Source organism: Netta rufina, assembly GCF_964035555.1.
Source record: "Netta rufina genome assembly, chromosome: 1".
NCBI lineage: Eukaryota > Metazoa > Chordata > Aves > Anseriformes > Anatidae > Netta > Netta rufina.
The window spans coordinates 125,174,286-125,422,903 of NC_140123.1; the positions used below are offsets into that span (position 1 = coordinate 125,174,286).

At 41.7% G+C, this 248,618-nt stretch overlaps 8 protein-coding genes across 14 annotated transcripts; 4 read left to right on the forward strand and 4 right to left on the reverse strand.

Annotated features, from left to right (window-relative positions):
* Positions 1–10,676: 10,676 nt before the first annotated feature.
* LOC311216432 (epidermal differentiation-specific protein-like) lies at positions 10,677–11,210 on the forward strand (the record flags this gene model as incomplete). Its single annotated transcript, XM_084297968.1, has 1 exon — positions 10,677–11,210. One exon carries the CDS (start codon positions 10,677–10,679, stop codon positions 11,208–11,210), a length of 534 nt encoding a protein of 177 aa, XP_084154094.1.
* Positions 11,211–24,624: 13,414 nt separating this feature from the next.
* LOC311216539 (olfactory receptor 10AC1-like) lies at positions 24,625–25,636 on the forward strand (the record flags this gene model as incomplete). The annotated part of the gene is given in 2 exon segments (XM_084298067.1): positions 24,625–25,613; positions 25,615–25,636. Coding segments are annotated over 2 exon segments (1,011 nt in total).
* A 12,041-nt stretch (positions 25,637–37,677) lies between these two features.
* Positions 37,678–71,055, forward strand: EPHA1 (EPH receptor A1; the record flags this gene model as incomplete). The annotated part of the gene is made up of 18 exons (XM_084306234.1): positions 37,678–37,771; positions 40,968–41,035; positions 51,863–52,138; positions 53,759–54,149; positions 59,128–59,283; positions 59,481–59,813; positions 61,058–61,182; positions 61,291–61,450; positions 64,143–64,239; positions 65,911–65,966; positions 66,246–66,368; positions 66,472–66,657; positions 67,099–67,160; positions 67,540–67,749; positions 68,580–68,729; positions 69,433–69,626; positions 69,940–70,095; positions 70,977–71,055. The coding sequence occupies 18 exons, from the start codon at positions 37,678–37,680 to the stop codon at positions 71,053–71,055; spliced, it is 2,916 nt and encodes a 971-aa protein (XP_084162360.1).
* A 4,734-nt stretch (positions 71,056–75,789) lies between these two features.
* Positions 75,790–87,368, reverse strand: ZYX (zyxin). The gene is made up of 9 exons (XM_084286315.1): positions 87,237–87,368; positions 83,344–83,604; positions 80,452–80,642; positions 78,789–79,295; positions 78,296–78,437; positions 78,042–78,211; positions 77,709–77,887; positions 77,326–77,446; positions 75,790–76,914 (listed from the first exon to the last, which is right to left on the reverse strand). The coding sequence occupies exons 2-9, from the start codon at positions 83,591–83,593 to the stop codon at positions 76,804–76,806; spliced, it is 1,671 nt and encodes a 556-aa protein (XP_084142441.1). The 5' UTR covers positions 83,594–83,604; positions 87,237–87,368; the 3' UTR covers positions 75,790–76,803.
* Positions 87,369–117,439: 30,071 nt separating this feature from the next.
* On the forward strand, positions 117,440–132,749 carry FAM131B (family with sequence similarity 131 member B; the record flags this gene model as incomplete). Its single annotated transcript, XM_084306424.1, has 7 exons — positions 117,440–117,485; positions 125,285–125,394; positions 126,840–126,875; positions 130,429–130,522; positions 131,115–131,312; positions 131,639–131,782; positions 132,205–132,749. The coding sequence occupies exons 2-7, from the start codon at positions 125,341–125,343 to the stop codon at positions 132,747–132,749; spliced, it is 1,071 nt and encodes a 356-aa protein (XP_084162550.1). The 5' UTR covers positions 117,440–117,485; positions 125,285–125,340.
* A 15,721-nt stretch (positions 132,750–148,470) lies between these two features.
* On the reverse strand, positions 148,471–214,306 carry CLCN1 (chloride voltage-gated channel 1). Of its 6 annotated transcripts, none has more exons than XM_084283990.1 (23): positions 214,165–214,306; positions 183,911–184,064; positions 183,279–183,410; positions 181,654–181,782; positions 181,418–181,551; positions 181,011–181,088; positions 176,485–176,563; positions 173,425–173,550; positions 169,965–170,049; positions 165,655–165,756; positions 164,417–164,501; positions 163,849–163,998; positions 161,380–161,449; positions 159,623–159,733; positions 159,276–159,489; positions 158,449–158,582; positions 157,712–157,938; positions 157,490–157,595; positions 155,714–155,796; positions 154,943–154,981; positions 153,369–153,473; positions 151,117–151,203; positions 148,471–150,296 (listed from the first exon to the last, which is right to left on the reverse strand). In XM_084283990.1, the coding sequence occupies exons 1-23, from the start codon at positions 214,213–214,215 to the stop codon at positions 149,898–149,900; spliced, it is 2,880 nt and encodes a 959-aa protein (XP_084140116.1). In that variant the 5' UTR covers positions 214,216–214,306; the 3' UTR covers positions 148,471–149,897. The 6 variants fall into 6 exon arrangements, 5 of the variants coding, with proteins under 5 accessions (XP_084140116.1, XP_084140118.1, XP_084140114.1 ...); XM_084283992.1 differs by lacking the exon at positions 214,165–214,306 and adding an exon at positions 192,476–192,646; XM_084283988.1 differs by lacking the exon at positions 214,165–214,306 and adding an exon at positions 192,244–192,646.
* Positions 214,307–221,228: 6,922 nt separating this feature from the next.
* CASP2 (caspase 2) lies at positions 221,229–238,317 on the reverse strand. Of its 2 annotated transcripts, none has more exons than XM_084286944.1 (10): positions 237,979–238,317; positions 233,539–233,706; positions 231,813–231,888; positions 229,448–229,542; positions 227,718–227,894; positions 226,673–226,801; positions 226,144–226,228; positions 222,297–222,446; positions 222,094–222,203; positions 221,229–221,482 (listed from the first exon to the last, which is right to left on the reverse strand). In XM_084286944.1, the coding sequence occupies exons 1-10, from the start codon at positions 238,126–238,128 to the stop codon at positions 221,348–221,350; spliced, it is 1,275 nt and encodes a 424-aa protein (XP_084143070.1). In that variant the 5' UTR covers positions 238,129–238,317; the 3' UTR covers positions 221,229–221,347. The 2 variants fall into 2 exon arrangements, with proteins under 2 accessions (XP_084143070.1, XP_084143069.1); XM_084286943.1 differs by having other exon boundaries at positions 226,144–226,234.
* A 3,188-nt stretch (positions 238,318–241,505) lies between these two features.
* Positions 241,506–243,554, reverse strand: TMEM139 (transmembrane protein 139; the record flags this gene model as incomplete). Its single annotated transcript, XM_084288540.1, has 2 exons — positions 241,506–241,911; positions 243,307–243,554. 2 exons carry the CDS (start codon positions 243,552–243,554, stop codon positions 241,506–241,508), a joined length of 654 nt encoding a protein of 217 aa, XP_084144666.1.
* Positions 243,555–248,618: the final 5,064 nt, after the last annotated feature.

Consider the following 248,618-nt stretch of genomic DNA (forward strand, 5'->3'; position numbering starts at 1 on the left):
TCTTGGGCAGAGTGACCACGAAATGGTGGAGTTCTCTGTTCTTGGCGAGACCAGGAAGGGGACCAGTAAAACCGCTGTATTGGACTTCCGGAGGGCTGACTTTGAGCTGCTGAGGACACTGGTTGGTAGAGTCCCTTGGGAGGCGGTTCTGAAGGGCAGAGGGGTCCAGGAAGGCTGGGCGCTCTTCAAGAGGGAAATCTTAATGGCGCAGGAACGGTCTGTCCCCATGTGCCCGAAGACAAGCTGGCGGGGAAGAAGACCAGCCTGGCTCAACAGAGAGTTGCAACTTGAGCTTAGGAGAAAAAAGAGGGTTTATAATCTTTGGAAAAAAAGGGCGGGCCACTGAGGAGGACTATAAGGATGTTACAAGGCTGTGCAGGGACAAAATTAGAAAGGCCAATGCTCATCTGGAGCTCAATCTGACTACCGCCGTCAAAGACAACAAAAAATCTTTTTACAAATACATCAATGCAAAATGGAGGACTAAGGAGAATCTCCATCCTTTACTGGATGCAGGGGGAAACCTTGTTACAAAAGATGAGGAAAAGGCTGAGGTGCTTAATGCCTTCTTTGCCTCAGTCTTTAGCGGCAATACTGGTTGTTCTCTGGATACCCAGTACCCTGAGCTGGTGGAAGGGGATGGAGAGCAGAATGTGGCCCTCACTATCCATGAGGAAATGGTTGGCGACCTGCTACAGCACTTGGATGTGTGCAAGTCGATGGGGCCAGATGGAATACACCTGAGGGTACCGAGAGAACTGGTAGAGGAGCTGGCCAAGACACTTTTCATCATTTATCAACAGTCCTGGCTATCGGGGGAGGTCCCAGTTTACTGGCAGCTAGCAAACGTGATGCCCATCTACAAGAAGGGCCGGAGGACTGACCCAGGGAACTATAGGCCTGTCAGTTTGACCTCAGTGCCAGGGAAGCTCATGGAGCAGATTGTCTTGAGAGTCATCATGTGGCACTTGCAGGGCAAGCAGGCGATCAGGCCCAGTCAGCATGGGTTTATGAAAGGCAGGTCCTGCTTGACGAACTTGATCTCCTTCTATGACGAAGTGACGCACTTGGTGGATGAGGGAAAGGCTGTGGATGTGGTCTACCTTGACTTCAGCAAGGCTTTTGACACCGTTTCCCACAGCATTCTACTGAAGAAACCGTCTGCTCTTGGCTTGGACTGGCGTACGCTTCGTTGGGTTAGAAACTGGCTGGATAGCTGGGCCCAAAGAGTCATGGTGAATGGAGTCAAATCCAGTTGGAGGCTGGTCACTAGTGGCATTCCCCAGGGCTCAGTGCTGGGGCCAGTCCTCTTTAATATCTTCATCGATGATCTGGATGAGGGCATTGAGTGCACCCTCAGTAAGTTCGCGGATGACACCAAGTTAGGTGTGTGTGTAGCTCTGCTAGAGGGTAGGAATGCTCTGCAGGAGGATCTGGATAGGCTGGACTGATGGGCTGAGGTCAACTGTGTGAAGTTCAACAAGGCCAAGTGCCGGGTCCTGCACCTGGGGCACAACAACCCCAAGCAGAGCTACAGGCTGGGAGATGAGTGGTTGGAGAGCTGCCAGGCAGAGAAGGACCTGGGAGTATTGGTTGATAGTCAGCTGAGTATGAGCCAGCAGTGTGCTCAGGTGGCCAAGAAGGCCAACAGCATCCTAGCTTGTATAAGAAGCAGTGTGGCCAGCAAGGCTAGGGAAGTGATTGTCCCCCTGTACTTGGCTCTGGTGAGGCCGCATCTTGAGTACCGTGTTCAGTTTTGGGCCCCTACTAGAAGAAGGACATGGAGGTGCTTGAGCGAGTCCAGAGAAGGGCGACGAAGCTGGTGAGGGGCCTGGAGAACAAGTCCTACGAGGAGCGGCTGAGGGAGCTGGGCTTGTTCAGACTGGAGAAAAGGAGGCTCAGGGGTGACCTTATTGCTCTTTACAGATACCTTAAAGGAGGCTGCACAAGGTGGGGGTTGGTCTATTCTCCCACATGCCTGGTGACAGGACGAGGGGGAATGGGCTAAAGTTGCACCAGGGGAGTTTTAGATTGGATCTTAGGAAGAACTTCTTTACTGAAAGGGTTGTGAGGCATTGGAACAGGCTGCCCAGGGAAGTGGTGGAGTCACCATCCCTGGAAGTCTTTAAAAGACGTTTAGATGTAGAGCCTGGGGATATGGTTTAGTGGAGGACTGTTAGTGTTAGGTCAGAGGTTGGACTCGATCTTGAGGTCTCTTCCAACCTAGAAATTCTGTGATTCTGTGATTCTGTGAAAATGGAGACTTGTTTGTAATCAAGAAAAGGAATGGAAAATGGAGACTGTTAAGTCATGGAACTTAAAGGATTATTTGTTACCTTTTCTGATTGTACAGGAATACTCAGGTTTAGTATGTAAAAGCAGTGTTCTGTATATTTAGAATGTCTGATGTTTGTGTGTGCGTGTTGGTGGAGCATAGACTACCCACACACCCAGCACTGTTTACTTGCCTTTTATACCTTTTATAAGTTTAAGTATTACTAAATTCAGATTGAGTTGAGACTTCATTTATAACAAGAGCAATAATTAGTGTACCTGTGTGCAGGAGAAAGACCTTAAAGAACCAATCAATGGTAACTACCTGTCTAGCTGCAGCAGAGAAGAACTAAATAAACATTTTTAAAAAACTTTTTTTTTTTCCTTCTCTGGTTTTCCTTGATTTACATTTCCCATGAGTGATTGCTTAATTAGTCTTAGAATCTGACAGAAATCCCAGATGGCCCTCTCCTGGTGCATCACACTTGTGTGATCCCAGGAGAAAAACTTCTCTTTAAGGTCTCTGTGTCCATACCAATTTGAATCCTATGAGCATGTTATCTTTAAAAAGATTATTAAGTGCTCTGTTAACAACATTTTTTTTTTTTTCTGTTGAGAGAAAATGTAATGTTTGGGAGAAATAGTAACTTTATGTAGAAGGCACATTTTACTCATGTATAGAAGAAAATAGAGGATGGGGAAGTGAAGATAAATAAGATCAGTGGTTCAGGAATCTAAAAAGGTGAAAAAATATGCTAGAGAAAGATAATTTTCGTGGACAGAAATGAAATCTGCTGTTAAAGGAAAAATATTAAAAAGAAATCCTATATAAGGTAATTCCTTCAGAATGAATGGAGAAAATTCTTGGATACATGCTTAGCACAATATTATTATTGTTGTTTATCAGTTGTATGAAGCATTGTTACTAAACAAATTATTTAATTTCTAAAGAGACAGTATAAAGATACATACTGCAAATGATAACGTCTACAAATATGTATGCTTTCCATGTTTCTGCTTTAAAAACATGACTTTTAGTCTTGTTTTTACACCACACTAATTTATATCCTATTTCTGGTTTCTACGCTGGCACTTTCCTTTCTGTTTGCAAGACAGTAACAGAATTTTTTTATTGCTATCTACAGTAGTGCCATTTACTTCTATTACTATACATATAGATATATGTTACTACATATGTAGATATAGCGATCTCTAAACACAAAAAATATTATTTTTTTGTTTGTTGTAGACATATTTCTATATTAAAGAGGTATTTATCAGTATTTATCATTAAGAAAAACAATCTATGGCTAGTTTGAGGTGTATTTACTATTATTCAACACTGGAAGTTATATACCTCACGAATTTGCAGAGTCCCTGGTATATGCTGGCTAAATCACGCATCTCACATGAAATAGCAGGGAGCGCATTGCAGCCTGACCCAGGGAGTGAAGGGTCCTTCAGGGCTGCTTGGCATCTGCTGCCATCCTCTGGAGAGAGCTAGGATGGAGCCCCAGCGAGCTACCCTTGAGAGTGCTTCCTATGCATGTTTTGGGGGAATCACTGCTAGTAACAAAGCTAGGCTTTCATTTAGAGGGTGAACTTTACAGATGGAAATAAATGAGCAATGAAGGTGAACCTACTGTGCCATGAGGAACTGTTTGCCTTCATGTGCAACAGCCTTATGCTACAGCCTGTGGCACTGAGGCCAGGAGTCTGCCTACGTCAAGAGTTTTAGAGAAAGAATGCAAGAAAATCCTTTTTCACTACTCTCTAACAGTCCTTGTTAGAGAAGTTAAAATGTAGAACAAACATTTCTGGAATATCCTTATTTACATAGTTTACATAAGTCATGTCTATTAATTGCAAACTACAGTGGTTGGTATCATATCAGATGATTTTGGTGACTATAGCCTGAATACCTGCTCTTAAAAATGAATAATAGCACTCACTACCCCTATTCATTTTATTTATCTATTTATTTGTGTGTGTGTGTGTGTGTGTGTGTGTGTTGACCATGCTCCTGGACCACCACAAAAAACTGGGTACGAGAAGGGATGGTTGGCTTTTCATTAATATTTTAAATTAATCCATATTTGGGATATTTGAGCAAAACTCTGCAAAACTTGCCCAGAATTTCTCTAGAACTCTCTACTGCATTGTCATTGTGATTAATAAGATATTGAGGATTGTTGCTAAGCAAAAATGACCTTGTCTGAACTTTAATATATGCCGTTGGATAAAGCTATTGGCTGATGGTGAATGAATATGACAGGAACATAAAGGAATGATAGCAGAAACAGCTCCCATTCAACATCAGCAGCTGGGAAGGAAATCAGGTTGATATCCTCTGTGTCAGAAGCTGTAAGCAAAAGAAAGGATTCATTTCTTATTTTTCAGTTGTCTGTGGATTTCCATGTCATCAGTCTTGAAAACATCAATGGGTGAAATATTCATTATCTGGTACTCCTTCTGGTGCTGCACTGACATGTAGTGAAGGAGTTCTTAATGTCCAGCCCAAACCTCACAAACCACAGCCTGTGTCAGGGCAATTATTACTATGAGTGGGTGAAGGCTTTTGCAAACATCAGAATAATACCATTATTGAGTGAAACATACTGAGATAATGGTTAGAGCAGACAGTGAAAGCCCATTTGTTAACAGTGACTTTGTGTAAGGATTGTCTACAACACAACATTGCATTATTTTAGTCAAAATAATTTGTAGCAAAATAGTAGCAAAATAATTTGCTACTACTAATGGCTACTTAGATGTAACTTGTTCATCAGAAATTCTTTCTCTCCTCCAAGAGGTGCAGATTATGATAAGAGGAGTAGTAAAATGTAGCAAAAATATCTCCCCTCAGTGACTCAGGGAGACAGAAGCCCTTCCCTGTAGGGGGTACAACTACTCTAAACAGAGCTGTTTGATTTTTTTTTTTTTCATGTTCCTAATTGATGTAAATATGCCCCACAGCACAAAGTAATAATATCACACCCCATGGTGGCTCAGCACTGCAACAGGTGCCCTAAGCTTCCACACTTGAGATGCTCAGAACACACCTGGGCAAGGCTTTAAGGAACCTTACCTAACTTTGGACTCAGACCTGCTGTCAGCATAAGACTGGAAAAGAGTCCAGTCCTCCCCTATCTTTTCCTCCTTTCCTCCCATACCTTTTCCTGCAAATCTATGATTCTGCCCTTAGGCCTTAATTTGGTGTTTGGGCATTATTTTGCTGATAAGAAATAGCTTTCTCTTTTACTTCTTCTAGTCAAATTGATTTTTTTCAGGATGTTGTTTTATTGTTTTTAACACAGAAGAAGTAGAACATTCTACAATAACTGCAGGAAAAAGGGAACTCACATGGTATCTGCTGATGTGTAGGGTTTCAACATAGAAGATGTTCTTCCGAGAAAGATCAGGATAGTTCCTAAAAACATTTTTTTTCAGCAATAATGAAACAAATCATAAAGATTTATCCAGTTCAACCCTGGTAAGCAGCTATGCATCATGGAGTTTCTTGCTCACTCTCCCCAGATATTATGGGGGAGGGAATCAAAAAGGTAAAAGTGTGAGAATTCATGGGTTGAGATAAGAACAGTATAGGAAGGAAGGAAGGAAGGAAGGAAGGAAGGAAGGAAGGAAGGAAGGAAGGAAGGAAGGAAGGAAAGGAAGGAAGGAAGGAAGGAAGGAAGGAAGGAAGGAAGGAAAGTACAGAAAATAATAAAAAACAAGTGATGCAAAATTAATTTGCTCACCACCAACTGACTGAAACCCAGCCAGTCCCTGAGCAATGGCAGCATTCCTGGCAAAAACCCTCCCATTTTTATTGTTAAGCATGATGTCTTATGATATGGAATATTCCTTTGGTCATTTTGGGTCCTGGCTGTGTCCCTTCTTACCTTCTTGTGCAACCCCAGCCTGCTCCTTGGTGGAGCAGTGTGGGGAAAAAAAAAGACCTTGCTGCTGTGTAAACTGCTGTGTAAACTGCTGTGTAAACAGTGAAATATCTAAGAAAATGTTGTGTTATCAACGTAATAGTTTAAAAAAAAAAAAAAATAAAACTTCATCCTAACTCCAAAACATAAATTTTTGGAAGTATAAAGCTTCATCCTAAATACAAAACACAACAGCATATCAGCTTCTGTGAAGAAAACTAGCTATCCAACAAAAACCGGGACAATATTTCACAGTACAAGGACGTGAGGGAGATAGCCTACTGGAGTCACTCCTTACCTTCCGTGAGACAGAATCAGAAGGCAGAAGGGACACTCAATGGATGCGTTTCCCTATCCTCTCCCCATCTGTCTGAAAGCACTGATAAGGGGCAACAAGTCCCTGCACAGCACAGCAAGCACATCCCCTCAGGAACTTTGCCACCTTCCCACGTGCTGTGCACAATAGGTGTGAAGCTTTGCAGGTTGATCTGAACAATACCATGAGGAACATGGTACGTCTGACTTGGAGGTGATGCTGAGGTCATGTCAACCTGCACCCTGCATTAAAATAGCTCCCTCCAACAAAAGAAGAAGAGTTGTCATGGGAGACTCACTTCTGGAGGGAACAATATGCAGACCAGACCCACTTCATAGGGAGGTCTGATGCCTCTCTGGGGCCTAGATTAGGGACACAATGAGAAAGCTTCCTACCCTATAGCCCTTGGACTATTACCTTTTAGTGATTTTTCAGGTAGGCAGTGATGAAGCTTCAAGACAAAGTCTGAGGGCAATCAAAAGAGTCTTCAGGGCCTTGGGACAACTGGTTAAGGGGTCAGAAGTACCCGTGGTGTTTTCATCTATCCCTCCAGTTGCAGGGATTGATGAGGTGAGGAACAAGAACAGCCACAAAATGAGTATCTGGCTTGGAGCCTGGTGTCCTCAGCAGAACTTTGTTGTTTTTTTTTTTTGATCATGGGTCATTTTACAAGACACTAGGCCTTCTGCCAATGGAAGGTGTTCGCTTGTCTTTAAGGGGGAAAAGTATCTTTGATCAGGAGTTAGCAGGCCTTAAATTAGATTTGAAGGGGGAAAGAGATAAAACTAGGCTTGACAGAGACAAGCCTGGGTGTGGTTCAACAATTGTTACAAGGTGGTGTGCTAGTAAGGTCCTCTGCTGCTTCTGTTGAGGTAGGGGATGTAGGACCATGTGGCAGCAGAGGTACAAGGGACATCGATGGGTTAGAAATCACAAAAGTGTCTGGGAATGGTTGTGCAAGAATTAGGGCTTCTCCACCCAGAAAGGTGGCACGATCTGTAGCCCAACTGAAGTGCATCCACACCAATGTAAGCACTATAGGAAACAAGTCGGAGGAGCTGGAAGCCATTGCAGCAGAAATTCTAACTACGAAATAGTTGGTGCCACAGAAACATGGTGGGATGCCTTGCATGACTGGAGCACTGCAATGGATGGCTACGAACTCTTCAGAAGGGATAGGGTAGGAAGGAGAGGTGGTGGGGTAGCACTGTATGTTAGGGAGTGTTTGGATTGTCTTGAGATTGATAATGGAGATGACAGGGTTGAATGTTTACGGGTAAGAATCACGGGGAAGGCCAATGAGGCAGATGTCCTAGTGGGTGTCTGTTATAGACCACCTAACCAGGCTGAAGAGGCAGACAAAATATTCTACAAACAGCTAGGAGAAGTCTCTCAATTACTAGACCTTGTTCTTAGGGGGAACTTCAACTTGCCAGATGTCTGCTGGAAATATAGCACAGTGGAGATGAAACAGTCTACGAGATTTCTAGAGTGTGGGGATGACAACTTCCCTACACAGCTGGTGAGTGAGCCAACTAGAGACGGTGCCCCTCTGGACCTTTTGCTTGTAAATACAGAAGGACTTATGGGTGATGTGAAGGCTGGACGTCATCTCAGGCACAGAGACCATGAATTAATTGAATTCCCAGTTCTTGGAAAAGTAAGGAAGGGGGTTAGCAGAACTATCATCCTGGACTTCCAGAGGGCAGACTTTGATCTCTTTAGGAGACTGGCTGGTGAAGTCACTTGGGAGGCAGTCCTGAAAGGCAAAGGAGTCCAGGAAGGCTGGTAACTCTTCAAGAAATAAATCCTAATGGCACAGGAGCAGGCCATCCCCACACGCCAAAAGATGAGCCAGTGTGGAAACCAGCCTGGCTGAACAGAGAGCTGCAGCTAGATATCATGAAGAAAAAGAGGTTTTATGACTTGAGAAAGAAGGAGAGGGCCACTCAGGAGGACAAAACGGCATGGTGATGTTGTGCAGGGACAAAATTAGAAGGACCAAAGCCCAATTTGAAGTCAGTCTGGCTATTGCTGTTACAGACAATTAAAAAAAATAAAAAATCATTAATATATAAGCAAGAAAAGGAGGACTAAGGAGAATCTCCATCCTTTATTGGTTGTGGGGGAAAACATAGTGACAAGAGATGAGGAAAAGACTGAGGCACTTAATTCCTTCTTTGCCTCAGTCTGCAGTAGCAAGACCAGCAGTTCCCCAGGTACCCAGCCCCCTGAGCTGGTAGGTAGGGACGGGGAACAGAGCAAAGCCCTCATAATCCACAAGGAAGTAGTTAGGGACCAGCTTAACCACTTAAATGTATGCAAATCTATGGGACTAGATGGGATCCACCCAAGAAGGGTGCTGGCAGAAGTGTTCACCAAGCCTCTTTCCATCATTTATCATCAGTCCTGACTATCAGGGCAGGTCCCAGTCAACTGGCAGCTAGCAAATGTGACACCCATCTACAAGAAGGGCCAGAAGGAGAAACTAGGAAACTACCAGCCTGTCAGTCTGAACTGCCAGGGAAGGTAATGGAACAGATTATCTTGAGTGCCATCACACAGCACTTACAGGTCAACCAGGTGATCAGGCCCTGTCAGCAAGGGTTTATCAAAGGCAGGTCCTGCTTGATGGACCTGATCTTCTTCTACCACAAGGCGATGCACTCAGTAGATGAGGGAAAAGCTGTAGATATGCTCTAACTAGATTTCTGTAAGGTTTTTGACACCATTTCCCACAGCATTCTCCTGAAGAAACTGGCTGCTCAGGGCTTGGACATGAGTATGCTTAATTGAATTAAAAACTGGCTGCATGGCTGGGCCCAAAGAGTAGTAGAATTGAAGTAGTAATACAGATAAATCATGAAACTAGTTTTATAGCAACAAATAAATTGCACTTTCATTTAGGAGTTAATTGAATATTTTACTAGTTTTTTACATACAATATTGTGAGTTGTGAAATGCTGTCAAAACGGCCCACACCTATTTCTAAAATAATTCTCAAATGCAGTGTCAGTCATGAATTGAAAGACTCACTCTAAGTGCCTGAGAAGCTAAAAGAAAAAAGAATGTCTCAAACATGTAGCACAGAGTGGTGATATGGTCAGAAAAGAGGACCTGCTAGGGCTGGATAGTGCCAACTTCCTTGTTCTGGGTAACCTTCTGAGACAACTTTTAGTGTCCGTGGTTCTGGCAGTTGCAGTAGGAAAGGTGCTAGCAACCCCCTCTTCTGCCCCCCCCCCCCCCAATTCCTCCTTCCCCTTGAGAAGGTTCTGGGTCACAGGATGCACATATTACCATACAAAGCAGGAACTGGAGGTGGGGACTAGCTGTAATTAGGACACAAAGTGAGAACTGGAGTTGGGTCCAGCATATAAATAGTGCGACTCAGAAGGGCTTTGTGTGCACCCACCACCATCGCAGACAGAACAGGAACTGGACCAGAGACATCGCTGGAACCCAGGGTGGTAATCTGGAGCTTTCCTTTACCATCTTTCTCTGTCTCCCTCTCTCTCTCCTATGCTATGGCCCATTCAGCCCTATGTGAGATAACGAGATATAAATAGCTCCCATTATAGATAGGAAGGTTTGATCAATTTCTGCCAGAAGAGCTTTTGCTATTTTATTAACTTTTGCTAAAATTAATAGCACCAAACAATACATTTGAATTGAAAAGTTTTATGTCACTTCAATTTCCTCCAAGGGTAGCATGAATGTTGGCAGTCTCCAAGAGGGTTTTCTAGGACAGCCCTCTCCAGGCCCCCACACAAATCACCAGTCCTATATTTGAATTAATTATTTATTAAATAGAATATTCCATTAAGTTACTAAACTTAGATATCATTTGAACACATACCAATCTACACAACTAACCAAGACCTGAGAGATTTGACGCACATCTTGTTTTACTCTTAATTTTTTCTTCCAAATTCAAATTTCTACATCTTGCCCTCAGTTTCGTCCAACAGCTGTTTTATTCATTCTTTGCTAAAACTGTTTTAATTGTCCCATTCTTCTTTTTTCCTCTCCATTGCCTTGTGTCTTTCGTGGAAACACTTCTTACAATTATTTGTTTTCTGTTTTCCTTTTCTGCAGGCTGTCATCTGACTTCTACAGCAAGAAATCGAAATTACAGAAACACTGCTGAGATGGGGAAAATCATCATTTATGAGCACGCCAACTTCCAGGGGTACTCCAAAGAACTCACCAGAGACGTTGCCAATCTGAAAGATGTAGATTGGAATGACTGTATCTCCTCAGTGAAAGTAATTGGACAGCCTTGGGTGGCTTATGAGCATGCCAACTATAAAGGCCGGTTAACAGTATTTGAAGAGGGAGAGCATAGCTTTGTTGGTAGAGAGTTGAATGACAAGATCTCTTCCCTGATGTTGATTACTGAAAGTTTACAAAATCCACAGATCACTATCTATGAACATGACCAATATCAAGGGAAGAGCAGGGTGATAAGAGAAGCTACCAATTTGGCTAGGGGTCATGACAATGACATGGCATCTTCTCATAAAGTGCAGCGAGGTGTCTGGCTGTTGTGTGAACATAGCGATGGAAGTGGTTTTCGCTACATTGCACGAGAGCATGAACACCTTCCAAGTTACAGAGCAATTAATTTCAATGACAAGCTTTCATTTCTGCGTCCCCTTCTCCCTGGAAAGTATTGTCACTGATGGATTGCAAATTCTGAAGTCCTAAGGGTAGATGTAGCCCTAGCAAGAAAGATGGGACCTAGATCTCTCTACATTTTTTATTTCCCCTTGTGCCATAGAAATACTGAATGGGAGAGCTCTCTTTTATGCTATGCTGCTGATGTGTATTTCTCAATCCTGTCTGGCACTGTTCTCCTTCCCCATGATCCCAATGAATATAAGAACTTTCGTATTTAGTCATATGAAAAAAACCTCAATGATAAGAGATGATCTTGTAGTGCGTAACCTATTAAACCTGTAACTAGCATTCCAAAGTACTAAACCATGTAATGTGAAAATGTTGCATGTTACTTCTGTTGCTATATGCATAATCACATATATAGTGTATAACCAGAACTGCTGACTTTATATTCTTCTTTACAGTGCTCTTTCTTCACAATGACCTCTGCAATATTTTTTCTATTCCATTTTGCATTGTTAACAATAAAGAAGATACTATAGTCAACAATGGCTTTATTTTATATATTGTTTGTGTTTTAACAGTTAATATTGCCCTTATGTGATGAATTATGATGAGATTTCCATGTATTAAGAGAATGGTTCACACAGTCAGATCCATGAAAAAGATTTTGAAGTTTTCTGGAAGGTTTTATTTCCTTCCATTTTCATTTGTCAGTAACATTAGTTTCAGGAGTAACTCAATGTGATGTCACCCAACGAGATCTTGTTAAGTCACCGTCATCTTGGAATGGGTCCAGAGGAGGGCCACTAAGATGATCAGAGGGCTGGAGCACCTCTCCTACGAAGAAAGGTTGAGGGAACTGGGCTTGTTTAGTTTGGAGAAGGGAATGCTCTGGGGAGACCTCATTGTGGCTATCCAGTACTCAAAGGGAGTGTATAAACAGGAGGGAGAAGACCTGTTTACATGTGTTGGTAGTGATAGGACAAGGTGGAATGGTTTTAAATAAGAGGGGGGAGATTTAGGTTGGAAATTAGGAGATAGTTATTCACTAAGAGGGCGGTGAGGCACCGGGAAGGGTTGCCCAGAAAGGCTACAGATGACCCATCCCTGGAGGCATTCAAGGCCAGGCTGGGTGCATCTCTGGGCAGCCTGCTCTAGTGGTTGACAACCCTGCCCAGAGCAGGGAGGTTGAAACTAGATGATTTTTAAGGTCCTTATCAACCCAGGCCATTCTATGATTCTATGATTCTATAATTAAACTTTGTTAGAGCACTGCATTATATCAATAAAGATATTGCTGCTTCTCTTCCATAAGAGAAGTATATAATTCCATTCGTGACACTCAACCAGAGTTTAGGTCTTGGTGAGCATGCTGATATCGCTGTCATCATGGCCAAACACAAAATTGATTGTATCTCAAGGCACTGATCATACAAACAATTTATAGTCTTCTATTGCTCCCAAATTTTTAAGCAAATGGAAATTTCTGATAAATTTGAAGTGATTGGTTAACCACAATAGGAAAACCTGAGGATTTTAAACCTTTTTTGTCTTGATATGAGATGATGTATTATTTTGAAATCACAGTTGAAATCACAAGCCAAATTTCTGCCTCACTTGCTTGACTTCTGACACATGAAAATTGCCTATTCCTAAGAGACGGCTCTTAAAAAGTGACCAGTAACGAAGTTAGGCATGTATCCCAGAGACACACACATACTGTGTCTCTGGGATACTGCACATACAGTGCTAAAGACACTGACATGGCCAACCATTCAGGCTGCCTTAGACAAGGTATTTCAACAATATCCACATGTAACCACTGCCAGGTCTCACATAAAACAAGTATAGACAGCCAAGTCCTCCATCTAAATATAATGCTAATTACAGCACTGCAAAGTTGTGACATCTTACCTATTTTCTACAACGGTAACAGTATTACTTACCAGTTCAATTGCTGTAATTCTGAATTTGGCTTTAGGTTTCACTGGCAAACAAAAGCTTGTATCTACTGTTTCAAGTAACATACTCTTTTGAGACCTTTCCTGGACTAAAGTGAATCACAAAAAAAAATAATTCATCCTATCAGACATTATTGTTTCTGGGTAGAGATGTGAACATCTGCCTAATGCTGGCAACAGCATCAAACCTCACTGACTCAGCTGACTACACAGAAAGGCTCCTACTTCTGAATTTTCAGAATTCAAGTTTTCTTCCTCACTGTAGTACAAAAAATGTTTTTGATTCAGTTATTTGTCTAAATGTCAGTACACTATTCTGCCTATTCACCTTCCTCTGCAATAGTTTTCAAAATTCCTGTTTTTCCCTACATTTTCCCCTTTAAAAAAAAAAAATGCCATAAAACAAGTACCAACACTCAGTCTTGGTCTAGTCCAACTTTTCCCATGCTAGTTTTGATTTGGGCCTGATATAAGACATTTACAAATCTCTGTTCCCAGTGACTTCACCATTTATTTTCAGGGTGACCTTTTGCTGTCCATTCAATATGCATAGCTAATTGAAAAGTAGAGTCATAATTTTTACCTTGTAAAACCACCATACTAACCACCATACAGCGTTTCTATTAATCCATAGCCCTCAATTTCTGCCCCCCTTTTTAAAAATTAATTTATTATTTTTATTATTATTATTTAAGTTTAAGATGAACAAAACCTCATGAAATGAAAATTTGTAGCAAGAATGTTCACCAGGAAAGGAACAGTTCTGGGAATAGTCATTCAGCTTCCAAAATCAGACAGGGCAAGTAGTGAGTTGAGAAAGTGAAAAAAGCGAAGTGAAGTGGAAGTGAAAAAAAGATTGTTGCCCCATCTTGGTAAAACTGAAAGCCTTAACTTGGAGCATGTTGAAATATAGATATATATTTAATTCTTAGATACAATTATGTGCATTATTGATTCCAATGAAGTTGATCTTCTCATTTTAGTATGTGGCAGAATTGTTGAGAAATGCATATCAAGACTCTTATCTTTGTGACCTCTCTCACTTAGATGACATGAACCCTATCCTTTCCAGGCACCTAAAGGTTGTTCTATCTATCAAAATCCAGAATTAATAAAATCAGTGTTTAATAACATGCAAACTTTACACAGTTTAATCTCTGATATTTTCAGCTGGAGTTTAATAGATTTCTGTAATCTCATATTCTTTAAAGCCATAGTTGGCCTGTCCTAATTATAACTACAGTTGTATTCAAGCATGTGAGACTGGTGAGTATAGCTTTATCTGTTATAGTGTAAATAGTAGGATCACCTTCACTGTTGACTACTTGTCCCTTGAGACCGTAAGAGCTGCTGTATGATGATTTTCGTTTGTCCAGATCCTCAGAGAGAAAACACTGTCCATTAGTGCACTTCTGATGATACAGCAAAAAACAAACAAACAAACTAACAAAACAAAACAACAACAAAAAAAACCTGTACACCCAGCTTTCTGTTCATTTGTCTCATTGATGAACTTTCATATCTGTAGCCCCTTTGAGCTGACTGACCTTTTATTCTGAAGGCCTAACCACTGTGACCTTAAAGTAGTGAGTGACAGATATGTTGATGAAAAAAGGCAAAGGAAGAATTATAAACAAAACTTCACTTTGTGTACCTCCCAGGAGTGCTAGATGTTTGTCACACATACTAGGTCCGTCCATCTGTACAGAAACCAAAATGGAAGTGGGAATAAAACTGTACATACCAAGGGCTGAAGTCCGTTTCACTACACAGCTAGCTATGGTCAGCTCAGCTCAAGTCATTGCTATTTATTCAAGAGTCTCTGCCTGTTGAGCCTTTGCCCCATTGTATTGGGTTTATGTGGCACAGCTGGGGGGGGAGCTGCAGGACTGGCCTCTGTGAGGAGTCCAGGAGCTGCCTCAAGTTAGATAAGGGCCATTTTCAGCTGGCTCCAAAGGGACCTGCTGCTTGCTGAAGCTGAGCCATTGAGTGATATTGGTTGCACTTCTGTGACAGCAAATTTAAGAAAGGGAAAAACCTGCTGCACAACAGCAGCTGGGAGAGAGAGGAGAAACAGCCCTGTAGACATCTGAAGAAAGTAGGCTTCAGGCATGAGAACATCATTTCAGTATTAGTTCAAATGCAGTTGTTCAGCACAGAAAGACTAATGGCTAAGGGTCCCAGCAGTTCAAAGGAAGGTACTGCATTTACATGATGCTTTCTGTAAAGAAGATCTAGACTTCTCTGCCTCTGCTCCTTCAGTGCTTTCACCTTGTGACTTAATAATAATAATAAAAAAAAATATTACTCTCCCTTTATGTTGTCCTATCAGGATGTTTTCCAACTTTTCTTAATGTCCTGATCTTGCTTTTGCTCCTTCCAGTCTGGCTACCCTCTTCCCTCCTTCTCCCCTATCCCCCTACAAGTTCTGTATAGAAGAAGTTTATGCCAGCTCCATTAAATCAACAGTAACAGATTGTAAATCACAGGTTCTGGTTGGACTTCAGGGAAAACTTTTTCATCAAGGGACACTGTAGCATTTGAATTGGTATCCAAAGTGGTGAAGGAATCTCCAGCCTTGGAGATTTTGAAGACTCAGTTAGGCAAGACCATGGTGATGTGATGTGGAATTAATGATTCTCCAGCTCTGAGTAGGAGGCTGGATCTTCTGTTATAGATTCTTTGATTTCTGTGATTTTGTGAAGAGCTCTGTAGAGATAGAGAGTGTTTCAGTATCACATCCACGTGATTCATTTCATTTCTTATTCATCAGTCTGAAAGAATATCTGAGTACTTTGCTTTTTTTGTTGCTTATAAGATCTTTGGGCTACATTCCATAATTATGGTAAATTAGGTTTTGCTAATAAACAAAAGCTACTAAAGCTGAATATGTAAAAAGTTCTTCTTAGTGTTTGAATATGAAGCCATAGATATGTTTCTCAGGTAGCTGCTTATTTCAAAATACAAGTCTTTGCACCAAATAGATCCATGAAAATAAGGTCTAGAAAATATTAGGGGCGCCAATAGTAGCACATTTTAGGTTGCCCATCCCAGGCCTAGTTCTGCTATTCTGGTTAGCAAGCATGTAAATATGAACATGGTCTCTTGTTAAATGTAAGTGTGTCCACAGGTCCCCTGCCAGGATGGGATCAGTGACTGTCAGCCTGAATGTTTATCAGTGCTGTAATGCAAAGTGCCACATGAGGTTCCAGAGAGTCTAGCCAAACACAAGTCATCTGTTATTGTCACAGAGCCCTCCAGAAGGTGACAAGGCCTTGATCTTTTTTGTCCCGTGTTTACAGTGAAGGTTCAGTATCATCTCACTTACCAATTATTTGTGCTGGGGGAGATCCAATAGCAAAACTGAATGGAAATGAGCAGTAAAACTGGTCTTGGTTACCTACTCAGCACAAGAAATATGGGGCTACTGTAGCCTTTGTCCTCCACATATCTCATGATTTTGTGGTACCATGTTTTCTCTCCTTTCAGATCAGGACTTTGGTCACCCATGAAGTAAAGTGAAAAAATTAAATACAGTCACATCTCTAGACAAAGTTCCCTGTATTCTGAGGTTTATATCTCCTATCTCTAACAGATTCTCATGCAAAAAAAAACCTGTCATTTGACCGTCAACCATCATTTTTCAGCAAACTGACTATTTACTGAATTCTCACCAAGACATTTTAGTTTTTGCACTTTTAGTAGGTAAGAATAGAGAGATGTTGTAAACACAAGAAACAATAAAAGAAGTAGATAGTGCATTCTTTATGTGAGCGAACAAGCAGAAATGTTGGTAAAGAATGCTGAAGTCAAGAACTACATGGTTCTTTGATTGAGCAATATATGATTTCTAAGATGTAGGTTTTGTCCACCATTAGTAACAGATGTTCTTTCCTTCCACCTTCTCCAGCAAATGTGCTTGAAACACAGCTTGAAACAACCTCAAAGGTTCAGTGCTAGAATGGATTCTGTGGCCCACTGTCTTTCTCTGACTGCACATATATTGACTATTTACCAATTACTCTGTCTAGACGAACTCCAGTTCTACTGGAGTTTTTACATTAAGTTTAAAATACTGGTTAGCAGGGCTTACTTTCTGCAATAAGCTGCTCTGGAAAAACATGTTGGTCTAACAGTTATATGCCTTACTACCTGGAGAATGAGCCCTGAGGTCCTAAGAGACATAGGTGTAAAACAGTAACCTAAGTGGACAAATAAGAGACTGGAGGAGGGAGAAATGGGAGTAGCATGGGTACGCTGGGGATGGAGTGTGTACAGCATCAGCTTGATTTGGCGCCACCTACGGAAAACTTCAGAAAAGAACGAGCTTTTCTTCCATCCCTCCCAGGAGCCACAGTTGCATCAGATCAAATTAAGTAAAAATAAATGATGTCCCCAGATGGAGTGTCTCAGCCACCACCACCCTAAGGAAGAGCACAGGTGAACAAGGCGTCATTTACCATTGCACAGGGAACAAAAAGAGGCAATAAATACACAATTTTTAGATGTCAACATCATTGAGTTTCAGCCCCAGTGAGCTGTGATTCAAATCCCAAGAGCAGCTGAGCACTGCTGAGCTTCTCCAAAGACTGTGGGAGATGTAGATACTCTTTTCCTTTCCAGATGAGCCCCTCAGGCTGCAGGTTATCAGCTGACTGCTAAAACAATAAAAACAACAAACTTTCAATTAAACCATAGAGACTCCCACAAAGTTTCCCAAATGAATCTGAAACTAACTTTCAATAACATTAAGAGTTGTACTCTCAAGATATCTTCTCTAAAAGGTCAACAAGTTTTTCTGAACAATGGGGAAGGGCTTCGCTTCCAGAGTTGAAGTGAAAGTCACTGCATCCCTCTTTAACATTATCTGGTTTTATGCATGTACTCCTTTCAAATATTTGAGATGTGCTTTCACACTTTTTGTTCTCAGAGTGGTCCATCTCTCTTTCCTGTTTCCCAGCCCATTATTTCTGACATTTTTTTTCCAGTTTTGTCTGTATTTGTATGCAACTGTTTTGTACTTATTCTCTTGCCCTACAGCAATATAAAGCCATGCCCTTTTTTAGTGTTGCTGAGTCATCTTAGTCTCATGGAATCATCTTGTCAAGGACTTGGCTGACTTTGTAGGTGAAGTAGAGTGATCACAGTGAGACCTTATGTGGGTAGCTGTCACATCATTAGAGGAAAAGTTGAATAGGACAGCTAACAGGCAGGTTAAGTTTTTCAGAATTAATTAAGTGCTATGGCATCCTCTGAAGCGCTGTGAAAAGCTGAGGTCATTTGTATAGAATCCTTCACAAAAACAATCAGATGACCAGGAAAAATGAAATTCCAGAATAATCATGAAGATAGTTCTCAGTCAGACCAAAGACACACACACACCCACCAAACAAACAAACAAACAAACCAAAAACACACTTAGATAGCTCTTCTGTATGTCAGCCTTCCTTAGTTCCTTCACCTTCTTTCTTATATTAACTGCAGCAGTTTAAGTTAAGTTAATATTTTCCAAAGCCTGTAGGTTAATTTTCAGATTGCCTGCCTTTTTCAAACATTTTCACTTGTCATTTTCTGTTTAAAACTTTTTATCCTCTCTTTCTTTATTTTTCTGTTTTAGATTTGCCCTTTCTTTCTCCAGTTCTAGATCAGTTTTCTTTCAGTGACTTCATGTTTTTCTGACTAGGAAAAGCTTGCATGCTGATGATGATATTAAATGATATACGCAATCATTTTCTTACCAGAGATGCAGGACAGTGCCCTTGGCTGGGTTAGAGTATGAGTAAGTACAAAGAAGTGAAAAAGACACCCCACCTTTAACAAACCAAGAGAAGTCAGCCGCCAGGCTGCCTACCCTTATTTATTTATTTATTTATTTTTATTATTTTTATCAGTTGGTTTATCGTTTAATATTTTTTCCAGAGTGAGTTCCCTGGTAGTGTTTACCAAGCCAAACAATAGAAAATCAAAGGGAGCAAGGTGATGCTTTTTTTCATAAAGGCAAATTACTATCAGTCATCCTACTTTTCAGTTCCCAGTTCCAGGAAAGCTCTGTGTATTACAGAAATGAAGAAACACTGTTTGTCCTAAAGTCTATGTGCAATTGTTTAAGTGCCTTGCCTCTGTGACTTTTATTGACTTCCCTTGATTACAGAATGGGGATCCACTACATGTTAAAAATTTTCTTTCAAGATGCTGCAGTTTCCAGAACCTGGCTCAGCTACACCCTGATCATAATCAGCCTTACTCGGTCACAAATACACTTTCTCAAATTATACTAATATTTATTTTCACATTACGAACATCAGATTACCATTAAAGTGAATCTTATATTTCATTATTCACCAAAACTAATTCAATAAACTCACCTTAAAACTGCCTTAATTTATCTAGTCAGATAGGTCACCATAATTTTTCTGAGTAACAAAAGCTTCTACTTGTGAACACAAGTAATGCTCACCTGGCAACTTTATCATTTTTCTTGTCCTTCTCAGAGCAGGCTGATGATTCATAGAAGTGGGTAGGCAAGCCCAGTGTTGCTTGTTTTTCTGAAGATGGACAGGAACATCCTCTGAAGTATGTTGCAATTGTTGATAGAAACAGATATTATGTGATTCATTAACCATTCCTAGATTCCAAGAAACTCTTTATACAAATTTGGGCTAAGGCAGGCCAGTCCCAAAGCCTTGAAGGTATACTGAAAAAAAATCACAAACATTGCTACAGAGAACAAGGGGGAGGAGAATGGGGCCAAACTCTGCAGTAAGAAGGTGCATAACTTTAACGTGCTCCAGACAAGGCATGCAAATGTGCAGGTTTTATTAATCTATTATGAATTTGGCAAAGCCAATGCAATGAAAATGCTGGGAACCTGAAAGATGTGGGCTAGAGGAGGAAGTATGGAGCCACTCTGTCATGCATATTCTCTTCTTCTCCTGCAAGCTGTTTGTCTTGTTGCAGTGCATTCTGGCACTGGGATACGTACCTAATTCCAGGTAATGCTCCCCTGTTCAGTCAGTGAACCATGCTTTAGAGGTAATGTGTAGGTGTTTGTTGAAACATTGCAGGGAGGGGTAAGTTGCATGTTAATAACTGACAGCTTATCTGCACACACACAAACTGAAACAATAATTTGCCTTACATATTTTAGTGTAAGGCCAAACACTGTATTAAAAAAATAGTGCATATTACCGCTGACTATGTGGTATTGGTTCCTGGGTATGTGCTTACTCACCTAGTTTCTCTTCTAGTCTATCAGCAGAAAAGTGCAAAGTGAATATGAGAAAGATGGAAACAATTTTTCAAAATAGTTCCTTGTAATTATTTTTACATTGTTACTGAGGTAGCAGAATTTCTCCTGCAGTTTCAGTTAGAGAAAAGCATAAATATAAAGAAAGAAATAACATGCAAAACACTGAATTTTATTTTATAACACAAAATGAAACTATACATAAGCTAATCAGCTGATGTTCTGGAATTTTCACAGAACTTGGTAGAGGTAGCAAAGCATTTGACTAAAACAGATGCTATACTGTAAAGATTTACTTCCACTTATTTGCCAAGTAGAATTATAAAATGACCAGCTCCTGGCATTTACTCCAGTTACAGCATCAAAGACTGGCACGCAACAGAGAGAGTTTCCAGCGTTGTGGCTTTATTGGATATTATACAATAGTATCTAGAATTTCCATCCAGATTCAAAATTCAGTTTTGTAAATGCTTTAAGGACATTCTGTGCCCTAAATTGTTTACAACATTTAAACAGAAGAAGTGTAGGGGAAGAATTTGAAATAATAATAATAATAAAATGTTTAAAAGTTGAAGGTAAAGGAAACAAACTGAGAGACACAGGAGGATAGATTCCACTGTCGGGCTTTAGTTTTACAAATTAAATGACAAGTTTTAAAAAGAGTAAAAAATGATGAAATACAAATAGGGAATTTAAGTTCTGTCCTATTTCAAAATTGTAACACTACAGAATCCCAGTTACTTGCCTTTGAGGAACTCCACAGGTATTTCAGCTTGTGACAGTAAAGCTCCCCAGGTACACACAGTTCTTTCTGATCCTGTCCATACTGGAAGTCTGATGAAGGTGGAAAAGAGTCATAGATTCAAAGAAATGTTTAGGTGGAAAGGGACCTCTGGAGGTCTCTAGACTAACCCCCTGCTTCCAGCAGAACTAGCTCCAGAGCTATATCAGGTTGCTCACAGCCTTGTCCAGGTGATTTGTGAACATCTCCAAACGTTAGATATCCGTTTCTTGGGGCATCTGTTCCAGTGTTCAACTATTTCACCATGTCCTTCTGAGAGGGTTCTGGCTCTGTTTTCCGTTTAGTCCTACAACAACTAGCTGAAGTCATCATTTAGATCCCCCTTTGGCCTCTGTTGCGGTTTAACTCCGCAGGCAGCTAAGCACTACACAGCCCTTTGTAACCCCCTGGTTCTGTCCCCTCCCAGCTCCTTGTGCACCCCCAGCCTCCTCACTGTCAGGGTGGTGTGAGAAGCTGAAAAGTCCTTGGCTTAGTGTTTCTGCAACAATTAAAACATCCATTTGTTATCAACATTATTCTCATCCTCAATCCAATACCAGCTACAAGGAGGAAAATTAACTCTACCGTAGCCAAAACCAGGACAGCCTCCTATTCACCAAGCTGAACAAACCTAACTTCTGCAGCATCTCCTTGGACACGATGTGCTCCTCTTGATTTTGTTGTAATATCTCTTGTATGGAGGACTGCAACAGTGGACACTGTTCAAGATGTGATCTCATATGTGCCAGACAAAGGGGAATAATCACTTCACCTCCTGGTCATTGTCTTGTTACTGCAGCCCAGTATGTGGCTAGTCTTCATGCTGTCTTCCTCAGTCATGTTCATCTTGCTCTCTACTGGAAGGTCTTTCTCTACAAAGCTCCCAATAGTCAGTCCCTAGATTATACTGTCTCAATTTTGTCTCAAATTGACCATGCCATATCCATAAAATTCTACAGAAGAATGTTTTTTCATTGTAGATTTTCTCTAAATCATGTCTCCAGAAAAATCTTAAAGTACCATAATTACATGCTATTTATGCCAAGCTATGTTAATGGAGATCTGTTCCATTTTGACAGTCAAAAATGTTGACATTGCCTCTCTTTGCTTACATGAGCCTACAGATTTCTTTAATGATTTCATTGCAAATGACCAGGAATTAATGTAGCAATGGCAATAAATATAAACCGGATCTGAATAATCTCAGTCATTGCTGAACAGTGATTTCATCTGACTCAGTACGAAATAATGGATTGTATGAACTGGTGAAAATCCCACACATAGTTCCAGAGGCTGTTTTGAAGCTTTTGTATTTGTTTTACTTTGCTTTTAAGTGTGAGTTTGGTTTAAACATTCTCTTGATTTTAAAGAGCAGCAGTGGATTCTGTTAGGTAAATTGTTGCTATTTGAGGTACAAATCAGCCCAGTAAATAATCGGATGTTTTCAGCTGCTTTGGTGGAAGCAGCAACAACCCTCAGCAAGGATGCTTTCCTCTAAAGGTTCGCCTACATCTTGTTGATTGGTTTACAGAAAAACTGCAACCCCCCTTTCCTTGGGAGGAATAGAACTGCCTGTCATTCATGTAGGAGGGCAGAGACAGTGGTGAAGAGAAAAGACCTCTGTGTTATAAAGTATATAAGGAAGTCCGTCTTGTGGAAGAGAAGAGATTATGATTATTAAATGCTGAAAGAAAACATTGGCTCTAGGGAACACTCACAACAAAAGGGACTCCAGACTGGGTGAGAAACCCAGTCAGCCCAGACAGAACAGGGCACATCATCAAGAAGAAGAAGTCTATATTTTCTTATCTTCTAACCCTGAGAAGGTATGTTGTCGATGAAGTGATCAGCTCCAAATGAAAATAAGGGAAACACATTTTCTCTCCACTCCTTTGTCTTGTGTTTAGTAGAATACTCTTTAAGTCTTAGCACCTGGAGTGCAGGGGGCCCCAGCTGGTCTGCAGTGATTGAGTCAGCAGCCTTGAGATCTCTTGTTCTCTGTCAAGAGCTCCTATTTACATTCAGTGTCACGAAAGCTTTATAGGCAGGCTGTTTAGAATAGCTATTGTGCATACGTTTTATGCTCCAGAGCAGAGATTTTATTCCTAGCTTTGCACCCTAGGTTATATAACTGTAGAAGTTTTCATTATTTGCCTGAGTTCCCAGATGTTTTGAATTGTGCAAAGGTGTGTAGGCTTATCAGATTCACTTCCTCAACTTTATTGATAATTTCTTTCTGGAGATGTCTTCTTTTCAGGAAAATCCCTCTCTCCATCTAGTATTTTTTTTTCCATCAACTTCATTTTTTTTCTATTTACTCTTAATGGCATTGGAGTATTTCATGTAATTTCTAACTTCTTTCATATTTAAATATTGATATATTTTTGATGTGAGAAGTCTTCAAGGAATCTGGTCTTATTAGTGATTTACAGTAAAGTGTAGAAAGAATCAGAATTATTCCTTGTAATAAATATTGCTTTACATGCTGTGCACATGAGCAATGAACACTACTCACCCGTGACCATTATATGTAATTTATTACTATATTGCTCTCTATGTCCTTATATTTAATAGATATTTTCAACATCAGGAGGTTTGCTACACTCCATATTTCTAGGAACTTTCTATTCTTCTTGTGACAAGCATTCCCTCCAAGTCCAGGATATTAGCTTTGTATGAAAATAAATAAATAAATTGTTATACAAAGTATGCTGCCATGGACATCTTTGGGTTTGTGTTTGGAAGTGTGTTTATGTTACTCTGATGCCACAAGCCTGAGACAGGCAAAAAGATATAAGTAGACAAAATATCATCTCAGATTTTGCAATCCTCGTGTTTAGTCATTGACCTCTTCTATCTGAAACTCCATTTCACTAGGAACTTTGAGACAAATCCACCATGGGGAAGTCAGGAGTCAGTCAGTGAACACCTGAAATCTCCTTTAGTTGGAGTCAGATTGTAGAGCAGAAGCTCCAGCCCACTGTCTGCTTGTCCTTTTATATCCCTAGCACAGATGTAGAGAACTGCAATATTGGTGTGAGCAGAAGACAAATGGGTCTGCCTGGGAGTGGAAGCTCCTGAAGGAGCAGCAGCAGAATGTCTGAAAGAAGGGCACCTAGGTATTGATAGCAGCTAGATTAGTAGGCCATCAAGGTCACGGTCATAAACCTAAGAACAATTTGGAAGAAGTGATGAATACCTAACAGCTGATATTCTTTACCATCAGTTTCATGGCAAAGAATCCTGAGCAGACTATTTGTGCACAAGCACCTTGGTGGTTGTTAGAATAAGCGTGTGAAAGTGTGTGAATATGACCAAGTGAAATGAGTTTTGTTTTAAAACAAGATCACTTTTCTCCCCACAAAGTCTCACAATGAGCTTTACTACACTGGTTCTACACTATTGCAACATTTTTTCCTTCATGGAGTTGATTGCCAGGCATCAGGTCAAATTCAATTATCTCCCTTCTGTTTCTCTCCCTGTAGATGCCATGTGAAGGCTGCATGGAGAGGGACAATGAGAGCACTGATGCAACCATGGAGTTCCTCCTGCTTGGCTTCTCTGAGCTGTTCTGTCTGCGGGTCTTCCTCTTCCTTATCTTTTTAATTGTCCATTTGGTCACACTGGCAGGGAATGTGATGATCTTTGTAGCAGTGGTTATGGAGCCTTCCCGCCCTCCCATGCTTTTCTTCCTCTGTCAGCTCTCTGTCATTGAACTCTGCTATACCTTAGTCATTGTCCCGAAGGCACTCCTCAGCCTGATAGTAGTGGATGGCAGCACCATTTCTTTCATTGGCTGTGCTGCACAGATGCACTTTTTTGTGGCACTTGGTGGGGCTGAATGCTTCCTCCTGGTAGCCATGTCGTATGACCGCTACGTTGCCATCTGCCAGCCACTTCATTACATAGCAGTGATGAATGAGGGGCTCTGCTTCAGGCTGGCTGTGGCATGTTGCCTGGGAAGCTTTGCTGTTGCCCTGGGGTTGACAGTGGCTGTTTTCCGCTTACCTTTCTGTCAGTCGCATCAAATCAACCACTTCTTCTGTGATGTCCCTGCTGTGCTGCACCTGGCCTGCACTCAGAGTTACACCCCTGAGCTGCCTCTGCTTGCTGCCTGTGTGCTTCTCCTACTGCTTCCCTTTCTCCTAATCCTGACTTCTTATGTTTGTATTGCTGCTGCTTTGCTACATGTCACCTCCTCCCTGGGAAGGAGTAAGGCCTTTTCCACCTGCTTTTCTCACTTGGCCATCACCTTGCTGCACTATGGATGTGCCACCTTCATATACATTCGTCCTAAATCCAGTTACTCACCAGCTCAAGACAAGATGGTTTCTCTGGTCTACACCAACATTACTCCATTGCTATATCCCCTTATTTATAGCCTGAGGAACAAGGAAATCAGAGGGGCTCTGAGGAAAATGTTTAGGAGGAAGAGAGGAGCTCAGCTGAACTCGGATACTGTCAGGGCTGTGACAGGTGTGTGGTAAATTTTATTAGAATAAACATGCTTGTTGGAAACACAGCCCCATAACCAGGTTAGGACCAGATTCTCTATAGACGTCACTACAACAAATATCCAGGCAGAATTCAACATGCATTGATACATTTATGACAAAATGACTTCTCTGCTTCTAAAAAAAAGTCTCTACCTACCTACAGGGAAATTCTACCAATTTGTAAGGAAGAAGAACTTTCATCAGTTTTTGGTCTTACTTTTGTGATCACATATATGTGCCCATGCACACATTTACAGTCATATCAGCGCACTCAAAACATCAACACAAAATTATTTACAGCTGCTGTATTCTTTTCATTATTTTTCTTTCAAGATGAAAGTAGAAACTGGAAACTCAATAAATACTTTTAGACTGGTAAGTCTTCCAGCACAAAAACAAAAGAAAACAAAACAAAAACAAACAAAAAACACAAAACAAAACAAAACAAAAAAAACTGAAGGCCATTATTAGAAGGTTACAAAAAGAAAGCCACTGCTTTGAATGAAATAGAAATTAAACTATGGTTTCTCCAAATTTATTGAAAGACTGCACTTCTAACGTTCCATCACATGAAGGAAAGATCATCAGTGTAAACTCATCTTACTTTGAATTATTTTAGATAATGAAAATGAAAGTGCCATGGATTTGATGAGTATGACTTTCCTATGCCCATTTAACAGGAAAGATCTTTCCTTTTACAGGAAGATACTTTAGGTTTGTGTTGTTCCTATGTAAACACAAAGGCTCATATACCAATATTATATGACGTCTATCAGGAAAGGCTGTACCATATAAATAAGGATGCCTGAGGAGTGTCAAAATCTATCAGCATTAAGTCTAATAATACCATTGCTGTAAGTATTGTCATTTATTTAATAAAACTAGTGAGAGTTCCAGCATATGCTGGACTGCAGCAGACATAAGAGTCTGAAATGTGCACAGCAGTGTTATTTTGTGTTTCCTACATGTAGACAGGACAGGATGATTCAGGCAAATTAGGACAAAATCAGTTTCGGACAGGAAGAGGGGTGAAAAATCAGCTTCATTATTTTATTTAATACTTCAATTTGCGTCATGTTTTAAAGCACCAAACAGACTCTATGATTCAGATCTCACCTCTTGCATGTAAGATTGCTGAGGAGAAAAAAAAAAAAAAAAAGAAAGAAAAAAGGCTTGCTTTTGTTTATCTGTCTAATCCAAAGGTAATTCAGCAGCCAATTGCCCTTAAATCTCCCTGTTGTCAAATTGAGGGAGCAGAATGATATTTCCTTTCTCTGAGCTACGGTCATAAAAATTATGATAAGTGGACTTGACTAACATAAAACCTGCACTGTAATGGAATAAATTAACTTGGAGCTATCTAACAAAAGAGAAATGTGAAATTTAAAACTCAAGTTAAAAGCTGTCTTTAAATAGACAGTCTAGTCAGGCTAAAATATTAACAAAATGTTGACTCTCATGTCAATGAATACCTAGTTACTCCTGTGAGCAAAGTTTCAGCAGCATTATTTAAAATGATCAAAGTATTAGTGAAAAATTTATCGCCTTCTAGGTCTTTCAAAAATGAGAAGGGGAGGATCTCAATAAAAGCACAGTATTACTCAATAAAGAAGTACTTTATAAATACATTACAAAAGTGCTTTGAATCAAATGATAGAATCATAAAGTTTGGAAAAGACCTTTCAGATCATCTGGTCCAACCATCCTCCTACTACAACACTATTAAAGGATTTAAAGACAGTAAATAATTGTAATGAGCATGAGACAAAACTGAAGCCTTAAATTCAAATTCTGTCATGTCAAATCAAGCTTTGAAGTTAATTCGGCTGTAAGCAGTGGGGTGGACTAGAGACCTCCAGAGGTCCCTTCCGAGATTAGTAAGATTCTATGGCAGAGGTTTCTACCCTGCTTTTTAGGAGGTATTGATATGCTTGTGTACCTGGCAATAAAACTAAAGAGATGAAACACACTACAGTTAAAATGTTAAGAACATTGGTAGAGGCCCTCACATATTTCTGGCAGTTGTAGGGATGGAATAACAGAGATATAAATGTCGTCTGCTTCTAGTTATGAGAAGATAGCAGGACTGTGTCTTAAGCTAGAATTACTCCTTGTGGACAGTTATTGATCAGGGGCACTTCAGCAGACCTGTCCTTACTGTAAGGATATGGATGGTGCCTTTAGGAGGGATAACATGACTGAAACAGCACCCATGCTAGACTCTCACCTCTGTAATTTTGAGATATATGTCAGAACCACAATAAACAGTAGAGAATTCCTGTGAAGACAATGTCTTTACCTAGTGTCCTTGCAGATGAATAGAATGAGGAGATATTTCAGAACCCAAGACTATGCCCCATCCTACCTCCACCAGTATGCCCACACAGATTCACAGCACACTCAACCCCTCTTCAGTGCTCAGCTGTGTTGAATGCTGGGCTTTCCTGTATGGACCTGTAGAAAGGACTCAAGAATGAGAGTGGTAGGAGGGAAGCTTACGATGTAAGAACAGCAAGAATGTATATGAGACATCAGAATCACTTTCTCTTTAAATGTTGTTTTTCAGATGCCAGGAGCTACCTGATGTCCCTTCCACACCCCTCTCCCTCCACCAATGTTAGAAATGTCTGTTTCAGTCCTGTTGACCCACAACACTGTATGCTGAGAGCTTGAGAGTGCCCAAGTGAAGTAAGACAGCAAAAACCTTGAGCTAGAGCAGAGTACAGAAAGAAAATGAGGATTTTAAAGTCCTTTTCAGAACTTCACAGGGAATAACAGGATCCAATCAGGCAGTGCAGAGTTAGATAAATACATATTTATCTAAGTTTCCCTTCATGGTTTTCATGACCATAAAATCAGTATTCATTCTTGCAGTAAATTTTGTCAAGGCTGCCATGAGCAAAGCATTGGATGAGTACAAAGATCTCAGTAGTAGTTGAGCACCAGAGCTCAGCCTTTAAGCTCTTAACCTTTAAGGCTCGTAAAATTGTCCATGTGCTCAAAACTTAAAAGGGTTTGGATGTGATGGCAGAGATGTTCAGTAACACTTGAAGTATTTGAGGCCCAGTACCTTCAATGGTGCATACAAAAGAGGTACTTTCACTTACATCTAAGAAAGTACTTCAGACATGTTTGTGTTTGTTTTTTTATTTCACTGTCATGCTTTACTGACAACACAAGTAAGACATCCGGGGAGGTCCCAGATGACTAGAGACTTGCTAATGTGATATCCATTTATAAGAAGGGTAGTAAGGAGGACCAAGGGTACTACAGGCCTGTCAGCCTAACCTTGGTGCGAGGAAAGGTGATGGAACAGAATTCATCTTGAATGTAATCATGCAGTGTATGTGGGACAGGCGGGGGATCAGGCCCAATGAACATGGGTTCAGGAAAAGCAAGTCCTACCTGACCAACCTTATCTCCTTCTATGACTGGGTGACCCACATGGTGGATGACAGAAAGGCTGTTGACATATTCTACCTAGACTTCAGCAAGGCCTTTAACATGGTCTCCCACAGTATTTTACTGGAGAAGCTGGCAGCCCATGGTTTGGACAGGTATACTCTTCACTGGGTTAAAAACTGTCTGGATGGCTGGGCCCAGAGAGTAGTGGGAAACTGAATGAAATCCAGCTGGCGACCGGTCACCGGTGGTGTTCCCCAGGAGTTGGGGCTGAGGCCCATCCTCTTTAATATATTCATTGATGATCTGAATGAGGGAATTGAGTGCACTTAAGTTTGCAGATGACACCAAGCTAGGGGGAAGTGATGATCTGCCAGAGGATAGAAAGGCCCTGCAGAGGGACCTGGACAGGATGGGTTGATGGGCAGAGGACAATGGGATGAGGTTCAACATGGCTAAGTGCTGGATCCTGCACTTTGGCCACAGCAACCCCATGCAATGCTACAGGGTTGTGGCAGAGTGGCTGGAAAGCTGTCCAGAGGAAAAGGACCTGGGGGTGCTGGTTGATGCTCACCTGAACATGAGCTGACAGTATGCCCAGGTGGCCAAGAAGGCCATCAGCATCTTGGCTTTTATCAGGAATAGTGTGGACCAGGGAGGTGATCATCCCCTTGTACTCAGCTCTGGTGAGGCCGCACCTTGAATACTGTGTTCAGTTTTGGGCCACTCACTACAAGAAGGACATCGAGGCCCTGGAGCATGTCCAGAGAAGGGCTATAAAGGTGGTGAAGGGCTTGGAACACAAGTCCTGTGAGGAGTGGCTGAGGGAACTGGGGTTGTTTAGTCTGGGGAAGAGGAGGCTCAGGGGAGACCTTATTGCTCTCTACAGCTACCTGAAAGGAAGTTGTGGGGAGTTGGGGATTAGCCTCTTCTCACAGATAACTAGCAATAGGACAAGAGGGAATGGCCTCAAATTGCACCAGGGGAGATTTAGGTTGGAAATTAGGAGAAATTTCTTTTCAGAAAGAGTGGTTAGGCATTGCAATGAGTTGCCCAGGGAGGTGGTGGAGTCACCATCCCTGGGGGTGTTTAAGGAAAGGTTGGACATAGTGCTTAGGGACATGGTTTAGTGGGTGACATTGAGTGTAGGTGATAGGAGGGTGATGGTTGGACCAGATGATCTTGAAGATCTTTTCCAACCTTAATTATTGTGTGATTCTATGATAGATTTGATTTCTTAAAAATTGTTCCTCTAAATATTCAGTCTCCTAGAAATATTAAATGTACTTGGATTAAAAAATATTAATTATTTTACTAGAAGTCTAACTATCAAAAGTTTACTGTAGAAATGTGTTTCTGTTATGGGCTAGGGAAGTTCAAATTTTGCTGGAAGTCCAATTCTAGGAACATGGAATAATTTTCAGCATAATCACCTCCCCTGGACAAGGCATGTTTTCACAGCTTATCCATCTTGGCTTACATGGGAAGTGAGTCCACCAGCCTCCCTTCATTTGTATTCTTTAAAAGCTTAGCAAACTGAAGATAATCCTATGGTTACCCAAACAACTTCCCTTGTCCTTTGACCTGAAGCAGGAGGAAAATATCAAGATGAAATTAATACAGGTATTTGCAACAACAGAGTTGCAGCCAAAGTAAATGAATGTGTGGATAGTATTAAACCCAGAAATGGACTCTAATGCCATGAAGGTGAAGGGCTGTCAAAAATGATGATTTTATGTATTGAGAAATGATCCGTTTTCCTTATGTTTATCATTCAGCATGCCAAGGGTGATAGTCATACTGAATTTACTATGACAAAATATAGAATGCTACAGAAGTATCTCTTGCACATATTTATAGACCTATAAAATAACAGATGAACCCTGCCTGAGATTGCTTTGTTCTATTGTATGAAATTATTTACCCAGCATACAAAATCTGATAGAATCTTATATCAAAAATAAAGTCTACATTCCTATAAACAGGCAAATAAGTAATAAAAATGCATAAGTAATCTGACCTCCTCTGCAAAAAAATATAAATATATATAGAGAGATATACATATTTAGAATCTAAAAGGTTTTTATTTTCCAGCTATGTGATTGTGTAGGCCTTGTGTTCCCTTTTGTGGACTACCTCAGGAAGCAATCAGGAATACAGGACATAATCAGAAGACCAAAGTGAAGTTGAGGAATGAAGTGAAGCTCCATACCAGCATTTTTTTATTTTTTTTTTTTTCAGATCAGTTTCACTTCTACAATCATATAGATCAAAAAGCTGACTGCAGGCACTATTCATGATTACAGCACTGTACCACTAACCCAAAGCTCTTGGTTAGAAATATCCTGTTATGCTCAGTTATCTTCTAGACAAATTCAGGAAAAAGTGAGGACAAGAAGGTCAGCACCCACCTAAACTGTACTGTTGGCTTTACCTGCACAAGCTCAAAAATATAAAACTGTTTTTAAAATTGGTACATAAAGCTGAGGGAAGACCAGATGGCTCAACAGCCTCTAGCCTAGTCACCACTGAAAATCAGGACTTCCCAAACCTATGTCATGTTTTATTGTGGTTTTGATCTAGAGTTGCTTTCAGTATTCATTTTGGTTTCCATGTTTTGCTTTAATTAGAATTTCAAGCTTCAAAATTCAAGTGGGAATTTGAACTGGGAAGAGATTTGACAGTGAGTTGGGAAGATGTTATTGCAATCAAATGCTCTCATTCCACATGCAAGAGAGCAACCGGTCTGTTTCAAGTATCTTCTCTTGTCAACAAAGAAATCACTCATGATCAACACAGGTTGTTAACACAGTGACCAATGGAAACTGTTTCATTCAAAGGACAGCAGGGGTCTGTAGCATTGCAACATCACAATTATGCTACAACAGAAAGAAAGAAGGACAAGTTTATTGAATTGGTATTGTTGAGGCAACTGTAATTTGTCAAGAAGAAGACCATAAAGATAACTGCAAAATTGAAAGAGAAAAAAAGGCTTTAAATTTTCTATTAATAAAGTAGAAATGAAAAACTTGATTAGCTCACATGTTCAGATGTCAGGGTACAAAAGTAATTTAAAAACACACTACCAAAGTGACTAGTGATATGTCTGCTTACTACATGGTTTGAATGGTAATTATTTTTTCCAGTCTTGGTGAGGTATTTTTTCTCATTTAAGCATAATTAATCTGAGAGTGGGAAAGAACATCAAGAAAATATCTACAAACAACAAATAATAGAAAGATATGTACTTGTTGTGCAGAGATTATTCTTGCATAATTTCACCTGTGATTCAGTTACTAAAAAGATTATAATCCTCATTTCCTCATTTCTATAACCTACTTGAAGAAGTCACAAGCATCTCTACAGAAGTGAAAGTTTTCTGGGGTCAGGTTTTATGCTTATACTTAAACATATGCTGTGGCTTTTTTTTTTTTTTTTTTTTTTAATTCCTGTGGGGTCAGTAATAGAAGTAATAAAAAAGTGAAAACTCAACACCACCAACATAAATATCTTCAAATATGCTCAGAAACCAGATGCTCTCAAAGAGGAGTGTTTCATGTAGAACTGCACTTTTTTTGATTTGTAAGTATATAATATGCTAGAATATCTGTTAGAAAGCAACAAACTCTTGTGCCCTGGAATTGTACCTGTTAGGGTAATTTTATGAGTGAGAACATGAATCATACTATATTATGTCCGGGTTTGGATTGCTTTCCACTTATGTATCCAAAAGGTAGCAGCTTAACAAAAGCAGAGGGATGTTTTGCTTAGTTGTTGTTTTATTACTATTATTATACTACTTTTTGCAGCTGGTCCTTCAGTCTCTCACGGCCTCACTGTGAACTAAAAGTGTTAACTTGGAAAAAACAACCAACCAACCAAACAAACAAAAACCACAACAAAATCACAGACATCACCAGACAAAACTGCATCACCCTTGAACTAAGTGTAGTCCTGGTGGGTGAGACGGGCTCCTCTCTGGTCCTGCCACACCACCTTCAGGCTGACAAGATCTCTAGGGCTCTACACCCATTCGACCACCAGAGGGAGCAGAACTAGTATTTGAAAGCAGGCAAATTTTCTCAGGTGTTTTCTGGTGAAAAGAAAGGTCCTTCTCATTTTCAGGTGGTACAGAAATTCAGCTTACTCCGGTTTTGAAAGCCCAGTACTATCGTGGCTTATCAAGAGACAGAAGCCAGAAGTGCTGCAGTTCAGCCGAGTGGAGATACTTTGACTGTACCAAATCAGGTTTCCAGCTATGGCATCAATAGATAGAGAAACACCTATGAGTATGTATCTGATGAACAAGAAAGTGGAGTTTTATGCAAGGATACTGAAATTCCGTTCTCAGTTTAGTCATTCCCCCTAGCTTTCTCTATAAGATGAAGTATTAATATGCTGCTGCTTTCTCATTTTGATTGAAGCCCAGGTAAGGAGTTGTCTACATTCCTGGTGGCATGTACATGTTTGTTTATCTTATAGTGATCAAAGAAGCACAAAAAGGGGGAAGTTACTGCTGGAGGTCTCTAGGTCAAATATCTGCTCACAGCAGGGTTAACACCAAAGTGGTACCAGGTTACTCAGGGCCTTGTTCAGGAAAATCCTATACATCTCTGATAGGGTTTATCTCTAGATATGGGATGAAAAGTGAGGGACCGTCCCCTGCTTCTACTGGGATGAGCAATAAAAATCAAAACCCAGATGTACACACTGCCTCTATCAACTTCATTTGTTCCCTTGCCCTTGTTTTTCTTCTCAAGGGAGAAAGAAAACCAGCTTGACTACTCATGCAATCAAGTCCCCAGGTCCCTAAGTTAGAATCACTTTGTGATCAAGAAGGGTCACTTGTGTTCCTTTGTAGGAGCATAAAATATCTGTTAAAAATGCCTGAGTTTCTGGATGAAAAGTAGTCCACGTGCAAAACTAATTTAATAGTTGAAACCACTAGATGGTAGGAATCTATCTTCTGCAGACTGAAGTCAACTGCTTGAAATATTCTAAGATAATTGCTGATGGAGTAGAGCCAGAAAATTTTCCAAGGCAAAAAAGAAAACACAAGAATATTAAACTGTGGTCATGATGGTGAGAATAAAAGAGAAGGGACGCAAACCCTCTATAGGGAATTAAACATAAAAACTGTCTCCTGAGCTCTACAGAGCTGTCATGGATTTTTCTTAGAGCTGTAGAGTTAGTGGATAAAAGAAATGAATCAAGGCCAAAGAACAAGGGCCTGATTCCATCTACCAAAAGCACCTCCAGAGCAAGTTCTTCCTTTATACTGAAGTGAAGCTTGTTGCAGAATATGACCAGGGCCTCTGGGAGCCCTGGTCATATATAATATACATATATATGTATATTGCCCTATATATATGTATGCTACCATATCTTACTGAAAGACTGTACAAGGTGCACAGATTCAAGATACCAATACTACAGGCTGACTGATGTAGGGATACTTTGTTAGTCTGGGAATCGATACCAACTTGGGAACTCAGAAGATTGTTTATAGGTTCAGTTTTGTTCATGATCTAGTAGGACATTTAATAGCACAGTGGTGAAATTCATAGCTCTTTCTAAAATGTGAGGTACAAAAAACTCAGGAAAAAAAAAAAAAAAAAGAAACGTATGGAAGAGTTGTGTCTGAACTGCATTTCAAAAGAAGCACATCTTAATTCCATCTTGGGAGTGCCTTATTACTGTCCCAACATTACACGAAGACAAGACCTGGTGCATACCATTCCTCCTCACTTCCCTCACCACAAGCCCATATTTCTGTAGGAGGAAAGCCCAGGTGTGTTGTGTATTGCTGTTTTCCACCTAGATAACTAATCTCAGCAATACACAAAACAGGACATGGGAAAACAGAAGGAAAAAAAAAAAGCCCTGCAATCCAGAAATACTTTGAGGGTCTCGAAACAGAGGATGAGAATCAACCCAAAGAAATGCTGAGAGTGAGTGTAAAAGATTCAGTTGTCCTCTTGCCATCAAAAAGCATATCAGAGATGCACAGCTCACTGGTAAGACATGACTATTAAAAAGTTTTGGAGGTGTAAAGATAAAGACATTCTGAAAATAAAGTATTTTATTTTTATTTATTATTTGTTTTTCACTAGACCCTAAGAGAATTAGCTTTGTCCAACAGTTTACAAAAAAAAATAATAATAATAATAAAAAAAAAATCCAACTTTACGATGCGCAAGAAAAAGCATCCCATCAATGAAATACTTTGTGGAGTTGTATGGAAAATCCAGATTGTACTCCACTTTACTGGGTACAGCCTCTGTGTAGATTCCTTCTCTTTCCCTTAGGATGTGCAGTTTGGTGCAGAGGACACTTGGCAAAGCTACACAGCGGAGCTTTCACAGATATCAGTAAAGTTCCAGGCATTTGGGTTTTCTACTTTTTTTGTGTTTACACTCATTTATAGCCTTGTTGTTACTGTGACATATTTTGTTTGACTGTGACAATATTTTGTTACTGTTACAATATTTTGTTTGACTACCACTGTATACCACTGTGACAATATTTCAACAACCCCTGTACACATTCTAAGAGGGAGCTACAGTAGATGAAATCTACAAAATCTAATCTACAAAATAACAAAGCTGTACATAGAATTTCTGACCCCCATCATTTGGAATACTCTATTTTCTGACACCCATCAGCCAACACTAACAAAGGGGAGAAGATGAAAGCAAATCTTTTTTAGGCCATCTTTTCCAATTAGCCCTAGAAAATCTGTTCCTGCACATCCCTTCAGCTTAGATCAAATGTCCTTGAGTATCTGCCAACTAAATAAAAAGACATAGAGAATCCCCACAAGCTTGACACCAGAGATTTGGTACTTTAAAGATTCTACAGATGTAAACCTGGGTATGCCTAAGGAACTGAATAAAATGTGCAACACTTTTTTTTTTTTTTTTTTTCCTCTTTAGAAAACATGCAAGCTCCTGAGCACTCCTAGAGCCTTATTCTTCAGCTGCAAATGTTTTTTCTCATTTCATGCCTATGGGGGCCATCTCGTTTCATGCCTATGCTGTCCCATCACAAAGGAGAAGTTAGTCATAGGCACACCTCCTTCATTGCTATGTCATAGACTAAGAAGGCACAGTATTGTATAAACAAAAACTGAAATGGGTACGTTCTGCTAGTGCAAACTTAAGGTAAGAGATGTAGATAGGGAAACATTATATTTGTGTTGCAATGGGAATCACTTAAATGTTGGGAAAAGATGGGCATAAAAATGTAACACTTAGCACTGTAGACTGAGAAAAAAGAAAACTTTTTAGACAAGATTAAACTGGAATAAATTTAAGATAACTAATTTGAATGACACTAATATTTTAATTGTTTTTATTGATATTTTACTTCTTGCATTATGCTAAATGTAAAGATTAGTATTTTGACTGTTTCTTCTGAAAGGAGCTCACATTTCTTTCATCTGTGTTCAAACTTCTTGGGACAGATTTTGTTTTCCTAAAATGTGTGGTTACAGAATTACAGACTCATTGAAAGATTAAGGTGCAAGGGACCTCAGGAGATCTGTAGCACCAGCCCCTTCTCACAGCAGAGCTGACTCTAGAGCTCTATCAAGTTGCTCACAGCTGTGCCCTGGTAAGTCTGGAACATCTCCAAGGGTGGAGATCCCCTCAGCTTCTCTAGGCAACCCATCAAAGTCCTTTCTTCACTCTTCTTTGGGGAGGAGGAAAAAGAATGCAGGAGGAACACAGTCTTACAGCAAGTGGAGGAACATTGCCATCTCTATTTTATGGGGAAGGGGTTAATAGATGTATTTGAGAGAGAATGCTATTCGTGATAAAAGAACATCTGAATGGTGGAAAAGTTACCACAAAAGGAATTTATTTTGTATTTACATCCCTCAAGTAGGAAACTAATGAAATGAGGTTTTCCTACCCAGAAGAAAGAGGGAGTCCTCCCAGGTCAGTTTCTCTTTCAACATGACTTTTGTACTGAAAAGCAGGAGACTGCCCATGATGAGGAGCTTACTAACAGGAAAATGGTAATTCTGCAAGATGGTGAGAGATCTGGAGGGGAAGACATGTGAAGAGCGGCTGAAGTCACTTGGTTTGTTCAGCCTGGAGAAGAGAGGGCTGAAGGGAGACCTCATCAGAGTCTACTGCTTCCTCGTGGTGGGGGCGTGGAGGGAGGCGCTGAGCTCTGCTCTTTGGTGACTAACGATAGGAGCCGAGGAAATGGCTTGCAGCTGTGACGAGGTGTTTGAGGCTGAGTATCGGGAAAAGGAGTCTCCGGAGCAGGAGCAAGTACGGTAGCAAGGGCTGCCCGGGAGGTGGCAATCGGGAGCCTCTTACAGGGCTAGAGCAAAAGTGGAGGGAGGCTCCCAGGAAAAAGGTGGCTGCCTTTAAGGTGGGTTTATTTGCCTGCCAGATGGGAAGTCTGTGACCAGCCCCTTTAAAACAGGTAAAGGCAGTAAGGCTTCTCCACCCACTTGCCTTGATCTTTCATCATAACTGTGGGCCAGGCGGGGAGGTTGTGCAATGTGCGCGCTCCAGTCAGGAGGCTGTGGGAGAGGTTCATGCGCTGCGAGCAGGAGCTGAGGCTCGGAGGCCTGAGCCAGGAGAGCAGGTAGGGGCTGGGATCGAGGCCCCCTCTCCAGCCAGCATGGAGCTGAGGACCTCGACTGGCAGGATCGAGCTCTCCCTTGGGCTCCTTCTCTTCTGGGCTCTCCTTCCTTCTGAGGTGCTTGGGAAAGAAGGTAAGTGTGGGGCCTGCTAGTCTTGGGTGGCAGGCGAGCGAGAGGGACTTCTTCCGAAAGGGCAGGGAAAAGGGCCTGGACTACTTGCATGGGGACCCAGGGACAGTGCAGCCTGCCTGGAGAGAGCTGGAGAAGGCCTGCAGGAGACTGCAGTGCATAGGGAAGGCAGATGGGTAGGGGGGTTGAAGGCGAAGAGCAAGCCGCTTCTGACTCTTGGTGGCTCAATGAACTGAGCTCAGGTATGCAGTTCCCCCCTCCCTCTCCACCCCCACCCAGATGAAGCACAAATGCCTTGGCATATCCAGTGATCCAAGAGAATCTGTTTGCATTAAACACAAGTGTTGCAGATAACAAGCTCAAACATAACCTCATAGAGTCATTGCCGCCACCCTCCTCAAAAACATCCCTGAAGTTTCCTGAGGAAGCCCTCTTGAGGGTTAACCCTTGTAAGCAAGAGAACAGTCATTTTTGGAGGTTTGGAAGGCAAGGTGGTTTCTTTCACTTACCTCAGGGCTGGTAGGTAGTGTTGGGCTTTACAATTTCTTCTTCCAGCTCTTCTTTTAAGACTCCCTGCTCCCCTTCCCTGTTCCACTTAGTCCCTTTTACTAGAAGTAGTAATCTTTTTTTTTCTTCCATCTTGGCAGTTGCACAGTGGTTATGAAATGTCTGGGGAATGGAAATTTTAACAGAGAGGTGAGGAAGAGTAAATCTCCATTCAGTTTCCTACCTCTTGCACCTAACTCCTGTTAGAGAATTCTTTCTGAGTCTGTTTTGTGTGGTGAGAAGTGTCAGGGTTTTTCAATCCCAAGGACAGTCCCCTCCTTTACTGCTCCTGGCCCTTGATTGAGAGGATTTAGTCATAACTGGCAGCTCAGCTGTGGGATCATCTCAGACTCACTGCATGATGAATGCTCTTTTAAACTGTTCTTGACAAGCACGTTTGTATTAAGGATTCAGCTAAATGGATGCAGCTAGTAGATGTTGTGGAGAAGGCAAACCTAGGTGAGAAGTAATATAAGGTATTGCCACACAGGTTCTGTTTTCCCTAAGTGTGTGACCAGTAGTTGGCAATTACACTCAGGGACTTCTCTGCCAGCTTCTCACCTATCTCAAGCATCTTATTTTGGCTGTGGCTGTGATCTACTCTTCCTTAATGTGCAGCAGGGAACAGCCCATTTCCCTGTCCTCTCTTATCTGAAGTCTTTCTTCTTTTTGGGGAGATCTTCTATGTGTCTGGACAGCCATGGAGAGATTTCTAGGAGAGAGGCTGTGGACCAAAGAGCTAGTAGCTCCAGAGTACTTTTATTCCCTGTGCTTTTGTAGTCCTGCTTACTCATTCTTCCTTTCTTTGGAGACTCCCTGTTGTGGGTCTTTCAGTTTGAGAGATGCACTTGTTGAGAGGGGACTTTGCCTTCTCCAGTGGGCACAGGGTAGCTGAAGAAGCACCTGCTGGAGGTACCGTGACATGGTACACAGGATGTGGAAGGCTTCTGTCCCGGCCTCTTTTGATTTTTTTTTTTTTTTTTCCTTTGCTCTCTGCTAGAACTTGCTGTGCAGCCCCTCTCACTTCCACATCACTGCTTCAGGCCTGAAGTGCGTGGGATAGATGTTATCTGGGTGATGGTTCTGGAAGGACAGGCTACCTCACCCTGAGAGTTTTTGGAGCCAACAACACAAGAATAGTATCTCAGATAGACTGAGAGCAGAAGGGAAGTGAGTGAGGAGCTTTGTCTGGACAGGGAGTCTGTGGCTAGGAAGGTTTTGCCATATGACCATGCTGTGAATGCAGCAAACTTGCAAAACCTGGATTCCTGCTTTTCCCTTCTCCTGATCCTGAAAGGGTGTTTCAGAGGTGAGAACAGCAGTGCAATCCCTCTTATCTCTGATTCTGGGCCCACAGCCTGCTTCCTCATTCCACAGGACTCCTGCTGATCTGCACTTTACACTCTATTAGTTGTAGTTGGCAGGCAGCATTCGTAAAGCAGTCAGACGAGGGGGAGGAAATCCAGTTATTTAAATGCTGTTTAAAATTTCCCCCCCCTCCTACTTTTCCCCCCTCCCCTTCCCCCCCCCCTTTTTTTTTTTCCTGTTACCATTAGAAATGTCCCCTCTGAATACACCCACAGGAATTCAAAAGGGAATCCAGGGATTTCTTCCAGTTTCCTATGTTCCCAAGTCAGGGCTGCAGTAGGTGCACTGAAACGAGTAGCCTGTGCTGTCAGTACCGGCAGACCCAAAGGCAGGCATGAAGCTGCACATCCAGCAGTACAACTCACTTTAACTTTTCTCCCTTCTCCCTGTTTACCAAAGAAGTGATAAGTTTTTAATTTTCCTTTAGATCAAAACTTCACGGTAAAGTCTGATTGTATTTTTCAAGTTTCTTTGCGGGCTAACAATGAATATACTACTGAATTTCTCCATTGCACGACTCCAGGAGCCAAGGCTTAACGCACAGTCATGCAGTGCAAGCCTTTGAGAGGTCGCAATGTTGTGCCCTGGAGATGCTATTAGCTTTCTCTCTTGGTTAAAACTGTTTTGAGGGGGAGAGAGTAAAACGGTTTCTAGGCCACCATCAGATGGTGAACAGCCTGGGTCAGCGGTGTAGTGCTGGTCAGTTTGAGAAACTGCCTCATGGCTTTTGGGCCCTGTGACAGTGGAAAATCCCTTTTACAACTTCACATTGCTTATGTCTTTCTGCCAGTGTTTGAAGCACTGAATAGTAGTTCCTCTAGGCGACATCGATTGATCTTTTGTGTTGGTAATTTATTTGATCACCTGCCTCTTCATCCACTTTGTCTGCTGGTTTCCTATTCCAAGGAAAGATGTGCTCGGCTGCTAATACTGGCTTCCCATTTCAATAGGCTTCAGACTCCTCCTATTTTGGGACAATTTTAAAAGGCAGAAAGTGTCAGGGTTTAGCATGTCATTATGTATTGTATGTGTTAATTGAGAGGAGGGTGGAGGAGGAGGGGGTCTCATGAGGAAGAACTTTTAACTCGTCCTGACTAATAGCACTGTTTTTTATTTTCCCATCCTTCCTCCAGCCATACTTTCTGAAGGTAAAAAGTCACAAAGAATGCGTGAGCTGAGAGACAAAGTGCAGGCTTTGCCTTCCTTGACAAAACTAGAATGAAGTCATTCCATGGCACATAGGAGTTGAGTTACTGATTTTTCTTTACCCTCTTCTGTTTTTCAGTGGATCTGCTAGACACAAGCACTGCACAGGGTGAACTGGGCTGGCTTCCAGACCCTCCAGAAATAGGGGTGAGTATGCGTGTTCAAGGATGGGGAGCTGCTGGGAATGCTAGGTGATGGAAAAATGTAATCCAAGTTGAAATTTCACCCTGTGTCCCAGAATCAGGCTTTTTTTGCAGCCCCATCCTCTCCTGGGCCTTGCATGGTCTTTGTCTCCTTTGCAGTCCCTTCACCTCTACAGCCTCACCCACTAGCCAGCTGTTAAAGGACTGTAAATCTTCCAGTAGCTTTCAGTAACTAAACGTGTTCTTGAAATATATTGTTTTTATGATGCAATAAAACTTAACAGAAAAAGAGAAAAAATCAAATCATATGTCTCCTTCTCCAGGCAAATAGCCATGGCAGAAGTATTTCTGTCTACAAGCCTCTAAAAATTTAGAAACTTTGCCTGCTTAAGCTTGTTCTCTCTCTCGCTCTTTTTTTTTTTTTTTTTTTCATCCTTCTTGAGCATTAAACTGAACGATTCAATTACAATTTATTTTTTTTAATCATCATCTGACTGAGGAAATAATTGTAAACTCATGGGGCAAGAACCTGGCATATTGGGTGGGCTGTAAGGTTCTAGGACTTTACATCCAGTCTTGTTGCTATTTTTGACCCACACAACTGATAATGAGGGAGGCGTTTCCCTTTATTTCATGGCTGTAAAATTGAGCTGATGGAAGTGCTTCAAATTCTACTCCTGAAAGCACTGCAAAATTGGACTCAAAAAGGCAGCTGAGCTCTCAACTATTTTTGTGTAAGCATGGATATTTTGTATCAAATACAGACAAACAGTCCCTCTTACTGTTACAACTTAAGTTAGGGAAGGTGGTTTTCTAAGAGCGGGAGTGTGGGTGGGGTGGTAGGAAGGACGGAAGAAAAATGAATTCAGGAACCATGTTGCAGTAGTTAGAAGGATGCATGTTAATAAGTAGTTCAAATTCCTCATCCTTATCTTTCTAGCAATGCACAAGCTCTCCTACGGAGTAAGAATCTTTACTCTTGTTGCTTATAAAGTAGACAGACCTAGGCTCAGCCTGTTCCTAACTCATTTTCATAACTTTCCTCTGTAATGTGCTGTGGCTGGTTAAAATTCATCCCAGTCTCCTCCTACTCCTGGTAGTCCTGCTAAGTGAACTAGAGCCAGATAGTGAGGTTTTCCTATACTGACATATCTGCATTTTTTGCTAGTACAGCTGTTTTGCTTATTATTATACCCTACTCAAAACAGGTGCCATACTGAGACATACATGTAGATAGTATTTTTGCTCACTGCTCCCCTTCTTGTCCCTGTCAGCTGTCTGTATGGTGATTTTGACCCAATACTGTGCTCCAGGCATGTTCAGGATGAAATCAGTATATTGAAGAGATGGAAAGAAACATTAAGAAGCGCATTTTAAAAATTGTTGTCTTTCTATCAGATTATTTTTTGTCATAGAACATCTGGTTTTTGCAGAGTAGGTTCATAGCAGTGCTAGGAGCTGGCATACCCTTCTGCTTGTGTTACATCTGCTTTTTAAAATTTATGTATATATATTTAAAATGTAATTGTAACTAGGAATTTTAGAATATTCTGGAAAGAATGGCCTGAGAGCATTTTATACTAGTCGATCAAGATGCTGATGACTGATAAACTAACAGATGATGAAAAATAGATTCATTGGCTACTGAGAGCAACTCTTGCAGGAATTTGTCTAATTACATTGTTTCCTTATCGTTTCCTGTTAGGTGGATCTCTGACAAATGTCCACAAGTAAAAAGAGAACCATGGGCAATTCTCTTGAAATCAGAACTTTGAAATAGTTTCTGAAACCATTCTTTCAAAATGATGAAGTAAATGTGTTTGAAAGAGAACCAAGATTAATTCAGAACATTTTTGATACAAAAGAGCAAAGCTTAATATTGAACGGTCTGACTAGTTTAAGTAATAACAGGCTGGAAATGTCTGATTGTGTTGCTTACGGACTCAAAGGGAAGAGCTGTATTTCATGTAAGAATGCTATTTGTACCTAACCTCAGATGCCAGAGATCTCCTATCTGTGAGGTGGATTTGTGTCAATATGCTTATCACATGCAGGAGGAATGTGCTGTGAGGAATTTTCATGCTTTGTATGGACAAAGTCTCTGAGGCCTTGCGCAGAAGAGTTTGGATAACTCTGTGGAGGCAGAATCAGACCTTTGTTTTCTGCTCTCTTCTAGCCTATGCTAAATGCATGAAGTGGTTTGCTATGTGTGATCGTTTCATGGTCAGACAGGGTCTGCAGCTAGTGTAGACAATGCTTCTGTTAACACATGCTCAGCTTGTGAACACCAAGCTGCACGGCAGTCAGTTTTGGACAGTATGGGTCATTGTTCTGGACTGTGAGTACACTGTCTAGCAGTGAAATCTTGCCTAAGCTTAATGGTGTGATGTAGGACTGAAGTAAAATGTATATAGAAATTGTTTGCTGAAAGGTTTATGCTAGCTTGCTTTGTAATAGCTGTTTAGAAATCTTTAATTCACTTTAAGTTACTGTCAAAAACTAGGCCCTTAGAAAGGCAGATTACTGAAGTCCTGTAATGAATAAATTAAATAACTAGGCACAGTAGCATTGCTTCTTGTCAGGTTGTAAAATAACAGTATCCAATTTATCTGTTTTGCTTTCATGTATAATTGCATCAGCCTTGAAAATACAGTAATGAGGAGTCATGCTATTCTCTTGCATTTGTCTTTCAATAGACAAGGCCCTGAGCGACTCCAACTGTTTTTGAAATTAGCCTTGCTGTGAGCAGGAGATTAGAGACCCGAAGGTCATTTCCCAACTAAATCATGAGTATATGTGACTACGTATGTTCTTAGCAATTCTTACTGTAGGATGCTATGTGCTGGGCCTTTCAAGGTGGCATTCTATGCTGTTGTGTGGATTGTAAATTAAACACATGATTCTTTGGTGGCTGATGTGTTTTCTTTCAATGTGTACTTTCAGCAGCTCTACAACAGTCTTTGCTTGCTAAAGAGTACTTTTTCACAGCTACTTTATTTTTAATTGGGTATCTGTTATTTCCAAAATCACGTGAACTCTGCTGCTGCCACATATTGCTATTTGTGTCAATAGGCACAATTTGGACTATTATATTAGAATTGAAGGATCAGGATCAAATCCAGATGATTTTCTTAGTCTTCTTTCTGGACTGCTGTTGTTCTCAATGTTTTATGAATGGTGAGGTGGGGGACATAATTTTCTCTGCCTATTCTATACTTGTTTGCTTCTACCCATACTTGAAAGTGTTGCTATCAGTTCCAAACTTTAAAATATGTTCCAAACTTTATAATATGCCTACTGTGAATGGCACCTGGCTTGCTCAGCCTTGGTATAGTTTGACACATGTAAATGCATAGCAACATAATGTATTCCAGTGACATAAATAGCCACTAGCTGCAGTTATCATGGCTCCCAAAACACTTGAAAAACTTTGGAAATGATGCAATTCCTGTGCAGCTCTGTAGTCTGTGTTTCACAGGATGTCTGATTGTGAATGTAGCAGCTGCCAAAGCTATATTATTGTAACTTGAGTAAAGCAGTGTTCAGATTTATTTGATGCTTTTTTTTTTTTTTTTTCTGTTAAACCCTAGGCATAGTACAAATTTTCACATTGCTCCATTTTTTTTCTTTAGGTAATAGACTAGATCAAGTACTTGTGACCTGTCAGCAACTTTTATGTCACTGACCACAAAATGATGATTATAGGCCTTCAGGTTCTAACAAAGCAAGGTAGTTTTTCAGTGTAGTAAGAGGTCTCAGAAACCAGTCATCAGCTGGTATCAACATCTGTTTCTGCCGTTTCTGTTCAGACAGATCAGCCTGGCCATGAAAGAAATAATGGTGTGGGCCACACAGCCCTCAACCTGCAAGTGACTCCAGCACAGCTCTCCTATTTCATTAAACCTTAGCAGTTCACTTAATCATCAGTATCTTATTCAGATAGCCTTACCTGGAACAAGTCTCAGCAAGTCTGCACCATCTGAAGATGGTGTCAGAAATAACCACCAGAAATGCTGTTGTGTGCCTCTCTTTCCACAGCTGTTGATAATGCGTGTCCTCTAGGATCTAACTCAGATGTTATCATCTCTGACCCTGAAATAATATACCTCATTATATACCTCAGCCTGCTCTCAGTTTAAGTATCAGGCATAGGTGCTTAACTCCAAGTGAACAAGATCTGCATGGAAGTAAGGGACAAATGCCTGGTAAAGCCACTAAGTAACTGGAAATGTACATTGCTCTGTCTTCAGGGTCATATCCTGATATGTCCTATTGCTGTTGATGTACGGACACGTAGAGATACTTGTTGATGATATTAAGTGAAAAATAGTTACCTCATGTACATGTATATTTGGGAGAAAGTTTAAAAAAAAAAAATATTTTACATGTCCAGATATACCTCACTCAGAGGGGTGAGAGGTGGAATAGGAAAAGTGAGATGAGAGGAAGTCAGCTACGTATTAATAGCCGTACTGTAAATCAGATTGCATGATCCACTAAATAGGTAGGTAGTCTAGGATGAAGTTATGCACATACATCCAAGAAGCAATCTCAGCTTGTGAACTCAATGTTGTGACTTGAAGGGCAGAAAAGAACACATTCTGAGCCAAAGTGACGATGCTGTATGACTTACATTCATCACCATGGCTGCTCAGGCACTACAGTGATGACAGCAGTGTTGCCTAGCAGCTTGAGGAAGCTGACTCATCTTTTTATAGCTGTTGGATGAGAGTGGACAAGGTTCATTGAGCTTCCTCACATGAACACAAAAGCACCACAAGCCATCTGGAGCTTTAAGAGGAGGCTGCCTATAGCAAGGTCCTATGAAAAGACGAGCAGGCTATTTAAAGTTTAAAACCAAACCAAATTTCATTATAATACCAACTAGAATACTGCTGAGTTTGCAGGCAGACAAGTTAGAAAGTAAAGGCTTTATATCTTTTGCTGCCAGCTGTGTCCTTGCTGGGTTGACCCAAGCTTTGAAGTGTGATTCTTACTAATTCAGAGGCTGAGTTACAGAAAAATTTGCTCATTCACTCTGGTTTCTTGGAAGGTTATTTCCATTGTTTCTAAGGCCAGTTCCTGCCTTCTTTGTGGCTGACCTAGAGCCTGCCATCTACTCGCTAGTCTTTCATGCTGCCATCTCCTGCAGCTTCTTTTCTTCAGGCATGCTTACCTTTCCAAAGAAAATGCACAATTACCCTGTCCCTGTTTGGGATTCTACCTGATCTGATGCTCTTTTTTAAAAGGAACCTATACAAACAGCGTAAGTATTGCCCATTGCCATCAGACTCATTTTCCAGCTCTACTATAAATACTGGAAGTGTAGTTGACAGACCATACAAAATCATAACTCACACCAGACTGAGCTCTTTGCCTTGGGAAAAAAAAATAAAAATCACTTTCATTTACAATAGATGCTAGGCAATGTAAAATGTAGTGCACAAATATGTGGGAGAGAACGCTGTATTGGTAATTGGATTTCAGCCATGAATTCTGAACTCCTAAGATGCACCATCTGTTTTTCTGCTCCTGTGTTTTTTGTAATTATTGATGTAGTTGATGGGTGTTACCAAAGAAGACACAAGAAATAAATGTTCCAAAATACCTATGTGAAGTGTTGGACAAGAGTATCATTCTCCCTGACCTGGTAGCACCTTTTGTGACCCAGACTGTTTTCATGCAAGACCTTAATGTGGCCAGGCAGTTCAGAGAACGAGCAGACAGCAGGACCTGGATTTGATAAACAGGTTATATAATCAATGTACTGGAGCTCTGTGGCTCAGATTAGCGCCTTACCTTCCCATAAGGACATGAATACAAGTTAAATTGGAAGGAGGTGGGTGGAATACAGACCTATGCACTAGTGCCCTAAAGGACAAATAATTGCACAACACTTGCTCCTCCCTGAAGATAATCAATGGATCATTGTGGGGAAAAAAAAATGTATCATCCCACCCAGACAGATATGCAGACAAGTAACCATTACTTTTATGTTCAGTTGTATCAAAGGTTCCATGACGATGATGTGATGAAATCAAACTTGCCTGACCATTGCCAAATGTTCAAAGAAATAAAAACAGCCTCTTTGCTGTTCTGCGATCTAAAGTTATAGGACTCATGAAGTTAAGAGTCTAGTTATAACCGTGTTTCTTTCGTTATCATCTAAATTGTCTTCCACACCCACAAGAGAGCTTACAAGAACATTGAGAAACTTTTAACTTTCTGTGACACTGTGCTAATTCTGGAATATTTTCAAAACACCAGTACGGTGCTGCTATTTTTGACGGGTCGGTCAAGCTTTGCCTACTGACAGATTTTTCATCAGATGTATTTTAGCTAAAGAGAAGCCGTTCACAGTATTACAGCAGATATCAGCAAGGTGTCTCCATTGTCACAGTCTTACCTCTGAGGAGCTATGTTAAGAATCTAATGCAGCTGAACCTGTAATGTACAACTGGCCTTTAACTCTAAAACCATGCCAATATATATATATATTTTTTTTTTGTCATGATGGCATGCAAATGCTATACGAATGTCAAAGACTCAGAATTTTGAAATTCTATTTCTCTCCCCTTTCTGTTTACATGGGGAAAGGAGAGAGAGAAATCATTCAGCTTTGTGTATTCTGCTAGGCAGTTTTAGGCTTGGGGCACCAGTGATGTATGGTTGTTGAGAAAGATTGCTCTTTCTGTAGCTCTTCTTCACTGTAGATGGCTGTACTAACCCAGCTTGTCTTTTGATCTTAGCGTAGCTCTCTAACCCAAAGTTAAACAAGTTAATGCTTTTCAGCATGTGAACTCCTAACCTCTCCAGTAGAGACCTGCATCTTAGTTTAGCAACTTCAAGCTTACTGGCAAGATGCTTGCTTTGTTGTTACCTTTTTTAAAGTCTCTTAGAAGTATCCCTGTACCTTTCCCCAAGGGTGTGCAGGCCACAGGCTGGAAGTTACTGTGCTGAGCTAACCTGAAGGCAAATGAAATATGGGTCACAACAGGCAGGCTCTTATCTGAAAGGAGATGGGACAAGTGCCTGGCAGGCTAGAGATAGAGACAGCATTACTGCTGTGAGCCACAAGCTCTTGTGACTCCAGTCTGAGCCTTAGGATTTGCAATACTATCTGCTGCTTCTGTCACTGGTAGCCTACCTCTTCACAGCAAGGGTGAAGTTTTTACTTTTCATGATAAAAGTACTTTTTTTCATTCAAACAAAAAAAGCTGAAACCAAAGATGACCACTTTTCTAATGCCTGAAGAGCCTGCGACAGCAGCTCCAGGAAGACATACATACTGTCTCAGTTCACTTCTTAAGACAGACCTTAGGAAGAGTAACTCAGAGATAGATGGAGGAATCACAGGTTGTCCTGTATCATCTCCTTGAAACAGACCTAATCTAGAGAAGGCTTATTGATAGAAGAAGCAAGGTAAGCCTTCCTGAGGCTTCAGAGCTTCAAACTGTATAAGCAATTCACAGTCAATCAAGACATATTATAACATATGTACCTTAATCTTATCATGTTTACTCACAAGTTAGACCAAACCCACACTGTTTACTGCGAATATCTGTCAGTGAACTCCCAGTTTGTCATTCATGTCATTCTAAACTGGCTTCATAAAGACAGATCTTCTTCGCTGCTTTCTTTAATACTGAATCCAACCCAGCAGTGGGAAGAATGTTGCCTTCCTTTTTCCTAAACTTGCAGTATTCTGAGCTTATTGAGATAGTATTTTTGCTAAGTGATCTCTGAGGTTTTCTTTCACTTACCACTAACTGCTGTGCTGGAATAACTTAAAGAGTTTCAAGAACAAATCTCTGGAGTTAAGTGCTGTGTCAGCGTGTGGGTTCCTGAGAATCACAGAGCACCTTTTTCTCCTCAAATCCAATAGCTACATCCTTAGGCTTCTTAGAAACTCATGCTACTAATTTATGTCTCTCTCTTGAATGCACTGGCTTTTGCCTTCTCAGCAACTTTTTAAGAATTCTAATAAGTTTTAAGAATTTAAACTTAAGAAAGTTTAAACTTAAGACAGTTAAAACTTAAACTTAAGAAATTTAAAAGAATTTAAAAGGAATTAAAAATGTGAAGAGGTTAAGAACTCTTTAGCTTGCTTGGAGATGGGGAGTGGAGTAGATGACCTCCAAAGGTCCCTTCCAGCCTAAGCCTTTCTACAGGTCCAAACCTCATGAGAAAGTTTTCTAGAGCATCATAAAACCACAGTTCACTCCCTTCTGGAATGAGGAAGTCTAACTCTGAGCCTCCTCCACTTCTCCTATAAAAATATTTCCCATCCTCTGGCCAAACCGATGACTGGAGTAAGGATACAGTGTCTGGAATTAAATGGGTAGAGAGTAATATTATCAAAGGAGGTTGATTCAATGTCATTGGCAGATGAGCTGGAGAGTCAAGTAATTCATATTGATTGAATCAGACTCTACCACACATATTCATTAAGAACATTACATTAAAAAACAGAGGCATACATTTTGATTTTGCAGCAGATTCCTTGAGGATGTGAGACAGTTGCCTAGCAACTTCTGGACTCATCACCCTTTCATTAAGTGTTGTATGTAACAGTATTCTTCCACTACTTTGAATTTAAAAGCTTCACTGAATAATGAAAAGAAGTCACAAGTGTCTTTAACGATAGTTCTGCAGTTGCTAGTGTAAATAATATCCTCATTTTACTTCCTTTACCCATCAGCAGCAGAGTCTAGAGAAACCATGTCTGACTCCCTTGTTATTTCTCTGTGCCACACTGCATATGAAACTGTACAATAGAAATCTTTGCTCTGAAGATCTCAGTCTGGAACAAGATGGGCTAAGATAAGATGAGAAATACAGGAGTTAGGAGTTGGATTTTTTTCCAGTAGTAGAATAGGAAAAAGTTCTGCCAGTTGTCACTATACAGGATCAAAACTTAATTTTCAATTAGATAAGTTAGGAAAAGGGTATATTTTCACAATTCATGTCTTTCAGTGAGACATGCAAAAACTGCTTTCTGGTGACGCTTATGTGTGACACTGCCTTGAAATAAAGTGGTAATGGCAACTTTCTTTAACTCTTGGCCTTTGAATGCAATTGTATATTTCCCATCAGCTTGGTGGAGGCAGATACCCATGGAAAAAATGCTTCTAAAAGCTATTAACGTTGGCAGTTTCTTATGAAAATTACTTTTTTGTTGCTCCCTTTCTTACCTCTTCTATTTCAATATACTTCAAGATGCCTTGTAAATTTAGTTCTGTAGCATTGTCCAGAAGTTTTTTTTTTAAATGAAATACTGCAAGGGGCAATTAAGTGACTGACACTTTTGGTTGATCAACAGAGATCGATCAGTCTATTTCTCTCTCTTCATGTTCTTAGTCCTTTGACCTGCAGTAAATGAAATAAATGAAAATCCTGTGTGCTGCACGTATATACCAACTGAATCCGATTAAGAGGGTGGGGTAACACTGGAGATTAATTACATGGAGAAAAAGGAAACAAGAAAGGACAAATTGATTCTATCTGCAGAACTTCCTGGGAGGAAACTGCAGGTATGCATTTAGGTAAATGGCTGAGAACAGACTGATACGAGCCAGTGCTATCAGCAGTGCTTGCTATCTTGGAGAAAGCAGTGATAGTTTACAGAGTGGGGCTGTACAGGAGATTTCCTTTGGCACTCTATCTCTAGTACTCCAGCAGAGTAACCCACAAGGCTGTATCTGGTCTGTGGGATCGGAAGCTGGGAGAGGAGCTGCAGGGCTGTGTCTGAGCACAAGAGGTGGTTGTGCTGAAGAAAAGGAATATGTGAATCTCATGCTCAGCTCATGAAACTTGACAAACTTAGAGTAATATAGACACTGAGGTGTTGTTTAAAATGCACCTTAACCTGCGGTGTGATTTGAAACCAAGATGCTTAAACCTGTGCCAATACCTATGTGGGCACTTGTTTGAATGTAATTTGATTAAACATTTAAAGCATAATGAAAAGACAGCATTAACACGGTGTGAAAAAGGGTATAAGCCATTTTCCCTGTGGACAACACTTTCCTTTCCAAGTTCTCAATTTTCATGTGTAACTTGCTTATCATTGGACATTCTTTGCATTTCATATTTGACCTGTGGTGAGGAAACAAAAGCGCAAAAAAAGTCAGTGAAAATGCTTACAAAGATTAAAAGATTCATACAAATAATATCAGTGAGATATATCCAGTTGGGCATGCGTCCTTCTCCCAGTGATTATTTTGCTGGGGAAGAAGCAGAACCTAGTATGAAGTCAGGAAAACCAACTGAGTTTTAATAGTTAAATTAGGGTTTGCAAATATCACACCCAAATGAAGTGTGAACTCCTAATTAATGAGCACAGTGCTGCTGCAGTTGGCATTCCCATTGTGTCAGGCCCTTTCTTCTCCTGCCCCAAAGTGCTGTGCACTGTTTTCAGGGGCAGTTAATAGTCTTGGCATATCTTATTGTACACTTTGAATTTAAACAGGGGCAGAAAGAAGTAGACAATACACAGGAGTAGGGGGTCTTTATCTAAGACAAGACAGTGCATGAAAGAAAAGAGGTTGGAACCAAGGTAGGATGAGGGGGATGTGCAGCAGTCCGTGCACTGTGGTTCCTTTCAGTTTCGCATGAGTTACACCCTAATTAGAGTATCCTCCGTGTTCCCAGTGTAAAGAGTTCAGGCAGATACAGGGCTGTAGGCCAGTGTAAGAGGCCTTTCAGCTCTGCAGGCTTTGAGCCCTGAATGCTAAATAGGAGTGGATCTTGTAGGCTAGATTTTGTTGTATTTGAGGTGAAATTTGTTTCTCACGTTTGTCTAACATGTTTTCTTCTACCTTGGGAGCAGTGGAGTGAAGTGCAGCAGATGATAAATGGCACCCCGGTCTATATGTACCAGGACTGCAGTGTGCTTTCTGAGGGAGACACCGATCACTGGCTTCGCACCAACTGGATTTATCGGGGTGAGGCAGCCTCTCGCATTTACGTGGAGCTGAAGTTTACTGTGAGGGACTGCAAGAGCTTCAAAGGCGAAGTGGTGACCTGCAAAGAGACTTTCAACCTCTACTACATGGAGTCTGAGCAAGATGTCGGGATCCAGTTCCGCCGCCCGCTGTTCATCAAGGTCTGTAGGGCTGTGGGTGTAAGGCTGTCATGCCTTTCAGCTTAAACTGGGTGTGTCTTGCTGACTGGGGGCGGACAGGAGAACCAGCATCTGGGGAAGGGATGTGGATAAGTGCTGTCCTTTGAATAAGCTTTGCCCCTAAGTGCCCTCTGTGATGCTCAGAGTAGTCACTGCCAGAAGAGGCCATAGTTTTCAGATGAGATCAGACCTCCATTCTTCTTAATCACCTATTTAACTGGATGCAACTTAGGTAAGGATTCTAAAGGATTATAACTGTGCCTGATTGTTACATCAGTTTTTAGAGTAAAGCAGAGACCAAAATAATTTGACTTGCCTTAGGCAATAAAGCAAGATTAGACCAAGTGAGGAACAGAACCCAACTCAAACCTCTGTTGGTGCTCTTCTTCATTTGCTCTGATTGTAATTAGATATAGGGTGTTTGTTTGTTTTTATTTTTTCTAAATCTAGAGGTGTTGGCTTGTTATAACATATTTCTCCCTTGTGTGAAAGTATTTAGCACTGCTATATTTTACCTGCTGTTTTCCCTGATGTACTGCCCTTTTGCCATGAAAATATTTGAATTACAGAACGGGGAACCTCAGCTTTTTTGTAGAGGAACTTCTGTAACTCAGTTGTGTCCTAAAAGAAGCCACGGACCTAAATTACTTGACTGCCCTTTTCCTCTGCAGTTTAAGTGACATGTTATGAAAACAAAGAACTGTAAAAGCTACAGTCCTGCTGCTTCTGCTCCAGGAAGAGTAGAACTATGCTAGCTAACTCTTCCCTCCCCCTTCCCCAGTGCACCTCCCTTGCAACTGGAGGCTGCTGTATGCATCTGTGTGATACCTCCACAACTCTAAAACCCGCTTTATGATCCTACTACCACATGCAACTGCTCTGCAGATTTTTTTGCCATCCACCTACATGGAACAGGTGGTGTTGTGTAATGGGGAGGGGCCTACAGTGGAGAGGATCATTTACCAGTGTCTCTGAGAAGAAAGACCATCCCACGTGCAGTCCAGTTTTTCCATATCATTTGATGTCATGGAGACCTTTCCCATTTGCCCCACTATAGAAAGCATCTCTCTCACTGTCAGTTGGTGAGGCAGTGGGAATGTAAAAGCATGGAAGCATTCTTCACCCAATTGAAGTGAAATTTTCAGTGCTAAAATGCCTTGAATACTGCATGAAAAGCACCTTTCAGTTGAAGGTCTGATCTGCATCAAGTGCAGCCTGGAAATGGGTAGCTGTAATTCACTGGTCAATTTCAAAAACACATCTGTAAGTCCTATTGTGAATTTATTTTAATTTTTATTGCATATGATTCGCAAACAAAAATAGCATGAGAGATTTGCTCCTGATTTGTTAAATTCTCCAAGGGTAGTTTGTAAAGACATCCAAGATCACAGACCCAGAATACAGTGTGCTGTATAAGAAAGTGAATGACTGGAAATGAGTTGAAAGGAGATAGTGAAAAACATGCAGTACACTGAGATCAGAAACAGTCAAACATGCAGCCTTTAAAAGGCCTTAGTGTAAAAAATGTTTGACAGCTGTAGGTAACTCAGAGCTGCTGCTTGCTCAGATGTTGAAACTGTTGTCTTTTTCTCTTTCACCTAGCTCAACACTGTGGCTGCAGATCGAAGCTTCACAAACAGAGACATTGAATCTGGTGCCATGCAGCTGAACACAGAAGTGTGCCCCATTGGGAAGCTGTCTCGCCGGGGCTTCTACTTAGCTTTCCAGAACTCTGGGGCTTGCGTAGCAATGGTGTCTGTCCGAGTGTATTACAAGACTTGCCCGGAGGCAGTGCGAGGCCTTGCCCGTTTTCCAGAGACGCTAGCAGGTTCAGAGGGGCTGACAGAAGTGCTTGGGGCCTGCGTGGAGCATGCAGCTGAAGAAACAGGCTCTCCCCCTAGGATGCACTGCAGCACAGATGGCGAGTGGTTGGTACCGATGGGACGATGCCTTTGTGCTGTGGGGTTTGAGGAAGTCGATGGGAGCTGCGTAGGTGAGTATGCAGACACAGTGGCTGTAGGCCATGGGAGAGGTTCCAGGGAGCTGGAGATCAGAGTATCTGTAAGCACAGAGTGGGAGCAGGGGAGTTAGTGTGGTCTAACTTTTTCTTGCCTGCCCTCTGTGCCTGAGAGCCATTTCTTAAACCTTTTCTCCCCTCTTTAGCTTCTTATTCAATTGGGATTTTCTCCTTGTGTGTCAGGTGTAAGACCTGCACACACCTTTCCACTCCCTCTTGGGCTCCATCCAGGAGCTTTTAGCTCTGGAGCTAGTTTCTGCGAGCTGTAACTGTGTGATTGACACTGACTCACTCAACAACTAGTTCCCAACCCTTAAATGGCAGCCTTGTTCTCTCAGGGCAGACAGGTCAGACACACAGTACAGTGTGCTTGTCCCGTGACTAGAAAGCGAAGAGCTGCAGGGGGGCAAGTTTCTCCTTCATGCCCCCTTCTGCTTGGACTGGGATGGTTCTTCTGCCATGGGAAACTGTGTAAAGCACATTGCACAGTACCATCAGAGCCTGGCTCATTTGTGAGGACGAACAATCAGCAGGCATAGGAGTCTCTGGTACTGGAGCCACAGAGTGAGACCGGGTTCTTGGAGCAAGCAGTGCAGGGCTATCCTTTTGTCAAGGAGGGGAGAGGATTCAGCTTCCTATGGAAACTACATGTATATGCCAAGGAAGAGGATGTGTACGGTGGTTTTAGGGACATGTATTAATGCAGACAAGGAAGTAAGAGCACATTTCCACTCTTGTTTTCAGAGTCATATGGCACAAGGCTGAGGCAGTTGAGAATATAGGGGAAAGAATCCATGCACTGCTCTCAGGGTCAGTGGAGTAACCTCTCTGCTCTGTTCTGCCCTTGTTTCACTGCAAGGATCTGGTGCCCCTTTGAATCCTCACTGCTTGCCTGCTTGCTGCTCATTTTGCTTGGAGAGCTGGCAAAGGTTGAAGCGCAAGATCCTTGCCCTTCTCCAGCAATCCCCTATCCTTGTATAGCCCAGCCAGTTTTTCCACTTAGGTGCTACACAGCTCTCCCCGCCCTCCTGAGAGCACTCCCCTGGGAAGGGGCAGGGAAGCTGTCATGCCTGGACAGGCCCTGGCTGCTATCACAGCACAGGTTCATTCTTCATCTGTGCTTTTATCCCACTCTGCCCAAGTACAGCTGCAGCTAGGAGTGTCTTTTGTATCTGTGGAGAATCAGGAGGTCTCCCAGGAGATGAAGGGAAGAGGGGTAGAACCTAGCAGGGGAAGGGAGAGGTAACTTCAAGCCCCCAGAGCAGTGTGTTATTTTAGCATCAGAAAAGGTGAATGTAGGTTGCCTGTTGGGGAATGTGTTTGGTTCCCCTCCCTCTACAGAAAAGACATGGCATTATGCAAACAACTGGGAACAATCCATGTCAGGATGAAGACTGCGGTCAAGGCTTTTACTTTTGTCCTTGCAAGGTGAAGGACTTCCCTTCAAACACAAAAAGAGAAACAGAATGGAGGAAGAATACCTTCAGGCAGAGTATTCTGGTTCTGGTTTTTGCCTTGAGCAGGAAGAGAAAAAAAAGGAAAGCTGTACTATGATCCTTGCCTCATAACAGGGAGGAGAATCTGAACTCAGGTACAGGACAGGAGGCAACAGAAAGCCAGAATGCCAGGTTCTGAACCAGTTCGCCCAACCCCTCAGTGAATTTCCAGTTGTACAGAGCTCTGGTGGATAAGTGGCTCAGCCATCTCATCATGCCGAGAGGGCTGTGCCTGCCCAGAGCATTACATCTCAGCCTCTCGTAGCATTTTATACCTCTCTGTTATCTGAGCTTGGGACTACACCTCTGCCAATAAGCCTGGACCTCTGTGACTAACTTCCTGAAGTACGTCATTTACTGTGAATACCGGAGGCTGACTATGCCCCTAGTTTGCATTCTGGTTTCTTGGTGGGCTCTGCAGGGCGATGGGTGAGTTAGCTGCTGATGCTGAGCTCCCTGTCAGCGTAGTTCTGGTGTCTGAGTACTGCCCAATGCTTGCTGGCAGTCGTAGGAGAAAATCACCTGCCAGAATAAGCAGTGAAGGGTTAGACCACTGCTGCCCTCTCTGTCCCCTGGTCCTTGGGTGAGCAGTGCTGCACCCACCCTTTTTCCAGACCTGTTTTCCACACCTTGTTGCCTAAAGCCACAGCTTGGAGCAGATGACCAGGGACTGGGGAAACCAAATGCATGGAGTGGGAGAGGGTCTGGACTGTAGCTGAGGGAGAGCAGAGGGGCGGGTGCTGCTGAACAGCAACGGGACCTGAGGGAACAGCACGGAGCTGTGACAGGGGAGGTTACTCCCGCGCAGTAGCTGGGCTCGATGATCCTCCATCTCGAAATATTCTCCAGTTCTCTGCTCCCTGGACCTGAGCACCGCTCAGCCTGCGGGAGCCGAGGGCCGAGCCTGCCCTGCTTCTGCCCAACGAGCCCGTGGCGGCAGCCACGTCACGGGGAACCGCAGGCTGGGAAGGACGCGGGCAGCAGCGGCTCCCCGGCTCCCCAGCCTGACGCCCGCCCCCCCGCTAATGCGGCAGGCCGCCGGCGCCTCGCCGCCCCCACGCCCTGCCCAGCCGGCCGCTCCGGGGGAGGCTTCGCACCGCCTCTCAGGCGGGGCTGCCGGCTCTTGGCCCCGCTCCTCCCCGGTGCTGGGCGGCCCCCTGCCGGCCGCTGCAGGCACGGCGGCGGCTGCGTGGGCAGCGGGAGCCGCGGCGCCTCGCCCGGGGCTGGTCGTGGCGGCCGGGCCCGGGGGCTCAGCCCTGAGGCGCCCGGGCCCCTCCCGCTGCCCCGGGCACCCGTCTGGGCTGGCCTGGGCTTGTTTTGGCTCAGCTGCCCGAAACTGAGTGGTCTTGTTGGTTCTGCCCCCGCTGTCCCGTCCTTCCAAACGTGGCCGGGCCCGAGGATGGCTGCCCTTAGCCTGGACCATACCGTGGGCATGCTGATATCTGGATTTCAAAGCCGTGTGCCATCCCTCTAGCTTGCGCTTCCAGGCTCTGTTTGTCACAGCCTGAGGTGATGTGACCTGGTCCAGCTGACTGGTGTGTTCACTCTTACCTCCCAGGCTTATCCCTTTACCCAGATGTCCCCCCATGCAGTTTCCTCCTTGCACTCACTTGGTACTAGGCTTACTGCCTCCCTCTGAGGCAGTCATCCCACCTGAAGGGTCCTAGGGCCTCAGTGATCAAAGCAAAGCTTTACTCTGAGCAATAGATGTGGACTGTAGGTCCGTGTCCCAAATTTCCTTTCTGTGTTACCCTGACAATAAGTGCGTGTAAGTTGTGCACTTATGGCAAATAGCATTGTCATTGAATATTGGTGTATGTGTTACACAAATCTGTGGCTCTGCTTGTCTTGATTTGTTTTTCATGTTGCTCTCAAAGCCGATCCAATCCAGACTGATCCAGTGACATTAATTTTGAAATCTTATGCTGGAACAAAATGGCAGGAGGTCACAAAGTTTTCATTTTCACTCGAGCAAGTAGAAATGCTCTTGGTGTTAAGCAGACTAGAGATCAAAGAATTTTTCTTATTCTTGACTGTTTCTGAAAGAGATGATTTGATCTTAAATAGAATATATATGGCATCTCTGGGCTGCAACCTCTGATGTTAATAAGACAGTCTGCTTGCCATTTGAGGGCAAGAGAGGTAACCAACCAGACTGGGATGAAACCAGTTCTCTGATGGTAATCTACAGAGAGATCTCAACCTATGGTGATGATAATCACTCTTCCTGAGACTGGGCCTTTGTTAACAGAAAAGTTTTTAGTTCCTTCAGGTGTTCCTCTATGTCATGTAGTAGGAGTGGCTGTAATGTTTTTTGTTTTCTTGATAAAGGATTGATTTCTGTGTTATGTTCTACCACAGTAAGCCACTTCAGTCAGGCTCCAGAGCAGATGGCTTTGGGGTATTCTCCCTTGGGATATCCTGAGGGATTACCCAGGACATAATTTTTCTCGTAGTGCAATATGAAAAGGGTAATATCCTCAATGCTCAAGTTAAATGCAGGGCAGAAGCTTGGTAGAAAATTAGTGTGTCCATTCCTCAACTATGTGATTAGTGATTAGTTTGATTGTATTTCAGGAACATTTGATAAAATGGGGGTTGGACTAGGTGACCTTCAGAGGTCCCTTCCAATCTCGGCCATTCTGTGATTCTGTGAAAATCATTTAGCACAGGCCAGTAAACCATTAAATTCTCAGGCTACTGCAGCTTTTCTCACTCCTTTCCTCCTTGCTACATACCTACAGAGGTAAAGCATTAACCTCGAGATAACTGGTAGACAGACTAGTACTCCTGGAGTACAAGATAGTAATAATGCATCAAGGATGGTGTCAGATGATAACAGCTAGAGAAGGACGTGTCTGCTTAGTTTTATAGGACTGGAAATAGGAAACAAATGGCATGTGTTCTTGCAGTGCATTAGCTTTATAGCCAGTGCTGTTAGGCAAACTGATAATTATCTACATGTACATATTCCTCAGGGCCCTGCTAAATACAACACTTGAAATCAGAAAACATGCTTCTGCTAAATAGCCCACTGGCTATCCTGTAGGAAGTCAGCAAGAAGAGGAGTCTGAGGAATCCAAGGACTTTGAGACAGTATTTACAGCCCTTACTGACAGCAGAAAACTTGACGAGTAAAATAGAAAGCAATATGGATTTATGCTGAAAAAAGTATCTGAGGCTGACCGGGTTGTGTTTTCATTAAGCATTCCTGAGGTTCTTCAGCCTACAAATCCTATCATAACATTGATCCCACCTTGGGTCTGCATCTCCTCTTTGTCTGCTGTTAGAAGATGATTGGTCTAGGTGCCCTCCTGGGATCCCTTCCAACCTAAATATTTCTCTGAACTGAAAGAATAGAAGGAAAGCAAGCATGTAAAAGGAGCTTTCAAGAAATTGAATGAAACTGGCAATTTGTTTCCTGTTGATCTTATGTTGAATTGTCTGTGTCCTCACAGCCTGCCAGCGGGGATTCTACCGTCACTCTCTGGAGACTAACCGCTGCCTCAAGTGCCCCCCAAACAGCTTATCCAACGAGTCAGGGGCTACATCTTGTTCCTGTAACACAGGCTTCTACCGAGCACCTTTGGAGGGCCAGAACATTGCTTGCACCCGTAAGTTGTGGCTGGAGAGAAAGAACAAGGAGAAAAGACGAAAGAGAGTGCTAGGAAATGGGGATGAGAGGTCAGAGAGGGAGAGAGGTTGGGGGGGACAGAGGGCATAATTTGAAATGCATCAGCAGATTGGAAACTGCCACAATACATTGTATGTTATCAGCTGGATCTAATACTTTCTTTCATTCTTCTCATAGGTCCCCCTTCAGCTCCCCGCAATGTCAGCTTCTCCCTTATTGGCACACAGCTCTCTCTGTGGTGGCAGCCACCCAGCGACCATGGTGGGCGAAAGGATCTGACTTACACAGTCTTCTGTCAGCGCTGTCATTTCATGTCTTGTGAGCCATGTGAGGCTGGTGTGGTATTCACCCCCAGTGCTTCTGGTCTCACTAAACCTGCTGTGGATGTGGATGGCCTAGAAGCTTACACCAACTACACATTTGCTGTGGAAGCCCATAATGGTGTCTCAGGAATGGGACCTGCTCCCCAGAGAACTGCTCCAGCTGTCTGGGTCGCAGTTGGACATGCAGGTTAGCAGAAGCAGAGAGAAGTTCTTCCTGCTCATCAGGAAAAGGAAGAGGAATCTCTGTGAATGTTTAACCTTTCTCCATCTCCTTCTGTCTGCCACATGTGTTGGTATGGTATGATAAGGTACCTCTGCCTCTGGCATGTAAAGTCCATCAGTCATATTCCTTGCAAGCTAAATCAGCAGTAAGCATTATCTACCAAGAGCTATGAATCCACCAAGGACTTAACAGAGGTGAGGAGGATAAAGCCCTCCCTGTGATACGCTGTTGTAGTCCAATGAAGATATTGCTATATGTGTGTGACAGGAAGCATGGGGCCTGAAATATTACCAATGACTCAAATATAGTGAAAAAAAACAAACCAAACACAACAGAAATCCTGATGTAACTGAAAATAAAAACTTCAAAAACGTGGAGAAATTTGTATGTTCAAAACATACAAGTTCTCCTTGACACATTTATGCGTAGTTCGGCTTCAAGTTGAGCAGTAGTTTGACTGTCCTATGAATATTTTCTGGAGTGCTGTTAAACAAGATTATAGGAAAGTAACATTGCAGTGCTCAGCAGCCCTTGGTACTTAATCCCAGTTCTGATTTAGTGACTTTTATACGACTCCCTGTCTTTTCTTCCTTTTGCTATGCAGAGGCAGCATAACTCTGAGCTAGGAAAGCAGGGCTACGTTGGGTTTACCTCATCACTTCCTGATGATGATGAAGGACAAGGACAGAACCAGGCTTGACACGTCAGTCCCTGCAATCTGTTAAGAATTATCTTTTTATTCATGAATAACATTCTTCTGCAGTCAACTGAGAGATTTTGAGTACGGAATTTCACAGTACCATATGAAATGGAGTTGTATTCATAAATCACATAGGATAGTTGTGTCATTGTAGCTGAAAGAGCAGAAAATCATAACGTTTTGTTTTCAAATTGAACAGTACAGTGCTGGGTTAAATGTAATTTCTTGGAAGACTGGTTTTGTTTCAGAGACAAAAGATATGCTCTTCCTCTGTTGGGGTAGATACTACTGGGGTAGCATGCTATTCTTAGAAAACAACAAATTACAGCTGGAGACCCCATTTTGCTTTCACCACAGAATAGAAAGTTAAGGGAGTGGCAGTGGCAATGAGAGTCATTTCTAGTTACACGGTATGACATAGAAGGAAAGATAGAGCCTCTGATGGAGAGAGGCATTACTTTGTGTTGTTTGTATTTCATTCTGGTATTCTTTGTTTTCTCCCCTGCAGCTCCAGTGACAGTGTCCCATTTTATCCTGACACAAAGGGATGACAGTAGTCTGTCTGTTTCTTGGCTTGCCCCACGGCAGCGCAGCCAGACCGCAGTGGAGTATGAGGTCATGTTCTTTGAGAAGGTGAGACCTGCCTCGTTTGTTCTTCCCCATACCACTTAAAGGGCTGGAAATGTCCTCTTTGTTCCATTCCATGTGTGTTAGTTATTTAACGTTGTTCAATTTCTGCAGGGAGAGGAGGCGCGATACACAGTGAAGCACCTTCTTGAGCCAAATGTTACTCTGACTGACCTTCAACCAGACACAGCCTACCTGCTTCGTGTGAGATCCATCACACCTCTCGGGCCTGGGCCCTACTCCCAGGAGCAGGAATTCCGCACTCTTCCACCAGGTAAAGTACAACCATTGGTATGTCATTAGTGAGAAACTCCCTTCTCCATCAGATTGTATATGCACGTAGTACACCAATCTTTTTGTGTTCTGCTGGCTGCAAACGCAAAGAAATCACACTCCTGAATTCTTTGTCACCATGGCCAAGACTTTACAAAGCTCTGCTTTGTGAAAATGTTCAACAGGGAATCATTTTATCCTTTGTGCTTGCTGTTATACAGAATCCTATTGTACTTTCCCATTCAGAAATGATTGGTGTCAGTTTTGTGTGTTATATAAATAAATTATTCACCATCTGTTCATTTAGTTCTCCTGAAAGATATTTTGATTCTGAATAGTAACGTTTCTAAGTTCAAGTGTTAACAAAACAATTAGCATATTTATCCTTTTATGTAGGAATTGCTAATGAAAAGGAGCACTCAGAGGACTTCAGCACTATTTTTTTCCAGCTTTATCATTTCTACTGTATGTAGTTCAGCCCCTGGATGTGAGTCTGGCAATGACTCTGTCAGATGATATGTGCTGCTGAAAAAAAATTCTCACCCAAAGCACAAAGTGTAGGCCAGTCTACTGAGGCCTCCGGCATCAAAGAATATTTTATGCAGGCCCCACATCCGACCTTCCCTTTCCCTGGGTTATCCAGAGACTTCCCTATTATCAAAGGTTTTCTATAAAGGAGCTTACTCTCCCTTCATTCCACAAATTCACAGATCCTCCTAGTGACCCTATGGATGTTTCTGATAACCCTAGAAATCAGTTCATTGAAATGATGCCTATGAAAGGCTAGTTTTACTGTAACGAAGCAAGAAAATAGGAAAAAGGAAAGGCATACATTAATTTTAAGAAATGGTTATAGTAATTCAGTAAAAGCTGATAAGGATTTATGATACCATGGTTTAAATATTGTTTAAAGATTTTCTTTTTTTAACACCAAGAACTTTGGGTAAGATTTTCTTGCAGTCTTTGTCAATTGTGATGACATTAGTCTGTTGGTTAAGTCTGCTAATGTATCACAAAGGTTCTGTGGAAAATTTTTAAGTTAACATGTAATAGATTTTTTTTTTATTATAAAATGATGTGCTAGGAGATAACTTTGCAGCTTTCCACAAGTTTATGCTTTTTTTTCTCTTTAAATAAAAGTTGATCATCTCATCATGCCAAGGCAAAGATATTTTGAATATGAAAGGAATAAAAACCTTGCCAGCAAGGTTTCATTCAGTGGGAGTGATTATTTGATAATATAACGATTTTTAGCTGCAATGGTTTAGGGATATTAGTGGAACAAGATTGGTAGGGACAGGCAACTTTTTAAATCTGAATTTGACTTTAGATCCCTTAATTTCTTGCAGAAGAGCTATGTACTTAAGAGCCTGTCCCTTTTTTCTAGTTGGTTTAATAAAATATATTACTTCCCTCTTCCAAATCTTGCCTTTTTGATTTTAGCAAGAAAGAACGTTAGCTTTGCCTCTTGATTTCTGCCTATCTAAGCTAGTGATTTTTAGTAACTTCAGTGGGATGAGTCAGCATCAAATTGAGCAAGAATAACAAGTGTTAATTAGGCTTTACAGATGCTGAGCATTGGACTGGATGTTAGGAAACACTTCCAGACACTGTTGTCATGCAGCTGTTCCTTGCTTAAAGATCCCTCACTTATTGCAACATTATATTTAGGAATTTTCTTTTTTTTTTCTGCATGCTTTCCTAAATGTCTTTAGGAAAAATATTAAAAGATGTAGACACTCGTTAGATATGTATATGAACACTTTTCATTAATGTATTTAAAAATAAATTATTCATTTTTTAATTTACAAGAAATAAAGGCTTAAATGCAACCAACAGAGGGAATTTAGTATTTACTCTGATAAATTAAACTATATTGTGAGGATAACACTGTATTAATATATATATATATATTATATATTATATTATATATTATATATATATATTATACTATGTCAGCTATATTGTGTGGCTTTAGCTTGAAAGTGTAAGTAGAAAAAGACAAGCTGAGTTATCTGAACACTGAGTTCTATCCAGTCACAAAATGAAACCACCTGACACTTTTTTTTCTGAGAGAGCAGAAATATGATGTTAGATTTCAAGTTCATATGTCAGTGCTTGCTTGTTTGCAAAAATGCTAAGCAGCCAGTGGTTTCTGTCAAATTAATTAGGCAAAAAAACAAACCCGGATTTTCAAAAGGAAGGGAAGGCAGAAGGGGGAAATGAACTGCATAAAAAAGAAGAGTCAAACTAGACTGCTGTGCAAATCTGTGTCTTTGCTATGCCATAGTCTAAATCAGCTGCTGAGCAGGAAGAAGAGTCTGATCTGAAAATGTAGTTGGAGAGGAGTGGGAGGGAAGAATAGCTGTTCTTCAGTTACATGTGGGAAGAGACCTTGGAGTTGTCTAGCTCAACTGCAGCAGGGATTATTTGAAAGCTAAATCAGGTACAGGGATAAATTACTCATCTAGACGAGGATCACAGATAAGAGTGAACCAGATACCTACCTGAAGAGACAGTATGTGCATGGATAGCATGTGCATATTTGGACTCAAATATGGTCATTGTGTTGCCAGGAAGATGAAACACCATAGTTCATCTAATACCACTGGCTGGTAGAAGCTGGTTGCTACGTTCCAGACAAATAATTCTTGTTCTTTTAAATGATATGGCCTTTATCTTTTCCTTTGCAGACACAGGAGCTCTGTCTGGTGGAGTCATAGTCTCCATTATCTTTGGAGTTCTACTATTTATTGGGCTGCTTCTGGGACTTCTGTTCTTTCGACGAAAGTAAGTGTTGATTTTTGGAGCTGAAAAAGATATAGATGTAGGAGTATGACACAAAGGTCAGAGGAGTGGCTGATACCCCAGAGTGCTGTGCTAAAATTCAGAGGAACCTTGACAGGCTGGAAGGTTGGGTTGGGAGGAACCTCATGTAGTTCAAGGGCAAGTGCAGGGTCCTGCATCTACGGAGGAATAACCCCAAGCACCAGTACAGGTTGTGGGATGACCTGCTGGAGAGCAACTCTGCAGAGAGGGACCTGGTAGTCCTGGTGGACAGCAGGCTGACCATGAGTCAGCTATATGCCGTGTGGCCAAGAAGGCTGACAGTATCCTGGGCTGTATTTGGAAAAGTGTTGCCAGCAGGTTAAGGGAGGTGATCCTCCCACTCTGCTCAGTCCTGGTGAGGCCGCACCTGGAGTATTGTGTCCAGTTCTGGGCTCCCCAGTACAAGAGGGACATTGAACTACTGGGGTGAGTTCAAAGGCAGGCTGCTAAGATTGTTAGAGGACTGGAGCACCTGTTGTACGAGGACGTGCTGAGAGAACTAGGCCTGTTTAGCCTGGAAAAGGGAAGACTGAGGGGAGATCTCATTAATTTATATAAATATCTGAGGGGAAGGTGTTGAGAGGACGGAGGAAGTCTCTTTTCAGCTGTGCTCAGCAACAGGATGAGAGGCAAGGGGCACAAACTGAAGCACAGGAGGTTCCAGCTGAGTATGAGGGGGCATTTCTTTACTGTGAGGATGACAGAGCACTGGGACAGGTTGCCCAGAGAGGTTGTGGCGTCTCCTTTTCTGGAGATACTCAAAACCCACATGGATGCCATCCGGTGCAACGTGCTCTAGGTGATCCTGCTTGGCAGAAGGTTGGACTAGATGATCTTCAGAGGTTCCTTTCAGCCCTGCCCATTCTGTGAAAAACAGCTGAGCTATAAAAACTTAATAAAGAGTTAAGAAAGGACTTGGTATCTCCGAGGAAGTTGGATGGATTAGTTAGAGGTGAAAGAAGACCAGTGTGCTGCAATAAGAAGGAATGACTCTAAGTGATTTCAATTAGCAGGGTTGGATGGGTTGATATGCCTGTAAGATAATGCTTGCTGCTGAGGACAGAGGAAAGTATGGTGATTTCTCTTTTTTTTTTTTTTTTTTTTTTTTAAACATAATCCAGCGCTATCATACTATTATCATGACAAATGAATAAAAAAAAAAAGTGTTATGGCACAGTCCTTTATATAGCTGCTGATCAATTAAGCAGGCAGTTCATGTATCCAGTTATTTCAAACCATTTTCCATATACTATTACTTTAATGGTCCTCTACCCAGATACAAAGTTCTACTTCCTTTCCAGATGTCTACAAGGCTGTTCTTTTTAAGATGAGATGTTTTACTGAAAGTGTACAGAGAACATAAAAGAAATAGAAATTCATATTTAATTCAGCAACAGAGGAACAAACAAAACTAACTGCATGGAAACAAAATTCCATTTCTAAACGTACATTAAGTACCACGTTCTATTATAGGCTGTACTCTACCAAGTAGATGCAGTGTCTGGTTCCACTTTGTTCTGAGCTACCCAGAACTCTGTGCTTGACCAGTTGGGACAGACTCCCTAGGAGTCTTGCTTTCTTCTTTGCTATTTGTTAACCATTTGAGTTTCATGACTTCTCCTTATGTTCTAGGCATGCTCGTCGCAGACAATCACGGCCAGATTACAATACTTCAGGCTTTGATCGAGGTGAGCTTCAAAGGGATAGTGGAACCAGGGAGAAACCTGGAATGGGTTGCAAAAAATGAAAAGAATCACAGTTTTCAAACAAGGCACCCGTGTGGATTTTCTGATGTAATCTCTCTCCTTCTATAATAGCTGCAGTATTATTCAATGTATGTTTGATGTATTTATTGACTGCTTTTGTTTGAAGGTTGTGGATTTAGTTCTGCTTCTGTATTTTTGCCCTACAAAGCTTGACCAAAGAGTTGACAGGTTAAGTTGCTCTTTTGTTTTCCTTTACCATAGAGAAGGTCTGGTTGAAGCCCTATGTAGACCTGCAACCTTATGATGACCCCAGCAGAGGAGTGCTGGAATTCATTAAGGAACTGGATGTTTCGTGTGTCACTATGGAGAATGTGATTGGGGAGGGTGAGTTTGTTGGCCTTCTTTTCATCTTTCAGTTCCCCCACACTGATATTTGGCTGCATGTTCTTGAGCTCATCTGTGACCTTTTGTCTCTGGTTGTCCTCAGGGGAGTTTGGGGAGGTCTATCGTGGGTCCCTACGGCTCCCAGGCAAAGAACGTATTGTGGTTGCAATCAAGACCCTGAAGTCAACATATTCAGACTCACAGTGGTGGAACTTTCTGCGTGAGGCAACAATTATGGGGCAGTTCGACCACCCAAACATTGTGCATCTGGAAGGAGTTGTCACCAAAAGTAAGAGCGTGGAAGAGCATCTTGTAATGACATAGAAAGTGGCACATTCCTAGGACCTTTCTTAGGAGAGGATTATGCCAAGGAGGCAGTATTGGGAGTAGACACATTGTTATATTAGCCTATGGTGGAGAATGAGGAATGGAGGAGGGGTATGGATTTCCAGTGGAGTCATGAGGCATTGTTAAGAGAAATCTTCTTGGGCTGATGAGTGGAGAAGTTGGAATAGTGTAAGGGATGGTGTAAAGTTAAGTGTGATACTAAAAGGAATACAAAATCATCAGGGGAAATCTAAGGAGGAGGGACAGCTAGCTGTCAGAGTGGAGCAGGGATGGTGGTGGTGGTTGGGCATGATCCCCAGTTTTGGGGGAATGTGGAGAGTGTTGAAACACAAATTGCAAAGATGAACTGCAGAAAGGGTGACACTTTGCTCTTTTCCCCAAGGGAGGCCAATGATGATCATCACTGAGTACATGGAGAATGGAGCACTGGATACCTTCCTGCGGGTGAGAGATCCCAATCTGTAGTAGGCTTGTGTACTGCCAGAACTTGTACTTAAACTGGATTTAGGACCCTAAGAGAAGAGTGGACAAAAGATCTCTACATCCATATAATTTCTGGTCACCTTTCCAGTCTTGGCAACTGAATCTTGATGCTATCCAGTTTGCTCAGTATACAGAGTGTTGTCTTTGACAGATAATTTGCAGGTGCCTGGTGATGACTCTGGAGACCACCTTAGTGTGAACCTGTGGGATCCTTTGGGCTGCAGCATTGCCTTTTTGCTTGTTCACCAATGCCCTCTTTTATAAGTTGATAAGGCCAGTAACTAGAAAACAGCAGACTGATGTCACCTGACCAGGGTCTTCTGTCACTTCTTCCGTGCAGGAAAATGAGGAAAAATTTAGCCCTGTGCAGCTTGTGTCTATGCTGCAAGGGATAGCCTCTGGCATGACCTACCTTTCAGAACACAACTATGTGCACCGGGATCTGGCTGCTCGCAACATCCTAGTCACACGCAGCCTTCAGTGCAAGGTGTCTGACTTTGGTCTCTCCCGAATATTGGAGAATGATGCAGAGGGAACCTATGAAACCAAGGTAATGCAAAAACAATCTCTGCTGAGATAAGGCTCAGTCTTGTAATTTAGCTGTAGTCTTCGGGGTTGGGATCCTGCCAGATAAGAATGGCAGGATTTCTTTGTAGTAGGAAATGTGCCAGGTGAAGGATTTGGACAGAAGTCTGAACAAAAAAGGTTTTGTTCTCTGAAAGAAAACCTATTGTAAAATAGGCTTTATAAAACTGTTATATATTGCATTATAATTATATATATTACATACATTACATATTATATATTATAATATATATATATTTTATTATAAACCTGCAAGTCACGGTGTGGTTGAATGTGGTGCTTTTCTTTCTGGAGTCTGCGCTGATTTTGTTTGCTAAGAGATTCAGTACCACAGAGAATGTGATTTTTGAAATGAAACAGTATAGGATCTTATATTTTGGACTCAGTTAATTATATGTAGCTTTGAAGACAGCCCTGCTGTGAACAGGAGTTTGGACTGGAGACATCTACACATCCCGTCCAAAAAAAGCTCCAATGTTTCTACTATCTTGTGTCACTCAAAGAAAGGCTGTTCTTGGTGTCATTGTCTTATACCCACATATACCCACAGCCATTTTTGTTTGTTTGTTTGTTTGTTTGTTTTTTGTAGCATTTAGCTGAACACATGGCTTAAACAAAATTACTTTCCAAAATCATTTATGTCCTTTTGACAAGATTTCCCCAGAGGTTATCACACATCACTTCAAGTGAAGTGGGCCCAGTCTGTGAAGCATTTTGTAAGCTGCTTGACTGAAAGCACTGGAGAAGCATGACTCAATGAAACAAGCTGGTAACCCAATGTCTTCTCTTTCACAGGGTGGTAAGATTCCCATCCGATGGACAGCCCCAGAGGCCATTGCTCATCGGATATTCACTTCAGCCAGCGATGTCTGGAGCTTTGGAATTGTCATGTGGGAGGTGCTGTCATTTGGTGACAAGCCATATGGAGACATGACCAATCAAAAGGTAACAGACATTGAGCTTGTGCTGGTTTAAGGAAATAAACCAGGAATATAGGCCCAACTTGTGTTGATCTCCCTCTGCCTGCAGCCTTGTCATTTTTCCAAACACAGAACTACTTTGTCTTCTTCCTGGCCAAAAATCAGTGCAGCCAAGTCAAAGACAGAAATGTTTGGGTCCCTGAACCAGGTTCAGATGTCACCAGTAGCAAGTCAAATTAAAGACTGATTAATACAGCCACAGTCTTTGGGTTTAGAGATGTTCTTTGCTGATTTCTTTCTCTCCTTGCTCTGGTTCTGAAGTATTTTTCTAGTCTCATACTTGTGCCAGGCTTAGTGCATCTATGGGGTTGCCACGTGGTGTTCAAATTATTCTTCAGAACCTGGATCTGCTTTTCTCACTGGGCTTGTAACAGAATCACTTGGTCCTCACTTCTCATGAACACATGCCGTGAATGGCAAACGGGAGCTAAACTAGTAAAGGGCTGAAGCCAGCTGTGTATGCCACTTCACTTTTTGACATCTCACGTGTCCTTATCCTTTGTTGTGCTGCCCAAACTCTACTTTATACACATGTAACTGTCTTCAATCCCCACCCTGGCTGCACACTGTGAAAAATGATGAACTGTCTGCTCCCAGCCCCACAGAGGCCTCTGGCTCCTCTCTTTCACTCTCTGCTCTTTCCTGATTTCTATCTGTCATCTGTGCAGGTGATGAAAAGCTTAGAGGATGGGTATCGGCTCCCCCCGCCTGTGGACTGCCCATCTATTCTCTATGAGCTTATGAAAAACTGTTGGTCACACGATCGGATGAGGAGGCCTCAATTTCATGAGATCCAGGCACAGCTGCAACATTTCATCTCAAGTCCTCATCTCCTCCGATCTGTTGCAGACTTTGATCCCAGGTAAGCAGACTGTCTTTGGGAGGGGGAGAAGTTAATTGGGAAATTTTTGCCTCCTGGTTTGAGCAGGAGGAGAGGTGATGCTAGCAGTGCGGGCTGGTGAGAGACATCTTGAATGTGTATATGCAGAAGATAGCGGTAATCTGTCTCTCATGGTGACAGAGGGCATACATAGCCACTGGCCTGTGGAGTCTGATCACACAGTGTAGAGAAAAGATGAGTTGGCTTAGACCTGGCAGAGGGTTCTTGCTCTCTAGCTAGTGAGGCTGTCATCTGAGCCTCTTGCCTGGCTAATGAAAGTTTCATCTGTGTTTAGGGTAACGCTCCGGCTCCCCAGCTGCAGTGGATCTGATGGTATCCCCTATCGATCCATTCCTGAGTGGCTGGAATCCATTCGCATGAAGCGCTATATCTCCAACTTTCGCACTGCTGGCCTGGACACCATGGAGTCAATTCTGGACCTCACAGCTGAGTAAGTACAGGCTAAGCTCTCACAAGGCACCCCGTGCTATTTCACAAATAGCTGTTTCTGTCCTTCTGCTATCTGAACAGGCACTCATGTTTACTTGGAAGTCTTCTCCCCATCCTTCTGTATGCAGTTAAATGGAAGTGGATGGACCTCTTACCCTATAAGAGAACAATCAGCCCAGAAAAATCACGATCACAGCTCAAGCTGTGAAACTAATTCTCCAATTGTCCTTGCTTGTGACTTTCCAGGGGTCTGAGCTGCTCTGAATTCACATTAGGCACACATTAGACTAAGGGTAGGCAACAGATGACAGGCAGTTCTCTAACCTGACCATCTCGCCACCCTCGTAGGACTTGATAAGAGAATTTTCTTGACTTGAACTCAGACAGGCTAGTGACATTTTCCCCACATCAGCCAGGCACTGTTTCATCCTAGAGCAAAGTCCTTCTGGGCTCTTTAGAAGAACTTGGGCCAGATGCTTTACCAGTACACATTTTTCCTAGTGTAGGGTCAGGGATGTACAACCAAGTATAACCAGAGTAGTTACATAAGACAAATGAAAAGGCACAGTGCAGAAGCAGACCCTGCTGAAAGGTTGAGACCATTGTGAGCAGACATGGATGCAGTTCTAATGTAATGGGAGTAAAGGCCAAGTCACAAGGTGAGAGAAAACAGTTGACTGGGTGGGCAGAGGTAGCCAGAGAAGGAAAGGACCATCTAGATGTTTCTTCCCTCTGGAGAAAAAGCACGTGTAGCAAGAGGCACTGAGGGAAAGGAAACTTTCTGAAATAATGCGTGGGAGGAGTTTCTGCCCTTAAACACACCCCAATCCCCAAGGAACAAGAATAGCAATTAATTTTTCCTCTCTCTTCCATTTCTTTCAGGGACTTGAAACAGATGGGAGTGTCACTTCCAGGCCACCAGAAGAGGATCCTGTGTAGCATCCAAGGCTTTAAAGAGTGATCAGTTGTTGCTCCCTTAAGCTTGCCAAATGCTGTTTTACCCACATACCACTTGGAATCATTCCTATGGCAATTGTTTCCAAATGAGTGACTGGGACAAGCAAAGCAAAACAACCAGGACTGAAAAGACTTATGAGGCAACACCACCTGCTCTCATTTCTGTTGCCCCTTGCTTTTGCTCTACAGCAGTCATTGGTACTTTTCAGAGCACTGGTCTTAGAATCTGTTCTCAGCCATGTCTTCTATAGTCTGTTTTGTGCAGTACTAAGTAATCCCTGTAGTCCACATACTGGACTTTCAGCCCTCAGTAAATCACGTGGAGACATAAGATACGTTCAGTTGGGGTGTGGGGCATGGATAATGTTATAAGATTGGAGATGAGGATTCAGATAGAGTGGGACCTTCTAGGAACATGCACAAGGATGCAGATGTAGGGTTGGGCCCATTCACTCCCTGGAGTATGTCCCTTCTCATTTCAGCAGCCTTCTGTCTTCCTTATTTTACAACACGAACAAACTATTCAGTCTTTCACAAGGCTGCTGCTAAGGGATATGTTTTTAAATTCAGCTGTTCTTGCCTTAAACACCACCAAGTCATGGTGTACTTTGTTCTTTGGAGGAGAAGTTGGGAGTAGCAGCACATCCTGCTGTAACTTGTGTGATCATGTAACCTTGTCATGTTGCTTATTTGCACACGTGTACTTCAGCAGAGAGACTTACCTCTCCCCGACCTGCTTAATACCTTTATTGGTGCCATGGACACAAAACCCTCTAGGTATCCATTTTTCTCTGCCCCTTTTTTGAAAGAGGGAATGGTCTTGTTTGACTGGATAGGGTGTTTGTAACAGAAAAATGCGTAGGTGGTCTGTCTTATTCCTCCTCTTTGGAGGAAGTGTTATTATTTATCAAAATTCAAGACAGAGGTGCTATAGACTGTAAATAGTATTTTGTAAATAAACCTGTGGCAGAGCAGGCAGTGTTGAAGTGCTTTGGCTTATCTCAAATACTATTGGGACCTTTGCTCTAGCATATACATTATGTTCCAGCAGTGTGCTTACATTTTAATTTAGTTGTTTCATCAAGGTTTAAGTTCTCTGGCAATCATGTAACTGCAGGTGAGCAAATGCATCTGCATTAGGACAAAAGGATGCATGTGCAGGTGATTACTTCAGACGTTTTTTCTTTAAACCCATTACAGCTGTAATCTGTTAGCCAAGTCCATTTTCATACAGCTCCTGTATTTACCCCTAAACTGTGAGAAGTATTAGAAGCTACTTCTCTAGTTTGAGGAAATAGGTGTGTAGTACTTCCTTCTGCTGCAGAAGACAGTATTCAGGTGAGAAGGGGTGGGGGGAGAATCGTGTTCTGCTCATCCTAAAACTTCCTCAAAAAGCAAACTGGACTCTCATATCCTACCCAGGAAGACTTAGCTGTACTCACCTCATGAACTATGTTTCTGCACCTGTGCTAAGTCTAGCTTGGTGAAGATGGTGAGTGCTAGTCATTCAGCAATGAGTTATTTGTGGGTAGCTATCAGTGTTTCCATAATTGTGTAATCCTCCAAAATCTTAAGGGTTTGAATTAACACTCCTGCTTGTGGGAAGATCTTGCTTACCTATGCCCTGCAGAAGGGTTAGGAAGCCCAGAGCTAAAAGGATGCAACTTGAGGCAAGAAGGATGGTTTCTATTCAAATTGAGAAGCAGCAGGGCATACACACAGAACCATGATATGCATGTATCTCAGCCACTTGAGTTACTGCAACTACAGTAAGACAGAGCTGACAGGATAAGCTTGCACTGTGAGTCTTGTTAGTATACTAAGTTCAATCTTAGTAATATTATCTATGCTTCATGTTAAAGTTGCTGCATAGATGATATCCAGGCTAGACCGGAAGCTTTGATTAGGCTGACATAAGATAAAAGCGCGTGTCACGCATATGTAAACTTCAGCGTAGCCTTGCAGATGATAGAAAACTGGGAGTGGTTGGTTGATACACCAGATGTGCTGCCATGCCATTCAGAGGGACCTCAGCACATGGGAGAAAGGGGAAGAGAGGTGCCTTATACAGTTTACAAGGTGAAATGCAGAGCCCTGCAGCTGGGGAGGAATAACTGCTTGTATCCACGGGGACGGACTGGATGGGAAGCAACTCTGCAGGAAAGGACCTGCAGGTCCTAGCAAGCAGCAAGTTGCACTTGAGCAATGCACCCCTGCATCAAAGGAGGCCAACAGTACCTGGACTGCACTAGGAAATGCAACACCAGTAGCTGGAGGGATGCTATTCTTCCCCTCTCCTCTCCCCTCCAATAAGACACCTGCAGTGTTGTACCCAGTTTTGGGTTCCTCAGTGCAAGGAGGACATGGATTTACCCGGAACAAGACCACTGTAAAGCTACCAAGAATTTAAAGGGATTAGAGCATCTGACATGAGGAGAGGCTGACAGAGATGGAACTGGTTAGATTTGCAATGAGAAGACTGGCTTTGGTTTGTGTGGCTCTTACCATTGTGTATAAATACCTGATGGGAGATAGCCAAGAAGAAGCCAAAGTCTCCTTGGTATCCAGTGAAGGGAAAAGCAGCACTGGGCATAAATGAAAATACAAGAAATTCCATTTGAAGGTAAGAAAATGTACTGGGAGTGTGGACCAACACTGGAACCCAGAAAGTTTGTGGTGTTTTCAGCCCTGGAGTTGCGTAAAAACTGATTGGGCACAGTCCTGAGCACCCTACTCAGACTGACCCTGCCCTGTGGTCTGAGGTTGGACATGGAGGTCCCTTCCACCTTCACCTGTGAGGAGCTGCTGAATCAGCTGATTGGAAAGAGATGAGGCTGCTCAGCTCCATGTCCTCAGGTACAGCCAGTAGCAAGCCTGAGCATGTATTCCCAGTAGGCACTCCTGCAGGCATTCAGGCACAATGCATATACATGCACATCTACATGCTACTTGTGTGCACACACTTGTGCATGACTGACCTCACAGGCAGAAAAAACACAGCAGCCATCAAAGCACAGCACAAACAACCTGATCCTATTCCCTTCTCTGGCTGATCAGGATAAGCCAGTTAGTGAGAAATGTATACATAAATACCATGGTAGAATCTACCCTGGTAGTTTCTACCGGTAGAATTGAATTTCTGAGACCAGCTGTCCAGTAGCTGGGACAACAAGCACAGCTCTTCTCAGCTGCTGGCCCCAGGGCATACGACCCCTCAAGGCCTGTAGCCAGACTGCTGCTGGGTATGATTCCCCTTCACGTGCACACACACAGATGATCTCTCCAGTAATGAGCTACAGACATTGAATCTAGACAGCAAGTGACCCCAGCATTCCCTGGTCTCCTAGTCACCTTACACCAGATGAAAACTGTTCTCTGGTAGCAGGTCCAGGCTTACCAGTAGCTGACTTACCAGTAGACCCCAGGGTAGCTGGCTTGGTCCTCCTGGAAGCTCTAGCAGCTGACTGATATGGGACTTTCTGGCAGCTGGTCCAGACTCAGAGCCACGCCAATTGGTGGCTCTCAGCTCTTGTATTCTACTTTCTCTCCAGCTACTCTGGCTTGATTTTCACTAGTGCTTACACACTGATACATATGCAAACACTATACTTGCACTTTGGTATTTCCTGTTGCTGGTATTTAGACCCTGCATACACATACTGAACAGGGTCTCTTCACACAGGAAAATAACTGTAAAATGAGTTTATTAAGAAAATAGGACAGACTGTGTTGGCGACATAGAGGACATGGCCCGATGAATGCATGTGCTGTTTACATGCAGAAAGTCACTTGTAAGCTCTTTTCCCCACACTGCTTCTTCTCCTTGATCACTTCCTTTTCTTACCCCTAAACACCTTATGAAATATGTTGTACAGTTCCCAGATGTACTTCCCCTGCATACCATACTCCTCAGAGGCAGTAATCCCCCCTTAATCTGTGAGGTGATTCAGAGAGCCCCTTCACTCTACTGTGTTTGTCCTAAATACTTGGGCTTATTCCAGGCCTGTGATAGCTCTGCAAGGGGCTACACTAGGGTGCTTCTCTCTCACCTGTTAATGACAAGGAGCTGTGTGCTCCTTGGTGTTTACAGAAGAGCTTTTAGTCACAAAAGCTAAGAGCAGCCCCTCTGAAACTATGCCTATGAGCCACCACGAAAGCAGGTAAGAAACTAAATAGAAAGCAAATGTACAATTAGTTTATTCTTTGCTTACCTTACAGGAAACTTCCAGGCATTTACTGGATGAATTTTAAAGGAGTTATTAAACATTACCCCCAACTTGGCAAGAGAACAAGAGTTGGTTTCATGTCTTTGAAGTGCAGAAGCATTGATGCTTACCACAAAGTTTCACCTTCAGTGACCAAAACAGTACCGTGCTTAAACCATAAACACCAAACACGAACACTTTTGCTATTTGGAGAAATAGTGAAGACAGAGCAAATTCACAACTTCAGCCCAGTTTGATGCAAGTGAAATGTAACACCTATCAGCAACATACCAAGCAGACTACAGTCTTGCTGTACTGAAATGTGGTTTTCTAGTGCTTTAAATGAGAGCTACTCTCCAGGCACAGGAAGTAGAAAACTAAACAACGTGAAAAGAAGACCAAGATGTGGAGAGAGAAAGGCTATTTTCAGACTCATAACATCTTTGGAGGCTAGGTGGAACAGCAACTATAGATTCTGTAGTGCCTAAGACATCAGTTCTCGTGGGTAGTTGACCAAATACAGCACAGACATCTTAATGGAAAAATTGTCACCATTTTATTGGATGCAAACAGTGGTTAGACAGTTATTCAAAGGATTTGTTTAGTATAACATTTTCTAGTCCAAGACGTGAGACTCAGTGCAGTAACACATAGAGCCAGACAGTATATTGCAATGACACTGTAGCTTCCACTGACAGCAGTGAAAGAACCCCGGCTTGGAACAGGGAGATGCTCCTCAGTCTGCTGAATTCTCATTCACACATTGATGGACCTCCTCACCATACGCTGCCCATCCTTGTCACAGTCTTTATTTGTACACGTGTTCTTTGGACTGCTTTGTTACTCTGGTGCCCCCCTGACTGCCCAGAAACCACGCTGAGAAAAAAATAACTTTGGAGAGAGAAAAAAATTAAGAAGTCTCCAAACTCAGGAGCAGGGTACGATTCCAAACATTGCCAGTTTAATCTGGCTAAAAAAAAAAAAAAAAAAAAAAAAAAAAAAAAAAAGAAAAAAGGGGATAACAGGACAGTTAGCCAATAAAATCCATTAGAATAAAAGCTAGTAGGTTAGTTTTTTCCAGCCACCATAAAGAGATGGCACAGGAAAGAGAAAACCTATGACAGAAGCCATACTAAGATGGAGGCTTCCACCTTCTAATGTCAAATAATCGTTCCTGGCTTCATGGAGCAGAATGCTCAGCCTTTCCCATTGCTGCCACAGGTCATTTTTGCTACTTCCACCAGATGGTGGTGGAGATCTGGTCTTTCTCCTCCAGTGCTGAGCAAACAGATTTTGCACTCACCTCAGTCATAGCCCCCAGCCTGGAATACACTACGGCCAGGAAGTGGTGATAGGAGAAGAGGTCCTTTTTTGGTGGGTGTGCACAGTGAAGTTTATGAGCTGTGAATCGTATGTGAGTAATGAACCGCGCTGGCAGCGTCTCCATTGGTAGCAATCTGACTTGTCAGGCAGAAGGGTAGGACAATGGTGGGGAAGGGAGGAGTATTGAGTGCAGGGGTCTTCAGGGTATGCCTGCTCCAAGCTCCTCAGCGTGCTGTTTTGGCACGAACAGTGTGACACTTCATACACAACACATGCCCATCCAATGGAAAACAGCCATTCTCGTCTGCCTCAATGGATAAGGGCTTCCCACAGTCCTAAATGGGGAAAGAAAAAGAGGGAGATAGCTCAGTGACAGCAAACAGTAGGGTGGATGCAGACAAGGATGTAAGAAATGCCCTTTTGGATCAGGATAATGGCTCACAGCCCACTGCTCTGTCTGCGGTGATAATGGGAAATACCATTTTGAAAGAAGAGCCATAGCCCCTTCTGTTATCTCTACGTTCCCCCAGCATACACAGCTGCTATATTAGAGCTGTGTTAGAGGCTACAACCCTGCACAGTCCTTGTTCATGAACCCGTTGTCTGTGAATGTCTAAACTTGACTCAAAATGCTTCCAAGTCATTCAAAACAAGCTCAGTGTTTGGTCAGGATAGGCAAGTTCAAAGGTGCCACCTAGTTGGTGATGACATGAATGAGATGAGAGGAGTGGGGCCACAAGGATTACCTCACACTTGTAACACTTCATGTGGAAATTCTTCTCCAGTGCCACCACACGCACTGTCTCATCCTTCCCAGGCTCTGGCATGATAGGTTCACTACACACAGAGCAGCGTGGAGCATACTTCCTGTAACACACACAAGTACAGAGGCGACCGTGAGACCACTGCAGGTTTCTCATTGCCACGTATCAGTATTAGCAGCAGAGGAACAAATCACAAAACGTTTAAGTGGGAAAAGACTTTAATTGTACATGGTACTTTGTTGACTCAATTTTAACTTTATGTCCAACTGATCATGTGGGCAACCCAAGTCCATTCTGCAGTAAAATCACACAGGTGTGAGGGAACATCTGCTTTCAGATACCACATGAATGAGCTTTCTCCATACCTATGGTAGTCATCCACACAATGAGGCTGGTTGGCCTGGTCCACAATAAAGGAAGCCCCCTCGAGTGGGGTGTGGCACATCACACAGGTGAAGCACTGGGGATGGTATGAGTTACCAGTGGCCTTCAGCATCCGATCTGTGATGGTCTGTTTGCAGACACTGCACTTTTCCAGGGTCCCCTAAACCCAAAGAAAACAAGATAACATTACTCCAATCCCCCATCCCCAGGGGACTACACCACAGACAGGTGAAATAGAAGGGGGAAGGGAAAGGAAGAGAGGCTAGCCACAGCAAGCTCAGCCCACTCCAGCAGCTTTCATCCCAGTGACTCACAGCATAGCAGTCCTCACAGAAGGGCTTCTCGTCCACATTGTAGAACTGCTGCCCCTGCAGCTGCTTCTCACATTTGAAGCAGGTAAAGCACTCCACATGGAAAAGGCTGTCCAGGGCCCTTACAGCTGGCTGGGTTCGTGACAGAGGCTTCCGGCAGAAGCCACAGAGCTCTGCCAATGGAAGGAGAAAGGTATTAGGAGAGAGGAAAACCCACCACAGTCTCAGTCCCATTGATGTCCACTAAAAGAACGCACCAGAAGTAGTGGCTTCTACTGGGGGTGGGTGCTCCATATCCTTCAGTAGTTTCTGGGTCAACAACTCCAGCTCTTCTACTTCCTTCATGGTCAGGGAAGAGTTTCCCTTAGGCGGGTCCGCGCTGGAACCTGTGGGTCTATGCTGCAGGAAGAGGAAACTGTCAATCCCAAAAGATGCTTATAGACAAAGCCCCTCCCACCTTGTCCCTAATAAACCTGCTTCTCTCACCTTTACACCTCTTCTCTATCCCTCTCTAGGGAACAATCTGCCATCCATTATGCTTGCTTCTTTCTACCTTTACATGAAGTCCTATCCCCCCTCCAGCACTGTTTCTAGTTCCAGCTCTCAGTAAGGTATTAAAGGCTGTTGTCTCTCAGATGAATAACTACTTCCCCCTACCCTGGCACAAACCCTCCCTCCTCATCCTCCAACTACACTCCCAGTGATTCCATGCTTGCCCAGAGACACTGGTTCCACGGCCCTGTCCCTTACCGTGTCTTTTACAGCAGCAGGTTGTTCTGTGCGAACAGGCTTCTCCTGCACTTGGGGCCTTTCCCGCTGCTGAGCATAGGTGAAACTGGGAGGCTGCGGCCGAGAGGAAGGACCTGAAGGTGAAGGGGCTGTGAACTGAGTCTGAAGGGAGGTAGGATATCTTGTAGAGTTTGAAGGAGCCGTGGAAACAGTGGCACCTGGTTTGGATCCAAACTTAGGAGAGCCAGCAACAGAAGGTGGAGTGAATTTAGGGGTAGGCTGAGCAGGAGGGAGAGGAGGGGGTGGAGGGACTGATGCTAGGGGCTCCTTGTGCTGCTGTGGAGGTGCCCACGGGGCTGGAGCAGGGGTCACATCTGCTCCAGGGGGTTTGGAAGAAAAGCTTCCACTTGGCTTTGGAGTGAACTTGGAAGGAAATGAATGAGGAGGATCTCTGGGTGCAGATGAGAATTCCACATGGGTCTTTGGGGCTGATGGTTGCTCCAGAGAACCTGTGGATCCTGTGGACATCTGTAAAGTGAAGAAGCAGAGAGAACAGGCAGTCATCAACAAGGTGGAAGGGACCAACATACCTATACCATCATCCATGAGGAAAGAAGGAACAGAGCCAAAGAACTGAGTGAATCTCCTACAACACCAGATTTTGGCACCTGAGACTGTCGTACAGATCTGCTCCTGCCCTGAACAGATAGCAAGTTGGTGAGGACAAAGAGGGTACAGTTTCCAAAATCTACCAGCAGTGGGAAAATGCCAGGGATCAGAATGCCAGAAATATTTAGGTGGGAAAAGATAACTGGAAGTCTGCAGTCCAATACCCTGCTAATCGCAGAGTTAACTCCCAAGCTAGACCAGGTTGCTCAGGGCTTTGACCAGGTGGTTTCTGAACATCCTCAAAGATGTATATTCCCCAGACTCTCTGGGCACTTGTGCCAGTTTCAAGCCACCAGTGGTGGGGAACAGGTTTTTCTTCTGTCCAACAGGAATTTCCCTTGTTGCAGCTTGTGTCCCATTGTCACTTCTTCTCTTGTTTGCCCCTGTAAGATGAATCTGTTTTCTCTCCAGCCCTCCTTTCAGTACTGCAGACATCAGTTAGATCCCTGCCTTTGGCCTTGCTCCTCCTCTGCCATCTGAAGAGGAGCCATGCTCCAGTCCCCAGTGATTGCCATGACACTTTACTGGACTGCTTCTAGTTCAGTATTCCTCTGTGGTTACTACACTGGTGGGCCCAACTGGAAACAGTCCTCCAAGATGCAGTCTCAGCACTGAAGAGAGAAAAAAACACTGCCCTTGCCCTGATGACTACACTCTCACTAATATATATGGTCCAGCATGTGGTTGGCCTTTATTGCCACAAGGGTGCAATGCTGGCTCACATTTAACTCTGTCCACCAGGATCCCAAGGTCCTTCATTTGCAGAACTGTTCCCTGGTCAATTGACCTAACCTATGCAGGTGCATGGCGTAGTCCCATCCTTTGCCTTTATATCAGCTGAACTTCTACAGCCTACTCCACAGTGTCTTATAGGAAAGGACAGTGCAGACACTGAGGTGCTAAGCAAACATTTTCCCACATCTCCAGGCTTCCTGCTGCTGATTTCAGACAGAACTAAGAAGCTGTTTCAACTCAGAGTTTCACAAGAAATTATACTTCCCTTGACCTCACTCACCTGTGGGGTGGATACCATGCCAATAGGCCCTTCATCAAACATTGGAGGAGGAGGAGGAGGAGGAGAAGGAAAAGTTTCTTCTGGGGCTGGTGGAAAAGGCTCTTCAAAGGGTGGTGGAGGTGGGGGGAAAGCACAATTTGAGGAGAAACTCATATCCTCTCCAGGTGGGGGAGGAGGTGGCAACGGCAGATCTATAGTGAAGAATAAGAATAAAAGCAGGTTTCACTCATTTCTTACTCCTAGCCTGTACAAACCCCACAAGGAGTCTTGAAGGTGTTACAGTAAGTGGTCCCCAGTACTCATCAAGGACAGCTGAACTCCACGGGATCACTTTCACCTTGTCCAAACTATTTGCCACCACTTAAGATTTCCTTAGTAGCTACTGCAATTACTCACTAGAAATAGTTATTGTATAACTGAGAAGCATGTCTTAATGTCCTTTCTCACTCCTCCTCATTCTTTGGTCTCTAGTATGTAGGCATACATACTAGAATAGCTTTTCTCTGTTCTATTATGACACAAATCAAGTGTGAATCCTCTTCCCTTCACTGTACAGAGGCGCAAGATGTTCTCTCATCAACTACATGGCAAAGAATATTAAAAGACAAGCAGGCATAACTTCTACATTTCTTATTCTGGATCAAATGAATACCTACTTCTTTTCCTAGCTAGTCCCAACCAGCAGTAGCATGAAAGACCAAAAGACCAAAGACTCCTGCTGCTCCATGTATGACTTTTAACAGCAGTTATCAAGTTGTCTAATCTTTATATGCAACCGTGTTCCACCGACTTTATTAGGGCTTCTCCTTTGTAACATAAGGGACGTGACACTGCCTGTTTCAGAAAATGAAAGCTGAAATCTTATTAGCCAGTGGAATGCATAAACTGCACTGGTATGTAGCACCTCTTCCAAGCCTTCTTGTTCTGCTTATGGGAAAGAAAGAAATTAAAAAAGGCAAAAAAAAAATAGGAATACAGAGCTGGTATTTTTTTTCCTCAGAAACTACAGTCTGAAATCAAATTTGTATATGCTTGCTTTTTGGTTTATTTAAAAGATAAAGAATATTGCAGAAATGAAACCCTGATCCGCTGTCAAAATGTTTCAAAACGATTCACTAAAAGCCTGCTTTATGAATTATTCACTCAAACAAAAAAGTTTTCTACAAAGTTACTATACTGAATATATAGAATGATCAATATTAAATATAACATTCCTACAGTCATATTAACAGGGCCACCCTGTCATTTAAAACAAATAAGCCAATTGCCATGGTTTTATGTTATACTGGCATTTCTTTAGGAAGTGTAAAAGAAAGGGAGAGAATGATCAATGATATATGCATCAGAGAAGGATCAAAGCAGATGCATTTGTTTCATGACTGAGTCAAAACTGAGTTTCACTTGACTGTCTGCACTTGAGGTACCTTGCTAGTACAGCATTCCTAGTAGCCCTCACTTGATGGTGACATGGCAGCTTAAGCCAATTGGTTCTTCTGCTAATCTCTGTCAAGGTAGTTTCTCTATAATAAGCTTTACAGGGAGAGGAGAAGTGAACCAACTGACACCCAATCCTCTACTTGTACTATATATTGAAAAATGTTTTTAACATTAATTTGTCTACTTTTGTACTTGAACATTTGTGTCAGTGTGACACATCCTACATGCACATTCCTAATCCACACAACTATAGCAGAAAAACAAAATCTAGTATGAGACCTTGGATGACAGACACAAGATTCCAGCCAACAGCATGAAAGCAGAAAGTCACCAAAGTCATGCAGTGCGATTCTAAGAGACAGAGGCATCAACACACCAAGGCCATAGTGACTCATGAAATGGAAAAAATGGCTTAATCATTTGTCCCTGAGAACAAGACTAGACTTCCTATCAGCTGCCCACTAACTTAGTACACTAACCTAGAATAACTATGTTACACAGTCTATGCTAGACAGTTAAAGGAAAAAAAAAAAAACACAAAACAACCAACAAACAGAAGTAAACATTATTTGAACATATCAGTCTTGGCTGAGGTGCAAGTTAATAGGATATTGGGGTAATACGCATCATCAGGCATGAGCAACAGGTCCCTACAGACATTTCCAGTGGTCCCATGCTGATCAATTCCAACTAGGGGAGGTACACAACCAGGAACCTTCTGTTCCTTAAGGCACAAAAACAACCAACCACCACCACCAAAAGAACAAAACCAACCAAACAAAACCACACCACCACAGGAAAAAAAAAAAGAAAAAAGAAAAAAAAAAGAAAACCACACACTAAAGCAAGAAGTCACCCTACACAGGAAATCACACCCAACCCAAGCCACAAGTAAAAATTAAAAAACTCAGCCATAAAAACTAAGTCTCACTTCCTGTTTTTTGTTAGCTTACACCCTTTTTCACGCAATTATTTCTATCTCCCCACCTCTTGCAGCAACGATGGCAACTGCAGAGTCCACAAGAAGGATCTCTATAATCAGAGACAACTTGGGCTGAGATGAACCAGTAAGAAAGAACAGCATGATTCATCACCACCAGGGTCAACTTTCTTGCAACATATTTGCTCTCAGACGTGCTTGCCAGAATATCACTGCAATTACACAATTATGCACACAGGGAATACCACAAAAAATCCAGTGTGTTCCTGCAGCTTGATTAAAATATCAGTGCAACACAAAATTGACTTCTGACTCCTTTTCAATTGAGATGCCTCACACTTTGAGATTACTTTACAATCCTTTTGTCTCATTCTGAAACCTGCAATTGCCTACAGCAAGAGTATCATTCATTGGTAGTGTTTTTTAGCTTATTCCCTATGTTTAGCCCAATTACAGACCTCACACTGAGAATTCAGTATCACATATTCACATCTGCCATGCCAGCCCTCACCTACCTTCTGCCAACATGGACGTGGAAGCTGATGGGATCTCCCCCACCCTCCCTATCTGGGCACGCTGGGTGCCAGCTCCGGGAGGCTGTGGCAGCGACGGCTCTGATGCACCCCCAGCCTTGAAGGGGTTCACCTTGGGTTTAGGGGCAACCACAGGTGCAAACTTCTTCTGTGGGTTGTAGAAGGAAGGAGTAGAAATGTTGATACTGACTGTGGATGTCATGCGGGTCCCTGGGGTACCTGGCGAGGCCATCTTCTCAGTCCCTGTCCGGAGAGAAGAGAGAGGATACTGGTATGAAGTCAGACTTGGACCTGAGTCAAAATTAATAAAAATGAACACATAATGGAGGGATACGGGAATTCACGTATTGGCAGAGGAGCCTGAGCAGAACACAGAGCACTTTCCAGGACCAGCACAGCAAAAAAAGAGGAACAAAAACTACAAACAGCTCGAATGAGACAGCACACTTCACTATCTCAGCTCAGCACAGCACTGACCACAGAGGGGTTCCTGACAGCCATGGGGAAAACCAAGCTCTGCTGCATGAGACAGTGACGATTCAGGAAAGGAAAGCAGCTGGTGAGCGGAACAAGTGTCACTACCCCACACAGTGAACCCCTGCACCCCAGGGAAGGTGCCCCCCCCATCATGCTCTCCCAAGACCAGAATTATCATTTCCTCACCCCACTTACCTGATAATGTCATCTGTTTCCTCCTGACCTCAGCCTGTAGCATCCCCAGTAACGCCCCCCTCAGCCCCGGCACGCCCCTCAATCTTCCACCCCACACACTTTACCTCAGGACCCTCGCATGCAGGTAGCTGTGTCAGCCAGAACAACAGGTCGAGCGAGGGGGTCCCCGGTGTCACACCCCCTGGCGAGGACCCCCTGCTATTTGGCACCTCGTCTCTGCCTTCTCCCTCTCCTTCCTGTCACCGGAGCCGGCGACATGAGCTCCCTCTGCCTGTCACTGGCTGCACCAGCCGCCTGTTCCGCCTCCACCAGGAAGCACTTCCAAGAGGCATCGCCAGCCTTTCAGGAGCCATCCCCTTCAGCTTCTCCTGCACACACAGCACCTTTAAGTCAATCCCTTTTTGCAATCCAAATGGGTTGATATAAGAGTCTGCACTGTAAGCACCACAGCAGAAGAGCAAGCACTGCCGCTGTAGCCCTGCCAGGCACCAGGACCCCAGGTTTCAGGATGAGAGGCAAATTTTTAGGATTCCCTCAGGCCTGCAACGCAGGCCAGAAATCTCATTTTTGCCAGAAATCTCCACGAAGTCAGTTACTTTGTTGTAACCCCTGGCATGCCTATAGTCCTCTTCCTAACACCCCAGCCCAACAGTTCTTCTGCCAGCACAGAGGCTCTGTACCAAGCGTGTCAAATCGGCATGTCCAATTCAGTGCCCCTCCACGCTGCCTGCCTCTCTCACACAGCTCACAGCAACAGCTGCTTGGATGGCCTTGGTGCCATGAACATCTGCCTACCCTTAAATTTACCCATGGCTGCTGGTAAGACCTACCTGCATGCTCAGTCCTAAGTGCTCCCACAGTTCAGTTCAGTATGGCGAGATATAGTTACTTGTAACAGTTTTTCCAGGCCACGAGTGTGTGACAACACAGAAAAATGTCAAGTCCGTGTTGCTGCACATTTTCCCCCTATGTTTGGGGCTGACAAGTTGCACGCACCTTGACAAATTGTTCTAGGCTCTTTAGAAACAAGAGGCAGCAACAGTGAGCAGCAAAGAACTGAGCTAAGCATGCACCATATGATCCTGCATGGGAAAGGGCCAAGAAAGAAGAGTAATAAAGTCTGTTCTTGATCCCTCTGATTGCTGGGAGTCAACTCCATCCAGCCTGCAGCTAGGGCTATCAAATCTATTAAAAAGACTTCTTGCCTTTCTTTAGAGACTTCCACAGATGAAGGCACTTAGATGTCTTGCGCTCCACTGTTTCGCTATGGCATAATGGACCACCCAGTATCATTCTACCAGAATTGGCTGTCTTACGTGCAGAACACCACAGTCGCAGTCATTTCTAATCATGATCCATACTGGGGTTAGCCAACACAGAGATTGTCTTGGGACACTGATTGCTTCATAAAATGTGCTGGCTTCACTACCAGCAGCTGCTGTCTCCCTGAACCCAAAGCAGCCCATTTCCCAGTATGCTATGTCACACTTAAGGCCCCTTGCGCTCAGGGCTGACTACATCCAGCAGCTGCCCCTGCTCATCCTCACTTCAATTTATCTGTCCACCCCCGCACAGATTAGACTGAGAAAGGCTGTCCTTGCTTAGTCCACTGCCCAGCCCTGCACTGCTGTTAATATCAACTAGACCTTACCAGGAACATGAAGCTTATGTGAGTCCTCTGGCACTGTTTGTAAAAGCTATTGGAAGAGGGAGTGTCAGACCAGCAGACCTAATCTTAGATCCTTCTCCTCCTCCTACGTTCCCTGAGGGGAGAGATTTTCTGCCTATTAACAGCAGTTAGATGACTCAAGTGGAACTGTGAAGAAAGATGTCCCCAAAGGATGCAGTGAGGATACTTGGTTGCCTAATACATGGTTTCTCTCTAGCAGACAGCAAAGTGTAAGACTAAGCAACACCTCCCTCAGCAGCAGGGTCTCTTTCCAGAGGGTTGCATGGTGGGTCTGCCACCTGTTACATGCCCAGACAGCTTCCAGTTCTTTGGCCCCAAGACTGAACTTTCTAAAGCTCAGCTCCTTTCTTGGGTTAGTGGAAAAAAAAAGGAACACATGGAGGGAGAAAGCAGAGTGTCATTTACCACCTATGCTGATAGAAAGCAGCTTGGCTTGAGCCACACAGGAGGCCCAGTAAAAGCTATTCCAGCATTGTGGTCTGACACACTGTACTTCCCCTGTTTGCCAACTTCCTTCCAACTGAAGAAGGAGTCAGAAAGAGAACTATAGAAGGAAAAAAAAAAAAAAAAAAAAATAATCTGAACAGATTAAACAAATTTAGGAGTTGTTTTTATTTTCACTTTCTCTACAGGCTAATTCCAGAGAGTTCTCCCAGCCTGTCCCTGAACTACAAATGTTCAATGTGAGCAAAGTCCTATCAGCTATGCAAGCTGCAAGGTAGAGCCTGAAGAAAACCAGGATGGGGGAGGGGAGTATTCAGAGCTACAAGCTTTTTCCACATATGCTGGGCTTGTCTCCTCCCTGTGCAGAGGGAAAAAAAAATCCCCAAAGCTATGCAAACATATTTAAAACGTTAGGAAGTTATGAATTTGCAATCACTTGCATCTTCACTTTCTCAGGGCACTCCCTGAGAGACAGAAGCTCATATATTAAACAAATTTAATGCGCCAAGAGTCCCAGATTCGTCTCTTAAACACATCTGGAAAAAGACTCCATAGGTGTCTCACTCTTCCATATGCACACAAAAGAGGGCTTGTCCCGACTGAAACCAGGCTACACCCCCCTCTCCCTTCCCCACTGCTAGAGTTATACAGGAGTATAGTTAAATGGAGTGTTCAGCTGACTCCATTTCACCAGGAGGGAAGAAAACTCACCAGATTCGCACACACACGAACCTCTTAAAATTGAACTATGCAGAGGAGGCACCCCCCCCCCGCAAAAAAAAAAAAAAAAAAAGGGAAAAGAAAAAAAGGGGGGGACCAAGACCTAAAGGAGCCAATCAGTCCTAAAGACACCACGAGAATTCCCACAAGGCAAGCAACTCTCCCAGTCCAAGAGGGAGTGGGGGAAATCAGCATCCCCCAGACACCCACGAAACCCCCGGGGAGTGCCAGGAAACCAGCATCCCCCAGACACGCACGTCGCACACACGCTTCCTCGACGCCGGTTCACTCCTCCTGAGCGCAGAGCTGCTGGCAAAAGCTTCCCATTAAGCCGAGAGATGAGACTCACCTCTGGGGGAAGCGGGAAGGGGAAATTCCGGCCCAGGGCGAGGAGTCCCCGGGGACCGAGGGTGCGCAGCTGGGCGCTGCTGGAGGAGCCGGGGTCCGGCAGCTCCGTGACCAGCTCCTTGGCCCGCCCGGCAGGAAAGGCAGCAGAAATGAAAGGTGGGGGAGCTGCTGAGCCCAAACACTTCCTACCAACTCGCGAAAAAGGCCTCGCCCAGGCAAAGTTGTTTGACCATAAAAGGAGAGAGGCTGTGCGAACAGCTGAGCTCACTCGCTAGGGAATGTAGCAATGAGGTAACGGGGGAGTGAGCGCACCGAGACGGGGGCGGGTTTGCTCGGCAGCGGCGGGAGCCCCGCACTGACATCTTGTGTGCACGGAGAAGGGGCTTTATGTGCTTGCTTTGTCGGCGATGACGAAGAAGAAATGCTCGCTCGGGTGCCCCTTTCCGCTCCGCTCCCCTCCCGCCCCCTCGGGCGCCCACCCCGCGGCCCCTGCTCGCTTCCCTCCAGCCTGACAAAGGCCCGCTCAGCTCCGGAGCTGCCCCTGCCCGTGACCTCGCTTCCAGTCGCTGGGCTGGGGGTTAGGAAGAAATCCAGCAGCTCTGGTGAGGCAAGGTCCCCGCTGGGCTCTTCCGACCCAGCTGCGCGAGCATCTGACTCGCACTCTCCTTGTTCCTAGAGATTAAAGCAAGATATCGGGTGACTGTACGGTACAGAAAAGGGACTCGTTCTTCTTGTACTGCCTGCAAGCCTGCAAGGCAAATACTAAACTTTTATATCAAAGACTAGCCAGTTGAATTGCTTTGTTGGATTGCCTGTGCTTTATTGCCATTGGCTTTATTTTTATCACAGTGCTGGCTGGGGAGTTCAGTCCTGCTTGATACTTGGGAGAGCCTGGCTTGGCGCAGCAAAGCATGCCCAAATCTTTTTTTAATTCTCCTCGCTTCAAAGCCCATTGGGAAAGAAGGATAGTAATGAAGACAGCATTTCTTTTTTTTTTTTTCCCCCCCCCCCTTTTTTTTTTTTCTTTTCAGTCATTATAATTTGTCTTTGGAATTCAGCCTTAATACTGGGGTTAATTCCTGTACTGTTGCAAATTCCTTGGAGAATTACAGTATTTTGTAATGCTCAGAAGATCTGAAGTTTGTCTGTTCCTAAGTGACCTACTAATAAAGATACCTTCCAGCATGGGTAATTCACTCACAGGTGGCTGAATAAGCCACAAGCCACACCAGCTGCACTCTGCCTGTGCATTACTGCAATATGCTCACATTAGAGAACTGTACAAAGAGATTCGACACGGCTTAAGAAATCCAGTGTAAACAAATCTTTAATTTTATAAGCAGGGTTTGCACAAAGAGGTAACATATTTTATTCAACTAGCTGATACTTTTGGAAAAAAATTGGCACTCTGTGAGCTTTTTCATTTTTACACACCATTTTAAAATCACCTATAGCAATGTATAGCACTGAGCATCTCACTGTTTCCATAGCTGCAACTTTTCACTATTGACTTATGACTGTTAAAAGCTTAGGGATATATAATTCTTACATGGGTGCAAAATACTGTTAGAATGCTACTTCAGTAGGCATGTCATCAGCCCTGTAACCTACCATGGTTAATACATGAAGTAATTGTGTAGTTTGAGGAAGGTTTCTCTGTGCTGTGCTGGATCTTCTAAGACTGTTACTTTTTTATTGCAGACAATCATTTCTCCTTTTGTTCAGGGAAAGATGTCAGTGCAGAACTAAAAAGATTTTGTTGTGGAATTGGTAACCAAATTCTGGAACATCACAGTACACCTAACAAGCAGCCTGACCTCAGAGAACTCTACCACTGTTCCCTGGGCTAGCCCCAACTCCAAAGAAAACAAAGAATGTCTCAGACTGAGATTAAAAAAGTGCTGAGGGAATATGAAAAAATTCTACCCTGTCATCGTTTCTGGTTACATCCCCATAAATCCAGATGCTTGTGTTTGATTGTCTCACCAATGCGGTGATGTTAAAAGCTCATGTAGGCAGATAAAGTGAAATGGGAATAAGAAAAAGAAAAGCAAGATGGCTTATTCATGTTGTGTTAACTCCTCACTATGAGGAAACAGATCTGAAACAGAGAAGTGTTTAGCAGGTTGGAGATGTGAAAGACAGAATTCTCAAATCTGAGTACATCAGAATACATAGACAGAAACTTCAATCTGATTTCATGCTTGCCATATAGCTGATTTAAAGTTTGTGCTTCTGTAATCAGAAATGAAGCTTTCTCCAAAAATAAATAATTAAATAAATAAATCTTCTTATGCTAATAACATTCCTTCATGCAATTCTTTGCTTGGAAGAGTAGACATTTTTTCTGCTGCATATTCAAATTAGTGCCTTGAGATGTACACAGCTGCAGTAAATCTCATTACCTGAAGCAAAATATTAGTCCTGAACAGGAGTTTAGCTGCCTGGGTATAGACATGGATCAGCAGGTATACTCAGCTTGCTGTGCCAGAGGATATGTTTGACTTTCTCATTTTTGGAATTAGCATCAGTCCTCTGCATGTCCTTTGGCTGTCCTGTGCCATGAAAAATGCAATCTGGTGTTTTGGAATATATTGTGGTGTGAAAGCTAGTCCGCTCTGTAGATGTAGGGTGAAATGACAGCTGACTACAAAGCAGCTGTTGGAGGGATTTAGAGTATGCAGTTCTGGCAGGATGCTTCTTTGAGATCAGTGACAAGAAGCAAGGCCCAGTGTTGGCTGTCAAACCAAAGCTTAGAAATTCTCAGAGTTCAAGAAACCTACCTCAGAGAGACTAAGTTTTCATGGAAACAGACACAAAGAATCCTTACTGGCAATTTAGTTGTGCAATGCAGTGAGTAAGTAAAGATTAATGCAATACAGAACTGATGTGGCAAATTCATATACTGCACTGAAAAATGAGTATGCTGTCAGTGATTAGGTGGCTATAAAATGAAAACAATGTAAGAGAATAAAAAATAAGTTCCCGAATGCAAAAAGAAGGATTATTTTCAAGAACACTATTAGAGAATTAAACTCTCTTGGCAAACAATCTTACCAAGATTCAAGAGGGTTCCAGGTAGCTGCATATCTTAGTATTAACAGCAGCTTAAAGGTCAGAGGAAAGCAATCTGGATGCTGGACAGGATGTATTAACTATGATAATAGTATTAAATATCTGAAGCTGTATTATTTTCATGCATATTTAAAGATCCAGTACTGCCGTTTTATTTTATCTCAGCATGAATTAGCCAACAATTACTAGTGCTACTTAAAAGTCCATGTTTTTCTAACCAATGAAAAATCCTGACTCATATTTGTGTTGCATCTCTGATACTTCTTTAATCATATAACTTCTGTTTAGTCTAAACACATTTTATTTATTTATTCTAATCTAGTATTCATCAGCTTAGCCTGTGCTACGTTATCTTATTTAAATGCTGTGTCTGGACACTGAAAAATTGAAAATGTGTAATGGGTCCAATTTTCTCCCCAAGCCAAGAGGTACAGATGAAGTCAGGCCCACACTGTCCAGGACAGGCCACATGCATACAAACTAGTGCACATAATATAGCCTAGTAAGAGCTCTCATAGCACAGGCCCCCCCTAGTGCGTTCCCAACTCGCTCCCTCATGCACAGTGTGTGATAATCCCCCACTTAAAAGGTACATCTGACATCGGCTGACATCTGCTGTGGCATCGGGTTGGGCAAACTGCTACCACCACATAGGTGTAATTGTCCTGGCGGAGCCTGCCTCTATCTGCAGGAAAGGGAACAGGCATTGGCCAGGTCTCACTCTCCAAAAGGTAGTTTCAAGTTGGAACATCTCATTCTCATTGTGGGATGCATGTTGGCAGCTGGGTGCCAAAGGGTCAAATTCAGAGAGGTTCTGCTGCAGAGCCTCCAGACCGTATGAGTCCAGTCATCCTCCTGCATCTGTGAAACTGGCATGCAGTCAGGAATGTTATTTGCAAAGGTCATGAATTCTTCCGGAGAAGTCCCTAAACAACAAACTACCCAGGACAGTTAGTTAGTGTGTCTCTGCTGTTTCTCTTCAAAGCTGAGTGTCTGAGAGGAGGAAGCAATAAAGACATAGCCAGGCTATTTTCAGTGGTGCCCAGTGCCAGGACAAGAGGCAAAAGACACAAACAGGAACACAGGAGGTTCTGTCTAAACATCAGGAAGCACTTCTGTACTGTGTAGGTGATGGAGCACTGGCATGGGTTCCAGAGAGAGGCTGTGGAATCTCCTGCCTTGAAGATATTTAAAAGTTGCCTGGACATGGCAATCTTTTCACTATAAAAGCATTGCAAGATACACACATATATGTACATACTTCAAAAGGACATTCTAACCATTAAGAAAGGTGTGTCACAAGCTGCTTGAGTGATCAGGCAGACAGGGGAGCAGGTGTCTGGGGTGGAGTCTGTACTGGGGAGAATTTCCATTTCCAGCAGAGCTTGCAGATCTTTCCTGGACAGAGTTGTGGTAATGAGATTCAGCTCCCAAATAAGCTATCAGCCTCACTTCTGTTTCCTTGTCTCCTGACCCTAAGCCTTCCTGTTGAACTGCTGCCTCTCTCCCCTTCTTGTGAGGCTACAGGTGGCTGCCTTGACCATAGGGGCCATGAGGTAGTTGTGTTTAAAATCTTTGTTGATAGGAGGAAAAATGCCACTAAAACTTCAACCCTGAATTGAGGGAGAGCAGACTTCAGATTGCTCAGGGAACTAGCCAGTAAGGTCCCCTGGGAAACTGCTTTTGGGGTCTAGCAGTGCTGGAGGGCACCACCTCCTAAGAGCATAGGAAACGGGCAGTTCCAAAATGTCGGAAGTCAGGCAGGAGGGTCAGAAGGCTGGCCTGGCTGAGCAGGGATCTTATTCAAGGGCTTAGGCTGAAAATGAAAGTGTGTGGTCACTGGAAGCAAGGTAGGGAGACATGGGAGGACTACAGGGACACTGCTCGCTTTTATAGGGAGAGAATTCCTATGGCCAAAGCTCAATTAGAGTAGAAGCTGGCCAGCAGTGTGGGGGACAATAAAAAGACTTTTTAAAGTATGTTAACAGGAAAAGGTGGACAAGAGCAAACACTGGTCTGATACTTGATGAGCACAGTCATCTAACAGGCAGGGACATAGACAAAACAGAGATTAATGCATTTTTGCCTCTATCTTCAATGACAGTGATGGGCTCTGGAACCCCAGCTGCCCTGAGTTGGAGGACTGTGACTGCGGGAATAACTTCCCAGTTAGCCCCAAACTCGTGCAGGATTTGCTGCTCCACCTATAAGTCTATGGAGCCTGATGGAATTCATCCCAGGGTACTCAGAGAGCTGACTGATGTCACAGTGAGACCTCTCTCAATGATTTTTCAACAGTCTAGGGAATCTGAAGAGGTCCCAGTTGACTGGAAGCTGGCAAATATGGTCCCAGTTTTCAAGACGGGCAGGAAATAATATCCTGGCAATTACAGGCCTGTCAGTCTCACTTCAGTGCCTGGTAAAATTATGGAGAATATTATTCTGTGAGTTTTTGAAAAACACCTGAAGGACAATGCAATCATTGGTAACAGTGAACATGGGGTTGCAAGGGTATGATCATGTTTAACAAACTTAATTTCCTACTACAACAAGATAACCCATCTAGTTGACCAAAGGAAGCCAGGTGATGTGATCCTTCTGGATTTCAGCAAAGCTTGTGATACTGTCTCTCTCAGTATCCTTCTGGACAAAATGACCAGAATACAGTTAGATAAAAGCATAATAAGGTGGGTGAACAATTGGCTGACAAATTGGGCCCAAAGTGTTCTTGTAAATGGGGTTACATTGGGATGATGACCAGTAACTAGTGAGGTTCCGCAGGACTCCATTTTAAGACCAGTCCTCTTCGATGTTTTCATAAAGAATTTGGATGTAAGACTTGAAGGTGTTTTGAGCAAGTTCATGGAAATATCCAAATTGAGTGGAGCTGTTTACTCCATCGGGAGTCATGAGGCCTTGCAGAAAAATCTAGAAAAGCTAGAGAGCTGGGCGATCACCAACTGCATGAAGTTTAGCAGGAGCAAGTGTTGGATTCTGCATCTGGGAAGGGACAACCCTGGCTGTATGTACAGACTGGGGGATGAGATGCTGGAGAGCATCCCTGCAGAATGTGATCTGGGGGTTTTGGTTGACAGCAAGCTGAATATGAGCCAGCGGTGTGCTGTGGCAGCCAGGAAGGCTGACGTACCCTGGGGTGCATCAAGCACAGCATCGAGCACAGCATTGCTAGCCAGTCAAGGGAAGTGACTGTCCAACTGTACTCTGCACTGCTGCAGCCTCACCTTGAGTACTGTGTGCAGGTTTGGGTGCCACAGTATAAAAAAGATATAAAACTATTTGCGAGTGTCCAAAGGAGGGCTATGAAGATGGTGAAGGGTCTGGAGGGCAAGATGTATAAGCAGTGGCTGAAGTCACTTGGTTTGTTCAGCCTGGAGAAGAGAAGAGTGATGGGAGGCCTCATCACGATCTACAGCTTCCTCAACAGGGAGAGTGGAGGGGTAGGCACTGATCTTCTCTCTGGTGACAGCAATAGGACCCAAGGAAACAGCTTGGAGCTACAACAGGGGAGGTTCAGGCTGGATATGAGGATAAGGTTCTTCACTGAGAGGTGGTAGGGCACTGGAATAGGCTCCCCAGGGAAGTCGTCACAGCACCAAGCCTGACAAAGTCAAGAAGCATTTGGACAATGCTCTCAGATACGTAGTCTGATTTTCTGAGTGGTCCTCTGGGGACCCAGGATTTGGACTCAACAATCCTTGGGGTTCCCTTCCAACTTGGGATACTCTATATTCTATGATACCTGGCAGGACAGCAGACCTCCATGGCTCCAGCAACTCCATGGCTCCTGGGGCTTGCTTGCTGGCTTGCTTCCACACACTGCTCTCCCACACTGTCTCATTAATGCAGAGCTTGGTGCCTTAGAAGCAAACAGGCTGTCCTGGTGGAATATGAGCTGTTCTGTGACTCTGGAAAATCTCATCCAGTTACCTAAGGTCTAGAGAAGACAGTGGGATGCAGCTGAAACACGGATGAGTGACTGGGGCGTGTCCATGTATGTGGTTGTATATGGATGTCTGCCGGAACCTTTCCTGCTTGGAAAGCAACAATACCCTTGCCATTTCCACAACCTTATGCCCCACCCTTTGCCACCAGCAAGAAAAACTCTGACGTGTTTGGTTACTCTGTGCAAATAGTGCTTGTCAGAACTGACTGTCAAAGACTCAGATGTGTCAGTCTGCTAATTAAGGAATCAACTCTTCCTGTGTGTGGTATAAGCCTCTTTCCGTACTGAATGCTGTACTCTAATAGTAGAAGCTTCCTTTCTTCTTTGTTACATAATGTTGTCTTGTAAGTATGGCATAAAAAAGCCATATTACTTCTTGAAAATGAGTGTGATCAAATAGATTTGTATACTCAACATTGTTGGGTCCACACCTTGTTGCACCCTTGACAAAAAACTTCAAGAAAGATTTAAGAATCTATATGTGTGTGTGGGGAGGGTGTCATGTCCTTGGAAGAGAGTTCCTCCCCTACATGTGTGGCATGGAGGGAAGAGTTCCTTCACCTCATCTGATCTCCTTCTCTGTGACAAAGCTAAAAGGCTAAAACAGGTCCTCAGCTCCCCTGGGTCACACTGAGCCTCCTAAGTCATATGATAGGAGAATTTCTGTGGTGACTTCCCCGAGAAGTATATGATGCTGCTCAGTGCTGCAGGGACAGCGATGCTGGTCTACAATCTCAGTCATATTATACTGGGAAAGGATCCTGCTCACTCCAGTTTCTGTTTCTACACCAGTGCCATTATTTTCAAGCATAAGAATTGAGAAGCCAAATCAGCAGGGTTGGCCTTTGGAGACTGATAAATTTGTCTTTTTGTAGCATGACTACAAATATGAGTCATGAATGTGCCAGGGCATGGCAAGAAAGTATATCAGGCTTGTGAGTACATTAGGGAAATAAGAAGATTGTTCTGGTAGGAAAAATGAAGCTTGGTGTAATCCATACCTGTATTACCTTTAGGGTGTGGATCTAGAAGCAAACTACTCTCTCTTTTGTGTCTCACAAAACTAAATAATTGTTTCAATCCAGATTGGAGTCCTGGCAAAAACTAATACATACACAGTGATCTACAGTGATTAAGAAACCAGGGCTCTGGATCAAAGTGATAAACAAACAAAATAGACAATGTAGGCATATGGTCCAACAGTCTGCTTGCAGACAATAATAGGCCAAATGCTATCTACAAACTGCACAGTAAAACCTAATTTGAGCACAGCTTTTATGTGGTGCTGCCCCTCAAGACCTTGCTTTCCCAAAGCAAAAAATATGGAGCTATGTAATTTTTCTGCAGGTCCCAGCTTTAGTACATGTGGCTACTAGCATGTTTGCTAGTTATTTTATTGCCAGTATGAATAAGAGGATGATTACAAACCAGACAAAAATCCTTGACTGTTTCCTGGGGTAGTCAGGATAATTAGCAGGACCTTGCAGTGGAGCCAGTCCTCTCAGTAGCAGCTGGGAATGCGTGGCAAGTGACAATTTACTGGGAAAGAGCTGACTTTCAAGCCCAATATAACTTTCAATAGGTTAAAAATATAAAGGTGTGACAGGTGTTACTGAAGAGGTGTGCTAAGTACATTTTGTATCCAACAAAGTGGTGAAGCACTGTATGAGAGCCAATGACTGGGGGAATAGGACAGCAGTAGTAACAGGCCACCATTGACAGCGCTTTGTAGTTACGTGAAGTGATATTGAGAGATCAGTAGCCACAGCTATTGTTCAAAATGCCAAAAAGGTCCTAAAAAGTCTTTTATCTTGTATTACCAAGTCATCGACAATTTGCATGTCCAGTTCTCCAAAGGTATGCTGGGATGACAGAGGCACAGCCCAATTTCTGGATCAGTTGACTACCACCATTTTACACAGTTAGCTCTATTAACTATGAACCATCCCTGTCTCTCACTAGTTAGTGGTAAATGTGTTGGACAAGGGCTTAAGGGACAGCACTAGTGAACTCAGTGGTGGATGTACGTTTCTGGAGACACAATTGTTTCAACCAAGGCATTCTCGATTTGCCTTGTTGAAGGTGAAGATGATGACTATGTCCTAGGTACTTAGCAAAGCTCCTGACTCTTTACTTCCATGGCTCATAAAACAAATTACTTGCAACCTTTATCCTTAACCAAAACACTTCAGTTTCCATATTGTGGTAGTTTAACCCCAGCATGCAGCTGAGCACCACACAGCCACTTTCTCTCTCCCCAGGTGGATGGGGGAGAGAATTGCAAGGGTAAAGGTGTGAGGACTCCTAAGATGAGGTAAAGAGAGTTTACTAGGTAAATCAAAAGCTGTGTGCCCAAACAAAGCAAAACAAGGAATTAATTTGCTACTTTCCATAGGCAGGCTGATGTTCATCCGTTTCAAGGAAAGCAGGGCTCATCATGTGTACAATTTCTTAGGAACACAAATGCCATCACTACAAAAGTTTCTCCTTCCCTCCTTCTTTACCCCAGCTTTTACTGCTAAGCATGACACCATGTGGTATGGACTATGTCCTTGGTCAGTCTAGATCTAGCTGTGATCCCTCCCAAATTCTTGTGCTTCCCAGCCTCTTCATTGACAGGGCAGCACAAGAAGTGGAAAAGTCCTTGACTCTGTGTAAGTATTGCTCTGCAAAGCATAGGTGTGTTATCACACTGATTTTCAATGACAATCCAAAACATAGCATCATACAAGCCTCTATGTAGAAAATTTACTCTATCTCTGCCAAAACCATGACACATGTAAACAGCTTTAAGTATGTGTTTGGTCATTTGAAATCTACACGGAGATCATTTGTGTTCAGGCTTCGTATCGAAATACACTCTTTCACTGGGATTCTTGTGTCCCAGGTCATGTCTTCAACAGTGCTGGCTAATAGTTGGGACAAGCAGGTAGTGAAAGATGCTTGTGAAATTGAGCCAGCAGAATCTCCTGTCTGCTAATGAAAATAGGGTGGGTCAGGTTCCTAACCCTGAAAGCAATATTGAATCACTTTCTGCAGAGTAACTGATGGTTTCAGAGACATTATTGGACTTACTGCCGCCAAAAGAAGCAAATGTGATATTTAAAAATTTATTTCTCCAGATTGGGATTGTTTTTCCTAGGCCTTCCAACCAGGAAAACATGGGATTTCTTCCTGCCACTTTGGTACATGGTGTTCAACCTCATAAAAATAAATAAACAATAAATAAAATGCTGGGTCATACCAGCAATAATCCTTTTGCTTCTTGTTTGTTTGTCTTTTATGTTCTTAGTCACCAAAGCTGTGTCCTCCCAAAATGGTCATCAAGACTCTCTTTTAATAATATAAAACGAAAATGAGATTTGATAAAAGAAAATATATGTTTGTATCGAAAACAGGTTTTTGAAGTAATACAACAAAGATATGGATTTGTGCAAGGGTATGGTAAATTTAAAACAGTACAAGAGCCACATGTGGTATCCAAATAATGGCAGGCAGTGTATGGTAACATAACCACAGCATCTTCAAATGTAATGCCTTGAAAGGGAAGGAGCCCTCTTAGTTGTCTGCTTGCTTTGGAAAGCTGAACACAGCGATACAGTCTGCATTGCTCCAGTGCAGTCAAATAGCTGCAATTTTGAATGTATAAGTGAAATACAGTATCCATTCCCTCCTGAGTTAAAAAAAAGGAGGCATTTCATTGCAGTGACACTACATACTGCAAATGAATCTACTTGAGGAACAGGACAGAGAAGGTACAGGGCCTTGATTAGTACTGAGATGGAAAATGTTTTGAAGAACATGGACAAAGTTCTGGTCTGGTTTATGATTTTCATTCCATCTGACTCTTGAGACTTAGTATCACTGGAGACAAATATCTGAGCTCAGGTGCCAAAAGCTAAATTTAAATTTGTGAGTTTAGATTGTGGTCAAGATTAAAGGGACACTAAACTGTTGAATCTTTTTGACTCTTTCATGTTCCGTATTTTCAGGCTCCTGGCTTGGTTCTGAGGCTGAACTGATTCCCTCAGACTCAGCATATGCTGCTGAAAGGCCTACAGTATGTTGCTTTGTTCTTTTACTGGTAGTTTGGTAGAGTCCATTTGTGTATGCTATTGACTCAAAAATTGCTCTTCACCAAATGCCTACACTGCCAAGCAAAGAATTCAAGTTATATAGTTGTTGCGCAGTGTCTGGTATTCCACTTTCCTAAACATAGCAATAATTTATCTGAGGGACCATGAGACCATAACTCATCTCATCTACTATTGTTTCAACTCTTTATTCTAGCTGACAGTAAACTGAAAAAGCAGTAGTAAATATGAAAGTATGATAAATATTCTCTTACATACTGCACATTAAAAAAAATAAATAAAAAAATAAAAATAAATAAAAATTTGAGGAGATAGAAAGAACAACATTCTGTGGGAACAGAGAAAAGCTAATGTCCCTCAAAATTCAGAAGACAAGCTTTTGCATTAGCTGCATGTTATGCTTCATGGCCTTATTAGATGAGAATAGGCCTACTACATACAGAAATTTGAGAACTGGGAAGCTTTTTGAAACATCATGGTGGCTGATCACAGTATTACTCTGTGAGTAAAAATATATATATTGAATCAATATGTGTCTTGTTTCCATTTAAAACTGCTTTTCTATCTAAAAACACAGACAGGACAGGATTGGCTGAAGATTAAAGATGCTGAATAAGGACAAACAACCACCAGCAAGTACTTGCAGGCATTAAAAACACTATTGATTCATGGCAGCAGTACCCAATTGCAGTTACTGGCCAGCCACAGACTTAACCAGGTTTAAGAAAAAAAAGCACATTACTGTCTGCCAGCATAAAGACACAGCAGTGTTAAAGAAAGCCCTCCTCAGCACTGGTCAGCAGTGCTGAGGAAGTCACATTGTTCTAAGGCAGCACTCCTTGATAGGTCTGAGAAGTGACAGGGTTATTGGCTAGTTTCTAGACATAACGTTGCCCCACATGGTGGCAATTGACCTTTCTGTACTTTTCTGTATATGGACTTCAGCGCCTTTGCCTTAGTCTGGTACTGATATATACGACTCCATACACTCTAAGGTGTGGTGGTAAACATTATTTGAGGTGTTTCTAGTAGTCTTCTCTTGAACTGCATTGGTGCCACAAAATACAGGAAGTCCAAGGATTTCTTCCAAGGGTCAGTTAGGATCACAATGGGTTGAGGACAGAATGCTCTCCTTTCCTGGTCGGCTTCTGGTTTGGAAGCACCTGAGGCACCAGAAGAACCTGAGCATCAGAAGCACCTGAGGGTATCATCTAAAGGTCTCACCAGTCTCTTCTATACCTGACAAGATCTTGTTCCTCAAATTTCAGTAGAGGACAAAGAAAGAAGAAAGGTCCAAAGGTGATTATTAAGGAGATCATCAACATATGAGTCACTGGACCTCAGAAGACTTGAAACACAGACAGGAATGGAAAGGTCACTTCCAAATCAGCACAGAGGCAAACATTCTGGATCCCATAAGATCTCTTATGGAGTACAGCATAGCAGAGAAGGAAGATTTGTTCAGAATCCACAGAAACAGCCACAGGCCTGACTTGATTCCAAAACCAGTTTGAGTCAATGTTGATGTGCCAGAGCCTACTCACAGCAGATGTGTGCTCAGTGTTATACGGCAGAGTTAAATGGCAGAAACTACTTTCTGGAGTTTGTTTATTTTTTAAAGATGAGGGCCATTCTATCATCATTAGTGAACAGTTTAAATTGGTATTTTGCGTTATACCATCATTAGTCCAGACATAACAATTTGGCAGTGAGGACAGAAACACTAGCTTTTAAAATAAGAATTACTTTCTTTGTTCTGACTCAGTTTTAAACCTTTGTGCATTTTTGTATGTTTTTATTAAGATTTGCATAACCATATTGCAGAAAAGCCCTTCCTTTTCAAGAGTTAAAATCTACAGTTTCTGAGAGCTTCTAGTTCCTCATTTCCAATAAACCAAAGGGACAGAGTGAGAAGATGACAACTGATATTTTGTAAGGCTAAAAATACTGCGCCTTTTTACATAACACTGGGAATTTAAAAAGCACATTTACTGCTCGCAGATTATTTTTAAAAATGCAGTTTGAGCAACACCACTAGTACAGATTCAACTGACATTTATGAGAAGTAGCTGCTGTATGTTTCACTGTTTGGGATGAGATATTCAGTAGAGAATGAAGTAAATGTTTTTAAAAAGGCCAAATAAGACTCAGACTGCATCAAAGATATTTGTATCTGGGTATACACCACATGTTTATGTCATTGGTGGTGTCTCTTCCTAGCACATACTGCATAGCCCTTTTGACCCTCCAGAGCTATTTCCTCTTAACTCCCTGCTTGGTACTAGCTACCTGATGGTGAGTGACGTGAGTTGCTCCATCAGTAACCATCAGTAACTACTACAGATTCACCAAGCTCCCTCTCTCTCACATTTCTGGAATTTTCTCTTTTTCTCTTCCCCTCTCCCCCAGCTCATTTATCCCTCCTGGGACACTCCATCAGTGTTCAGTTTCCAATAAATGATTTGAGGATATCCAAAGTGTGTGTCTTTACTCTGGCAGCATAGACCAATTTGAGAACTCACTGTGCAGAAGAAGGAGAAAAAATAATCTTTTAGCGCCACCATTATGTCTCTTCAACAATGCGGGAGAAAATAGTATTGAGCACCAGGAGGAATTTTTGATAAATACTAATGCTTTCTCATAAAGTTTTTTATGACTTCTAGGTGTAGGCAGAACAAGATGACATTTGCTTGGATGCGGATGTAGGTATGCATGAGCTTATATTGCAATATGTAATGCAAACATTACATGTGTAATGATTACATGATATCCTGTGTCTATACCTCCACCTATTGTTACTTCTAATCTTCAGCTGATTCACACAGCCTCAAATATTTTCCTAGCTTGAAAGGACCCAGCCTTCCATTTATGTCAGATATCATTCACCCCTCTCTGGTTCTGAACTATGCTGGTGCTTCTTTTTTTCATTTTTTTGAACCCCATAAGAAGTCTTTTTGTTTGTTTCCTGCACCGAAGGAGCTCTGAGCGAGAAGGGATGGTATGAGTCATTTTGTTATCTCATTTCCTTTTCAGTCCACATGAAAATCCTATCAGTAGCTAATACAGCTTGATGTAGAATTAACTCTTGTGGTATCTACTCCATTACTTCTGTGAAGCAATTACAGAGATCTCTGCCAGAAGAAGCATTTACTGGGGTATCCATGTTGTCAGTGGCAGAAGGCCAGCAGAGAAGCGTATTGGAGCAACAGTTCCTGAAGGGCAATTCCTGTCTATATAGATCTAATACAGACACTATTTTTGTAAACATTTTCCACTCTAGAAGTTAGTAGGCCTCTGCACATTTTTCACAGCTGAATGCACATCTTGCAAGAAGCATGTATGAAGTTCCTCCATATCTTTCTGTGATCTAAGTTGGTCGTGACACAGGATTTCAAATAAGGATTTGAAAAAGGATCAGAGAAGGAAAGTGAGCAATCATTTTCCAGCCTTTTCATGGGAGGATTAGATGTGATTACCAGTGAGACCTTTGGAGATGGAAACTCATGTCAGGTTAAATGATAGAGAGAAGGAAAATATTTTGAATTATTTTGTGGTGTGCAACGTTTAGTTAAAAGTGGAACATTAGATGGCAAGATTTATATATATATATTTTTTTTCATTTGAACTGGTTTAAATGGCAGCTAAGGGAGAAGACAGGGGCACATTATTTATGGTAGTATAATCTGAATCCCTGATAACTAATTAATGAAATTAATACCTTTATTAAGCAGGTATGACAGTGACAATAGCTCTGTATTTTATGAACAGTATTTCTCAGGAAGATGCTGTTCCAGTATTTATAATTTACAAGATCATTATATTTTATTTATACAGAGCCATAGGGAACACATGGAAAAGTAGGTTTAATAGAAACAATTCATCAATGGCTCATAGGATGATAAACAATGCTAAGAGGCGTGTCTTAAAGAGCAAACACAAAATAATTAAGAAACAATTAACTGGAATAAGCTAGACTAGCCCAGAAGCTCTGCTTTGCAAACAGAAGTTCCTCAGGGCAACAACTGACATGGGAGCTAGAATATAGCAATGTTCTTCCTTCTGTGTTGCCTAGTGTGCCTCTTATAGCAGGGTATACGGAGGGGGAGGTCTTCAGCTCTACAAGAAACAGAGGGGCAGTTTCCTTCCAGTTTTGTGTCATCAGCAATCTTGCTGAGGGCATGCTCTACTCCATAAGCCAAATCATTCATGGACACATTAAACAGGACTGGACCCTGGGGTACTCTGCTAGTTACTGGCAACCAACCAGACTTTGCACCACTGACTACTAGCCTCTCGCCCCATGCCTTCAGCCCATCTTCAACCCACCTGTTTTTCTCTCTAGATGCTTAAATGTCCCTATCTACAAACCCTGTGTGAACACTTAACATTTATGAATACCTTTCAGATCAGCATTTAAATCAGCACTACACAAAACATATTTTGCACATGCTTTCCCACAAATTATAGCATTGTGGCATTAAGACATGTGAGACAGCTATGCAGCAGGCTAGTAGTTCTGTGGAGTGAAAGAATATACACACTGGTACAATTTTGTGGGAGCAGTGGACATTCACCACCCTTGGAAGGGAGAGTTCCTCCTCTTTTCCAGTTCTTTTTCTGCTCTGTTTGCCTGACACTTACCTTGTAGCAGTGTAAGTGCTTGCCAGACCCCTGTGTAATCTACTACCACACTAAAGCAGAAGAAAACAAATCCATCAAGAACTAGAAAGCTGATTTTCAGGCAGGGTAAGCGCTAGGACTTGCTCACCTGCATGTGGAATCACAGCCTGAGGCAGAAGTCAGAACAGATTGATGTAGATTTTATTGTAGCTCAATGAAAGGAAAGACAAATGCACACTTATTAGGACCTGGGGTATGACACTGAGCTTCAGACAAAGTGATAGACAAGTTAAAGTGTTAAGGCCAGAGAATAAAATAAGGAGAGTCAATGTGACTCACCTGAAACCTTTACTGAAAAGGAACCAGTGCAGAGATCTCTCTCAGTACTGAAAGGAGGTTTGCGGAATACCAGCTTTATATTGGGGGTGGAGAGAAGGGGATTAAAATTAAAACATGAAACAGAGTAAAGACTTAAGAAATTGCCCACAGCTGTATTAGCAATACATCTCTATGCAAGGGTAGGACTGCAAAAACTGTTTGGTGGGGTTTGTGGTAAACCTCCTCAGGACAGCTATACTGATCAATCATAGAATTAGTAAGGTTGGAAAAGACCTCCATGAGACTGTGGAGGACAGTAGTTGGCTGGACAGTCACTAATTTAGAAAACACTTAGAGAAGCCTTGTTTCTTAATATACCAATTTTTTTCCCATTTCAATTTTCTTTCATTTCCCCTATTCTTGCATTTACACCAGGAAGTCAATATGGATCTCCTCTTCAGGGAGGCCAAAAGACCTCTGGGTAACATGAAGTTTCACAAGATCTATGGTTTCCCAGCATTTGTAAAACTTTTTTTTTTTTTTTTTCCTGATGTGTCCAAACTCTTTTCAAGAGTTTGGACACATCAGGAAAATGTCTTTATGGAGTCATCCAAAACAATTCCAAGAAAGTTGACAGGTTTGGAAATATATGGGGGAGGGAGGAGAAAAATAGGGAAAGAATGCTGACTGTGGAGAAATTTCATCCTCAGCAAAGATATAATGTGCTGTATCCATTGAAGAACATTAAAGCACCAGATTATACTCCCAATGGCCTCAGGCACCCAGACTGGATGGGACTGCAATCTCTTATAATTCATAAGAGTTATAGTTCACCATACTTGGTAAATCTTCAATACCATGGAATAGGGAAAAATAAATAATAGCTGCTTATATTCAAACATTGGCACTTTTTTTTTTCTTCACTTTTTACTTTATTTTATTTTTTTCTGCACGTCCTTTTTATTTAACTTTTACTTTGTAAGTTGACTTTGTGTAGGTAGATTTCCTTCTCTGAAGAGGCCCATGCAAAAACATAATCTTTCTGTATGAAATATGAAGCCTCCCCCTCCCCCCTTTTCTTTCCTCCTCTTTCTTTAGGTTTAGTGTAAGCTGTATGTGGGAGAATGAGCTATTCCCCATTACTGCTGTCAATCGGGGCTGTTCAGCTGCTGTGAGCGACTTCTCAGCGATGTAGACAAAAAACTGAATTTCTCAAAGATGAGAACAAAATAATCCATTTGGGATCAGCAAAATTCAATTTGCTTTTAAGAGAGACCGGTGGAATGAAGCTGGTGAGATCAGAGAGGTTTTGGTGAAGGAAACACAAAGCAGCTGGGAGAAACCATGAGCATTTCGGAGCGTGCAGGTGGAAGGAGCAGAGTAGGGAGGGTCAGTGGTGCTGGGGAGGTGGGCCAGGGGGACACTGCCTGTTGTTATCAGGTGCAGACGAATTTGGGTTGTGAAAGGAGCCGACCTAACATCTTCATCTGGTGAGATGCGTCCCTGCGTCCCCCCCTGCCATGGTAGCAGGGAGCTTGAAGGAAAAGCCTTTTTATTCCACAGGGCTAAGCCTGCTCCTTTCACCGTTTCGCAGAGGGCTGGGAAGCGGGTACCGCTGCTACACATCTGCACCTGCACATCCACAGCCCTCCAGGGAGCCGCCGGCTGCTGGGGGGGGAGGAGAGCATCCTTTAATTGAATCAAACCTGCAAGTGTAGTTACCGGGAAACCGCGGCGAGCCGCCGAGGGCCCGTCCAGCCGCCTCCATCCACCCGCGGCACCTCCGCGCCCCTCGCTTCTCCTTCCGGGGGCGCTGCCGCTCCCCGCTCCCCCCCGCCCGCCGCTCACCTGTACCGGGCGCTGCCCCGGCAGCCAGGAGGGGCCCCCTCCGCCCGCCCCTACTGCGGGCAGGCCCCGGTCCCACCCCGCCCCGCTCCGCTCCGCCCCGGTGCCGCTCTCCGCGGGGTGGACGCGCGGCTGCCCCCCGGCCCGGCGCGGCCCGGCACGGCCCGGCACGGCCCGGCACGGCTCGGTACGGCCCTGCCTCCCCGGTCCTGCAGCCAATCGTTGCGGTGCTGCCGGGCCGGGGCTGTTTACCCAATCCGTCGGGGAGCCGCCGGGGGGAGCGGGCGGAGGGGCGGCACGGCGGAGGCAGGCGCACGGCGGAGGCAGGGGCGCAGCCGCGGCGAGGGCTCGGCACGGGAAGCGGAGCCGGGGCAGATGACAGCCCGGCCGGCGGAGCCCCCTCCCGCCTGCGTCTCCCCGGCGGGGGCAGCCGGCGCTCGCACCTGACCATGACCCCGCGCCGGTCCCGGCTGGGCCGCCCCGGCGTTTGCCGCTGAAGGGACCGGCTCCTCTCCGACCTCCCCCGCCGCCTTCCTCCTCCTCCTCCACCTCCTTCTCCTCCTCCTCCCGGCTGCCGAGGCTGCCGCCTCTTCCCGGAGTGATGGGCTGCATCGGATCCCGCACCGTGGGTGAGGAAGGCGTTGGCGGGGACGGCGCTAGAGGATGCTCGGGCGGTCGCAGTCCCTCCCCGGTTATAACCGAGCGACGGTGGGACGCGGGGCGCCCTGCGCAGCGCCCATCCTGGCCGCCGGGGGCCCGCTCAGCGCCATTAGCTGCGCACGACGACCCCCCCGCTCCCCTCTAGCCCGGTGCCCCGAGGGGCGAGGGGCGCCGCCGGCCTCGGTGCTGGGAGCGGGGCGAGCCCGGGGCTGCGGGGGCGGCGGGGGGCATCTCCCCGGTCACCCCCGGAGGAAGGTCGCGGAGCGTGCGGGGTCGGTGCGGTGCCCCCCAGGGGGTTGGGGGGATGCGGGGCGTGCCTCCCGACGCGGGATCAGGCAGCCGGAGGCTGCTTCCCTTGCACGGTAACGGGTTCTTGTTATCCGAGTGTACGTAACACTGCATGATCTGCACGTCTTCTCTCCCCCCCCCTTCCCCCTACGGAGACTTCAGTGGAGAACAGCAAACAAAACGGAATCCCTCCCTTCCTCCTTGCAGAGCCATGGCGAGGGGACACAGTGGGAGGAATAGCGTATTTCCACCCGGCCACGCTTATTTTTTAGGAGAGAATCCCAAGCCCTTAGGCTATGTAAACCTAGCTCTGTCTTCCTACACATATGTGAATACCAAAAAAATCCATGGATCTCTAAATGCAGGTCTCTGTAGATAAAAGCAGCGTCCAGTGGCACACTTTCCTCCCCATGGAAAAATTTCTTTCTATGCAAACCACATGTAAAGACATCAGACAGATGCATAGAGATATGCCATTTAACTCAACAAAACACTCTCTGAGACAAAAACAGCTCATTTGGTGGAAGACCTCAAGCCCATGAAGCACACAGGCACTGTGACATAAGTAGGAAAATGAAACTTTTGAGAGCAAACAAATTGAGCGAGATCCCCAAAATAAATCTGAGCGACTCTGTCAAAGCCTGATGCTGTGACACTTCTTGGATTGGTAGGAAAGTCCTCTGTGAGCACTTCCAGGGGGCCATATACTCCTCTAGAAGCAAACTTTAAACTAGAGACTACAGTTTCTACCTTGGGATATAATTCCCACATTTAGCCTATGTTTCTTACCGGTTGGATGTCCTCATGACCTGAAGAGATCTTTTATGTTTTCTGTAATGTTCACATGGCAAAGTTCACTGTTAAGATTTTTCAAAATCACCTGGGTCTGTATACTGTAATGTGTCAAAACATGTACTGCTTCCCTTTCCCATATCCTCTACATGTGCACACTGCTGAGGGTATTATTATCCTCTTGGCCAACAAATAATCTACACCACTTTTAACAGTGCATGTTGTACAGGTAGCTTTAATTCTTGGTCCATCTCCCCACAATGCTCTTCAAATAAATAATTAACACACAATCTGGTAGCATCCACTCAACTTCAGAATGATGCATGGCTTTCATACTTAACCATGAAGGTATTTGTTCCTGTGTGTGCCAGCATTTTTATGATTTCTGACCTGGTATCTGTTACACAAAGGCCGTATAACTAACCTATTTCAAGTATCATTCATATATATACATCGTAGATATATATTCATATATATCTTGTTGTAATCCTAGGATATGGTTGGAAAATAATGCCCTAGCATGAGTAGAACTTTGTGTTCTTGTTGTATGGTGTAACTGGTTAGATTTTTGCAGAACTAGTTTAATATACAAGCCCTGTATTGCCTTTCCAAGACCATGGAGATCCCAGAGGTAGGCGAAGCAAGGTACACTTCTGTTGGCTTTACCTTGGAATTTTCATGTAGCAGATTTCTAATTCAGAATTAGTGCTAGAAAGCTCATAATCAGTCACATTTAGTTTATTCACCACATGGGGACCAGTGAAGGATTGTGCCCTGAGCTTGCTCTGGACCTTTTTCCGTTCCAGTTTTAAGCAAACCACATGATTTCTCTGTCTCCTGCAGGGACATATTGTTATGATCTAGCTACATGTCATAGTTTGCACATTTAATGATGTGAAACTTCATATTTTCTTTCCTAAACATGAGTTTTCCTGTTATTTCTCCCTGGGAAAAGTAATTGAGAGGTTCCTAGCAGAGCAGCTCCATACATATAAGACTGAAGTGGAAGTCATATAACATCTTTTAGTGTTATAGGGGACACCAGAAGTCACAAAGGTGATGATCAAATTTGGATTCCCTAAAGTATGAGGAAAGTTGAAAAGTCATCTTAAAGGCTAAGTGGATACCCATTCACCTTCTCCACAGATGCAGCCACTCACACACTGATGTCATACATGTGCTTTCTGTTACATGGCATTATGTCAACTACACAACAATCCAGAGCCCTTTTAAGCATCACAGTTGACTTCTGCCTCCGATATATGCCTCTGATATTCTGCCTCTGATACTGCCTAGAGGTCAGATCTGTATATTGGTGATAATTACTCGCTCCAGTGTAGTTCCCAGAGAGCTGCCTAGTGACTCTCACAATAACTGGGACTTAATTTCAGTGTATGTAAAAAAGGTTTTCACTGAGGTTGCTGGACAGTTAAAGTTGCAAAATCCAGCCAGAAACTTGTAGATATTTGAGTTCCAACTACATGCAAAGATCAGCTTGATTATTTTTAGTAACTGAATTAGATAAATGTAGGATATTTCAGACCTGAATGTCTGAATGTATTCCAATTCAATTCTGAATACATTGCAAGTGTACCTTTGACCATAGTTTAGACATTAAAAAAAATGATTGTTCTGACTAGTGTGACAAGATCTCTCTTATTTCCTTGAAGAGATTTAAATGAATGGAAAGCTCAAACCTATTATGCTCAAGAATACTCTCTGTTTTGCCCAGTGGTGTCTCTAATTTCTTTGACGTCTTTGAGTGAAAGCCTGCAACAAACATGTTTTGTGAAGTGACGTGAAATGGTGGAAAACTATTTAAAGAAATTAAAATCTAATAGTGCTTTTGGAGTGTGTGGGGAGAAAATAGAGATGCTCACACTGGATATCAGAAAACTTCTTGACCATGAAGAGTGTCAAGCATAGGAACAGGTTTCCCAGATAGGTTGTGCAGTGTCCATTCTTTGAGGTTTTCAGACCAGATTGGGTAAAGCTCTGAGTAACCTGGCCTAATCTCATAGCTGACTCTGCTTTAAGCAGGAGTTTGTACCTCAAGAGGTGTCTTCTAATTGGAATTATCCCATGATCCTATGTTTAAGACTTAAAGCGTGGAGGGGTTGACTTTCTGAATCAGATTTGGTCCAGTGCTTCAGTCATGTGCTGTCAGAGGACTGCAAGCTTCTACGTATTGTTAATACATTCCTACTATACTTTTCCCACCTATCACTGCTTTCCTTTAGCTGCTTAGAATACTATGTGACACAGACTCCCTTACCTCACTATAATAACCCCAGCTGTCGGCTGAAGTCCTCCCAATGTTTGCTTAGTATGGCAATTGTGCAAAAAAGCAGCTCAAGTGTTAGCTGGTTTAGGCTTGTGCACAGAGCATCAGTCAATGTATACACCATGCAGATTGGAAAAGGTAGTGCTCTTAATTTGTTGGTCTCTGGGTCAAATCTGACATGCTAAATCTAGCTAGCTAGCTTGCTGCGCTTCCCTCTACACGGAAAGGTCAGTATACTGTCAGAGGGAGAAGCAATGCAGGTACTAGTTGAAGAAGCCTACACTTTTAACATTGCTTTCTCACTGGCTGTGCTGTACAAAGTGTAAATGAGTGGCTCATAGCATCCACGGTAGGAGAAATGTAGCCAAAGACCACACACTTCCAATCTGTCTACTTCAGATTCAGCAGAGTGGGAGCATGTTAAGAGACTGACAAGAGTGGGGGTAAGCTGCTAGGGGAATCAGTGAACCCCCCCTTCATTTTCCTCCTCGTTCATCCCCCAACAGATCTGAAGGTTGTGTGGAGTGAGATCTGGTGTGGCAAGCGTAGTGTATACAGTACATATCAAGGAGAGCCAGTGTCCGGTTCCTTCGTCCTTCCTTCCCCTTCAACATACAAGTAAGCCAGCGAAAAGAAATAAAGAGAGGGAGAGGTCTAGGAGAGCAAAAGGTGATGCAGAAGGAAACTGAGTCATGACATTGGGGCAAAATACATTTGTTTACTTGCATGCAAAGAGGTGGAAGGAGCACAGGGCTCTGTGTAGAAACCTCTATATCAAAGGCAATGTGGTAAAAAGGGTGGGAATACATGAAGAAGGGCATCTGGGTATCTTGTTCCTCTCATAGCCAAGGGAGAGAAAAACAGAAAAGGGGGCAAAGGAACACCTTTCCTACCAGATCAGACTGCTTTGTGCTTGGTTTCACTTCATTAGTTCTGCTTCTTCCCAGTCTAACTTTTCTTCTTTTGAGCATTTCTCAATTTGATCACTGTAAAAAGTCAACCAAAGAGCTCTGGGATTAAGAGCTCATTTCTGCCAATAAGAATCTGAACAGAGACTCTGTCCCTGACCTAGCAGCCAGTTGTCATGATGTGTCTACAAAATGATCGTCTCTGAGACCTCTATCTCTCTTGTCAGGTTTAAGTTAGTGGTTTCAAAGTTGTTGGGAAAGAACTAACAAAGAGGCCAGTTGCATAAGACTAGTTTGAAAGCATTCTAAAGAAAAAGTGTAAATTATATTTATCAGCAACAGTCACTAGTATAGGTAAACTGTATTCAGCATGTTGCTGATTGTCCTAAAACTCTTTTTGTGTGTGTGTGTGTGTATGTGTACGGTTCTACTGATGTGATCTTGAGGAGTAGAACTGAAGGACAACATACTGAGTCTGTTAACTCTTAGAGGCAGTAAGTTGGGAGAATTATGAGAGAAATTGCAAAGGAGCCGATGGGAAAACTGAAGTAATGAATTGTCTTGAGAGAGCTGGGAGTCAGTGACTTCTATAGACTGATGTGTATTGAAGCAGAAAAATTGACCCGCTCAATGCATATTTTTTGCCTGTTTTCTTGGGGGGAAGTAGGAGAAAAATAGTTTTCAGCTTATTTAATAAGTATGTTTTTCAACAACAAACAGTGATGATGTCAGACTGATACTTAAAACAGCTAGTTCTAGATAACTAGCACTTAAGAGTTTTTAAAGAGTCAAATAAAAAGGCAGAACTGTAGTATTTTTTTTTTTCCTTCAATAAGTCTTGAAAGAGCGAGATAACCTAGGTACTTATTTTGTCAATCTGATATAATTCCCAATAAAATATTAGAAGGACAACATGACAGACAAGAATGGCTTTATTCAAAACAGATCCCATTAAGCTGACTTTATATCATGACTTGTATGAGACTGCAGTCAAATACTCCAATGATAGAAGTAACTTCACCTATGATCATAGTAATAAATCTAAAATACTAGATTGGTAAAAGATAAAACAACGATCAGTTAGTAACCAACTTAGTACCGCATGATTCTTTTACTAATATTATATAAATGTGGTACATATGGTGCATCAAAATAGCAACAAATAATCATTTTTGAAAAAGTTGTGTTTCTTATGTGATTTTACATTTCTCAATATAGTTGTCAGTACCCTGTGATTTAACACAGAAATCTAAAATATTGATAAGCTTAACAGAATCTAAGAAGATTGGATGAATTGCCAAAAATACAAATACAAATGAAAAGGATAAATCACTGATATACATGTGGAACAGTTTAATTCATTTGTAATATCTTGACTAACAGTGTGCATTTGTCTGACTAAATATGAGTTCATACATCTATTGACAGAGTGTGAATAATATGTCCCGAACCAGAGCTCTATGTTAGAAAGCAGTCACACTGAAAAAAGATTAGAGATGTCTGAACAGATAATCAGTAGATCAACAGCTTCTATTGTGATGCTGCAGCCAAAGAAGCTAATGTGGTTCTTTGATCTATGAAGAGCTGAATATTGAACAGAAGAGAGAAAGTTATATTTTTTCTGTATTTGGCATTTGTGAAAAAAAAATCTAATTTTATTATTCTCACTTTGAGAAGTGCTGCAAAAATAATCATCAGAAAATAAATATGTGAGCCGTGAATAAAAACTTACAGGGGTAACTTGATGACAGTTTTTAAGTGTTTGAATGAAGAATAAGCATCAGAACAATGTGAGTCTTCAGCCTAGCAGAGAACAGTTAAGATGCAATGGAAAGACAGTGGACACATACAGACTGGAACTAAAGCAAAAAATCAAATAGTAAAAATACTTAACTATTGGAATAATTTACCAAGAATTGTGCTGAGTTCTCAGTCACCTAAACACATAAAAATAAAGACTTTTCTATTTTTTTTTTACTGTATTTAAGTGCAGAAATGGAAAATATAATTAACAAAGGGAATACCTTTAGCCTCATTTACTTTAAAGAGGTCAGATTAGATACAGGGATGTTTCTTTGTGAGTTTAAGCTACAAGTTCTCAAGTCCAGGAGTGTACTAGATTTATGAAAGGACACATAGTTTCTATATCCTGGGAAGATGAGTTTGTAACTACAGATGCTGATCAGACAGTTTATGGGGAAAGTTGCAGTGCAAAAACTATTAGCTGAAGTAGAGAAAGTAATTTGGTGATCCAAATAGCTAGCATATGGATTAATGTTCCAGACCTAAATAGGGAAAAATAGTTTTAGGGATTGTACTACTAGCCACTTAATGTCACTGGTCAGGTTGGTGACAGGAAACAGTGACAGCTACAGGAAGATCAAAGAGGCTTTCAAGGCAGTAAACTTAGTAGTAACATGGACTTCAGTTAACCATACATGTAGCCTGGTAAGAAATCTGAATGCGATGCAAAAATTAAATATTTGCTCTAGAAGCCAGTCAAAGAGCCTGTAAAAGTTAAGTAATTTGCCTTGTGCAATGATCAGTATTTAGTGCATAATGTTGTTACTAACGAGGCTTTAGGTGACTCAGAGAGATTAAGACCATAACAAAAAACAAGCATACAAATTAAAAAAAAAAAAAAATCAAATAATACATATTTGCATCTGGTTGTTGTGGTGGAATTTATGGAGGCTTATCCTCTGGACTCTTTCCATGCTGCGGATACATCAGGAGATCAAATTGAAGCCTTGGTGAATATGGTTGTAAAGTAGGTAGACAAAAGAATAACAAGTCTTGGAGGAATTTGACTCCGAAAAAAGTGAACTACTGATTGTGATATGTAAAGTCTTGCAATTACTTTAGTACAAGAAGATTGGAAGTTAGGTGATGTGATGCCTGTTTGTAAACAGATTTTGAGATGTAGGAAACTATAAGCTAGTCAACAAGATATGCATGCCAGGCAAGCTAATAAATGTTGCTCTAAAGAACAGCACTAGTGCATGCATGGACAAGTAAGATATACTAAGGAAAAGCTAATGCTACTGTTGAGGCAAAACATGCCTTGTATGTCTTAGAAAGCCTCAACAAGCAATATATGTCTTAGAAAGCGTAAACAAAGGAGATCCAGTGGCTATAGTCTACTTGGATTTCCAAAGCACATTTGTAAGGGCTGCTAAAGACAGCCTTTCTGCTGTCGGATCAAAGGAAAGTTCCTAAACTTATTAATTACATGGGTAAAGATAGTATTAAAAAAAAAAAAAAAAAAAGATTAGCAAGAAATGGCCAGTTTTCACAGGGATCTTTTTCAGATGTGCGTATCCATGAATGGTGTGAAACAGGGGGCAACTAATGAGATAAAATACCATAATGAGGGTAAATTATTTGGGGGAGCAATTGAAGCTGAGTGCAGAGATTTACAAAAGGATGTCACAATACTGAATAATTAGGGGTTAAAATTATGGGTGAAATTTGTTGTAGATGAATGTAAACTGATGCACAATAAAACAATTATAGTGTTACATTGGCAATGATGAAGGTTCTGAGTTGACTATTTCCATTCCAAAAAGAAATCTTGAAGTTATAATAGAAAACTTAATTCTTAGTAGCAGCGATAATGTCAATCAAATGTTAATAACTAGGAAAAAAGTAGAAAATAAAATGACAAACGGCATTATTCTACTATGTGTAAATCCATGCTGTGCCCATATTTTGAATACTATGTGTTGTTTTTGATTGTTCAATCCTGTTTCAGAAAGGATGTAACTGAACTGGAAAAGATTCAGAAAAGGCAGCAAAGACAATCAAGGTATGGTGTGGCTTATGTTTTGGGAGCCATATAGATAAGGATTTCTCAAGTCTGGAAAACAGATGATGAGGGCAAGTTATGACAGATATCTTTAAGGTCATGAATTTTCTCTACAATATGAATAACATGAAGAAAACAAACAGAGAAGAATATTTTATTATTCTTTTTAAAGATAGATACTACACATCAAATGAAACCAAAATGGCAAGTTTCAAACAAGTAAGAGCTAGCATTTTTCACATAATGTATACTTAAAATGAAGAACTATTGTTATAGGGTGCTATGGGTACAAAAAAGATTTCTTTGGTTTAGAAAATGAATAGATTAATAGAAGAAAACTCCCTTAAAGGTGACTAAATACAGAGACAAAATCTGTTTCAGGAACTACTGGAGGTATAAATTACTTGGAAGTTAAGAGAAGTATTGTAGGAAAAAATCACTACTGTTTCTCCTTTTCTTTTATTATTTCTTATATATCCACTCTCATCTGAGGGACGAACTAATACTGATACCAAACAATTACTAAATGCTTACTTTCCCCCCCTGATTCTCCTCCCCCCCCAAAAAAAATAAAATAAAATAAAGACAGTGAAGGAAAGAAACCAGGAGGAATAAAAAGAGAATTGTTGGTGGCAAAAAAGAAGGAATAAAATTAGAACAGAGTAAAGACTAACAGACTAAAAATAGAAAAATATAGAACCAGAGCAGAGCAATGAGTAGAGCTCTTCTGTACTTCCATGGTATACAGGGACTAGTGGATACTTCCTAGTGATGTCCTACCTAGAACAAGGGAATAGAAGTAGGACTCCTAGTTGCTCTAGTTGCTGGGATCCTGGGTTTTCCTCCTCCTGCAGCTGCAGATAGCCAGCTTGGTGAGAAACAGAGGAAAGTTGATTAAGAAGGATCAGAATTCAGTATGGCTTGAGATGGGAGCTGTACAACAAATTTGTTAAGAAGAGCATCCAGAATCTAAGTAACAAGTTCTGGAGGGGTCCAAAGACTTACATGCCTGGTATACACTGGTGCCAGTCTGTCTCTCATTGCAGAAGAAACAGGAGGTGGGGGATCCTGTGAATAAACTTAGGTGCTTGATGCAGGGTGTTCCCTCCGATGTTCCAAGTGGGCCATAGAATTAGACAGACTAGAAACTAGCTACTGGGGTTTCTCATCCTCTCCTGACAAGGAGTTGTTCTACAACCATATATCTGTATGGGATGTGACAGTAAGAAAGTGAAGCAGTTGAAGCATGAATGCATAGAAGTGTTCTCAAGGGAGGTCATCTGGTTTTCAAAGCTTACTAGAGTGATGTGTAGGCTGGACAGGGAGTCAAGGGCCAAGGCTTCAGAAGGAGCTCGATGGAAGTAGGAGTTGGAGGGGGCTACCCTCCTGTGGGACTTGCCTGAGGTTGGAGTTGTTGATATAATCCGGGTGTTTGATGCCGCATACCAGGCAAACAATGTGGGGTTGACCCAGTCTCACTGACCATAGACCCAGTGCTCCTCAGTTTTGCTGATGCTGCAGGAGCCATGCTTCTATGCAGTGAGGAGGTTTCTGCCTACATGTGGAGGTGGGTTTTATGAAGCAGGGGCTCAACAAAGACATTCCTCCTTGTTGGTGATCATGAGGGACCTGATTGCACCAGAGAGCTTCTGGGTTCTGAGGAGGGCCTTGTAAAAGTCAAGAAGGCTTTGCAAGAGGCCTCTTGTATCAGTGGTGTAGAATGACAGACATCTCAGTTGTATGCCAGCAAGTTCTGTAGAGAGAACTATGGTCCCTAGGTTACAGGGAAGCACTCTGCTGCCTGGCTCCCCTTCCCTCCTTGAACACGGTCCTCATTGATGAAGATGAGGTTGTTGTCTGCCATGGCAAGGGTCAGCTGCATCTTCTTCCTAGAGCAGTTAGTCTTCAGCAGTTAGCAAAGGTAGTGGCTTGTTCCCCCACTGGCTAAGGATGCTAGATTCAGTGCTAACTGGAGTGACTGAAGATGCAAAGAGGGGGAACCATTCTGAGATCCTGTAGAAGGGCTGTCACAGAGGAATGACAGCAATGGCCTTGTTCACCTCAGCCAGCTGTGGCCAGCTCTGCCCTCTTGGCTGTCTTTGAGGGTCCAACTGTGACCTGAAGTGGCCTCCTCTGGAAGAGATCTGTCTCCTCTTAAGGGATGGGAGATATCAGGCCCACAGAGATACTATCTATATGCTTTTCCAGGCATTAAAGCACAGAGGTAGGCGGCATGAAAGGAAATGATTTTTCCTTGTAAACAACTCTCTGCCTCCCTGTGTGGGATTCCCCACAGCTAGAGTGGGTATCTGCTTATGTTGTGACCACTTCCATTTCTCACTGGCCAGTGATCCATTTCTGGGCCAGAAAGCAGCCAATGCATAAGTGTCCCAGGCTCTGCAGGGAAAGCCCTAAATGTCCCTGGAGGAGCTGTGGATGTACAAGAAGATTCCTGATGATAAATGATAAAAGATTCTGCAGCTCTCCATCATGCCATGTACAGCCACCAGCATCTGGATGGATCACTGGCAGAGGGAGATATCCTTTGCAGGAAGGGGCTGATGAGAAACACCAGCTTCTTCAGGGCAAAGAATAGGAGCGTGAGGAGAGCAGCATTGGGAGGAGGGGAGAGACAAAGTTAGGATCACCTCTACACCCAGGATTTACAGAAGCTTGAGGAGGAAGAATAGCCTGAAAGGACTGAAGTCCTTTGCCTGTTGCTTCCCACAGAGTGGCTTCTGTTGGCAGGAAGAAAATCTGCTATGCTTTGGTGGCCATTGTCATGGCATGACTGCCTCTAGCAACTCCCACACTTTGTTTTGGCAGGAGAGAGTGATAAGAGGGAGGCAGCAGTCTTCATGCCTCCTGTCTGTAGAAGGAAGTGGTTCTGACCAATACAGCTGTTCCAAAATGAGGTGGTTGATGAGGACTGTGGCTAAGTGTGTGGTGGCTGTGGTGGAGAAGAATGTAGCCACCTGGCTGTATACTTTGGAGTTTCCAAAGTGATACCCCCAAACTGAGCAGGGACAGGTAGGGAGAAAGGAGCCTGAAACTGTTAGGTGGCAGCTGCCCCTGTGTGCTGGTGTTTTAAGCAAACTCTTGTTCTGCTTCTTCATCTAACTTGTCTTGCTGACTGGAGAATGATAGTGGGCCTGAAGATTCAGCAGTGGAGTCTTGTCTTGGGCATGTTGACATCATATTGGCAGTGGTGCTGCCTACCCCACCGGCTGAGGGGAAAAAGAAGGTCTGGGAGAAGTCCCTGGGGTCAACAACCACCCTTTCTCAGTCTGTCCTATCTTCTCCACACAGGCAGGGCAATGGGGTTGGGTATCTGGGTGTTTGTAATAATATTTGGGAGAGGGTCCAGAAGGGTGCAGAAAGGCTGGAAGTTGGGAAGAGAGGAGTGGACTGTGCAAGGGGAAAAGGCCTGGGCTCCACAGGTAGTGCTGGAGGGCAGAGCATGGATCAGGGCTGTCCTGGAGACAGGTAGGGGCAGAAAAACAGAACACAAAGAATGCACAGAGGTGCTAAGGAGGAAAAGAGAGCCTGAGGAAGGGTATGGTGTGAATGGGAGAGCCTATAGGAAAAGAAAGGGTAGGGGGGCTCACATGTGTTTTTCATATGTAAAATGGTAACATCAGGGTGAGGGGAGAAAAGGGTAAAGGGGACAGTTGGGTAGCGGAAAGGTTCTGTGCTGTCCCTTCTCCAAGTCCTTCTGTGTGTTGCAGAACCTGAGAAGGTAGTGAAACCTTTCTTTCTCTTCCTGCTCCAGAGTGCAGGGAGAAAGGTGCATTGCGATTTGCCAGTTGACTCCTGGTGAGTAGCTGGGATGGTCCGTCTTTCTCACTGGTAGAGATGAAGCTACAGAACATAGATGTCACAACTAATGATATTCTTATTCTCTAAGACAGTGCTCAGTGTCATGTGACAATCACAGAGATTAAAATTTAAATACATAGGGAGAGCAAGATATGAAATTGCTTGCTGCATATTACTTCTGCAACGTTGGCTACAGGCCCACCAAAAAAAAGAAAAAAATAAAAAAGGCTGTTACCTTTGTTCATATTGACGTTTTCATACTTACTGTGCTGAATGAGGCCCCTGGGGACACATTCTCTGCACTTCAGAGAAGCACTGAAGAATGAGGATAAATCCATCGCTGCTGTTCATGCTGGCTGATACTTGTTCTGCAAATGAGACAGGTCTTTGAGATTTTTTGTTGTTGTTGTGTTAATTGGATGTGTTCCATTTTGCAGTATCTCCTTAGCTTAAACGACATGACTGCTTCTCAGAACAGAGCTATCTGTGTGTAACATTAGGCTCAGTGTTCAGCTCTTTTTAGTTGCAAGGACATGGTGTACAGTAACCTTTAGAATTGGTTTGAAAATGCTTCCAGTCAAGACGGAAAATGTTGGTCTTGGAGCTTTGTTCCTTAATTCTATTTCCTAAACAGCTCTGAAAAGGGACCTACCTGCAGAAGGAATCAGAATGGTCTGGGAAATAATTCAGGTTACCCAAATTCAAAGCAAAGATCCTGAAGAAGAACTGCCTGTCTGATGCCTAATCCTACAGACATCTCAGAACTGTAGGTGTTTTCATTTTTGATCAAAAATTTCTGAGACATCTGTTTTGTGGAGACCAAGATGCTTTGAAGAGCACTACACTGCTCAACCCTCTCTCATCCATGAAAACAGACATTTTAATATTCACCTTCCACAAGTGGTTCAGTTGCTATCTACATTCTGAAAAAGCCAACAACAGCTAACCACTTTCTGTGTTTCCTTATCCATGCTCATAGAGTTGTGCAAATAACTCAGTTTGATTTCTGAGCTTTATCTGGGAGAATCTGAATGCTTTCATCTGAGGTTCAGCTCAGGAACACTTCACTTGGCACAGAGGCTTATTCCTTTCCTCTATGTTGCCCTTTAGGCTAGCTTTCAACAGCTTTCTGTAAAGCACACAGGGAAGAAAAAGGGTCCTGTGATACACTATCTGTCCATCTGTCAGTACTTTCCAGTAGCTTCCACTTATTTCATTTCAACCACGTTTGACAGGACATGAAGGTGTTCTATTAGACAAAGATATTACACTTCCACGAGTATCATGAAAATTCAGAGAATCATAGAATATACTGAGTTGGAAGGGACCCACAGGGATCATGGAGTCTAGCTCCTGGCTCCACACAGGACCACCCAAAAATCAAACCATATGTCTGAGAGCATTGTCCAAATGATTCTTGAACTCCGACAGGCTTGCTGCTGTGACCACTTCCCAGGGGAGCCTGTTCCAGCATCCAACCACCCTCTCGGTGAAGAAACTTTTCCTGATATCCAGCCTGTTGCAGCTTGTTGTCATTCCCTCTGATCCTGTTGCTGGTCACCACAGAAAAGAGATTGCTGCCTGCCCCTCTGCTCCCCTCATGAGGAAAGCTGTAGGCCACCATGAGGTTGCCCCTCAGTCTCCTCTTCTGTAGGCTGAACAAACCAAGTGACTTCTGCCACTCCTCATATGACTTGCCCTCCAGACCCTTCTCCAACTTCATAGCCTTCCTTTGGACACTCTCTAAGAGTTTTATGTATTATATTGTGGCACCCAAAACTACACATGGTATTTGAGGTGAGGCTGCACCAGTGCAGAGTACAGCATGACAGTGACTTCCCTGAACCAGCTAGCAATGTCGTGCTTGATGGACCCCAGCATACACTGTTGACTCATATTCAACTTGCCATTGATCAAAACCCTCTGGTGGGGCTGCTCCGCAGCCTCTCATCTCCCAGTCTGTACTTATATCCAGGGTTGCTGAGTCCCATGTGAAGAATCTGTCACTTGCTTTTGTTAAACTCCATATTGTTGGTGATTGCCCATCCCTCTAATTTGTCAAGATCTCTCTGCAAGGCCTCTGTACCCTCAAGGGAGTTAACAGCTCCTCCAAAATTGATATTGGGGAAAGTACAATTTAAATACTGATCATAATTACTGCAATTACATTTGTTGCTTTCTTAGTCATTCAGGGTAAAGAAAGGAGTGGAAAGAAATAATTGAACCATTTACTCTAAATATTGGTGTTTACCAACATTAAAGTTGCCTACCAATATCGAATGATAATGTTTCTGCTCTCTGCGGAAAGTAAAACTTGAAAAACAGAAGATGGTTTGCTAACAGTGGATAATAACAGCGCTGGAAACTCATTGTATAATTAATGTGTTTCTTATGTTAATTGACAACACATCTGAAAGCGATCGACACAAATATATGTTTAGTATATAGTGTGTATCTTCACCAGCATTGCATTGGAAAAAAAAGAAGAAAATTTAGGACTCTAAAGCTATATTGTTCTATTCAGTGCAAAACAAAACATAGAAGACAAATTAGAGATTTTGAGCATTCAACACAGAAGTTGCAACAAAATAGGTTATTAAAGGCTTCTGCATAGATGCAGGTGTGCAATTCAAGCAAGTACCTTGTTAAATGAACAAAATACAGGCATACGTATCAAATACACTGTCAATGAATGCACAGTAGTAATAGGATTGAGAAATTGCAAAAGGAAACCCAAATATAATAGACTTTTTAACATTACAATAGATAAGTAATTCAAAACCAGATGAATTTCCTATGATCACAGAAATAAAAAGAAACTGAAAATATGTCCAACTAAGATATTTTATGTCTCCATGAGAAGTCAAAGTATTCATCAAAATGGGCTCCAAATAAGAAAAAAAAAAAAGTAATAATTAATATTACATCAGCAACGTGGGATACAGTCATCCAGATGGATTCTTGGAGTTTTCCAGTGCATTCTTAAAAATTGTTGCTATTTCATATTACTTGTGAATTTTAGAAAATACATTTTCTAATTTGTGCATCCATAGTTACCATGCTTAAAAAAGCAGGGGGAGGCATCTTGGTATTTTGTTTCCCTCATCTATTTTTTTCCTTTTAAAATGTTTTTCATATTTATTATTTAGAAATGTCTGACTTAAAATTAAATCTTTATTTTTACTTAAGCAGTACTGTAAAGAGCAGAGGGATTGTCTTTCCCCCAAAGGCTTAGAGGGCTAGAGTAGAAACATTTCTTCAGTTGTGATGGATACAGCTTTCTAGATATGCGTCTGTCAGATTTTTTTTAAATTAAATTTGTGTTAAAAATACAAAGCAACTTTGATCTGTAAACACTGTCACTTAGTATATTTATGTATTTCAACTGTGTTGGTTTCATTTTACTGCTTCTTATATTTAGCTTCCTAGTTATTCTTCAGTCATCTACTGAGTCTTTCAGGGAAAAGATGGAATTTATGATGTTAAAAACAAAACAAAACAAAAAAAGCAACAACTTTTAAAAGTGCAAGGAAAAACAAAATTCCTCTGTGCTTTTTCTATACACACTGTACAAAAATGGAAACTATCAGTGTGCTACCAGTATTGAGATCAAAAATTGAATGTCTTTTGCCAAACTTTGCGGCTGTCGAGTTGCCTGTATTGAGCACCTGTCTGCCTGAGGTTAGTCTCTCTCTATCTCTGTGTCTGAGGGGTCCTTGCAGAGTATTTTCAGAACAGTGCTGCAGCCTGTTTTACTCTGGGTGCCAGGATGTGTAGACTTACAGTAGTGTCACAGCACTATGCTCAGAAACAACTGAGAGTACAGGAATGAAACAGGATAAATGGAAATAAAACAGCTATGGCACTGCTGTTGAAGTCTGTAATGAAGGCTTCTGTACTTTTGCCTTCTGCTTTGGAGTGGTAGCACCTCTTCTGCCTCTCCAGCATCATTGTCTATATCAGCTCTGCAGCAGGAACGCCTCAGCTCTCCCCTTCTGGTGTGACAGAGAGTTACTGATGGAGTGAAGGAGCAGGAGCTGCCTCTACAACAAGAGGCAACCGAATCCCAATAAGCAGAAGTAGGCACCCACTCCTACACCTAACTCCAATTTCAACCTTCCACTGACCTCTGTTGAATTCATTGGCTCACTTTGATGACATTCAGCCCCCGCACTCCTTCCTTTATGTGCACTCTCCAGATTTGCACTTCCTTGTGGTTCCCCTTTCTTGCCCTCCACCAGCTTCTACCCTCTACCCTTTCCCAGCTCAAGGAAGATCAAATACATTTATTTTAAGCCAACAGCAAAACTTATAGCTGATGCACCTGGGACTCGCAGCTGGGCTTCTCAAGGCTCTATCAGAGACTTTCCTTTGCTAGAGATGTTTCTAGCTTTGATTTTAATGCCAAACCTAATAGCTCTTCAGCCACATTAGGAATGAGCAGCCCATGAGTGGGCCCACTATGGCCTTGTCCCTCTCACTTGAATCCAAGCACACGCCAGAGCACCCTCTCTTGCTTTGACAAATTCAAGATTGCTCAGTCTTGCAGGGAGTAGTGCTGTCTGCCACAAAACAAAACAGAAAAATGAAACTGCTGCCAAATAGGAAGGACAAAGCATAATAAAAGCTTGTGTAGAAGGTAGCAATGATGTATCAAAGCTTTATGTAATGATACAAGAACTGACTGCTTGGGGTGAGCTAGTTGCAGCTGTACTCCACAGCCAGAGAAAAGTGAGGTAACTGTCCCATACAGGCATTGCACACCAGGATTTAGAGGAAGTTTTGGCAGCCTGGCCTTGGGGACCTGCCAAGGCCTGAGTGGAGATACCTCCAGATCCGCTGGAAAGCTCGTGCACAACCTCAAGTGCCCTTATAAATGGGCACTTGAAGCCCATGAGCAGAGATGAATCCAGTAGCGGCAAGGTTGCTGTAGCTCCATGTCACCAGCTGCAGTGAGTAGCAAGGCTGAGTAGCATACACACAAGCATGCATACGCAACATATATACATACATTCCTCCCCAAGCCACCTCGATCCCACGCTTTCCCTGCCATTGGTTCTACCCCTAAACATCTCATAAATCTACTGCAATCCTTAAATGCTCTTCTCCTACATCCAATAGTAGGTCCCATATTCCATGGCATATGAACACCTCCCTCAGTTTCAAAGTTGCTTTAGAGAACCTTTTCCCCTGCCTTATCTTCATGGGCACTGTTTCTGAATCATGGGGCTGAGGCTGTCTATGCAACAACCCTTGTGAGGGGTCCAGACAGGGTGTCCCTTCCTGTGAGTGCACAACTTGGGTTTCCACCTGCTGTTGTCACACTATGAGCCTCTGGGTGTATTGAGACATGACTTTGATAGGATGATGGTTCCTGTTCTGTGCCTGGGAGCAGCCTGCCAGGGTACTATTTGGATCCCACCTTCTGCCATTGTCTCTCTGTGCTTCTTTGTGGGTGTGCAGATAAGCTTGTATCAAATGATGTGACATACCCTGCAAAGGAGGGAGGGTGACTGTGGATAGATGCTGAATGATCCAATCAGAATTGAAAACAATTTCAGCTGTATACTTCTAGCTCATGAATTGATCATGGTTAATGGTAATCACAATTAGAAGTAAATAATGGAGCTCAGTAAGGACAAATACATGCATGTACTTGATAGGAAAATCAGTCAAGATGATCACAACCTTGAAAGGTAGTCTTTGTCATGTTCATTAATGCCAAATCCTGCTACCTCCTGAAATCAGGCTATGTTTGACTTCTAATGCTTGGCTTTGTAGCAGACACTATGGATTTTTTTTTTCTTTTAAGTTCCCTGAATAGTTTCTGTTTTACTTAGCCAATCAGAAGCACATTGGGGATGCTATTAAAGCACTCAGTTACAATTATCCCAATGAACAGAAACATATTTAATGTGTGGAGGAGAAAGTATGACTTGATCCTTTGAGAAGGAGATTTTCTTACACAGCAGAAAGTGATGAGGTGTGAAGATGTGGTGGACACTAAATCAAATAATACTTGCTTTCTGCTGTTTTCTGACTTACCAAGCTTAGCCTTTTTTAAAAGACCAAATTAACTTATTTGCATTTTGAATTCTAGCTGATGAATGCCTCAGGCTTCCAACCCATAAATGCCTACATGCCTCCTACAGGCCTGTGTAGGGCAGAGGATTGCACAATACCTCTTGCCTGTCAGAAAATCTCTACCCAGGTAGTGACAAACCAGTGTAAATGTGCCAGATGCTAGAAAAAGCAACAGGGTTTTCATGTGTCTGTGGCAAAGAAATTTGCGACAAAGAGCAAATAAAAAGCAAAATGCTAATGAAAATAGCACCATTCACATTTAGTAATATATATTTTAAATAGACTAGAGATTACACAATTGATCCAGGAATCAATGATCATTATTGGAGCTCTGTTTCTTGCTAGATTGCAAAAGGCTGTTTTAAGCACAGTATAACCTTCTCCTCCATGACATGGATGCAGAAATAAAATGTTTTTTAGTTTGAGATGGAACAAGGATTGAAGGCACAGTAAATAGCTATATGGACAGAGAGGTCATACAGAACAGTCTTGATACTTGGCTATATGAAGTTTGCATTTAGTTTCACTTATATTAAAATTTAGTATTAATCATTTTGTTTTTTATATTTATTCTTTCAATTTTATCATTCCTATTTTACGTTATTAACATTTATTTTTATTTAATCCTTTAAGTTGTATTAAAATGCATCTAAAATCAAACAGCACAGATTCTGCTTTTGAATGGGTGCCAATCCCAGAAAACTGTGCTGAATGCATAGGGATCTCAGTGAACAAACAGCTGAACATGAGAGTCTACTGCAAGGTTATGGCACAATGGGTTAATATGATGAGGAGCAGCCAGTCGTTTTTACCTTTATTAGCAGAATGGGTTATGGGAGTCCTGTATTACTATGCATGGTTTCATGTCTGCATTTTGAAGAACTAAAAAAATTTAGATGTCAAATTTAGATGTCTTTAAAAATAATAAACAATTTATTAAGGGGGATGGAAAAATGCTATACAATAAGAAACCTAAGGATCTCAGTCTATTTGATACGTCAAGAAGAAAGTCAAATGTATGAATAACTTTTCTGAAACGTAACAGCAGGTATTAAAAAACTCTTTAATCTTTCTGAGAAAGGCAAAGCAAGGACCAGCACCTCTAAGCTAAAGCCAAACCATTTCAAATTAAAAAGAAGAAATGCCTTTTTAAGTAATGATGGCTTAATATTGAACAGGATATCAAAAGAATTGGTTATTTCTGTCACACATCATGACTAGATTCTTTTCTTCTGGGAAGCTATGCTTTAGCCAAGCATACATTCTGCTTTAGAGCAACACAAATGACTGGTCTTCATATGGAGATATCCTTGTGAAATGTAACAGTTAATGATGTACAGATGGTTTGATAAAAATCAGGTTTGGTTTAAGGCCATTATGGCCTTAAAGTCAGTGATTCTTCTGTATGCTAAGCTGACTTGGCTTTTAAGACTCTTAAAACACATTTAAGTCAGTGGCATTTGGAAGCCTGACTAGATATGTTCCTGCAGGAAATGAGGTGATTGCAGTAGACTGGAAAGGACTGAAAGATGTGGACCAAATCAATATGGACAGCACCAGTTCACTGCATGGCAGCAGCTTCCACCGTCCTTCCACTGAGGTGAGTGCTTGTCCCAGACACACTTATCCAGGGGAATCAGAAATATATGATTCTTTCTGAGTTTAGAAATGCATGTTGTTTATCACTGGGGCATCATGTGGGAGGGGACTAGGATGTCAGTGTGCACCCAAGGATCAGACCTCCGTATCTGTGCAGTTTGGCTTGTGTTGAGTAGAGTTGAGTCACTCTTTTGAATATCCAGAGTGAGTAAGAGTTTGCACGTAAAGATGTTTTTAACCACTCACAACAGAGGCAGAACAGAACACGAATAAGACTGTGGCAGTTCTGACAAGCCTGTAGGTCTGCATTCCTTGAATAATGGATTCACTGAAATATCCAGCACTATGTCCCAGCTTCTGCAGTATAGCCATAGAATCTTCTGAAGAAACATTTGTCTCCATTTTGATTTTTAGGAATGCATTCACTAGTAACTCACTGCCAATTGATTTAGTGTTTAGTCAAGGGCTGATTCATTTCCTGCTCTGAATTATTGCAGTTTAGATACCTGAATTTTCAGCTCTGTAAGGTTCAGAATATGCAGTCCTGGTTAATAAAAATATCAACAAATAACATTTGGGAAATCACAAAGAATGTTCACAAATAACATACAATTTGGCTAATCTTACAAAGTACTAATGTATCGGTATTTTATTTCCTTTTTATACTTTATTTCCTTATTACACTTTGCTGGCTTGGCATGTAACTCTAAGAATCTTGGAGTTTCACAAAATCATGACAGAAATAGTGGAGCCTAACCTTGTATGGAAAACTCAGTTAAAATCAAATACAGATTTTAAAGCCAATGAGTATAAACCATATCTCATGAAACATTTTGATTTATGTAAATTACCATAGCTGTAATCAATTCATCTAAATTTTCCTGAGCGTTCACATCCCCAAGCCAAGATGTTGAGATGCGAGTCCTCCCAGCTGAAGGAAATGCACTATGAATTGTTGCTGTAATGACTGGTATGGGCAAGGGATCTGTTTTGCAAAGGGAAAGTGGGTCAGAGTGGACAAACTGAAAGACTACAAGCAAAAATAATTTTGGAAGAAAATCATTCTGTAACTTGCTATCATACAGTAAAAATAGATAGGTAGTGTAGCTCCTCCTTGTGTTAGCCTGAGGGATGCACCTCCCATACAGAGATTCCAGCTGCAGTATTTAGCAACGAAAAGTTGTAAGAAGGGGAGTCTTAAAGGTGTTTGTATTTCTCCCTCTCGTACTTTTTTATCTTCATATTTACTTGCATACTTCCAAATACCATTGTACCTACAGTCACCACATCCAGCAACAGGGAATAAGCCAGCTTGAAAGACACAAGTTTTTTTAATCTATCAGCTAGAGTACCGGCTGTTGATTATGGCAAACTACTTGGAGAGATGCATAGCTGTTTGCAATTTGTTCATTACACTAACATCATGTCCATTTTTGGTTTCTTTAGCAAACACGGACAGATTTCTCCTGGGATGGTATCAATGTGAGTATGCACCACACTACTGTTCATATTCTAGTCATAGAAAGCCCAGGATTTGTCTTTTATTAGATATAGTGGCAATCAGAATGGAAACATGAATGAAAGTCTTCACTGCCACTGAAATTCTGAGCATTGTCTAAGATTCAGAGGATGCTGATGAATTTTGATGTGCTTCTGTCTCACAAGATATTTAGATCTGCAGGTGGCTTTTAAGTTGCCTTTATCCCTCTGGGATAAATGTGTGTAATTTCTGATATTTTCTTTGTGATATTTCTTGGCACTGTTAGATAAAGAAGTATATCCAACAAGTTTAAAAAATCAGTAGTCTTTGATCTTTTCCAGGACTTTGGAAGAAATGTATCTTATAATTTTCAGCTACATACAGAAGTAAAGACATTTTTTACAGTCCCCTGAGGAAGATGGTCAGCACAACTTAACTTTAGCTAATAAGTGGAAGAAGAAACAAACAAATATTTTAATAACATATGTTCCTTGTTGCTCTTAACACCTATGCCATGATTTATTTTTTTTTTCCACTAGCGCAAAAAGAGTATCCTGAAAAGGGAATAATTTCTATTAGTGCTACCAAACTATTCTTTCTGGCCGAGATACTTAAGATACTTAAAAAAGATACTTAAAAGTATCTTCCCATAAATTAGCGTTGATAGTTTTATACATTTTGAAAGGTAGGATTAGAAGCCAAGTTTTTGGCAGTTGTAAGCAATTTCAAGTTTCAGATACTTTTTAAATGTGTGTCATTTTCTGGTTCTCTGTGATTTGAGAGCACTTGGGTCACTGAATGCCGAGGGGATTTGCCTTTTTAACCAACTGTGGTGTTTTTACCCTGCTGAGCAGCTAAACTCCACCACAACTGCTCTCTCACTCCCCCTCCTTAAAAGAAGAGGGGGAGAAAATACAATAGAAAAGGGTTCAAGGATTGAGATTTTAGATTGCTCACTAATTTAGATTGCTCACTAATTACTGTCACTGGCAAAACAGACTCAACACAGGGAGATTAATATAACTTATTGCATATCACTAGCAGACTAGAACAGTGAGAAACTGAAAGCAAACTAAAAACAGCTTCCCACCCACTCCCATCAGCGCTCTTCTACCTCCTCCCCCTGAGTGGTGTAGGGGAAGAGGGAATGGGGCCTGTGGTCAGTCCATGACACTTCATTTCTGCCACTCCACTCCTTCAGGTCACTCTCTTCCCCTGCTGCAGTGTGGGGTCCCTCCCATGAGATACAGTCCTCTATGTGGGCATTCCACAGGCTTCAGCTCTTCAAGAACTGCTCCCATATGGGTCTGTACCATGGGGAGAAGTCCTTCAGGAGCAGAGTGCTCCAACACGGGTCCCCCATGGGTGGCAGCTCCCCCCAGACCCCCTGCTCCTGTGTGGGCTCCTCTCCACAGGTTGCCGCTCTGGCCCGGAGCCTGCTCCTGCGGAGGCTCTCCATGGGCCACAGCTTCCTCCAGGCCACATCCACCTGCTCCACCAGGGGCTCCTCCATGGGCTGCAGAGGAACTTCTGCTACGACACCTGGAGCACCTCCTCCCCCTCCTTCACTGACCTTGGTGTCTGCAGGGCTGTTTCTCATTTCTCTCTCTCCCAGCTGCTGTTGTGCAGCAGTTTTTTTCCCCTTTCTTAAATATGCTCTCCCAGAGGCACAACTAGCATTGCTTGTGGGGTCAGCTCTGCCAGCAGCAGGTCCTTTTCAGAGCTGACTGCAACTGTCTTTTATCTAACACGGGGCAGCTTTTGGGCTCTTCTTACAGATGTCACCCCTGTAACACCTCTGCTACCAAACCCTTGCCACATAAACCCAATACACCAACCCTTACTACTGACATCTCATCCATTGTGGCACTTATGGCTTGGGATGTTTTGCTTAGTCTCTTTTGCTTAGAGAAACACATTGAGCAGGAAAATTACACAGCATACAGCAGTTTACTAGAAGAACTTTACCACTTTTTTTTTTTTTTCCTCATTGCATTTCTGTCTACCTGAAAGCAAGGTACACAAGGTCATGTTTCCTTAAAGACAGTAGAAGATAGTTTTCTTACTTGCAATTTCCAATTTTCTAGCCCATTCTGAATCCGTCAAGTCCTTTCTCAATGTGTCTCTTTCTCTTTCTCAGTGTAATTCTGTATATATTTGGCATCAATGCTGGCTCATGAATTTCCTTCTCTTCCTATTCATTCCTGCCTTTCTGCCATAGCTGTTCAGCCTTGGAGTGGCAGAGACCTCCTGGAGATGCTTTCTGTTCTAGGTCATTTTCATTAGGTTTATCATAGCAGAGTCCTCAGGCTGTTTTGAAACAAATGGACAGATACTGAACAGCAGTGCCCAGGCAAGAATGACCAGTGGGGGCATAGACTGGCATTCTTTAACCAGCTTCATCATCAAAGGAAGTGCACAATGGAACAAGCTGTGTTCTAAGCTACACCTTACCTTTTTCATTGTTCTTCCCTGCTTTCTGATAGCTTCAGGTTATGTGTCACACACACTCATTCCTGGCTGCTAAGTTACAGAATGCCTCACTCACTACATTTACACTCAGTTTTCAGAGAAACTCATCTCTCTTAGATTGGCAATTGACTGGGATTATATGCAGTTTGATATCAATGCTTGTCTTTGCCTCCAATTATTTGACTGCCTGAGATTATTTGACTTCCTGCTCCTCTCAGCTTTCATGAGGTCTATACCTATGGCCAAATGGTTGCTTCAGATCAGGTTTTAAAATTTCCACTGTCATGGTCACTACTTTTGAGTATCTTTGTGTTTGGATGCTGAGTATGAACATGGTGGACTTGAGTTTTAGAGGCTGAAATGAAGAGCAAAAGCAATGCTTCTTTAGCCCTTATGAAAATTTAGCCTCAAATGCAATGCCTGGCATCTTTGAAGAAGCCTGATGAATTCGTCTTGAGAAACTGTGTTTTATTGTGTTTATGACTGCTGCCTGTCCTTGTTATTCAGGGATTTAGGATGAAGAAAGAGAATAGAGTGAAATTTACTGGAATTGACCTCATTTCTTTACTAGTAGTTGTAGGTGCTTGAATGAAACAAGATGCACCACTGATATAGTCATGTTCATTTTAAGACCATGTAAAATATGAGAGGAAATTAACACCAAAAGCAACATATAAAATAATATCTGTAGTGCAATGCATATTGGTGTGTCTTGCCTATCACATTGTCAGCTCCTCACTGTAAGCTCCCTGGTTGTCCATCAGCCATGCTTTGCCTCTCTGACGAAGAGCAAGAACAGTGCAGCATGTCCATAGAGGACTGGCAGCAGCCAAAGGGAGGCCTCTCACAGCCTGCTTCTGTCTCTGCCACTGACCTTGCCTCACTCAGTCCCACAGCTATGCACTATCAAATATTGGTTAAATAGCTTCTAATTTTTTCATCTCCTCTTTTGCCCTTTCTTGTTGCTTGCTTCTGCTCTTCATCTTCCCTCTATCTTCTGGAATTCTTAAACTGATATCTTACTTCCATTCACTTTCTTTTCATCTTCCTCTATATATTTCTTCATATTCTCTCTCTTTTCAGCTCTCCATGGAAGATACGACCTCCATCCTCCCCAAGCTGAAACGCAACTCCAATGCTTATGGGATTGGGGCTTTGGCTAAATCGTCTTTCTCTGGTGAGGTCCTTAAAACCTGGGTTTATCCTTGGCAGCTTCTTTCCACAAGCCTTCAAGGCCTCTTCTTATAGCTCCCTGTTGCTTTCCCAACTGCTCCCTTCTTACTCATGCCTTTTCTAGGCCTTAGAGCAGCCTCTACCACCATGGTTAGAGATATAGAAATCTCTTAGCTTTTGCACTTTCCAAGAAACAGATTTTGCTTCTCACCACGCACCCCAGCTCAGACATCCTCAATTGTTTCCCCTCAAACTGTCTTGGGTTTAACCCCATTTTCTATTTCTTAGTTTGTTCACTTCCAGGTTTCATCACTCATGCCCAACTCTGTCCCAAATGGATTCTAGGCAAGGAAGGAAATGGTCTTTCATATTTGGGGTTTCCTCTTTTTCCCCCTCCTGAGAACCAGTCCAAGGACAGATGGAGAAACTCTCCTGGAGAGGGATACAGTGAAAGGTGGGAGACGCCCAACCCAAGGCCTGAACCCTGTCAGGAAAGGAGGGGAGAAACCCCACTTCCAAGAGAGGTAAACAGAGAGGCAAACAACCTTGGAGCTGTGTAATAGCCCCTCCTTGTTTTCTAATGTCTGGCCCCTTAGGGATATCCCGCAGCATGAAGGACCATGTCACAAAGCCAACGGCTATGGGCCAAGGCCGTGTGGCTCACATGATTGAATGGCAAGGCTGGGGTAAAGGTAACAGCCAGCAGCAGCAGCACACGCATGAGACAGCACGCAAAGATGCTGATGCCTACTCAGACCTGAGTGACGGTGAAAAGGAGGCCCGATTCCTTGCAGGTAGTTCTGACTTTTTTGCATGTGAATTGGGTTGGTTGGGATGGCCCAGAGCAGAATCACTGGGATACCAATGTGCAGGATCCTCAAAAAACACACTTAGGAATGTCTCTGGGTGGTTCAGGTGGCAGAAGGAGATGAGAGACTGTGGTTGGAGTATTGTCAATGGCATGCAAAGTGTAGGCAGCAAGGGCCAACTATGTGTGATGGGCATTGCTGATATTGGACCATAGTGGGACAGAGGGACCAAGAGGTAAGATTTAAGAGGGTGGTGAAAGGTGGAGGCATTCATGCATCACTGCTCCCCCTCCACGTCTCTTTTGGTACAGGAGTGATGGAGCAATTTGCTATATCAGAGGCGACTCTCATGGCCTGGTCCTCTATGGATGGTGAGGATGTGAGTGTAAACTCAAATCAGGAGAATCCAGCAGGCAACTACTCTGAGAACTATCAGGAGCTAATGGAGAGCCAAGGTGAGCTCCAGCACCTCTTGCTAATCTTGAAAGACCCCTTTTCTGCTCTTGGTGTCATGTCACTGTACTTCCATCTGCCCTGTTTTATTATGCAGTGTCAAATTCCAGGGTTGGAATCTAGCAGAGGCATCACCTATTTGCACCCCAAGGAATCTGACATTAGCAGAGAGGCTCCAAAGCCCAGTTCCTTTGGCTTTTTGGGCACAACTGTGGAGAGCCACTAGCTCTTGCAGTTGCTTGTGGGTATAGTCATGTTCATATGCCTACTGCCTAGTACTGCCTCTCCTCTTCACCCTCCTCTCCTCAAAACGATTTATCAACCCTGTCCAATACAGTACCATTTACAGACATCCAAGCTATCTGAATGAACCAGCTTGGATTACCGTGTCTAACTGTCTGTTGTTTCCTTCCTTTTCCTGCAGAGCATATGGCCCAGACACAGTATGATAGCTGGCCTCATTCCTATGTCTCACAGGGCATGTATTGCTTAGGTTCATCTGATGCCTGGGAGACCAGTGACCAGTCCCTCATTGCTTCTCCAGCAACTGGCTCCTACCTAGGCCAGAATTTCGATGAGTCTCAGACAAACCTTCAGGAAAGTATTTTGATCCAGAGCGGTCTTCTCCAGCAGCAACAGCTGCAGCCACAGCAGCAGGAGCAAAACTTCATCCAGAGCACAGGGCTGGTCCATGTGTGGCCCCTGCAGACTGCTCAGGGTGGGGATGGGGCTGAGTCCAGCACCTACATGGAGGACCATGTTGAGGACGAAGGGCACCCACAGCTGGAGAAGGCTCCTCTCATAAACAAGAAGCCCTCTCCAGAGGAGGATGATGTAGTATGCCGGGACCTGGAATCTCTGTCTCCTCGAGAGGAGCTGGAACATGCTGCTCTGAGCCGCAAAGTCTCAGATGTCACCTCCTCTGGGGTTCAATCCTTTGATGAGGAAGAGGGAGAAACAAACAACTGATGCTTTTTGTGAAATTTTCATTAATGCTGAACAAAGAGATGGGTGACGAGGAATGAAACGACAGAAATTCTTCTCTCCAGCTCCCTGTACTTCCGAGCAGACACACCTTACATTCCTACATTTAATTATTTTTTTAAACAAAAGGAAAATCTCAGAGTGATTGACACAAGAAGACCTTTCCCTCTGGTGTGGACATACATGTATATTTTCTATTTTCATTGCTCTGGGCAATGCACGTGAGGTGCTTGGAGAGATCTGGATTGGTAAATCATGTTTAAATGTTATAAATACAAAGTCTTGGCTCTGGATACAAACTTCTGGTACTGGGGCTATGGCTGATAAGACAGGCTTGATGTAGGGAGTGGCTATGGGGCTAGAATCCAGCCTGGCCAAATGGATGTTGCTTTGTGGACTTGATGCCCTTTGATAGAATATATGAATATAGACTGTTTTAAATGAAGATATGGCTTTACAAATATAGATTGCACTAGTATAGTGATTATGGCTGACGCAGAGAATAAGGCTGTATTCAATATAGACTGTACTGAGATGAAGGATTTGCTGTGTAACCAGATCCTCAATAGCACCTTGATATGAAATCGTAGGCTCAATGGATACAGACTGCGCTCCGTGGGCACGCACTGTGTTGCAGTACAGATGGTGTGGATCTGTGGGCATGGCTCTACTGTGGCATGAAAGAATGGATGCAGATACGAATCTAACCCTGCTCTGAGATACTCACGCTTTGGTTTCTTTCTTTCTAGTCTTTCATTTATTTGTTTCTGTCTTTGACATTCCTACCTTCCTAGGAGCTGGCAAGAGTGGTGTGTCCTTTTGGCACTGAGCACTGGATGCCAGTGGAAAGAACATTTTCAGCTACGGAGACAGTCATAAAAAGCTGACTCTTGCAGAGGGCTTGAGAACATGTCCATCTTGGTGCTGCTGCTGCATCCTTCTGTCTTTTCCTTTGCCAGAAGCATGGGGAGGCAGCAGATCCAGGAATAGTGTGTACAACTATGAGATCACAGATATCCAGTTTACAGTGGAATTTTCAGTTGTTGCTTTTTTAAAAAACTTTTTATATTGCTGGTTAAGTGTTCCTAAAAAAGCAGTTAATAGTGGTAAAAGCCTGTACTCCAGTATCAGAAATACTGCACCTCTCCCATTTCTGCCACTCCTTCTGCAGTGCCAAATGTAGATGGAGGAAAGAGGCTAGAGAGGATGTTTCTTCCTCTTTCTTCTTCCTGACTATATTCCTGACTTCTTTTGTTTTCCTGCCCCCAAGAAATGTAAATAGTGCTCAACACTTGATCTGTTTCTTTTCACATTCCATCTCTTTTTCAGGAGTGGAAAAAGCTGATTTTAGGAGTTTTTTCCTATTTGTATGGGTTACTTTTTTTTGTTTGTTTGTTTTTGTTTTGTTCATTTGTTTTGTTAAAAAAAATGGTTCATTGACTTGTGGGAATTCAGTCTCTTGCAATTGCTCACCATGTTTCTACAGACCTCTTTTTGCAGGGGAGGGACTTTGAAAGGAAATTGAAAACCTGTCTCAAGGTAGAAATTTACCCTACCCTGAAACTGTCTCCTCTCAGGTGGAACTTTACCCTACTCAGCTTTCTCCCACTTACACAGGCAGCTGCATGAAGAGGGAACTCCTCTATGAACTCCCAAGTCTTTCTAGCCAAGACCATGTCAAGAAGATCTGTCTTCCCTCTCCATTGCTCCTCTAAAGGAAAAGACCTTTGGATATTAAAGTAAGATTGATAATTTGGTATAGGTAAGAGATAAAATCTTTTGTGACCTTTTTTTTTTTTTTTTTTTTTTTACCCATTTCCTTGGGCTTGCTTACATCTGTCTTAGGAGGTAGCTCTTCTCCTGAATGATGAACTTTCGGTATCTTTGTACAAATGTTTACACATTCAGGTGCTAACCTCTCCTGGGCAGCAGCGCTTCATAAAGATGAATCTACAGGTTTTGCAGGATCAATGCTAGTTCATTTTCCTGAACTATCTTGAGCCTAGTCAGGGATCAGGGCCTATGAAACGACATGAACCAGAACAGGTGACAAGGCAAGTGCCAAGGACACTTAATCAGGTGTCAAATGAGCAAGTGTTAATTATTTCTGTTTCTAAAAACCTTCAGGGATACAGAATGGTCTAGTATGTTTCTTTGTGGGAGAAAATTTGGGTTTATTGCTTTTTTCTCACAGTTTTGTTCCCATGTGCCTCTCCAGGACCAATCTGGATGTTTATGGTAGCTTTCAGAATAGCTTCAAATGATCTCTCTGTGTTATTTATAGGACTAAGTTGAGAGGGCCAACTTGTCCAGGACTTTTTTCTTTTAATGTGGACATGTGATACACTTACTAAGGTGTTTGATCAATGTCTAAAAGATGTACATTTTCTCCATGCAAGGGAGTGAGAGGGAAAGATCTACACAGTAAAAAATGCAAAAAAAAAAATAAAAATATATATATATAAAATATTGAATTTGTAGAAAAATTCTGTGGAGTTCAATACCAGGGGAAAACTTGTTGAGTTTTCCAGTTTTCTATGGAATGGGATAGAGAATCATACCCTGCTTTATAATTTCATAACCTTATGTCTAGCAACCTGTAGATACACTTATTCTCTGTGAAGTCTGACAGGTTTCAAGACTACTCTCTGTAAAAACTTTAAAGTTTTCTAAATTCTATAAAGCTTTTTCATAAAGACCATGACTTTCTGTGAATAAAATTTCATGACCTCTTCCACAATCCAAAAGAGAAATGTATCTTCCTCTCCAGTTGCAAGGAGCTTGACTAGAGATAGCAGGCCTACCCATAATCAGTTGCAACCTGAGTGAGCATCCAGAGCTGGACTGGAAAGGCAGTTTGAATATAATTTGAAAATGGTTTGTATAACCTGGCCTTTTCTTAGGTAACAAGCCTGCTGCTTCTGTGTATCCAGTATCAGAGAGAGGGACCTGGAACTTACTGTACATTTTCCAGAAAAGCCACTATTATATAGCTATACCTATTGAAGCATATGGAGGGCACAGGTGCTCTGTGAGAAAAATTTGGCCTGCAGTTCTTTATGCTGGTAAGGGTAAATGAGTTGGAGGGGGTCCAGCCAAATACTCAGAGTGCAAATTGAACCCATGAGGCTGAAAATAAGAAGGAGAGGTAAGCTGAGTATGCTTGATCTGGGGTTACTAAGAAACTGAGCTCTACTGTTTGTTTATACAGGTCCTTTTCAGACCAGAGCTGCACTACATAGTTTTTGGATATTTCTTGAAGCAGTAAAGATAGATTTTTTTTTTTCTCCTTACCAGCACCTCAAAGCCTTTGACTTCAACAGGAGCTACTGCTGTTATTATAGTGAATATGAATGAAGGGTTAAACATGTGACCCTATCTGAAAGAAAACTCAGATTCCACTGTAAGAGAATTCTATCTTCCTTTTCCCTTGATTGCCTATTTTTGGCCAGCTATACTACTTCATTTAAACCCAGAGACTGGATTGGAGGAAGGAATAGGAAAATTAGATTGGCAAAATCTTGGCAGAAAATATGTTAAGATTTGGAGCAAGCACTGGGCCAGCACCTTTGGGCCAGCAGTTTGAGTATGCCCTAATAATGTATGGGTAATGATTGCCTCATAGCAGACTAAACATAGGGCAGGAACATATTTCATCTCTAAGGCATAGTGTCTAGCTTACCCAAATGTAGAGCAGCTGGGTGAGTTAGGGAATTGCTGAATGGCACATGAACATTGTATCCCACAGACCTTGATAAAAAAAAAATAAAAGAAAAAAGGGGCTAGGGAACTGTGGCATGTTAGGACCACCAAGACATTGGTTTGAGCCTCTGCTTATCTACCAGTAGCTGTAACTCTTTCCTGTATGACCATTTATGTAATTTGATGAATATCAAATGATTGTTTAATTGTCCCCCTTGCTCTTTTTCCAGTGCTGGTGTTAGGAATGTCACAGTGCTAGTGCTTCTGTTGCTGTGGTTGTATGACTTAGGGGGAGGGCAGATCTTATTTTCTCCACTTAAAATCCAGTAGAGTCCACCATGTTTGGGCACACTGGGTTGCACCCTTCCTATTCATCAGTCACATGAGGTCTACGGGCCCTGCTGGGTTTTACAGTGTGGGATCCTTCCCTTCAGGGCCCTAGGATTACAATGACTCAGAGAATCATTTTGCTTGTGCAATCCAAACCTCAAAGTCAAGGACCATACAAGAGAAGCTTACGTAAGTTATTCTTTATATAAGTTTTAGGCTTTCTTGACAAGCCTTGTGAATTTTTTCAACCCCATTACCTTAGGCTTTGGGGTTGAGAAGTCAATCTGCTGCTTTAGTTTCTGTGTCTCTAAATCAGCAGCTTCTGTGAAGCCACTGACAAGTCACCACTTCCACTTTCCCTCTTCTGCCCCCACCCCCCTTACCTCTCTAAGACTTTAACATCACCTTTCATGATAAACTTGCAGCAGAGAACAAAATTTAACCATACCTCTGAGATGATCAAAATGGGATGCTGTTGTGAAGGAGGTAGCCCTCTACCCTAACTGTACCCATCTCCCACAGTTCTTGTACAGACGCTAGCATGCTGCTGACCTCATAACAAGTCAGGTCGCTTATACCTTTCTAAAATAAGCAAGAGGGAACAGCTGTGAGCAGAGGGAGAGTGAGCATTATTCTCAGTAGCTGGCCTTTATATTAGGCTAGGAAAACTGTGAAAGTGCACTTTGAAATGGCATTGCTGTGATAAGTCGAAGCTGACAAAAGAAGCTGTCATGCTTCCTCCCTTCTCTCATCACCAGCTGTATACTTCTGCTGCCTAAAAAGCACAAGTACTAACTCTCATTTGGCTGCTCAGGAACTGGCACCATTGAAAACTAACCACATCTCCTACCAAAATAAGAGTTTCAGTGGGATCAGCAACCTGTATTTTTTACATGGTGAGGCATGCATCACTGAGGTCCTGTGAAATGTGCAGATGGTCATGTTGAATGATGTTTCTCTGGCTGCAGATGAAACTTAAATTGTTTTAAGCTGAACGTGAAATTTCTGTCAAAGAAAAAGAAACCCACCTGGGAAACCTGAGAGGATATACTCCCCCTATTCTCCTTCCCTAGCATTTTCCTTAGAATTTTTAGTGCTGTAATCTGATTTTGGGTTCCCTCCTCTTCCACAGGATCCTTTGAAATAATCCCTTGCAATCAGGCAGGAGGCCTTGAGTAACTTGACATACCCTTGAAATTCATAAAACTGATACGCACAAATCACTGATGTACCCAGTGATTACACTCCACAGCAGCTAAAGACACTGAGGTGTCTTTTCCTGTAATTATAAGAGGAAGAGCCTTGTGCAGGACTGAAACACAGATATTGGAGGTGAGGTTTGTCCCTGTCTTTAAGCCAGTTCCAATATAGTGTGAGATTCAGAATGGCTTTTCATACCTAGGCAGAGTCTGTGCATGATGTACTGTGTCCAGCAAAAACAGTTAGTTGAAGGCCTGAAGACGATTGAAGAGAAGGAAACTGTTCTCTTTGTTTGACAGGTGTGAGGTATGGTGGTGGGGAAAGGCAGGGTGCAACAGGCCAAACTTGTAGACGACTATGTGTGCTTGGTGCAATGGCAAGAAGTGTAGCCAGTGAGGGGAAGAAGTTGAGAGAGAGGCTTGGGAAAAAGATCAAGAAAAACTTGAAGTTTATTTTTACAAAACAGAAGTAGGAAGTTCTGTGCCAGACTACAGGCAGAAGGGAACCAGGTAGAGAACTGCTACACAAGCCGTAGCTCCAGGACTGGCACAACTCATGGCAGTCCTTATTATAGGCCACACTTTTTGTCAGAGAGAAAGGAAAGACACCTTTCTGAACTAGGCCAGCTGCTGGCTTCTTTTTCATTGTCTTTGAAAAATGGTTCACCACATGCTTAATTCTTCAGGGGAACCATTAAGAAATACTCCAGATAAGAACTTACTTATTGTCCAAATAAAGTCAATGTGAATTTTGTCTCTAGCAGAAAAGCAAAATACCTAAATTTGGCTCAGTTTACCTTTACTGTTGCATTGGTAATTGCCTAGAAAGAGAAACAAACTGAAATAAATCCACCTCTAACAATTGTGGAGAGCAGGGGGGGCAAGGTTATTAATTGTAACTCTGATCTGTGCAACATCAATCTATTCAGTTTGCCTAAGTCCCTACTATCTTGCAGTCTAAACCTCTTCCTTCTAATTCCTTCTGGATAGAAGTTCCTTGTTCCGATAACTCTAAACAATCTAGTATTTCCCTTAAACTAGCTTTGAATTTTTTCAAAGGGAAAGAAAAGGAATGGAAAGAAAAAATAAATCCATTCCTATACAGAGCTTTGATTCCTCTCCCCTATAGCAATTTTATGGGGAAAGATTGCTATGCCATGGCTCAGGGAAAGAAAAAAATAGGAAAAATGTTAGTAAAGTGGTGTCTGTTAGAACTAAACGTATATGTAGCACAGCCTATAGTCATTAAAGTACAGTCTCAAATATGAATGCAAGCGGAAAAGTCAATGTCAGGTGCCTCTTCTATATCACAGGTTTTTCCCACACTAAATAGTAGTAAATCTGCACAGGAACGGAAGAGAGCAGCTGGACATCTGTGACAGAGGGATGTCTCACCTCATCTCAGAAAGAGTCTTGGAGCCTCCAAGAGTTGACTGGGGTAGGGATGAAGACAAATGGTTATTATGTTATCAAATGGACATAGAATACTTGTGTTAGAACATTAGGGCCTGTTTGCATACTTGTACTTACTTTTTTCCCCTGCATAGGGAACAAAGTAGTAATCTTTTCCTTGGCAATCAAAAGAGGCTCCATGAATGTCAGTGTAGGTCTACTCATATATAATATAGACCAACAGAAAAAGGAATTATGATTTTTGCCAGTACAGATACACATTGCTGGAAGAGGAAAAATTTAGTCAGGCCAGGACTCCCTGTGAAAGACTATTTTTACTAAAACTGTAGAGACTTGTTTTGTGAAATTATGAAAACTTGTTCAAGTGAGAATGTTCTCTGCAGACATCAAGGGAGTTACCTACTGATACCTGTCTTCTCAGAAGAAAGGGGTTGCAGTGTTCTGTGGAAAGAATGTTAGTGAGCATTTGCCTCATCTCTTTTGATTGGGGACATTCTGAATGTATTAGCCTTGTTTCTGCTTTCCTCTAAGGGAACAAATGTCCATCCTGGTCAGACAAACAATCTAAAAAGGATTTTTTCCATTACTGAAACAAGATTGTGCACCAAGATTTACTTTTAATGAGATTAAAGCATCTAGTATAGATTCATTAGCTTTCTGGATTCATTTTCATTGGACATGGAAATCCAATCCTGTTGGAGGTCAGAAGGTTAAGAACCCTTTCCTAGAGCTCTGCTGAGCTTCCATGGAGCAAGTACAGGTGGACTTCCCTTCTTTTCAGATATTGCATGTTTGAGCAATGTAGCAAGCCAAAAGCTCTTTTGCAGATATATATTCTTGTTTGACTTCAATTTCTCTTCTCTGATTTGTGGATGTTGTGCATGATTGGAGGCCTCTGGGAATCCCTATGCTATAAAGTTGGGACTCAAAAGTAATTTCACAGAGAATAGGGTTTATCTTGTTTCAGCTTTTTTTCACGTATGGGAGGGTCCAGACTGAGGATTTGAGACATACAGGGGTGGTGGATGGGAATCTCAGTAGTGGTGTGGGGAATGGATTCCTGAAGCACGTTTAAAAGTAACTAAGGTTTGGGGTTTCAAATGTTGTATTCTCAGTGTCTGAAACTGCTTTATCATAAGTGTATGGGACAGTGGAGGTTGCAGCAAAGCAATTTTAAGACTTTTGCTCCAATCCATACACATTTTCTGTAGGGGGAGGCTGCATGGTGATTATCTGTATTCTTTCAAGCTAGTGTTTACAGAAGTGCATTAATGTCTGGGGTGAAAGTACTGAATGGAAGTAAAACAAAAAAGAGAAAGGGGTCCACTATTGTAAGCTTTCATCCCTACCTTGTCCCACACTAGCCCTTAATAACTAAAATGAGTCTGATTTGCCTTTGGTCTTCCAGCTCCAAAACATGTTTGCCTGAAAATTTTTGTTGAATATACTTCGCATGTTTTGATAATGTGACTTCTAAGATAACACTTCTACAAAGTTATATATAAATACATGCAAGTACAAACACATACATACATGTACACACACTACATATAGACTTAGGAAACTATATGGCACTCTACACCTCCATGCCTGTATGTGGCAGCAACCACATTAAATAGGGGGAGGTAGCTCAAAATAGCATGTACAGTCCTTTATGGAGTTGTTATTAAACAGAATGTGGTCTTGCCATCCTGGCTGGTGGAAGTGTTTTATTTCTGTGGGACTGGTTCCATGGGAGTTGCGTCTGAGAAAAGAGAATCATAGGAACAGGGGTGGGTCTCAATGAGGTTGTCTGATTAAGGGCCTTGAAAAGAATCCATGGTGGCTTGGAGAAACATCCCACAATAAGAAATATACTATTTCTCATCGTGAAGATAAGAACATCATCTGTTCCACTATGCAGGGTTAAAATCTCGCTTGGCTACCATGAAACAAATCCCAGGCCATTGTGACAGATTTGATGATAGACAGCATCACATTGACAGGATCCTCTTGTTTAGCACAAAGTGAGTTTTCCTGTTGCACTGGAAAAGCATTTACCAGATGATGCGTGTAAGTTTTATCCTGGTACTGATGATGTGCAGACACAACTGGTACAGTTGGTACAGTTTCACAACAGCAGGTTAGAATGAGACACAAAGAGAAATCTGATGGTGGGGTGGCATATGCATTTACCATGAGTAGCAAGACTCTGGTTTCATGGTTTATTTTTAAATCAGCACTTCTCAGCCTGGTGTCCTCATAACAGTTCAGGGAATTGGTTGGAAAAGGAAATACCTTTTTCCTGGAAAGGAGCAACTCTGCAATTCCAATATTATTGTGTCATCTGCCTCTTCCTAGAGGGATTTAGGATGTTAGGCCAGATCCAGTAGCACTTTGTTAATCATATGAGAATTCTAAGTTCTAGACATGAAAGATGTTTATTTCCTTGTGAAGATATTTATTTGCACTTTTCCACTGGTTCTTTCAGGGACTAAACAGTGTCACTCGACCTGCGTAAGGCATACTGTATTTCACAATCAGGACTTAGCAGATCTTTGCTTTTTGTGTTCTATTTGAAATTAATCTTCTCCCAGTTTACCTGCTGAATAGATTCTCATCCATCCTTTGTTATGTATATCTGCATAATTCTGTTAATTACGTTCATATATTTAATTGTGTTTTAACTCCTTTAATTCCCCCCCCCTCCACTCCTGAAAGTCCCCTTGTATTCACTCTCATTGTTTTTTGTTGTTGTTTTCCCTCCCCCACCTCCAAATGGCATCTAAATTGTCACTGTATTTTTTTTTTTGAAATGTAATGTCTTGAATTAAATCAGTTATTCCACATACATTTAAGACTTGAGTCCTTGGGAAAAAAAAAAAAACAAAAAACAAACAACTCTGAGCTTGGAAGTGGTACTTTCAGTATAGGAATATTTTTTTTTCTTCTTAATTTCACATTATGCTACAAAGATAGTGTGAAACTGCTGAATGTTTTACCTAACAGAACTCTTTTATCATCATTCTAGTCTAGATTTATCCCTCAGTTAAATGCTTCTCTGGATTTAGCTGCTTAGCACCAGCATGAATCTCACTCTGTGGTATCTGTCCCAGACTTTCATTTCCACTTCCCTCTCATTTTTCTGCTTAGACTAGATGGCAAATCTACTATATGCTTCTCTCATCTTACAGTCTTACAAGCTCTCTTAAGTTACTTTTTCAAGTAATTAATGAAAAGAGTAAATAAAAAGGGCACAATTCTTACTGTACACCTCACTGGCTCTGCACTTTGCCAGCTGCAAGGTTATTTTATGTATAGTCCTTCAGACAGTTCATAGTTTCTGTGCCATATTATTATCAGCAAAAGGAGGTCCAGAGACAGCACTGGTCTGCTACACTATGAGGATACTCGCCTCACAAATAGCAACATAAACTAAGCAGAGATGCTTAATGCCTTGTTCACCTCTGTCTTCAGCACCTGGGATGGGCCCTGGGACCCCTGGAGCCTGAGTTGGAGGACTGTGACTGTGGTAATTAAAAAGTCCAATCCGAGTCTGAACTTGTGTGGGATCTGCTGATCCAGCTGGATGCATATAAGTCTATGAGGCCCAATGGGAGTCAATATCATCACAAGACCTTTCTCAATTATTTTTCTGTGCTTTGGGAAATCTGGAGAGCTCCCAGTTGACTGACAACTGGCAAATACTATCCTAGCTTTCAAGATGGGCAAGGAAGAAGACCCTGACAGGCCTGTCAGTCTCACTTCAGTGCTTGGTAAAATTATGGAGAAGATTATTCTGGGAGTTATTGAAAAACACCTGAAAGACAATGCAGTCACTGGTTATAGTCAACACAGGTTCATGAAGGGAAAGTCCTGTTTAATGAACTTAGTATCCTTTTATGAAAAGGTTACCTGACTACTTGACCAAGGGAAGGCAGCTGAGGTAATCTTTTTGGATTTCAGCAATATTTTTGATACAGTTTCTTACAGTATCCTTCTGTACAGAAAGTTCAGCACGTTGACTAGACAAAAACATAATCTGATGGGTGAATAATTGGCTGATGGGTCAGACTCAAAGGGCTATAGTAAATGGGGTTACCTGAGGCTGGCAACAAGTTACTAGTGGGGTTCCCCAGGGCTCCATTTTAGGGCCATCTGTTTTTCATTGTTTTCATAAATTATTTGGATGCAGGACTTGAAGTAACACTAAGCGGGTTTGTAAATCATAGATGTTACTAAATTGGGAGGATCTGTTGAATCCCTTGAGGGTAGATCTTGCAGGGATCTGTTGAATCCCTTGCAGAGAGATCTTGACAAATTAGAGGGATGGCAATCACCAACAATATGGAGTTTAACAAAAGCAAGTGACAGATTCTTCACATGGGACTCAGCAACCCTGGATATAAGTACAGACTGGGAGATGAGAGGCTGCGGAGCAGCCCCACAGAAAGGGACCAGGGGATTTTGATCAATGGCAAGTTGAATATGAGTCAACAGTGTATGCTGGGGTCCATCAAGCACGACATTGCTAGCTGGTTGAGGGAAGTCACTGTCATGCTGTACTCTGCACTGGTGCAGTCTCACCTCAAGTACCACGTGTAGTTTTGGGTGCCACAATATAATACATAAAACTCTTAGAGAGTGTCCAAAGGAAGGCTATGAAGTTGGAGAAGGGTCTGGAGGGCAAGTCATATGAGGAGTGGCAGAAGTCACTTGGTTTGTTCAGCCTACAGAAGAGGAGACTGAGGGGCAACCTCATGGTGGCCTACAGCTTTCCTCATGAGGGGAGCAGAGGGGCAGGCAGCAATCTCTTTTATGTGGTGATCAACAACAGGACCAGAGGGAATGCCAACAAGCTGCAACAAGCATGATTCAGGCTGGGTATCAGGAAAAGTTTCTTCACCGAGAGGGTGGTTGGAGGCTGGAACAGGCTCCCCTGGGAAGTGGTCACAGCAGCAAGCCTGTCGGAGTTCAAGAATCATTTGGACAATGCTCTCAGACATATGGTTTGATTTTTGGGTGGTCCTGTGTGGAGCTAGGAGTTGGACTCCATGATCCCTGTGGGTCCTTTCCAACTCAGGATATTCTATGATTCTAACTGCAAAATTGATTTAAGCATAAGATTCAGTGGTAAAGTTGGTCATAATCCAGCCATCTCACAACTCCCATTTCTTTTCACAGCCCATTTTTTTAAATGCACTGTAGAAGTTTGAGAAGGGCAAAAAAAAAGCAGATTTTTTATTTTTATTTTTGGCAGTTGTATTTTCTCATAATCCTCCCATTACTGTCTTTTGAATTTGTTTCTGTGAGGAATAACTGAGAACTTTCTAACTTAAGCTTGTGTGACTTTAATCCAGATGCCATTTTAGTAAGTCTTGTATTTTATCATTTGTCCTTCAAGTCCAATAAGTAGCTATTCAGTAAACAGCCAGATATTATCAGCTTTTAGATTTTTGTTCATATAAAGCAAACAGTACTGTACATCACGTAGGTACTCTACAAGCATTTCCTCTACACTGTTTCCTTATCGATTTGCTACTGGATTTCTCAGCATTCTTTGTCCTCCATATCAGGTCCAGTCCTTCAAGTTGGCTAGATATGGAGCATACAGTGTTTGCACAAGCAGAAGTGCTGGAATGTGAGCAAATGTTCATCTGAAAGATCAGTGCTTGAACTCGTAGTAAATTTGTCTGAGACTGGCTTCATTATCCAGCAACCTAATCACAGTGGGTGTCCACTGCGTTGGCTTTAGCACTATGAGTTTGCATCAGGACTTCCTGACTTCTAGCAAGCTGAGGGAGGAAGAGATGTGGCTCAAAGCACAGGCAACCCAGTTGCAGAGCTGCCTAGTATTTCACACCCTTGATTTGAAAAAGGTGATGTTTGTGCGTCTGTGTATATTTGTTGGCTGGTTGACTGTCCTGTACGGGAAGGGGACAGAGTGAGAACTTGCAGTTATGGTCAAGACTAGCTTAAGCTTGTCTCCCATGAATAAAGCCTTAAAATATTGCATCATGTGGCTTAAAATTAAAATATAAACCAAAATGTTTTTATCTGTTTCAGAATGCTAATGCTCTGTCATGGCTTTTACGCAGACATATTAATTACTGGTCTCTAGCATTGACTAAGTTGTAGAGTTGTGCCCAAATCCTCTTTTATGTGGCCAGGAACAACTTAGTGCTTATTGTGACAGTATATTTAATAGTGTATTTTTAATTGTACCACTACCAGGATTGAACTAATTTGGCAGAGTGATCTTTATTTACTTAGCTAGTTATTGCCCTGGCTTGTATTGTCAGGCTACAAAACATGCACTTCTATACAGTGTTTGCATATCTGGTGTGTTTGTGTGTGTGTGTAGTTATTTTTTATGAACGCTTTGTTCTGTTTGTCTCTTTTTTTGTGTGTATATTAAGTGGTTTTGTCCATAGGGTTAGCAAACTAGATTTATTTTTTTATAGACTGAAATAATATGCCAACCAAAAACAGTTACATGTTTTTTTTTTTTTCAAGCACTTTTTTTTTTTTTTTGGTTGTCTGATAGTTCATCACCTTGTGTTTTCTCCTTTATTGAAGTCATGACAAAGTCTCTTAGCCTTGTCATAACCACCCAAAGCCCAATCTGTTTTCTTGTTAATCCTGCTTTCCTTATTTTTAATGTATTCATATTTATGACTTTAAAAACAGGACTTCTGCTTTCAAATGTAAATGCCATGTAAAAGGAAGAGTTCAAATTCTTGCTAGATTAGAATTTCATAGATAACTTCTTGCACTTGTTAACTGAAAATCGGTAATCTGGCAATTAGTTGATATTAGGACTACATTTTTTGTTGAAGATAGAAGGCAGAAGGGTGGTGGGTTTTTGTGTGTGTGTAGTGGTGGTGGTGATTTCCCAAAAATTTCTGCTCTGATAGGGATTTTTAACTATCGTGTTCTTCACAGAGTATTTCCTTATAAGTTAGATACCAAATGTAGTTCAGCAGGTGGTTGGAGCAGAAAATGCTGAACAAGATCAGCTCTATTTTAGTGCTTTGAGTGTTAGTGACTAGCTTAGTGTTACACGAATCTTTGCCCAATAGGAGTGATTCTAAGCAACTGCATAGGTTATTTAAGACAAAAGCAAGTTTTTGTGATTCAAAACAGTCTCAGAGCTTCTTGTTTCTCAAAGCTTGTGCTTGGATTTTTTTTTTTTTGTGTAGAGCTGAGGTTTGATTTTCTAAATAAGTAGGAAGGTCTTAGTGATGACACAAAATGTGGGGAGGAGTTTGGTTGGGGAGAAGAATGATTTTTTGAAGGTAGGTAGCCAAGCCTCGTACTTTGATAGGATGAGGGATGCAGGTTTTATAGTGACTGATCAATGTCACTTTGTATTTAGGACAAAGGTTTCAAGTTAAAACTTGGGGTGGGAGGCAGAGGATAGGAGTACTGGGTTGCCTGAGGGGGTGCAGGCTTAGAGAGTTCTCGACAAAAGTCAGCTAACTGCACATTTCACACTTACTAAACTACTTGGCATCAACTCAGTGAAGATTTTATTAGTAAAAATGGAGGCGGAAACATCTCCACACATCACAAGCTATCTTTGCAGTACTTTTTTTTTTTTTTTTTTTTTTTTTTTTTGTCTCCTTCTGGCTCCCTGTAGACATTCATGTATGCATACTTTTTCTCTGGTGAGAAAGTGGCACAGATGAATACTGCTTCTGCTTGAAGGGTGGGGACAGGGCATACCTGTAATGGATCTTGAATGATGTCTTAAAAAAGCAGCAGTAACAACAACCATCTTTCTTCTTCCCCACAAAAAGAAGTCCAATTCATAATATTTCCTCTGGGACAGCTAAGGACAATAGGAGCAGAGGAGATATGTGTGTGTGCATGTGCTTTCATGCATGTTTGTATCCTTATACCTTCAGGTGACAAAACATGAAATTTTCCAGGTTAGCTTGTGGCTTCCTGTGAGCTTCCCAAGCCCTTCCATGTGAATCATTTTTGTTCGAGCTTCATTTCTCCCAGCCCACAATCTGTCTGTCATGACTCACACACTCTCTGGCTTTGATTTAGACTCCATCTGCTTTCTCATCCAGTCAAATCTCTGTTCTTCTGTAACACACCATAAGAGAAGTGAGGAACTTGAGCAGAACATATATCTTTATTCAGGCTGGGGGACGTGTATTGATTCTAGCCTCTAAGTTTCTTCCCATCTTATCTGTTTCATTCCAATTGTTTGGCTAAGCTGCAAAATGTGGCAGAACCAAGTCTGTACTTGCTGGTAATAAGGTAGGGGCAGACTTGGAGAAACTTATCCAGGGTGTGTGGACCCTCAGGTCAGATTTGGTCTTGGAGTGTTGTCACTCACTGTGCATTTATGGGTATATAAAAGAAATGTTGTTTCTCTGCTTATACATAGGAATATCACAGTTACCTGGGAAAAATAGTTGTGTTGTCTCTTCTTTGCAGGCAGGGGTAAGTGACACAAAGGTAACAGGAAGGCTGTGTTCTAATGCCTGGCAATCACATACGTGCCCCAAACCACTGGGGGGGAGGGGGGGGGCAGGCAGCTGCTGTGAATGAGAGATTTGCCCTCAGATTGCCACTGTCTTCTCACAAGGACAGGGTGAGCCTCAGAGAAGTGAAGATCACTTTGGCAGGGAAAGGCTGTCCCTAGATAGCTTAAACAAAGGAACCGTGTGTAAAAGAATACACGGTAGGCTGGTGGGCTCTGAATTTCAGAGAACAAAAGCAAATCTCCCTCCTCTCGAAGAGACCAGCTATGTAGATTTCCCTCTACCATCACTTGGTTACAGATTTCCCCATCCATGACTACCACAAAAATGAATTTGGTAAAAGGTCAGTCCTTGGAATTAAAGCCAAAAGAGAATTTTCCTAGGGAGACTGGGCTAGATGTAACTATTTTTGACTTTCTTCTGAGACAGCCTTTGGAAAACCATCTGTTAAGGTAAACTGGTCACTCTGAATAAGATAAACTTTTATAAATATCAGGGAAGAGGATGTGACTCACTGTCCAAGGCAATACTCCCAAGAACATAGTCTCAGACCCTAATTTTCTCCCCTGATCCTGATAAATGGAAACATATCCAAGGGACTGCTTGGGACTGTGTCTAAGTGTCTAGACCAAAAACATAATTGAAAGAGAAGTAGAATGCTAGAGGAAAGCTGCAGAATAGACAAAATCAAATTCTGTATACTTACTGAGAAAACCCCACAAGGACATTGAGTTAAAGCAGCATCTTATCTTTGAATGCAAAGGTTTTGCATCTATGAAATGAAGTGACGAGACATCTCTTTGCAGGAAACAGATCAAAATCTCCTCCAGATCTAAATGTGGAATAGAGAGGGATGCTGCAGACAAGAGTTGAAGTCCCTACTTTTAGTACTTGTGGAGACATTGACAAAAGCGAGAGCTGGAATTCTCAGATCTGAGCTATGCAGAAATATGTGGAAAGTAGGTAGGGTTGAATTACCAGCAAAAAGAGCATACTTGAGAGATAACTTGTTTTCAAAGTGTAGAAAATGTGGCTTGCCTCTGCTGTATTTCTTGTCAGCCTGCTAACACTCCATAGTTCTTTATTTTTTATTTTATTTTAAGTTCTTGTATTTTAAGACTATAACTCTGTAAAAATTTCGAACAGTGCTTTAGAGAGACAAACACAGATATTGAAATACAGGCACATACATGCTGTTTTACTCCTCTTCTTCCAAGACAGAGGATGCTCCCACGTACAATTTAAAAATTACAGAGATAGGAAAGCAAAGAGTCTTTTTTCCCTTCCAGTGCTTTTCTCAAAGCTGTGGCTGAATTCAAGACATGAGATGTAGACCAAATATATTTCCTCCCACCTGTTTTTAGGGCTTGGTTCAGCTAAAGGACAGAGGAGAAGCTCCTAACTGCACTTCCACCCAGGAAAATCCCAGAGTAAAAATTAAGAAAGAGGAAGAATGTTCTTGATGGGAATGTTTTGGGGAGTGCAAGGTAAGAGCTATCCAAAAGGATCTGTGGCAACATGGACAGAATTGCAGACCGAAGCAGCAATATGCTTTTTGGCTGGAGGTCTGGTTTGCACTGGTGTATGCAGGCCAGGTGTGACTGGAAGGATAACACCAATGGAGAATGAGAAGAGCTGCTACTCCTCCACTTTTTACATAGCAGATTGACCCAGAAGATGCTGATTGTGTCCAGCAATATTCATGTCCTCTTATGATTCTTTGTGGCACATTGTGTAGACACCTCACCTCAACTGAAAGCAGAGGCCTTAAACATTATGAGTCTGCCCCTTAACCACCTTGCAGTCCACATCTGACTCCTGTGCACACCCATACAGTCCAATAATCCAACTGGTATTTACACATAAAATAGCAAAAAAGGGCCAGTGCTGTGTTTCTTCCCCCAGCTGAATCAATCCTCTGTGGTTACCAAGAGCATCCAAAAGCTTCTGTTTGAGGAGCGTGCACGAGAAGACTGGCTCAACGGAAGATCATGATGGGCTCACAGCAGTTATAAAGGGACATCTTCATCCTCATCTTCATCCTCATACAGATCAGTGGAGCGTAGGCTTATGTCCTTGAGGATGTCTGAGATGTCTTCAGCAACTGGTCTTGTCAGCTCCATCTCTTCCAAATCAGTATCAGTGGCATAATTGGAGCACAGGCCTTCCCCTTCATCATGCAAGTGAGAGGGCTGTGGGGAGTTTGAGTAGGGAGGCAGTGGGCTTTCTGTCCCCAAGTCTGCTGCATTCTGTGCTGCCACCATGCAGCTGTCCTGCTGGTTCCATGCCTGAGTAGCCTGGCTGATCTTCTCACTGCTGATTGAAGTCCGGTTTGTATCACGGAAACTGGCAAGGGGAGGGCGGAGGCGAACTCCAGAGCGTGTAGAGCCCTCTATTGCCTTCTGAAGCTATTAGAAGAGAAAAAATTCAGAGAAAAATGGATGAGAGGGAGACTGACTCAGCCCTACACTGCAGAAGTTCATCAGCTCTCAAGAATAAAGGGCTTTAAAAATGGAGTCACATCTCCACCTCTGGGGCCTTTTACACAGGTATTGTAATTTTTGTTCTGTGGTAAATAACAAATTCTGCACCACTGAGATAGTAATAGCCACTCAGTTAAGAGCTCTAGTTTCAGGAAAAAGACAAAACATTTAACATGCCTGTAGATCCCTGCTGCCTTCTCTGGAAGTCATCCATTCCACTACATGGCTTCCAAAGTGTTGGGGTTGTTTAGCTTGGAGAAAACAAGGCTCAGGGGAGACCTTACCATGCTCTACAATTACCTTAAAGGAGGTTGTAGCAAGGAGGGGATTGGGCTCTTCTCCCAAGCACTAAGTGATAAGACAAGGGGAAATGCCCTTAAGTTGCTCCAGAGGAGGTTTAAGTTGGATATTAGGAAAAATTTCTTCACTGAAAGGGTTGTGAAGTATTAGAACAGGCTGCCCAGGAAAGTGGTTGAATCACTATCCCTGGAGGTCTTCAAAAAACATGTAGAGCTAAGTGACATGGTTTAACAGCAGACTTGGCAGTGCTGGGTTAACGGTTGGACTTGGTGATCTCTGAAGTCTTTTCCAACCTAAATGATTCTATGATTCAGAACTCAGCTGAAAACATAGCAATCACAGTCCTATTCCTAGATCATATTCCTAGCTGGATCCACAACCTGTGTTTCACAATGATTCACAGGATGATTGCAGTTGATTAGGAGATGAGAGAATGCATACTTACCTCTTCCAAAGCCAACACTCCCTTCAGCTTCCCCATACTGGTTATGTAGGCATGGCTGAGTCCCAATAATGAGAACAATGTATGTGTCTAAGGAAAAACACACACACAAAAACGTTTTAGAGACCTTGGAAACAGGTAATGCAATATCTGGTGCTAGACCCGTGATTTAGAAATGGGAATCCCAAAGGTGTACAATACTGAAGTTACCCCAGTGAGAACTACTACTTCCATTCTCCTTTTGTAGATAGCAAATACTACCCTTTGTTCCTTCTGCTAAGCTGTGAGTTGGGAGTGTGTTCATGATGTAGAGCACATTCTGTTCCTATCCTCTGTCTCCTTGTACACTTAGGGACTTGTGGAGATCCTTCTTCATTTTGGTGCTGGAAGTTGAATATCACACGCACTGTCAGAACATACTTAGGTTATTTATTCCAGTACTTTCCTTACCACCAGAAGCCTTTTTTTTTTTCTTCTTTTTCTTTTTGTCCAGAATACTTCCTGTCAAAACTTCAGCTTCTTGCTTTTTACCCAGTGCAGTGGGAACACTGGAAACAAGTTACTCCCTTTCTCTTACAAAGACTTCTGAAAAAGACAGGTATCGCACCACTATCACCCTTCTGTTCTTCAGCCTAAATATACTCCATGCTTTCTGAAACTTTCAGCATTCTCAGTGCTTATCTGTGGAATATTTTTAACCTCTAGTTTCTTTAAACTGAGCTGTACTCTACCTGTGGCCTTACATGAAGTGATTCTTTCAGAGCTGTTATTTGCCTTTTTCTTTAGCATCACATGAGATGCTGAATGTCATGTTCAAGTGTAAATTAAGGAAAATGTCAGTCTTCTGGCAGAAGACATTTTATCCTAGCATGAAAGAAAATCAGGCTGGTTAAATACAATTTGATCACCATAAGCTGTGCTTTTTATTTTCAGCATTGTTACACTTAGCTCTAACTATGCATACCTCGAGTAGCTTTTTTATTTCTTTATCATTTATTTATTCCTGCGTTTTTTTGTGCATCCAAGTCAAATTATGTCTGTTATTTCAGAGTTTATTTGAAAAAGAGCAAATTGCTCTTTTTAAAAAGACGTATGGAACCTTCTTCATTTGCACTCTTCAGGTATCCTTTCTTGTAACCCCTAAACTCTCAAATGCTAGTATTTTTCAGATTGCTTCAATCAGTCCTTTAGAAAACACCAAACTCATCTTAAGTATATGCTAGACTGTTCTTATTTTGCTAAAGACTGGGATAATAGTAATTAATTTAATGCAAGGCACCAGCTGACAGTTCACATTAAATAAATATTAATTAAAAACTTGCAGTGTGCACTTTTGCTTCAGTAGACCAATTTCCTTTTCCATTTAGTGAACCCCCAATCATCTCTTACTCCTGATATACTTATGTAATGATTGTTTTTCCTCCAGTCATTCTGCACTGACTCTAGAAGTCTTATCACAGAATACCCAAAGTTGGAAGGGGCCAGCAAGGATCAGAGTCCAACTCCTGCCTCCACACTCAGGAGTTAAGTCATTCGTCTGAGAGTGTTGTCCAAATACTTATTGAACTCCAGCAAGCTTGGTGCCATGATCACTTCCCTGGGGAGCCTGTTCCAGTGCTCAGCCACCCTCTTGGTGAAAACCTTTTTCCTAATATCCAGGTTGAACCTCCCCTCTTGCAGCTTCATGTCGTTCCCTTGGGTCCTATCATTGGACATCAGTATGACCTAGCTTCCTCTTTCCTTGTGCTTCAGGTTGATGAAGAGCCTATAATATAGGCTGGTTTGAAGAAACTTTTCTCACACGCTGAGGCAGACTCCACACCCTGACAGAAACACTCTGAGAAATTCAGGAGTGTTCATTCCAGTCTTATGCACCAACAAACCAGGGTGTATTTCTCCAGCTAATATTCCTAGCATTATAGTAGCGTATACTGCTTCTGTTGGTGTAATGTCTGGAAAATCCTAAGTTGTGTCCAAAAGCTATTTTAATAAATGTACTCAAATGTCTTAACCTCTAACCTTTCATTTTCCAGGAGACTAGTATCACACAGATACTGTATCACACAGAAAGGTATGGGAACAAAATTACTTCTGTGTCCGGATGTTCAAGTAGCTGGTGGTAATTATAATTGGATGAGGAAAAAGTGAGTCAGTTGGAGGTGAAGAAAAGGAGAAGAAATGTCATAGACTAGTCTTGCAATGATAGATGGGGTGGAGAAAAACAGACGATGCCTCAGAGAGAGTTCTGCACCCACCTTGTGCAGGGAAGTTCTCTCCACCAGTTGGAAAGGGGAAGGGTCTATGCGGCAGCAGTCAAAGCATACATCCTTATTCAGCTCCTCCTGTTCCCAAGCATCTATCTGACACAAGAAAGAAAGAGTGTCACTCTTACAATAATTAGCAGTGTTGCTGGTTATGTATCCAAACCAGGTCCATTTACCTGTTAATCATTCCTCCACTCCACGTAGATTGTTTACCTGTTTTGCCCATTATATTACCCCTTTCATGTTTCCCACCCCTTCCTTGGCAGTATCAAGTCCCTATGTGAATAGACCAATTCCAGTCCCTCTGAGGTTTTCTTGGAAGGTGAAGTTTTGCTCTTTCCTACTTAGAGAGAGTGAACATCTTAGCTTTCTTTTCTGAGTTGACATTTCCCTCGTCATTACAACATAATACTTCCTTTGTGCAAAGAATAAAGGAACAACAAAGACCCATAGATTTAAGTGAGAAGGGAAATATGGAGGTCTCTAGCCCAACACCCTGCTCACAACAGAGTTGACTTCAAAGCTAGATCAGATTACTTGGAGCCTTACTCAGTACATCTAGCAGAACATAGGATAGGCTGCACCGATGGGCTGAGGTCAACTGCGTGACGTTCAACAAGGCCAAGTGCCGGGTCCTGCACCTGGGGCGCAATAACCCCAAGCAGAGCTACAGGCTGGGAGAGGAATGGTTGGAGAGCTGCCAGGCAGAGAAGGACCTGGGAGTGGTGGTGGATAGTCGGCTGAATATGAGCCAGCAGTGTGCTCAGGTGGCCAAGAAGGCCAACGGCATCCTGGCTTGTATCAGGAAGAGCGTGACCAGCAGGGCTAGGGAGGTGATCGTCCCCCTGTACTCAGCTCTGGTGAGGCCGCACCTCGAGTACTGTGTTCAGTTTTGGGCCCCTCGCTACAAGGACATCGAGGTGCTTGAGCGGGTGCAGAGAAGGGCGACGAAGCTGGTGAGGGGCCTGGAGAACAAGTCCTACGAGGAGCGGCTGAGGGAGCTGGGCTTGTTCAGCCTGGAGAAGAGGAGGCTCAGGGGTGACCTTATCGCTCTTTTTAGGTACCTCAAGGGAGGCTGTAGCGAGGTGGGGGTTGGCCTGTTCTCCCACGTGCCTGGTGACAGGACGAGGGGGAATGGGCTTAAGTTGAGCCAGGGGAGTTTTAGGTTAGATGTTAGGAAGAACTTCTTCACTGAAAGGGTTGTTAGACATTGGAACAGGCTGCCCAGGGAAGTGGTGGAGTCACCATCCCTGGAAGTCTTCAAAAGACGTTTAGATGTAGAGCTTAGGGATATGGTTTAGTGGAGGGCTGTTAGCGTTAGGTTGGAGGTTGGACTCGATGACCTTGAGGTCTCTTCCAACCTAGAAATTCTGTGATTCTGTGATTCTGTAACAATCTCTTATTGTGTGAGACTTGCCCAGTGTACAAGTCTCAGAAGAAGAAAATGGCTTTATCTTTGGCTTTATGTGGTAATTGCTGATGTTGTAAGAAAGAATTGCAAATGATAAGGAATGGGCAAAAGGAGCACTCACTTGACATCAATCCCACTCAGCATCCAGTCTTACCTCTTCTGGTGTCATTGTATCAATGACTTCCACTGGCTCCTGTAGGAGAAAACGCTGGTCAGGATAGATGAAGTACACAGTTTCACAGGGTACAGAAGGAAAAGATGTACACAGTCTCCTTACCCATTGTGGTCCCCTTTTTATTCCAAATAATGACTTACTAAGTTATTAGGTTTTCTTCATACTGGTATATTAAAAGGTGCACTCTATACTTGCTCTTCTTCCCTTGCCAAAGAACACTGGTGGAGCAATTCAGGTGCCTAAACATGGTCATGTAATACTGTTTTAGATGCTCTCAGACATTCCACATGGGTTCCAACTACTGCCCTAGAGAGGATGGGTCTCCCATAGGCTCTATATGATATCTACCAACCCTGTACAGACATTTCAAATACATAAGGGCATCTAACATGGCACAAGACAAAAGCATCTTTTCATTTTTAAATACCTAAAACTGTTTGCCAAATGGACTAGAATTGCACTTTGTTCCAGGTTAGCCAAATTATGATTACTTGGAAAAAGATGCCCAGTCTCAGTCATGATGGTAGCCTTGACACCTGAGCACAAATGGCTCATTAGCAAGATGCACACTCTTTTACAGTAATTACATCCTTTCTTCTTGGAGGGAGCTCCCCACTGACACTGTTAGAATTCAGGACCATGAGTATGTACGCTCTTTGGCCAGATTCTGAATGGCTCTGTGTAGAGAGTTCTCTTCCTATTACATCCCTTCTCTCTTCAGGGTATTGCTAGGCTTTCTGTATCCCTAACCTGGACATCACTCTCTCTTTCAAGTGGACGGTTGAAAGGGCACAAGAGCTGCTGGATCAGTTGCCTCAAATTCCAGAAATTGCCTGAAGGATAAAAACAAATGTGGATAAGAGACAAGAATGAATGAGAGACAAAAATACAAAGCACCATGCCCATCTCCTTGCCCAAGGCAGGCTGGGAAATAGTATGAAGGACATGTTAACTGTGAATGACAGGGTTCAGCCAGCCACAGTCTAGCATTCAGTTTGTAAAACGGTGGCTAGGACATGCCAGAATAAACATTTCCATGCAATATCTTTTCCTCAAGGAGAGGAAAGAAACCATTTACAAAATAGCCCTTGTGGATAGATCAGTGACCCTGAGGAAGAAACAGAAGCAAGACTACCAGGACAGTAAACAATGTGATACAAGGGAGAAACTGCTGTGAGTAGAGGTTTCTGCAATCTATAAGGAAAATGTGATTCAGAGGATGAGTATGAAAAGGAAATTTGAAAATTATTTCAAAGACAAAACATGTCAAAAGGACAGAACGTGACAGGTACAAAAGGGTGAGAAGTGTGCACTGGGCTAACAGTGTAATGGCTGAAATGAAAATGACTGCAGAACTATTCTCTTAGGAAGGGCAGTCAGGAATTAGAAAAGGGAAGAAGATAGGGTTTGGTGCTATTGTGAAGTGAACAAGGTTGTGGAGGAAAATCAGTCAGAAAAAATAACAGTTCTGAGCCAAACTAAAAATGATGGTAGGGAAAGCCTTTTGAAGTCACCCCTTGCTACGTTTCCTCTCGTCACTCCTTGATCCCTCAGCACTAGCTTCACTTAAAGTGTCTCACACAATGTCCTTGTTTTGATGTGATTATCTTTATGATTTGGTCAGGAGGGTAAATGGCTGTTCCACCACTCTACTGCCATGGTAGCATAATACAGATTTTCCTGTGCCTTAAAAGTTTGGTCATACATGAGTGGTGTTAAGAATCCAGAATGTGCTATATGGTACATTATATGTTAACCTTTAGGTGTCTAAAAGCATGAGCCAGAGCACTGTTCTCTGTATTTGTTCTCAAGATTTGGCTACACCGCTGTGCTTACTCACTGTCTGCATATTTCAAGACACATAAAGGAAAACAAACAAACAAACACAAATTAAAAAAAAAAAAAACAACAACACCATCCTGTATCAAATGTACATGATATAGGAATCATAAATGAGATATGAGTACAGTCTTGGAAACATAGGTCATAAAGGTAGAGCAGCACAAAAAGAACACAATACATCAGTATTTGTCCATCAAATTAATGTAGCTGAAACAAAGAGATGTGCATCCAAGGGAGGAGTTGTTCAGTTTTGGAGATGGGTGAGCAACTCCAAAAATAAGTACATCTGGTTAGCTCTCAGGCTTCTTTTCCCAGGAAGATTAATTCACAGGGTGAAGAGATGGGACCCTTCCATGCAGAACCTTCAGAAAAAGTCAAAGGATATGTTATGGCAAATGATGGAGTTGGGAATACTGACAGGGAGAGAGCAGCCTGAGTGGACCTACTTTTGCCATGCTCTCTGGGGGATCACAAACAGAAGATAATTTCAGGTATGTTACACTGACGGTGAGGTACATTAACAAAGTGCCTTTAATATATGAAAAATAGAGAAAGCTGAAAGACCAATTCCTTCTCTCAGTGTCTGGGGAGCCAGCACCTTGCACAGACACCTACACACAGCAAGCTTTAAAGTTTCCATAATCTAACTGACATACGGCTGGGGCATGCCAGAAGTTACCATACCTGGGGGTTGCTGTGGCTCCAAAATTTCATGTGTTTGTTTAACAGGACTTGTTGGGCCGTTGGGCTCCTCTGGGTAACTACAAGTGGGAGTTGGTGGCGGGGGCAGCTGTTATTGAAAGGAGAGAAAATTAGATCCACCCTGTGTCATTTCTTTCTCCGTCTCTCCAAATGCCTTGCTGCTTCTTAAGCAGTCTTTATCAAGTCTCTTCTCTTTTCCCTCACCTCTGCCTTCTCATCTGTATCCTCATCCTCATCAACATAAGCAAAAGACTCATGCTTCAGCTTTGGCAGGGTTGCCCCTGACCCCTTACTGTGTCCATTGTAAGGTGCCTCAGCTAGCTTCTGCTGCATTTCTCTGTTGAGGCACCGTCGCCGTTCTGGGCTGATATGTCTCTGGAGGAGTGCCTGCAGTTCAGAGCGCTCCACAGACCCCAGTAGGATCATGGTCTCTGCATAACAGAATAGAGAAACAGTTAAACCCCCTCAAGGTTTTGAATGTCTCATGCTACGTGCTGCCCCTTCCTCCTTCCAACCTTTTCAGAGTGCTCTGACTAGCACTATCATGAGCTATAAAGGAGGCATTGACCAGCCCTGTTAATTGCTGCTAGTATGCTGTGAGGCTCTGGGAGGCTAACCATCAAGCTATGCTACTTCTCAGCACCACATCAGGCTCTTTACTTATACAAGATCCCTCCCCATCGTCAAAGTTCCCCTACACCTCTTTGACCTGCTATATCTTCTTCACTCCCCACACTCCAGCCTCCCTTGCTGACAAAGCTGAAACAACCTTCTGTCATACATGATACATAGTGGAAGATATTTAGGATTATTATTATTATTTTTTTTTTTTATGTAGTAGGTCACACTATCTTCTTCAAAGTGTATAATTTGAGAGCTAGTTTCTTTGATTCTGAGTTGAGACAGTGTTCAGGAAGGACTAGGTTCTCCACTTTGCTGACCTGGTGAGTCCACCAAAGGCAAAGTCTTAACAGTGGTGCTTTGGAGCAGAGTTTGCAAGTCTCGGTATTTACAGTTGGAGGAGACAAACTTCACATCTTGGACCATAATATCTTCAACAAAGACATTGTATTTGCTGTGAATTTATGGACAACAAAGTTAAGAGTTAGCGTATTAAAAATGTCTAGCAGATAAATTCCTCAAAGAAACACATAAAATGATGACTTCTTTAAAAAGTGTTCCCTATACAGTTGCTAAATAATCTTCTGTAAGAGTAACCAAGGAGGACTTTGCAACAGGATCAATACAGATTAACTAGATTTTCATTACAGTTGTATTTCACTCCATTACTCCCCATGATAAAATTACATGCCTTTCTATGCACATACATATATGTTTTATATATACATACCTATGTATATTATATATACTATATAGAGAAACATGTATGTGAATAACTGAACTTTGTTTTAAGCTAAACATCTAAATAAAATACTTAAAACATTTTTGGAGAAAAGTATCCCAAACACCAAAACTTCCAAACTGAAGCAATTTGGTAATATCTACAGAAATTCAGTAATATTGCAGATTATTCAAACCTGTGCTTTCTGTGAAAAAAGAACTTTTCTCCATTTCTGTGTATGAACCTTACTTTTACTACACCTTTTTTTTCTTTTTTCTCCTCACCTCAGGTCTATTCTGCTTTTTTATTTTCTTTGTAGCTCAATCCCTCTGTCTCCTTTTCATGACCTTTTCTTCTGCCATGATCTCACTGTTTTGTTTTACTTCTTTACCACTCCCTACATCCACCTCAGTTTTTCTACTATACCTTATATGATTCCAGCCCAGGTCTGGCAGGTAAGGCAACTTCTTCACCTGGATGATGCTGTCATAGAGGCTGGGTTGCAGACTCTGGGCCACCATGTTGGCAAGAATGACAGCTACCATCATGGGCAGGATGTGAGAAATTTGACCTGTCAGTTCAAAGCAGATCACAGCAGTGGAGACAGTGTGGCTGACTGCTCCCGTCAGAGCTGCTGCACCTTTCCCATGTAGGGTAGAAAAGAAATTGGGAGAGAAGAGGAAAGACTGTCATATAGAAACAGAATATCAAGTCAGCCAGAAAAGACACAGAGATGAGACCAGGTGAAGAAAGAGAAAGACATAAAGACTCACCAATGACAGCATACCCTCCAGGTAAGATTTTATAAACAATACCATCAAAGAGGATCCCATCAGGAAAGAGTGATGCCATGATTTCCCCTATAAGACGTCCAAATGCAGCACCTGGAAAATATCACCAACAATTATGGAATTAACATATAAGGAACACCCAGTCTGTGCTATGCAGAGATGCTGGGCAAGCACTGGAGTACTTTCTAACAGAAACAAAATAAAAACTTACATTAAAATGACACCAGGGATTAAAGAGTAGCTTTCTGTTACAAAATATGGAAGTTAAACTCCATAAACTCCTCATAAACTCCAAGGGGAAAAAAAAATACTAAGATAAGTAAATACAGTTGAACCCTCATTTTTCCGTAGACACACCAAGTGTTATGGTATTTGTGATTCCCTGCCAGGAGGAAAGATTTTTTAAAAGGTGGTGTATTTTGTGTCGTGTCAGTTAAGATCACAGTTGGGGATCTTCATATACTCATTCTATGAATGTCTAAACACTAAAATAATAGGCTTACAGAAAGGTTTAAGTGGGAAGGGACCTCTGGAGGTCTTTGATCTGATCCCTGCTCAAAACAGGGCTAATTTAAAAGTGGTAACAGGTCACCCAGGACCTTGGCCAGACCAGCTTTAAAAGCCTCTAAGGATGGTGATTCCCCATCCTCTTTCTGGAAACCTTAACCAGGGAAACATTCTTTTTCCCCCTATGTCTCTCAGAATTTCCCTTATTACTTGTGCCTTTTACCTCCTGTTTACTATGTGCCTCTGAGAAGAGTATTTCTATCCTCTGTATACCTTGCTGCATTAGATGGTGAATTAGATGGTGAAACCTAGAGTCAGACTTCATCTTGGCCTTCTTTTCTACACGTTGATTAAGCACAATTTCTTCACACTGTCCTTCATTTTGTGCTCCAGCTCCTCAGCAATCTCAGTGGCCCTACACTGGACTCACTGCACTTCATCAAAATTTCCTGCATAAGTGGACACAAAATAACATAATATTCCAGAATTGTCCCAAAAATACTGATTGCTGGGAAATAACCATTTTCTTTGTCTTGCTCTCTGGACTTTTCCTAGTAAACTCTTACTTGTTGTTAGCCTTTATTACTGCAAGGGCATGCTACTGACAGGTTCAGTTGTTGCCTTCAGGAACCCAGAGGCTGTTAACATAGTTCATTTCATTTAATAGCTATGAATATTAATGCTGATCATTATGAGTTTGTGTTTCTTAGTCTTTTTTTTTTTTTCTTTCTTTTTTTTTTTTTTTTTTTTTTGTCTTGGAATTAAAAACTGTTAAAAAACAACAAACCCCCATACGTCACCATGTCACCATACTCCAGTCAGAAGAAAGAGAAAAAGGATTATGTGGTATTGCAGGTACTAATTTTGAGGTTGTCTCTTCTCACTGGGCTTCAGGAACAAAAGGAGCAACTATTACTAATTGTAGTATGAAAGTTTCTTCGTAGGTAGAAAGGCAGAGAAATGAGAAGGCCATGATACAGCATGCCTTTCCACAGCTTGGTTTCCCTTATGTAAAAGGACAGGAAAGTCCTTCTCAGCATTTGGATTTGAGGGCATGGGAAAGGACCCCTTCAGCAGAGGCTCAGAGACTGGTATATGAACTACTAACTGAGCTTGTCATAGGCAGTGATAAGTAGACTCCTCATCCCCTAGAAGAAATCTGCCAGGTACCTCTGCAGTATCTCTCTCATCCTTTTCACCTAGCAGACCTATACACAACAACACAAACTCACCCAGAACAAAAACAGGCATGAAGCCTCCACAGGGGATTGGCATTGTAGTAGCAATGACAGACATCCAGAACTAGAAGAGAGGTAGAGAGGATGCAGTTGTTAGTGAGCAGCAATAGCATTTTCAGCAATCCCACTCTACTGCCAAGCTGGTGAATCCATAAGGAGACACATTCTGGGGGATGTGGCAGTTCAGCCAGGAAGTGAAAGGTAAAGGGTCTGTGAGGTGTGAAGGGTAGCTGGAAGAACTCTGAAAACACACCAAAACTGATGTAAAAGACCTCTGGGTACTGCTATGGTGACAGGGAAGGCAAATCACCAGGAGAATGAACATGAGAATTCCTTTGCCATGGACCTTTGAAGGTGAGATTTCCTACTGCTTGGTTTTGTTTGTTTGTTTTTGTTTTGATGTTTTATAATAAATAAATACATTTTATTTTATAGAACAAGGTTGTCAACATTTCACAGACTCAGAAAATTTTCAGCATGAGGGAACTTTAGAGGTCTCTCACTCAACTCCCTGCTTCCAGAAGGGCTAATTCCTAAGTTAGATCAGTTTTCTCAGGACCTTGTCCAATTGAATTCTGACCATTTTGAAGGATGGAGATTCCCCATCTTTTCTGAGCAGTTGTGTCACTCCTGACTCACACTAAAGGGAGATTTTTTTCCTGAAGTCAACCTGCCATATGTTTCCCTTTTTTTAGCTTGTGCTGTTGCCTCTTGTCCTTTCACTATGTTGGGCAAAACAATGAAAATCTGTCTGGATAGAATAGAATAGTTTATTTGGAAGGGTCCTATAAAATTGAGTCCAACTGCCTGAATAGTCTCAGGACTAACCAAAATTTAAAGCATGTTAAAGGCATTATCCAGATGCCTCTTAAACTCTGACAGGCATGGGGTATCAAATACCTCACTAGGAAGCCTGTTCCAGTGTTTGAACAACCTCACGGTAACGAAATTTTTCCTAATATCCAGTCCAAACCTCCTCTGGTGCAGCTTTGTGTGGTTTCCTTATGTTCTATCATCTGTTATCAGGGAGAAGAGACCAACAGCTTCCCCCTCTACTTCCGCTCCTCAGGAAGTTGCACAGAGCAATGAGGTCACCTCTCATCCTCCTTTTCTCCAAACTAGACAAACCAAGAGTCCTCAGCATAGGACATGACATCCAGCCCTTTTACCAGTTGGTTGCCCTCCTCTGCATGTATTTAAGTAACTTAAAATCATTTTTACATTGTGGAGCCCGGTACTGTACACAATATTCAAGGTGAGGCCGCACCAATGCTAAATATCAATCACTTCTTTTGACTGGCTGGCCATGCTGTGTCAAATGCACCCTAAAATGTGGTTTGCTTTCTTGGCTGACAGTTAGTGCTGAGGCTGATCCAAATGCTGTCTTAGACCAGCACATACAGTCTTCTTCTGGAGGCAACAGCCTAAATGGGACTCAGGATAGATATACCACATAGTCCATCCTTCTTTTATTCAAGTAAATGAGACCTTATCTGTTTGGTACACCATAATCAGAATTACAACAGAAGCAGAACCCTCAGTTGCCTGTCAGAAATTTGATACAGTGTTTTACTTTAGATGGAATCAGCTTTGACAAACATTAATGCCCATTTCTGATCTACTGAAATATTCAACTGATACTTCAAGGTGGCATCAGCTCTTTTTGTTCTTAAGAAAAATCAGCATTTCTATGATATTTTTACACACACACACACACACTGGCCTGGAAAACCTCTTTTTTTTTTTTTTTTTCTTTTTTTTTCCAGGATTTGGAATATAATTACTTGGATTTTGGAATATAATGACTACTTTCAAATCTCTTCTCTTGCTCTGTGATGTATCTGTTACACAGTTAATCCTTTCAAAGTCTGAGCAAATGCAATTTCTATGGGCAATGTTAGGTCAGAACATTGAATCTGCTGCTGCTTTCCTAGAATTGAGCAAAGCAGGTCTCAGCTACATTTCTCCACTATGCTACAGTACTATTAACAAATCCTTGAGCCTCATTCACATATAGATAATTTTTGTCTCCTGTCTGGAGTCAGGAATATGAAGTAGACAGTATCACACTTTATTTAGGCCAAATATAAATTATCTGAGAATTTTTTTTACTCAATTACTTGTTTTACCAAATCTTTTGAGACTTGTCCTGATGTAGTCTTTTATGGCCAGCCACTACACAGTGGCTCCTGAAACTCATTCAGCAGGATGCTTGAGGATGATAAACTAGGGAGCAGTCAAGGAGGTAAGTGTAGTAAGGCCAGGAAATTATTCCCTAATGACACTGTTAATTTTGCACTCATGGTGGGCAAACATCATATCAAAAGTGTAAGAAGACCCCATTTCAGTTGCAGTGTTTCATTCAATGCCAAGCAGCTCCCCATTGTCAGATAACATAATTTTACAAAGTACAAGGAACACTCACTCTGACTGGAAAAGGCTTAGTGAGCTAGATTTCCTTACCTTCATGAGAAAGAAAAGCAGGATGATGATGAAGACACTGACTTTGGGGTGGATCCAGGCAGCAGATTTACCTAGGATCTGGGGGTCTCCTGTGTGTTTTGCCCAGGTATAGTTATCAAAGAGAGAGCTGATGGCTTCCCGTGGCATCAACTAGAGAGCAAAAAAAACCACAAAAAAAACAGGGATAAACTGTGAGATTAGACAGAATAAATATTCTACCTCTGTTCCAAGAAAGTGGAGGTTTACTTCATTAATTCATGATTATGAGACTTAATTCACATTTTTAATCTTCAGGAAGAGAAGAGTGACTGGAACTGGTGAAAGGATAACTAATTCTGCACATGGGGTAACATCTTTCTAATTACTCGCTTAGAAGAGTGGACCTTTTGCAAGTTTTATACAAAGGGGATAGCAGAGATCACAAGTCTCAGAGTACAGTCCCTCTTCAGTCCAAAGTTCTCCCAAGTTTTTCTTCCCCTTTCCAGGATGTAAGGTTATTGGGGCATAGGGGAAGGGGACACTGCTCTACAGAATTACACAGAAGTGAAAGTATACTTCCCACTCTCACCTCTCCTGCCATGAACTGTCCAAACCCTGGAGGAAAGGTCACAGTTGCTATAAGGAAGGATATAACCCCAGGGTATATGAGGCGGCTGGAAAGAAAGAAAAGTCTGTTAAAATATAATGTCACATTTTTTTTCTTGTAGCAGTATCACTTCAGGATTATAAATGCTATTCCCATGAAAACTCTCTCTCGCATTTGTATCCATTACTTTGGAATTGTGTAACTGACAATTTAATGCCCTGCTCCACTGATCATCATCATTCATAGAGAGTTCAACTGACAGCAAAGCCATTTTTCCCATCGGGATTATTGTTAAGGGGAATAAGGGAGGGATGTACAAAATGCATAGCGTTGAATGTACAGTGGTGATGTGTTTTTACAATTGTGTGGTGACCCATTATCAAAAGTCAGCCTCTTCTCCAGTTGTGTCCTGATTCAACTTTGCTTATTCATCCCTCATGCAATATATCCTGTCCTAGTGTGTTTAAATATGTTTCCCCTTCCCCCCATACATTTTGGCATGAATCCTTTGTTATATTAATTCTTATGGGAAAATAGTGCTTTACTTTCCTTTGAATTCCTGACCAACACACTTTTTGGGAAGTCTCTGTAAGGCCTTTGCTGCTAAGTGCTTTATTTCATTTTGTATTTATCTTCCATATTGCAATTCACACCTTTCAGTTGCTATCAGTTTCTCCTTCTGTTTATTAAGTATGCAGTGATTGCAATACTGTAGTACATTCTTTACATTGTCTACATTTTGATTTTAAAAGTATTTCAGATTTTAAAGATGCAGTTATATTTCAGTTAAGTTTCTTAAAATATAAATGTTAACTCTTTCTTTTGCAAAAAGAAAAGGATTAAAAACAAACAAACAAACAAACAAACAAACACAGAAAACAGTGCCTCTTAAGAAACACAATTATTGATTTTCTGATTGATTGGACATTTCCTGTCCAATCAGTAGTTTTCTTTGTCATCTTAATAAATATTACAGAATCCCTTTTCAAACAAGATGCTCTTTGAAATTATTGGGGCTGATCTAGAAGAAAATCCAGATCAGAATATCTTCTTTTGATATTTGCAGATATCTTACTGTGATATAAATTCAGTTTCTCTTAGTTTTACTATCTTATATTTGAAATAGTTCCACTAGCTTCCAGAAAGTATTTGTTACTATCCTATATCAGTAGAGTATCCAAATCTGGTCTCTAAAAGACAGCATCTTCAAAGGCACTCACTATTTGGTGAGAAACTGGCTTAGAGCTGTATGACGCCGGATGCACAGGACCACTTGACGATTAAGATAAACAAAAAATGCTCCAAGGAATCCAGAACATATCCTAAAGTGGAAAAAATGAAACAAAATCATACCAAACAACAGAAAACAAATAAACAGCCAACCAAAAACTGAGTTTAAATATTTTTCATCTTCATCTGTTATGACATCTTTTAACTTCATAATCTGCAGTAACTCATTTGAAGACTGACTCCCTGATGAAAGGAGAGAGGTGGTTTTGGATTTCTTTGTCACATGCTGAGATTTTTCTCTCGAATTTCCTCTTAGATGGAGAAATCTCATGTCAGGATATGATGTCCAATTCCAAGACATGGCAAGGTTGCTACTTATTTCTAGCTGTTCCCTTCCTTTTCTATGCCGTGGCCTAGAAAGGCTTCCAAAGATGCCTTGTACAGATGCACATGTACACAGATACACATGAATACATACAAACAGCTGTATCAGTGAAGAACAGTGAATAAACCATGACTCTGTAGGCAATATAGTGTGATAATGTTTTTATCTCAGCTACAATTTGTTGAATAGAGGGTTTCTTAGTAGTTCAAGTGAGAATGAATGTACAAAGAACTGATTAGTACTTGTGTTTCTGTGGCTGTCTCTAATTTTAACTGTTCAAATACTTGGATGACAGGAACAGTATTAGGATCTACAAAGAAAGACTGATAGATTTTAGTGTGGCCTGGAAAAGAACAGCTCATTGAAGACATGTATTGTCAGAACTTAAACATCAGGTTGGAATGGGAAATAGTAAAAAAGAAAAGGAGTTTGACTGATTCAGCAAAATTGTACACCTACATCAAATATAAGAAGTAACACACTAGGAGTGGGGGTGGGAATGGGGGTGAGGTGGTGTCCAAAACCATGACATTTAGATGCAACAGGGCAGATGAGTGCCACTACTAGGGTATTGAGCACACCAATTCTCTCCATAGGCAAGAAACCTAAGCCCAGCCACCTCAAGAGCATGCATACCAATGCACATATTTTGGGCAACAAACAGAGGAACTGGAGTTCTATGTTGAGTCTGAGATTTATGATGTTATAGGAATCACACAAACTTGATGGGAAAACTCACTTGACTGGAAGACCACTATGCATGGCCACTATCCTTTGAAAAGACAGGATGGGAAGAGGAGGCGAAGTTGAACTTTATGTAAAAGATGTTTGAGTGTATGGAGGTAAGCTATGGAGACCATGAAATTGGTCTATTCTTAAATTTTTTGGCCTATTGGTCTATTCTTTAATTTTTTTGAAATTGGTCTATTCTATTATTAGAACTCTATTGAGTTCTTTGGATCAGGATTAGAGGGACTGTTACCAAGGCTGATCTTACTTTAGGTATATTGGCTGTAGATGTGCTCTACCTAGACTTCAGTAAGGCTTTTGACACCATTTCACACAGCATTCTCCTGAAGAAGGTGGGTGCTCAAGGCTTGGACATGTATTTGATTCGTTGGATGAAAAACTGGCAGAGTGACTGGGCCCAGAGAGTCTTGGTGAATGGAGATAAATCCAGTTGGATGCTGGTCACTAGTGGTGACCCCAGGGCTCAGTATTGGGGCCAGTCCTTTCCATACCTTTATCAATGACCTGGATGAGTAATGCACTCTGCACTTTTCCTCATTGAACTTCATGAAATTATTATCAGTCCACCTCTCCAGCCTGTTGAGATCCCTCTGGGTGGCTGCATGGCCCTTAGGTGAATCATTCACTCCCCCCAGTTTTTGTGTCATCCAGGAATTTACTGCTGGTCCGCTCTACCCCATCATTGAGATCATTAATGAAGGTGATTAAAGGGCTGGAGAGCCCGCCTTATGAGAAAAAACTCAAGGAGTTAGGTCTTTACATCCTGGAGAAGAGAAGGCTGTGGTGGAATCTCATCACTATATTTCAGTATTTAAGGGTTGGCTACAAAGAGGACAAAGGTTCTCTCTTCACCAGGAGACACATTGAGAAGACAAGGGACAATGAGTACAAGCTGCAGTGAGATAGACTTCATCTTGATATATGAAAGAAATGTTTTACAGTGAGATCAATCACTGGAACAGGCTCCTCAGGGACATGGTAGAATCCCCGTCAGTGAAGGTTTTCAAGGTGCAAGTGGACAGGGTGTTAAATAATCCCACCTAGGCTCCGTTTTCACACAGAAGGTTGGACCAGATGATCCCTTTGAGGGATTCAAGGTCCCTTCCAAGCTGGGTTATTCTATGATTCAGTGATCGTATGATTCTTGTGCCTATGATCCTAATTCCTTAGGCCTACGTTCCTGATCCTAATAGAGCCAAAAAAGTATAGCATTCTATGATTCCTATACTCTACTTTAATTAGACCTGGGTAAATAGGACATAATACTCAACAGTGAAGTAAAAAAAAAAAAAAAAAGAGTGCATTTAAATTTGGTAAGAGGAAGTGTTATTTTATGTGGCAAATAATTAAGCCACAGAATACTGACACACAAGTAACATATTCATTCTATTCATTTTAAAAATGAATGGAATTTTTCACTGTTTTATGGCCTGCAGTTTTTTACTAAATCTCATTCAAAGATGATTTTAGCTTATATAAAAAATAATAATTGTATTTGGAAGAATTCCTGCTTGGTTACTTGAAATTGCATAGGAACAAGCTAAAACTAAATATAAAACTGCTCACAGGAAAACATTTGTTCAATGAGCTTCTCAAATAGTTCAAGCCTGCACTATCTAGCATTCCTGTTAAAATATGCCTTCTGCAACTGCAGAGTGAATTGAGTTTCTTTATAATACACTATTTTAAAAAGTACATTACTCCATTCCTGGCTATCAATTTGTCAATAAAATAGAGGTGCTCCTTCTGCATGCATTTTGCAACTTATCAACATTTGCTGACACAGAAGAACAAGATCTACCTTGTTATAGTGCTTAGTCTGCCTCTTTTTTTTTTTTTTTTTTTTTTTTTTGTGTGTGTGTGTGTGTGTGTGCTACTTGAAAGTGAAGAAGTATGTTGAATAGAAAGGGAGCTCGACTTTGAGAATGAATGTTAAGAGAATTTGGAACATTCCAAGTTGGCATCAGGACTTCATCCAAGACTGTACAAGTGTCTCTCTTTCTCTCTTTGTTTTTAATAGCACATTGGACACCTAGATATTTGAAAGCATTTCACAATCATCTCATACACCTTTCATAGCCTGTGTGCAGTACTGCAAAAAACAAACAAATACCACCACCACCACCAAAAACAAACAAACAAAGCAAAGCAAAGCAAACCAAACCACCACCACCAAAAACTGAATGGCTGATCTTAACAATTTATCTGTTATCACTGGATCCGATTACAGTTAAGCTATCTTTGTCAGCATATCAAGTGTACCAACTTCTCTTGGAAAGGATACCATTTCTGATCTTGTAGAAAGGAAACTCCCTGGATAAATGTTTTGTCCCATTCCCCCCTATATTCTCTGAGTTTTTTCTTCTCTGTTTTTCCTGTATGCTTTCAGAGCATTCCATTGGCATGTACTAACTGACCAGGTCTTAACAAACTAAATATAACTTTCTAGATATCAAAACTAAAGAAGTCTAGACCTTGGTTTCAAAACTAAGCAAGTTTTGACCTTGTCAGAGCTGTTCCCAAAAGGTAGAAAATAAAGATGCAAATTATTCTTGACATTTCAAGCAATTCCTTTTATTCGCCGACACAGGCTCTCATAGTATTTCTGCTTGGAGATTGCAGAAACCTAAGTTGCTGTTTTGTTTCTTCACAAATAGACTTAGAATCATAGAATCATAGAATATCCTGAGTTGGAAGGGACACATAAGGATCATCAAGTCCAACTCCTGGCTTCATCTCATCAAGGTCTGGACCCATAAGCTCAAGCTGAAGAAGATAACTGTCAAGTGAAAAGGCCATACTTGGATCAGGCCATTTGGCCATGCCCTCAAAATGGCTAGAGGGCCATTCAGTAAATTTATACCCATGATATATATACTCATTTTTATACACATTTATACCGTAGACCAAATTAGACTTCCTCTTTTATTTTAATCTTTAATTTTATTTCCTGTGGAACTTAATTTTTGATAAAGATACATGGGAACAAAATGTAATGTGGGTAATATCCATGTTTCATTCCTTACCTATTGTGCTACATGGCCACCATTGCTGAAGGAAGAATCCCAGCAAGAAGAGGTCTTTTCAGTGAAAATGAAAGAGCAGTTATTCTGTTATGCAAAAGAATTCCTATCAGAGCTTACTTGAAATCCTTTGGGAACTTACCCTATTACGGCAAATGCTGGCAGCTCTTGCAGATCAAAGGGAAAATCCATGCGAAAGTTAGTTCTGAACAGGGCTGTGATGGTAACTGTGTGAGAAGAAAGAGGTAGAAAAGGAAAGGGAACAATGATGTGAAAAGTTAAATACCATGAAAACTGGGAGTAGAGACAGGAGAACTAGTTGTATATGTGCCCTTGTATGGTTTCATGACATTATATACAATATTACAGATATACAGACTGCTCTGATTTTGTTAGTCTCTATTTTTAAACACTTGCAACTGTAGCACTCTGTAGCACTCTTGATGGTATAGATTTGTTTTCAGAGAATGTACATATATTTTTAGCTACAACACCAGATTTGTAAAGGGCTTTCTATTTCTTCTTTTCTTCTGCCAACCATTCTTTAGGCAGTAAAAGCTCTTAGTGCACTCACTGATTTAAAAACTCTTTACACAGGCAGGCAGTGCTCACTTATCTGGAGAAGCTTTGTCACAGACAATTGTGATTGCCTTCTAGAAACAAAACTCGTATCATCTCCAAAGTCTTATATGCACAATTTTTGCCTGGTGCCAAAAGAATAAATGTCTTGGGAGTCCCAGAGAAAAGATCAACTATGCTCCATTTTTTCCATCTCACTTCCACTGGTTGTGTTTCACTCCTAAAATTACTCAGATGTCGAAAGCTGTCCTGCTTTTACCTGGAGGTATGAGTGTGGAAATAATAAATAACTATATGCTAATAGGTAAAGTTCAAATGGCCATCCAGTGCAGAATGGAAATGCAGCTCAATGAGTATTGATATAAATAAAAACATGTCCGGAATCAAGAAATTATTTGCACAATCAGAAAAACAAACAAACAAACAGCAAAATTCTAGCATAATATGGTAATTAAGAGAGACATTCATATATATATATATATTTTTTTTTTTTCCCAAACAAGACCAGGCTTAGAGCAATGATTTAATCAGATCTCTGTGGGTTAGCAAGATTAACAGGAATTGTGTTTATTTATATTATTATTAAGATAAAGATTTTTAATTTAGATTATTAAGAGTCTCTGGAGCCATATGATCAAATGGTGAAAGGGAAAATATTATCATGGATCAGAAACTATCTCAGAGAGAGAAAAAAAAAAAAGGTTTATCTTGTTAGATATGTAATGATACATGTCACAATAGACCTGTAATGGGCTGCAAACTGTTGTGTTAGGGCTCTGTGGTGTTGAATGGATTTCTTTAGAGATCAATATTGGATGTGATTATGTTTAACATCTTCATTAGTCTCCTGGATGATAGGGTGGAACTCACTCACCAGTGAGTTTGCTGACCACATCAAACTGGGAAGGGAGAGAAGGGAATGGTTGATAACCTGGAGGACTGGACAGCTGTTCATTCAGAATGGCCTCAGTCATGGAGGAGCTGACAGGTTGGAAGATCACAAATACAACAAAGACAAATATTTAGTCCTGCATCTGGAATGGCAGGTGGATCAGTACAGTCTGGGAACCTAGTCAACAAAAAGAGCTCTGCACAAAAAGACCAGTAGGTCCTGGTGGGAACTAGTGTTCAATGTGTGTCCTTGTGTCAATGAAGGCTAACAACATATTGGGTCACATCAGCAAAAGCACAACCAGAAAATTGAGGTATTCCCTTTTATATGGCACTGATGAGGCCACATCTAGAAAACCTGGAACAAAAGAAATGTTTCAAAACTGGAGACAGTCCAGTGATGAGCCCCAAGATGGTCCAGGACATGGGGCACATGATGCATAGGAAGAGACTGCAGGAACTAGGTATATTCAGCCTGAAAATGAGAAGGCCAAAGGAAGCTCCAATAGCTAAGTCTTGCTACCTCATGGGGAAGTTGTAAACACACAGTGAAAGGAAAAGAGGCATTGGTCACAACTTATGTATTAGCCTACCTCACACAAAGGCATTCTAACTGAGTCATCATAGTATTCACACAGGAAACTAGTGCCAAGTCATCATGCCAAGTGCATAACTTTTGACAGCAGACAAGACTAGAGATTATGAAAACACATGAGAGGGCCCTAATAAAAACTGTTGCATGAACAATGACTGAAAAGACTGGGCTTGTAACTTTCAGAAGAAAATGAGAAAGAGAAGACATGAAAGATAAATCAGAGCAGGCGTGATGAAAGACCATAAAAATAACAGATTTCTGGTATAGACAAAAGTTTCTAATTCTCTAATATGAGGACAAAGATACTGACCATATAGACAATGAAAATTCAGAACCTTGAAAAGGAATCATTTTCCATACACAATTTGATCATGGAAATTTTTAACCCAGTCAGCTACTGAAGCAGAACATAAGGAGCCATTCATATTGGTGTTAAAGCTGCTTGGATGATTTTGAAGAAGGGACAATAAGTAAGATGCTCCAGGATCAAGTTAATTTCTAATGATTTAAGAGATCAGCAGGGGAGTTAGAGTAGATGAAGTGAAGGATAGGGCATTATCTCCTGTCATCTGGCTTCAAATTTCTTACATCTTTCTCTGAAAAGAACAGAGAGAGGTGTTCTTCTGACAGATCTGATAGTTGAATATGCCTTAATATGAGGCAGTATTTCACAGACAAAGACATAGGCACTTTCTATAATCAAAAGAGTAGAGTATTCAAGCCAAAAAAATGTTTTAGCACAGAAAAAATCCAACTCTGTGAAGTCATTAAGTTTCAAGAAAGGAAAGTGAGCACATAAAGCTCATACCAGAAAAACAGAAGTGTAAGAATAAAGGAGTTATATATGTTATTAAAACGTTTACAAAGTTTACAAAGAGATAGCAGTCTTCTACATCAGCTGGAACTTCATTCAGTTTTCTGAACAAACTTCTTCTATGCTTTCTGTCTGCACAAGTATTGCACTCATCCCTTTCAGCTGAGACACTTATTTTTTTTCTACCAGAGCTACAGTTGAAACAAGTACTGTTTGACCTTTCGGTACTCAGGAACTTCAGTCAGACCCCAACAGTTTTTCAGCCTCCCAATCATTCTATCATCCCAGTGTTTGAGACTACTTTTTGCTTTGTTTGCTTCTAGTCAAGAGATGACTAAGGCAGACCATGGTGTTTCCAGTGGACCACAGCAACATACACTGCAATAGGTATTACCTCCTCTGTGATGAGATACCTCTATGTTTGCAACCTCGATGTTATGCTGACTAGATGCAAAAATCCCACCTCAGACACTCTCTTACTTGATGGGAAATCATATTCAGTCATTTTTTCAGTCATATACCCAACACACTGGAATAGGTTATAGTTATAATCTTGATGATATATCATGCTTCTCTTTCTCTTTCCTTCTATACTGCTAGACATTATATGTCATGGCAGAAGTTTCAAACATCCTAAAAGTTTATGGTTTTCAGAAAGATGGAAAATAATAAATTTATAGAACAGCATTTGTACAAAGAGACTAAGAATGATTTTTAGCTTACCTGCATCCTTGTTCCAAACAGCAAGGACTCGGAAAATGAAGGCACTAAAGGTAGCTGCAAAGAAACCTCTCCAATAGTTACGCACAGCAAAGTAAGTGGAAGTGACCTCAATGCTGAAAAGGACCCCTAGAAAGAGTTGGAAAGGGAGCAAAGTTAAAAAGTTAAAATCAGAAGTGTAATGCCAAAAGCACAAGAGAGGCTTCTAAATAAGTCTTCTAAAGCTGTGGTATCCAAACTTCTTTGATCACGTATCCTATCAGTAAAATATTTTTGAGTATGTACCTCGGTATATGTATATTTATTTATAAATTATAAACATGTCCTACTGTACTAACATATTGGGTACATTATAAAGCATACACAAAAATAATAAAAAAAGGGATAAGATGATGAAATAGAGAATATTTTAAGAAAAATTTATTTCATTCATTAATGGTACAAAAAGCTTTTTGTTCTCACAAAAGCTTTTTGTTCCTGGTTTAACTCTTTGTGATACAGTGATTCAAAGGTCTAGTTCTAAGTTCAGTTTATTTCAGTACTTGGTTTTAATGGTTGTCAGAGCTGAAAAAGATGCTGCTGAAGATTGAAAGGGAAGAAGGGCATCCTTCACTGCACTTACTAAATCATGATATTCATTTTTTTCAATTCCATTTACCACTTAAGCAAAGGTTTGTGCTGAAATCTGGCTAGTATATTTCCATCTTCCCTGATGTCAATCAGTTGTTGCAAACTAATTGGAAGATGTTGCATTTTTATATCTTTAACAAATGAGTTCAAAATCCACTGAAATGTTCCTTTGGAAGACTTTAAAATGTGTTAGAAAATTTTGTTTCCAAGTTTTTTACATATATAGTATAAGAATTTTTATAGGTGACCCAAATAATTTTCAACAAGAAAACCACAAAATCTCCACAACGGTACAATATTCTTTTGAAAAGCACTTCTTTCTCACTCATGGTTAAAATGTCACTTTCACCTTGAAGGGACAGATTAGGTGTGTTTAATTTTCCAAAATTATGTGCTAGGTAGCATAAAACTGACAGCCACTTCTCATCACAGAAAAGGCCAGCAAATTCAGAACACCATTTTTTTTTTTTTTTAATAAAATAAAAATGTGTGACTAGTCTTTAAATTTGACAACTCTTTTAAACCCTTTTCCATGAGATAACCAGTGAACCTTTATGTGGTGTAGAAGATTTTTGTGGTCATTCCCCATCTCACTGCAAACTATTGTAAAGATTCTACTATTTTAAGGTCTTGTTTTTATGATATTAACCACATTTAACCACATCGATGACAGGTCGTGCACTTCTAGCTCCCATTTCTATGCACCCATTTGTGTAGTCTGTCTCTCATTTCTTTGCTGCAATAGCTTGCCTCTGAACCATGTGGTGAATGAATTTTGTGTGGAGTACTGTCTTTGTAAACGCACAGTAGAATCCTTTTCTTATTCCAGTCAAGGCAGCTGCTCCATCAGTGGTTACATAGAGTTCTTCCATAAAATATTGCTTTTATGAAAGAAGTCTTTTACTGTTGAGAATATATCTTCTCTAGTAGATCTTTTCTTCATGTATTTCACTGTTGAAACAGAATCTAGCAAATACCATAAACAGACACATTAGAAACATCTGTACTTTTATCAAGCTGCATAGCAAGCCTCCCACACTTCATAATTTGTTCTGATACTTGTTGTTTCAAATCTTCAGCAATGTTTTCTGTGTCTTTCAACAGTATTTGCTGACAAAGGAATGCATTTTAATTTCTTGTGATATTGCTTTCTGTGCATTATGCCAGCCATTTTTTACTCTGGCAGGAAGAACGTGTTTCCCCAGTGGGATGTGGCTTTTCATCTTTCACTATGAAGTCAGAAACCTCAAAAAAAGACTTCTAAAAATTATCATTAAGTTTAGTGAGATTTTGTGAAGTACTGGAGCGAGTAATGCATAGCCTGAAAAATCGTTGAAAAAACAGTAGAGGTTTGTCTTCACATTCTGGATGCTTAGTTTTTAAATGTCTTGCTAATTCTGATAGCTTCATGCTGTTGATAGCTTACATGTCAATGCACAAAATACATCATTAACAATGGTGGATTTAAAGCCATATTTCAAATAGTTTTCTTGATAATTTAATTTCTTTGTTATTTATTTACTTATTTTGGTCAGCTTCTTGTCAGACCTGACGAGATTGCGACCATTTTTACCTCATAATGTGGCATATGAAGAGGCCACTCTGGGGGTGGAGGTGCCTACTCTGCCATTTTCTCCGAATTTGCCTATAGTCACATTATAGGTATTGTCTTCAATCTGCAATTCTTTTGCAGGAATCTTTTAAAGGCACTTGTCCATTTTGTGAGGGTTATTTTAGTTAACTTAGACAATATAACCCATACATCCATCAACCATGCGCACATAGACTGAAATACATTGCAATACACTGAATGCAAATGAACAAATGAGGGCATTACTGTCAGCCCTCTGCATTAAGCAACAACTTAGGGATATGTTTTAGTGGAGGGCTGTTAGCGTTAGGTTGGAGGTTGGACTCGATGACCTTGAGGTCTCTTCCAACCTAGAAAATTCTGTGATTCTGTAACTGTTCTTCACCCAGAACACCTCACATGCTGTATGTGATGTGGCCATCTGATATATGGATCAAGTGAGGCCACCAGTGTCAATATGTATACTGAATATTAGCAAAGTTTTTTTTTTTTTAATTTTAATTTTAATTTTAATTCATTTATTTAGATAGAAAATAAATACAAATAGACTTTTCAGTATTATATTTCCATAACCTAATGGACTGTCTATCACACCCCCTGGGGTGTGCACATGTCAATTTGGAAACTACTGTTCTAGAGTATCTTCCCCTCTTGACCTTCAGAAGGCTGAAAACGTGGAGAAAAGACTGTGTCAGAGAAACTGGAGAGATTGGTGACATTAATGGCAAGCCTTTTTGCTCAAAGTAAATGAAAAATCAAAAATAGGGTGCAGGAAAGGAGAAGAGGACTAGGCAGGAGAGGATTTAGGTACCTGAGAAAAAGGAAACAGAACAGCCACTTGCCTCCAAGTGGTGTCCCAAAGCAGCAGCCAACACCCACAGCACAACCCACAGTCAGGACATCCGTGTAATAATATGGCTGCTACTGGTGGAAGAGACAGAGAAACAGAAGAAAAAAAAAAAAAAGAAAAAAAAGAAAAAAGGAAAGAAAGCAATGAGCAACAGAATTAGCAGGTATGGACACATGCTGTCAACCAACTCTGCCACCAATATTACATCTTAATTCTTCATTCTGGACAGCTTCAAAATATTCAAGGACTGATTCTATGTTGCACAAGACAGGCATATACGTTGAGTCACATATTCAAGACACAAGGAGAAGTCAGCATCTCATCTTTCATTGAAACATGCACATATCTTTCACTGTAGAATAAACGTCTCATGAAAAATTCTTCAGAGGGTGGACTACATGTGTGTACTTTATTCCATCTCTTTTACTTTGGAAGGGAATCTCAGGTTGCACATGTGCCAGAGAGTGCCTCAAAAAAACCCTACCCTCTGAGTTTGTACGCACAAGACACATGCATATCCACAACAGAATGTGGACAGCTGAAGGGTCTATCATCCTGGGTAGATGAACAGGTAGCAGCTCATGTAGTAAAGGATTGTGCTTTGCTGGTGAAGACAATCACTAAAATTATAAATTTACAAGCCATCGGTGAAGTTATGAAATATAGGGTCTCTCCTGAGACAATTTTGGAGGACATGGGAAGGAGAAAATCTCCTACTTCCTCCAATATTTGGAAGAGTGGCTGAGAGCCCTGACATGCCTGAGAATGGTGAAGAGCCTTAGGGAGCAGATAGTTTTTTTTCAAGTTGTTGAAATCCTAGTTGGTGTCTAATATAAAGAACAGGAGGGTTAAACAACTGCATATTTGGTACTTTCTGGTATTACATGTCCCTAAAGCAGCCTGTTATATCTTCCATGAGACTGAAGTTTTGAGAGAGGGCAGGCTTGTGTTACATCGGGATTCTGTGTCCAGGCAGAATTCTTAGGGCTAAAGGCCATGAATTCCCACTTACCTGAGCAGGTATTTGAGCCTCAACCAAGAAGTATATCAAGGCTGTGACTGTGCACCCAACAAAGGGGCATGGATCATTCTCTGAGCCTTAAGAATCTTTCCATAATCACAACTTTCCCTCAGGTCACCTCTAAGTCCTTTGTGGCCTTAAGATGTAATCATGTCCAGAATGGGGATGGGTTTCAGTTCAAAGTATCTGAGATAGTATGAGGGTTATATTATAGCCTACCAACATGATGATTAACAGCCTGAAACATACGGTATTTATTACATGGCCTGCATTATGGCAAGAGGTAAGTAGAGCTTAGAGCTGTTTGAAAGTGCAAAGCCTGATGAGAACAGTGTTGAAGAAACGATATGAGATGGAGAGATCCTAGCACAGTATGGTATTATTCATACCGACTGCTGAGAAAAGTCCATAGCATACGGTATCCCCCAAAACCCAGCACCATGTCAGAGTGCTGATGCTGTGCAGCAACACAGAAATAGCTGAAAAGACCAACAGGAACAAACAAAGAGTACCAGAGTGCACTCAGAAAAAGCAGGGCTGAGCACCTTTTGCTTTTAGAGGGCCAGACTGGATTTTCAAATGCATTTTGAAGGTTTCTCTTTAAATACACAGGGTGGTGTTCACCAGTAACAACATCAAAAAGTTATATTCCTTTGGCAATATGATGTATAGTAGCAAATCATATCCTGGACTAAGGTCAGATAAAGATTACATGACTCCCAGGTAATGGAAATCAAATTCTGCAATTTGGTGTGATTCTACTAAAAGGAACCCAACTATGGCTGCAAAAATTCACACACTGAATTGTCACAGACTCACAGCAAATTTTAGCCTGGAAGGTATCTCTAGAAGATTCTCCAACTCCCTGCTCAGTGATGTCCTAACTCCAAGAGTCAGTCAGAATGCTCAGGATCTTGTCTAGGTAAGTCCTGAACATCTCCAAAGGTGTAGATTCTCTAGACCCCATGGGCATCCATGCCATTGGTGAACCACCCTTGGGGGAGGGGAACATCTTCCTTATACATGGTCAGAATTTCCCTTGTTGCAAGTTGTACCCCTTTCCGCTTCCACTGTGCCCCTCTGAAAAGAGCCTGGCTTAATCTTATTTAAAATCCCCCTTTAGGTGGTTGATGACACCAGTGAGACAACCCCCCTCTAGCCTTTTCTCCTTTACACTGAGCAAAAACAGCTTCCTTAGTCTTCCTCATACATCATTACTCCAGCCTCCCAACCATCTTCTTGGCCATCCAAGCTTCTTCTACATGGGGAGCCCCAGATTTTCTACACTGATATTTTTGTTCTCCAGTCCACAGTTGAAGGTAGTTTTCTTTTCATCTTATCACTCCCTGTCACAGTTGTCATCATCTCCTGCTGTTAGATGATGCCACTTATGGGAAGTTTTTTTCATTTCTGTTCTCTACAGCATCTTTATTATTTTCTGGACAGAGTGTGGGGCTCTCCAACTTGAACAACGTCCATGGTAGAAATGACTGAACAAGATGGACAAGGGGATCAGGTGCACTCTTAGTAAGTTTGCAGACAACACCAAGTTGGGCGCAAGTGTTGATCTGCTCGAGGGTAGGAAGGATCTACAGAGGGATCTAGATAGGCTGGACTGATGGGCTGAGGCCAACTGTATGAAGCTCAACAAGGCTAAGTGCCAGGTCCTGCACTTGGGGCACAAGAATCCCATGCAGCGCTACAGGCTGGGGAGGAGAGTGTCTGGAAAGCTGCCTGGCTGAAAGGGACCTGGAGCTACTGGTTGATAGCAAGCTGAATATGAGCCAGCAGTGTGCTCAAGTGGCCAAGAAGGCCAACAGCATCCTGGCTTGTATCAGAAATAGCATGGCTAGCAGGATTAGGGAAGTGACTGTCCCTTTGTACTTGGCTCTGGTGAGGCCACACCTTGAACACAGTGTTCAGTTTTGGGCCTCTCATTACAAGGACATCAAGGTTCTGGAGCTTGTCCAAAGAAGGGCAATGAAGCTGGTGAGAGGTCTAGAGAACAAGTCTTATAAGGAGCAGTTGGGGTTATTTACCCTAGAGAAAAGAATACTCAGGGGAGACCTTATTGCTCTCTACAACTACCTCAGAGGAGGTTGTAGTGGGGTGGGCGTCAATCTCTTCTCCCGAGCACTAAGTGGTAAGACAAGGGGAAACGGCCTCAAATTGCTCCAGGCAAGGTTTAGGTTGGATATTAGGGAAAAATTCTTCACTGAAAGGGTTGTGAAGCAAAAGAATAGACTGCCCACGGAAGTGGTTGAGTCACTATCCCTGGAGTTATTCAAAAAATGTGTTGATGTGTTGCTTACAGACATGGTTTAGTGGTAGACTTGGCAGTGCTATGTTAACGGTTGGACTTGGTGATCTCTGAAGTCTTTTTCAACCTAAATGATTCTATGATTCTGTGATTCAAAGATGTTTTATTAGAAAAGTTAAAGTTATCGCTTTTCTTGTGGCCTTTGCAAGATCATGTTCTTCCTTTCTTTCACTGCCACCAGTTACATGAGAAAAGAAAGAACTTGTGATGCTAGAGAAATGGAGAACCTGCTTGAGAGCAAGAGATCTCACAGCAAGAGACTGAGTTTTACATTAAATGTCACATACAGGAAGTCAACTTGCCTCCAAGAGGAGCCCCGAAGCAACATCCAACTCCAACTGCGCAAGCCGCCACCAGGAGTTCGAGCTGCCTGTGCACATTCTGGAACAGAGAGTGCAGCCAGAGAAAGGCATGCTGGGATTAGAGGTAGCAAAGCCAAAGAGTTAGGATCCAGAACAATGAAACAAAGCAACAGCCAGCAGCAAATTCAGCCGTTACAAATAGCAGGCCCTGTACATTTTAGTCCAGTCTTTAGTGACTCCGTTGGTCTCCAAAAGTGAGATTTGGTCCTTATGCATAGACGAGATCAAGTAAAACAGCACCTGCTATTGTATTACAAAGCCAGTTACTGCTAGGAGTTTGTAGGTAAAGCAATTCCTAAATGTATTATTTTTTTGCAACTAGTCAATACATCATTCAGCCTCCAGAGGCCGTTCTGCAATAGCAAAAGCCTACAGGCAGTGTCAGTGGCTATAATTAGTAATGCTTTACACATTCTATCTTAAAGACAAATTGATCTTTGTCTATAGCTACTTAAGAAGGTTTTTTATTTTATTTTATTTTATTTTATTTTATTTATTTTTATTTTTTTTACACAGATGTTGGTCACAGTGGAAACATATCAGCATTGTGAGACTGAAAACTTGTAAAATGAGTATTCTTTATCAGCCTCTGTGTAATGTGGTAGGTAACACACCTGGTTGGGCCTGCACAGTTGTTTGACTGTATATTTGTCCTCCCACTACCACTTTTTTTTTTTTTTTTTGTCTGTTCTCTTACTGCTCTATAACAGCATGTTGCATTTCATTTCATATGTTCCCTCTGTGGTTTGTCGCCTGCCAACGTGTCTTAGGAGTTCAGCCTGTGGAAGAGCTATATGCAGAAACATGTGCCTTACCTCATACACACCACAGAAGATTGACATAAACTTGCTGAGTACTGCTGCACAGATACTGGCAATATGCACGAAAGGACCCTGCAACAGAAGAGGAAGAGAAAATAAGAGAGGGTTATCCTCTGTCACTGATAACCAGACGCAGATCTCATAATTTTTCTTTGGCCACCACAGACAGTTCTTCAGTATTTTTTTTTTCCTCTTGAAAGCTACCTGACTTGAGTGCTTTGATTTTTTCTATATGAAGTCTTTCAAATGGCCAGAGGAAAGTAGGTGTTGCTTGGAAGAGCAGAGCTTTGTGAAGAGGAAAGGTGCCAAAGAAAAGGAAAGACTCTTCTTGTACAGACAACTCCTCCCACTGCCTAGACCCTACCCTGGCCACTACTGCATATGAAGATAGCAATATTTACCTCTTTCCCCACAGGCAGGCCACTTCCAAGTCCAGCTGTAAGGCCCACAACTTTGGCCACAAAAGCTTTGAGAGTGAGATATTCTTTGAGGACCACTCCCCTCATAATTGTCTTGAGCTCTGGGATCCCAGACCCTGAAAACAGCAACAGAGCAGAGGATGTAGAAAACACACAAGCAAATGGAGTAAGAAAAAGAGACAGACATAAACCAATTATGCCATGCCTTCTGCCCTCACCAACAGCCTGTGGAGAGACGAGGTGGCAGAAAATGGCCGCAAACAGAATGAGAACAAGTGGGTATGTGACCCATGCCAGATACTGCATAGGAATATTCGGGTGTAGCTCTTTGTACATCCACTTGTAGGCTGTAGATAAACAAACAAAAAAGTTGTCATTAACCACAGCTGCTCCAAGCAGGCTGATAAACATTAAAGAATCACAATCAAAAGCACACACCTGCCAAACCTGTCCAATCTATTTTTTTTTTTCTGAGAAATGCTATCTATAAATCCTAATTTTATAGGTTAGGTGGGGTAAAGCCTTATTGCATTTTAAGTACAAGATCCCAAATAATATACGCATTCTGCAGGAATGAATAGAAGTGGTCCTCTGCTCTTAGACACTATTAATACCTGTGCCATGATGTGGCATTAGAAGAGGTGCATTACTTTGCACTTGTGAGGGTGAATTTCCATGCAGGGTCTTCTCATTTTGCAGCTGGAGGACCATAAGTGGTCCACTAACAGCTAGTGTCCTCTCCTCCATCTCAGTCCCAGGAAAATTTGTTCCTTCTTAAAATCTACCTTAGAAGTCGTGCTTATGCTTTGCCTTCTAGAGCATCAGCATGAAGGGAATGGTGCCAACTGTTAAAACAGCAGTGGTACTGCTGCATAGTTGGGTCCAACAGCGTGAACTGCCCAGGGAGAAAACAAAGAATCCAAATAATTCACTTGCAGGAAGTATAAAGGGCAAGGGGCCTCTGAGATCAACAGGGTAAGCCTGGTATGTGGGGAAGACATAAAGGAAGGAACACTGGGCTGAGGAGATGTTGGGAGCTTTGTCGAAGTACAGTGTCTGGTGGACACCAGCAGCAAAGAGCACTGAGAGGAAAGGATTTGGTGTGTGTGTGCAGGTTGGGACTAGGGCACTAAGGCTAAGGACAAAGGAACACTGGAATTAAAAGGATGAGGGCAATGTTGTATGTGTGTGCACAGATATGGGGGGAAGGGACACTGAAAGATCATGTAATTGTTATAGCTGGCAAAGGGGACAGGAACAACAGGACAGTTGCAGAGAAGGAATATTACCCAGTGATTAGGAAATCTTTGTGAAAAAAAATACCTAAGAAAAGAGCACTATGGGACCAGGTAGCAGAAAACTGCAGAACACCATATAAATAAAAATTGGGAACAATAATCAAGTTAAAAACAGGAAAAAAAAATAACAACACAAAAAGACAGTATCAGGTGGGCATCTAAGGACCCCTTTCCCTTCCTACCCACACATGCTCAGCAGACCTGAGGAAGATGGGAGCCAGTATAACAGAAGTAGAGTTGACATCTCCCTGTGCCCCTACACATACAAGAGAGCAGGAAGGAAAGGGAGTAAGAATAATGGGTTGTCTTTTGCTCATACACATATCTTTTGTTCCCTTCCCACTTACACTTCCAAATTTTTGCCTATGATCCCTTTAAAGAAGCTTTTCCTAGCTAACCTTTTCTCTACTGTGTTGCAAGTAACTTCCTAGGCAGCTGGGGGGTGAAGATGGGACACTGATGTTAAAGGAGGAGGAATGTTGGTCACAAGGCTTTGTAAAACATTCATACCATTTATACTTTTGCAACACCTGAATGAGACCCACCCTGTAGGCTCTTTGCACTGGCATAGTCCATTCCCCAGCTCACCAACGCCATGACCAGTCCCAACAGAACCAAGAAAATCCAGTCCTCTCCAAGCTTCCTGGTGATGTATTTCTGGATGCGTCTAGCACAGGCTGTGTAGGGAAGAGTGAACCAGAAAAACATAGGGAACATAGATGAAGCCTGTATCTCCTATGCAAAGAACTCTTTTCTCCTATGCTGAAAAATGTCTATGGTAATGATTTGTTTGGGCTTGGTGTTGAAGGACCATTACAGTCTTACAGTCTTGCAAAATTCTTTGAACTTTCAAATACTAAAAATGAGGGGGGGAGGAGTGCTTAATTTAACATCTTGTACACTAGCAGCTAAAGTCCTTTTCCTCCTGTTATAGAGATCTGTTGTCGGAGAAAAGATTAAATTTGGAACTGGTCTTTTTTCCAAAGAGATCTTGGTTAATCCTAGGGTGAAAGTTGACATGCAAATCTCTTTTAAATCCAATGTGATTCCTTTTCCTTTCTTCTCTACTTCTCTCCTGTCAAAGTTTCCTTGTCTTTTTGCCTTGCTTAAATTCCATCTCTCTGGCTGGTCCTCCCAATATCTGTTCACAGAGTAATCACGGATAAATTGTTCCCACCTTGACATTTGGAATAGTGCTCTTCTTTTATATCTACTTGACTCTGACGTTTCAGGGGTCTTTCCTTGTTCTCTTGGCTTTGCCTCGTATTCAGTAGTTTTGCTGCCTCCTTCTCTGCAAAGTCAGTTATCTGGTCTGTGTATTGGCCATAAAGCTAGAAGAGCAGAAAGCAAGAGAGACGAAAGGGTAAGGCAAATGCTCCTTCACAAATATCATTAAAGATGAAAAGACATACCTACTAACAGTCGTAGGTGCAGACTTAAATGAACCCAGGCAGGGAGACAGAGACACAGAAAGTGTCAGACAGAGCAGACAGAGGCAGCTTCTTTTCTGTATATATACATATTTCTTTATTTTTTTCCTTTTCTCATTGCATCTTTTTTTTTTTTTTTTTTTTTTTTTTTTTCTGGGGGGCGTGGCGAAAAGCTATGATCACAATACTAGTTGCTTTGTAACACCATCAGAAAGAGCAGGCTTGGGTCTGAAGGGAAAGAGATTGATCAGACTTTCTGGAAGCAAAAAAGAAGGTCAAAATAGTTCACATGAGGCTGCCAGCCTTTGAGTTATCTCATATACTTCAGCAGCACTGCAAAACAACTCTGAAGGTTTAGAGAGGTATCACACTACCAAATAGGTTGCAGGAATGGCCTGCATCTGTTCATCCTGCTGCCAAGGAATGCTTAACAGGGCATGCAGCCACTAATGATGCCTGCAGTAGAAAAGCAGCAGCAGTAGCTCAGAAATATCAGACGGTACCACATACATCCCATTATTTACCCAAACCATCCTACCAAATCCCCAGGTATCTCCAACTCATGTGAATTTTATAACTACCTAATCTAGTCTTTGTCATAAAATAGTAATCTTGAAATGCATTTGGTAATATGCAATGCATAAGTAGCTACATGAGCTTACCAATGACATTTCATACATGGATCTGTAGTAAACTTGACAGTTGTGCCAGCTTGTCAAAAAAGAAAACTCAAGGAAATGTGAAAGATACTGGCAATGCCCACTTCTTTGTTTATCAGATTCACCCAGGAGCAGCTATTCTCCCTCATTCTTTCATGGTGTAGATGGGAAAGATGTGCATTTGAAAAGCTGAGAATATTTCTCCTCTTCATATGTCATTCAATGAGCAAACTTTGACTTTTCTAGAGCTCAGGTTCCTACCTGATGCTGGGCCTGTGATCTAGGCACCTCCCACCTGCTAGAACATGACTTTCTGCTTCCTACCCAGCATAACATCTGCTTCTCAAAGATTTTTGGTGGCAGGAGGAAAGTCAGCAAAATTAGACACTTCAGCTGGAGAATGACTGTGCATATGAGAGATATGGAGCACTACCATGTGCTTAGGAGGTACTTCTATTTGACAGCTTTGCTTCTCCTCCTTTCTAAGTAACATAGGAGATATTTCTCCTATTCATTTGGGATTTCCATGAACTGAAATTTCATCTGTAGAATGGGGATAATGCAGCTGACTTATTTGTAAGAGAATTTGAGATCAGATAGACTCAGAGACTCACAGAAAGGTTAAAGCCGTAAGGCACCTCTGGGGGTTTCTCATCCAGTCCTCAACTCATAGCAAGCTAACTCCAAAGACAGATCAGGCTGCTGATGACCTTGTTTGGGCAAGTCCTAAGTATCTCAAAGGATAGAAATTCCCCAGCTTCTCTGAGTTACTGTATTTCTAGATATCAAATATGACTGAAAATCCTGAGTAGTTTATTGCCTACAATCTGAAATAGTGCCAGAGTCCCAGAGAAACAAAGCATATGTATCAAGCATTCTTTAAGTGAGTTGAGACTAATTTGTTTTCCAGGACAAAACCTTCTTCTTTGTGTCTCAATAGACACTTGAATCATGTGCAATAACTCCCTTTAAAATCTGTAGTGGTTTTTTTTTTTTTTTTTCACAGAACACACATCTAGGCTTTCTAAATTATCCTGTAACTGTAACTGGATTGGAAACTGATATATTTTAATGTAATTATTAACCCCATTATTATCAAAGCAGCATAGACAAATAAAGTGATACATACTCTTACCACTGAAGTATGGCCATGCTCTGATCCCCATAATATACACAGGAAAGTGAAACACCAGTTTGAAGGACTTGCCAGCCATCATATACAGGGTAAGCTATCACATATAGAATCCAGTCCTAAATAGCAGACTTCTTGTTTCTCTCACTGTGTCTATTTCAGCCAGCAATGCCAAGCACTAACAGATTTTAGTTAAATGCATCATTATATCACCTTAACTAATGTTTCATTTCCTTTACATGCTCATGAGGGATGAGTTTACACCAAACAGTGCTTAATCCAAACTGTGAATTTAAACCAAACTATGAACTACCCTGCCAAGTATAACGTTCAAATTAGAGTCTTCGACCTGCCCAGATGGAACACATCATAACAATATAGTAGTATGAACGGTAAAAGTCCTCATATCATATCCTAGTTTACTGATCCTTTCTGGCTGGAAAATGACAGACTCAGGATGTGGAAGTAAAGGAACTAGTCTCAGGACACAAAGCTGAAAGTTTTGTCCTGGAGAACAGATTAGTCTCAACTCACTTAAAGAGTGCTTGAAACATATGCTTTGTTTCTCTGGGACTCTGGCACTATTTCAGATTGTAGGCAATTATGGGACAGAGAAAGAATCAAAATAATCAGAGGATGACCTTTTAGAAAAATGACATTAGGCAAGAAATATTCTTTCCATTAGTAGACATATAAAACTAAAACTGCAACATGGTAGTGCTTACACTGTCCTGTTCTTCTGATGCTACCTCTCCGACACAAGGAACATGGGGTTTCTGAGCACCACAAAAACTGGAAAGAATTTTAAAAGATATCAATTATCACCTAGACAGTTGAGCCAGAAAAGGTACTATTATGTCTAGATTGGCTAAATTCTGAGTGAGAACATGAGAATGGTGAAAAAAACAAAAACAAAACAAAACAAACAAACAAACAAAACAACAAACAAAAACAACAGAAGGTGTAAATACTGTTGGGAGAGAGAGAGAGAGAGAGAGAGAGAGAGAGGAACAACAAAAAACAATCCAGGGAGAAAGCACAACACAGGTATCATTCATTTTCAGGGAGGAAGGTTTTACATAAAAACAGCAGGTTTCTCTTCCCCAAAAAGATGGAGAAGTTTCATTGCCTACATAACTGAGGAAAAGATACACAGAATCTCAGAGGAAAAATATGTACAACACCAGTCTCAAAAATTTTCTGTGAGCTATTTTGATGCTCAGCACCCACTTAAAACTGCACTTCCCTCTCGGTCCAAAGCCTAAGTTATTTCTCATGCCATTCAGACTCAACAATATGTTCTCCACAGCATACTCCAGTCCTAGAATCCCATATCTTCCTTCTTGGAGATTTTCAGAACTTGCTTGGACAACCTGCAACCTTGTAGTGAGCCCTGCAGTGAGCAGGGTATGTCCTAGAGACCTCCAGAAGTCCCTTCCCACCCACATCTTTCTGCAGGTCTGTGTCTGAGAAGTCGGGTAGAGGTCTCAGTGGTAGGTTCAGTAAGATCTGTGTTTGGGGAAGGGAAACTGAAATTAGCAACCCACCAAGGACCGCCTCCAGAGATCCTTTCCCACCTACATCTTTATGTGAGTCTGTTACTCTGTAATACTGCATTGCCAAAATAATCATTACACACCCCTCTTACCACACCCGTCTGTGTATTGCTGAGGGCACTCTCTGCCATTAACACCCTTTCTACAGGCACAAATAATGTATCTTCTAAATACTTCACTGGTTTGAACTGCTTGAGGAAAGGCTCTTATTTCTCATGCAGAAAGAAAACAAAACCCTACAATGTACAAGAATGTAATTTTTCATCACTGTGTATTATATCATCTAATATATATCTACTGTTATCTTATTTGCACCAAACTGTGTATATATTATAATTACCAATTATTATTTTATGTTATCTACTATATTATTTTTGACTATCTATTATCAGAAGATCCCAGGCCGAAGACCAAGTTTCCACTGTTCTTTGCCCTGAGAAAGCCCAATCAAATCACAAATCCTGTCTGAAACAGCTTCCATCCTACGTATAAAACAGAAGGCAACAGCTAGCACCAGAAATTGACACAACAGAACCAAAATCTCTCTCTACCATTTTTTCACATCATAGTGAGGAAAAAAGTCTTTGTGGGTATTCTACATGGAAATGGATGGAAGCATGCACAGCTTGTTGCTTGTCATGTTAATAACGTGTGCATGTTTTTACAAGATGTGTACAATAGTATGAATGTTTATACTTTAGTTGCATGTGCATTAATAGCTAGCAAAATACACATATGCACAGGAAGTCTTGTTTTACAGCAATATACCTGCATACAAAGTTTCGTACATAAACCTACATGTGTAAATATGTGTTTATACAACAGGATTTTTAGGGCATATTTTCAGTAAAATGGTGAATGTCTGTCTTCCTGAAGACAGATAGTAACTGATTCCTGTATACAAGGTTTCATACTTAAATCTATATGCGTAAATACGTGATTGTTTATATAACCGTATTTTAGAGCATATTTCAGTAAAACTATAAATATGGCATTCTATTTTCAAGATTGAAAATTCTGTTCACAAATGCATAATTGTTGGGGATGTTACTTCCTGAAGACATGTATGGGAATGCATTTGATGGTCTGCTTGTTTGTGCTGGAGATTGTCTACATGCATTGATTGGCATGTCTCTGGAGATGAATACAAAGAAACCCTAGTGCCAGGCAGCAAGAGCATGGAGGTAGGTTTTACTGCCTCACTATGTCATCTGTGCCAGCTTGTGAGACTGGTGTTAGTCATATGGGAATAGTGTGTGGGGTGGATACATATAAATTGGTATATTTTTGTGTATGCCAACTGAGGAATGAGATACATCTATGGGTCCTGAGGGAACTGGCAGATGTTGTTGCTAAGACACTGTCCATTGTAAGAATTAAAGTTGTGTTTTTGCAGCGGAAAATTCCACTAACACTGCATATTCAAAAGTGACTGTGCAGGCCTAACAGTGGGGGGTATGTTAAGCAGATAAGGGGGCAGTGGAAGGTTCCACTGTCTCAAAATAAGGAGGATGGCTAAAAAAATCAAGACAAGCAGTTGCGGAATCAGCAAAATCAAGAAGCTACAAAATCATGGGCCCCTCCAGTCTCCCCCCTCCCTTTACCTCCCCCAAAGAAAGGAGAAATTAAAGGTTGGACAAATAAAATTGTACATACAGGGCATAGTAACAAGCATCAGGTAGTCTGTGAACCTGTAGTACTCAGCCAATGAGGAAACAGGGGAGGAATCAAGCTTCAGGTAATAGGGGACCTAGGGCTATGAGATGCTTCTGCTGTGTGCTCCTGCTTGCAGGATGCCCACCACTGCAATCGTGAATAAAAATGCTACTTCACTGAGCCTGGATTATTGGCTGCAGATTTTTTCTCACACTATCATATTTGTGAAGTCATGGCAGTCTGGTGAAGTTGCCACTGACTGGAAGAGGGGAAACATAACCCCCATTTTTAAAAAGGGAAAAAAAGAAGACACGTGGAACTACATGCCAGACAGTCTCACACCTGTGCCTGGCAAGATCATGGAGCAGATCCTCACGGAAGCTATGCTAAGGCACATGGAAAATAAGGAGGTGACTGGTGACAGCCAACATAGCTTCACTAAGGGCAGATCATGCCTGACAAATCTGGTGGCCCTCTATGACAGGGTTACAGCATTGGTGCGTAGAGGAAGAGCAAATGACATCATTTACCTGGACTTGTGTAAAGCATTTGACACTGCCCTCCATGATATCCTTGTCTCTAAATTGGATAGACATGATTTGATGAACCACTTGGTGGGTAAGGAGTTGGCTGTATGGTTACATTCAAAGAGTTGTTTGTGGTCAATGGCTCAATGTCCAGGTGGAGATCAGTAACTAGTGGTGCTCCTTAGGGGTCAGTATTGGGTCTGGCGCTATTTAACATCTTTGTTGGTGACATGGACAGTGAAATTAAGTGCACCCTCAGCAAGTTTGACAATGACACCAAGCTGTGTGGTGCAGATGACATGCTGGAGGGAATGGGTACCACCCAGAGGGACCTGGACAGGCATGAGGTTCGCACAGGTGGGCCTGTGCGAACCTCTTGAAGTTCAACAAGGCCAAGTGCAAGGTCCCACATCTCAGTCAGGGCAAACCCAAGCGCAAATACAGGCTGGGTGGGAAATTGATTGAGAGCAGACCTGAGGAGAAGAACGGGGTGGGTAGGGGAGTGGATGTTGGTTGATGAGAATCTTGATATGTGCTGGTGATGTGCACTTGCAGCCCAGAAAGCCAACTGTATCCTGGGCTGCATCAAAAGAAGTGCAGCCAACACATTGAGGGAGGTGATTCTCCCCCTCTACTTTGCTCTCATGAGACCCCACCTGGAGTACTGCATTCAGCTCTGAGGCCTCCAGCACAAGAAGAACATGGGTCTATTAGAACGAGTCCAGAGGAGGGCCACAAAGATGATCAAGGAGCTGGAGTGCCTATCCTATGGAGACAGGCTGAGAGAGTTGGGGTTGTTCAGCCTGGAGAAGGCTCCAGGGAGACTTTATAGGGGCTTTCCAATACCTAAAAGGGGCCTATAGGAAAGCTGCAGAGGGACTCTATCAGGCAGTGTTGTGATAAGACGAGGGGAAATGGCTTTAAACTAAAAAGGGGTACATTTATACTAGATATAAGGAAGAAGGTCTTTACTATGAGGGTGGTGAGCCAGTGGAACAGGCTGCCCAGAAAAACTGTGCATGCCCCATCTGTGGAGGCTTTCACAGCCAGGTTGGATGGGGCTTTGAGCAACCTGGCCTAGTGGAAGGGAGCTGGAACTACATGATCTTTAAGGTCCCTTCCAATTCAAACCGTTCTATGATTCTGATTCTGTAATGGTTCCTGTAACGAAATGGGCATATTTCTTAGACTCGGTGTCCTGGCATAATCCACTCACCAGCGGGAGCTCAGCTCTAGCGGGGCGCATGCACCTCTCTATCACATCATGTCCCCATTCTTACCCTGCTAGGGTGATTACTGCAGCCAAACCATTGCTTTGTGTTAATGTAAATAAAGCATGAATTACTCAAGTCAGGCCTCCGTCTGGACACCTACCAGTTTGGGGTGTTGCATCTGAATCAGACAAGGAATGGTTTTGGAACAGTTTGGTAGAGGAAACATTTGCAAACTTTCAGATGTTTTAGACAGTTTCAGAAGAGAAATTCTTGGGTATGGCCATGGCACTGATTTCCGTCTTTTGCAACATGGCATATGCAATCCTTGTCAGGATGCTAATCTATTGGAAGAGATTTTCTTGGTGACAAATGTGTCTTTTGTCCTATCACTGGCTCACAAAATTATTAGGGATATTAATCATATTAATGATATTAATCAGTTATCTCTACCATCCCTCAGTCACTGACCTAATTATTTGTGTAGGGGTATTTGAGAAACTTCCACTCATATTTTCCCTGTATGAGTTTCACATTCACACATTCTCTCTCCCTCTCGTCACTGGACCAAATCCTACATTGCTCCAAGACCTTTTATGTCAGCTTAGTCTGAGTAGACTGGTAGGAAATAAGACACCAGGACTCTGCTGTAAAACCTCCTCTTTGCAGAAGGCTGTCCCAAATGGAGAGGTAAAGGAGATACAGAGGGCAATGAAACAAGAAGTCTTAACCAGAGTACATCAATGTAATAGATATTTTTCTGAGCCATTATCTGTATGAACCAGAGTGAGAGTCAGATCAAGCTTAAAGGTTAGAAAATCCCTCACAGCTCCTAGAGGAGCTACTGAAACTACCATTATACATGCATGGGTCTGCAAGCTTGATTTACTCTCTGTTCAAAACAGAGCTCTGCATGACTGTCCATACAGCTGTGCAAATGGATACCCATCTATATACATCACTGTTCTCTTTGTTTTTATTTCTTCTCCTGCTCTACTTAATATCACTATGCATCTGAAGGCAGGTGCAGTTTCTCTTTGCATTTACATGTACATTACTGATCTGACTGATTTTCCCCATCCCAGCTTGCCCATTCTAACTTTGTGGTCATAGCAGATGGAAATAATCCGTGACTTGAAATGCTGATTTCATTCAAAATTCTAAGCAAGACCTTGAAAATCAATGCCTTATCTGGGAGTCAACAAGAAAAAGGGAGAGTTGGTAGGATTGGGAATAGAGAGGGACATGATCTCTACAGCACCATTCTAGGAGCCCCAGGAGCCTATGTGATCCCAGTGAGACCTGAGCTGCCACAAATATCCCAGATGTCCAGCCCTACCTGTGGGTGGCTGAGGGAGTTCTCCAGGTAGTGCAGGTCGTCCCCTGTCCCCCCGGCCTCGCGTCCTGCCTCCAAGGGTATCCCGTAATGGGTGCATTTCTCAAAGCAGACATAGTCGTATTGCGGTGTGCCCCCCCACAAAGCTGACTTCAATCTGGATTCCTGCGTCATACTGTCTGAGCTCTCCATGTCTCTACTCTTTCTCATGCTCAGCTGCCTCTCTGGTCCTTACCTAGAACCACCTCATGGTCTAGCCAGAGAATAGCCTCTGTACTTTCTTCTGTTCCTTTCTTCCTTTCTTTATCTCATCAGACCACTCTGACTTGTTCTGTTCCTGCTCTCCCTTTTTCTCTGGCCCTCCTTCTCTTCCTCCTCCTCCTCCTCCTCCTCGAATCTCTCTCACTTTCTCCTCCTCCTGACCAAAGGCAGTGATTGCAGGGTTTAACTATATTTATAGCAACCTTCCTCTGTCACATGATTCCCCAGTGCCAGGTCTGATCTCAGCAAAAGGCACTAACTCTACCAGGATTGAATATCAGGTGTGGGTAAGAGGGGAACTCCTGAAGGAGAAGGAAGGGGAAGGGGGAGGGGAAGAGGAGAAAAGAAGGTTGTAAGAAAGAGATAGAAATACAGATGCAGAAATAGACGGGAGGAAGCCGGAATGATTATCCAGAGGATCTCTTCCTTCATATCTGCCCATCCTGAGCAAGCCATATTTGTAATGAAAACAATATTCAATGGGCTTCTCTTTCTCTCTCAGGGTAATAGTTGTCCAAAAGACTAAGGAACAGTCATAAAGATGACAATGCTATTAACTATGATGAGATAAAAAAAGATGGGTGTACAGTCTGTGTCGCAAGACACTTTTGCTAAGTCAATAGTCCCCAAGAGAACCTGCAAGCCCTAAGGGACAACTCCAGAATCCATTTAAACTACAGAGCATTAGAGCTTAATCTCAGGATGATATGCTCCTGAGCCTTTAAGATTTCCTTCTTGAGGAGTGCCCAGCCTTCCTGGACTCCTCTGCCCTTCAGGACTGCCTCCCAAGAGACTCTGCCAACCAGTGTCCTGAACAGCTCAAAGTCTGCTCTCCAGAAGTCCAAGATAGCAGTTTTACTGATCCCTCTCCTGACTTCACCAAGAATAGAGAACTCTACCTTGCCGTGGTCACTCTGACCAAGAAGACCTCCTGACCACCACATCTCCCACCAGTCCTTCTCTGTTTGTGAACAGCAGGTCTAGTGGGGCACCTCCCCTGGTAGGCTCACTAACCAGCTGTGTCTGGAAGCTATCTTTCACACTCTCCAGGAACCTCCTAGACTACTTCCTCTGAGCTGTACTATATTTCCAGCAGGTATCTGGGAAGTTGAAGGCCCCTACAAGAACAAGTGCTGATGGGGCTGGTCACTACACTTCTCTGGCTGAGCCCTGCACCTAATCACCACAGTTTGTCCTATCATCTTATTTTTCTAATTTAGTCTTATTTTAACGGTGTATTTTATTTTACACTATGTATTAACACTCTCCTGTGTGTGTGTGCACTGCAAGGCAGGCCTAAGTTCTGGGCAGGACTGCTGGATGGACATATGGGCTATTCCAGGTAGTCAGAGGATCTGTGAATGTGTGTTCTTGTGAACCTGGAGAGTGCTCTGTGTGTGTGTGTCTTAACTAATGAACTTGTATCTCTATCAGTCAGAGAGGTGGAAAGGGTCTTGGCTGTTTGTATCTGTTTTACTTGAGTCCTGTGCATAAGTGCTGTTGAAGGAAGCCCTTGACCAGGGCAGTATTTATGACTGATTGTGTCAGTGTCCTGTCTCTGGGATGCATGCTCAGCTTTGCTACCAGCTGAACCTGAAAGACAAAAGTGGCAGCCACATTCCCAAGGTCCCTGGGCACCTGTCTGAGCCACAGTGTCTGGACAGGAATGGTCCTGGGCCAAAGCAGCTATTGGAGGCAACCACTCTCTTGTCACTCTTTACCTCTCATAACACAGGGTAGCTACTCTCAACTTGTTCTGAAATCTTCTTCTGTTTCGGACTCAAAGAAGAACTTGTAGGTCCAATGGCTTGTTTACTTTATCCAGATGGCGCAGTTGATCTAATGTAACATACTGCTCCAGCTCTACCCATTGTCTTGCCCATGTTTTCAGATTACTGGAGTCCCAAAAGAACAGAGTACCGAGCATACCACCAAAAAATCTGCCTTTGCACTGCTGCTGCATAGTAACTGCTGCCAAATCTCGCATCACATCACCTGTAATTTCATGCCACATTTGCTCTTTATATATTTTCTTTATTGCTCATAAATCCTAGTTTCCATTGCCAAGGCCTAGCACTACCTTTCTAGCAGGACACAGCAATGTAGTACTACTATTGTTCAGGAGGTTACCAACAGATTCTGGAGACTTATCACAGAAATGTCAGAAGATGTTAAAGAAAAAAAAAAAAAAAAGAAAAAAAAAGAAAAAAGAAAGAGGAAGATATAATAAGCACCTTGTACTAGTCGCAAATACAGCTAACCTGTAGATGTAGCTTCTCTCAATTCCCTATGTGCATCTAAGCATGCTGAAAGGACTAACAAAGGCTTTGAAGGCCTTAGTAGGACAGTTTCTAGATTGCCCCATAGCATGCAAGGGGACACATTTTCAGCCTGCTCAAATACTACTTTCTTCTTCATGTATAACAGGCCCTACAGGTACTCCAAAGTGTATTTCTGTGGTAATTCCTTCAAGCATGACGCTTGCCTGATGGACAAAACTACAGCTACAGCCCAAAGGATGGTCTAGATGAAGAAAAAGAAAAGAATATGTTAGAAGAACTCTCACCCCAGACAGGTTTCTCCTCCAGTCAGCCATCTATCTCCCTCCTCTTCCCAGTTTTCTCTTAGGTCTCCTTGTCTTTCTCTGCCTTTATTCCTTTCTTCTGCATGCTTTTCATGATGTAGAAATTTAGTCCCCAGCCTTTATAGCTAATGCTCTGACATTATGGGGGAAGGGATGATTGAAGACCCACACTTCTCTAATGGTCCTGTCTCAGGGAGATTTATCACCTGAAATCCCAGTGCTATTAATCAACAGTGACAAGGTTAACATTTTCCCCTGTGCCCTGCCCACAGAGATATTATAATAACTTCTAAGATTTCTCCTTACACTAGAACTTTTTTTGTTTCTCTAGTAGATCTACCCAGATCACAGCCTCACTGTATATGAACCTCATGGCCCACCAACAGACTGCACCTTCACAGAATCACAGAATCACAGAATCACAGAATCACATTCCTCTGGAATGAAAGATCACACCTCTTGTTTGGTTACCATCAATACTATGTATACAGAAATTATAGGAGATGGTGATGTAGAACACTCTAGCAACCCAGACTGAGAGAAGATGACTTTGCGGAAGCAGAGTTATTGTTCCTCAGAACTGTCCATGCAGAATAGAAAAGCAGTCATTTATGAATAAAAGAAAAATAATATTCTGTGCTTCAGTCAACTTAGTCCATGAGGTCCATACGGCTGTGAAGCAGACGATATAAAAGATAGGTTATAAGACAAAATAAACTGTAAAGGTGAAAGGAAAAAAAGTAGTTTTAAAAGAGGAAGAAGAGGAATGTGACAAAAGGATTGCTACTTAACAGTAACAAAATCTACAAGAGATAAACCTGGAGGCAATAGGAGACAAAGAAAGCATGGAAAGACATGAAGGATGAGATGAGGGATAGGAAGTTAGCCACAGCAAATGTACATTGCCTCAAACAGTAGCAACAGATGAAGAAAAAAAAAAAAGAGTGAGAAGGTAGGAAAAAGACTACAGTGGCCTTAAGACTTGTATGTGAGAGCAAGGTGTTTAAATGGGACATTTTATTAGAGAAGACACTTGTGGAGGCTTTAAAACACTATAGATTGCAGTTGGAACTCCGGGAGAGAAAGAATGCTTTGAGTTAGGAAGAGAGAGGGAGATGGAGAAAAGATGCTTTTATAGTGAAAGAAAGAAATATACCATGGACTAGGGCTTGAACAGCAGAAAAAGTGAGACATTTAAGCTGTGCAACAACACATTGTAAACAAGACTGAATATGGAGAAATGATGACAGGGAACTCTCAAAGATAATTGGAAAGACAGGTTCAGTTTATAGTGAAAAGTAAAAAGAAGTTGTCCAGAAAGTTTATGGGCTTTTATCACTGAGAGGTGACAAGCTAATATGAAGATACTTAAGAGGACATGGACTGACTAATACCAGACTGAACAGAACAGAATTGACAGAAACTGGGCAGATCTTGAGAATTATCATGTGATAACTTAAATAGGGGAATGATGGAGTTACCAGAAAAGAGGCAGAATTTAAAAAAAGATCTCATGATTGTAACCAGGTAAACATTTAAAGGAAAACAGGGACATGAAAGTCCCACTAAAGTAAATGTTGAAATAGATGAACCTGGAAGGAAACTTGAACAGATCATGATATGCCATGACTTGGCAAAAATGAAGTGAGATGGGTAGATAACTTGTTAATTTGGGATTGTCTTATCTTACATTGCAGTATGGTCACAGTTTGGACCTGAGTGTGAAAAGAACAAGTAGAGAGAAATTAAACAAACCCAGAAGCAAGAGTGAGACACAGAAAACCAGAAGAAAGAGAAGACAGAAAAATTAGGTTTCATAAACTGACCCGAACTCACCCAGAACTTAAAGACAGATCTGTCTAGATGTCCTGGTGAGCTCTCCAGTTAGGCTCAGCAGGGTTCAAAATTCAAAAAACACACTAGTCTTTACTAGAATAAAAGCAAGATTATTTGATTTTTTTTTTTTTTTTTTTTTTTTAATAGAGAAAATTCCAAGGATATATGTCATGCAGTACAGCAATAAATTTATAGCTTATACAAAACACTTCCCCACCCACTATGACTTTGCAGGGTACATTCTTGCTTCCAGGTCCAGCTTGGTTGCAATTAACATGGTGACTTTCTGAGCTGCTAAAATTTTGTGCTCCCACTCTGTTGCCTAGGAGATTGTTTTCACACTTCTAAGGCTGGGCTCCTTTCTAGGGCTCTTCCCCTACAGCTGCTCCTCTTAAATTGCAACCCTCAGTTCTGTCTGAGACTCTTTACCCTACAGCACCATATAGCTTCTATTAAATCAAAATGGCTCTCCAAAACAAGAGGTACTTTGCTGATGGGGGAAGATCTGATTGCCTTGCCTTAGAATAAACTGAGAACAAGTATGCATAGCATGTATGCAAATATCAAAGAGGTATATCAAAAATAAGAGATTAAAATTAAAAATAGACTACATGGTGGTGAGAAGCACATAACTTTTTACAACTGTATTATGCATTCGACAGTGGCTAGTCAGTTAGAATGCTCAATGCACGGTTTGAAGTGGGTTCAATGGATCTCTGCTTATTTTCTAGAATAATGCTGCATTAACAAACATGATCCGAAGTATCAGCTTGAAGGCATTTTTATGAGAAGAGACTAAGGAATGTCTAGGAAATGCAGGTTCATCTCCAGTGATCAAAACTCATTAGGAATGTTTCCAAGCCTGTGAATTTATTGTTCTAGGATGGAGAGTCTACAAGCTCTGGGCAATCACTCTTTACATCTCCATCTAGATGACAAGCTCTGATTCCAAATAGTGAATATTCCCTAATAAGCCACCTGCATCATGTCCTGTATTTTATTGCCAGAAAAAAAAAAAAAAATCCTTCAGAGGTGAGAGGCAGGCCATGATCCCATAGATAATTTATGCCTTTCTTGCCCTCTTCCCTGCAGATTGCTTATTGCACAAGTAAAATTAATAGACACACATTTAATCTGATAGTCATGCAGTTATACTGGTTGAAAGCAGCATGACTGACATCATAAGGGTGGGAAGAAAATGCAGTGATGAGCTGTATAGAAATGGGCTGGCACAGGCTGTGCTAGGGCTCTTGATTCTGTATAGGACTTGGCTAGTTGCAAGAGAAGACTTCTGCCTCCTCCATCAACCACAAACAACTAGGAAAAAGTGTGATCATAGCTGAAAGGTTTAGGAGGAAGACAGACTCATAAAATAAAATTATTTGGACTTTGTGAAAAGGTCCAAATAAAAATAAATACATGTTAAATATAAAATTAAAAAAATAAAAAAAATACATGTTAGGAGAACATTGAGATGTGTTTGGGCAGGAAGAAGAGGTCTTAAGTATGGACAGACATCTCTGGGAGGCCATGGCTAGGATTAGAGGTATACAAGAAAAGCAAAAATAGATTTAATTTTCCTGATTCTTGTTCAAACTTTAAATGCTTGAAAAGACATTGCCATGAGCTCCAAGAATCTGTTAATGTCTCTGAGAATGTGATCACACTACTGGCATAGGGGACCTAAGGAACAGGCTGGTTGAAAAGGACAGTTTGACTTTGTTAGATACTGGAACTAATGATCAAGAAGCTTATGCAAGAAAAAAAAAAAAAAACAACAAAAAACAACAAAAAAAAAATAATTTTCAGGCAGGCCAGCTCTTTGATCTAGCTGATGCATGGCCACAGGAATGCTAGGAAAGAAAGAGGCAGGAATGCATCTAGAAATGAGGAAAGGGGCTGTCTAAAGCAACTATGAACCTTTTCTTTGTAATACTAGTGTCTTGCCTACATTTCAGAATTTTCCCACTTTTATTGTATTACTAGTGCAAGTGATATAAATTATTCATGAATTCCATGGATGTCAAGTACTATTTGCTTTGACTGTACTAGTGTGTCCTGTCCTGTCTCAGCTGAGATAAATGATGTCAATATAGAAGTCATAGCTGAGATAAATGATGTCAATATAGAACTCATAGCACAGACATATTATGACTACCATTTAACATTTTTAAATACCATTTACTATATAAGCTAGTCTTTTAAATCTTGTACAATTTTGACTATGCTTCCCGTTTCTGTTGTCCTTCTTCCGTCCAAATGCAGCTACTGATAAAAGCACACATAAGCTTCCTGCACACAAGTAGTCTTGTAGCCTCAAAGCAACAAGTCTTCCCTGTTTCCCATACAACAATCCTTGATAATAATATGAGATAAGGATGAAGATAAACAGAAGGAAGAGAGTAGTTCTTTTGATAGCCAAAACAAAACAAAACAAAATAATCCATCACAAACAAGGACAAAGCAATTCCACTGTGGAAATAACCTTTCTTGTTATCACTGGCTGTTGTTACAGGGATGACAGTGAGAGCCAGCATGACAGTCACTGGACTCCCTCCCTCTTTTATCAGCCCTGTACTTTGATTTTTAAGAAATTGTTGATGAAAGGGAAGAACTGCATGTAGCAAGTGCACCCAGGTTGAAGTGCTGAGTCACTGTCATGAAAGCTGCAGAAATTTCTGTGGAACTCATTAGAACAAAGCTGCTGTATGCTTACCAGTAAGAATCAATTTTGACTGTCACAAGTGGGAAGAAACAATATGAAGGGTGCAGAGATCAGAAAGTGTTGTTGCTACTCACAAAGAACCCAGAAGACATGATGATCATATGTTGTCCTTTGTGGCAGGACCACTTGGACGCTTAGGTTTCATATTGAATTTTGCCACAGTGATCATTACAGTCCTATCTCCTCTCTTGACCTATAGTCTTGAGTTTTGGGGAACATGATCATTCTACTAAATCAGCTACTGCACATTCAGATCTGATTGGAAGTGCGCTAAAGCCTTTAGCGCCTGTGTTCTGATCCCAGGTCTGCAATGTTATTTTTATGAAGAGGCCTTCGACGGAAGTATCAATACTAAGGAATGTCTGGCCCTGGCTGTGAATTTTACTTCTGTCCTACACCAAAGAGTTGCATTGGAAATGTGAGGCTGATATCATGATGAAGGCAGGAGGTCAGCCCTCCCTAATAGATACCTGGTACCATCTCCAACCATTCAACAGTATTTCTTTCACCTGACATCCAGAGGAAGGAGATCAGGTTGAGCCATTCCTGACTAGATAGCGTCTGTATCTTACACTGCAACTTCTCATGGACAGCCTCTGACACTGGACTGTTGTCCTTCCCATACAACCATCTACTCTCTGTGAGGGCTGCTGTCACTTCTTGTTGGCCTATTGCCCATTCTAACATGGAAACTGTAGTTCCTGTGGGAAGACTAAAGAGAAACTTTACTCTCAAAAGTAAACAGTCAGCTGTTGTACTGTTATGGAATTGGCTGTGTCAATCCCATAGTCCTCAAGATTCAATACAAAAATGTCATCAGTTAACGATTGCCTATTCTCTTTAAATAATACCCATTACTACAGACCCAAACACACTGATCTGGGAAATTGAGAAGGAGATAGAAGACTACACTCACAGAAAGGGGTTGTGTTAGAAATAAAAACAACTAAAGGTTGTGAAAGAGTCAAAAATCTTTGGGAAATGATTTGAAAATGGTGTGCCAGAGTATCTAAGGGTGTTTTGTTACCACATTATACTAAATTGTACTACATACTTGCTATGATGATGCCATGTTTTGTAAGGTATCAGAAATTAGATGGTTGAATAGAATATAAAACCAACAAGGCTGGAAGAAATATCACATCAGGAAATAATAAGCAGGTTATATTTATTGAATATCTTGCTGCCAACTGAGGAAATATGAATTCCTTCCTTTTCTTTCCTAGGACTAGCTCTTTGGAATGAACGAGGTCAATTCAGTACCTGCCTCACCCCTGGCATTCTGTTCCTTAAGATATTGCTGATAAAAGAGTAGAGCAGGGCTCACAGATGTTGACCCAAGGGGGTACACTGGGCAGTTCTTGTTACTGCCTCACAAATTTAAACTGTTGTGATTGATTGGCTCTTCAAGAGTGGTGTTTCTTTGACACAGTTATGCCTGCGGGTAGCTTTATAGCCTATGTAGTATTGGAACAGTTTCCCACAGTGATAAAGCAGTTTGTAAAGAGTGAGGGTGACACGGATTGGTTCAAGGCTAGTGATGGAGAGTGAAAGATGCCTAATTATTGCAGATATTTTGACTCTTCCTGTGGGCCTGTGTTAAAGGGCTACCAGTTGGGCTTGAATAACCCACACTACCTGAGCCCTAAGCAGTAAAAATGCTGCTTGACACACTGTGCATTTGCCTAATCAAAAGTCAGTAATGTGTAGGATCTTGGACCTAAACTCCCTTATTCTTTCTCCCTTTCTCCTTTCCTGTTTGGAAAGGTCTTCCCTTTCCAGACAATCTGAAGTCTGGTCATTTATCGTTCTGTATAAGGGCAGTATATATAAAGTATATATATAAGCTGTATGTATAACATAAGGTGTAAGTCAAAAGGAAAAAGGAACTCTTTAAGGGTCACAGGGGTAAGAGTAATCCAGACAACTTGTGAAAGATAGAGAAGAGAAAGAACACACAGCAGTTCAAGATTTTTCAGAGTTGACCTGAACCTTCACAGCTGACTCACAGCTGTGAGTGGCATAAAAGGCCAGTCACATTCTCTTCCTTGCACCAGCTCTGATATGTGTGGCCTTAGCATTCTGGAAGGTAAACTGATAGAAAACATTCATGTCTTTATGTGGTTAACTTCTCAAGTGTCATGCTTAGAATGTGTTCACAACAGGTCAGGGAAGCAGCATTAAGAAGCTCCTACATGTGCTAGTCAATAGATCATCTCAGCTATAATACACCCTCAAATGAAGAATTAAAACACATGCTTAGGCAAGAGAAGAACTTCACCTTTAATTAACCCTTGCTTTCTATTCCCAACAGAAAGCTTTTCATGTAACTATGGACTAAACCTCTTTTACTACACTGGCTGTTTTCTTTAGTCACTAGTATGTAGCAGAGCTGAGATCTGTTTAATATTGCATTTGACTTTACCATTCATGCAAAGCTTAGGTGAATCTGCAGTTCTTTTACTCTATGGGCCTGGGGCATTTATGTATTTCTAATTAATAGAAATGAGCTTCCCAACATGCTTTATTTCTGTATGGAATCAGAACTAAAAGCAGAGTACACAAAGTGTACTGTCCTGTACTACTGATTATAAACTTGATGGCAGCAAATTCAGTTTCCCAATAAGTCATTTAGAATTAGAATAGTTCAGTTGGAAGGGATCTGAAAAGAGCTGAACTGCCTGACCACCTAAGGGCTAACCAAAAGTTAAAGCATATTATTAAGGGCATTATCCAAAAGCCTCTTGAACATCATCAGGCATGGGGCATCAACCACCTCACTGGGAAACCTGTTCCAGTCCTTGACCACCCTAACCGTAAAAATTTTTTACCTAATATCTAGTCTGAACCTTCGCTGGTGCACATTTCTGCCATTCCTTCATGTTCTTTCATTGGTTATCAGGGAGGAGAGATCAACACCTCCCTTTCCATTTCTCCTGCTCAGGAAGTTGCAGAGAGCAATGAGGTCACCACTTAGACTCTGTTTTTCCAGATTAGTCAACCTAAGCATCCTCAGCCTAGGACATGCCTTCCAGCCCTTTCCAACCAAAGACTGTAAGTCTTTGCTGCCTTCTTCTGCATGCATTCAAGTACTTTAATATCCTTTTTATATTGTGCAGCCCAGAACTGCACACTATATTCAAGGAGAGGCCACACTAATGTTAAATACAGTGGGAAAATCACTTCTTCTGACCAGCTGGCTATGCTGTGTTTAGGGCAATCCAAAATGTTTGCTCGCTTGGCTGCCTGGGCTCACTTGTGCCTCATGTTAAGCCTACTGTCAGCTATCAGCCCCTTTCTGCTGAGCCAGCCACTTGTCTCCCAGCCTGTGCCTGGGTTTGGTATTACTATGTCCCAGGTGCAGAACCCATCACTTTCCTTTGCTGAACTTCACGCTGCTGATGATTGCCCAATGCTCCAATTTATCTAGATTGGAGGCCTCTTTAAGGTCTCTTGCAAGCCCTCTGTAAGGCCTCTTGTTTCTCCACAGAGTCAACAGCATCTCCCAATTTAATAACATCAGTGAACTTGCTAAGGATGCGTTCAGCTTGCCAGGTGATCAGCTCCAAGGCAGTCCTGTCCTACAGCACAGTGGGGGATTGCAGTGGGCAGGTACTTTTCTGGCATCGAGGCCACTTGAGGCAGCCAAGGGAGCCGCCAGGACCCAGCAGCCCTTGTGAGGGCAGCTGACGAGGCACTGGTGGAGCCAGAAGCCTCCCTCCTTGTGCAAAGGCAGCCCCTGGGGAGCATGGGTGGACAGGGCAGGCAAACAGGGCATGGTGTGGCAGTTTGTGCAAAGAGGGTGCCACACCCCAAAAAGTGATGGATCTACTGCCCTGTCAGGCAAAGGGAGGGGACTTGAGAGGTGCAGAAGAATGGAAACAGGTCCCTGCTTGGTGTCACAGGTGACCCCCTCATTACATGCCTTGCCTTTCCAGCTGCCCTTACACAATAGGTTTGAGGCCCTGGAGCTCAAGGGACAGGGTGGTGAGGATGCAGGGGAAAGTCCACCCAGGATGTTGTCTAGGGCAAGGAAGTCGACTCCACTCCTCAAGACTTCCTCCACCAAGGAAGACAGAAGGGTAATGGTCATAGGTGACTCCCTTCTGAGGGGCACAGAGCACCCCATATGTCAGCCAGACCCTACCCATAGGGAAGTCTGCTGCTTCCCTGGGGCCTGGGTCAGGGACATTAATGGGAAACTTCTTGACCTTGTTCACCCCTCTGATTATTACCCCTTAGTAATAATTCAGGCTGGAGTACTGAGCTTCCTGACCTGGAAGTCTGGGATGGGGAGCAGAAGATACCCCTGCAGTTCATCTGGAAACAGTTAGAGACCTGCTGCTCCACCTGGACTGTCACAAGTCCATGGGGCCAGATGGGATCCAGCTGAGGGTGTTGAGGAAGCTGGCGGATGTGATTGCCAAGCCACTTTCCATCACCTATCAGCGGTCATGGTCATCAGGAGAGGTCCCAGATGACTGGGGACTTGCTAATATGAAGTCCATGTATAAGAAGGGTCGTAAGGAGGACCCAGGGAACTACAGGCCTGTCAGCCTAACCTCGGTGCCAGGAAAGGTAATGGAACAGGTCATCTTGAATGCAATCATGCAACGTACGTGGGACAAGCAGGGGATCAGGCCCAATGAGCATGGGTTCATGAAAAGAAAGTCCTGCCTGGCCAACCTTATCTCCTATGACTGGGTGACCTGCCTGGTGGGTGAGGGAAAGGCTCTTGGTGTAGTCTACCTAGACTTCAGCAAGTCCTTTGATGTGGTCTCCCATAATACTCTCCTGGAGAAGCTGGCAGCCCATGGTTTAGACAGGTACACTCTTTGCTGAGTTAAAAACTGGCTGGACAGCTGGGCCCAGAGAGTAGTGGTGAGTGGAGTGAAATGCAGCTGGTGACCAGTCATGAGTGGTGTTCCTCAGGGGTCAGTGTTCAGGCTCATCCTCTTCAGTATCTTTAATGATGAGTTGGATGAGGGAATTGAGTGCACCCTCAGTAATTTTGCAGATGACAGCAAATTGGGGGGAAGTATTGATCTGCTGGAGGGTAGGAAGGCCCTGCAGAGGGATCTGGACAGGATGGGTCAATGGGCAGAGGCCAATGGGATGGGATTCAACATGGCTAAGTGCTGGTTCCTGCACTTTGGCCACAACAACCCTATACAGTGCTACAGGCTTGGGGCTTTGTGGCTGGAAAGCTATGCAGAGGAAAAAGATCTGGGGGTGCTGGTTGATGCTTGCCTGAACATACATGTAAGTAGGCAGTGTGCCCAGATGGCCAAGAAGGCCAATGGCATCCTGGCTTGTATAAGAAGCAGTGTGGCCAGCAGGGCTAGGGAAGTGATTGTCCCCCTGTACTATGCTCTGGTGACGCCGCACCTTGAGTACTGTCTTGAGCTTTGGGCACCTCAGTACAAGAAGGACATTGGGACCCTGGAGCATGTCCAGAGAAACTGGTGAAGAGCCTGGAACACAGGTCTTATGAGGAGCGCCTGAGGAAACTGGGGTTGTTTAGTCTGGAGAACAGGAGGCTCAGGTGAGACCTTATTGCTCTCTATAGCTACCTGAAAAGCAGTTGTGGGGGGCTGGGTGTCAGCCTCACCAAAAAAGGCTAGTAGGCTGTGGGTGGTCAAGAGGAGGGGAGGGGACATAGCCAGCACAGCTGATCTAAACTGACCAAAAGGATATTCCATACTCTATGATGTCATGCTCACCAATAATGGCTGGGGGAAAATAAGGAGGGAGGGGCACACACTTGTTATGAAACTGTTTGTCTTCCCAAGAAACTGCTAAACATATTGAGGCCTTGCATCCCAAGAAGTTGGTGAACATCATTTGCTGATGGGAAGTAGAGAATATTTTTCTTTCTCCTTTTGCTTCCATGTGGCCTTTGCTTGTTTTTCTTTTCCTTAATTAAACCTCTCCTTATCTCAAACCTGCAAGTTTTTTTTTCTTTCTTTTTTTTCCCATGTTTTCCCCTCCCCCCCTCCCCCCACTCCCAGTCCTACTGAGGATGGGAGGACGGGGAGTGAGAGAGCAGCTGTGTGGTACTTAGCTGCCTACCAGTTTTAAACAAAACAAGAACAAGAAATAAATTGTCAGTCAGACAAAATGCATCTTGTTATATTTAAGTCACAGCTTCTTGGAATTTAGATGCAAACAGTTTTAATTTGTTGTTCTGTAACAGAAGTAAATAGTTTTTTTGTGAGTCCTTTAAAAATAAGGGTAGATAAGACAGTCTGCTACAGATAAGGAATGCAAAAAAAATCTGTGTCATATTTAGAAGACAGTAATGTTGCTGACTATTAGGTAATTTGCACTACCGATCCTCTGAGCACTTTAATTAATCACAAAATATTTGAGCTTGGAGGGGTCATCTGGTGTCTTGTCCAACACAAGGATGATGCCTGGTTAGGCGATCAGGCCCAATCAGCATGGGTTTATGAAAGGCAGGTCCTGATTTATAAGCCTGATCTTCTACGACAAAGTGGTGTGCTTAGTGGATGAGGGAAAGGCTGTGGATGTGATCTAAATGACTTCAGTAAGGCAACCCCAAGCATCACTACAGGCTGGGAGATGAGTGGTTAGAAAGCTGCCAGGCAGAGAAGGACCTGGGAGTATTGATTGATAGTTGGCTGAATATGAGCCAGCAGTGTGCTCAGGTGGCCAAGAAGGCCAACAGCATCCTGGCTTGTATAAGAAGCAGTGTGACCAGCAGGTCTAGGGAAGTGATCGTACCCCTGTACTTGGCTCTGGTGAGGCCACACCTCGAGTACTGTGTTCAGTTTTGGGCCCCTCGCTACAAGAAGGACATGAAGGTGCTTGAAAGAGTCCAGAGAAGGGCAACGAAGCTGGTGAGGGGTCTGGAGAATAAGTCCTACAAGGAGCGGCTGAGGGAGCTGGGTTTGTTCAGCCTGGAGGAAAGGAGACTCAGGGGCGACCTTATTGCTCTCTACAGGTACATTATAGGAGGCTGTAGCGAGGTGGGGGTTGGTCTTTTCTCCCATGTGCCCAGTGATAGGATGAGAGGAAATGGGCTAAAGTTGCACCAGGGGAGGTTTAGGTTGGATATTAGGAAGAACTTCTTTACTGAAAGGGTTGTTAGGCATTGGAATGGGCTGCCCAGGGAAGTGGTTGAGTCACCATCCCTGAAGGTCTTTAAAAGGCGTTTAGATGTAAAGCTTATTGATATGGTTTAGTGGAGGACTTGTTAGTGTTAGGTCAGAGTTTGGACTAAGTCACCTTGGAGGTCTCTTCTAACCTAAATGATTCTGTGATTCTGTGACAATGCTCAAGCACTGTCAGCTGGAACTAGTTGCCCTGGACTATGTTCAGACAGCTTTTGAATATCTGTAAGGATATAGATTCCACAAGCACCCTGGGCTACTTGTTCCAGTGCTCAGTCACCCTCACAGTAAAAAATTCCTTTCTTATATTGAAACAGAATTTCCCATGTTTCAGTTTGCTTCCATTCCCTCTTGTCATGTCACTGGCCACCACTGAGGAGAGTCAGCCTTGGTCTGTTTCAGCCTCCCATCAGACAATAAGAATTCTCTAGGCTAAACAATGCCAGCTCTCATCATTTCCTTATATCAGAAATGCTCCAGTATGTTCATTATCTTTGTGGTCTTTTGTTGGACTCACTCCAGTAAGTCTATAATTTTTTGTACTGGAGAGGACACAGTACTCCAGGTGTGGCCTCACCAGTGCTGAACAGAGGGGAAGGACTACCTCCCTTGATTTGGTGGCATCCTTCCTCCTTAAGTAGCCCAGGTTACCATCAGCTTTCTTGCAGCAAGGGAATATCGATGGCTCATGTTCAACTGGGTGACCAATGGGACCCTTACATCATTTTCTGCTGGGCTGCTTTCCAGATGACCAGTCTCCAGCATGTACTAAGGCATTGGGTCATTCCTACCAAGGTGCAGGAGTCTACATTTCCTTTTTTCAAACATCATGAGGTTCTTCCCTGCCCATTCCTCAAGCCTATTGGGGTCTGAATGGCTGTTCAACCATCTGATGTATCAACTACTTTCTGCAAGTTTATTGAGGATTTACTCAGCCCCATCATCTAGATCATTAATGATGAGGCTGGCATAACTTGAGGGTCCACAAAGTAATTGTCTTAAACACTGGTAATGTTTTTACACATAAGGTAATATTCTTAAACACCATGCTTCCTTGCATCAGCAAATTAGAAAAAAACATACTACCTATAATTTATTGTAGTTTTCAGAGCTGCAGGTGATCACTTTCTTTGAAAAGATCTAGGTGCCACACACACTTGCATTAACCCTGTGCAATAAATACAGTGAAGTTGCTGTGTATTCTTAACCACTTTTAGAATCTACTCTCATGCTCATGACTGAACATGACTCAAACATTCCTGAACCTTTTATAAATAAAAACATTCTATAAATATACATATTCTCTTGAAGTGAATGACTGTCAATCTCAACAGTCATTTGGTTCCTTTAAGGTCACATAAGAATCAATTGCTTCACCAGGCAGCAGAAATTTGTTGTACAGATGAGTGGTTTAGTTGTAACAATGCAAGCAAATCCATTAGTCGAGTTATATCCTTAGTAGTGTCCACAGACTATGTGTTGCTATAACAACCTGTCAAGGATCTCTTTGCTACTCATATGTAGAATGTGGAGATTTGTACCACTTGCATCATCATCAAATCCAAAAGCATAATATGCCATCATGTGCAGAGAACCAGCAATGAAGTTTGGTTCCCCAGGTCACTTAAGAGTAAATCACTTAGTGATTAGTGGGTTACTCAGTGGTAAATTAAAACAGTGTGAGTAAGCAGACTCAGATAACTTAGTCTCCAACATTAATAGTCTGTGCCTGTCCTCCCTCTGCATTAACAAGACAAGAGAGTTATCATTGCATCATGGAGGTATCTGGGAACTGTTCTATCAATACTAACAACAGCAACTTAAGTAGCAACTTCTTGCTGCTTCACTAAATGAAGTATTAACACAATAACTTATTTTTATTCAGTATTTACCTCCAGAACACCCAAGTTGTTTGCTGATTTATATAGATTCACAACAGTAGCCAAGCTTACCTGGAAAATTTTCTATTTACTGTGCATTTCTGTATTGGGGAATTACTTCTCATGTACTGTACCTCTTATGCCATCTGCTGTACAGCTTGGGTAGTAGTATCTGTATTCCAATTTCACCACTTACTATTGTTGACGGTTTTACTAGAAACTGGTCTAACTTTTTGAAATACCGGGAATGCTAATAAAAGTGGCCTTTCACTCGGCCCCATAAACTTGTCTGAAATGCTTTAATCTGCTATACTGCTAAATTTTTATGCAAGTCTCAGCTGTCAAAACAATGATGCATTTTCTTTGACCATGTAAAAGAGCTTATAGAACGTAGCTACCATATAGAGACGTCAAACAAATGTGGGATGCCCTCTTATGTCATTTACACACAAACAGGTTATTTTACTTTTGGTAACAAAAGATCAGTGTAAAGGATTAGATTGATCAGCATCCTGCCAGCCTGTGACATTTATTTTCTTGGGCTGGAGGTCTGTACAGTTCTTGGATAAGCTTAACTTTCATAGCATTATAAGCAAAGAACATGTAGCCTGTGAAAAGAAAATGAAAAAGCTGTTTTTTTGTTTGTTTGTTTGTTTTTGTTTTGTTTTGTTTCTGTTTTTGTTTTTTTTTTTTTTTTTTTTTTTCACCTTGGAGGAGGATGATGGGGCTCTCTTTGCTCTGACTCCACCTAGAGAGAGCGTACAGAGAAGATGGAACCAGACTCTTCTCAGAGGAGCACAGGGAATGCCCAAGAGGTAACAGACATGGATTGCAACAGGGGAGATCTGTGACGGAGCAGGGGTGTGGACTGTATACTGCAAGAGGCCCCTTCCCATCTAAATCTTTCTGTTACTTTTTTTTTTCTTCTTGGATGGAGATAAAAAAATACTGCCAGACTTATTACTAAAACTGTAAAGGTCAGGTCTGCTAGCAATGTAAACTGGAAAAGATAAATTCTTCAAGAAGCACCTGCTTGGTCTCACAGTGGAGCTTATAGCCACAGCGAAGTATATGAGAATTTCCTATCCCTGTATTTTACACAGGTGGGGGCAGATCTAAATATCTCTTCCATGCTGAGATAGACAGAGCACTATTTTGTTGTTTGTGGAAGAGGTTCAAACCGTGTGGATAGGAGAGCTATAAACAGTGTCTCATGATATGTCTCTAGGGTCTGGCACTGTAGAGAAGTAAATCTGCACTCCGACCAAGCTTGAGCCTGCTAATAATCCAGGATCAGTGAATGCCATGTGTATTCTGCCTTATTAAAATCTTAAAAATAAAGTCTGTGTTATTTTAAGAAAAAGCCAGTTGTTTCTGGGCCTGTTCTCATTTCTGTCTTCCTCAGTCTTCCTACTGGGATGTCAGGTCACACTGGAATCATTCTGTTACTTGCAGGGGTTCTGAAAATTAACCCGTCCCTTGAATAGAAGATGTCCAGGCACAATCCTACAGCACAAAAAGAGGAGATCTGTTTTTCCAGCAACTGACTGACAGTTAAGTATAGAGGAACACTAGTATGTCTACATTGCAGGGGAATGTTTTTTAACTCCCCAGGCATTTGTACCATGCAGCCTGGAAAAGATCTTACCATGTATTTCTGTAGCAAATTTCTGATAAGGCAAGATTTGTGATCCCATTAATGGGAAGTAGGGAGAGAAATGAATGCCAACCTTCAAACATACCTATAGAACTGATTCAGTAGATGCTGAAACAATTGGAAGTAGAGGGCAAGATGGATATTGTGGATAAGTGAGTAGGAAGCTCTTAGCTTCAGTAGATATTAAATTCCAGTTTCACGGGAAGATGACAAATGGACCTCTTCTGTTCACCTCTATTAATTTCAGTAGAGGCTGCCCTGTGAGCCAACAAGTATTGCCAACATACAAGAAGTGAGAAGCTAAAAATTGTTTCCTTATAATAGTAGGTGATACTTCTCTAAATGCCTGCATTTTTAATCATGCAGCAAGTACTTGAACACTTTTTTTTTTTTTTCTTTCTTCTTCTTTTCTTTTCTTTTTTACTGTCATTGTCAGGAGCTTATGTCTTGCCTGGTAGAGCATGACCCTATATTCATCTGCCTCATCTGCCATCTCCAGCTTTGGAATTAGCAGTACAAATCTGCACAAGTGATCTTTCTCATGACCTCAGATCTCCAGGTCTCCTCTTCCTTCTAACATTACTTTGTGTATGATTGACAATAACTTCAGAAAGCAAAAGAGGAGGAGGGGCTGTGGAGGATCCCCCCACAGCCTTGGGACAGCACAGGGGAAGAGTCACAGGGGATATTTTTAGAAAAGAATCTAATGGCAGTGACGCGGGGAAGGCACAGAGAAAAACACAGCTGTGAAACCTAACACTTGGCTTCATATATACTGAGAGCAGGAGCATCAGAGAAACAAACTGAGGAGACACAGCAGAAGACAAAAGTGGGAGAAAGGTACGTGAAGATAACAAGAGAATGACAAAAGAGTAAATTACAAAAAAGTAATAAAAACAGAGGAAAGAAATCTCTTAAAGGGAACATGGGAGATAAATGGCTAAAGGACTGAGCCAGTATGTGAGAAATTGAATACAGTGGCCATGTTACATAAATGAACAGAGATGCTTTAGTCACAGATGGACAGGAATTGGTCAGTTGACTTATCAGATCTGTTATTTAGATGATTTGTGACCTGGAATGCTCACCAGCAAGTACCCTGTCTACTGTCTCACCTCTTCCCAAGGTATAACGACTTAAATATTGGACTGTGACACTGCATTAGATTTTATAAATCAGAGGAAAATAGCAGCCATTTCCAGTCTTTAAAGCCAGGTGATGACCTACTCTCTGACTACAGGCCAGTGTGCTCAGAGAGCAGTGTTTTATGTATGAAAACTAATGTCTGTAGTATTAGTTTTGCAGCAATCATACGCCTTCTGCTACTCTCTCTTCACTAAACAAGAAAGAACTAACAGAACTGACTATGTGGAGTCGATAGTGATAATGATGATCCTTCATAAGAGTATGTTGCTAAAGGTAGAATTCTCAAACATAAATTGCTAAGACACTCAAGTCCCCAAAGTGTCTAGGATCCACTTGAAATGACTACATCCAGAAGTATAGTCTCATGTTCACCTGCTACCTAAGCCTTATGACTGTTCTTCATTTCTCTTGTTTTGAGTAATACTTTATCCTTCATCATAGTGATTGAGCATCTACCTTGCACTGATGCCTGAATAGATCCAGTAACTAGCTGCTCCTCTTGATCCTAAAAGAATCAAATATATGATCATTCTCAAAGAATGCCTATATTTATAGCCCACTCTTAAATGAAATAGATTGTAGTATAGTCACCTTCTGATCCTAAAGCTTATCTGAGGTGTGGGTGACTTGAATTCAACTAATATACTAAGTTATTTGAGTTTATCCATGCAGACAATTGAAAGATCAAACAGCTACCATTTACTACACAATCCTATCCTGTTGAGACAATGAAAGCTCTCATTGACAAATGTTTGAGTCACATTTATGAATAAATGCAGACCTATAAATATACTGGCTTGCTTTCTCTCTTGAATAGCTGCTTAGTAACCTACAAATGTTTTGCCAAAGGAGACTTGCCTTTTCTCAAATTATACAGATTATGTTCTTTGAACTCAGGAAGTCTAGTAGCAGTTGTGTCTTTCCACAAGGTTTCAGGAAAACTAGCACAAGTGTGAACACTCTGAATAGTCTCCTTCTAAATTAATGAATATAAAAGTGAGAAGTCCAAAGGTTCATGAGTTTGTTACAGTTACAGAAGAAATATAGCTATTTTCCCCAAGTAGCATGCTCTCTGTTTCTGGATCTTTTGCTATCTCATGCTCCCTTCTTTACTAATGCTTTTGTTCAATTTTGTAGCATTTTCTTACAGTTCAATACCTCGTGCAATTTGATCAGCTCAGAAACCAACGCAGTTTGAATTTTTTATCTCAGAACTCAACTCTTGTTCTCCTTCCACAAATCTTACAAGTTTGTATACTGTGCGGGCAGGCCATGGCAATCCCATTGTGTTGTACATTAGGTCCACAGTCTCAGTGTTCTAGTATTCATGCAATTTAATCATGACACTGAGGAAGCTACTTTCAGTGTTGAGCTACAGAAACACAACGACAGACATGAAATCCATCCCTTCCACTGTAGTAACTGGCTTCTTCAGCAATGTTAGCACTTAAAAAGTGATAAGCAGCATTCTTAGTAAAACATAGTTGAGCTGAAATACCAAGAGACTGGGTGCTTGTGGTGTGCCTATGCAGAGCACTAAGAAACTTAGATCCATTATGTAAGACAGGATTTAAAATCAAGCTTTCAGTCTTAAAGGGCTTTAGGGTCACATTAAAGATCATAACATTCTTCATTCATCTGCAAAGCACTAGGTTATGCACAAAAGCAGGGTCACTTAGCATAAAAAAAAAAGGTACTATCTTGATCTTTGCCTCAGCCTTCTGTTCCCACAAGCAACTGTACAACTCCCTTAATACACCAGGTGTGCTATCTTCTATGAAGAGGGTCTCCGCGTTTCTTTTAGTAGCTCAAAAAAAGTGAGATTTCATGCTTGGTGCAGCCCCAATAGAGTCTAATTGCTCTCCAAACATTGCTACAAAAACTATGGATGCTCAGGTAGGAACAGGTCACCATCATACATTTTTAGAGGCTGGGATTTCCACTCATGCTGTTCATGAGATGATTTGTACTGTTTGATGCTAATTTTCATTTCAAACACCACTTCCTTGAATAGAGGATGTGGTTTCTTAGATGCTGTACAAACTGCTTCCTCAACTTGTCCAGAAAAGTCCGAGAAGACATGAGGGGATGCAGTAATTCTTAGTACCACAGTTGGCAGGTACTTAAACCAGGAAAAGGAGCAACAATCTCCATCTAAATATCCATAAAGCAAAGCAGTGCAAGACCCCACTGGGATGTGCCTAAAAGATGCAAATGAGAGCAATATGGTCTTTGCTCTCACAGCATGCATTAACACTTAGCATGGCAGAATTCTAACCACCTCTTCTGAGAGCCATAACAGAGGACAATGAAAGGTTTCAGTGGTTCTCTGAAAAAAAGGAAACCAATTTGCAATGAACAGATGCATTTCTATGAAGCTCTGCAAATCAGGTATCCCCATGGACTCAGCCCTGAGTCTCTCCAGCACATTTTTCCTCATCTGGTGAATTCAATGATGTACATTTTTCACCCATGGGGATTAGAAGCTATTCCTAATTTCATAATGAGAAAAAGAGAATATATTCCTGTTTTCTCTTGGCACTTCTGGGGCATGTGCTCATGCAGAACTTTCACAAATTTTACCTAATACAAGCAGGGAAGGATATTTGTAAGCAAAGAAAGCATTTAGCCCCTTTAGCAGAGAAGGGAACAGCTATTATGTAGGAAATATTCTGTCCTTCTGCAGGTATTGTACTCACCAGAGTTTGTTGGTATCGGAATGCTTTTGTTGGAGAGGCATCCCTAGTCATGTCCCCAGAGACAACCTTTTGTGGAGCAGGGGTTGTTCAGGGCAATGTCTTCCCTTCTGATCTCCACTGCAAAATCATGGAGCGAAGCAGACACAAGGCTTCAGCTAAAATCCCACAGAGCACCCTGAGAGAGAAGGTTACTGGTGAGGGAAAAGACGGAGAGGGAGAGTGTAACCAGAGACTCCCTGCCCCCTCCTGTTCAATCTGTGCTTGGAAATGGCAGGCATTTCCCTGCTTTAATATCTCTGCTGCCCTGGCACTGGGACAGCTTAGTAAATTAACAGGAGGTAAGGTTTCCCTCTCCTTTCTCAGGCAGTATCACTCTTCACTACATTTAGAAGGGGTCAACAGTGGGACCATTCAAAGAATGGGGGCTGATGACACAGACTTGAGAAGAAGAGAATGGAAATAAAAAATGACCAAAATTAGACAAGAGAACCTTCCTGCAACTTGATCAGAATTATTCCTGTGATTTCCTTTAGAAGCAACTTTGTGAAGTGTTAAGCATCTAAAAGGGCAAGTTCTCTCAGCATTATTTGGAAGACTATTCCTTACATAAATTACATACTGTCCTTACATTTAACATAGTTTACCTTCAAGCATACACATTATTGCTGGTTTCCTGGCCATGATACCTCACCACAGATAAACCATGTTCCTCCTACTGTTTGAACATCCCTTCATGAATATTCATTCACTGATATAACCAGCACTCAGTATCATTTCAACTACTGAAAGTTCTCCTCTCCATTTTTCTTCCTTTTAAAAAATTTTTCCCATCATCCTCTGAAGTGAATTTCAAGTTTTGAAACACTTAGTGATAGATGGATAGACAAAAAGAATGCACATTCTAACATCTAAATATGTCATCTAATTTCAGAGAACTACCTTTAAAAGAGTTCATATTTTTCTTCTCTTAGTGGATTTTCCTCTTAATCTCTGACTAGAAATGGCTTTAGAATATAAAGACAACCAAAAAATTATGCTGACGAAACACAATTCATTATATTCAAAATCAGTCCAAAGCTACTCAGCACAGTCTGGAAGGGTTGATAGGATACTGAGAATGCAAGAACATCAGCAGGGGTGTTAAAAAGGGAGGTCCTCCTTTCTGTGTTTGCTGTGTTTACTGTGCCTTTACACCCCCCACCCCACAAAGGAAAAATAATAATGGAGGGAGGAACTAATAAGGTAGAATCTAGTGTCTCCCATAACCTGAGGCAGCAGCAAGCCCAGAGCTCTGTAGGGAATGGGACAGGTGCGGTGCTTTCACACTGATGGCTAGCTAAACTCTACCACATTGCCTCTCAATCCTCCTCCTCAGAGAAAGAAGGGGAGAAAATGAAAAAGGGCTCAAGATGTGAGATAGGACAGAGAGATCACTCACCAATTACTGTCACAAGCAAAACAAACTCAGCATAGGGAGAGTAATACAGTTTACTGCCTATTACTAGCAGACTAGAGCGGTGAGAAATTAAAAGAAAACTAAAACCACCTTCTCCCCAGCCACCCACTTTTTCATCTTCCCCCCGAGCAGCACAAGGGAACAGGGAATGGGGGATGCTGTCAGTCCCCAGCACTTCATGTCTGCCACTCTCTCACGGTCACTTTCTGCCCCCTGCTCCACATGGGGTCCCTCCCACGGGATGCCATTCTTCCTGAACTGAGCCTGCGGGGGCTGCCCACAGGCAGTAGCTCTCCAAGCACTGCTCCCACACGGCTCTGTACCACAGGATCCATCCCCCAGGAGCGAACTGCTCCAGCACGGGTCCCCCATGGGTGGGCGGCAGCTCCCCCCAGACTCTCTGCTCCTGCGTGGGCTCCTCTCCATGGGCTGCAGCTCCGGCCCAGGGCCTGCTCCTGCGGGGGCTCTCCATGGGCCGCAGCCTCCTCCAGGCCACATCCACCTGCTCCACCGGCGGCTCCTCCATGGGCTGCAGCGTGGAGATCTGCTCCATGTGGGACCCATGGGCTGCAGGGGGACAGCCTGCTCCACCAGGGGCCTCTTCACAGGCCACAGGGGAACCGCTGCCGTGTGCCTGGTGCACCTCCTGCCCTCCTGCTGCACTGGCCTTGGTGTCTGCAGGGCTTTTTCTTACTCCTCTCTCTCCCAGCTGCTGTCACACTGCATTTTATTTTCCCTTTCTTAAATATGCTCTCCCAGGGGTGCAACTAGTGTTGCTCAGTGGTGGGTCCCTTTTGGAGCTGGCTGCAACTGGCTTTTATCTAACCTGGGACAGGTTCTGGATTCTTCTTAGAGGCCACTCCTGCAGACCCCCACAACCAAACCTTGTCATGGAAGCCCAGTGCAACAGGTCACAGCTTTTTTCACAGACACCTGCTGTTTTTTTCCACTGCTATCTGTAAAGTTTTTCAGGGAAATTTATGAATTCTATATAACTAGACAAAGCACAGTTACTTAGGGTAACACCATGACTTTCCAAGCTATTTCTCCTACCAAATAAAGATAGGTTTTGTAAGGCTATGTCAAATGTGAAAACACTTAGTTCATTAAGGTTATTCAGTCGAAGATCTTTCTAGTGAAGAAGGTGAAGCCACAAACAAAACTACATAGACTATCAAACCTGACAGAGAAGGGATAATGGAGATGATGAAACTGTCCAAAAGGGTCTAGTCACTTAATTGATTGGCTATTAAGAAACTACATAGATAGCTTATGGAGAGAGCCAGCCTAGACTTTGTAACTGATAAGAAGGACCATGGGACACAGCCCACGTGTCAGATGCTGGCTGCTGAGGGGGAGCATCAGTACCTTCCTCATACGTGGGCTGCTTGGGGGTGTGTGTATGTAACTTGGTGGTGAACTTTAAATTGGACTAGTCAGTGAGTAGGAGGACCTGTGTCCAGTTAGGGGTACCAGGAGAGCAGAGGGGCTGTGTTGGTGTTCAAGGAGACCCATGAGTGTGAAGTGCCTGTGAAAGTGTCTGAGTGCATCTGTTTGCAAACAAGTATTAAGCTGGACTAGCCAGCAAATAGCAGACTCACGGAATAGTTAAGGCCAGGGATGGGACTGGCTAGTTTGTGTACATTTGTTAACCTGAAAATAACAAACCGTAATCTATATATTTTCTCAATGCAGCACAATATTTACCTTTGTTAAAGCACTGTATCAATGAAAGGTGATTTCTAAGCTGATTTCCACTTATCTTGCTTCTGAAGATCAGAATTTTCAGTAGTGACAAAAAGTCAATAGCCTAAACACAGTAATTCCAGTCATGTTTCATAAATTATGTAAGTCTGAATGTAACTGAGCTCTTCAAAAGATGCACTGAATTACACAGGAGGTTTCTACTTAACAGTTCATGCAAAAATGTGGTCTGGAGACTTCAAGTGATACATAACAGCAACTATAAACAAGGTACGAAATGCAGATGAATGAAAAAAAACAACCCACAACCTAGAGCTTTACAAGAAAGTTCTACAAGTAGAATTGGCAATAGCAGCAGCAGTAGGCCAAACAGCACCATGTAGGGCTTATTACTTGTTGCCAGTGAAGCCCAGCCTCACCAAGACTACTCCTGTGACAGTTTGATTATAACTTCTCTGGAGATTTTTTCATTCTTCTCCTTTAAAAGAAACCATTTTCTGTATACATACTCTGATAATATCATCACTTCATAATGAATATTGTTATTACATAACAATATTATCTTTACTTGCTTTTCCTTCTCCTAAACTTAGTAATTTAGTGATGTAATGTAGTGAAAAACATTCTTAGCTTTTTCTTCAGGGTTATGAGCATACTGCTCCCTGCAACGTGTACAGTGTATGTTAGGAATCTCAGCTTGGTGAAAATTTTATTTTACAAGATGTTTTACGTATTTTCAGCCACATCTTTTGATGTTTTGAAAAGCATGTTTTCTTACAATATCATTCTGTACATCCTAATTTTTAAGGAAAGAACTATGACTTTTTACAAAGTCAGATACTTTGAGCATCTATCACTTTTTATAAAGGCAAATAGGGAAACAAAAACACTTTAGAATTATTATAACTGTAATAATTTAATGAATTGTTCCACAAATTAAAATGTAACTTCAAAATTTTCATGTAACTTAGATTTGTATATATACCTTACCTACATCTCATTCACTGTTTTTACTCCCCTTCCCACATAACAGAACAAAACTTTTGACCTTATTTTTTTGGTTTTAAGCCAAAATATGAACCAGTCAACACTTTCTTGCTAACCCAAATATTAGTCATTCATTAAACTATGCCAGTAGCTTATATTTATTTCTCTAAAAATACAAATATTATATTTAGTTAATCTCTTGTATTACTAGAAACATTTTCTGCACAGATAGATGTTAATAATTCCACTGAATTCCTACTGGATTTTCTGTATCAGAATTAGGTACTATTGAAAAAACAGTATACTCTTTTCATAAAAAGATACCTTAGCCTTCTAGATGTCACAGCTGAGAGAGTGAAACAACAAACTTTAGTGGGTATGGATAGTTTTTTTTTTTTTTTTTTTGAGCTAACAAGAATGGGACTTTAATCTTATTTTACATACACACACACTAGCTCCCCCCAGGTGCATTACCTAGGTCTCAACTCCCAGCAGTAAGAGATCACTGTTTATTTCTAAAGGAGGGCCAGAAAGCTGTGTTAGCTCTGTGCTGCACAGCTACTTGGAGTTACCAGTTTTGGCCACTATGGGTCAAGCTCTCCGGGCATCCCTTCACACTAGTTTCCATGCAGCTCTGAGCCCATGGATCTTCCCCAACACTTTCAGGATTTTTTCTCCAGTTCTTATGTTCACCTCCTTTTTGGGTCCTTCCTCTTTCCAAGACTCTCTCTCTCCTCTCTCCCCCACACCCCTTTTTTTTTTTTTCTGGAAACCTTCTGGCATCAACTCTTCCTTCCGGAACACCAAGCCCCTGGCTTACCCAGTCTAAGTATTCTACGTGCTGAATGACAATATCAGCCTCATAATTGATGGTTCTATCTCATGTATCTTTATCGATTTATTAAGTTCTTAGTTCAGCTGTTGCCAAACGTAACAAGTAGCCCATACTGGATCCAGCTAGCAAGAAGCAGGATTCTGCCTGAGAGTTCAGAAGTACCTCTGGGAGGTATTATCTTATGAAATTATGCAAAATTCTCCTTACACAGAAGTTCCATTTCTGCATAGAGGTACAGCTCTCCAAATGGAAGATACTGCACAGATTAATTAATCAAACAAGAATTCTTTATTTTGACACCTCAAGGCAGTAAAATACAAGTATACAAAAAGTATATAAGAAAGTGGCAGTGATAATGCATGTTGATGCAATCCTACAGAAATCTAAGCTTCCAGAGTGGACTGCTTTGTCAATTTACGTATCTGTAAAATATTGCACCATTTCAAAGAGGGAGCACTGAGGAAGGAAGTGTTTCTACACCGGGGAGGTACAGCTGCAGGGCCCTATAGTGGTATCTTCAGACTAAGGCAACAATTGGCAGGTATGATTCTTCTTCTGTTTATCACGTGTTGTGTGTAAGGTAAGTGCAAGATTCATATTAGTGCTACACCTTTGTTAGCTGGAGAAAACACAGCCTTTGTTTTCCTGTGCAGAACAATAAAAAAGCACATGCCTAATTTTCCCGCCTCCCTTCATATCTATTTGTGCTTTCTATTCATAATTCTATCCTCAAAGAAAGATAAAAAAAAAAAAACACACAACAAAAACAAAACAAGAAAAACAAACAAACAAACAAAAAAACAACACACACATAAAGAATACTCCAGGAACTATGCTAACTTACTGCTGCAGAATGGAGAAGACAGGGACTCAAGTGTACAGATTGTAGCCCATACATAACGCAGTATATCAGATTTTAAGCTACTGCAGAAAATGTTAATGCCCACCTCCCACCATTACATCACATGGGAGTAACTGCACCTGGATATAGGCAAGAGGCAAATTACAGTATGAAGAGAATGAATAGGAAACTTCCAGACAAAGTTTTGGATTATAGCACATTTCTGACTGACCAGTTGAAATGACACTTTGCAAACAATATTAGCTAAACAAACAGCTTTAAAATGATCATAGCTGAAAACTCATTTATCAGGGTATTAATGTGAAACTCTACCCTTTTAAATGAAAGGGAAACAGACTGCAGTGACCAATAATATAAGCAACATGCTTAGACTGTAAAGAGCTGCCTTGAATATTTTCATTAAAAGAGATCCCTTTCCATAAAGCTGTAGGATTTCAGGGATTCAGTTATACAGTGCAATTTATAGACTCCTGAGAAGTTGGTGAAGTGTCTGAATGCTATGCCTGTTGTGGCATATAGGTACTATAGCAAACAAAATCATCAAAAGTAATACTCTATACAGTTGTTTCCACTTGGACTACGATGAGCTAATCTAGAATTTCTGGATTCAAAATTATTTCTGGGGCATTTTAATGAGACTCATCTGTATGAGAAATACTGGATTTCCATTTGTTTTTCTAATAACCCAGGATGTCTTGCATAACTCTTCTAGAGTTCTCTTGATAACCTGACTACAGAAAAAATGCACAAAAATAGACTTACAGTGATCAAGATGGTAGTAGTGGTAAATGTCAAGTACTGAAAACAGTAACACTCCATTTTAGAGAGAAGGACTCTCCTTCGCTACAGAGTTCTTCTCTAATGTACACAGAACCTGACTGTCATGCATGAAGAACCAGGCAGAAAGTACTTAAAAAATAAAAATAAAAGCATAAGTAGCATTTTATGAAACCTTTTCCTTTTAAAAATACTTATCTTTTCCAAAATTGGTATGAATAGTCTGTTTCCCTTTTTGCATTCACATTTCTAACAAATGTCCTTATGTCTCATTCCAAAGGATGTTTCCACATTTTCCTAGTTGCAATGCTGATCTGTTTTCAGCAATGTCCATACATATGGAATAAATCAGAATATTAGAATTTTAAAACCTGAACTGAATCAGATTACAAAGAGTTGCTAAATTATCTTAGAAAAGGACATCAATAATTGGTCTGGCCAAACATAAAGATGCGTTCCTTGCTTGGGCATCTGATGCCACAGCCCGTAAGAATAGAAACATAGACATCCATATTGAGAGTTCAGTTTTGGCAGTATCTCTCTTCAAGTGGAGCTGGCAGGGTTATTTGCCTGGCAGATAACCAGGAAATAGGTAAAGGTCCCGACAGAGTGTACTACAATATTCTGACATTTCCTTGCAGCGGTGGAATTCTGTGCCTGGGGCATAACCTTCTCGTTGCTTGATTTGTCTATTCACCTAAAAATAAGATTAAAACAAAAAAAAAAAAAGTGACTGTAAGGATTAAGAAAATGGAAGTAAGGAAAGTATCATCGCTTTCCTTACTCGCAAATTATTCTGCTTATCTTATTAATTAGTTGCTGGTATACCAGTTTTCTAAACTACAGGAAGGATAAAGAACTGGAGTGCAGTTTCACAGTAGCTCAAGTTACTGTGGTCACACTGCAGTCTTCACTCTGTCCTCCCATTTTCTTAAATCTTTCCCTTATGTAAGTACAAATGTTGGCTGCTACATACCGAGACAGTTCAGGCAATGAAATCCACCTGAAAAAAATACTATTTCTATCTAAGAAAAGTGGTGCTTGGCAAGTCAGATTAATTCTCCTCCTAAATTCATCATGTGGCCACACAAGTGTAATGGGAAGAGTCAAACACTGCATTTTTACTTTGATTAAACTGATGTGGAATTGAATATAAATACATATTTAAATGGGAAAGGAAGTAATAATTTTGCTATGAATGGAGCAACAACACTTACTTAAAGATTATATTAGTCCTAGCAAGCTGAAGCAACAGAAGGTTCTTCAGAAACCAGGTAAGTGTGGGAGTGGAAAGGCATTACATCTCACCTTCACCAACATGTCAGCCACATGAGTGTCGCAGGAGTCCTCTGCAAACACAGAGGTGAGTGCCTCAATATACCAGGATCCACGTCTGGTGTTTCGCATGGCTGCAGTGCCTGAGAACAAAGAGCATATACAATGAAGTTCCTGTGGAAGACAGACACATATAAACTCCTTAATCTCTAAGAATTAGTGCCTCTCCCCAGTACCTTTCAGACATGCATATCCACAGATCATATCTGAGCATGTAGGCAGACGCAGCTTGACATTTTCTTCCTTGTTTGCATCACTTTCCTCACAGCCTGGGGAATCTGACCGTTCTTTACCATCTCTTTGATCCACTCCCCGGTCTGTCTCATCTAGGGGGGGAAGAAGGAGGGGAAGGGTGTGAGGGACAACAAATAAGAAGGAAAAAGATAAATTATAAGAAAAGAAGAAATTATCTGAAGAAATTGCTGGATGTAGTTTTCCTTACTTTTGGGCCCCTGTCAGCAACGCCACAACGAATGTCAAGCTGAAAGCTTCTGTGTGAAAAGTTAGCTTTTTCAGCTGTTTTAAAAACTCATCTGAAAGTTCTCCTGCACAAACTAGCACAGACACCAACAAGTGCTGAACGTGTTCAGTATAATGCAACTGATAGTCTACACAGCAATTGATTTTTTTTCTTCTTTCCCATGCGGATTAATATAGATAATTGGCAAAGTAAAGAAATTTCTGAGAGTTCTTCATGATCGGTGGAAGGATTTGATACCTAGCCCTAAAAGCTTCTATTTTCAACTTTTGCCTAACTTAGAAATTCAAAAAATGACTAGTCTAGTTTGCAGTGCTTAGTACCTACTTATTGCAGTATGCAAACAAGAGCTGTAACGTTAGTTGCTATGGTTTAACTCCAAGAAAACATTGACCAAATATCTCACCTTCAAAATCCTAACTATAATACCATTTGCTTCAATCAAAACCATAATATGTGTAATAGGAAAGTGCAAAAATATTTTGACTCCAAACACTACAGACAGACATCTACAGTACATAGACTTTAAAACCTGGAAAACATTTAATACCCTTTCTAGGATTCACTAATATGTATTGTGACAATTCTAGATAGTCTCAATTGTTTGTTTACATGATACAGATTTTTCATTGTAATCTAGACTAACAATAGTGGCAATAACATTAAGAGTCCAGCTATGTTGCAAGAAAAATAAAACTACATTTTTACAGGCTTTCTATGTAATTTTGCCCTTTTGTTCTTGTATTATAAGACAAAAATCTACTGCTCTACTTACTTCCTAACAGTGTGAATTAGATTCTAGATCTAGGAAGCATAAGCATCCATTTCAGAGGCATTCCTGTTATGATAGTGCTAGGTCTCTGTTGCTATGTTGTACCTAAGAAAAGTGTTTGGATTTCTAACCCTTTTACAGGCAGTGGCACTAGTTGCATCTTGTAAACACACACAGGAGATGGTCAGTTCATAATGCAGCAAGATGGTTCTTCTTTTCCTCCAAAATGAAAACAACAGCAGGAGAAGTGTAATTGTCTACATAGGCAATTACAAAAAAAAGGCTACATATAGTCTATGATTATGGTTCCCTAGCTCAAAATTTAGTGAGTACTCCATTATGTTTCTTCCTCCTCTCTTTCAGATAGCAATGCATTTTTTTTTTCCATTTTTAACCACACTTTTTTTCCCCATGCCTTTTATCACTCTTCTCCAATCCATTTTTGTTCTATGTGATCTTAAAACTTCAGTGTACTGTTTACAGCATGTTACTTCAGATAAGAAGGTAATTTTATAGTCAAGCTGTATTATTCACGCTATCATCATTCCATATTCCAGTGTATCAAATCAAAATTTTTTTCATTAAAAATCTAGAATTAGAGGTCTTCTTTATGCATGTCTTCAAACATCATTCCAATCAACTTACTAATGTAACTAAAAAGTATAAAGCATTAACTATGTCAATATATTACTTTGCATATTCAAGCTCTAATTTATATCACCAATAACTGCTATCCAAACAGATCCAATCTGTTTAAATTTCTCTCAAGCTCCTAGATTTCACTTTTCCCAATTGATTGCAATAATTGCCAACTGCACATTTGTCAATATTTATCACAGTTCTTCACTTTGATGAACCAACTATATTAAACAGAGATACTAAACAGCTTTAAAGCCTCAGTTGATGTAATGGTGAAATCTGACTAGTTATCTTTTCTCACTGATTTTTGTCACCATTGTTTTTTGATCCATGACAGTAACTGGACCACAATTTTTTAGTAGACTCCCTCCAAAGGTCCTTTGGAAATGAAGTAGACCGTATCAACTCTTCTTTATCTGCATTTTTTCATATGTCATTAATAGAAGAAAGATGAGGCTTATTACATATAGTTAGGGGAAAAATATCCTCTGCATTTCTCATTTTACTTCAACTGGTTTCAGCTAACTTGCAAAGCATAGAGGTATTGATTACTAATCTACTACTTGTCCACACTACTTGGACAGCCTTTTAAATACATTTTTTTCCTTTTTTTTTTTTTTAAGCAGCATTGCCTAGTCTAACTTTTAAATGCGAGCATCAAAAGGCATACATTTTGTTGACAGCTCAATTGCTTCATAACTAGTATTCCTCTCTGACTATTAATCAAGCTTTACACACGGGGTTAAAAAATGTATTTAAATAAAATAAAGTTGTTTTTCCCCTTTCATTTGCTCAAGTCTCAGTCCTTTGCCTATTGCAATATCCCAGTTCTGCAGCATTCTGCATAGCAAGCTTCTCACTCTTTCCTAATTTTTTTTTTGGGAAGAGGAAGGCCAAACAATATGTCTTAACATGAACAGATCCATTATAGTAACATTACAGTCAAATAAACCTAATTACCTAATAGGTCAGCACTCAATTCTGGCTTATTACACTTATTTCTATACTGTTAAGAATCTGCATGTTCACATTTGTTCAAGAATATTTAAACATTCAATAACATGAGGAACAGAAATGCATTGAATACATACTGTGAAGATGCACATTAAATATTCCCAAATGCTTAAAGAATCAAATATTTTTGATACTCAAATATACTCAAATATTTTTGATACTTTACCTAGGCTTTATAGTTTTTCCCATATTAGGATGAAATATGGTAATAAGTGAAGGAAACATGCTCTTGCCTAGAGGACAAACTATAAAGCTCAGCTTAAAATGGAAAAAAAAACCCAACAGAGAAAATTAAAAACAAACAAACCAAAAAAACAAGAAGGGGAAAACGCATACTTGTTAGAAAAGAGAACTTTTCTATCATAAGAGAAAAAAACAAAGCTTTTAAGACAGAACTTCTCTTTGGAGCACTTGTGGTTTCACAGCTATCCTTTTAAGTCCACTTTAGGGAAAAATTTGGCCATTATCAGATCTGAAAAGCAGTTTATTATAGACATATGTTTAGTTACAACAGGAAGAAAAATGAATAGCAAAATTAAGAAAAAAGCAATAGGAACATAAAGAGTGATAAAAGAACAAATTAAGAGAACAATTTTATAATCACAACAGTATGTGAAAAAAAGATTGAAAGAAGGACATTTGTAAAAGAAAACAAAACAAAACAAAAAAAAAGTAACAGCTAACTTTGATAGCTCATGAGACAACAAAACAAGAGACAACATATCCAGGATCAAGTGAAAGACAAGTATTCAGACAAGACTCCAGTGCTAGTGTACCACGCCATGCTGTGCTGTAATTTGATGCACGGTAAGCCCCACTCCCCCTATTGCAGATGTAGCAAGAGAAAGTTTCAATATATGAGTGGGCTGTGATAGAGTGTTACATCTGAGGTGCTCTGGGGTCTGCAAGTCAATGCACACACCTCATGCAGAGCAAAAGACACTTACAGAGCAACAGATGCAGTGGCAGCAGCAGGGCAGAGGGAGGTGAATATGGATCCCACTTACACCTGAGAGAAGCAAAGAGGAGAGTTGACAGCAAGTTGAATGTGAGGGTGTGTGTGTGTAAAATGAGCCTTAATGGCATGCCAAATCATGGCTTCCAGTATTTGGGCACTCACCTCCCCGGCAGGCTTGAATAAAGAACATTTTGGGCTTATTCTGGAGATATGGGCAGTTTGCATTATCGAAGAGCCGGAAAGCTTCCTGCAACTGAGAGAAGCAAAAAAGCTAAGTATTCTTTATTGCAGCCTTCTGTGAGCCAAACTCAGTGTCACCTTGTTTCCCTGTATTTTAGTTATTACCTCACTGCTCTCGATATTTTATCCTTTATCTACTAACTCTGTGACAAATATCCACTGCACCCCAAGCTCCTATTAGTATGAGATCATGCGCTCTACCTAGTACATGTAACAGGAAGAGAGAATAGGGTAATAACTTTCTTATCTGGCATATATCTATGTCATTCCTTATCTTACAGACTTCTCATAGCTCTCTCTGCCATTTTCTTCCCACAAGCTCTTATTTTTGCTTTTTTAAAAATGTAAATCCTCAGCTTCCCTACCAATTCACTTTCCTTTTTTTTTTTTTCTCCTTCCATTTTTACTTTCCAAGATGTAACCTACAACACAACAGGACAAAGTAATATACCTGTAGCAGTTTGCCATCAGTTCCATAAACTCCACCCTCTACACCGTGGGAAAGTAAAGCTACTACACAGGAATCCACGTCTCGATGATCTGGCAGCTTAGAGAATCTCTCCAATGCACTCTGCATTTCCTGGAAGAGAGAAAAAATGCTTAATCCTTCCCAGAATTACACAGGGAAAACGGGCTAATGTGAAGGGAAAAATAAAAATGGCCCTCCAGTTACAGAATAAACTACATACATCAGATTTACAGGACAAAAGACATCTGTTTCATAACAAATAGCAAAATGTTCTTTTTCGTTTGTGCATTGTTCTGTCCTAAGTATAACATTGTTTAGTAGGAATAACTTAGGACTTCTGCTTTTCCATACTGTCCAACAGGGGGACAAAGCAAATACCAGAGTTGGTATATGTGGATTTAACACAGGAGAAAGCAACTGATACTTTACACAGGTTTTATACTGACACTGGAGTCTGGCTGGGATATTGGACCATCTTGACAGATACATATTCTGGTACTTTAGACATTCAAATATGATCAAAACACATCAACTATTTAAGGCAGAAAATTTCAGGAAATATGATAATGTGGCAGGTGTGGAAGACTCAGAATGTTGTAAACGCTGCCTTCTTGAATAAAACACTCTTTAACAGGTTCTGTACCACTTAAATATTTGCAAACCATAACTGTTAGGACAGCAGAACACTGGAAAGGGCTACCTAGAGTAAACTGGAGCCTGTTCATTCTCAGTATTAACACACATGGCAGGTGTGGTCTAGATATTCTTGCACCTCACACTACAAAGGCAGTACCTCTTGTGGTCCTTTGTGATCCTATTTGATATATGGTAACTCCTTCGCCTTCCAAGTTTCTTATTTTTGGTATGCTAGCAGATATCATCCCACTTAGCTTCCTTTTCTATTCAAAAGTGACTAATCATGTCTTCCTGATCAAGCTTAGCTAGACCAAAGCAGACTTCTTAAGATGCTCATGTAACAGCTACAAACTCAGCCATACTGTTTGTGAAGTACTAGGATCCCCCTTACCTCTGCACTTTGATCATGAAAGACAGTCACTTGATACCCAAGATTCTTGAAAAGCAGCTCCAGGGAAGTACAGTCCACATCTCCACCTGAGCGATACTCCAAGTCCTTCTCACAATTGAAATTGACATTACTGAGAATAAGTGCTAAGCCTCGGGGCTCCGATATCAGTTTATATGCCTGAGAAGAAGATTTAAAATTGGTGAATTTAGACTATACAAGGAAATAATATAGTCTCAGAGTAGAACACTAAGCCCTATGTCCTAGCTTGATTACTAAGAATATGCAGGATTTCTACTTTGAGAAGGCATGGTAGAGGTCAAAAAAGTGTGGTTTAACATAAAAATGTTTATATTGCAAAGGGTTTCAAAGGCAACTGTTTCTGCAAGACTCCACAACTGATGATCTTACAAAACTATTAATAAAATGTTGTAATACCTTCCCTTATTTCTTATTTTAAAAGGAACACAGCTTACACATTTCATACTGTGAATTAACTCTTGCTAACGTTTTTCTCCTTCTTTCACACACACACCAGTAGGACCACACATATTTTCATCATACCCATTGAAGGCCTAGCACAACGTTAGGAAAGACTGAGCTAACATTTCTTAAATTTGGTTGGGACCAAGTAGAGATACAAAATACCATGTGAACGTAACGGTAGCAGAAAGGGACAATGAATCGCTGGTTCTCAAAGTTATGAAGATGTCAAAAAATGTTAGTAGGGAAAAGAGCTAATTTAGGAAGGGTGTCTTCAAAACAAGCTTGCCTCTCCCACTCTAACAACGAACCAATAGTAAATAGCACTAGCAAATCCCTGTAATCCAGAAGTAAATTTAATACTGAAGGACCTAAATTGGAAGTAAATTTTAATACTGAAGGACCATATCAAATAGGGTGTAAACAGACACAGATATAAAAAGAGGTGAATTAGGCTCACACTGATGTTGCCGAATTGTAACTTTCTGTTGGGGAAACCTAAATAAAGCAAAACAAAACCTGCTTTGCCTTGTTACAACATAGAGCCTTTAACAGAAATGTTAAGCATTAGCATGTAGTGTAACCCTAGTAAAGCGTCTGCCCTATTATATGAAATGCTTAGTTTTCCTTAAGCCTATACCATCACCACAACCTATGCTTTACGAACAGAACAAACAAGAAAATAACTACGACTATCTACATAACTTCTGCAGCTAGAGAAAAGGATTAGAAATTCAGGTTGTTCTACCCAGGGCTGCACAGAACTCTGATCTAATTTTTGTGCCTAAGGAGACATTTCCCAATACAGTTAGCAATTAAAACAGCAAAGATTGTGACAGTGTACTGAAAAACAGTTCTAATATTGTGCAGACATTTGCAGAGTGTGTCAGCACACAGAACACAAGAGAAGGTAGATGGGGATGCAAACAAATAAATATGAGGTAGTAATATAGACAGCTTACAAGCACAGAGCAACAGAACAGAAGGCATTCCATGAAGTTCTTCATAAACAAAACCCACAGACAGAGATTTGTACAGAATAACAGAACTTCTCAGAATTTCTTATCACTTGTAAATGAGAACTACATCAAATCAAATGTGATTGGTAAGAGCTCTCAGTTACAGCAAGAGCGTAACACTAATCTGCATCCCAATGAAGTACGTTTCAACTCAGTTGTAAGTAGTACATGTTCAGTTGATATATTCAAATACCTCACATTTTAAAGAGATTTCCTCTGTCAACTACTTACCAAGCGCTGGTGATCATGATAGAATTCTGGAGTGCAGTGCTTCACAGGAGGAATCGGTGGACCATCTCCATTATCCAAAGAATGCTCCACTGGTTCTATGCAAAACAAAAATGCCAATAACAACAACAAAAATACTAAATAAAAAGGTAGTAATTTGCATATTCATAAGTACATATTTATGAATGTCTACAGGAACATTCCTGTATTATTCTATCCATATGTCTAAAGATTTTGTTTCATCAGGGACTGTACTCACACAATGAAACACACCAGGAAAAAAAAAAACAAACATACTGGTACAGTATACCTATTTATTGTATTTTTAATTGGCAACAAATTTTAATTTTCCGTCTCATTTGTGGGTTAATGTAATGTCTATCAAGTTTAGTTCTAAAGAGTGTGAAAACAGAGTTTATATCTAAAATTAGACCAGTGTGCTTTGCTGTCATTTTGTACAGTATCTCATCCATTTCCCAGTAAGGTTGATGAGCTAGAAGATGATTACTAGAAATATCAAATTAGAAAAGTTTTTTTCTTTCCATAAAAGATGCCCATTCTCACTGGATACAATTCTATTTCACATTTTATGCTGAACAGGTACAACAGTGATCAAACTAGACATTTCTAATTTCCATGAAGTGCAACACTCTTGTTTTTTCTTTTAGTTTATCTGCCTTTGCCTCTGGTCAGCAGCAGATAAAAGGAATGAGAGTTAACTAGTTGCCATTTATAGACATTCTTTCCCCTGTCCTGAAGAAACTGAGCTAATACATTCATGGTCTCTTGAAATCCTTTTTTCAGAATTTTGAGCCATGGTTCTCCCAGCTGGAGGACCATATACTTGTATTGGGTTTATGTGGAAAGATTTTGGTAGCGGGGGGCTTTGGTAGTGGTTTTAGTAGTGGGGGGCTGCACGGGTGGCTTCTGTGAGGAGAGTCCAGAAGTTGTCCCATGTTAGATAAAAGCCAGCTCTAGCTGGCTCCAAAAGGGACCTGCTGCTGGCCACAGCTGAGCCAATTAAGCCACGCTGTTTGCACCTCTGTGAAAGTATATTTAAGAAATGGAAAAGATGCCCAGGATGCTGCTGCCCTTGGAGAGCCCTCGCAGGAGCAGGCCCCAGGCTGGAGCTGCAGCCTGTGGAGAGGAGCCCACGCAGGAGCAGGGGGTTTGGGGGGAGCTGCCGTGGGGGATCCGTGCTGGAGCACTTTGCTCCTGGGGGATGGACCCCATAGTATGGAGCCGTGTGGGAGCAGTGCTTGAGCTGCTGTTTGAGGGAAGCCTGCGCAGGGATCAGTTCAGGAAGGATGGAATCCCATGGGGGGACACATGGGCAGCACCCATTCCCTTGTGCTGCTCAGGCAGAGGACATAGAAGAGGGTGGAAGGGGAGAAGGTGGTTTTTGTTGGCTTTTAGTTTCTCACTGCTCTAGCTTGTTGGTAATAGGCAATAAACGGTATTACTTTCCCTATGCTGGTTCTGTTTTGCCCATGACAGTAATTGTTGAGTGATCTATATCCCTGCCCTTATCTCAACCCCTGAGCCCTTTTCATTGTCTTTTCTGCCCCTTTCCATCTGAGGAGAGGGCGTGAAAGAACAGCCATGGTGGAGTTCAGCTGCCCATCTGGGTAAAATCACCACCACAATGCTCTATAAAAAAAACTATACCCTTTGTAGATTAAAAAAAAAAAAAAAAAAAAGCTTTGAAACCTGTTCTTTAATACCAGAGAAAGCTCCTAATAACCAGCACACTGTTAAAGCTGTGGTTAGGATGCATGAGTACTCTTCAGGTGTTACCAGATATAATATAAAAACTAACAAGGAGATTCATTCCAACAACTAGTTTCCTGACGTAAGTCACAAATTCTTGATAAAGAAAAGTTGATTTCCTGAATTCAATGGGAAGCTACAGTAGTCTGTGTTGGGCCCACCTTACATACCACCTTAAAATAATTTGTTAAGAAAAAAGTCTAAGTTATGGAATACTGTCAATAATCAGTATCTTTCCACAGCTCTAGCTCACTTATACTCTATTGTAAATTTAAATGAAAAAGAAAACCCTTGAAGATCTAAAATTTTACAACTGACACATTCTATTTAAGCAATTAAATTTCCTGTAAGAATAAATGAAGCTGACTAGAATTAATTAGGTTCTCTTTCCACTATGCTATTTAAATATAATTTTCCAGCCTGTTTCTGCCTCTTGCATCTGATCATAATGTAGTCAATTCATTTACAAGTTTGTATTCCGAGGATGAGCAAAGTGGTGGCAAGCTTATTTCTAAAATTGAAATAAGAGAGTATTAATAAATTAGAGTCAACCAACCAGATAGCCAATCAGGTATTCATGATGTAACGTGTGACTCACCAATCCAGCGTGGCTTCTTTGAATTACATGATTCACTTGAAGGGAGTGGTAGATCTGATCCATAAAAGTGTTCAAGCTACAAGACATCCAATAAATCCATGAAAAGACTAGCAAAAGACATCTATTTTTTTCTCTACGGTACAATGCTGTAGGTGTCATTGAAAAAAGATATAGGTATTTACATACACATATATGACTTGCTGTAATATATTCAATATATATTACATACAATTTAACATAAAACACTATACTACGGTTTACATCCAAATAAAACAGATTATGAGAAGATAACAGCAGCACCTTCTGTTATTGCAAAATTCCTTCCTGTCTTTGCTCATCTTTACTTTTACCCAAATGCCATTCTGGGACACCTTACTCTTATTTTTGCCAAAACTGGGTGTGTTCCATGACTCCTCTTTTTGGTTGCTTTCAAAATTTCATCGTTTGCCTAGTCTAATAAATTATAAATTTTGATAAGGCAACATCTCTGCTCAGAAGTATCTAGTCTTTCTTCCTCAGTATAAAGCATGCTTACTGAGAGTTCCCATCCTTCTCAATGCACTGAGAATACTGAATCTTTATTGAATTCTTCCTTCAGTCTGGTGTTAACAACAGCAGATGGTGAAAAGGTGAAAATAAAGATAACAAAATTAGGAAAGGGAAGTCCTTCCCTTCAGCAGAGAAGACTGTCTTTTAGTAGCTTTCTACTTGGAAAATCTTTGAACACTAAATTAAAGTATTCTAGAGAAAAAAAATAATGCAGCTTTTGTGTTCTTGATGACACATCAGTAAGAACATGTTAAACGTAGGAATATGCAGGAACCTCATGGAATTTAATAAGAAGTGCACAATCCTGCACCTGGGGAGGAACAATCCCATATGCCGGGAGCTGACTAGTTGGAAAGCAGCTTTGAATAAAAAGCCTTGGGTTCCCTCATAGAAACCAAGCTGAACATGAGCCAGCAATGGGCCTTTGTGGCAAAGAAGGCTAATAGTATCCTGGGCTGCATTAGGAGTCTTGCCAGCAGGTTGGATAGGAGGTGACCCTTCCCTTCTACTTAGCTCTGGTGAGGCCACGCCTGTAGTATTGTTTCCAGTTCTGGGCTTGCCAGTGCAAGACAGACATGCACATAGTGGAGGGAGTCTAACAAAGGGCCACAAAGATGATTAAGGGACTGGAGCATCTCTCATCAGAGGAAAGGCTTAGGACTGCTTAGCCTGAAAAACAGAAGACTCAGGGAGTCCTTATCAATGTGCAAAAATATCTGAAAGGAAACAGCCTCTTTTCAGTGGTGTCCACACAGGAGAAGAGGCAATGGGCACAAACTGGAACACAGGAGATTCCGTCTGAACATCCCGACACAGCTGGGTGACTGAGCACTGGCACAGGTTACCCAGAGGTGTTGTGAGGTCTCACTCCTTAAAGATATTCAAAACCTGTCTGGACATGGTCCCAGTCAACTTGTTGTAAGGGGGAGGATTGGACCAGATGACTTCCAGAGGTTGCTGCCAACCTCAACCATTCTCTGCTTCTGCGTGAAACTTATCTTCATCTCAAATTCTTTTCACTACCTTTTTATTCTAAGGCTACTGCAAATTTCAGTTTGTAACCAAACCGCATCCTTTCCACTATAAGCATTTTTCCTAAACATTTGAAAAAAATGCCTGTGTGCCCAACCCAACCCCAAATGCAGCCCATCCATTTTATTTTTTAAAACTGACATACCTGTGCAATCCCATTGCTTAGGTTGGATTCTGTCTTCAAGATTATTTCCTCCAGATGCTGCTGTTTGGTTTCTCGTAGAGCTTCACAGAAGGCTGAGAAGGCATAAGGGCCTCTCTTGGGCAACAAATTGAGGAATTCCACGTTTTGGCTGAAGCTCCCAGACTTGGCCTAGATCCAGAGAAGAAACAAATCCAACACTCAAAGTAACATGCCAACACAATTCATTTTCATTTCAGTTAAGCTTCAGAACAACTCAGTCTTTTTCCTTCATGTAAATATCCTGTCACCATGCTTTGCTGTGCTATATCCTTTTTTACAGCTTTTCCTAGCTGATTTCACTCCCACCCCTCTGTTCCCACTATCTCAAGGGGGAGAGCATACGACAATGAAGCAAGCCAACAATTCATACATTTCCACACACAGTAATACACCCTGTTCTCTCTAACCTCTTACTTCCAGTTACTGTCTGAATAGGAGCTGCTTATCCTCTTTCAATACACCAAGTCCAGAACCCGTTTTCACTACCGTTCAATGTGTTTATGGTCTCAGGCACTAATACACAAATCTCTTGGAGAGTGTGAATGAAAATATTTATTTCACACAGTCAATTCCAGAAAGACACTATATATGTATAATGTGTTACATTTATACAAATGAAGCAATATATGGTAGTATACAAGAAAAAGTAACAATCAAAAATTAAATTTACATTTCTGTAAAACATTCACAGGAAGTTCTAATTTTTAGCATGTTAGCAGAACATCTGCTAACAAACTGTCTAATTTATAAGAGCCTTTCCTGTGTAGAAAACTGAAACATCACATACTAAAATACTGGCTACTGAAAGTACGTTTTATGGGTTCCATGGAATTGACCTTCCATTTTTAAAGTTATCACTGTGATCCAAGATCTCTTCATTTTTTTAAATGATACGAAGTGACTGGTGAGTTACACAGAACCAAACACTAACACTGCATGAGCAATCATAGGAAAATCAGACAAATCACTTTAAGGCACATGTGTAAATCCTATGCTGCACTAGACTTTCTCACCATTATGTTTTCTTTCATAAAATATATTCAGCTTGTTCTTCAAAGCAGTTTGGCTTTTGTCCTGCAGCACTGGAATGATAATGCAAAATCTTTCTGATCTAATGCTACTACTAAAATTTCAAGCTATCTTCATTCATGATTGGCTAATAGCTCTTATTTTTGTATCAACATTGTCCCTGGACTTCAGTGTTATGTCCCTTTCATTACTTAACGAACTTCTTACTAAAATCAAGTCTATATTTGCTGGATTGTCACACTCAAAGATTTGTGGTCAATGGCTCAATGACCAAGTGGAGGTCAGTAATGAGTGGTGATCCTCAGGGTCAGTATTGGCACCGGCACTGTTTTAACATCTTTGATGGTGACAGTGGGATCGAGTGCACCGTCAGCAGGTTTGCTGATGACACCAAACTGTGTGATGCAGTTGATACACTGGAGGGAAGGGACAGGCTTCTAGAGGGTACCTGGACATGGTTGAGAGCTCGGCCTGTGCAAACCTCATGAAGTTCAACAAGGCCAAGCGCAAAGTCCGGCAACGGAGCTGGGGCAATCCAAAGCACAAATACAGGCTGGGTGGAGAATGGATCAAGAGCAGCCCTGAGGAGAAGAGCCTGAGGTTGTTGGGTCCTAAGAAGCTCAACGTGAGCTGGCAATGTGTGCATGCAGCCCAAAAAGCTAACCATATCCTGGGCTGCATCAAAAGAAGCATGGCCAACAGGCTGAGAGAGGTGATTCTCCCCCCTCTACTCCACTCAGGGGATCCCATCTGGAGTGCTGCGTTCAGCTCTGGGGCCCCCAGCACAAGAAGGACATGGAGGTATTATAACAAGACCAAAGGAGAGCCATGAAGATCATAAAAGGGCTGGAGCACATCTCCTATGAAAACAGGCTGAGGGAGCTGGGGTTGTTGAACCTGACAAAGAGAAGTCTCTGCAGAGACCTTATAGCAGCCTTTCAGTACGTAAAGGGGGCCTACAAGAAAGCAGGAGAGGGTCTCTTTTCCAGGGAGTGTAGTGATAGGACAACTAGTAATGGCTTTCAACTGAAAAAGGGTAGATTTAGATTAGGTATTAGGAAGAAATACTTTACTGTGAAGGTGGTGAGGCAATGGAACAGGTTGCCCAGAGAAGCTGTGGATGCCCCATCTGTGGAGATGTTCAAGGCCTGGTTGAACGGGGCTTTGAGTAACCTGCTCTAGTGGAAGGTGTCCCTATCCGTGGCAGAGGGGCTGGAATTACATGATCTTAAAGGTCCCTTCCAATCCAAACCATTCTGTAATTCTAAATTCCATGCTTCTTTCACCTCCCTTAGCTCTTTGGTTTATTTCACTTCCCTTAGATAACAAAAGTTTGTTTATTTAAGATATTTCCAGAACCAATTTGTTTGTTCTTCCATTTTATTTTAAATCAAAGAAAGATATCACCAGCATATTCTTTTTTTTAAAGACAAGATAATTTAAAACAATTATTTATCTAGATCTTCATTCTATGACATTTTTTTTTTGAGTGGGGTAAGGTGTGCATAGAAATTAGATACTGACAAATCCAGGAAAACCTATGCTCTATTGTCAATGGCATTCCTCTCCTGCTATTTCCACAAAGGTGCGTGACAGTTAGTGTTATGATGCATTTTCAAGAACAGTCTGCCTAACAGTTCTCCTAAGACCTTAGCACACATTTAAGCCAGAGAGTGTCACACAATTGCAAATTCAAGTACTCCAGAAAAAAAAAAAAAAAAAAAAAAAGACAAAGTGCTTTTTGGCTCAGAAGATCTTTTCTTTAAATGCCTGTTACTTTTTATTCATCTATTGCATTCTAACGAATAGTACTATTCTGCAAACATTCCTGTCTTTTCTATCCTGTAAATGCAATGCATACTTTGCAGCATTACTGTTTCAGTTGTGAATGTTGTCCTCTTGCCCCTGTCAAATTTCTGTTTTTGCTGTAATTTCCAGCTTCATATCCTGCAACAGTAGTTTAAGTCACTCTGTTCTCTTGATCAGGCTGCTATTTCTATTCATGTACATCTAAGCTCTCACTTTCGTGTAGAAAGTGTACTATTTACCTGACTTTTCCATCCTAAAAAACTTTCTCCTATCTGATTATCCATTAGTAAGTATCTCTGCATCTTCTTTTCCTTATTATATCCAGAAGGGAAGATTCCCGTAATCTTCCTCTCTGTCTTAGTTTAAAACAACTTGACTAGAGCAGGATTTTCTAAGAGACTCATTGTCATTATACTGACTTTGAAAGGACTTTTTTTTTTTTCCTCCAGTGACTAACTGCAGGTCAGCAATTGAGCATCTCTAGTAACCACCCATACTTTATAAGTTCCTGAGTCACCCTTTGACTTTCAACACCTTCCTACTGTCTTTGTCCTCTTTCACTAGGAATAGGAGCTACTTCAGGTAAGACTGCTTGCAACTGCCACGACTTGGCACAAGTATCCTTGATGTGTCTCAAAGAATTTCAGATTATCTTTTGGTGTACACCAAGTCAAAATTCATCAAAAAGTTTTTTCCTTATTCCTTGCAAAAACATTGTCAGTCTCAGGTTTGTACCATCTGCAGTAGCACCCAGCAAACAGCTCATCATTCTTGTTTTTCAGAATCTGTTCTTAAGACAGGACCATCAACCTTACTTGACAAAGAGCCTCTCGGTTGCTTACATGACCCTTAGGATGTACTTGACTTGCACCTGCAGTCATTACCATCAGTGTCCTTTCTCTTTGAAGACCTGCATCTCCTTTCTGCAGTCTTCAGTGCATTACTGTACGCCTAGGGCCTATCCCAACCCATTTCTAATGACTTCTTTTCCTAAGTACCCACTGCTCAGCATAAGTAACAAAAGCTTATGAATGATATTTGTCATCTTTAGAGCCTTGGATCATGCAAAATTCTTCATGAAATTTACAAAAAGACATGAAGTACTTGAAGAATGTGAAAGGCGTGCAAGTGCCAGAACATACTTGTTTATAATACGCTTATTTATTTCCTCCTACGGGGTTATTTTGGAAATTGGTAGTATTTCCGCCTTTACAAAAAAAAAAAAAAAAAGAAAAAAAAAAAAAGAAGAGAGAAGCGCAAAATAACAATAAAGGGCTAGAAGATACCAACAGACTCATGAAGAACAGTCTACTGCAACTACATGCCAGCATGCAAACTAGCAGTTTATTAAATTTCAGTCAAAATCAACATCACCCAAAGTAACTTACAGTTCTTGTGCATGTTGCAAACAAGCCCTACCTGTTTGGTGCATGCTCTCCACGCGTAATCACACAACAAAACACAGGCAGCAGAGCACAGGCAGTAGTTTTGCTGTGCTGCCACTGCCCGGAGGGGCACGGGGCTGGGGCAGAAACACAGCTGACAGCGCAGCGAGCCGCCTACCTGGATCATTTCCATCATCTCGGCGGTGATGATGTCCTTCTCTATCATGTGCTCTATCAGCTCCTTCAGGACCAGCTGCTTTGCCAGCATCACCCGGTTCTTCTTCAGCGCTTCCTGGTGACAGCGCTGCATGCCGCACGCCCCCAGCATCCTACCTGGATGCCCCACGAGGGGCCTCCCCGGGCAGGAGCACGCTCCACAAGCGGCGGAAGAGGCCTCCAGCACCCGCCCCGACGGGCCCTGCCGGGGAGCTGCGCGCTCCCCCTCCCACCGCCGGCTTCCGAGGCCGCGCAGCGCGCGCGCGCTCCCGCCTTTCCCGCGCTCCCGCCTTTCCCGCGCTCCTGCCTTCCCGCGCTCCCGTCACCGAGCGCGCCGCGGGCCCAGAGATTCAAACGGCACCGAGTCACGGCGCCTGCGCATTGCGCGCGCCCGCCCGCCGGCCCCTGCGCCTCGCCGTGCGCGTGCGCCGGCTGGCGCGCCCTCACGGGCCGGCGCGTGCGTGCTGCCCGCGGCGCGGGAAGGGCTGTGGGGAAATTGGCCCCCGGGGAACGGGGTCCCAGGGCGCCTGGTGGGGGCAGAGAAACCCGAGTCGGAGCAAGATCGGGTTAACGGAAGGGGTTTCGTCAGCAGATCGGGATTAACGGGTGTGCTTTCTTTGCAAGCATACCAGTTCTGTGATCCTTTTTTTTTTTTTTTTTTTTTTTTTTCTTCCCTTCTATTTTAGCGCTTTTGTTATTAATGTGTTGCAGCAGAAATAAAGGCGAAGGGCTTAATTAGCGTTGAGTAAGAAAAAAAGGAAGAAAAGTAGCACGCAGGCCGTACAGACGATACTTGAAAGAGATAAAGAAAACAAAACCATAGTGTTCATAACTGGTGGCTTTCTTTTTGTCTTTCTTTTGGCTGTTTATCTGTGCCAGTCAACTGAATTTCTTCCTGGCACTGAGAGAAGTCCTGGCTGCCTACCTTAGGCGTAACTCTATTCCCATGTTATATACCTGTATTGTTGTTTATTGTGGTTTGTTCTTTTGCAGATGCAGGAAGCAGAGGACACCTTCTGAAACATGCAGAAAATGATTGATTTTTTAAAAAAATCACCAGCAAACTTGTCTCATATTGCTTTTATGACAGGTTCATCATTAATGGTAATAAAGAGATCCAGATGTAGACTTAGAAATCAACTCATCACTTTTTTTCTAAGCTAAGTTTATCAAAACTGCATAATGTAAACAGGTATAAATCATGGCTTTGTGAAATACATGTTTTGAGAAGAAAAGTGAACAATGCCACTCGGTGGTTTTTATGTAGTCTTGTTTATTAATAAACAACATACAAAATATTTTCATCTATAAAGAATCAAACAATAAGAAATAATTTACTTGCTTTTAGCCTATGATATGAGTTAAAAATGATGTACACATATGAAACAATGCTGTGATGATTGCTGCCTGCAGTCATAAGGAGATCTGGATGACCATGTTTGTTTTTTCTTGTCTTTCTCTTTTAATTTGGACATTCACCGGACTTGAGTGTCTCTTTGCTTACTGCAGACTACTTTAACAGGGTTAATAGGGCATAACAGTTTAACTTGCCCATTTTAAAAGACTGAACAGCATCACTAATTGATGAAAGCTAGAACCTGGCTCCAAACCAGAACTGTCAAGATGAAGACCACCTGTGCTTTGTGACCGTTACTCTCAGGTGCTCTCTGCTACAGTCACAGCCTTGACAGACAGACTGCCCCTCTCCAGGTACCAAAGAGAAATGCCTATGCATGGGGTTATGGTGAACTTGGAGTATTGACCTTTCTACACAAACATTTGTTGTGATGACAAAATATCTCAAGTGATCTCTTTGGGCCTGTACTATAACAAAGTAATAAGCCCTCCTGTACAGCTGTCAAAACTGGTGGTCCACAGAATCACAGAATGGATGAGGTTGGAAGGGACCTCTTAAGATCATCTAGTCCAACCCCTTGGCACATTGCACAGGATGGCATCCAGGTGGGTTTTGAATGTCTCCAGCAGAGAAGAAGGCTCCACAACTTCTCTGGAAAACCTGTTCCAGTGCTCTGTCACCCTCACAATAAAGAATTGCCATCTTATATTGAGCCAGAACCTCCTATGCTTCAGTTTGTGCCCATTGCCTCTTGTCCTGTCACTGGGCACAACTGAAAAGATGCTGGCTCCATCCTCACCCTCCCCTCAGATGCTTATATACATTGCTGAGGTCTCCCCTCAGTCTTCTCTTTTCCAGGCTAAACAGGCCCACTTCTCTCAGAGTGTCCTCGTACAACAGGTGCTCCAGTCCTCTAAGCATCTTCGTAGTCCTCCTCTGGACTCACTCCAGTAGTTCTATGTCCCTCTTGTTCTGGGGAGTGCAAAACTAGACTCAGTACTCCAGGTGTGGCCTCACCAGCACTGAGTAGAGGGGTTAGGATCACCTCCCTTGACCTGCTGGCAACACTCTTCCGAATACAGCCCAGGATCCCATTGACCTTTTCGGCCACCAGGGGACATTGCTGGCTCATGGTCAGCCTGCTGTCCACCAGGACTTCCAGGTCCCTCTCTGCAGAGCTGCACTCCAGCAGGTCACCTGCCAGCCTGTACTGGTGCTTGGGGTGATTCCTTCCTAGGTGCAGGACCCTGTGCTTGCCCTTGCTGAACTCAATGAGGTTCTTCTCAGCCCAACCCTCCAGGCAGAGGGTATGTATATGTGTTCCATTGTTGACCTCTCTCACTGGAATAAAAAATGGTGGTGTCTTCCTTATGTTCATCACCTGCAGGCTGTGTAGGATGAGAACATTATAAATAACACGTCATTTCATAATGCCACAACTGCTGTGAGGTTTTCAACCTCGAGCTGGTTGGCAGCAAAGTGATAGGTATTAGGTAGTGCCAGCTTCCAAATGCATACAGCCACCCTCCTCTCAAGGTTAGCACAACTGAGGATGTGGTGCGAGTGCAGCAGAGGCGTAGCAACAAGCAGCACAGATCAGAAATTTGTGTTGCTGCCAAAACTTTTATAATCAGGGAACTGCAGTCTCAGTCTCTCAATAGGAAAGTTAGGGTGGTTGATTATCACAAAACTCTCAGTGATACTGTTTGCACAGGCAAACAGTAATGCACAGGCAAACAGTAACGCACAGGCAGAAACTACTCAGAGCTGTTTCTGTTCCTCCCCTTTCCAAGGCAGCTTGTCTTTCCTTATGATTCGCTCTTCTCCCCCATAAAGATATATCTCCAGTTTTGGTTGTTGCTGTATGTCACGCAATTTTCTCTTCAGTGACTTTGCTTATTTTGTGCCAAGATGAAGCATCATGGTATTGCACTGTATATATGTAAATTGTGCAAAGTTTGTAGTGGATGTAGATACTATGTCTGTAGTTCAGCTCTGGTTCAAGGAATGATAAGACAAACTTCACCTGTTTGAGGCATGAAAAAAATCAGCTCTTTCACCTTCCCTCCAGGAGAACCATGAGGTTCAGCCTGGTGGGGGTTTGGTCCTGCCTTCATAGAAGGTGGAATTAATCATACTGTGGAGGGCTGGAAGACATCTTCAAAGACCTCATCGTTGATGGCAATCTCATAAGCAGGTGGTGGAGTGAGCGGCTCCAATGGCTCAACTCTGTCTGCAGTACCTTTCACTTCATGGATGTCTGAAGTAAATCGCAATCTTGGGGGCAGCACCAGCTGCAAGTGCATCCTGGAGCCTGTGTCTGTCTCAGAGGTGCTCCTTGTGTCTGGTGCCACTGAGACCCTGAGGGTTTCCATCACAGTCTCTTCCTGGGCAGGTGATTCAATAGCTACATTGTAAGGGGGGGGTTCACTCAGTGGTGAGGGCACTGAGCCTGGATTGGATGCAATTGTCCATATTGCTGGAACTGACATAGTCATCACCTCCTCGTATGTAGGTGCTTCATAGGCAGCATTCACCCTATGCACAAAAGCAGAATGTCAGTTACACTGGTTATTTTACTGATTTTTTATTTTATTTTTCATGTAGAGGCTTGTAGTTTGAATAATGTAGAATAAGAGCCATGCTAGAATCAGTAGATGGAGCTGAGGCAGGATATTTCATGTGGTATTACTGCATGTCATATTCTGTTATTGCATCAGTTCACTTATCCAGCCAGCTTAATACCTTGCTTCCTAGTCTAGAGAGTGTCTTATCTGACCATTTTCCCACACTCACCAGAATAAGTTAAAAAAAAAACAAAACAAAAGCAAAAACAAAAACACACTGTTCAATTCAATGTGTTAGGCTTAGCTTGATATCTACTCGTTTAAAATGTGCCAGCAGTGACAATTTACTACAAGGAGTTACTGATTACTAGTTATTTCTCTGAATAAAATAAGACTTTGCTTTTTATCTCTGTTTTAACACATTAGCTCAACGTTCATCAGTATTTAAGAATGTAAGTGGAGAAAAATAAATCATTTCATTTAAACAAGGATTTGCTATTCTGTCTTAAGAAGAATGTCTGCAGAGAAAATTGTTACTTTAGAAATGTTTTCCCTTTTAGGACATATGTTCAAATAAATAGATACTAGTTTACTTTTAGAATGCCCCAAAACTATCAGTGACAACTACAGAATTTATTTCTCTCTAATCTTTCTAAAAATAAACACAATAACATTTTTGCATTCTTACAACACCGTACATTTCAGAACATCAAGCAAATTATGCAGCTGGATAATGATTGTCTGGATTATAGTGACAAGGAAGCAAACATAAACAAACTCTTCAACTATAGTACACAGATTGTGGGTGAATTAGGTGATAAAGTGCAACCTGCAAACATGCATGAATCCAAAAAGCAATGTGAGTATTCAGAGACTCTCAAAATCAGATCCTGTTAATGTGAAATTGTGTTTTTAAGACTGGAAACACACCCAGTTACAGGTTCTTTTTTAAAAGTTTGCCAAAGAACAGTTGCTTCGGAGGTCAGGTTTATAGAACTAAACCAAGCTAACATTCAGTATTACCTCAGCATTTTTTCTTTTTCCTTGTCTGACTCATTGGCGGCAGGACTTGATTACTCAAGGGGAGATAAAACTAGGCCTGATCTGTTTAACCTTGGTAACCTTGGAAATAGTTAGTGAATCAGTTCCCAGGAGGAAGAAAATATGTATTGGACAGGATAAAGGAGATTCATAGCACAGACATTTGTAAGCTATACCAGAGTAATGAAGGAAAACAACCTAAAAAACCTTTTGTCTTCTGAAATGGTTTCTGTGTTTGATTCCCTAGTGGAAGGGCAGCAAAACAAAATGATTTTAAGGAGAGAGAGAGAGTGAGTCACAGAGGAATAACTGAGTTGGTGCTTACCCTGCTTGGCTTTGTCTGTTTGGAGGTATCTCATTTGTGTCATGTCGGTGTCGATTCTTCAAGTAACACTCAACAAACACGCTCAGCAAATAACCAATCAGGCATACTCCACCTACCCCTAGGAAGAAGTAGCCTATTGGGTTAATGTTAGATGAAATGGCTAGCATGGTGACCCCAATGAGAAGAGCAGCAGTGAAAAGAAGCAACAAGGCTTGGCGGATGTTCTTCCAGTGTGACTCTAACCACATGGTAGTATGGATGGTGGTAGCAGACATTTGAGAACGGATAACCAGTTAAGGGGACACACATCTGTGGAAGATAAAAATATATTTTTTTTTTCAGGTTGAAATGTGGCTATACAAACACATTACCAGTATCATGACCAAAATAACATACATGCACGTTTATTCCATCATGAGAACAGGCAGCTATAGACTGTATGTTCTCATGATGGAATATTACCCATCATGGAATCCAGTAGTAAGCCTGCGAGATCTGTGCATAGATAGATGCCAATGTAAATTTACTAGAATTTCCTGTGTGGGTGCACATTGAATAATGGGAGTGCTTGGACTTGAAGGCATGAAACATAAAATGCGTAAATCGACCATCAGCACTTACTCTCAGGCTTATCTAAAGTGGTAGAGTTACCTATTAGAGAAATCTAGGATGCAAATTTGATTCTGTGCACTTTGCATAAAAGTAATAAATGGAATAGATGCAAAGGTTTATTCTAGGACATTTTAAAATTGCATAATGAACATTCAGGTACTAGTTCAGATCACAGAATAAACGTAGCCAAAGGTGCTCTCTGTCCCAGTAATTGAATGCCCTCTGTGTAGCATTTTAGCAATAACGTTATATTAGGTTCTAGATATAGCTTCAGTATGTCTGTTTTTGTAAAATGTAGACACATTTTAGTACAAGTCTATATCTTCAGTTCTTTTCTTTTGATCTACATTTTTTTTTCACCATTCTATTCTCACCAGTGCCCCTCCTATCCTTAGTTCCAAACCACGTATCTCTGAAAGAGACAGTAGTTGTTGTGTACAGTCAATATGGAATGAATACCAAGGATCTGTGGTATTCAAGAAATACAATCATTAGTCATCTAGTATGTGTTACACTACACTAGCATATATCCCACCGTTTTGATGACGACTGCTTTAAATGAAAAAAGTATGACAAAATAGGCATGTTTTAATTACTATAAATATCCAAACAAATACAGTTTTATATAGTTCCATGTTACATTGTGTGCTTTTGCACACTAAATGTATTCTGTAGTTACAGAGCAAAAACATGTAAATTTTTATATATATATGAATGCCAGATAAAGAAACACATTATTTCTGAACAGGTTATGTTCTTAGTACCTTGTTTACTTTCAGCTTTAAACATAGACTTACCAGAATGAGGCTTTGGTAGGTAGGAACAGTCATGTTTTCACTTCTATCTTCATCACAAGGAGATTCATACAAGCTCTTCTGTCCCTGCTTCTTCCCCTTCTGATCTGAGGGCAGGATACTAGTAAAAACTTTCCCTTCCTCCTTTTGAGTCTTCTTTCAGGGAGACGAGGAAGATTTATTTTGAAAGTAAAAGCTGGAAACTAGTGAATATGGGTAGGCACAAAACCACAGGGAGATCCTGTTGTGCTAGTCTTGCGTGGGAAAGTAGAACCTCAGCTTTCCAGGTTCTGATTCTGAAAAAATTTCTGGACGATCACATACCTTCTGTACTTTCCCAGCTCTTCCAGGTCTGTCCCACAAAAGCAGGAAACTCATTAGAAAAGAGGGCGGAGTAAACAGAGGGGGAGTGCTTACCTGCGTCAGATATGTTCTACTTTCATAAGAGAAACTCTGCTCCGAAAATTACATTCTCTCCATACAGCAGAAGAATCTTGATCTCTGCCTCACAAAGCAGGAAGGACTGCAGATCCAGCCCACATCTCATGGCCCACATATAAATCTGTTTATGAGTTCTGTAAAATGTAAATTAGTACATTTTTCTATCCTGATTGGGTGCTGCAAGTCAGGTATTTTTTTATGACCTCTTTGATTTTACAGACAAAAGGAAAAAAGGTTTCTATTTTATGGAGGGCTGCATTAAAATCCTTTTTACTTCCAGGTGTATCTGGGAATGAGGAATATTGGTAATCAACAGAGCAGGTACAGAATTACTTTTTGAAGTCTGTTACCACCTGTACCTTTATGTCTGAAAATCATTGGAAGTTCTCAAACACTGAACATGAGTTATGTCAAGCGGCTAGCTGCAGCTCATGTTTATTTGTAATAGGAATATGTCCTGCCAACTGTTTTTTAATTAATTTTGAGGTTACAATTCACCATGGCCAACAAGGTATGGTATGGAGTTTAACAAAGATAAACGTAAAGTCGTGGATGGGTGGAATAATGTCAAGCAGGTTGGGGTCTGGAATGGAGCTCTACTGAAATACGCCTGGTGGTCATGATGAACAACAAGCTATGCAAGAGTCAGCAGTTTTTGCTAGAAGCACTGGAAGCAAACTGTCCTGAGCTGCATCAGTAAGAGTATAGTCAAGAGACCAAGGGTGTGATTATTTCACTCTACTCAGCACTTGTTATGGCATACCAAGATTATTGAGTACAGTGTTGGTCCTTCCAACAATTGAACAACTGTATGAGATCCAGTCAACTGCCACCAAGATTTGAGTGTTGGAGAACTTGAGAAGTTAAGAGAGGTTGAAGGAATTGGGTTTGTACAGCCTAGAGAATGGAAGGCTTGAACAGGTGGGGAATGCCTACTCATGGTTTTCCAGTACTTAGTAGGTAGTTACAGAGAGGCTGGTGGTACTCTTTTCACAAGGATGCATGGTGACAGGCAGGATGCAATAGGGAAGAGAGGAGCTTTTTGAATGTGAGAAACAATTTTCAATGTGAAAACAAGTAAATGTTGCAGTTACTTGCCCAGAAAAGTGATGGAATCATCTTGGCTGGAAATAGTTAAGACTCAGCTGAGTTTAAAGCCCTGGTTTCAGACTAGATGGTCACCCCTTCTAGCATAGACTTGTTTATGCTTCTGTGTTTCTATTATTTTTACCTTTAGAGTTGCCTTTTTGGCTGGTGACATATAAAGACGTTCAGCTCTCTGGTTGTTGCCAATTCTTTGCTTTCAAGAGAATTCCATTGAAGATGCAAGACTTAACATCCATGTAAAGAGGAGGAAGTCAGGCTTCTGGTGTGAGCATGTCATTCTGCAGGACTATCATCAAAATAGGAAAAATGATTTGTTTCTTATAGCCTTTTCTGTTTTGGGGTTGCCTAATGTTGAGAACACCTTAACTGATAAGGATGATTTGACAAAACTGTTTTCACAGTTTCTCTGCACAGAAAGTATGACTGAATGGTGGTGGAGTCTGATGCCTGAGTACAAACAGCAACTTCCTTCTAACCAGGTAGATAGTAGGTTGGTAATTGTTAGAACTGTTTCTTAGAAATAAAAGATTTAAATCCTACTTGGTTTAGGAGGGAATAAAAATACACATTAGACCTTGGCTAAGTGTTCTACTTACTGAGCTATTCTAATAAAAGAGCATCACTATCAGAAGAATTATTTCTAAAGAAAATATTTCCAGTTTTTAAAGTAGGAAGTTAAAGTATGATTTGACAAGGCAGCTGAATAAAACTAATAGATAACTGCTGTGGACATTGGTAGCCCTATCTCCTTTTGCCCTCTTCTCCATCTGCCATCTATCAAGACCTGTCCTTGCAGGGATTCTAGCGATCAGCTGATCCCTCTCGGAGCCAGCTCAGCTGTCTAAGCTAGCCAGAAAGTATTTACATTTTTCCAGAGTGGATAATTTGCCAATTTATTGGGCCGAATCTGATCTCCAAAAGATCATCTAACCACTAGATCCCCATTCAAAGGAAGCAATACAAATGCATAACTGGAGTGGTGGAGGGCATGGGAGGAAGAGCAGGAATATCTCTTATATCTGCAGTGTGCACCATTTGATCAACCCAGCCCAAACTATTGGAGTAGAAGGAAGTTCTTTGACTGAGTAAGCAACAAAGCCCTGCAGAAAGGTGTAGAAGCTGATTCACCTTGCCTGTTAATTGTATCAGGAATTTCTAGCACAGACTGATAACTTGAGGCAACTTCCAGCTCTGGTATCTACACTGACTATCAAATCCCATCTTAAAGTACTTATCTTTCTACAAGCTTCCTTCTGCAGAGAGCCATAGCACAGAAGTCATCTGCACGTTTTGCTGTGGGAAGTAGAAACGTAAAAACTGCATAGGGGCTAGGCCTTTTTGCCAAGTCGGGAGAAAGTTATGAAGGTGGAAAAATTTTCATTATTTTATGGAAAACTCCCTATGTGATTGGAAAGGCTTTGTTTGATTTGTGGAAAGCCAAAAAGAAATAGCTTTTGTTGAGATTTTTTGTAGTGGTTTTGAGTGGTGCACAATTTTTAAAAGTATTTATAGACATAGTTATGAAATACCAGGACAAAAAAAAAAAAAAAAAAAAAAAAAAAGGCTAGAAATGGTGGGTATCTCTGTTGCATTTGTTGTTACTTTTATTACTTCAGTTTATTTCAGTTTGTTCTGGGTCTGGCTGGGATGGAGGTAACTTTCCTTGCAGTGGCCCATATATAGTGTTGTGCTCTGCACTTGTAACTAGAAAAGCACTGGTATCACACCAGTGTTTTTTTCCATTGCTGAGCAGTGCTGGCACAGCATCAAGACCCTCTCCAAACCTCTCAAAGCCAGGAGGCTGGTGGTGGGCTGGGTGGGGAGGGGACATCACCAGGGCAGCTGACCCAAACTGACCAAAGATATATTGCGTACCATATGATGTCACACAGCAATAAAAGCTGGGCTAGGGGAAAGAGAAAGGGTGGGGGGTGGGCCCTCATTATGAAGACATCTGTCCTCCTCAAAAAAAAGGTTTTTGTGTTTGTGTGTTGAGGCCCTTGTTCAAAGGACATGTCTGAACATCACATGTTGATGGGAAGTAGAGAATAATTTTATTCTCTTTGCTTTTGCTCAGCCTATGCTCCTTTTTTTTTTTCCTTTTTTCCTTTTTTTTTTTTTTTTTTTTTCCTTTCCACTCTTTCTTTTCCCTTTAATTAAATTATCATTATCTCAACCCATGAACCTTTTTTTTTTCCGTCATCATTTCTTCTCCTCCTTTTCTTTTGAGGATGGGGAGTGGGAGAATGGTTGTGGTGGAACTTAGCTGCCTAGCGGGGTAAAACCACAGTAACTACTGTATATTTAATTCAAGGAATTTTAAGGATTTCTGAGATGAATCTTTAGGAATGATTTTTA

Excerpts from the sequence above, each read along its gene's own strand:
- ZYX (XM_084286315.1), bottom strand. The coding sequence starts at position 83,593 with ATGGCCTCGCCAGGTACCCCAGGGACCCGCATGACATCCACAGTCAGT. Across the intron at positions 77,447-77,708 it reads TGTGTGGATGACTACCATAG|GAAGTATGCTCCACGCTGCT; the intron begins GTATGGAGAAAG and ends TGTGTGTTACAG. Across the intron at positions 76,915-77,325 it reads TGAAGTGTTACAAGTGTGAG|GACTGTGGGAAGCCCTTATC; the intron begins GTAATCCTTGTG and ends TTCCCCATTTAG.
- CLCN1 (XM_084283988.1), bottom strand. The coding sequence starts at position 192,450 with ATGAGAAAGAGTAGAGACATGGAGAGCTCAGACAGTATGACGCAGGAA. Across the intron at positions 176,564-181,010 it reads TCTTCTGTGGTGTGTATGAG|CAGCCATATTATTACACGGA; the intron begins GTAAGGCACATG and ends TTCCACCAGTAG. Across the intron at positions 170,050-173,424 it reads TGTTTGGAACAAGGATGCAG|TTACCATCACAGCCCTGTTC; the intron begins GTAAGCTAAAAA and ends CTTCTCACACAG.
- CASP2 (XM_084286943.1), bottom strand. The coding sequence starts at position 238,128 with ATGCTGGGGGCGTGCGGCATGCAGCGCTGTCACCAGGAAGCGCTGAAG. Across the intron at positions 231,889-233,538 it reads TAAGCAATGGGATTGCACAG|CTTGAACACTTTTATGGATC; the intron begins GTATGTCAGTTT and ends GATGTCTTGTAG. Across the intron at positions 227,895-229,447 it reads ATCATGATCACCAGCGCTTG|GCATATAAACTGATATCGGA; the intron begins GTAAGTAGTTGA and ends TCTTCTTCTCAG.